This window comes from Bufo gargarizans, chromosome 1 (genome assembly GCF_014858855.1).
Source record: "Bufo gargarizans isolate SCDJY-AF-19 chromosome 1, ASM1485885v1, whole genome shotgun sequence".
NCBI classification, from domain to species: domain Eukaryota; kingdom Metazoa; phylum Chordata; class Amphibia; order Anura; family Bufonidae; genus Bufo; species Bufo gargarizans.
In genome coordinates, this window is record NC_058080.1 from 360,892,075 (window position 1) to 361,153,490 (window position 261,416).

The following is a 261,416-nucleotide window of genomic DNA, read 5'->3' on the forward strand; positions in this document are numbered from 1 at the left end:
GCGCTTGTCATAGTGAACCAGCATCAAAAAGGGATAATGGATGGATCATTGCGCATGTCATAATGGACCAGCATCATTCATGGATAATGGATGGAACACTGTGCATGTCATAATGGACCAGCATCATCCATGGATAATGGATGGAACACTGCAACTGTCATAGTGAACCAGCATCATCCATAGATAATGGTTTGAACACCATGCATGTCATAAAGGACCAGCATCATCCATAGGTGTTAGGCAAATTCATTTGCTGCATTTGTGGGAGGGGAGGCTGGTGAACTGCGCTATTTAGGGCCGTCCTCGTGCCCCTACCAGACGTCAGCACGCCGGCTTTTCATTTCCGGGTCAGCATGCCGGCGGTCTCGGTCAGATCTCGTGGCATCGTGCATCAGCGGTGGTTTAAGTGTGCGACAAGAGGGGAGCGCTTTTCCGGCTCTAGGAACAACGGCAGACTTGAAGTAGGATCAGGGTTTCTTGTGGGGCGGGCGGTGACGGGTCCCGGTATGGTGCAGCGGTCCCTGTGCTCGCGGGGGGTCTTCTGTGTGGTGCCCTACCGTATGTTTCCCAGCAGTGGGGGAATCGCAGTGCATGTGGGACATATCGCATCTAATTTATATATAAAAGTTTTGTTTGGTTTGTTTTTGTTTAGGCTGCGTTTCCTTCTATAAGCATGGGGCCCTTCAGCACCCACTGTGCGATTTTACGACACCAGGTTCTCTATAAAGTTGTACGGGGGGTCACATCGCCAGTCTTATTCATAAAATCAGCGCAGCCTCTACATAACCTTAGTATTCCTACAGGTACTACAGACCAAGCCTATTTCATTCACCATTTAGCCCACTTCGCTCGGGGGGAATACAATAATCAGGTCGTACCAATTATGAAAGCATGCCATTTTTTCTGGTACTTGCATCTATGGTAAAAAGAAAAAAGGGTGTTTGTTTTCTTTCTATACACAGGGGGCCCTTCATCACCCACTGTGCGATCGATCATACAACACGTGTTTTTCTAACTGCACTACTCTACTCCCTAAGATATTGAACTGGGCGTCTCATAACCAGTCTTATTACCTAAAACAGCACAGCCTCCCCATAACCGTGGCAATCCGACAGACATTACCGACCAATTATGTTGGAACTACCTAGCACTCGCGCTCCGCATTTTCTCTCTGTCGCTTATTTCTTTACCAGTTAGCCCTCTCCACTCGGGGGGAATACTATAAGCAGGTTGTATCAATTATGGAACCATGCCATTTTGTTATATAAGTATCTGTATCAATGTACTGTATATATGTGGGGATAGGACGCTAAAACAAAATAACTAATTCTTTATTAAATTGTCTCAATAAAATATAGGGGTATCTACTCAAACTGCACAAAGCAGCAACTTGAACCGTCACTGATTTATGGGACCACCCTCATAGTAACCACATAGATAGCGGTGGGGCCATATTGGGATAAATGAAGGGTGGATCCCACAAACTAAAACCCACCAACACTTAGGGGGGCCAAAACACCTCAGGGTCCTAGGTGTGTGACCTGGGTGAGGTACTATCTAGCTGGATATCTGGTACCAGGTGTGACACCAGGTATCACTCCTAACAGTGAATGTCAGCGCGCAGACATCCACTGCACTAACATAGTACAGGTGCCGGACTATGGCAGGGCAAAACCCTTGACTCCGTCTGATGCGACTGGAGCACTGATTACCCTGACACTGTCCTCAGTGGTAAATGCTATACGCGTTTCCATGCATTAAACATGCATTTCATCAGGAGCAACATGCACCACACATAATAAAGCCCAAAACCTCCGACATAGATGTTTGACTGAGGCTATGAACAGAAGGCAGAGGTAGGGTGACCTGCCTAACACCGAGTTCCTCTAGTGTGAGGTACGGTATTGTCACTGTGATCTACGCTCCTGCCTAAGCTGACCACCTCTAGGTTGGGGGGCAGCGTGCTGGTGTGCAAACAAATCGGCGCTGTAATGGCCGCCTTACCTATTTGTATCAATGTAAAAAAAAAAAAACGGGGAGAAAATGAAAAGCTTCTCAGACGGTTAGGGGCGAAGGTGGTTGCAAAAGCAGCTGTATATTTTTCGTTTCTCTTTTCAGCACGAGGAAGCGACATTCAGAATGTGGCAAATTAGGTCCGTGGGTGTTGTCTGGGTCAACTTGGTGTCAGGTCGGTGCTACTGCTTGCCAGAGGGTAGCTATGCTCGGCGTGGTCGAGGCACTGTAGGGGTGCACTAGTCTTCATTTAGGTTCTTCGTGGTGGTTGGTTCAGGTAGATCCCACATAGTACAGCTTACTGCTTAGGGTGGTGGAGATGGGTAGGGTCGGCACAAGTCGGATGGTCACGTTTATAGACAATCATACAAAAAAAGAAAAAAAAAAGAAAAAAACAAGACATGGATAACAATGCACAATGCACATGTCATAAAGGACCAGCATCATCCATGGATAATGGATGGAACACTGTACATATCATAATGGACCAGCATTATCCATGGATAATGGATGGAACACTGTGCATATCATAATGGACCAGCATCATCTATAGATAATGGATGGAACACTGTGCATGTCATAATGGGCCAGCATCATCCATAGATAATGGATGGAACACTGTGCATGTCATAATGGACCAGCATCATCCATGGAAAAGGAAGGAACACTGCGCATGTCATAATGGACCAGCCTAATTCATGGATAATGGATGGAACACTGCGCATGTCATTATGGAGAAGCATCATTCATGGATAATGGAAGAAACACTGCACATGTCATAATGGACCAGCATCATTCATGGATAATGAATGGAACACGGCTCGGCATGATCCAGGGATAAAGGATGGAACACTGCATGTGTCACAATGGACTAGTATCATCCATAGATAATGGATGCAACACTGCACGTGTCATAATAGACCAGCATGCTGTATGGATAATGAAGGGAACACTGTGCATGTCATAATGAAACGGAATCATCCAAGGATAATGGATGGAACACTGCAACTGTCATAATGGAAAATAATCATCCATTGATAAAGGATGGAAGACTGCACATGTCATAATGGACCAGAATCATCCATAGATAATGGATGGAACACTGTGCATGTCATGATGGACCAGCATCATCTATGGATAATGGATGAAACACCATGCATGTCATAATGAGAAAGCATCATCCATGGATAATGGATGGAACATTGCGCATGTTATAATGGACTAGCATCATCCATGGATAAAGGATGGCACAATGTGCATGTCATACTAGACCAGCATGCTGTATGGATAATGAAAGGAACACTGCGCATGTCATAATGGACCAGCATCATCCATAGATAATGCATAGAACACTGCACATGTCATAATAAACCAGAATCGGGACAATAGATGGAACACTGTGCATGTCATAATGGTCCAGCATCATCCAGGTATAATAGAAGGAACACCGTGCATGTCATAATGGACCATCATAATCCATAGATAATGGAAGGAACACTGTGCATGTCTTAACGGACCAGCATCAAACAGGGATAATGGATGGATCATTGTGCATGTCATACTAGACCAGCATGCTGTAGGGATAATGAAAGGAACACTGTGCATGCCATAATTGACCGGCATTCTCCATGGATAATGGTTGGAGCACCATCCATGTCATAATGGACCAGAATTATCCATGCATAATGGATGGAACACTGTGTATGTCATAATAGACCTGCATCATGCATGGATAATGGATGGAAATCTACCCAAGTCATAATAGATTAGTATTATCCATTTATAATGGATGGAACACTGCATGTGGCATAATAAATCAGTGTCATCCATAGATAATGGATGGAACACTGTGCATGTCACAATGGACCAGCATCATCCATTGATAATAGATGGAAATCTACCCAAGTCATAATAGATTAGTATTATTGTGAGGAATATGGATTAATATTTACTGTCAGCCATGTCCTCACACCCCCCATTTGCTGACAGACAGCAGAGGTAGGGAAATCCACAGGATTTCCCTGCTTCAAAGCCCCCAGCCCTGATTGTAATTTGATGCACCTCTTGGCATGATTCAGTGTACATGCAAAATAAGTTCCCCCCCCCCCCCCCCCCCAGCCATCTGAGTGTCAGTTGGCCAGGAAGACACCCCTCAGGGGGGTCCAGGCTTCAAGGAGAAGGTCACACCTCTGTGCACCAGTTTGGAGCCACCTGAATCTGCAGGAAAACCCCCTGCTGTGGGTATCTGCTCTTCCCCAGGATCAATGAGACTTCCCAGACATGTTGGCACCTACCGTTCATAAGGAATTATGAAACGCCTGGCCATCGTAGGCGCAAACCAAATACATATTTGTGTCCCGGTGGCCACGAGGTACGTTCCCCCATGGTCTTTGTTTGCTAGTACACAGTAGGGGTAGGGAGATACCCATATCTCACCATAGAAACCACATAACGGTGCCAGGTTTGGGCTCTACTTGTAGCCGGAACCCAGGCAGGTCCATTAGTCCCAGAACCATCTCCCTGTGACCCTCTGGTCTGGAGCTATGAACCCTAAAGGGTTTTGTGGGTCATCTGCTGCCAGCCCAGAGGAGGGGGAGTGGACCCCCCCCCCCCTGAGGCAGGGAGGGGAGGGGCCGGCTGCAGGTTAAAAGTCTGGTGCCAGCAAGTAGGCGTGTCTTTCTCTGAAGAGGGGTCACATCCTACACATGTGTTTAGAGGGACCCAGGAAATAGCTGAGCTCACGGCCCTTCATGTGGACTCCAGCAAAGAACATCTCAAAGGAACTTTCATCATACTCGGTAACTGACTTTTACACTGCTTAACCCTGTTATAACCATATAACCTGTATCTGTAACCTCAGACCACTGTATATATTGTCTGTGTATATTGTGTTATATCTAGTGTGCTCTTACAGCGATTAAATCTATAATTTAATCTTGTGCTATCTTGTATCTCGATCACGAATCCCCACGTCCGTGTTTTGGCCTAGTTATAAGCTACCGCGGGTTGGTTTCTGACCCTATATAATCCTGTTAGCGGACCGGTCTTATATCAAACAAGACTGGTGACAGTTACCCGGCTGAGGGCGTGCTGTTTTCACTGCGGCAGTGAAAAGGCTCTCTCAGCTTGTTGCCTCTCTGTGCCCGCGTGGACAGGAGGTGTGTGTGTAAACTATACCAGCCTGACCTTACGTGCTCCTCTGGAGGGCGTAAATTCACGTTTTTGGTAAACCCGTGATCATACCAGGTCTCGTGAGCTCGACGTGGCTGATGTCAGCGGGCACGAGGGGTGGTATTCATCACAATTATCCATTTATAATGGATGGAACACTGCACGTGGCATAATAGATCAGTATCATCCATAGATAATGGATGGAACACTGTGCATGTCATAATGGACCAGCATTATCCAAGGACAATGGATGTAACACTGTGCATGTCATAATGGACCAGCATCATCCATAGATAATGGATGGAACACTGCACGTGTCATAATGGACCAGCATCATTTATGGATAATAGATGGAACACTGCACGTGGCATAATAGATCAGTGTTATCCATGGATAAAGGATGGAACACTGTACGTGGCATAATACAGGGAGTGCAGAATTATTAGGCAAGTTGTATTTTTGAGGATTAATTTTATTATTGAACAACAACCATGTTCTCAATGAACCCAAAAAAAACATTAATATCAAAGCTGAATATTTTTGGAAGTAGTTTTTAGTTTGTTTTTAGTTTTAGCTATTTTAGGGGGATATCTGTGTGTGCAGGTGACTATTACTGTGCATAATTATTAGGCAACTTAACAAAAAACAAATATATACCCATTTCAATTATTTATTTTTACCAGTGAAACCAATATAACATCTCAAAATTCACAAATATACATTTCTGACATTCAAAAACAAAACAAATCAGTGACCAATATAGCCACCTTTCTTTGCAAGGACACTCAAAAGCCTGCCATCCATGGATTCTGTCAGTGTTTTGATCTGTTCACCATCAACATTGCGTGCAGCAGCAACCACAGCCTCCCAGACACTGTTCAGAGAGGTGTACTGTTTTCCCTCCTTGTAAATCTCACATTTGATGATGGACCACAGGTTCTCAATGGGGTTCAGATCAGGTGAACAAGGAGGCCATGTCATTAGATTTTCTTCTTTTATACCCTTTCTTGCCAGCCACGCTGTGGAGTACTTGGACGCGTGTGATGGAGCATTGTCCTGCATGAAAATCATGTTTTTCTTGAAGGATTCAGACTTCTTCCTGTACCACTGCTTGAAGAAGGTGTCTTCCAGAAACTGGCAGTAGGACTGGGAGTTGAGCTTGACTCCATCCTCAACCCGAAAAGGCCCCACAAGCTCATCTTTGATGATACCAGCCCAAACCAGTACTCCACCCCCACCTTGCTGGCGTCTGAGTCGGACTGGAGCTCTCTGCCCTTTACCAATCCAGCCACAGGCCCATCCATCTGGCCCATCAAGACTCACTCTCATTTCATCAGTCTATAAAACCTTAGAAAAATCAGTCTTGAGATATTTCTTGGCCCAGTCTTGACGTTTCAGCTTGTGTGTCTTGTTCAGTGGTGGTCGTCTTTCAGCCTTTCTTACCTTGGCCATGTCTCTGAGTATTGCACACCTTGTGCTTTTGGGCACTCCAGTGATGTTGCAGCTCTGAAATATGGCCAAACTGGTGGCAAGTGGCATCTTGGCAGCTGCACGCTTGACTTTTCTCAGTTCATGGGCAGTTATTTTTTGCGCCTTGGTTTTTCCACACGCTTCTTGCGACCCTGTGTCACGAGGGTGTCAAGAGCCACGCCTGACTCCGTTGTACCCGGGGTCAGGAGGTCGCAGCGGTTGGCTGCACGCTCTATGTCAGATAGGGAAGTTTCCTTATTGTAGCTTTCTGGGTTTGCTTTACAAACCCTTTTGGCTCACTCAGGGATCCGTAGCTCCTTCTCTCAGCTGTTCCTTGTCCAGCACTCCCAATCCTCCTTATATTCCCCTCTCACACTTCTCTGGTTGCCAGATATAGAGCTTCCTGCCTGGACATCTATTCTGACCCACTGGAGCTGTGTTGCTGCGTTCTCTGAGTGTTGCCTTAGAACGCTACCCTCCGGATCCCTGTTGGACCTTTGTGGACAATTGTTGCCGTCCACCTGGGTGTTTGTGTTTGTCTGTGTTTGTCTGTCCTCTCCCTGGTGTTTCCCTCTTAGTGCAGTGGTGAGGACTAGCGATCCCACCGGCCCGTTCATTATCTAGGGCTCATTTCAGGGAAAGCCAGGGTTTAGGCACGTGATCGCCGCACGGGTGAGGAACCCGTCTAGGGACGACAGGGCAGGCAGGTACCAGCTGCAAGGTGAGTTAGGGGTCACCACCTTTCCCTCTCCCTTGTGCAGGGCTTTCCCTGTTTTCCTCCCTGTGTGTGTTGCCGGTCATTACATTATATCTGGCCCTTATTTTTGTGTAGGTAAAAAAAAAAAAAAAAAATTTTTTACCTACTTAGAATCCAGTATGGATCCAATTGCTGCTCTGTCCGAACAATTTCATGGCCTGTCTTTGGAGGTGGCAGGATTGAAGGCGTCGGTCCTCCAGCAACAGCAGCAATTACAACAGACCGCAAGCCCAGCGGTTGCTACTGGTAACCAGGTTGTTGCGGAACCCAAGGTCCCTCTCCCTGACAGATTTTCTGGGGGAAGGGACAAGTTTTTGACGTTCCGTGAGGCCTGTAAACTATACTTTAAACTGCGTCCTTACTCCTCTGGTAATGAAGAACAGCGGGTGGGTGTTGTTATTTCCCTGCTGCAGGGGGACCCACAGTCCTGGGCGTTCTCTTTACCTACTGATTCCCAGGCTCTTCGGTCAGTGGATGAGTTTTTCGGGGCCTTGGGTCTCATATATGACGACCCTGACCGAGTCGCACTGGCTGAATCAAAATTACGGAGACTCCTACAAGGAGAGCGGCCGGTAGAGGAGTATTGCTCTGACTTCCGTAGGTGGGCTACGGATACCCAATGGAACGACCCGGCTCTCAGGAGTCAGTTCTGCTCTGGGTTATCCGAAAGGGTTAAGGATGCGCTTGCATTGTATGAGACCCCCTTTTCCCTTGATGCAGTTATGTCCCTTTCTATCCGTATAGATAGACGTCTTAGGGACAGGTTGAAAAAACCGGAGCCATTGATAACCCCTCCCAAGCAGCAGTTAGTCTGTACGGACATAGACGAGCCTATGCAGCTAGGAGGAACTACTCGTCAGGTCCGTCCTCCTGAGGTTCGCCGTAGGCGTGGGGGTTGTTTTTTTTGTGGGGAGAGGGGTCATTTCATTAACGTCTGTCCTTCTTTCCTCAGAAACAAAAAAACCGTCGGAAAACTACTAACCCCAGGCTGTGTGGAGGATGTCAGCCGGGGGGTATACGTTTCCTCCATACGTACATCGCAATTTTTGTTGCCAGCGGTTATTGTTTTTGGTGATAAGACAGAGACTGTTTCTTTCTTTCTAGACAGTGGAGCAGGGGTAAATTTGATAGATGCCCATTTTGCCCGCACTATGGGTTTGTCTCTCTGTACGTTACAGAGACCTATTCCCATATTTGCTATAGATTCTGCTCCTCTGTCTCAGAGAAACCTCACCCACATCGTTCATAATTTACACCTTCGGGTAGGGGACCACCATAACGAGATGCTTTCATGTTATGTTCTGGAGGGGCTTCCCACTCCGGTGGTGCTGGGCCTTCCCTGGTTGGTAGCGCACAATCCTGTGGTGGATTGGCAGGCCAGGGAGATATTGGAGTGGAGTGAGCCGTGCAGAGAAAATTGCTTAAATAGCAATTGCTTAGTCGCCTCCATAACTACCCTACCTACATTTGTTTCGGACTTTGAGGACGTTTTTTCTGAAAAGGGTTGTCAGAAGTTACCACCTCATCGTCCTTATGATTGCCCGGTTAACCTCATTCCCGGCGCAAAATTACCCAAGACCAGGTTATATAATCTTTCAGGTCCAGAGAGACAAGCCATGAAGGATTATATCTCCGAGAGTTTGGCTAAGGGACACATCAGACCCTCTTCTTCACCCGTGGCTGCAGGGTTTTTCTTTGTTAAAAAGAAAGATGGGGGCCTGCGTCCTTGCCTAGATTTTCGTGAATTAAATCGGATAACCATCCGAGACCCATACCCTCTTCCTCTCATTCCTGACCTGTTTAACCAGATTGCGGGTGCTAGGTGGTTCTCCAAACTCGATCTTAGGGGGGCCTACAATCTGATTCGTATCAAGGAGGGGGATGAGTGGAAGACAGCGTTTAACACCCCTGAGGGGCATTATGAAAATCTAGTTATGCCTTTCGGCCTGACCAATGCTCCTGCCGTCTTTCAACATTTCGTTAATGACATTTTTAGTCATCTAATCGGCAGGTTTGTGGTAATATACCTAGATGATATCTTAATTTATTCGTCTGATCTGAAAACACATGAGGAGCATGTCAGACAAGTACTACAGGTCCTACGGACGAATGAATTATATGCTAAAATTGAAAAATGTGTTTTTGCCGTTCAGGAGATACAATTCCTAGGTTATTATTTATCTGCGTCAGGTTTCCGTATGGATCCTAGGAAGGTCCAGGCAATTTTGGATTGGGATCTTCCTGAGAACCTTAAAGCTCTACAACGGTTCTTGGGCTTTGCGAATTTCTATAGGAAATTCATTAAAAATTATTCGGTGATCGTTAAACCCCTTACTGACATGACTAGGAAGGGGACTGATTTTTCTAAATGGTCTGACGCCGCTAAAGTTGCTTTTTCCTCTCTAAAAGAGAGGTTTACCTCAGCACCTGTACTAGTCCAACCTGATGTCTCTCAGCCTTTTATTGTTGAAGTCGATGCATCAGAGGTGGGAGTGGGGGCTGTGCTGTCTCAGGGTCCGTCTCCTGGCAAATGGCGTCCTTGTGCTTTCTTTTCTAAAAAACTATCTGCAGCGGAACAGAACTACGATATTGGCAATAGGGAACTGTTAGCTATTAAACTTGCGTTTGAGGAGTGGCGTCACTTTTTAGAGGGGGCAGTCCACCCCGTCACTGTGTTTACGGACCACAAAAATCTGCTGTACCTCGAATCAGCTAAGCGTCTCACCCCTAGACAGGCTAGGTGGTCGCTATTTTTTACCAGGTTTAACTTTGTGATTACCTATCGTCCTGGGGTAAAGAATACCAAGGCTGATGCACTATCTCGTTGTTTCCCTGGAGGGGGTAATGTGAGTGATCCGGTACCCATTCTACAAAGAGGAGTAGTTGTCTCTGCGGTACACTCTGCCTTGGAGGGGAAGGTGTTAGAGGCCCAGGGGGACGCCCCGGTCTCTTGCCCTTCAGAGAAGTTGTTTGTACCGTTGAACCTACGTCTCGAATTATTAAAGGAACATCATAATTCGGCACTTGCTGGGCACCCGGGTAGTAAAGCAACCTTAGAGCTATTGTCTCGTCGTTTTTGGTGGCCAAGGTTGCGTCAGGATGTATTGGATTTTGTGTCTTCTTGTTCTACCTGTGCGCGCGCAAAAGTTTCACATACACGTCCTGCAGGGTCTCTATTACCACTCGTCATTCCCAATAGACCATGGACACATCTGTCTATGGATTTTATCACTGACTTACCTTTGTCTGCGGGTAAAACAGTGATTTTGGTAGTAGTGGACAGGTTTAGCAAAATGGCACACTTTATTGCGTTACCCGCACTACCTAATGCTAAAACTCTTGCTCAGGTATTCGTCAGTGAGATCGTGAAGCTTCACGGGGTCCCCTCCGATGTTGTTTCGGACCGGGGAACCCAGTTTATTTCTAAATTTTGGAAAGCTTTTTGTTCCCGTTTAGGGGTTCACTTGTCCTTTTCCTCAGCTTTCCATCCTCAGTCGAATGGACAGACTGAGCGTACCAACCAAAACCTGGAGACATATCTAAGATGTTTTGTGTCTGAAAACCAAGAGTTGTGGTCGTCATATTTACCGTTAGCTGAGTTTGCCATAAATAATCGCCGTCAGGAATCCACTGGCAAGTCACCTTTTCTTGGTGCATATGGTTTTCATCCCCAATTCTGTACTTTCAAAGACGGGGGGTCTTCTGGGGTTCCCGAAGAGGAACGGTTTTCGTCATCTCTTTCATCAGTATGGCAGAAGGTGCAAGCTAACTTGAAAAATATGGGAGGTAAATACAAATGCATGGCTGATAAGAGACGGTCGCCAGGTCCGGACCTAGGAGTGAATGACTATGTGTGGCTGTCTACAAGGAATATCAAGTTGAAGGTTCCCTCTTGGAAACTGGGTCCTAGGTTTATTGGTCCTTACAAGATTGTAGCCATCATCAACCCCGTGGCTTTTCGCCTGGAGTTACCTCAGACTTTTAAAATCCATAATGTCTTTCATAAGTCGTTACTCAAAAAATATGTTCCACCTCTAGAACCGTCACCGCTGCCACCCCCTCCTGTTGTCGTGGATGGTAGTTTGGAATTTCAGATATCCAAAATTGTTAATTCTCGTCGGGTCCGCCGCTCTCTCCAATATCTGGTGCACTGGAGAGGTTACGGTCCCGAGGAAAGAATGTGGGTTCCTGCGTCTGAGGTAAACGCCGACAGGCTAGTCCGGATTTTTCATGCCTCTCATCCTGAGAGACCTGGTCCTGAGTGTCCGGAGGCCCCTCGTAGAGAGGGGGGTACTGTCACGAGGGTGTCAAGAGCCACGCCTGACTCCGTTGTACCCGGGGTCAGGAGGTCGCAGCGGTTGGCTGCACGCTCTATGTCAGATAGGGAAGTTTCCTTATTGTAGCTTTCTGGGTTTGCTTTACAAACCCTTTTGGCTCACTCAGGGATCCGTAGCTCCTTCTCTCAGCTGTTCCTTGTCCAGCACTCCCAATCCTCCTTATATTCCCCTCTCACACTTCTCTGGTTGCCAGATATAGAGCTTCCTGCCTGGACATCTATTCTGACCCACTGGAGCTGTGTTGCTGCGTTCTCTGAGTGTTGCCTTAGAACGCTACCCTCCGGATCCCTGTTGGACCTTTGTGGACAATTGTTGCCGTCCACCTGGGTGTTTGTGTTTGTCTGTGTTTGTCTGTCCTCTCCCTGGTGTTTCCCTCTTAGTGCAGTGGTGAGGACTAGCGATCCCACCGGCCCGTTCATTATCTAGGGCTCATTTCAGGGAAAGCCAGGGTTTAGGCACGTGATCGCCGCACGGGTGAGGAACCCGTCTAGGGACGACAGGGCAGGCAGGTACCAGCTGCAAGGTGAGTTAGGGGTCACCACCTTTCCCTCTCCCTTGTGCAGGGCTTTCCCTGTTTTCCTCCCTGTGTGTGTTACACCGGTCATTACACCCTGTTGACTATTTTGAATGAAACGCTTGATTGTTCGATGATCACGCTTCAGAAGCTTTGCAATTTTAAGAGTGTTGCATCCCTCTGCAAGATATCTCACTATTTTTGACTTTTCTGAGCCTGTCAAGTCCTTCTTTTGACCCATTTTGCCAAAGGAAAGGAAGTTGCCTAATAATTATGCACACCTGATATAGGGTGTTGATGTCATTAGACCACACCCCTTCTCATTACAGAGATGCACATCACCTAATATGCTTAATTGGTAGTAGGCTTTCGAGCCTATACAGCTTGGAGTAAGACAACATGCATAAAGAGGATGATGTGGTCAAAATACTCATTTGCCTAATAATTCTGCACTCCCTGTAGATCTGAATTATCCATAGATAATGGATGCAACACTGCGCATGTCATAATGGACCGACATCATCCATGGATAATGGATGGAACACCGGGCAGGTCATAATGGGCCAGCATCATCCATGGATAATGCATGGAACACTGCAAATGTCATAATGGAGCAGTATCATGTATAGATAATGGATGGAACACTGTGCATGTACTCATGGAGCAGCATCATCAATTGGTAATAGATGGAACACTGTCGTGTGATAATGGAAAAGCATCATCCATAGATAATTATTGACACCATGCATGTCATAATGGACCAACATCATCCATGGATAATGGATGGAACACTGCGCATGTCATACAAGACCAGCATGCTGTATGGATAATGAAGGGAATTGTCACAATGTGCTCTGTGCGTGGTTCCAGGAGGCGGGGACGGCCGAGTTGCGCTGGCGTCGCCCGTTCCAGTGGTAACCACACTGGGGCTGAGTGCTGAGCTGATCACTCGGCTGTATTGGAACGCAGGAGTCATGTGACGCTGGCCACGTCACATGACTCCACTAGCGTCCTATTTAAACAGGTCCTTCCTGCGATATTACTTACCCGGTTTGTTGGTCCTGCTTGTCTTCTGATTACCCGTCCGTCTCATCCCTTGGTCTTGGCGTTTCCTCCTGATTCTGACTTCGGCTTCTCCTGACGATCCTCCGCCTACTCCTCTGGAACCGTGCTGCTCTCTTGGTTTCTGACTCGGCTTGTTTGACCACTCTGTTGCATGTTTTGTCTGTCTTCCCTGCACTTATCCTAGCTGAGGGTTTGTTGACCAGTTGTCCCTTGTCACTAGGACTTGCGAGGCAAGGACAGGGGTGTGGGTTGAGCTCAGTGGTCACTTCCCCACCCCCTGTGTGTGTGACAGAATAACAGGCCCAAATTGCCACTGTTACCATGAATCCTTTGGTTACCCCGAGGGAACATGTTTCCAATTTGACTCAGATGGTTCAAGAATTGGGGGAAAAACTATATTTACATGAGTCAGGACAGAGTGCCTCCACTCTGCATTCATCTAGCCATTATATGGAGCCCCAGATTAAGCTTCCGGAACCATTTTCTGGTGACCGTAAAACGTTTCTATCTTTCAAAGAAAACTGTAAGCTTTATTTCAGATTTTGCCCCTTGTCATCCAACTCTGAGAGCCAACGAGTGGGCATAGTTATCTCCCGATTACACGGGGACCCTCAGGATTGGGCTTTTTCCTTGCCTTCCGACGCTAGTTGTCTCAGATCCGTCGAGGGGTTCTTTCACGCCCTAGGAACCTTGTATGATGAACCTGACAGGGCCATGGTAGCTGAAACCGCTCCTAAAGCTTTGGTACAGGGAGATCAACTTGCTGAAGAGTATTGCACCCAGTTCAGATGATGGTGTGTTCTTTCTGGCTGGAATGAACCAGCTCTTAAAAGCCAGTTCAGGTCAGGTTTGTCTGAAAATCTTAAAGACCTATTAGTAAACTACCATCTTCCTGAGACATTGGAGGAGACTATGACACTCGCTGTTCGAGTTGACGGACGTGTTACGGAGAGATGGCAGGAACGTTTGCTTGTTCCACAGGAGGTGGTCCAGCCAGAGGTCTGTCCTATGAGCAGAGACAATTTCTCGTCTGAGGAACCCATGCAGGTCGGGATGACTCGTAGAGATCAGCATCGCCGACGAGGGGCTTGTTTCTATTGTGGGGACTCAGACCATTGGATTAACCAGTGCTCCAAGAAGCCTTCCTCCATTAAATCTACTAAGACGGGAGAGCTTAAGAACCAGGTGTTTCCTAACGTGGTCAAGAGTAAGTTACTAGTACCCACTAATGTCTCCATGGGAAATAACAAATGTTCTGGTTATGCTTTTATCGACTCTGGTTCGGCTGCCAACTTTATTGATCAGAAATTTGCATTAGGGTTGGGTATTCCGATTTTGACACTTCCCACTCTCTTCCACATCATGGCTATCGATTCCACCCCCCTGGAGGGTGGTACCATGAAGTATTCCACCCCTAAGATATCCTTGACTGTGGGGGGGTTTCACTCCGAAATATGCTCCCTGTTGGTTCTTGAAAACTTACCAGTAGAGGTAGTACTGAGTATGCCTTGGCTCCAGTTACATAATCCCATTATTGACTGGACCAAGGGGGAACTGGTGAAATGGGGGGTTGGATGCGGCTCGTGCTTGTCTGTGGTGCAAGCGGGGATCTCAGCAGAATCCGATACATTTCCTTTAGTCATAAAGGAATATATGGATGTATTCTCCTCCTCGAACCCTGAGTCGCTACCGCCCCATAGGTCTTACAATTGCGCCAAAGAATTGGTAGAGGGTGCCAGGTTTCCCAAGGGACGCATCTATAATCTTTCTAGACCTGAACGCAAGGCCATGGAGGATTATGTTAAAGACAGTCTCAGTAAGGGACACATTAGACCTTCCGTATCTCCTATGGGGGGCGGGATTTTTCTTTGTCAAAAAGAAAGATGGAGGCCTCAGAACTTGTATAGATTATCGGGAGTTGAATAAGATTACGATTAAGAATCAATACTCCCTCCCGTTGATTCTCGATCTGTTTAATCAAGTACTGGGGGCTTCCTGGTTCTCTAAAATTGATTTGAAGGGGGCATATGACTTAATTTGAATTAAGGAGGGAGACGAGTGGAAGACAGCTTTCAATACTCCAGCTGGACACTTTGAATATCTTGTAATGCCTTTTGGACTCAGCAATGCACCAGTGGTGTTCCAAAATTTTATGAATGATATTTTCAGAGAATTCTTGGGTAAATTTGTGATTGTCTACCTTGATGATGTTTTGATTTTTTCCCCTAATTTCGAGAGTCATGTGTCTCATGTTAAACAAGTGTTAGAGGTTTTGAGGAAGAATCAATTGGCTGCCAAACAGGAGAAATGTGTTTTTGGGGTACAAGAGATTTTGTATCTCAGGTATGTTCTCACTCCTCACGCCTTTAAAATGGATACTAGCAAGGTATTAGCAATTATGGACTGGGTAAGGCCATCGTCCTTAAAGGCCTTACGTTTTTAGGGTTTGCTAATTATTACGTAGATTTATAAATAATTTTTCGGTAATTGCTACACCCTTGACTGACCTCACCAAAAAAAGGGCGGACCTGGATAACTGGTCTGTTTAAGCTACTGAAGCATTTAAAACGCTTAAAAAGGCCTTCAGTAGTGCTCCTGTTCAGCCGAATCAAGAAAGACCTTTCACAAGGCCCCTCTAGTCCAATTTAGGCCTTGTGCCTTCATTTCCAGAAGATTTTCTCCAAAGAGAAATTAGAGAAATTATGACGTAGGGAATCGTGAATTGATGGCCATTAAATGGGCGTTTGAGAAGTGGAGGCATTTTCTTGAGGGGGCTAAATATTGTGTCACCGTTGTTACTGATCACAAAAATCTGATGTTTCTTGAGTCTGCTAAGAACTTGAATCCCCATCAAGCCAGATGTGCATTGTTTTTTACACGTTTTAATTTCTCCATCACTTTCAGGCCAGGAAGTAAGAGCGTGAAGGGAGATACTCTATCTCAGAGTTTTTGTGAGTTTCAGCCTACGGACGCACGGCCTGAAACCATATTGCCAGACAGAACGACTTAATCAGTCTGTGGAACAGTTTCTCAGGTCATATGTCTCCGATGATCAACAATTATGGGTAAGTACCTTCCTTTGGCAGAATTTGAGATAAACAACCATGTTAATTCCTCCGCTGGTGTCTCCCCATTCTTTTGTAATTACGGTTTTCATCCTCGTTTTCATTCTGGGTCATCCGTCTCCTCGTCTAACCCTGAGGCGGATAAGGTCTTGTCAGAACTGTGCACAGTATGGGCTCGGGTTCAGTTGAACCTAGAAAAAGCTAAAATAATCAAAAAATCAAAGCTTATAAGAAACGTTCTAAGGGGATGAATTTTCTGGTTGGGGCAAAGGTGTGGCTATCTTCTAAAATGTGCCTCTTAAGGTGGCCTCCAAATAGTTTGCACCTTGCTTTTAGGTCCGTACGAGATTACGGAGGTAATTAATCCAGTATCTTTTAGGTTGAAGCTGCCCGAATCTTTCCACATCCATGATGTCTTCCACAAATTTTTGCTTAAAAAACATATTGCCCCTGTTGTTCCTTCACAGTCCGCTCCACCGCCGATACTGGTCAATGATTCTGAGGAGTTTGTGGTTTCCAAGATCTTGGATGTTAGGAGAGTCCATAACTCTTTACAGTACCTGGTACACTGGAAAGGCTGTGCATGGTTCCAGGAGGCGGGGACAGCCAAGGCGCGCTCGCGTCATCAGCGTGCCCGACGTCGCCGGTTCCCGTGGTAACCACACTGGGGCTCAGTGCCGAGCTGATTACTCGGCGCTCGGCTGTATTGGAGCTCATGAGTCATGTGACGCTGGCCATGTCACATGACTTCACTAGCGCCCTATTTAAACAGGCAATCTTATGGCCACAGATTGCCTGTTATTAAGGTCCTTCCTGCGATATTACTTACCCGGTTTGTTGGTCTTCTAATTACCCGTCCGTCTCATCCCTTGGTCTTGGCGTTTCCTCCTGGTTCTGACTTCAGCTTCTCCTGACGACCCTCCGCTTGCTCCTCTGGTACCTGCTGCTCTCTTGGTTTCTGACTCGACTTGTTTGACTACTCAGTTGCATGTTTTGTCTGTCTTCCCTGCACTTATGCTAGCTGAGGGTTTGTAAGACCAGTTGTCCCTTGTCACTAGGACTTGCAACAAAGACCCCCTGTATGTGTGACAGTAATACTGCGCATTTCATAATGGACCAGCATCATCCATGGATAATAAATGGACCACCGGGCTTGTCATAATGGACCAGAATAATTCATGGATAATGAAAGGAACACTGCGCATGTCATTATAGACCAGCATAATCCATAGATAATAGATGGAACACCGGGCATGTCATAATGGACCAGCATCATCCATGGATAATGAACGGAACATGTCTCGGTATGATCCATGGATAATGGAAGGAACACTGCGCATGTCATAATGGACCAGCATCATCCATGGATAAAGGGTGGAACAATGTGCATGTCATACTAGACCAGCATACTTTATGGATGATAATGGATGGAAAACTGGGCGCATCATAATGGATTTGCATCATCCATTCTGTAATGGATGGAGCACGGTACATGTAATAATGGACGAGCGTCATCCATTGGGTAATGGATGGAACACTGCGCGTGTCAAAATTGACCAGCATCATCCATGGATAATGTATGGAACACTGTGCATGTCATAATGGACTGGCATCATCCATGGATAATGGATGGAACACCATGCAGGTCATAATGGACCAGCATTATCCATTTTATTATTTGTCCCACTCTGGGACTTCAACATTACAGGGTCTGATCCCTGTTTCAATGCAGCACGATACATCTGTATTGTGCTGTATTGAACTGTTAGTGTCTTACACTATAAGATGCTAACAGTTGCCTAGGAGACCCAGCCTGGGGGCTGGGCCTCTTAGGCCTCCGTACATGCCAGGCCCCAAGCCTTGGAATGGCTTGAGGCTGCCATGGCAACCATCGAGTCCCCGCCACAGCAGCGCGGGGACCGATGGATGAGGTGAGGGAGCGTAAACCTGCAGCATACGGGTAGGCTACCCGACACTGCTAGATTTGAATGTGTAGTTCCCTTTAAGCCAGTCAGGCCGGTTACCGGCAATCCTTATCACAGCCAGCAGAGGGAGCCCCCAGTTCAGTATAAATAGGCTAGGGCCTAGCTCAGGAAGTGGAGAAGTTTCCAGACTCAGTGCAGAGAGGGTTCCCCTCCTGAGTCCGTATTCATAGAAGTCAGAAGGGCATAGCTAAACAGCCTGAAGACACAGAATACCACAGAGGCCGATCAGATAAAGCAAGAGGTACTCAAGATAACAGAGGAGGTACTAGATAAAGACAGCTTCAAGGGTACGCCAGCTATAGGGCATTGGACCTTGGAGATTAAGTCGTATGTTTCAGGACCAGTCAGGAATAGTGTGCAAGCCGCCTGTACTGCATCTCCTGTAATCAACACTCTGTATAATACATTGCTAAGACCGGCCATTCTGTACTCCCAAGAACCAGCTGTATTCCAACAGTCACCAACCGTCTTTCATGGAACTGTGCTTCCACCTGTGTCCATGTATTATACTCACTGATATTCAGTAAAAGTTCCAGTTTTTGTTGGCTATCCTATGCTTGCTTCATTCTTCTACAATAACATACACGGCGTGTCACCGTTAAACTGACACTGGCGTCACGAACTTTGAAAACCTGCCTGTTCCAGTATTTGACCAAAATTGAAGACGACAGTGGATCCCAGGTTAGTGAGTCAATCTGCACTACAAAGCCCAGCATACACTACTGACCCCCTGGGACACTGCAAACCTCCCATATGCCGCGGTCAGCGCTGACCGCGGCATATGAGGGGTTAATCCACCGACATCAGCATCATCACCGATGCTGGTGGATGCAGCAGGGATCCGACTGTCTGTAGCGCTAAGTGCTGGCAATTTAGGACGAGCATTCTCGTCCTGGGTCGTTAAGGGGTTAAAACATAATTTTTCTCAGCAATGCGGGCACATATGAACATGGGACCAACACGGATGCCTTCAACTGCCAAGTGCACATGTAAGGCTACTTTCACACTAGCGTTCGTCGGTCCGCTCGTGAGTTCCGTTTGAAGGGGCTCACGAGCGGACCCGAACGCAGCCGTCCAGCCCTGATGCAGTCTGAATGGAGCGGATCCGCTCAGACTGCATCAGTCTGGCGGCGTTCAGCCTCCGCTCCGCTCGCCTCCGCACGGACAGGCGGACAGCTGAACGCTGCTTGCAGTGTTCGGGTGTCCGCCTGGCCGTGCGGAGGCGTGCGGATCCGTCCAGACTTACAATGTAAGTCAATGGGGACGGATCCGTTTGAAGATGCCACAATATGGCTCAATCTTCAGGCGGATCCGTCCCCCATTGACTTTACATTGAAAGTCTGGACGGATCCGTACGAGGCTATTTTCACACTTAGGCTGTTTTATGCTAAAATAATGCAGACGGATCCGTCCTGAACGGAGCCTCCGTCTGCATTATTATGATCGGATCCGTTCAGAACGGATCCGATCGAACGCTAGTGTGAAAGTAGCCTAACAGGTCAGCCAGTTTCATAGGTACAAATCTGCTGACAGATGCCCTTTAACTTTTTTAACCATTTACTAGTCCCACAAAAGGACTTTACCGGGCAATCTTTTGATCGCTTCTATAATGCACTGTACTGTACAGTGCATTATACTGGCAGACACCATCGCACTGCGCCTGAGAGGGGCAGCCTGAAGGGCATGCAATGCAGGCAGGCCTGGGGCCTTCATTAGGCTCCTGGCTGCCATATTCAGACATTGGCACCCTGCGATCTCATTCACAGGGGTGCCAATGCTTGAAAGAGGGAGCTCCTTTCCTCTAAACCGCTTAGACAGTTGCTATTGGTCAAATGGCCCAGATCGGCACTTCTGCTGGTTTGTTGGAGCAGGGGCCCAGCTCCCACTCTGCACAGGGGACGCCTTCATCACTTACACTAGGCTGTCATAAAAAGGAAGGGGCTCTCATGTGAGAGCTGCACTCCCGCTCTACACGGGCGACCTGTTCAGCACTTAGACTAGGTCACAGTACGTCCTTGTTATTACTTTAAATGCTCCTCCTCCTCCATTTTAGGCCTTATGAACATGATAATATTTTTCATCCATGTGCTATCGGTGTTTTTTATGGATAGCACACTGACCCATCCACTTCTATAGGGCCAAGCACACAACCGTATTTTTTATGCAGATCAGTTGGCTGTTATGCAAATTAGGGCTCATGCACGCGACCCTATGTTTGGTCCACACTTGATCTACATTTTTTGCGGATTGAATAAGATCCCATTCATTTCAATTGTCCATTCCACGGCCCCGCAAAAACTATAGAACGTGTCCTATTGATGTCCTTTTGGTTGAAAAGGATAAGGCATTTATATTGAACTAAAAAAGAATATGGCAGCATGCACACGGCCAAGATCCGTGTTTTGCGTAGCACAAGAACAGATATGATAGCAAGAGGAATTACCAGAAGAAAGAGGGAGGTGCTCATGCCGCTCTACAGAGCACTAGTGAGACCTCACTTGGAGTATTGTGCTCAGTACTGGAGACCATATCTCCAGAAGGATATAGATACTTTAGAGAGAGTTCAGAGAAGAGCTACTAAACTAGTACATGGATTGCAGGATAAAACTTACCAGGAAAGATTAAAGGACCTTAACATGTATAGCTTGGAAGAAAGACGAGACAGAGGGGATATGATAGAAACTTTTAGGCTACTTAAGCAGCCTTAAATACATAAAGGGAATCAACAAGGTAAAAGAGGAGAGAATAATTAAAAGAAGAAAAACTGCTACAAGAGGACATAGTTTTAATGGGGCAAAGGTTTAAAAGTAATATCAGGAAGTTTTACTTTACTGAGAGAGTAGTGGATGCATGGAATAGCCTTCCTGCAGAAGTGGTAGCTGCAAATACAGGGAGTGCAGAATTATTAGGCAAATGAGTATTTTGACCACATCATCCTCTTTATGCATGTTGTCTTACTCCAAGCTGTATAGGCTCGAAAGCCTACTACCAATTAAGCATTTTAGGTGATGTGCATCTCTGTAATGAGAAGGGGTGTGGTCTAATGACATCAACACCCTATATCAGGTGTGCATAATTATTAGGCAACTTCCTTTCCTTTGGCAAAATGGGTCAAAAGAAGGACTTGACAGGCTCAGAAAAGTCAAAAATAGTGAGATATCTTGCAGAGGGATGCAGCACTCTTAAAATTGCAAAGCTTCTGAAGCGTGATCATCGAACAATCAAGCGTTTCATTCAAAATAGTCAATAGGGTCGCAAGAAGCGTGTGGAAAAACCAAGGCGCAAAATAACTGCCCATGAACTGAGAAAAGTCAAGCGTGCAGCTGCCAAGATGCCACTTGCCACCAGTTTGGCCATATTTCAGAGCTGCCACATCACTGGAGTGCCCAAAAGCACAAGGTGTGCAATACTCAGAGACATGGCCAAGGTAAGAAAGGCTGAAAGACGACCACCACTGAACAAGACACACAAGCTGAAACGTCAAGACTGGGCCAAGAAATATCTCAAGACAGATTTTTCTAAGGTTTTATGGACTGATGAAATGAGAGTGAGTCTTGATGGGCCAGATGGATGGGCCCGTGGCTGGATTGGTAAAGGGCAGAGAGCTCCAGTCCGGCTCAGACGCCAGCAAGGTGGAGGTGGAGTACTGGTTTGGGCTGGTATCATCAAAGATGAGCTTGTGGGGCCTTTTCGGGTTGAGGATGGAGTCAAGCTCAACTCCCAGTCCTACTGCCAGTTTCTGGAAGACACCTTCTTCAAGCAGTGGTACAGGAAGAAGTCTGCATCCTTCAAGAAAAACATGATTTTCATGCAGGACAATGCTCCATCACACGCGTCCAAGTACTCCACAGCGTGGCTGGCAAGAAAGGGTATAAAAGAAGAAAATCTAATGACATTGCCTCCTTGTTCACCTGATCTGAACCCCATTGAGAACCTGTGGTCCATCATCAAATGTGAGATTTACAAGGAGGGAAAACAGTACACCTCTCTGAACAGTGTCTGGGAGGCTGTGGTTGCTGCTGCACGCAATGTTGATGGTGAACAGATCAAAACACTGACAGAATCCATGGATGGCAGGCTTTTGAGTGTCCTTGCAAAGAAAGGTGGCTATATTGGTCACTGATTTGTTTTTGTTTTGGAATGTCAGAAATGTATATTTGTGAATGTTGAGATGTTATATTGGTTTCACTGGTAAAAATAAATAATTGAAATGGGTATATATTTGTTTTTTGTTAAGTTGCCTAATAATTATGCACAGTAATAGTCACCTGCACACACAGATATCCCCCTAAAATAGCTAAAACTAAAAACAAACTAAAAACTACTTCCATTAATTAGTTTTTTGGGTTCATTGAGAACATGGTTGTTGTTCAATAATAAAATGAATCCTCAAAAATACAACTTGCCTAATAATTCTGCACTCCCTGTACAGTGAAGGAGTTTAAGCATGCATGGGATAGGCATAAGGCCACCCATTTATATAAGATAGGGACAAGGGCTATTCATAGTATTCAGTATATTGGGCAGACTAGATGGGCCAAATGGTTCTTATCTGCCGACACATTCTATGTTTCATGTGCATGAGCCCTTATAGAACAGGTCCATATTGCGGAGAAGAATAGTTTTTTCCACTGGTGGATGTGAGAAAAAATATGGAATGCACATAGGGTTGCCACCTGGCTGGTATCTCACTGGCAATGCCGGTTCCAGTAATGTTTTTCTACCGGCAATATTAATTGCCAGTATTTTTCTACAAGGCCTGTTACTAATGAGCTCTTTAGTACAGCCTTTAAGGCAAAAAAAAAAAAAAAAGGACTCACCTTGTCCATTTGCTCGTGCTGTGGTGGACACTCGCTGCTGACTGTGGACCTGTCCTGAGCTTCCAGTCAGCAGCGAGCATTCACCATGGCACAAGCAAATGGGGGAAAGGGGGGACTACTGGGAGTATTACTATTACTGGGGGGCACTACTGTTACTGGGGAGCACTATTAATTTTAGGGGCATTATTAACCACCTCCGGACCGCCTAACGCAGATGTGCGGTCCGGAGGTGGCAGCGCTGCGCAGAGTCACGCATATACGCGTCATCTCGCGAGACGCGAGATGACGCGAATATGCGCGCGCGCATGCGCAGTTCGCGCCGGCATTTCGCACAGGAGTATTTCGTCAGCAACCTGCCAGCCGTGATCATTGGCTGGCAGGTTGCTGATTTTTAAAAAATCCAATCAGAAGCCAGATAACAGATCATATTTGTAAATATGATCTGTTATATGGCTGCCTGCTCCTCTGCTGGTTCTTTTCGTCGGTTGGATCCAGCAGAGGAGCAGGCTTCACAGTGAGTACACCAACACTACACACTTAGCCCCAGATCACCCCCCTGAACCCCAATTAACCCTTTGATCACCCCTTTGATCGCCCCTGTCAATCACAAGTGAAAAGAAAAAAGTGATCAGTGCAAACTGTCACTTTTTTTTTTCACTGGTATTGACCGTTAGGTTTCAGTATAGTTTAGGCCCCTTGGTTAGGTAGTTTAGGGATCGGTTAGCGCCCAGCCCACCGCACCGCAGTCCGTTATTCGCTGATTAGCGTATCGCTAATCAGCATTTGTACTTTTATAGTATCTGGAAGTGATCAAAACTGATCACGGTCAGATCTATAATTGTACTAGTGTCACTTTAGTTCTCCCTCCACCCAAAACGCAGTGTTTGCCCGATCAGGCCTGATCGCTCGCCCACACGTGCGTTCGCCCACACCCGCCCCACCGCAGTGACAAAAAAAATATTTTTTTTTGATCGCTGCACATTCAATTTACACGCACTGCGGCGATAAAAAAATCAGTTTTGATATTTTTTATCAACCGCAGCGGCCTCCGGTACTTCGCTAGCCTCCCCTTTGTAAGACAGGCATGCTTTTTTTTCTTGGGTAGTCTCAGGGAATACCCCTAAATTTAGTTGCCCACATGTCTAACAGGGGGTATTCTTCTGAAGAGGCCTACAGGCTTCTGACCCAGTCGGATGAGGAGTGGGAACCCTCATCTGATGAATCCAGCGGGTCAGAATACGAACCTGTAGAAAGCAGTGGCTCTCTGACCCAAAGTTCGGACGAGGAGGCTGAGGTCCCTGATAGAACCAGGCGTACCCGGCCCCGTGTCGCTAGACCGCAGGTTGCGCAGGATCCGCTTCAAGAGCAGCAGAGTGGGGCTGGTGCTGTCTGATTACGTGGTGAGGCATACACCAGCAGCCCAGCCCTTCCTGGACCTAGTACCAGCACTGCCGTACAACCTGGTGAAGTAGCGAGCACCAGAAGGGCAGTTGAAGCTGGTACGGTGGCACGTGCAGTAGTGACCCCGTCGCAGCCACCGCAAAGACGTGCCCGTAGAGCCCCTAGAATCCCAGAGGTGCTGGCAAATCCTGATTGGCAGTCCCCAACTTCAGCCGCACCTGTAGTTTTCCCTTTCACCGCCCAGTCTGGAGTTCGGGTTGAGACAGCTCAGATCGGTTCGGCCCTGGGATTTTTTGAGCTGTTCTTGACTGCGGAGCTTTTAGACTTAGTTGTGGCAGAAACAAATCGGTATGCCACACAATTTATAACCGCTAACCCGGGAAGCTATTATGCCCAGCCTTTCCGGTGGAAACCAGTCCAAGTTTCCGAAATTAAAACTTTTCTGGGCCTCCTCCTCAACATGGGCCTGACAAAAAAGCATGAATTGCGGTCATATTGGTCCACGAACCCGATTCATCACATGCCCATGTTCTCTGCTGCTATGTCCAGGACACGATTTGAGGTCATCCTGCGTTTCCTGCACTTTAGTGACAACACCGCCTCCCGTCCCAGGGGCCACCCTGCTTTTGACCGGCTCCACAAAATTCGGCTCCTCATAGACCATTTCAACCTGAAATTTGAAGATATTTATACCCCAGAGCAAAACATCTGCATAGACGAGTCCCTAATACATTTTACCGGGCGCCTTGGCTTCAAACAATACATCCCAAGCAAGCGCGCCCGGTATGGGGTCAAATTGTATAAGCTCTGTGAAAGGGCCACAGGCTATACCCACAAATTTCGTGTCTATGAGGGAAAAGATCAGACCCTGGAGCCGGTCGGTTGCCCTGACTACCTGGGGAGCAGTGGGAAGACAGTTTGGGACTTGGTGTCACCCTTATTCGGCAAGGGGTACCATCTTTATGTGGACAATTTCTACACAAGTGTGGCCCTCTTTAGGCATTTGTTTCTAGAACGGATTGGCGAACTAGTCGCGCGGGCTTCCCCCAACGGCTTGTTAGCACCCGTCTTGCAAGGGGGCAGAGGGCCGCACTGTGTAACGAAGAACTGCTCGCGGTGAAATGGAGAGACAAGCGTGACGTTTACATGCTCTCCTCCATTCACGCAGACACGACAATACAAATTGAGCGAGCAACCCGTGTCATTGAAAAGCCCCTCTCAGTCCACGACTATAACCTTCACATGGGAGGGGTGGACTTCAATGACCAGATGTTGTCTCCGTATTTAGTTTCCCGCAGAACCAGACGCTGGTATAAGAAGGTGTCTGTATATTTAATTCAATTGGCTCTGTATAATAGTTTTGTTCTCTACAGTAAGGCTGGGAGAACTGGATCCTTCCTCAAATTTCAGGAAGAGATCATCGAGAACCTCCTGTACCCAGGAGGTTCCGTGGCCCCATCCACCAGTGTAGTTAGCCGTCTACACGAACGACATTTCCCCAATGTCGTTCCTGGTACCTCAACCCAACCGTCACCCCGAAAAAGATGTCGTGTCTGTAGCAGGAGTGGAATAAGGCGTGACACCCGCTATTTCTGTCCTGACTGTCCTGACCACCCTGCCCTATGCTTTGGAGAGTGTTTCCGGAAGTACCACTCACAGGTACACTATTAGCATAGGGATCATCTCACCAGGACAGGCACACAGGGCTATTAGGGCCCATTCACTCACTGCTGCTGCAAACGTCTCCTTTCACATTGAACAAAGTGCATAACGCACTTCGCCACATCTTTGGGCGATTTGCGCTTTGCACATTGACCCATGGGGAAGGAGAGGTTTGTTCTATAAAGGTAAAAAAAAAAAAAAAAAAAAACAGTAAGCAAACACGTTAATGTTCAGTTCAAAAAGTTAAAGTTACATGTTCTGTTGCAAAGTTAATAAAATTATTGAGTTGCGGCCTGGTTTTTTTTTTTTTTTTTTTTTTTTTTTTTTTTTTTGTCTTTTTACCTTCCAGGTGGACCAACCGATCGACCAGCTGCAGCACCGATGTGCATTCTGACAGAAGCATTGCGCTGCTGTCAGATTACACGCAAGTCGGTGTATGCGGCGCTGCAAGATGGGATTTTCTCCTCTGCAGTGACAGATACGTTTGCCGAGGCATACGAGCTGAGGAGGAGGCGGCGTTCCTATGCTTTGGCAAACACTTTGTATGTATATAAAAAAAAAAAATCCCGGCAATGATTTATTCATCCACATCGATTGATGCGAATGGAGAAATCTGGTTTGCCAGGGCATACGAGCTAAGTGGGTATGGATGTAGGGCGGAGCTCCTATGTCCTGGCAGACGCCTTTCCCCTCCATTTTTTTTTTTTGGCAGAGATTTTTTCACATTGATCAATGCGAATATAGAAATCTGTGCCTTTCATTTTTTTCTTTCAGCCCAGAGGCTGAACGGAAAAAAAAATCTCATTACCTGTATGCTCAATATAAGGAGAATAGCAGAAACTCCTAATGCTGGCCATACATGTAATGATTGCGGAGACCCTCAAATGCCAGGGCAGTACAAACACCCCACAACTGACCCCATTTTGGAAAGAAGACACCCCAAGGTATTTGCTGAGGGGCATATTGAGTCCATGAAAGATTGAAATTTTTGTCCTAAGTTAGCGGAAAGTGAGACTTTGTGAGAAAAAACAAAAAAAAAATCAATTTCCGCTAACTTTTGCGAAAAAAAATAAAATTCTATGAACTTGCCAGGCCCCTCATTGGATACCTTGGGGTGTCTTCTTTCCAAAGTGGGGTCACATGTGGGGTATTTATACTGCCCTGGCTTTTTAGGGGCCCTAAAGCGTGAGAAGAAGTCTGGGATCCAAATGTCTAAAAATGCCCTCCTAAAAGGAATTTGGGCACCTTTGCGCATCTAGGCTGCAAAAAAGTGTGACACATCTGGTATCGCCGTACTCAGAAGAAGTTGGGGAATGTGTTTTGGGGTGTCATTTTACATATACCCATGCTGGGTGAGATAAATATCTTGGTCAAATGCCAACTTTGTATAAAAAAATGGGAAAAGTTGTCTTTTGCCAAGATATTTTTCTCACCCAGCATGGGTATATGTAAAATGACACCCCAAAACACATTCCTCAACTTCTCCTGAGTACGGCGATACCAGATGTGTGACACTTTTTTGCAGCCAAGGTGGGCAAAGGGACCCATATTCCAAAGTGCACCTTTCGGATTTCACCGGTCATTTTTTACAGATTTTGATTGCAAAGTACTTCTCACACATTTGGGCCCCTAAGGCTGAGTTCACACGAGCGTGACAGATTTGGTCCGGATGCGTTCAGGGTGCGTTCAGTTAAACTCGCACCATTTTGCAAGCAAGTTCAGTCAGTTTTGGCTGCAATTGCGTTTAGTTGTTCAGTTTTTTCCGCGCGGGTGCAATGCGTTTTGATGCTTTTTTCACGCGCGTGATAAAAAACTGAAGGTTTACAAACAACATCTCCTAGCAACCATCAGTGAAAAACGCATTGCATCCGCACTTGCTTGCAGATGCAATGCGTTATTAACGCAGCCCCATTCACTTCTATGGGGCCAGGGCTGCGTGAAAAACGCAGAATATAGAACATGCTGCGATTTTAAAGCATTGCAGAAGTGATGCGTGAAAAAAAACGCTCATGTACACAGCCCCATTGAAATGAATGGGTCAGGATTCAGTGCAGGTGCAATGCGTTCACCTACTGCATTGCACCCGCGCGGAAATCTCGCCCGTGTGAACGCAGCCTAAATTGCCAGGGCAGTATAACTACCCCACAAGTGACCCCATTTTGGAAAGAAGACACCCCAAGGTATTCTGTGAGGGGCATGGCGAGTTCCTAGAATTTTTTATTTTTTGTCGCAAGTTAGTGGAATATGAGACTTTGTAAGGAAAAAAGAGAAAAAAAGAAAATCATCATTTTCCGCTAAGTTGTGACAAAAAAAAAAAAATTCTAGGAACTCGCCATGCCCCTCACGGAATACCTTGGGGTGTCTTCTTTCCAAAATGGGGTCACTTGTGGCGTAGTTATACTGCCCTGGCAATTTAGGGGCCCAAATGTGTAAGAAGTACCTTGCAATCAAAATGTGTAAAAAATGGCCTGCGAAACCCGAAAGGTGCACTTTGGAATATGTGCCCCTTTGCCCACCTTGGCAGCAAAAAAGTGTCACACATCTGGTATCGCCGTACTCAGGAGAAGTTGGGGAATGTGTTTTGGGGTGTCATTTTACATATACCCATGCTGGGTGAGAAAAATATCTTGGTCAAATGCCAACTTTGTATAAAAAAATGGGAAAAGTTGTCTTTTGCCAAGATATTTCTCTCACCCAGCATGGGTATATGTAAAATGACACCCCAAAACACATTCCCCAACTTCTCCTGAGTACGGCGATACCAGATGTGTGACACTTTTTTGCAGCCAAGGTGGGCAAAGGGGCACCAATTCCAAAGTGCACCTTTCGGATTTCACCGGTCATTTTTTACACATTTTGATTGCAAAGTTCTTCTCACACATTTGGGCCCCTAAATTGCCAGGGCAGTATAACTACGCCACAAGTGACCCCATTTTGGAAAGAAGACACCTCAAGGTATTCTGCGAGGGGCATGGTGAGTTCCTAGAATTTTTTATTTTTTAGTGGAATATGAGACTTTGTAACAAAAAAAAGTAAATAAAAATCATCATCATTTTCCGCTAACTTGTGACAAAAAATAAAAAGTTCTATGAACTCACTATGCCCATCAGCGAATACCTTAGGGTGTCTACTTTCCGAAATGGGGTCATTTGTGGGGTGTTTCTACTGTCTGGGCATTGTAGAACCTCAGGAAACATGACAGGTGCTCAGAAAATCAGAGCTGTTTCAAAAAGCGGAAATTCACATTTTTGTACCATAGTTTGTAAACGCTATAACTTTTACCCAAACCATTTTCTTTTTTGCCCAAATTTTTTTTTTAATCAAAGACATGTAGAACAATAAATTTGGCGAAAAATTTATATATGGATGTCGTTTTTTTTTTTTTGCAAAATTTTACAGCTGAAAGTGAAAAATTTCATTTTTTTGCAAAAAAATCGTTACATTTTGATTAATAACAAAAAAAGTAAAAATGTCAGCAGCAATAAAATACCACCAAATGAAAGCTCTATTAGTGAGAAGAAAAGGAGGTAAAATTCATTTGGGTGGTAAGTTGTATGACCGAGCGATAAACGGTGAAAGGAGTGTAGTGCAGAAGTGTAAAAAGTGGCCTGGTCATTAAGGGGGTTTCAGCTAGCGGGGCTGAAGTGGTTAATTCTGGGGTGCACTAACGGAGGCATTTCTATTACTGGGGGCATTAATATTACTGGGAGCCACAGTATGACAGTGTTAAGCCACGCCTCCACAACCACACCCCCTTTGGCGTAGCCAGTGTTTTTTGTTGGGAAAGGTGGCAACACTAAATGCACACGGAAGATATACATATTTTGCGGACCAATATGCAGACAAGTTCCTGTCATGAAGCTTTATGGAGGACAGCTCCATGTACAGTCGCCTAGCCACAACTAGTGTGCTGTAAAAATAGGGTGACATAACTGCTCTGTTCAGTCGTCTTTACCACATAAACAGCATGTAGATGCTTTGGGGTGAAGGTGAAAAAAACTGGTCTACTCCAAAATCAGCCTGGCTTAGAAGGGGTTAAGTGATGTCGTGGCCGCCTGGTCGCACTTCTCCTCAGCGAACACGTCACTGTTAGGGCACTGTGCAGCTTCTAGCCTATCAAATGTAGCCTAACGCGCCTGCGCAGAACTATGACCAAGACGCGCTATGCTGACGTCTCTATGCCTACCTGAGTGAGGACTGGGGAAAAACAAGTTCTAGTAAGTGTCTGAAACCTGACTAGCAGACTGTGCTTCCAACGCGGTAGCACAAGTCTTCGCCAAAATGGCCGCTAAAAGGAAGACAATTATAATTGTATTACAGAGTACTCTAGTGACTGCAGAGTGTTAATAGACAGTAACGCTGGCTTATGTCTGACGAGAAAGAGTGCCTGCTCCGGACGAAGCAGTGCTGCTCTTTGCTCCGCTTCTCTTTCCAGCTCTTGTCAGGCATCTGGCACAGTCTGTAAGGGGCGGGAAGAAGCAGTCACGTGATATCATGTCCTCACAGAAGCCATTACAGTCTAGGCTTTACCTTGTGATGACCGGTGTGAGGAGGATGTCGGAGTGAGAGCAGGTGGGGAATAAGTATATGTGCTCCTCTACAATGCAGTACAGTAATGGAGAGCCTGGCTGAGCGAGAGGCATGCAAGCACTGCCCTGTGAGGGGGTAGACACTGACGTGGTCTCCTCTGCTGACCTGCTCCTGTGTCTCTACCAGTGGCAGGGCTAAATGGAACCAAAATGGCAGTGCCTTTTCTATTCTTCTAATGAGCTCTGTCTCGGTATGTGCTTCCAGGATGAAAGAACCATGTCTGCTTTCCTCCAAAACCAGGGCCGCCCCTGTCCTCAGGTAGTATCTAGTACTGCAGCTTAGTATTGATGGTGTATTTTTAGGATAGTCATCTATATCTGATTGGTGGGGGTGTGACTCCCGACACCCCTGCCGATCTGCTGCGGACAAGAATAGGCATTTCTATATAGCGCTGGCAAAATGCGGAACACACATGGCAAAACACTAATGAATGAGCCTTACATAGTATAGCGGCCATGTGACGTCTCTAGCCTAGGAAGAGACTGGAGCACCGGAGCCTCTTCAAGTAGCTAATCAGCAGCAGTGCTGGGTGTCTGTCCCCCACCGATTAGATATTGATGATCTATCCATATTGAATTCTGGGTAAACCCTTTTAAAGAGGACATGTCACTGATGTTTGCACTACGTTCTTTCCGGAAGAGTAAAAATACTCCTCTTAGTATATTTGAGGAGTATTTTCAGTCGTGAGTTAACTCCGATGCTGGCCGTTACATCAGTCAGTGCCAGGCTCCCATGGTCATCTGGAGCACAGCTTGTGAGGTCTCTTGCACTGGGGTTGGCAGGGAATGAACACAGTACATAGGTTGCGCTGCACTTTGGACCGAAGAAACTCTTGTGCACAGGAGACTTTTTTCGGAGAGTAGCCTATGACGCTCGTACAGATGTTGCGACCTCTGTCTCTGAATTTCTAGAGAATCTGTTCTTAGGACTCTGCTGTTTATAAATAAAGGTCTAACTGGGCGTCACCAGTTGGGGATGTGTCCCTGCTCAGTCTGACACGGCAGCACTGATTGGATAGTGTCAGACTGGAGGACACCCCCCCAACTGGTAACTCCCAGTTGGACCTTTATTCATATACTTATTTATTTATTACACTCACATTTAACGCTGACATATTCCGCTGCGCTTTACAGACATTAGCGTCACACTGTCCCCAATGGGGCTCACAATCTAAGTTCCCTATCAGTACGGTATGCCTTTGGAGCATGGGAGGAAACCGGAGGACCTATGAGAAACACAGGGAGAACATACAAACTCCATGCAGATGTGGTCTATGGTCAGATTCGAGCCCAGTGCTAACCACTGACATACTGTGGGAACAGCATAAGAATATAAATGCTCCAGAATTATTACATTGGGAATGCAGGTAGTTACTAAAGCAGACATTACAGGTTCTTTTTTGACTACAGTGGAGCAGAGCTGTAATACCAGATACAATAAAACATAAAAAAAAAAACATGAAGAGACAAGCAGAAGGGGGATCAATGTCTCTTACCGTGGGGGAGTTATCCTTCTGCAAATGCTTACACATTTTGTATTGTAATGTTTCATGAAAAATGGAAAAAAGGAATGCAAATTAGCTACAAGCAAGTTCTGCCTCTAATGCCACCAGATGTAAGGCAGCTATCCTATAAGTCAATATTCAGCTCTTTAAATAAGACATTAATTGAGACATGACTTGGATAATAAATAAGCCAGCACCTCATCTGCAGACAGCTGTTTCGGGGTGATTGCCCTCATCAGTGCAGAGCAGAGAGTACTGGGTGAGAGGCCTGTCAGGGTTAGGGGGTTCTATCTCTCCTTAGGGAGAGAGCACCTTAATCAGCATGAGGAGACTTATAGGCCATACATGCCTCTAATGCCACCAGATGTAAGGCCCCTTTCACACGGGTGCGATGCGTGAGTTGAAAGCATTGCACCCGCACTGAATCCTGACCCATTCATTTCTATGGGGCTGTGCACACGAGCAGTGATTTTCACGCATCACTTGTGCGTTGCGTGAAAATCGCAGCATGCTCCTCTTTGTGCGTTTTTCACGTAACACAGGCCCCATAGAAATGAATGGGGTTGCGTGAAAAAAAGCAAGTATCCACAAGCAAGTGCGGATGCGGTGCGATTTTCACGCACGGTTGCTAGGTGACGATCGGGATGGGGACCCGATCATTATTATTTTCCCTTATAACATGGTTATAAGGGAAAAAAATAGCATTCTGAATACAAAATTCATAGTACAATAGGGCTGGAAGGGTTAAAAATTTTTTTTAACTCTCCTTAGTCCACTTGATCGCATCTCTTCTGTCTTCTTCTTTGCTGTGTGCAGGAAAATGACCTGTGGTGACGTCACTGCGGTCATCACATGATCCATCACCATGGTAAAAGATCATGTGACGGACCATGTGATGACCGGAGTGACGTCGCCACAGGTCCTTTTCCTGCACACAGCAAAGAAGAAGACAGAAGAGATGCCGGGCTGCGCGATCAAGTGGATTAAGGTGAGTTAAATTGTTAAAAAAATTTAACCCCTCCAGCACTATTGTACTATGCATTCTGTATTCAGAATGCTATTATTTTCCCTTATAATCTAAGTCAATGTTCAGCTCTTTAAATAAGACGTTAATTGAGACATGACTTGGATAATAAATAAGCCAGCACCTCATCTGCAGACAGCTGTTTCCGGGTGATTGCCCCTCATCAGTGCAGAGCAGAGAATACTGGCTTAACTGGGTGAGAAGCCTAAGTCAAGATTTGGTGGGTTCTATCTCTCCTTGGGGAGACAGTGTCTTAATCGGCATGAGAATTCCCATGGAAGAACAGGATACAAATGAGCTCTTAACAAGCTCTGCTTCTGATGCCACCATATGTAAGGTTGCATGTAGCTCCATCCCCCTGAAGAAGCCGCGCGAGCGGTGAAACATGTCGGGGGAGCTTCGTCGTGATAATTTTTAAACACATGTTAGGGAAGTTATCCACAGCACTGCGGACTGCAGACGCAGTACGCTCTGGAGTATGACCATGAGGGTGTAGATGTAGCGAGTCGCTTCGAAAATAGACACAAAGCAGAAACAAGCAGATACATGGCTTTAATAAATATTGAATGTTACCAACAGCAGACCGCTCACATCGCTAAATGATAGAGCAACCTGGTGGTATATAACACCAGGGCACTATCAAGGGTGAAGATAACCTTTGAAGTGCACCTACTTGATATATCTATCATTTTTGGAAGGATAATTATCCGGAAATAGGTATTGATACAATACCATAAACACCCCAAGGATACTATCCCTGACAGATACATTTTAAAAGACTCTCAATAGAGTTGTTTCTTGTTTTGTTTCGTTTTGTATTGTATTATATGTGGGGAAAATTATTCTAATAAATAATAATAAAAGTTACATTTTAAAATTTGACCTAAAACAGGTATTATTGGTCATTCTGACCATTGGATAATAAATTTTGATCTCCTGGGTCCAGTGGATCTTCTGTAAATAACACCATATGTAAGGCAGCTATCTTATAAATAAATGTTCAGCTCTTTAAATAAGCCTTGAGACATGACTCTGATATGAACTAAACCAGCACCTCATCTGCAGACAGCTGTTTCGGGGTGATTGTCCCTCATCAGTGCAGAGCAGAGAATACTGGCTTAACTGAAAAATGGAAGAAATGACCAACGAGTTTTCTAGAGCCCGTTTTGCACAGGCGGCAAGTGGTGGCACAGGGGACAAAGTGGTGGAGTTCGGGTAGCAGAGTATTATGGTATATTAGGGGCAGAGTTTTTTTAGAGCTGGTTGTATTTTCTCACACATCAGGCTTTATTGCTGGTTGTAAAACTTAGTATGACTTCTCCAGCAGTAATATTGAAAGGATGTTTATTAATATTTTATTTATTTTTTTGTTTCAGGAGAGATTTTGTCCATAAATCAATATTAGGATGACGTCAAGAGCAAAGAAGCGCATTGTTCTTCCCTCTCGTCCTGAGCCCCCCCATGTAGATGAAATTCTAGAAGATGTTCGTGGCGCAGTAACAACTGATCCTGTGTTCGTTTGTGACCTTAATGATGGTATGCTTTGTCCATAGTACACCAAAAAGGGGGATGGCCATTAACCCTTTAATGACCGCTGATATGGGTTTCTACGGTGTCGTTAAGGGGCTTTATTCCTAGACCACTTTCCACAGCGGCCTGGAATAACTGCTGCATGGGCCTCCCGTGTAGCAGAGAGAAGGGGCTCTGCTCTCACATAAATGCTGGACTGGCAGAAGTACCGTTCCGGGCCGTTAAACCTCTTAGATGTCAGTCAGTAGTGACTGTGGCATGTAAGTGGTTATAGAGGCAGCCCCCCATGAATGAGATCCCAGGGTGCCAATGAAGGGAATACAAGATCGCCTATTATATTTCCTTTGTGGGATGATTAAATGTTTTAAAAATGTAAAAAAAAAATACACTTTTTAAAAAACGCTTTTCAGCAGAAAAAATATAATGGTGTTATGTACCCCAAAATGATGCACATGAAAACTACAAGTTATCCCACTAAAATCAAGCTTCTGTCGAAAGAAAAAAAATAAAATAAAGTTATGGGCCTTGGGATGCGGTGATGCAAAAAAAAGTTTTATTTTATTATTTTAGCAAAGGTTTTTATTGTGTAAAAGTAGTAAAACCATAAAAAAAAGTTATTTGGTATCGCTACAATTGTACTGACCCAGAGAGTAAAGTGCATAATGTTATTAATGCTAAAAAATAAATGTCACAATTTATAACATAAAAACTCAGGGGCAGTATTGTTTTTTTCCCCCATCCCAGAAAGAGTTAATAAAAGTTAATCAGTAAGTTATGAGTACCTCAAAATCGAGCCATAAAAAAACTACAATTTGTCCTGCAAAAAACAAGCCCCCATACAGCTGCATCGATGGAAAAATAATAAAAGTTATAGCTCTTGGAAGGTGGCGATCAAAATCGGAACAAAATTGCTTAGTCACGAATGCCCCAAATGCATACAGGGGGGAAGGGGTTAAAGGGACCCTGTCACCATGAAAGTGGTGTGCAATCTGCAAATAGAGCAGGAGAAGCTGAGCAGATTGGTACATAGTTTTTGGGGAAAAAATATCATCAAAACTTCTCATTTATTAATTTAAATTCCTGCTCATTCTGGGCTTTGACATCGAGCAGGCGGTCCTATCAGTGACTGACAGCCTTCCCTCTATGACTGTGTATACAGAGATAGCGGTCAGTCACTGACTGGAGACAAGGGGACGGTCCTATCAGTGACTGACAGCCTTCCCTCTATGACTGTGTATACAGAGATAGCGGTCAGTCACTGACTGGAGACAAGGAGGAGGTCCTATCAGTGACTGACAGCCTTCCCTCTATGACTGTGTATACAGAGATAGCTGTCAGTCACTGATAGGACTGTCTCCTTGTCTTCAGTCAGTGACTGACAGCCTTCCCTCTATGACTGTGTATACAGAGATAGCTGTCAGTCACTGATAGGACTGTCTCCTTGTCTTCAGTCAGTGACTGACAGCCTTCCCTCTATGATTGTATATACAGAGATAGCGGTCATTCACTGATAGGACCGCCTCCTGGACTTCATAGCCCAGAATGAGCCTAGATGTAAATGAATGATATACAAGTTATACTGAATATTTTCCCACAAACCTAAATCTCAATGTGCTCAGTTCCTCCTCCTCTATAACATGCTGCCTGGAGATTACACTGCATTTTTATGGTGACGGGTTCCCTTTAAGGCTGGGTTCACACCTGAGCGTTTTACAGCGCATTCCTACGCGCTGTAAAACGCTCAACAAGCAAAAATCAATGCTTCCCTATCGGCATGGTTCTCACCTGGAGCGTTTTACAGCGCGTACGATCGCGCTGTAAAACGCCCGATGCCCCAAGAAGCACAGGAGCTTCATTTGGGCGCATTGTCGTGCGTTCTCGCACATAGATCTAGCGGGAACGCGCGACAATGGGCGTTTGCTTGTTTCCCTCGCACGTATGTAAACGCCCGATAAGCCCGCTTGTAAACAGCGCATATCGGGTGCGCTTATGTGTGAACCTGGCCTAAAACTTCTCTGAGACAGAACAGAACTTGAGCCACCCTATTATTACAGTTAGACCTCCTGCACAAGACAGTATCTGTTTTGCGGTTCATGTGCGTTCTGCAATTTACGCTGGACCCACTGTAAAGAAGCATTTTTTTTTTTCTGTAAAACAGACAAGTATAAGGCTCCATTCAGATGTCCGTAGAATGGGTCCGCATCCGTTCCGCAATTATCCAGAACTGGTGTGGACCCATTCATTCTCTATGGGGCTGGAAGAGATGCGGAGAGCACACTATGTACTCTCCGCATCCACATTTCCAGAGCGCGCCCCCAAACTTCCGGTCCGCAGCTCCGCAAGAAAATAAAGCATGTGCCCTATCCTTGCGGACAAGAATAGGCGTTTCTATGGGGGTGCGGGTCGGGTGTATTGCAGATCCGCAGGCACTACAGATGTCCAAATGGACCCTAAGACAGGTTCTATAATTTGCGTCTCAGCCACATGATCTCTGTGTGCTGGTTTTCAGACACAGGCCAAACATATGGTCATGTGCATGATGCCTTAGCCATTCAGCTGAATGGCCATTATGTACTACCACTTGTCTCCAGCACAAGTCACTTCTGTGACATGCCTGACCACAGCTTTCCCTGCTCGGGTGTTTTCCAGGGGTGGGGGTGATCAGCTTTTGTGGCTGCATTTTAAAAACGTCTGCCTCTGAGGAGACACTGTTTTAGAAATCTCTTGCATTCCCCATAACCACTCTGGAGCATCCTTTCATATACCTGTATGCAGTGCTGTTTATTATTCCTCCTAGAAGTTTATGAATGAGTTGTCTGCAGTAAAGGTCCATCTGGACACTGCCATTTTGAGGTGGGTGTCTCTGCTCAGTCTGACACAGTCAGTTAGTGAATAGGAATTGATTCCAGTGCGCGTGTCCTGTCTGTGGTGCTCCAAGCAGGGCCAGCAGCGGGCCCAATCCTGGCTTATGAACAGTAATAGAGGATGATGATAAAAACTGAAATGGTAGTTTATTCAATACACATTAAAAGCGGGTGATGTTTCCGTATGGAAAAAGTAAGACCTGTTCTGTGGTTCAGTTCCACTCCAAGATTCATTGCAAACGTCCTAATAGAAACCTGCAGACCCAGAAGGTGCTGGGTTAGTCCATTCCATAATGGGAACTAATGTAATGTATAACTGATACATTAGACCAGGGGGCGCAACCTTTTCTGTCAGACTGAACCAATTCCAAGCGGTATTACCAACCGAAATACTATATTTATTTATGGCATATTGAACATACAGTATATATCATAAATGTCTAGTTACACGTCTAGTACTCCCATCTAATGGGGGAATACATGATGGATACATGTGAGCAGCCTCAAGACATAGACATATATGTCTGGTACCAGATGGTTGAGGGCCGCAGGTTGTGCATACCTGCATTAGACTATGGTATGGGTTACAATTAATAGCAAAAAAATAAGTAAATCCACATTATGGCTTCTTTCACACTCCGGTAGCACACGCGTGCAAACGTTAGTACGGATCCGTCAGTACTGGACAGGCCTACCGCCAGTGTGAAAGAACCCTGGCTTACTGATGGGAGTTTGTTAGGACATGCAGAGCATATTCCCAGGAATGTTCCACCATACATATGAGATTGCTGTTCTACCCCATTATTACATAGACCCAAGTCTGACAGATTCTAAAGACATTGGGGAGATTTATCAAAACTGGTGTAAAGTAGAACTGGCTTATTTGCCCATAGCAACCAATCAGATCCCTCCTTTTTATTTTCCAAAGGAGCTCTGAAAAATGGAATCTGATTGGTTGCTAGGGGCAACTAAGCCAGTTCTGCTTTACACCAGTTTGATACATTTCCGCAATCTTTTTATTTGGAGGATACTTGTACAGACAAAGGTCCAGATTTAGTAAGGGGATTGACCCAAAAACCTGTCTGAAAAGTAACCGTTTGGCACATCTATGGTTTCTATACTTTTTTCCAACATGCTCGAGAACAGGGCAGGGCGTAATACATGTCATTTTGCAGTATAATTTCACCATAATTCTGGTGTAAAAATTCTGTCTCATAGTAAGCCAAGCAATAGTTGGTATAGAGTGAGAGCAAAAGACTTCTTCCACCAAGACGTACTAATCCTGTAGATGTAAGCTTAGCCAGGCTGTCTGGACCTGCAGCAGATCTATCACAGGGGTTTAGGCTGGAGGATAAGTGGGGGCAGGGACAGACTCTGGCATTTAATGTGTAGTGAACTGGACCCCTGCTTTGGGGAGCATTCTGTCCCCCAGTTTGTTATGGGCACTATTGCACCTGACACATGGTTGAGACAGATGAAATTGTTTAAAGGGAGCTCACTGAGGGCAGCATAGTGTAGTGACAGACCCGCTGATTTCGGTGGTCTGTCACTTTTATGACATTGGGCATCGGAAGGAACCCTGGAATCATCATCTAAAGAAGGGGAGGGTGGGACAGCGAGCAGCTTTAGACTCGTTTCCCTCGCAGTGCTGATGGGTGCTGCGGACTTAAATGTAGTCTACCCAGGTACCCTTTGTAAATATGTGAGAGAGAGTAACGATTTCTCCCCCACTCAGGATGATAGGCTATACTCGATAAACTCCTTCATGAAATGTAACACCCTCATGTGGGGTATTCTTTGAGGTGCAGAGAACCAATAATAATGTGCCTTGTCTGGGGCATCCTGACATTTCCTTGAGGTACATCTGATGGAGGAAGTGATTGGACCAGGAACCTTCTTAGTTGAGAGGCTTTCTCGATCTCCGCTTTATGTATGACTTGATGCATCGTTACTAATGTCTGTATTTATGCTAGCTTTTTGTAGGTATATCCTTTGTGTTATTAATTGTATCCCCTCACATTGTCTAATAAATCGGTTATATCACGGATTGGGTTAACCCAGCCTCTTCCGGTTGAACGTGTATGTATGCTGCCGATTCCTATTGACACATTTGCAATCCCAGGCTGAATATACAATAGGTAAGCGGCTTTTAATGTATATCGGATAAACTTGGGTTTCACTTTTTATCATCTGCTGCTGAAAACGTTTCCTCATTTACTATCCAGTCAGTGCTGCCAGTGTGAGACTGTGCAACGAAAGCTACCCAACTGATAAGACTTAGCTGGACCTGTTGCAGACGGTTGGCAATTCATTCCTAAACTTCTAGCAAGTATAACAGAGCAATGACACAACATAGAGATATATAAAAAGGTGCTCCGGAACTTTATTACATGGGGAAAGCAGTAGTGACTAAAACAGACGTGTCAGGAGAGGTTACAGGTTCTCTTTAAATTTCTCCTCCTTCCCCCCACTCACTGTCATTTCTATGCTGTTCTGTTAGATTCCTCGATACCTTCCCAGGAGTCCACGGATGACCGCGAAAAGCAGTACACGCAGAGCTGCTCCTACGTGCAGTTGAACAACAAGTTGAAAGAAACTCAGGTTGAGCTGAAACAAAAATTTGAGTCATTAAGATCTTCTGGATTACAGCTCGGGAAAGTTATAGAAGAGTTGAGAGAGGCAGCCATGTGACTGTGGTCCCCTGCTAATAGGAGCATTGCATGGTATTGACTTTGTAACTTTCGTTGGTGCGAGTATTTATCTTCTTTAAAGTACAGTCCATGTCGATTATTTGTATGGAATATCTTCAAGAAATGTGTACTGCATGGAAATTGTGTCACTTCAGTAGGTATGTGCGCCTCACCATACCCCTATCAATTCTCCATGTGGTACAGTATAGAGGACACAGACCTGGTCACGGACATTGTTGGGACTCTGGAAGAGAATGGCTACCATGGCTATGTTGAGCACCGTGATAAGGCTGCTGGACTTCTTGCTATTTCTTCAGCTACAATGATAATTGAATCCAGTGTGGTATCCTTCCTTGTCCTTTCCTCTCATTCTCTCCAAGAGTGTTGGTACAAATGGGTGGCTGATTGGTGCCTGACAAATGTTATTCAGAACAAAACTGCCAGGGTAGTGCCAATATATATTGATTTACGAGACACCCAGAAGCCAGATACTTTAAGGTTTCTACAAGGACTCAAGTATAACAACAAGTATTTTAAAAGACAGCTTCTGCGAACTATGGAGGCCGCAGTCCGTCACTGACAACAATTCTACACTTTTATTATTTTTTATAATAAAAGTTATTCATGTACCCCAGGACAACAGTTTTTAGTGTTGTTAAATTACAGGTAAAATAAGCCTAGATTTTATATCTATCCTAAGTTACCAAATGCTGATTAAAGGGGTTGTGCAGAGGTTTTATATCCTGATGATAGGTCATCAATATCTGATCAGCTAGGGTCCAACACCCAGAACCCCTGCCGATCAGCTGTTCGAAAGAGCAGGCGGTACTCCATGCGAACACTGCCTCCTCTTCATTACACTGCGCGTTAATTCCCTTGCAGTGGTGGCATAATGTAATTCCATTTACTTGCTCCATTCAAGTGAATGGAACGAGTACTTGTAATCAGATTGCACTTCAGCGATGACAGTGTAATGAACAGGAAGAAGCGCCTCCTCTTCAAAGTTGATCTGCAAGGTGGCTGGGTGTCAGACCCTGGCAGATCGGATATTGATGATCCTGAGGATAGGTTGTCAATATAAAACCCCAGCACAGCCCTTTAATTCCAGAATAGATGGTTGTAGGAGAATTTAGTTTTCTGGCAAAATGGTATAATGTTGGCTACAAGCACCCACCTCTGAGGGGGGGGGGGGGGCTAACTACATGGACTTACACAGATAGCCTTGAATTAAGTAGGGGCTGTAAGAATCTTTATGCAGTGAGCTTCCTCTAGTGGCAGCTGCAGGAACTAATGTCATTAGTTCTGTGTCATCCCACTCCCACCTTGTGCCTTATAGTAGTTGAATGCTCAAGGTATGCCATTGTCTAAAGTATTGTGCAAATCTCAGAGACCACCATTTTCAATTAAAACTGCAGCTTTTCCACATGCCAGTCTGCTACAGAAGATCCACAGCATACATGCCACATGTGGCTATACCATGAGGGTGTATTCACACTATGGAAATGCACAGCACAAAAATCTTGAGTATTTGCTGTGGAATCTGAGGATGACTCTGGGATTCCCATTTAGGCCAATTAGATGCTTATTTTAAAGGGTATCCCACTAATAATACTTATCCTGACACCTGCTCCATTCACTTCTATTGGACTGTGGGTGATAGCCAAGCCCTGAACTTAGCACTTCCGTAGAAGTGAATGGAGCAGCGATCATGCATGTGCTTCATTCTCATAGAGCACTCCTGGACCTCTGTTCTCATGATGCATGGGGGACCCAGCAGTTGGACCTCCAGCGATCACATTCTTATCCCCTATCCACAGGAAAAGTGCTGTGTGAATGTACCTTTAATAAACACATGTCCATGGGGTTTTGGGTTCAAATCTGACTAGGGACCACATCTGCATGACTAAAAAATGCATTTCAAAACTCTGGCAGTGGTGAATTTACACCCTTATGCCACAGACAACTTGATTCTTACACATTTTAGCAACTGTGTTACACATTTAAGGCCATTCATTTCTGAGGGTGCAGGTACAGCTGTCTGAGGCTTTCGGGCTCATGCACACGGCCGTTGCCCGACCATTCGGGGTTTCCGCATTCTGATGCAGACCTATTCAACTTGAATGGGTCCGTCACCCCGCCGCACTGCCCCCACGGAAACACTCCGTAGTGCTCCCGTGTGGTTCCATGCCTCTGTTCCGCACTGCACCTTCAGGATTGCGGACCCAATTAACTGAATGCAATAAAAAAACGGCCGGTGCCCGTTTATTGCGGAGCAGGCTGCAATACGGGCCCAGCCAGCACAGGTTCGTGTGCATGAGGCCTTAGACAGTATTCCAAAAAAAATATTAAGTTGCTCTCTCCCCAAGGAGAGAGTACCTCCTAAAAACTGTATTCCAAAAATACAGCTTTCTTGAAGTGTCCGCATGATGATACAAAAGAATACTACAAAAAGCACAATTGTATGAATAAGACATAACAGCAACTGAGGCTTCTCTTTACTACAGCAGATGGATTACCAGTAACTAAAGTAATCAAGACTCATGACATTCTTGGACATGTACACTGCTGTTCTTGCCCCCTTTCAGATGCTTTTTTGACTGCATATTTGCCATAAATAATGCTTTCTTTTCTTGTCACTAAATAGAGCCCAAAATATTAGTTGATTGAAAGCATGTTTTATATATCCTTTTATAATATATGAGGCTCCATCACCGGTTTTGTAGAGTTCACCCAGACATCTTATTAGCATCACTGGCTGGATTAGAGTGAAAGTTAGAAGTGTTTTCCGAGATAATTTTACTGATGACCTCTGGATAGGTCATCAGTATTTGATCGTGGGGGGCCGACACCCTTGACCCCCGCTGATCAGCTGGTTGAGAAGGCATCAGCGCTCAGTCGCAACTTTTACTAGGCCATGTGATGTCACATTAATTGGTCACATAGCCTAGGCGCATCTAAGCCCCCTTGAAGTGAATTGGGTTCAGCTGTGATACCAACCAAGCACAGCCTTTATCAAATGGACAGCACTGTGCTTGGTGAGCTGAGAGAAGACCACGGCACTAATGCGAGCGCCAGTGCCTTCTCAAACAGCTGATCGTTGGGGGTCCTGCGTGTTGGACCCCCACCAATCAAATACTGATGACCTATCCAGAGGATAGGTCATCAGTAGAATTATCTTGGAAAACCTCTTTAACCTCTCCAGATTATACAGGATCCAGCATGGACAACAGTTGGTTACAACTCACCTCCTCCTTCCTGTATGGTGACCTTTGCACAGGTCACAGAGCATGCCCACAACGCTCTCTCATGGAAGTCACAAGGTCTTTTTCTAACTGATGTTTCTTATGTAAAAGCAAGACTCGGACAAGATGAATGTCCCCTTAACCATGTCCAGAAAAGAAATAAAAAAATGTATGAATAAAATAAAAATATACAGTCAGTAAACGAATGACTAGAAAAAAAAATGTTTCACTATCCAGTAGTGGTAGACTGGTAGTTTTTTGTTTTGTTTTTCTTCCTTAAAGAGGACTTTTCATAGATTTTTATTATTTTTTGTTTTGTTTAGTTAAATGCCTTTTCTTTGCCGGGTACCCCCCACTGATGCTGCCACTCTGCCCGTTTTTTGTAAATATCGCTTCTACACCCCACTGCGTTCCCCCTGCTGTTTTCCTGCCCAGTATGCTAATACTGAGTATCGGTACAGGGAGGAGGAGACTCCAGGGTTTCTCAATGGGCGTCTCCTTCTCCCTGGCTGTGCCGCGATCCAATCATAGCAGATAGCGTCACAGCCAGGGAGAAAATAAAGCTCATCTTCTCCCTGGCTGTGGCGCTCTCTGCTGTGATTGGGTCGCGGCACAGCCAGGGAGAAGGACACGCCCATTGAGAAACCCTGGTGTCTCCTCCTCCCTGTACCGAAGCTCAGTGTTAGAATACTAGATGGGAAAACTGCAGGGGGGGGGCACATCGGGGCGTAGGAGCGATATTTTTAAAAAGAAACCGGCAGGGTGGCAGCATTAGGTCTCTAAAGAAAGGTATTTAATTAAACAAACAAAAAAATCTATGAAAGGTCCTCTTTAAAAGATCGGTATACGTCTAACCTCTTCCTGACATATGACGTAATAGTACTTGCCGCATTTTGACGTACTATTACGTTATTGTGATCAGGCAGGGGCACTGGAGCGGTGCTTGCCCGATCACTGCAGGGGGCCCGGCAGTCCTGATAGTGGGCCCCTGCTGTATCCGCTGTCATCGCTGTAAAAGCCGATGGCGGATTATAACCTTCTATGACACGGTCAGTGCTGCGGCATAGAAGGTGCATGCTGCGGGTGAGGGAGCCCTTCGGGTCCCTGTGCTGCTGTTGTGGGGACCCGTTGGGTGACAGGGCAACCCGATGGCATGCACAGGCTACCCAATGCCTTGCACGGTATGGGAACCTGCCTTCTACGGGGGTCTCCTAGGCAACATGTTAGTGTATTACTCTGTGTAATACACTAACAGAATGCATTGCAGAGGGGATCAGACCCTTCAAAAGTTGAAGTCCCAGAGTGGGACAGAAGTAAAGTAAAAATAAAAATAAAAATAGCAAATGGTGTTTTATTTAAAAAAAATTAAGTAGAAAAAACACCTTTCCCCTGATTTTATGATAAAAAATTGAAGAAAAAGGAAAAACACACATATTAGGTATTTGTAACGACCGGCTCTATAAATATAATCACATGATCCACCCCGTCCGATAAACACCATAAAAAAAAAAAAATGTTACCTTACATCACAAAAAGTGCAACACCAAGAGATCAAAAAGGCATATGTCACACAAAATGGTACCAATAAAACTGTCACCTCATCCTGCAAAAAAAATAGACCCTACCTAAGTAAATCGGTAAAAAAAAAAAAAAAGCTATGGCTCTCAGACTATGGAGACACTAAAACATAATTTTTTTTGTTTAAAAAATGCTATTATTGTGTAAAACTTAAAAAAATTTACAAAAAGTATACATATTAGGTGTTGCCACGTTAGTAACAATCTGCTCACATGAACTAACTCACATGAACTAACCCCTCAGATGAATGCTGTAAATTTGGTCACCTTGCCCCATAAAGTGTAATAATGAATTATCAAAAAATCATATGTACCCAAAAATGGTACCAATAAAAACGTCAACTCTTTCTGCAAAAAAGGAGCCCCTGTATCAGACGATCAGCAGAAAAAATAAAATAAAATGGAGACACAAAAACAAATTTTGTTTGCAAAAATGCTTTATTATATGAAACTCAAAGAAAGAAGACATATTTGATATCATTGCGTCCATAACAACCTGCTCTATAAAATAACACATGATCTACTCTGTCAGATGAAAAAAATAAAAACGATGCCTTGCCTTACAAAAAACCTTATATAGAGCAAATAAAAATCATGTACCCCAAAATAGTACCAATAAAACTGGCGCCTTATCCCCTAGTTTTCAAAATGGGGTCATTTTTGGGGGGTTTCTACTGTAAGGGTGCATCAAATGGGACATGGCATCTAAACACCAGTTCTGCAAAATCTGCCTTCCAAAAACCATATGGTGCTCCTTTTCTTCTGCGCCCTGCCCTGTGCCCTTACATCAGTTTATAACCACATGTGGGGTGTTTCTGTAAACCGCAGAATCGGGGTAATAAATATTGAGTTTTAATTGGCTGTTCCCCTCTGTGCCCAAAAAATTAAATTTAGAAAGTTCATCCCCATTTTCCTTTAATTCTTGTGGAACACCTAAAGGGTTAACAAAGTTTGTAAAATCAGCTTTGAATAACTTGAGGGGTGTAGTTTCTACAATGGGGTCATTTATAAGGGGTTTCCACTATGTAAGCTCCACAAAGTGACTTCAGACCTGAACTGGTCCTTTTAAAAAGTAGGTTTTGGAACTTTTCTTAAACATTTTAAGATTTGCTTCTAAAATTCTAAGCCTTCTAACATCCTAAAAAAATTAAATTGCATTTAGAAAATGATACCGATGAAGCAAAAAATGACTTATTCTCCTGCCTGCGTTATGTAAATTAGGCTCTTGAAGTAAAGGGGCAGCAGAAAACTAGTTCACAGCGCAGGCGCAGGAATGACTGGGTGCAGCGTGTATGCTAGCTTTAGATTTTGTGTCCGACATGATAGAAATTAGAGCTTCTATCAATCAAACGCTAAGGGGTGGGAAAGTGGGCATGGCCAGGAAAAAAATAATTCTGTGGTGCCACATTTTGGGAACCAAAACTTTAATTTTTTCATGTAGCCATAGTTTTGACAGGATGAATCCTATGTTTTTAAATGGTACATATAAACAATTGATTTGTAAGGCATAAAGATTACATGTGACAGTAGTACTGTACTTCAAAGTCTGTATTAGCCTACGTCCACATCTCTGTGACGCATCCCGTTTTTATAAAGCAGCACAGCTTACTTCTCTGTTTTGTCCAGTAAAATGTTGGGCCCCCTGATGGGGTCTGTTGGATGACAGATCTGTGGCTGCGTTGTTTTATGTTCCTAGAACAGACAAACCGAAGAAAAACACAGAATTTAACGTAGCCTAACAACATGTTTTTTGTTGCAGTTGCCAGAGCAACTTTGAATAGAAACATATTGCTAGGACTGTGAATGGGAAATGTTAATATTCTAAATGACAGCAAGAGCTACATGTAAATGTATGTATTTTTTCTTGTGTTGCGGGAACGGAGCTGCTACCCACCACCACATGTGAATAAACCATTGGGATTGTTAACATGCCTCCTTGTGTCCATTGTCACTGTCCCTCAGACAAAAGAAGAAAAAAAAGATGATCCACATATGGACAGGTCACTGATATAGGACTTATAAAGTGATCACATACTTTTTGGTGGTTTATTTTGGCAAAAGTATTTCTCTCTCTTTATTAAACCTGTACACAAAGGGGCAGGTTTGAGATGTCCACATTGCAGCAAGAAAAAGGGTTTTGTTAGAACAGGATCTGTTGTGACAGTCCAGCGAAATGTTCCGAATAAATGTGCTCCCCGTAGAAACTGCACCTTGCTTTGGGGGAAGCAGTTCAAAACCACTGGCTGTTCATGTCACGGGAAAAGGAGACTTCAGAAGAGACGGTGAACGGGATTCAAGCCGTGCATGAGCACAGTCCTAGAAAGTCGACCGGGCTGACTAGTATGGAACTACAAGTGTCACAAACCATTGTATGGCATATAAACACAGCTGAATTGTTAGCCATACCGATTACAAGATCTTCATGAGCTGAAAACGGACGGAAAAACTGAAACCCTGTGACATTTGCATTGACTTGCTGATTGGAAAAGGACGAATTTTTTTAGGCCCCTTTGTGCTGCCTGAACGTCAGGCAGATCATCGCTAACAAGCTCGTTAGCGATAATCTGCTGGTGTAATTGGATCTTTTATGTGGTCACATAAATCGTTTGCCAGCAGCATAACAGCCTCTTCTGCCGGCAATTAATGATTCTGTATGAGGACGAGCAATGGCCTTAGTGATTGCTTCTCCCCATACTGTGGAGAAGATCGCAGTATGTAAATGCAGCGGTCTCCTCCACTGACGAGCAAGCGATTGTCAGAAAGGAATGCTCCCTTCCCGATAATTGTCTGCCTTTAGAATATGGGGTTCAGAAAACCCATGTGCCCTTATTGAGTGCATGAGCGACTCGCCCAAAGTAAAAACATATTCTGTGCAATGAGCAGGAGCAAAGTCTATGGCCACTTTTTTGACGAGGATACCGTTACTGGCCACTCCTACCTGTTAGATAACGGCTTGTGCAACAGATGGAGGAAGATCTGCCAAATGTAGTCAATCAGGAGGATGGTGCTCCTCCTCATTTCCAGTTCGATGTTCAGATACCTGAATGAAACTGAACCAGAACATGGGATCAGCTGCCCAGAATAACCAATTCATCATTGTTGCGCTGGCCTCCAGATCTAACACCCTGCAACTTCTTTCTATGGAGCTACATAAAGAACTCAATGTATCTGCCCAGCCACAGGATCTGAACAACCCGAGATAAGTCCATATCTGAGGATATGCTGGCATGCATCTGGACTACCGCCTGGACATCTACTGTGTCATCAGTGGAGCTCGCATTGAGCATTTGAAGTACGTAGATAAAACTTGGATAATGTGTCTTTTCAAGTAAATAATGTTATGAATGCTGAGGCTATAATTTTGCACCATTTCTCTTGGCTCACCTTGTCTATGTGTGTGTGTATAAAATATATATATATATATATATATATATATATATAATGCGCCTCTATGCAGCATACCAAGAACTGCTCCATTGTATAGCGGCTGTGCTTGGTACTAGGGATGTCCCGATACCATTTTTTTAAGACTGAGTACGAGTACCGATACTTTTATTTAAGTACTAACCGATACCAATTACCGATACTAATTTTAACAATAAAATACACACACATGTATTTTCTGACCAATCAAAAGGGTCAAAAAAAGAACTATAACATTCCAAGGAGACATTATACTGTATGGGGGCAGCCACAAGGAGACATTATACTGTATGGGGGGCAGCCACAAGGAGACATTATACTGTATGGGGGCCACAAGGAGACGTTATACTGTATGGGGGCAGCCACAAGGAGACGTTATACTGTATGGGGGGCAGCCACAAGGAGACATTATACTGTATGGGGGGCAGCCACAAGGAGATGTTATACTGTATGGGGGCAGCCACAAGGAGACGTTATGCTGTATGGGGGCAGCCACAAGGAGACGCTATACTGTATGGGGGCAGCCACAAGGAGACGTTATACTGTATGGGGGCAGCCACAAGGAGACGTTATACTGTATGGGGGCCACAAGGAGACGCTACTGTAAGGAGTCAGGACAACAATTTTTGAAGCCCCTCCCTCCTCAGTATAATAGTCTTGTGGCCATCATACAGTAATGTATATTTCTTCTTGCCCTAATGCCTGCTTTTAGAGATCAATGTGCAGCTTGCAGGCAGGAAGGGAAGGACCAGGGCCATAGAAGACAGACGCAACACCTTTATTTCTTTCTGTCTGTGACCACTTGGGCTGGTTATAATCTTCTAACTAAGCTTTATACGCTTACTAGGGTCGGTTCCTATAACTTTTAAAACTACTGGCGAACTCTGTTTGAGGAGGCCGGAGGGTGTCTGGACTCTGGAGAGGCATTTAGATGGGAAATTCTGATCTTTTTCATGAATCGAATCTTCGGTTCACTTGCTGAGTCGGTTCTCAAGTGAACTGAAGGTCGGGAATGACTTGCTCCTGGCAATTACAGCTCTGCTGCAGTGAATGCAGTGGAGCAGACTGTGATGTAATTACAATGTATAGTTATTGCAGGGACTCAGAGAATTGTCTGAGAGTTTATTAGTTAAAAGAATCGAATGAGTCAGAGACTGTTACCGAGTCCCTGCCAGGCTTCCTGCTCTGCTACATGCTACACTGCTGCATGCACCCTGTACACACACAGCTCCGCTACATGCTATACTAATGCCCCCCCTGGACGGACTTGTCGAGACGGGGAGCCGCAGAGCAGGAAGCCTGGCAGGGACTCGGTGACACGTCTCTGACTCATTCGATTCTTTTAACTAATAAACTCAGCCGATTCTCTGAGTCCCTGCAGACTCCCCCTGTGCTGTGAGTCAGTGCTGGCTGCCTCTGATTGGTTGGAGGGCGGGGAGGGGCGGGGCTAGCTTCCACTGTAGGCTCCTATTACACTGCCTGCTGCTGCCTCTATGCTAATCTGACTGAGTGGCTTCACACGGATCGGCTCAGTCCGAGGAATTGAATCTTCCGGTTCAGTGAACTGGATCGATTCAAAAGAACGATTCGTTCATGATCCGGACATCACTAAGAAGCTGTATTTGCTGTGCGAGATGCAGGCCGCGGACGGACACAGACACATTTAGAAGCGGCGCACAGGTATCGGCAGTGGTATCGGGGACACTTGCACGAGTACATGTACTCGTGCAAATATCCGGTATCGGTATCAGGACATCCCTACTTGGTACCACAGCCCAGGACCATTCACTTGAATGGAACTGAGCTGTGCCTAGGCTAAGTGAGCAATGAACGTGAGGTCACTGGCCTAGAAAGAGAACATAGGTATAGAAGGTATAGCGGCACTAAAGGGTATACTGGCCTTAATGTGGTGGTGCACGCGGTGTTAAACGCCAGTCCGTAGCGTCCCTCCAAGTAAGCGACCAAAAAACAGTAGAACCGCAGCACTCTCTTGTCTCTATAATTCCTTTATTCCATCAAATCCATGCAACGTTTCGACCTGAACGGTCTTTTTCAAGCAACTGACAATACATCATTGCCAGGCTTAAATATCCTCCTTCTAGAAGGATGCAGGCGTACTGAGAACCTCGAGACGCCGCTACTCAAAGTGTTTTGGCGTGCGTCCAGCCATAGCACGCCTGCGCATTCACATAGGAACGAAGGGGATACTGACATGCCGCCCAGAATATGATATCCATACCCCATCTACCCCCACCAGTACTCCACCAGGTGTTCCAAAGTAAGTGCTGATTTGTGGATTTGCAAATCCTGGAAAGATGCCTTGCCTTGTTTTAAGATTGTTCATTTGTTTTTGATTTATGATGACATGTGTGTTAGCTCCTCCTAGAAGGAGGATATTTTAGCCTGGTAATGATGTATTGTCAGTTGCTTGAAAATGATGATTACACTTACCGGTAATCGGATTTTCCTGACCCCACGACAGCACCACTGAGAGATGGCTCCTCCTCCATGGACAGGAAACCTGTAGCATAAAAAGGTGGAGTCACTCTCCCACCTCAGTGGGTTTACAGAGCATGAGAGGGACTCCCCTTTTGATTAATACAATATATATACCTTTTTTTTTTTTTTTTGCATCACCACGTGAATTTCTTCACCAACCACCACCTTAGGGAGGGAATTAGACGGGTGCTGTCGTGGGGTCAGGAAAATCCGATTACCGGTAAGTGTAATCATCATTTTCCCCTCCCCCACGACAGCACCACTGAGAGAGATTACATAGAATTCAAGGGAGGGTGACCACTTCTAACACCTTAGTACCAAAAAGGAGGTCAGAAACAGAGTCGAGTTGAAGCCTATAGTGCTTATAGAAAGTAGAAGGAGAAGACCATGTGGCTGCCCTGCAGATCTGGTCAATAGAGACATTAGACCTTTCTGCCCAGGAGGTAGACATTGCCCTGGTAGAGTGAGCTTTCAGTGACAGTGGAGGGGAAAGACCAGAACACGAGTAGGCTAGGGAAATAAGTTCTCGTATCCACCTAGCAATAGTACTCTTGGAGGCCGTATTACCTTTTCGAGCCCCAGCGTATAACACAAACAAGGAAGAGGTTTTCCTCCAATCTTTTGATTTCTCCAGATAATGGATCAGGCATCTTCCTTGACGTCTTCCAGCTCTAATGTAGCTCTAATTGTTTTTAACAATTTTTCCGTATCAGATACTGGAAACAGGAATTTCTTCTCCTGTTCCTCCTCTGCGAATGATGAATCTTCTGACCTGTCATCCCCCTCATCTTCGCTAACAGACTCCGGCTCTGAGTCTGTTCTATCTACCGGCTTCTTCGATTTTTTCGCTGTCTTAAGGGATTCCTTAACCTTTGCCTTAATGAGACTTCTAATGTCCCGCATAAGATTGGGGGATTCCTCCGCCAAGGTTTTCTCAATGCAGTCCTGGCATAACTTCTTATTATAGGACGTGGACAAAGGGCATCTATATAAAGCGCACTCTTTGTTCTTTCTCTTAGATGCGGCTTTCTTAGCTGCCATCTATAAACCAACAAGGGGACACATCAGTGATTTAAAAAAACTCAGTGTCTTACCCCATCTAGAGTCTGTCCTATACCGGCTGCTTCTCTGGTTCCGTCTGCTCTGGTCTCTTTTCCTCCTCCATAATTATCCTGGAGGTATAGAGAATACAGGAATCAATATGCTGCAGGGAACAGCACCTCTCCTCTGAGAGTTCCGCATGTTCCCTGGGAGCGCCTTTAAGATGCCGCCAACCTCTCAGTATACTGCAGGAAAAAAGAGTCTGGCAGAAGCTCTGGCAATCAGGGTGAGAGCACAGCTATCCTCCGATCCGTCCTGCTGTGTTCCGATCTGCTGGAACGCATGGGTAACTTAAATATCCGGCCTGAAACCGGAAGTCGTCAGTGGAACGCACGTCTTAGCTGACGTCATTCCTGCGACTTCCGGTTTGGCGCTCCGACACGCTCCACTGCCCGGCATCCGCCCGCAATCCCCGCTGGGTGCGCGCCAGGGATGTCAGCCGTTTGGCCTGTTCCCCCTCGCCGCCTGCCTCGCGGCAACACTCGGGCCTCTCCTTTGAGGGACCGGTGCCCTCAGCCCCAGGAGCAGCAGCTGGCCCGGACCAACTCCCGTCCCTCAGTGGAACACCGGTAAGGGCTGGCGCGACCCATGGCTCTCTAGGCTTTCCTAGGATTTCCAAGCCATGGGTCCCTGAAAAGAAAACACTACAAGTCTCCAGCTCCAGGGACAGGAAACCTCACTGAGGTGGGAGAGTGGCTCCACCTTTTTATGCTACAGGTTTCCTGTCCATGGAGGAGGAGCCATCTCTCAGTGGTGCTGTCGTGGGGGAGGGGAAAAAAGACCGTTCAGGTCGAAATGTCGCATGGATTTGATGGAATAAAGGAATTATAGAGACAAGAGAGTGCTGCGGTTCTACTGTTTTTTGGCCTAGAAAGAGGCCATTGTGCTCTTTACACAGCTAATTGATGGAGGTGCTGGGAGTCAGACCTTCACACATTAGATATTGATGACATGAAGATAGACAGTCAATACTAAACTCCTGGGAAACTTCTTTATCCACCACTTCTCCACATCCTGCCCTAGAAATAATACAACATTATGAGATGGTGTACACAGTCACGACACTTTGAATTTCATAAATTGCAATATTTATTTTTACATTTCATACATAGAATAAACTAAAATGGCATTTCACCTACTCATAGAAAGAAAGCGTGAAATGTAGATACTGAGAAGCAAAGCTCCTGTTTTGTGCTAACATTACAAGTGCAACCTTCACCACCTTCCTTCGGCATCAGATACCCTTTAATGCCCATAACAAGAGTTAAAGCAATGGCCTATAGGGAACTATATTTGCAAATTGAAAGGAGATGGCTCATACACTCTATGTTCTCTCTCACCATGACGGGCGTGATTTATGTGTTTATAAACTAGGACATGACCTTGACTCTTCAAAGTTGGAACATAAATATTTCTACAAGTGTTAACATAAATTCTAAAATATTGGCACATGGGATACCTATATCTGTGACACAAAAGAGCAACAAAAAAAATTTCTGATATATAAAGTCCAGCACTCCTCCAGCTTCTCAGCTGTTCTCCTTCATTGTTGTTGACAGTAAATAACTTTAATTTGGCAGTATAAAAAGATTTACTGATATTACTTCTGCTGTTCCTCAGAGCAAACATTTTTTTCAGCCACAGTTTTTTTTTGTTTCCATAGTGTTTAAGCTGTTACAACATATTTGCAGACACATGCAGCCTGTATTGAGATTAAGGCTTTGCTCAAAGCATTTTTAGGTTTTTTGTTGGGTGTGATTTGTAATTAGCATGAATAGGACAATCAAGGCAACAGGTATTATATAATGGCTGCAGCGTTGGCTTCCGTGTGTGTGATTTGCTGTGTAATAAATATATATATACTATATATAAATTAATTGTGGTAGATTTATTTTCTTGGACAGCAAAGCCTCAATAATAAGTCTTTCTATGGGGTGGCTGGAGCAGTGTTATTGCCCTTTAGAAAATTTATGCAGGCTTATCAGTATCTATAAAGTGCCAAAAGACATCCCATCACAAGTCTTTAGTGCATGCACCTCCAGGAAGTGGTGGCATGTACAGTATGTGATGCATCTCATTTTCAAGGTGCACTGATTTTGAGGGTTGGCTGCAATGAGGAAACAAGGAACCCAGACATCAAGTCTTGCACATCTGATCAAAATCAACTGATCTTTACAGTCGTTATTCAGAGTACTCAAACCAGACTAGCATATTGCCATCAGTCACTCACTGGTTACCTTACCTGCTGCTTCCTCTGTGACTGTCACAATAGGACTTGGCACATAATTAAATGGAGTAATTCTGGCAGCCCTGCTGGGAGAACTATGCCTGCTTGTTGGTAGGTTTACCACACCTAAGGCTACTTTCCCTGATTCAGGCATTACTGTGGAAGCACCAGGTCTGTTTCTGCTTTCTATTGTGGGTGAGGTGCTGGAATTTGTCTTGTTTATAGCAAAATCTTCTGTCTGGACTACTGCATCACTTGTTTTTCTGCGCGGCTCATTAGACTCTTCTGAAAGAGGCAAAGCACATGCAGGCAGAGTGCTTCTCAAAATGTGAGGAATATCTTCATCTCTTATCCGTCTCCAAGTTGCCCTGCCTGACCCACAAGGGCTGTCAATTCTTGGAATTCTTGTACCTTCACTTTTTGATGTGCCCTGGCCTGCCCTACCTTGTACACGTGACCATGGAAGGTTAATGTGAGGAGAGGAAGAGTACCTTTTGAAAGGTTCAGGTGGAGGTGGTATATTTTTGACAGGTACCCGTGATGGACTTTCAGAACTTGTCCTTCGCAGGGGTCGGTTTGGCACTGAGGGAACTTTTGAAGACTTGTGCACTTTTAGCTCCTCACACCGCGAGGAGCAGAGAAAAACAGCAGGTAAAGCTGAATTGTTTCTGGGAGCAGCTCTGTGCTGTCTTTGAGATACAGAGATGTCAGAATGTTGACGTCTTATACCCACTGCAGATTCCTTTATGAAGGTAACCTGACGCAGGATTCCTGATTTCTCTGACTCACTGTTTCGCACCTGGTTAAGACGACTGCCGTGAGCAGTGAGTCTTTTGATAGGACTCTGTCGAGGACTTTCAGCAACAGATTCTATAGCCAAAGGTGAAGGACCCGGGGGAACACGAGGACTTGGCTTTTTCATATAAGGAATTCGTACAGGTGACTTTTGCGTTTTATTGCCAGGAACCTGAGAGTTCCTTACCCCATTTGACTTTGGAGATGGTGGAGTTACTGGAGATTGTGCTTTCCTCGATGGGGTGGAATTTCTGGAGGAGCTACAAGAAGGAGCAGCATTGATTCGAGCTGGAGGTGTAGCACTTCTTTTTGGTAAAGTCATTTCAAATCCAATATCTCCAGATTTCTCTAAGCGATGAAGACTTCTGGAACGCATACTGTTAGTGGGTTTTGTGACATCCTGAGGTGAATTATTCTGGTGTGATTGCTTGGTCGGTGATATTTTTTCTTGTGCAGGCATGTAGATTACTGTCCTTCCTCGGTAGACCATTGGGATATTAGAAGATGATTTTTGGCTGGGATTAACTACTTTTCTCCCTTTATTATTCCTTGATCCCTCACTACTGCTAGATATTTGACTTGATCCAGAGAGTTTTGAGCGTAGAGATCTATCTGTGTTTTGTTTATGCTGGCCAAATGCAGGTTTCTGGGATAGTACAGTAGGGCTAAGCATAAGGGAGTCTGAAGAAGGACCTCCAGAAACTATTGAGGATTCCCTGGAGATAGAAGCAGCTGCTTGATTTATCCAGCTGACTATGGAGTTAGCACCTTCCTTGATTGCTTCCCAGTCCACACTGTCTAGATCTGACATATCTTCATCTTTTGCTCTTTCTTTAGTGATATGCTGAGTTTCCTCTTTGTTCTCATTATTCTTCTGGTTGTGTTTCCTTTTGCGAGCTGACAATCGTCTCCTTCTAGGCATCATTGAACTTGTCCATTTTTCTTCATCTGATGTATGGTTTGGTGAGGAACCCCGCTTCCCAACATGCTTACTGGATTTCCTTACTTGTAGCCTGGAAGACTGTTTAATAGGTTTATCAATAATTTCTTGGGCATACACAGGTTCACTGTCACTAAGAGAGCTCATGGAAGAGCTTAGAGAATAGCAAGGCATTGGTTCATCCTCAATCAAATTACTAAACTTAGCAGTAGGTTGACCTGTTTTATCAGTACGAATAGATTGTTTATATTCTTGAGTTTCAGGGTACTGGCAATGCTTTCGTGAAGATTTTGATGCTTCAATTTTTCTCCTTGGAGAATTTTTGCTTGAATTTTCAATATCAATATCATCTTCATAGAAACAGTAAACCGCTTCCTCTGTAGGTGTAGTGTGACAAAATGACTGGAAAGCAAAGTTTCCTTGAGTATTTTCTCCTTGTTTTATGTCAAGTCTTGTTGGATGACTAGAACAACTGGTATCTCTTTCAGTACAATTAGAAGGAAGCTTGTGAAGGGCATCAAGGCTTCTGCTTTCATTAGTTTTTTGGTGCATTTTCAACGTAAAACTTGCATTTAAATGTCTGTTTGATTTACTAGTCATTTTAGATGAACCAGCACAGAACGCATTTTTATTTTCTTCTGTAAATGTTTCATTTTCAAGGGAAAAATTTCTTCTTCCATCTCTATGATGATGACTATCTAACATAGTTCCATAATGTCTAATTTCCATTCGGCTTTTTGGCCTTTCTCTCTGGTCTTGACTTTCTTTAAAAGAGTACTGGAGAGTTTCATCACTAAGAGAAGCAGCACTAGAGAAGTTTACAGGGGTTCCCTCTGCTGAGTCTGTGAAAGAAGAATCATCATTAATAAAATCTTTTTTAGAATGGTAGGTTTTGTTTACTGCTAGCTGTGTATGAGCTGGAACTAACATGTACACTGGTAGCTGGACAGGCTTTTTGGTCTGAGAGTTCACAATGTGTCCAGAAAGAACTGATGTTTTCATTTTACACAACCTGGGAGGCATTGCTGAGTTGATGCATTCTTTTAAAATGTCGATATCATCGTCTGAAACAAGTTCCATTTCAGATTTTTTCATAAACCCTAGAAGTCGCTCTTCACGACTATCTCCCTGTTTATCATGAGCTACAAAGTTCAAGCTGTTTTTCTCAGGAAATGGTGGAATAAGTTTGAGCTCAACATCTTTTTGAATATAATGTTCATGCAAGGGCAATGCACTTAGACTAGATGCACATGAAAAGTTTTCTGTTGGCTTTTCCACAGTAAAGTAAATCATTGAGTCAATATCTTTTGGAATCTGGAATCTCTCTTTGAAATCTGTTATCTCCATGAATTTTTTCACATTGTTTTCCCACTGAATGTTAAACTGACTGGCTTCCTTTTCAAGGTGGTTACTTGGATCAAAGATTGGTGTTTTGCTTCTGCTTGGTGGCATTGTCTGTCCAGGGCTGTCTGGCAATTCACTGGGACTAATTGTACCACTGATCATTTCACTACATGGGTCACTTTGAATAGAACTAGCAATAGAGGGGCTCTCAAAACTACCTAAAGAACTGACGGAACTACAGCGGCTCATCACTAATGGTGTCTCCTGGATGTAGTTTTCTGAGGAGCTAGATGGAGTCCTATCTTCATTCCTAGATGGTGAGACATCATGGAGGAAATGCTTCTCTGGTTTTGTCAGAGGAATAGCAATGGGCTGGGAGACATTGAGTGTATTTCCACCTTTCTCAACTCCTTTAGACCTGTCTGGTTTCCTCTTATCACCACCAGTGCAGCCATCTTCTTCAAGAATTTCCAAGGAAGAGTCACTATCTATGTCATTTTCACTGCGGCTTGGTCCATCCAGAAGGTTGTCCCCAGAAGAAAGAGAGGAAAGGGAACTACATCGGGAGAAACATATTGGAGTACCTTCTACTGCATACTTTTGCAGTGATTCCTGCTCTCCAGTTGAGGAAGAATGAACAGAGGTCTTATCTAAAACCTTTGAAAGGGTATCCAAATTTTGTGATGGAAGCATCCATGCTTTCTTCTTTACAGTAAGAGCCTGCTGAAAAATGTTGACAGGTAATCCTGACCCATTCTTTGTTAAATTGTCCATACCTGAAATGTGCTTGTAAGACGGAGATAGCTTTATGGTATGCACCAATGTCTCTCCTGAAAGTTTGTTACTGGAATCATCTACTACTGGTTCATCGTTTTTTTCAATGCTGTCCATATGTTTGAGCCCAGCAAAAGATGTTTTTCTTATTTTCAGATCATGGAGTTCATTTGGATCTACTCTGGACTGCCCATGTTTTACCTGACTTTCATTGGGGTCCTTTTTTTCTGGTTTAATAACCAGTACACTTTTTAGATCAAGGCGACTTGGCCTTTTCTGATACCTTTGTAGCTCTTCCTTATAATCCAGTAAAGCAGCTCTGCTACATGGTCTTATATGTTCTTTTGGACAGTATCCATCACTTGTGCTACCACTATTTAGACTGTCATTAGAGAGACTAGTGTAAGTTGTTTTTAAGCGCAAAAGTGCTTGAGCTCGACTTAAATTATCTCTTCTCATCATTCCACTATTGTCAGAAAGTCTGCAAGGTGAACAGGACTGAGCTCTGCCCTCGTGTAACTCATCTAAACCACAGGGCCAGTCAATACAATGGTCCTCGGAACTAAGACTGAAGCTATCATCAGAGGATGTGTGCATTGTGGAAATGTCTTCCACCAGTCTTTCTATTTTTGCTGCAGTGCAAGTTGCCAATTTCTCAGCAAGGATCTCATCTTCAGTTTTGTTTACCTCATGTTTATTGTTATCTATCTTTTCAGATTCTAAACCTTTTCTCAGTGAGGCAGTCTTTGGCACAGTCTGACCCTGGGTGATGGAGGAGTTAAAGTACATTGAAAGTACAGAAGAATTTCCTGTATCAGCACTGATGGATGTGTTTGGAATCTCATCATCATCAAAGCAGCCAGAATCAGATGCATAATCTTTTACCAGATTTTCTATGTGCCTTAAAGGTCCCTTGACTTGCTGAGATTTTAGCCCTTGTTTATCCATAGAGTCAAAAGTTTCAGCTAAGTGCTTTGCATCAAGCTCAGCTTCTAGAGCTTTTTGTTTTCTCATGTAGAGGGATGGCATGCAGGACCCTGGAGAGATAACAGAAGCATCCTTGTACTTCAATGGTCTGTGTGCCAACAAGTTTCTCAGGGCAGCTGCACTACCCATGGCAATCATCTTGTGCTTAGAATGGATAAGATTACGCAGCATACTAACACCTCCCAAATCCCAAAGTAGTTCCTGGTCTTGTGGACATCTAGCAGACAGATTCCACAAAGTCCCACAAGCATTGCTAACAATGGTCAAGCTGTGGGATTTGAGATGTTGTAGAAGAGTCTGAAGACAATTGTGATCACGCAGGATCTGCCTGTAAAACCAAATAAAAAAAATGTTAGAAATTAACACAGATTAATTAAACCTAATGAAACTGCAATAGTAAAGGACGCTGTACTGTTTAGGCTTGGTTCCTACAGGGCATCTGCGAACCCACATGCCTATGGTGGCCATGATCGCACAAATTTGAAGGTATCTATGTTAGGGCTCATGCACACAAACGTATTTTCTTTCCGTTTCCGTTCCGTTTTTTTACGGACCGTATGCGGAACCATTCACTTCAATGGGTCCGCAAAAAAACTGAAGTTACTCTGTGTGCATTCCGTTTCCATTCCGCCAAAAAATTGATCATGTCCTATTATTGTCCGCATTACGTACAAGGATAGTACAGTTCTATGAAGGGCCAGCTGTTCTGTTCCCCAAAATAAGGAATGCACACGGATGTCATCCGTTTTTTTTTGCGGACCGCAAAATACATCCAGTTGTGTGCATGAGCCCTTAACCTGTGGATTTGTGCAGCTACTGACCACCACAGGTTGGCGAGATTGCAGTCACCACATGGGAGCACAGGATTATGGTTATGATTCTTGCCATCATGGCTGATGGTAAATGACTTGTCATTGTCAATAAACAATATAGATAAATCTAAATGTAGGACAGGTCTAGATGTAAGGCAGCTTCGTTGCTGGCTTAGATTTAGACCATTTTCTATGCCTAAAACAGTAGTAGAAAATTATGAATGATACAGGCCTGTCCCTGACCATGCTATGCCCACTTTTCTAGACTTGGCGTATGTCTGTATAGTAAATGACCCCCTTAATGTTGAAATGGTTAATGCATGGTAGTAACTACCAGGTAAGGCTATCTTCACACTGGCGTTTCTGGGTCCGCCTGTGAGATCCGTTTCAAGGCTCTCACAAGCGCCCCAAAACGGATCAGTTCAGCCCCAATGCATTCTGAATGGATAAGGATCCGTTCAGAATGCCTCAGCTTGCCTCCGTTCAGCCTCCATTACTCTCTGGAGGCGGACACCAAAACGCTGCTTGCAGCGTTTTGATGTCCGTTTGAGGAAACTGAGCCAAATGGATCCGTCCTGACTTACAATGTAAGTCAATGGGGACGGATCCGTTTTTACTGACACAATATGGTGCAATTGAAAACGGATCTGCCTCCCATTGACTTTCAATGTAAGTCCAAACGGATCCGTTTGCATTATCATGGTAATGCAAACGGATCCGTTCTGAACGGATACAAGCGTTTGCATTATAGCTGCAGATCCGTCTGTGCAGATACCAGCCGGATCCGCACCTAAACGCAGGTGTGAAAGTAGCCTTAGTATAGGCACAGCAACTGCTATGGGGCCCAATAACTAAGGGGGCCTATTTCCACTCAAATTAGGTGCACCTAGTGATAAAATGTTTATAAGGTGCTGTGGAACATTTAATACAACCCTATTCTAAGTTTTACCATGAAGCCTCATGGTAACTTCTTCTGTTTGTGTTATCCCTTCTGCTCGACACTGGTGACATCACCATATTAGTCCTGTACTGTGACATCACTGTTTTTATGAGTCCAGTATTGTAGCATCACTGAGTAGATTATTCCTGTACTGTGACATCACTGTGTGCATTATGCCAATATTGTGACATTACTGTGTGTGTGTATTATTCCACTATTATTTCATCACTGTGAACATTAGCCTTGGACTGTGACATCATTGTCTGCCTTAGCCTTGTGCTTATAAAATGTTGTCTTCTTTCCACATTTTCAAGATCTCTGCTTACTGGCAATGAATGGAAACACTAATTTATCTTTATTTAGAAGCTGAAAGGATGCCTCTGAATAAAAAAGAAAAAAAGCTGCCATTCACTGACAGAAAACATCATAAAGTCACATTTTCAGTATACAGTGATAATGCTTTATTTACAAAAAAAACACATTTAACCCCATAGTGACAAATAAAGGGTCTCCGGTTGGGCTGCATTGTTTTTACGGCAGCCCACTCTCCCATGAGAAGCATTGACCTGGGCCGTTTAACTTCGATGCAGTGGACAATAGCGCCCATGACATGTACGTGGTTACAGAGATATAGCACTGATAGTAAAATACATTGCACTGCATGAAATGAATGGGTTCGCATCCAACCTTAAAAAAAAATGAAACAGAAACAAAATCTGTTTGTGTGCATGAGCCCTAAGGCTGAGTTCACACATCAGTTATTGTGAGCCAAAACCAAGTGCAGGTCAAAAACACAGAACAGAAGCAAATCAAATCATTACACCTGATCTCTGAGTAGGCTTCACTACTGGTTATGGCTCACAATAACTTATCAAAATAACTGACCAAATAATTGAAGTGTAAACGCAGCATAAGGCTACATGCACATGAACGTATTTTGTTTCCTTGTCCGTTCCATTTTTTTTTTTTTGCAGATAGGATGCGGACCCATTCATTTCAATGGGTCAGCAACAAATGCGGACAGCACACCGTGTGCTGTATGCATCAGTATGTCTGTTCTGTAGCCCCGCAAAAAAAAAATATAGAACATGTCCTATTCTTGTCCGTTTTAGGCATTGTTACAAAAAAAACGGATGGCATATGGATGTCATCAGTTTTTTTTTTTTGCGGATCCACAATTTGCGGACCGCAAAACACATACGGTCGTGTGCATGTAGCCTAACGGGTCGGTAGAAAAATAAAAAATGCCAATCTGGACATCACTACTGAACCGCTACTAATGTATTAGTGCAGATTATAGTACAGAATGATGGTGACAGATTCCATCACCTAAGACACAGCAGTGTGTCAAAATTAATTTCTTAGATGATTCATATATAAAAAAAAATATTGAAACCCAGAGAAAGAGAGGAATATTAGAACATCCCACCTGTAATCATCACGTGTAGCAATTAGACTGGATACGTTCCTTAGGATACCTCCGCCACTCTCTATGATGGACAATGAGTTGCTCTGACACTTGTAAGTTAAGGTGCTCACCAGAAAACCAAGTGATCCCTCAACAGAACAGACAGATGCCTTGTTCTCAGTGCTATGGGCAGACAAATTCCACAAGGCGCTCAACACACTTTTCAACGTGGACTCCTAATAGGGCAAAAGTCAGCTGTAAATTACGGTGCCAAATATGATGCATAATACAAGTATCTCCTAGCCCACTTTCTTACCTTATTGGCATGTAACGCACACTGCATTAAACTGACAACACTGCCTATTTCACGCAGTATCTTCTTACTGTTTATATCTGCTCGCCATGACAAATTCCTCAGGATACTTGATGCCACCTGGAGCAATTAAAATATACATGTACAATCTGCACTGAAGTTTTCCCGATGTCTATTGAACAACTAACGTGTCAAGAATGTAGAATTTACCTGCTGAAGTTCTTCACTCTCAGAGGCCAAGTGAGCCACAATTGCCTGCATGCAGCCACGTCGGGAGCACAGGGTGGCCTGTGTGATAGAAAATATGTAGTCATAGCAGCTATTGTTATTACCCACGGAAGATTTCATGTATACTGACAGCTAATAGTTAGGGTCTATACAGTTACCTTCTAGTTGTAACTATATACAATCAGAATTATATAATTAACAATGGTATAAATAACATTAGCAATATCTCCAAAATTGTACAACCACAATTCTAAAAAAAAAATAAAAATGGGGCGATGTGTAATACGTAAACAAATTGAAGTCAAAACAGAACGCAATGATTTGAAAATGTATTCACAATAGATCATAGAAAACATATCAGATGTAGAAACTGAGACATTTTGCCATTTCCTGGAAAAAAAAAACTAAAATTAAGAACTTGATGGCAGCAATGCATCTAAAAAAAGATGGGACAGGGTCGCATCTACCATTGTGTAGCATCCGCTCTTCTTCTAACAACACTCCGTAAACATCTGGGAACATCTTTTGTTGCCCCCATCCCAACTTTTGAGAAAATGATGTAATTTTTTCATGAAATAGTAAAATGTCTCACTTTCAACATCTGATATGTCTTCTATGATCTATTGTGAATGGAATATGGATCTATGAGATTAGCAAATCAATGCATTCAGTTTTTCTTTACATTTTACATAGCATCCCAACTTTTTTGGAATTGGGGCTGTATATCACAGATTTGCTGTCATGTCAGAATTAATGCGAAGTTATGCTATTTTCCTTACTTTGTTAACCACATCTCCAAAAGTTAGATTAGTAAGTGCCATTCCTGCATAGCGACGCAGGGCTAAGCTTAGGGGATCATTGGTCGTACGGTGCATCTGGTAGTCTACCTCGAGAAGCTCTGCAATTGCTTGCAGACCACCTAAAGAATGCAAGACAAAGGAAAACAAATTGCAATAAAATACAATGTATGAACTTCCCAGTACATTCTCTCTATCATTTCTCCTAATGCAGAGGGCACCCATAGGAAAAATAAATGATCTAGGAAGCTCCATTATCTTTGTAGCTGCTTACTATCTGAGATACCTGCTGCATGTCGGAAAATAATTTATATTTGAGGGCTATAAAGATAAAATGTGTTTCATATTAAATACCTACCTAGCTCATTCATTGCTCTGCGATATTCTTCATCAAATGATAATTTCATTATGGCACAGCTGGCTTGGCAGATCTGAGGTTCCACGGGCACTGGAGCTGTAAGAAAGACTTTATGTGACCTCTAGGATGTTTTTTTTATAACTTAAAGGGATTCGCCCTACTACAATAACAACTTATCACCTATCCAGAGGATTGGTGAGAAATATCTGATTAGTGGGGTTTAACCACTGAGATCCCCATCGGTCATGAGAACTAGAGTCTCGTCCCCCTAGCAAATGTTGCGACGGTCATGCACATATGCTGCCGCCTAATTCATCTCTATGGGACTGCTGTAGATAGCAGAGTACATCACTCAGCCATCTCCAGCAGTCCAATAGAGATAAATATAATTGAACTGATGTGACGCACAGGAGTGACACACAAACCACTAGTAGAGGTGCACACGGTGTAAGAGGAATCGCCCTTCCTCTCGGTATATTGGGATCATATAGAATTTAATATATACATAAAATAATAACACTATACATATGTTCCTGGCTGGAATAAATAACCTAAAAATATCCCTAAATAGACACAAAATGAATAGATGATAATAAATATGGGTAATGAATGGTCTATGATAAAATAGAACAGTGCAATAGATAAGATGTTACATTAGTCCTGTATTGTACAAGTGCGCTATGGACGCTCTCCCAATAGCAACCTATGCTGGTCACTTAGTGATAAAATTTGCTTCCAATGGTAGTCTATGCCAGCCAAGTCTATGCTGCTGTTATCAAAATATAAGATCTCAATAATCCTCCAGTAATATAGAATTGTACTTTCAGTGAGTAAAAGTGTAGCGGCGTCCCGCTATACTTACAAGTCAGTGGCGTCCCGCTGAGCTGTTTTAAATGCTGCTTCTTCCGAATGTGAGCTCCTCTTGTCATCCTGTTTGGAAAAGTGCTTACCGTGTCTGTTAAATACCCCTGTGCTCTGGACACCTCTCGTATGGAAAGGAGACCGGTGTCCTGCAAGCTCTATCCTTTCACAAACGCGTTTCGGGGGTTCTAAATAACCCCTTCCTCAGTGGTTCCGACCATTCAAAGCGAACTTTATCACTAAGTGACCAGCATAGGTTTCTATTGGGAGAGCGTCCATAGCGCACTTGTATAATACAGGACTATCTATTGCACTGTTCTATATTATCATAGAGCATTCATTACCCATATTTATTATTACCTATTCATTTTGTGTCTATTTAGTGATATTTTTAGGTTATTTATTCCAGCCATTTTAGGAACATTGGTATGGTATGTAATTTTATGTATATTTAATTCTATATGATTCCAACATACTGAGTGTGCCCGGTTACCTTACTAAATTTTATAGAGATAAATATAACACACATGCATGACTATCACCCTATTCACTAAGGTCCTCTCTGGGACCCCTATTCTCATGGTCAGTGAGGGTTCTTGAATCAGACTCAAAGTGATCAGCTTATCACCTTATTATTCTGTTCCATTAAAATCTCTCAATGGGGGGGGAGAGCAATGTCTCGGATTGATCTAGCACTCACTAATGAGAGCAACTTGAGTAATATCAGCAAGATTCGATACGGAGTACGAACCGTTTCGGACCACTCACCCGTACTAATTGAGGTTCGCACTGGGGAGAATAAGGACATAAGGGGGCTAGGATTCAAGTTGAACCCATATTGGCTTGCCGTTATGGAGAATCCTCAGTCTATTACATTACTGATATCCTCCTTTTGGGAGGTAAACTTTCCCTCTGCTAACATCAATGTAGTATGGGATGCCTTGAAAGCGTATCTAAGAGGGGTCTTCATCAGTGAGATTGCTGCAGCAAGGAGAACATTTAGGGGTAAAGAGGAGGAACTGGTTAAGATCGCTGTCTCTACCAATGAGTGTTTTACCAGTCAACCCACGGAACACAACAGGGAAGAGATGCAGAAGGCTAGCTGTTGCTTGGAAAAGTATTTAGTAGAGAAAGCAAATCATAGAGTATTCTTTAAGGGGCTTAAATATTTCTCGGAGTCCGGACGTCCTGGTAAGCTCTTAGCAAGAATAATTACTCAACAAGATAGGAAAAATCAATCCATCACTTTAATTCGTAATTTAGAGGGGGAAACCATAACAAATCTAGAGGGGATTAGGGATACCTTCTTACAATATTTTGCTCAGATATATAGACCCCCTCCCGACATGACATCCGAACTGGCGATGCGATTCTTGGAGAGGATTCCACTTTCTACTTTGAATAAAGCTCAGGTGGAATTTTTGGAGGAGGAGCTGTCCCTTTCTGAGCTGAAGGAGGCTCTGGGGTCTATCTCGGGGAGCTCATCGCCAGGATTGGATGGCCTCCCATATGAAGTTTATCGTAGGTATGGTGAGACGCTCCTCCCCCAGTTACTTGAGGTGTTTTCCCAAGCGATCCAGGGAGGGGGCTTACCATGTTCCATGATGGAGGCTCTTATTGTTTTAATTCCGAAAAAGGATAAAGACCCGGCAGAATTGAGCTCCTATAGACCAATTTCCTTATTAAATACCGATGTTAAGCTACTATCAAAAATTTTGGCTAGGAGGCTCTCGCGGGTTATCTCCACTATTATCCATCCAGATCAAAATGGTTTTATGCCAAGAAGGGGCACCCATCATAACTTGCATAGGCTATTTATGAATATTCAGTCCCCGGGGAGCGGCGCCCGCTCCATCCTGTCGTTGGATGCTACCAAAGCCTTCGACAGGGTGGAGTGGACCTTTCTCTGGGAGGTGATGAAAAAAATGGGCTTTGGCCCAAGATTCTTGGCGATGGTACAGCTCCTATATAACTCCCCAGTTTCTAGGATAAGGATCAATGATATGATTACAGAGAGTTTTATATTAGGAAGAGGTACCCGTCAGGGCTGCCCTCTTTCCCCCCTGTTATTTAATATTTACATTGAACCCTTAGCGGCTAGTATTAGGCAGGATCCGAGGGTGGCCGGTTTTGGCATAATGGGGAATCACGATCGAGTATCACTTTATGCAGACGATATCTTGATTTTTATGCATCAGACAGACACGACTCTTCCTCGCATAATGGACCTGGTTGGTCTCTTTTCCGGTCCTTCCGGTCTCGAGATCAACTGGGAGAAGACCGTTCTCCTCCCTATAGATGAACTGCGGGGCGAACGGTACAACCAGCTAACGATCTCAGATTCAATAAAGTACCTGGGGATAACAGTTTCTGCCAAACCACAGGAATATCTACAACTCAATCTGCTCCCTCTGTTGATAAAGCTGAGGGTTAAAATAAAGATATGGCAAAAAATCCTGTCGGCGAGAGCCGACAGAATTTCATTAATAAATATGGTGGTGCTGCCCCAGGTTCTATATATCTTGCGCAACTCGCCTGTATGGATTGTAGATAAGTACTTTAGATTGATAGAGCGGATGCTTAATGATTTAATATGGGGGAGGAAGCGTGTGAGATTGAAGGTACTCTATTTTTCTATGCCCTATAATCGGGGAGGCCTTAACCTCCCCTATTTTAGGGGGTACTTTGTGGCCTCTGATTGTTTAATGAATGGGAAAATAGCCAGTTCTGCAGCAGGGTGGTGAAAGATTCAGGCTTTGCAGATTTTTTTACAGTACTCGAGTCTGACTATTTATTAAATGCAGTAAATGGGTACAAACTCTTCTGCAGAATGGCTATAAAGTCTTGGCGAAATATAAGGAACTGGTGTGGAGCTGGGGCATCACTAATTTGTACTCCATTGTGGCATAATCCAAAGCTTTTGAATTTAAATGACCTGAGTTGCAGCCAGTATTGGAGGACCAAGAATATTCAGTACCTGCATCAAGTGGTCAGTGGTGGACACATTTTGCCCCTTGCGGATTTAAAGCAAGGGGCAAATCTAGGTGAGGTGGCTTGGTATGCATATTTTCAATTAAGGTCAGCACTTTCTAGCACTACGAATCGCTATCTTCTTACTATAGAAACTCCTGAATTTTTACATGATTTAATTTCCAAGAAAATTGTCACGAGAATTAAAGTATCTCACTGTTATAGACACTTAATGAAAAAGTTTTTTTTTGATGTTCTTTCACCAGGACAGAGAGCCTGGTCATCCTCGCTTTCAGCGACGGGCTCTCCAAACTGGGAGAATATAGGGGAAAGTTTAAAATTGGTCTCGCACAATTTTAATCACATTGTGGTACAATTAAATATTTTGCACAAAATATATGTGACACCTATATGGTTATATAGGAGAGGACTTAGAACCTCCTCTGACTGCCCACGCTGTGGTAAATCCGAGGCAGATCATTTACATCTGTTCTGGGACTGCCCAATGGTGAGCAGGTACTGGAGATCGGTTCAAACCAACCTGGCTCGTAAACTCAACATTGCTGTTCCCTTCACTCCCAGGATATGGGTTCTGGGAGACTTATCGGAGGTCAATTACCAACCCGCAAATGGTCGATTGTTGATTAAGGTGATGTTTCTGGCTAGGCTTCTCATTTCTAGAGCATGGTTTTGCTCCTCCGTTCCAGATTGTAATAATTGGCTGGGTTTGGTTGAGAAGGTGAAAAGCTACGAGAAGATCTTGTATAAACAACGAGGATCCTACTTAAAGTGGGATAAATTGTGGAAAGACTGGGATACGATCAACTAATTTAAATATATATTTTTATTTTTATTTATTTTTTGTCTGCAAGGTGGGGGGCGGGATGGTGGGGGATTTTTGGGGGAAGATCCAATTTGTCCGGCTTCTTTTTGTATGCAATGTATTAATGCAGAATGTGAAGCCATAATAGAGCATTGGAGCATCTTTAGAAATGCCGGGGGCTGGCAGGACTCACCGGCATCGGATATTGGTTAATTTTTGATTTATCTAAAATATTGACTAATACTCTGGTGAGGGTTCAGGGCTCGGGATCTTGGGGGGTCCGGGCATCGGGTGCGACCCGGGATGCGGCTTTTCCTCTTGGACGTGAGTTTTTACCACGGGCAGTGATCTGACACGGGTGTGGTCTGGGTCCCGTCATTTGTCCCTTCTTAATGAACTGGAGTTGATGCTGGGCTCTGCTCTCTTAATGAGACAGTGCTGGCTGGCTACGTTTTTTTCTCCCCAAGTGCTGGAGATTGTTGAGCGACACTTTGATTTGTGTCCTCTCTCCACGAGACACCGTGGTGAACTCATGCGAGTTATGCTCAAACAAGCCATTAACATTTAATCCAACTATATGGGGATGAGGCAGGAAATCCTGGGAGTGGGTTTTATACCACTGGGATAGAAGACTGCTGGACCCCCCTCCGTTCTCCTTCGGTTCCACGGAAGGGTGCGATCAAAGATCGCTGTGAGCCTGCCCCATATGGGATAGGTGAGCACCAGAGGATTCGCCCCACGGGTGCTGGTCCTGTCCGTGGTGCTTACTTACGTCTGAGGGAGGCCGTGGGAGGTGCGTGTTCGCTGCTCGGTGGGCCGCTCGGGCCTCGGGCCTATGCTCCCTCCCAGTATAGAGATAATAATATTAAATAAGATGTCTCTTTCTATCTGTAATGCTAAACCCTTCGATGCCGGGCGGGTCCTGCTTCCCCCCCAGGCAGTGAGACCTCTATTTGATTTTAGTTAATATCTATATAATTATGGGTATTTGCATGAAATCATATTTAACTATGCTTTAAGGACTAGAACTGACGGACTTTTGGATTTTATAGCATTGTAAATGGTATATTGTTATGTATCTTTTTGTATGATAACTAAAAAATAAAAGTTTATATTTAAAAAAAAAAAAAATCTCTCAATACTTTCCAAAATATGCTAAATACTTTCACACAATGCAATGTAAATTATGGTATTGATTCATTATTTGGAGAGATTTACCACCACGGCCAGTATAGATATGGAATAGATATACATGTACCTGGACTACTGTCATATACACCATCCTTCTGCTCATGACTCAACATCCAATCCCAGCAGGTCTCTGTGTATGAACGTATCTGTTCCAGAATGTGGAGGACTCGCATCTCTTTCTTGGCTTGTGCCTCATCTGGTTGGGAGAAGATGACATTGTGGAGTGCTGCATTTGCTCGCATGCGAGCATCTTTGAAACTCTGTGACTCCAGTGTCCTTCCATCCCGTTCTGTTTCATGCAGTATCTGGATCAGCAGAGGGAGACATCCAGATCTACGCATCGCCTGACAACTGTCCTGTGAGCTGGACATAGCCAACAGAGTACGTGACATGTCATCTTTATCACGTGTGGCCAACATGGATAAAAGCCAGAACACTACCTCAACCTGCAAGGAAGAGTAGATGTCACATTACAATGCACACAGAAGTTTACTCATTTCAATAGATGCATTTGATCTTCTACCTGAAAGGAGTTTCCTAAGCAAACAAAACATATAGAAAATACCTACAGTGTATGCAAGCTGAATGGTCACCAGGTAAAGCCACCATGGATCTGAAGTAGTTAATTTCCATTTTCAACATCATGCCCAGCTTTGTGTTGCACCTTTGTTTTCATGCTTCTAGGGCTTGCAGTGGTAGAGATTACCATATAAAGGAATATTGTTCCAATAAATATCCCCTCTCACAAACATTGCTTCTATTTACAGCTGCATGCATGCCCCTCTATTACAAGATATGCATAATGCAGATCTGGTACTTGGAAACTTCTGTCTAGCAAAACCGAGTGTGGGGCGAACCAGGGGGCAGTTTAGGTAAGAGGCATGTGATGTGTGACATACCATACTAGGGGGAGATGGAAGATAACCACTTGTTCAGTGTGCAGGAATGGCAGCACTTACAGTACATTAGTATATTACTGCATATAAACCATATGCACACAATCTGAATGTAGGTAAACCCCTTTAAAAATGTAATATGCCAGTCATTTTACTGTTACCTTATTTTCTGGTTGACCAGAGTTGTCCTCAGGTTGGGAGAAGTTCTCTGTCAAAACTTTCTCTGGAGGTTCATGATTTACACTAGGCTGTGAAAGATATTTATATAATATATTACATTGTACATGAATACTCTTTCCACACACATATGTAATGGCATGTAAGAACTTCCATTTGATAGGCACAGCACCATTAACATAAGAAACAAAGCTAATGAGCAAGTTATTTTTTGGGGGATGGGTCATCTTGTTGAGTAATGTGGTGTGTAGAACAAACCAGCACAAGGATGGGAGACCATTTTAATGTTCTTCCATAGAGCTTTTTCCTTCATCTATTTCTTAGTGTGTATTGCCATGCATTTTCATAAGTGTACAGTCTTATCTGAAGATATTATAATCTAAATATCATTGCCTTTAAGAGTAAAGTCAGACTGAACCAGAGTCTAATATTTTTCTATAGAATTGAAATAGGCCGAGATAAGTTCATGCCGAGTTCAGTTTGGGTAAAATCTTTGTAGGGATATGAGATGTAGTGTATCTGTTAATACTATAATGGGTCCTACAGACATGTATCTGTGAGAGACAACCATTTGAATAGCAATATATTATTTTAATTCCTTACAAGGTAATTAAGGAAGTCATTGCCTTAGGGGAAACATTTGGTGTGCATTGTTCAATTCATGTATGCATGATTATATTCTATATATTTCTCTGTGGTATATTTAGATTTGCAACATATCTTAAACAATGGTTTATATAATGTATCATTTATTTGTAACAGTGTGTCGATAAATATATATAGTCCAGAAAAATGACCGGCACTCCAATAGGTTATATGAAAATAACTCCTTTAATCTCCCGTGCGGTGCAACGTTTCCGCTCAATGCTAGAGCCTTTTTCAAGCACCCAGACTTGCTTATTAGCCAGTGCCGCCATTTTTCGTTGAGATATATATATATATATATATATATATCATTTAAAATATATATTTTATGGCATGTATATTTCACTGATTGGATATAACCTTAGGAGGTTTAGAAAGTATTAAAGTTATCTTCCTACTAATTGGGTTTCATGAGCTGAATATTATTAGCCAGCCATGTGGGCAAGTTAATGAACCTGGATGTCAAGTAAAAGTGTCCATTGTCATGAATTTAAAAAGACGGTAGAAGATGTTGGAATCCCCATGTCTAGATTATGGATAAGTAAAATGTCAGGAAGAAACCCTTAATACTGATGTATATTGGAAAGGTTGAAAAGGTCATATGAACGTATTATTAGGTATTTAGAATTAATGCTGAAATTGTTATGTGATACAACAGTGCCATCTAGAGGTAGATGGGCAATATTATATTATTTTATAACTTGTTTTCTCTAGCATAGGGTTAAGATTGCATCATAGTAGTATAAACATACGTTACATCCTCCTCAGTTGATTGGGAGATCATAATCCAGGAGGTGGTAATGTAAGATATCAGGGAGGATAAGTACTGCTGGATGGGAACATGGGAGGAGATCAAACCATCAGATCAGATCATCAGATCATAAGAAAGGCTATCAAAAGAAACTTGAATTATATTTTTGACCACTAGAGAACTCCTGAGAACTGGTCCCATCCGAAACTCTGTCCATCCTTGACTTGGTAACATATATTATATTTTTGCTTGTGATATTAATGAGATATTCCTCTCATCATATAGTCAAGAGTTCCCATACTGTGGGAACGTGTAGTGTTAAACACCTCCCTAATGCTAGTTGTCCTCTTAGCAAAGATGCATATTGCTAATGGGAGATGAGACATTATCTGAGTAGAGGAAAAACTCTGGGAAATTATATTTCCATAGTCTGATTGCCGAGTGGGGTATAATATCATATTAATATCATTTATATTTTTGATTGTCATAGGCAGAGACAGTCAAGGGCCAACATTTATTGTTCCTGTATTAATCAGTTTTTTTGTCATGTTATAACCTGTTGTTAAACAGAAAATCCTGAGCTTCTCTTGATGTATTGATTATTGGTCTGTTTGATAAAGATATAGCATTTATATATTATCATATGTAACTTTAAATAATTCTGTGCTGGTGAGAAAGTGATAGTGGGTTACACCACCATCTAGTGGTGGTTTGTTGGTACTCCGTCAATTCGTCTATCCATTGATCTTATGTCTGTTTTATATTGGATTTTTACTCATTTATAAATAAATTATTACAGATATTTTGCATAATTGATTCTCCCTTTGTTTTCATTAATTGCTTAAATTACATTTTGAGTCTCAAGATAAAAGAAAAGGCATTTTTATGTCCGCCTGGTGGATTTCCTGACTGATTTCCATATTTTATTGACATTTTATCTCTTATATAAAATATTTATATTTTATATAAAAGATATACCTTGACAATATGCACACACTTAAAGGGAAACTCAAGTCATGTTGAACATACAGTCTGATCTGCAGGCAACATGTTATAGAGCTGAAGGAGCTGAACATATTGATATATCGTTTTATGGAAAAAGATGCAGTACAACCTGTATTTTACTCTACACTTTTTCTTTTTAGTAGTCCTACTTAGTGATTGACAGCTATTTCTACATGCTGAGTCATACAGGGAAGGCTGTCAATTGCACACATTGGGAAACTGGTTGGACAGACACACCCATACTTTTTGCTATGGGGCTCTATGAGATCTGTATACACCATTGGACATAACATAGCGCATAATGCTGCAGCAGTGCTGTTACCTCTGTAGAGTCTTCTCGGTTTGAAATTCTTTGTATTTCTTCTAGCTGCTGCTCAATCTGCTCTACACGGGATGCTCGTATCTGCCAGACAGAAATAAATAAAAACGTAGATAGAGATATGGATATGTATTATTTTATTCCCATGTTACGTTCAGACCGATTTTCAAACTGCAATTTATGATTGTAATTATGGCTGTGTCCCTCACAGATGATGGTTCAAACGTTTTGGAAATGTACAAATGCACATACTGGCTGTAATCTTTCAAATTTCATTGTGCCATATAAAATTATATAAATCCAATAATTTCACTAATTGTAACTATATCTGTTTTTCGATAGCCACCTAGCACCACGCTATTAGATTTAGAGGGCAGCCTCTCTGCCATTGGGAAGAAGCGGGATCTTGCAAGAGTTTGAACACTCAACGAGATTTGGTGGGAGAGTCTCATGTGAGCGAGTACTTTCCTCTGTATTTTTTCTGGCAGAGATGGAGACAGACTCTTGCTCTGTGGCAGTGTCAATGTGTGAGGGCACATCTGCTAAGAGCACCCACAAAAGACTAAGGGGGCCACCCTCTTCATCTTCTTCCTAGAGGATGAATATATATATATTTAAAAAGAAACTGATATTTTGTTTAACATGGATGTCCTGAGTTTGAGCAACAGCCTTCACACTCTGAGGTAATATCCCCTCAAACTGACACCTGATTTGAGATACAATGAAAGGGCTCATGAAGGTGATTTGCTTAAAGGTGGGTCATATTTGACTCATCTGAAGTAAAAGGGTTTGCTCAGCTTTTACTTTTCTTGTTGGTAAAAGCAGAACAGGAAGGTAAGGTATCATCTTCAGAAAATGTGAAGACCCTATTCTCATCTAAATTAGCTCTTCTAAAAGCCATTAGTAGAGCTGTCCTAACTATAAGAAAACTGTTTAACTACATTACAAACATCAGAAAAGCTGATTGGTTCATCTCTGCAGGAACAATAGATTTAACCCCAAAATCACATGAATACTGTAACCTAGAAAACTGTAATCTGTTTGATCCAAAATTTATTCATGAGGTCAAAATGAGATACAGGGCACATAAATCTTTTGCAGAACCAAAGAGGCCAGGACAACCCAAAAAATCCTTTTGTTCAGATGGTTGCTTCACAAAGGTACTAGGGGCAGACCTGAGAATTCCAGGGACAATCCCAAAAAACTTTCTCAAACTAAACACATAGCAAGAAAAGGATCCTCAACAAAACCAAATTATTGTGCCTTTTCATAGGTATATAAATTTTATATAAAAATAGCCTAATTATAGTGGATTTCATATATAATAGGCCATGTGTGTTATATTCACCATTGTGTATGTATTTTAAAGTAGGCCGAAAGAGCTTCATGGAAAGGACACAGTTCATGTATTCATTTTTTCTCAGTAGATGTACCAGTCTGAGAAGAGTCATTCTTGTCTCCTTGTGGATTTATGACTGAGATGAGGATATTTTTTAGACGCATCTGGTGCTAATTACCCCTATGGTTTAATGTCTATTGATGAAGCAGAAAATCTTTGATATATGTATAATGAACATTAAGTTTTTAGTATAAGATAATCAATAGGACATATGTATTGTTTTATATTGTTGAATATTATGAAGGACGTCAATGTATCTATTATGTTATATATTTCTCACTAGGAACGCATACACTTCTAAAGCATAATGAGAAGAATTTAAAGTGTAGACTGTGTTAATGAGTCCTCGTTCAGGCAAGATGGTGTTATTTTAACTAACAATCAATCAACCGTTGGAGTAACAGAGGAGACACACATATCTGTGAGAGTACAATGTCCATTATATTCTTATCCTTACATAAATCTGAGAGTATGGGAAAAGTCTAAATGGTACCACGAAGTCTATGCCTTAATTGGTCTTTGTGTCAAAATGAATCCCTTAGCTCTGATTTAGGATTCCATCTATTATGTGTATAGAATGTAAGAGAAATCTGTTAACCCTTAATAGTGATGATTATAGTAGCTTATGCAATAGTGCCACCTAGGTATGAATAGGTAACATTGCACCAACAGCTGAAATGCATTCTGGGTGACGCAGTGACATCACAGTCATTATCATATGTACATGCCTAACCGACAATGATTGGAAAACTCCAAGTTATTAAGGTGTGTCTAACTGATAAGTTTGTGATCATAAACCACACACAAGTTAGAGGGAGAAGAAGTAGAAAAAAGGAAGAACAACAAGAGGGAGCAACGGAACAGACCTTAGAGCTGACTTCCCTTAGACTCTGCATATCAACTGCACTCTTGGGTAACGTATAACTTTATTATGTGTAGTATTGATTGAATTAATTGGCTTGATATTTAGGAAAATCCCCACTTTAGTGCGGATGTACAGTCCTGATCAAAAGTTTAAGACCACTTGAAAAATGGCAAAAAATCATATTTTACATTGTTGGATCTTAACAAGGTTCCAAGTAGAGCTTCAACATGCAACAAGAAGAAATGAGAGTGAGACAAAACATTTTTTGAGCATTCAATTAATTGAAAATAACCAAACAGGCTGTTTTTCAGCTGATCCAAATTTTAGGACAACATGCCTTTAAAAGGCCAAATCTGTGCAAAGATGTGCATTCATTGTCGTTTTCTGTCAGGTAGTCACACGTTGTGATGGCAAAGGCAAAAAAAACTCCCTTTTTGAACGTGGTCGGGTTGTTGAACTGCATAAGCAGGGTCTCTCACAGCGCGCCATCGCTGCTGAGGTGGGACGCAGTAAGACAGTCATTTGGAATTTCCTAAATGATCCTGAGGGTTATGGAACAAAAAAGTCAAGTGGAAGACCCAAAAAAATGTCATCAGCACTGAGCCGGAGGATCCAATTGGCTGTCCGTCAAGACACTGGACAATCCACGACCCAAATTAAGGCCCTTACTGGTGCTGACTGCAGCCCCATAACCATCAGACGGCATCTGAGACTGAAGGGCTTCAAAAACAAAAAACGTCTTCAAAGACCTTGTCTCCTTGAACGCCACAGAACTGCATGTTTGGACTTTGCAAGAGAGCACCAAACATGGCACATTCAAAAGTGGATGAAAGTTTTATTCTCTGATGGTCCTGATGGTTTCCAATGTTACTGGCATGACAAGCAGATCCCACCTAAGATGTTTTCTACGCGCCACAGTGGAGGGGGCGCCATAATGGTCTGGGGTGCTTTTTTCTTTCAGTGGAACAATGGAGCTTCAGGAAGTGCAGGGGCGTCAAACGTCCGCTGGCTATGTCCAGATGATGCAGAGAGCATTCCTCATGACTGAGGGCCCTCGTCTGTGTGGTAACGACTACGTTTTTCAACAGGACAACGCTACAGTACACAATGCCCGCAGGGCAAGGGACTTCTTCCAGGAGAATAACATCACTCTTTTGGCCCATCCTGCAGGTTCCCCTGATCTAAATCCAATTGAGAACCTTTGGAGATGGATGGCAAGGGAAGTTTACAAAAATGGACAACAGTTCCTGACAGTAGATGGCCTTCGTGTGGCCGTCTTCACCACTTGGAGAAATGTTCCCACTCATCTCATGGAAACGCTTGCATCAAGCCTGCCGAAACGAATTTCTGAAGTGATAAACAATAACGGCGGAGCTACTCATTACTGAGTTCATGTTTGGAAGTTGGATTTCTGTTTTGGGGGGGTTTATTTATTTTTTGGAGGTGTGGTCCTAAACTTTTGATCAGCTGAAAAACAGCCTGTTTCAGTTTATTCGTTGTTTTCATTAAATTGAATGCTCAAAAAATGTTTTGTCTCACTCTCATTTCTTCTTGTTGCATGTTGAAGCTCTACTTGGAACCTTGTTAAGATCCAGCCATGCTAAATATGATTTTTTACTTACTTAAACTTTTGATCAGAACTGTATAATGTTAAGTGCTACATCAATATTATCACTATTCAGTAAAGATGCATATTACTGAATATAAGATCCAATATTGATAATCGAAGAAACTCTCTGATTGTAATATTAAATTCCATACCCGATATCTGGCCTGATAATTGATAACTTATGTAGCAATACTACCCGATATCCGAGATTAGTCATAGTCTGAGCAGAGCAAGGGTTTGTATCTGTCCTTATCACTATTGTGTATATCTCATAATTGTTGTCAAGACGCTTGTATTATATTTTTATGTTTGAGAGGTAATATAGAACGCTGGTAGTCGTGTTAGAGCCATCTAGTGGCAAATTGTGGGTACTGCTTATCACTGTGTATTATTGCATATTATTGACTTTTATATTCATTAAGCTTTGATTGTATCTTGAGTTATTGTATAATAAATTATTTTAATTTTTGCATAGAAGCTTGTACCTTATTTTACTGATTGCACAATATCATTAAATTAACAACTAATTCTTTTTGAGGTCCACCTCTAGGATCAATTCCTTTGAAATTTTTCCTTTGATACTTTCTTTTATATAAAGTATTAGCTTTATATCCCTGACAAATACTTACAAGGAATCCTAATCAGGTAAGCATGGAAGTATTCCTTTCCATCATTACACAGACTCATGGTAAAGAATAGCCACTGACTGTAGGATCATAAATGTGATAGGAAAAATGGTCTTGCACTACCAGGTATCGGGTATCTTTCAGAAAAGATACCCGTCTTTTTAGACAAAACAGTCTCTAGACAAAAAGCATAAATGTGAAGATGTTAAATTCTTAAAGCCAGAGAAGTTCTGCATGGAGAGTATGATGGATTTACATTGTCTTCCCAAAAGACATGCATCTAATAAAAAAAATGTACTTAAAAGATGCCTTTCACGAGATAGATATATATATATAGTAAAAACAGACGTCTTCTCCAATTCAAATGGGGGATTTATCATTGGAATGTCATGGTGTTTGGCCTCTTTAATAAGCCTTACACCTTTTGCACGTGTCATGAAGGTTCTAATCTCTCACCTGAGGATGTCAGGAATAACATGCATTTTTATTTAGACAACCTCTTAGTTTTCAACATGGATTTATCAACTGTTTGCAGACAGAGGCAGGATGTTTTGTAAACATGGAAAAATCTACACAAGTGCCTACAAAGTATTTAACCTTTCTAGGGTTCTCAATAGATACCACAACTTTAACCTTTCGTGGTTCCAACAGAAAAATGGTTGAAAGCAATGGTATTCATGAAACACACACTGTCCAGAGAAAGTGTGTCCCTGAAAACATTAGCCAGTCTAATAAGGACTGTCACTAGACACAGCTCTAGTTAAGTAATCTATTGGGACTGTAAAATAGTGTAAATCAGAGGTACACAATTCCAGAAGTAAAAAAGGGAAATTATGAATATTGTACATATTGCCTTTCCAATTCCTTGTTCTATAAAACAAGAAAAAGCATATATAACCATAACAGCAGTTTTGTCACTAAAAGATTTGGGAGCCCTTTCACAACAGACAGCTATGAGAGAAAAATGGAATGCTTCAAAGACTAACCTTCATATCAACCTGTTAGAACTCAGAGCACTGTTCAGTCATGTTACCAATGGACAACAGAATGGCAGTAGCATGTGAACAAGATAGGGGGTACAAAATAAACCAAATAAGCCCTAGCTATATGGAGATGAGCTCTAGATCACAATTTACGTTTACGGGTACAGTATGTTCCCAGACACTCCGAGGTAGAAGACGACTTGTCTGTCCAGAGAAAAAAATGTTGTTATCCATGGTAGCACTCAAACAACACCTATTCACAAAGAGAAATCAAACATTCGGTGCCAGTAAAATAAATATGTTTGCATCAGCAACCTGAGCTAAGAATACAATGTTTGTAGCATAGTCTCAAGGAACATGGAGAGTGGACTAAACTAAGGAGCTCATATGCATTTCTTCCCCCATCACTCTTCTCTTAAATTATTTTGAAAATTCAGGACGACAGGATCCAACCATTAATGATGATTGTATACCCAGTGTGGCCTTCCAAGCCAAATGTTAAAAATAAACTATTACACAGTTTCTCTTAGCCTCAAAGATTTACTGCAGTTCATTCTGGTTTCAGTTATGAAACAGTTGAAACCTTTCAACTCTGGTTGTGTTTTATTGATACTACCTATGATCTTAGGTTAATGTGGAAAAAGGATTATAGAAAGAAAGAAATTAAGCAGGCACACTCTATTTGGGTTCAATTAAATATTTATTTATATTAGTAATATGATGTTAGGTTATTTTGTGTTTGGGTATATATGGTTATGAGGGTACTCTGTGAGTAATACCACTCTGAGGTAAATGTCCTGGAGACGAGGTGACAATATAAATTGATGTAGATAAAAATAAAAAATAAAAATAAAATACTAATAAAATGCTCTGTGGTGAGTATCTTGGAAACAAAGTCACAGTATATAATGGTCTGGAATAAAAAATGATGCAATAAAAACTGCTGCAATAAAAAGACAGCTATAGTAAAAAAGTTTAGAGTAGACAATAAGGTCTTTAAAGTGCTGTTTTTGTCACAGTGACTGCTGTTTAGAGGACAGAGATAATTCAAGTAGTTGGTGAGGATGTCCTGAGTGCAGTATTAATCCTTTATAGAGATAGTTCATCAACAATGTTGCCGCTTAATCCACGGTAAGTGCTGCGCTTGTATCAATGTTTTTATAGTATAAGCATGTATGTATCTTTGTTATACACGCTGTGGAAGGAAGCGGAGCTCTGTGCCTGGGTGCGGCGTCCCGCACTGTCTCTGGCTACAGAGATCACTTACCCTTCCTGGCGCTGGCACTGTTCTCTTCTCCTTCAGGTCGCAACTTCCTTGGAGGCTCTCTGTTCAGTAGCGTCCCTCGTGTTGCCTTGGATGCTGGGGGCGTGGCTCGCTCGTCTTGGTGAATGACGTCAGCGGCCCGTAGTAGCGGTCCTGGTCAGCGCTTGAATTTCTCTGCTGTTCGTACTCTAGTCCAGAGTAGCAATTAGTGTGATGATCCTGCTTAAGCAGCCGGGGATCATCACACTAATTGCTGCTCTGGACTAGAGTACGAACAGCAGAGAAATTCAAGCGCTGACCAGGACCGCTACTACGGGCCGCTGACGTCATTCACCAAGACGCGCGAGCCACTCCCCCAGCATCCAAGGCAACACGAGGGACGCTACTGAACAGAGAGCCTCCAAGGAAGTTGCGACCTGAAGGAGAAGAGAACAGTGCCAGCGCCAGGAAGGGTAAGTGATCTCTGTAGCCAGAGACAGTGCGGGACGCCGCACCCAGGCACAGAGCTCCGCTTCCTTCCACAGCGTGTATAACAAAGATACATACATGCTTATACTATAAAAACATTGATACAAGCGCAGCACTTACCGTGGATTAAGCGGCAACATTGTTGAACTATCTCTATAAAGGATTAATACTGCACTCAGGACATCCTCACCAACTACTTGAATTATCTCTGTCCTCTAAACAGCAGTCACTGTGACAAAAACAGCACTTTAAAGACCTTATTGTCTACTCTAAACTTTTTTACTATAGCTGTCTTTTTATTGCAGCAGTTTTTATTGCATCATTTTTTATTCCAGACCATTATATACTGTGACTTTGTTTCCAAGATACTCACCACAGAGCATTTTATTAGTATTTTATTTTTATTTTTTATTTTTATCTACATCAATTTATATTGTCACCTCGTCTCCAGGACATTTACCTCAGAGTGGTATTACTCAAAGAGTACCCTCATAACCATATATACCCAAACACAAAATAACCTAACATCATATTACTAATATAAATAAATATTTAATTGAACCCAAATAGAGTGTGCCTGCTTAATTTCTTTCTTTCTATGATTATATGCCCCTGACTGGGTGAGTCAGTTCAAGCAGCCCGCACCTCTAGCATTTACCCAAGTGGTAGAGCCGTCTATTTCACTCTAACTGGCAAAAGGATTAGCCATCACTTGTCTAAAGGAAAATATTCTAAGGAAAGTACTCACTCACACAAGACTTTCCCACTCTCATAAGATCTCCCTTCTTCCCTACAGCAGAGAGAGGGGGCCACTTACACCTAATAGCTGTCTCTTTCCCTAAAATAAAAACCATTTGCAGATCATAGATTCCTGCAAATTGTTCTGTATTATGTTTGGATAAAAAAAAATTAACACTGTCTAATTTTGTGAGGCCTGTATTTCTTATGTATCATTTATATCAGATTTATTTATTATGACCATAAAATATAGAAATGTTATAGTGACTAAGACCATGATACAGGACTCAAAGAAGTCCATAGGGCCATACTGTACTTTTGTATGGTTCTTATTTCACATGGATGGGAAAACATTGAGGCATGTTCCGTCAGATTACATATTACAGATGTATTCTCCCTTAGAAGCATTTCCTAGATAGCATTGAACCACAAGGACTGCATGTACAAAGCCATGTGCTTTAGGGTCTATTGTACACTACATTGGCTATCAGCACTCACAAAACTAGATCACATTAAAATTTTTATGCTTTGAAAATGGATTGAAAAAAATAGTAGCATGGGTAGTAAGAAGCGACACTGCTCGTCAAACTAAAAGTGACAGGTGGACACACCCCTTTCCCTGCCCATAACCCCACCCCAAACCATGCCTAAATACCGCCCATTCAATTATTTATCTAGCTATGAAAAATATAGAGATATAAATATAAAATATATAAAAACTATATCTAAATATACAGAATATAAATCAAATTTTGTTTAAATACTAGCGTATTTAATAAAAATAATTATAAATCTATATAAATATACAAAATATAAATCTAAAAACTTACTAGCGTATTTAATAAACTGATATCTATTTTATCTATCTAAAAAATATAAAATATGCTATCTATTTACAGCCAGGTCCATAAATATTGGGACACCGACACAATTCTAAGATTTTTGGCTCTATACACCACCACAATGGATTTAAAATGAAATGAACAAGATGTGCTTTAACTGCAGAATGTCGGCGTTAATTTGAGGGTATTTACATCCAAATCACGTGAACAGTGTAGGAATTACAACAGTTTGCATAAGTTGCTCATACGGCATTCTGACTATCACCGCATGCTTTTTGACGTATCGTAACATGTGTCCAAACAGTGCGGGGTTGGGCTGTTTATACCAGGGCTTCTAGACTTGGTATGTGATTGTACAAATTGCTAGATAGATAGCACAGCTTGGTGCTGGTCTGACTATACCTTTTTTCAGCTCCTGAATGATCTTATATTTATGGATTTATTTTATTTTATTTCTGACTATCTATATATGCAAAGAACCAGGTAAGTGTTTTACAAAGTTTGATAAATACTGTTTTGTGATACAAATAGTTACACACAATGATGTTGTTTTTTTATGCCCACGGCAAGACATGCCAAGATAGATAGATGGATAGATAGATAACAGATGGATAAAATAGATATTAGATATAAATTTGATAGTATATAAAAATAAATACAATAGATAGATCGATGGGTAAAGGCTCCATAGAGAGAGCTGAAACGTTGCTGCTAGATGGGTCAATAAACCATCCACTTTTTTCATCACTATCCCTGGAGTGCTGCCTCTTTTTCTTTTATAGAATTGTGTTGATGTCCCAATATTTATGGACCTGACTGTATGTCGCCATCTATCTATCTAGATATGTGTGAAACAACTGAAAATATGTCATATTCTAGGTTCTTCAAAGTAGCCACCTTTTGCTTTGATTACTGCTTTGCACACTCTTGGCATTCTCTTGATGAGCTTCAAGAGGTAGTCACCTGAAATGGTTTTCACTTCACAGGTGTGCCCTGTCAGGTTTAATAAGTGGGATTTCTTGCCTTATAAATGGGGTTGGGACCATCAGTTGCGTTGTGGAGAAGTCAGGTGGATACACAGCTGATAGTCCTACTGAATAGACTGTTAGAATTTGTATTATGGCAAGAAAAAAGCAGCTAAGTAAAGAAAAACGAGTGGCCATCATTACTTTAAGAAATTAAGGTCAGTCAGTCCGAAAAATTGGGAAAACTTTAAAAGTGTCCCCAAGTGCAGTCACAAAAACCATCAAGCGCTCACATGCGGACCGCCCCAGGAAAGGAAGACCAAGAGTCACCTCTGCTGCTGCGGAGGATAAGTTCATCCGAGTCACCAGCCTTAGAAATCGCAGGTTAACTACAGCTCAGATTAGAGACCAGGTCAATGCCACACAGAGTTCTAGCTGCAGACACATCTCTAGAACATCTCTAGAACAACTGTTAAGAGGAGACTGTGTGAATCAGGCCTTCATGGTACAAACCGGATTCCAAAAAAGTTGGGACACTATACAAACCGTGAATAAAAACTGAATGCAATGATGTGGAGGTGCCAACTTCTAATATTTTATTCAGAATAGAACATAAATCATGGAACAAAAGTTTAAACTGAGAAAATGTACCATTTTAAGGGAAAAATATGTTGAATCAGAATTTCATGGTGTCAACAAATCACCAAAAAGTTGGGACAAGGCCATTTTCACCACTGTGTGGCATCTCCCCTTCTTTTTACGGTCCACAGACGTCTGGGGACCGAGGAGACCAGTTTCTCAAGTTTAGAAATAGGAAGGCTCTCCCATTCTTGTCTAATACAGGCCTCTAACTGTTCAATTGTCTTGGGCCTTCTTTGTTGCACCTTCCTCTTTATGATGTGCCAAATGTTCTCTATAGGTGAAAGATCTGGACTGCAGACTGGCCATTTCAGTACCCGGATCCTTCTCCTACGCAGCCATGATGTTGTGATTGATGCAGAATATGGTCTGGCATTATCTTGTTAAAAAAATGCAGGGTCTTCCCTGAAAGAGATGACGTCTGGATGGGAGCATATGTTGTTCTAGAACCTGAATATATTTTTCTGCATTGATGGTGCCTTTCCAGACATGCAAGCTGCCCATGCCACACGCACTCATGCAACCCCTTACTATCAGAGATGCAGGCTTCTGAACTGAGCGTTGATAACAACTTGGGTTGTCCTTGTCCTCTTTGGTCCGGATGACATGGCGTCCCAGATTTCCAAGAAGAACTTTGAATCGTGACTCGTCTGACCACAGAACAGTCTTCCATTTTGCCACACTCCATTTTAAATGATCCCTGGCCCAGTGAAAACGCCTGAGCTTGTGGATCTTGCTTAGAAATGGCTTCTTCTTTGCACTGTAGAGTTTCAGCTGGCAACGGCGGATGGCACGGTGGATTGTGCTCACTGACAATGGTTTCTGGAAGTATTCCTGAGCCCATTCTGTGATTTCCTTTACAGTAGCATTCCTGTTTGTGGTGCAGTGTCGTTTAAGGGCCCGGAGATCACAGGCATCCAGTATGGTTTTACGGCCTTGACCCTTATGCACAAAGATTGTTCCAGATTCTCAGAATCTTCGGATGATGTTATGCACAGTTGATGATGATAGATGCAAAGTCTGTGCAATTTTTCGCTGGGTAACACCTTTCTGATATTGCTCCACTATCTTTCTGCGCAACATTGTGGGAATTGGTGATCCTCTACCCATCTTGGCTTCTGAGAGACACTGCCACTCTGAGAAGCTTTTTTTATACCCAATCATGTTGCCAATTGACCTAATTAGTGTTAATTGGTCTTCCAGCTCTTAGTTATGCTCAAATTTACTTTTTCCAGCCTCTTATTGCTACTTGTCCCAACTTTTTTGGGATTTGTTGACACCATGAAAATTTTGAATCAACGTATTTTTCCTTTAAAATTATATATTTACTCGGATTAAACGTTTGATCTGTCATCTACGTTCTATTACAAATAAGATATTGACATTTGCCATCTCCACATCATTGCATTCAGTTTTTATTCACAATTTGTTTAGTGTCCCAACTTTTTGGGAATCCGGCTTGTAGAATATAGGTATCTGCTAGGAAACCACTGCTAAGAACAGGCAACAAGCAGTAGAGACTTGTTTGGGCTAAAGAACATTAGACATTAGACCAGTGGAAATCTGTGCTTTGGTCTGATGAGTCCAAATTTGAGATCTTTGGTTCCAACCACCGTGTCTTTGTGCGACGCAGAAAAGGTGAACGGATGGACTCTACATGCCTGGTTCCCACCGTGAAGAATGGAGGAGGAGGTGTGATGTTGTGGGGTGCTTTGCTGGTGACACTGTTGGGGATTTATTTATAATTGAAGGCATACTGAACCAGCATGGCTAGCACAGCATCTTGCAGCGGCATGCTATTCCATCCGGTTTGCGTTTAGTTGGACCATCATTTATGTTTCAACAGGACAATGACCCCAAACACACCTCCAGGCTGTGTAAGGGCTATTTGACCATGAAGGAGAGTGATGGGGTGCTGCGCCAGATGACCTGGTCTCCACAGTGACCGGACCTGAACCCAATCGAGATGGTTTGGGGTGAGCTGGAACGCAGAGTGAAGGCAAAAGGGCCAACAAGTGCTAAGCATCTCTGGGAACTCCTTCAAGACTGTTGGAAGACCATTTCAGGTGACTACCTCTTGAAGCTCATCAAGAGAATGCCAAGAGTGTGCAAAGCAGTAATCAAAGCAAAACGTGGCTACTTTGAAGAACCTAGAATATTACATATTTTCAGTTGTTTCACACTTTTTTGTTATGTATATAACTCCACATGTGTTAATTCATAGTTTTGATGCCTTCAGTGTGAATCTACAATTTTCATAGTCATGAAAATAAAGAAAACTCTTTGAATGAGAAGATGTGTCCAAACTTTTGGTCTGTACTGTATACAGATATATAAATAAAAAATATATAAAGCTATAAATATACAAAATATAAATAAAATATCTATGTTATCTATTATCTATTTATCTATCTAGCTATCAAAAATATAAAATATACAGATATAAATCTAAAAATATATAAAACTATAAATCTATATAAATATAGAAAATATAAATCTAAAAAATAAAATATCTATTTATCTAGCTAGCTAGCTAGCAAAAATATTAAATATACAGATATTAATATAAAAATATATAAAACTATTAATCTATATAAATATACAAAATATAAATCTAAAAAATAAGATAATAGATAAAATAGATATTATTTTATTTATTTATATTTTGTATATTTATATAGATTTATAGTTTCATATATTTTTACATTAATATCTGTATATTTTATATTTTTGATAGCTAGATAGATATATAGATAGATAATAGATAAAATAGATATTATTTATCTATCTAGCTATCAAAAATATTAAATATACAGATATTAATATAAAAATATATAAAACCATAAATCTATATAAATATACAAAATATAAAAAATAAAATAATATCTAGCTATCAAAAATATAAAATGTACAGATATAAATATAAAAATATATAAAACTATAAGTATACAAAATATAAATATAAAAAATAAAATATCTATTTTATCTATTATCTATTTTATCTATATGTTATCTATCAAAAATATAAAATACTATTTATCTATCTATCCAACTATCTATCTATCGAGCCATCTATCTAGCTATTTTATCTATTATCTATTTTATCTATCTTCAAATATCTATCTATCTAGCTATGTGTTTAGCTATCTATTTTCAAATATATATCTAGCTATCTATCTATTGAGTCATCTATCTATCTATCTATTTTTATCTATTATCTATTTTATCTATTTATATGTTATCTATCTATCAAAAATATAAGACTTTGGAAAAATGAGGATGCAGCACACTGTGGAATGCGGGTGCAAGTCAGGCCAGTATGGACCGGCACCTGGGTCCAATGTAGTAAAGAAGAAAGAAGGCCAGCAGCACAACAAAAGTTTCAAAATAAGCGTGTGGTTTATTCACCCAGAGTCAGCAGCGACGTTTCAACAGCTTGTTGCTTGAAAAAGACAGCAACAAGCTGTAGAAACATCGCTGCTGACTCTGGGTGAATAAACCACATGCTTCTTTTGAAACTTTTGGTGTGCTGCTGGCCTTCTTTCTTCTTTATCAAAAATATAAACTACTATCTATCTATCTATCTATCTATAAAAGAAAAAGAGGCAGCACTCCAGGGATAGTGATGAAAAAAGTGGATGGTTTATTGACCCATCTAGCAGCAACGTTTCAGCTCTCTCTATGGAGCCTTTACCCATCTATCTATCTATTGTATCTATTTTTATATACTATCGTATTTATATCTAATATCTATTTTATCCATCTGTTATCTATCTATCCATCTATCTATCTTGGCATGTCTTGCCGTTGGCATAATAAAACAACATCATTGTGTGTAACTATCTGTATCACAAAACAGTATTTATCAAACTTTATAAAACACTTACCTGGTTCTTTGCATATATAGATAGTCAGAAAAATAAATAAAAATCCATAAATATAAGATCATTCAGGAGCTGAAAAAAGGTATAGTCACACCAGCACCAAGCTGTGCTATCTATCTAGCAATTTGTACAATCACATACCAAGTCTAGAAGCCCTGGTATAAACAGCCCAACCCCGCACTGTTTGGACACATGTTACGATGCGTCAAAAAGCACGCGGTGATAGTCAGAATGCCGTATGAGCAGCTTCTAGTGTCAAATGAAAGTATTGCTTTAATTAACACAGTTATGTGGCCTGTTTTATAACCATGCTGGTATTGGTCAGCTGTTCATTCAGTAGACCGGCTATTGCTGTTTTGCTTTTGACACATCCTGCCATATGTTCTCGCAGTGTGTTGGGGGTGGTCTGACTCACAGCATATCTATCTATCTATCGAGCTGTTTGTCATATTTCCTATCTCTGTATACACTGCCCATCATAAATGGTAAGCTTTACTGAATCTTTACCCATAAAACTATATATCAATCTGTTTAGCTCTTTCAGCTCTATTACATGATGACATAGATTGTCTCTCATTTTTATGGTGATCGGTCCCTTAAATAAGTCAACATCAGAATCAATGTGTCGGTTTATCTTTGTATAACTAGACCATGTTACGGCGTGAACCATATTTCTTAAGAGTTTAACATCTATTCTTCTCTTAATGTAGAAGAGCTGTTTCTTAGTCATTTCGCCTCCGGCAATCATAGTCATGTTTTAATCAGGGAAGATACTTTTTGGTAGATTAAGCAAAATCTGTGTGTGCGTGTAAACCTATTGCAATATATTAATAAATATATATATATGAGAAGGTAAAAATGTGATACCATAGCATTTGCAAATGCAGATATAGATTAATTTAGCAACTAGAGGTCATCTAAAATAAATTAAGGGAAATAGCGCCCTGCTTCTGATATTACCTGGAACTCTCTTTAAACGGGTAACACGAGTTAATGTTATGTTACAGTTTTGTTGTTAGAATAGGATATCGGGTATCTTACAAGGATACTAACTGTCACGCTATTTCGGTCCGATAATAATACAATTGAAACCCGAACATACTTTAAACAAGTTGACACAAATACCGTAGTTATTTAGTAGTAAAAAGCGACACTGCTTGTCAAACTAAAATATACAGATATAAATATATAAAACTATATATTTATATAGATTTATAGTTTATATTTTTATATTTATGTCTGTATATTTTTGATAGATAAATAATTAAATCAGCGGTATTTAAGGGTGTTTTGGGGCGGGTGACAGGGCGGGGTTGTGGGCAGAGTTGTGGGTGGAAAGGGGCGTATCCACCTGTCACTTTTAATTAAATGGGCGGTATTTAGGCGTGGTTTGGGGCACCTGTCACTTTTAGTTTGATGAGCAGTGTTGCTTCTTACTACTAGCATGAACATGGCCTTTGGTGAAACTCCCATAATATGGGATTTTCTTATTGAAATGTGTATAGTGAAAATTCCTCTCTAATACAAATACTTTCCATCCATCCTAAGCTGTAATTTCACAAACGTCCACTTGTGGCAGCAAAGTATTATTTTTTGGTAAGGTGTGACCAAGCTACTGTATCTCCCGTTGTATAAGGCTGCTATAACTGTTGTGTACGTGATGATTCATAGTTACTGTGACAAGTTTAAAAGGTCTCTTTATGTACACTTATGCACAAAATGCTATTAATCACTGATAACACCTCCTTCCTGTACAGATGCTATTCACAGAAGGTAGAAAAAGCTGAGATATAGATATATAAATTACAAGTTTTACTAAATCTTATCCAACAAAACTATACATCAATCCGCTTAGCTTTTCCTGGTCTACAATGTGGTACTGTCGGAATGCATTGCATTTTTGGTGACATGTCCTCTTTAATGCTATTAGTTCATCTACTGTTGTAGAAGAGATCAATCACAGATTACTTCTATCAGAAGGAATTATCTAGCAGTGAAATGTACATTCCTGTTAGCAGAGAGCAGTGCATTACGTGCAATAGTTGTGCAACCACTGTGCCAAAAAACTGGTTTGACGTTGGGGTAGTCCTGAGGGTATTATCCCAGCAGTCTCCTGGTTTTTACCCTTTAACCCTTATACAGGGATCTGGACTTCGCAACAGGGGAGCAGGGTTGCCAACCCTCCAGCAATTTCTGGACAGTCCGTAAAAAGAGGTGACCTTTTCCTGTGTCTGTGAAAAAAATAGACGTGTCCGTGATTTTTTTAGACTGGTGGTACTTGACTAGATTAATTTAGTGGTAATTACCATAATTTTACAGCTGACAATAAATGCTGGTAACAAGTTCTTATCAGTATACTGAGCTATAGACATGTATTACATATAACTTTTATCATTCATTATGGTTTTTCAATTTGTCCATAATATTTTTTGGTTGTCCGTGAATTTGGGATAACCTGTCCAGAAAAACAAAAAATTATGGTTGGAAACCCTGCAGGGGAGTCACCAGACTGCTTTCTCTTGGAATAGTCCCAGTGTAGTTGGCAGCTGACACCCAGAGGTCAGAGACGCCAGTGCAATACAGAACCAGGTAGAGAATTGGCTGGCAGATTATATGAAAGACCAAGACAACCACAGACTGCACAAGACAAGGTCGGGCACACAGAATACATACAAATCCATGGAACAGACACTGGGGATGGCAAACTGAACTTAGGTCAGAATTCAGACACAGAACATGCAGACAGAATCTGAACAGATACAAACAGAACTTGGAGAAACCAGACAGACAGAACTTGTTCCACCAGCAGGGGCAGGACACACAACTCAAAATATATAACAGAGTAAATTAGCACATAAGACAAACAGGTGCACACACAGAGCCAGGAAAAGTTAACCCTAGCAGTGCTGAATTGAGATACAAAGCACAATAGCACCAATTCACACCCACATGAAACTGACACCAGGAGGCACGGAACAGTGGCAAACATGAACTGCCATTGAACACAATGGCCCATAATCAAACCCATAATAAGCCAATACTTGTGCACACGGAACAACGGCAACAAGTGAAACTCCACTGTAACAGTGCAAGACCAAGTAAGACACAAGTGTATTGTATTACGGGGGCACATCATCTGGCATATGTGTTAGGGCACAGCTGTTGCTGTTAATACTATGTAGTCAATTTTATGTGATTATTTAATGTTAACAGGGTTGTCCAGAGGGATAAAATTTTAAGTAAGTGCTCAGAATGGTGAAAAAATGCTTACCAGGTTCCTTCTGATCTCTACTTCTTGGTCTGAGCTCAACACACAGGAAATGGCAGGAATGATCACTCAGCTAGTCAGTGGCTGAAGTGCATCACCAGTGTGACTAGTGATCGACTGAGCAGCCATCTCAAGCTATTTCCTGTGTGTCATGCCTGGTCCAAGGTGGAGATGAATCGTGTCCAGGTAAGCATCGAACAGATTCAGTGGGGGATTGTTGAAGGTGAGTGTAATGGAAAGCTGAGTGTATGGCAATGGCCACAAAAGGTTTACTTTCTGGAGTAGAAGACAGAAAACCTTTTGCATGCTTGACCATGTGGACAGTAAAAAGTATTCAATGTGATTTTTTATTTTTATTTTTTAAAGCCTGAGGAGCGTGCTTTCTACACCTGTGCAACAAAATCGTGCAGCGTGCCACACAAAAAATGTGCACTAGGTACGGTCCATCGCAGGCCCTCTTCCAAAGAAGAAGGGCCCCCCATAAACCTTTCTCGGTCCTTCCTGGCCAGAAGGCTCCTGCAAGGGACCGAGACAAAACAGGTAATCCCCAGCCAAAGACGGGGGTACAAACTGGCAACCCTCAGCCAAAGCCGAGGGTACGCCCCTCATCTTTTCTGGGCCGAAGCCGAGCAAAGAGAGGTGAGTGCAAATCTGCCATCACTCAGTGGGCTCCCACCCGCAGTGAGTTCCGGCACCCCAGTGTCACCACTCCTGGGGCACTTCTGCACCTCAGGCTTTCAAGCATCTCCGCCCCTGGCTTAGATCCAGCAGAGGCCTTGGTCATCTAGCAAGGGTATCTTTAAACCTAAGCCATACACCCTAGGCTTGCTGTGTGGTTCTCTGCTCTACATCCTGTCAGGGCTCTGTCCACCAGGAATCTAAGAATAGATACTACACTTGATCTCAGCCAAAAGGCTGAGAAGCCAAGCCTGGATACACATATCTTAAAAGAACAGCAAATTGACATTTATGCACAATTTGCTATTTATTATTCAAGGTCCCTCCATGCCCTATTGTCCAGTAGTAACCCATGCTTTTGACTAATAAATTACTGGGAGGTTCTGAAACCTGAACCAAAGGTGGAGGTCTACAACATTTTTGACAAAATTAGGGTTCATAGTTTCTGGGGACCAGTCAAGACTGCAATATGAATGCATTAACCATTTGCTCTGCCTACCCTCAAGGCACAGAAGACTTATGTTAGGTGTCCTGTTATTTTCTCCCTTTGAGGTGGGTGGAATGACTTGTCTCTTCACATTTGGCTATGTTTCTGTGGGTGAAATAAAGGTTAAACCTTCTGGCGCACATTGCCTGTCATTTGGTCCTTGTGTGTTATCTTCACAGCAGGATTTCAGGTGACATAGGCTATTTTCTTTCTACTGTACTGATATGGCTTCAGTGAGGTTTAACTCCTGCACCCTGTCGAAAACTAAGACTTGATATTCAGGAATAATTTAATAATGTACACAGAATCGTCTTCTAGGTCTTCTGTTGCATCTATCTCTTAAACTAGAAGCAATATTTAACTTTATGCTTTCCAGATTTGCTGTAATTGCTTATTCCCAAAGCTCAAAATAACCTGAGTGCACAGGCTTCAGCTAAGTGGCTGTTTATGAAAATTTAATGATAGTTACCATCAAGTAAGTATCCAGCTTTTAGTGGACTATACGTTTCTTTTTAATTCTCCTGTTATATATGGGATGTTTTATGTTTTCTACCTCTATTAAGCTCATTAGCTGCAGGGTTGTTACACTATCACATGCGCACAACTTTGACTAAGTAACGTACCTAGAGAAATTCCAAATGAATTTACTGTCTGCCATCATATCTCTAGGCATATACCATATTTTTCGCCATATAAGATGAACCACCTAGGTTTTAGAGGGGGACGATAAGAAAAAATGTTTCATTACACCTCAGGTCAGACCACCAACACGACCCCCAATGTTAATCAGACCTCAGCTGACAGCCCCAATCAGACCCCCAATGTTAATAAGACCTCAATACAGACCCCCAATCAGACCTCAGCTCAGACCCCAATGTAAATGACCCCCAATCAGACCTCAGATAAGAGCTCCTTGACTCTCATCACCCCATGCCTCTCATTAGCCCCCAATATCAGCCCTTATGCCTCTCATTAGCCCCCATATCAGCCCCTATGCCTCATTAGCCCCCATTATCAGCCCCTATGCCTCATTAGCCCCCATTATGCCTCTCATTAGCCCCCATTATGCCTCTCATTAGCCCCCATCAACCATTATGCCCCCAGTAGCCATTATGCCTCTTATTAGCCCCCATCAGCTATTATGCCCCCAGCAGCTTTATGTTTTATAAAATAAAAAACACTTACCTCTCCTGCTCCTGGACGCCGCTGTTCCTCACCGCCCGCGCTCTGTCTTCCTCCTCCTCCATTTGCTGCGCTGTGAACTGGCGCGCACAGTGTAAGGTCACAGTGCGCCTTCACGCTGTGCGCAGCACTATACAGTCGACAGCCGAGGACCAGGAAGCGGTGAGTACAGATCTTTCACCGCTTCCCGATCCTCTGGTACTAATAAGCGCTTCCATAATGGAAGTGCTTCATTAGTATTTGCCCCATAAGATGCAGGGGCATTTTCCCCCCACTTTTAGGGGGAAAAATGCATCTTATGGGGCAAAAAATTCGATAAGTACATACAGTCCACCTAGTATTCGGTAGGGTACTTTCAATGGAGGCAGACCACGCAACTGCTATGGGGGAAGGGCGTTTGGTGCAGAATTCCTTCTCTTCCCAAAGTGAAAACATTATATTTTCATGCAGCCACCACTAAGGAGAGTTTGGTGCAAACAGATTATTATGGTTTACAGCCATTTTTGTAATACAAGGGATGCAGGAGATTTATCAATATATTTATGCCAGTTTTCTGGCACAAAATACATAGAGAAATAAGGTGCTCGGAAAAAGCACCATTTTAATGAAGCATCTGTTCCACGTTTTCTGACAGAAGTGGGATACATTGGCTGAGAGGCCATGTATGACTTTTTAATTGCAATTTTTTTTTCTTAAACATTCTTCTGCTTCATAAAAAAAAAAAATGGGATCAAGTAAAAATCAGGACTTCGTGGATTATTTATTTTAATTTACTGTATATTACTATATTTCTTAACACCTGCCAATATTTTTAGTGATAATTAATGATTGATATATATATATATATATACAATATATATATATACACTCACCTAAAGAATTATTAGGAACACCATGCTAATACGGTGTTGGACCCCCTTTTGCCTTCAGAAATGCTCAGGTAGCCTGTGGCATCTAAACGATGGCCAATTGGCACTAAGGAGCCTAAAGTGTGCCCAGAAAACATCCCCCACACCATTACACTACCACCACCAGCCTGCACAGTGGTAACAAGGCATGATGGATACATGTTCTCATTCTGTTTACGCCAAATTGGGACTCTACCATTTGAATGTCTCAACAGAAATCGAGACTCATCAGACCAGGCAACATTTTTCCAGTCTTCAACAGTCCAATTTTGGTGAGCTTGTGCGAATTGTAGCCTCTTTTTCCTATTTTTAGTGGAGATGAGTGGTACCCGGTGGGGTCTTCTGCTGTTGTAGCCCATCCGCCTCAAGGTTGTGCATGTTGTGGCTTCACAAATGCTTTGCTACATACCTCGGTTGTAACGAGTGGTTATTCCAGTCAATGTTGCTCTTCTATCAGCTTGAATCAGTCGGCCCATTCTCCTCTGACCTCTAGCATCAACAAGGCATTTTCACCCACAGGACTGCCGCATACTGGATGTTTTTCCCTTTTCACACCATTCTTTGTAAACCCTAGAAATGGTTGTGCGTGAAAATCCCAGTAACTGAGCAGATTGTGAAATATTCAGACCGGCCCGTCTGGCACCAACAACCATGCCACGCTCAAAATTGCTTAAATCACCTTTCTTTCTCATTCTGACATTCAGTTTGGAGTTCAGGAGATTGTCTTGACCAGGACCACAACCCTACATGCATTGAAGCAACTGCCATGTGATTGATTGACTAGATAATCACATTAATGAGAAATAGAACAGGTGTTCCTAATAATTCTTTAGGTGAGTGTATGTATATATATATATATATATATATATATATATATATATAGTTTATTACTTGCTTTACATTTCATTAAAAAAATTTGATAAATAAATTAAAATAAATAATCCAGGGGAACATATTCTTCACTTGATCAACAAAATGTAAAGTCATCAGAAATCTGGGGTGTTGCGTCTTGCATTCTACATTGCCTGGGAGTGACTGATGCACGCATACTGTGAAACTGGGGGAGGGCAGGGGGTCAATACTAAGTTATGCTGTGGGGCTCTAGGAGATCTGTGTATGCTCCTGCAAGTATTAGGGCTCATTTATGCTCAGCACCACATCTGTGTAGTATGGAGCTGTGATACAGCACCCACTGCATTATTTGGGACCATACTGTGCCTCCGATTGTCTCCAATTTCCCAGAGAGACATAAGTTACTGCATCAGATTCTGTATTACGGGGTATTCTCTGCTGTACAGAGGCCCCATACAGTGGCAAACAAATTACCTACGACGCCATACTCTGCGCATGTTTTAGGCACATGGCTTCTGAATCCAATCACAGTATGTGAGTTATAAAACGTTCATTTATAATAAAGAGTTCGTTATGGGTAAGAATCATATTCGTATTCTTTAACCAATTGAGGGCTAGCGCTGTACATGTCCAACAAAAGATGTCTTTATAAAGATGTGGGTGCTGTAGTCGTGACCGGCGATAAGCCACGGCACTTGTGACCACAGCATCTTAGGTGGCTTTCCCTGGAAGCTCTGTGCTCCCGGTGGCTGAATGGTTTCTCCACATGCTGATTGGGGGAGCCGTTCATTGTCAGCGTCAGCCTGGGTCTGTGTAAAGAAACACATGCTATTGCAGTTGTAGTTCATATGGAACGCATCTGCAGTGAGATGCAATAGCTTCTTATAGTGACCTAGTGTGTCATAAATAAATAAAAAAGTAAAAAAAATAATATATATATATATAAATTAAAATCACCCCTTGCCCAAACTATTAAAATATAAATGTAGAGTGAACACCGTAGCAGAACAAGAATTAAAATGGATGATTTGCCATTTTTTCATCGCTCCACCTCCCAAAAAATTGAATAAAAAGTGATCAAAAGTCATACACACTACAAAATGGTATCAGTGAAAGCTACAGATCACTCGCAAAAGATCAGTTTATATAAAAAAAACTGGAGTAAAAATTCTTAACATTTATATTAAGCAAATAGTGTCCAATATTTGATAGATTTGGCACAAATTCTGGCAATATTCCCCACTGAGTCCTGCAAACTCTCGTAAAATCCAGCTCAGCTGATGTTCTACCAATAGCTTCATTTACTACTTTAGGTTAATTTAGCAATTTTAGGGCCACAAATCAATTATCATGTCCATTAAGTCCTACAGGTCACCATGATTCATCGTTTAAAGGTTTCATTGCCATTCATCCCTTCAAATCAACCTGTCAGGCTAGAGCTGCTTTAACATATACACTAATGGCACAGAAATTGTAGTACTCCATTATGATAGCACTGCATCGTACAGTGCATTCAATCTCCTTTGTGTCCACTGTCATTACCTTGCCTGATGCTAAATTCTAACTAGACTCACCTTTACCTGGGGCAAAATTCCACTTTCTACCCTAGCTTTGTATCTAAAAACACTGGGCATGGAAAAGTGCCTTCTTAATGCCCCCTCAAGCTGCATTCCTGGCCTGATGATGTAACCCTTAGGCCTAGTTCACACGACCGTATGGCTTTTATTGTTTTTTGCGGTCCGTTTTTCACTGATCCGTTGTTCCGTTTTTGAGTTCCGTTGTGTTTCCGTTTCCTTTCCGTTCCGTTTTTCTGTATGCCATGTACAGTATACAGTAATTACAAAATTTGGGCTGGCCCTAACATTTTCAATAGATGGTTCAGAAAAAACGGAACGGAAACGGAAGACATATACGGATGCATTTCCGTATGTGTTCATTTTTTTTTGCGGACCCATTGACTTGAATGGAGCCACGACCCATGATTTACAGCCAAATATAGGACAAGCTCTATCTTTAAACGGAACGGAAAAATGGAAATACGGAAAAAGAATGCATACGGAACACATTCCGTTTTTTTTGCGGAACCATTGAAATGAATGATTTCGTATACGGACCGTATACGGAACACAAAAAAAACGGCCCGTACACTCGCAAAAAAAAAAACGTTTGTGTGAACTAGGCCTTATGCTTGAATAGTACAACACTGGCAGGGATCCTAAGTGGTCCAATGCCATACAATTATGGTGATCTTCAAGACACTATGCTTGAACCACTACAAGCTACCATTGCAACTGCAGATTTAAATCAACTTGCTACAGTATTTTCTTCTACTGTACAAAGTTTCCACTCTAAGCAACACACTACCATAGGTAGCTATTTCAGCAGCAATATAACATTTTCTTTTAAGCACTCAAAAGAGTTAAATGGGCAACTGCTAAAATGTAATATTATGGGTGTCCACCCATTTAGCATTATTGCCCATCTGCCCAGGATACAGTCCTCCCACAAGGAAAACGGTGTCTAGCAGTTTGCTATTGCTGCTCTAAAATAGCACACAGCCTATTTCATAATTCGGTGCTGTTAGAACATCTCAAAATGCACATTTCTGAAAATGTGTGTAGACAATTATAAGACAGACATTTTGAATGGGAGCTGGAAAACAAGGCGTTTGCTGTAGTCACAGAAACATTGTGCCATGAGTCTGAATGTGCAACGGGTGACATCTGCCATGCGTCACACATTGTGCGAATTTGGTAGTTGTTTATGGCATTCACAGCATTATAAATAAGGTTTCATCACCATTATATATTTCCGTAGTTCTCCACTGTTAAAGAAGAAGAACAATTGAAATAACAGAAGTGCCCGAACTGACATGAGCGGATCTGAACAGACTCCAGGGACCAGTTTCTGTTTGGGTTCTAGTCTAAACATTTTATGGAAATGAAACATAATGAACATCAGCTTTGCTTTCGGATTACTGACTATGTCCCTCCTCTTAGAGGAGGTGGGAACAGATCCAATGTTCTATTATATAGAGAATTACTGTAGATACACAAGCTTGATACATTGAAACCACATGGACTTAATGTAGATTTCAAAATGAGTGTGTTATTGTGAACGCTTGCCCTTGACCCTGTTGTTCTGTTCACATAGCTCTTGCGCATGAATAGTTATACAAGTCAGTCTTGTACGATTATGGATTATATTTTTTCTAATATGTTTTTCTTTTCTCTCTTTAATATATATTTTTTGTTTCTTTTTTCTAGTGGTTCATTTGTATGTGCGAGATCGGGTGACCGACTCGACGTGAAAACCTTTTCTTGTTTATTATTATTATTTTTATTTTTTAATGCTGCTCATGTTGTCTGACTGGCATATTGTACAGTTGTTTTTTTATTTATCCCTTTTATATTTTTGTTTCCCCCATATATATATATTTTTTTCATGCAGTTACAATGCGCCTTATTAGAGCACAGTATTGGGTGGTTTTAGATGGAGCGATTTGTGAGCCTGTCTGCTGTTTCTGCTGATTGATCTCACTACTATTTCCTCTTGAGCAGGGATCTGTCCGTCGCGGTGGTGATGGCCACCTCCTATGCTCCCACCTAGCTGTGGGCACCATTTTGGTGCTCGTATGCTTTTACTTACATACCATTAAATATGGCTTTGTTATACAGGAGAACCCTGTTACCCATAGGATAGGATATACATCTTGATGGGTTAAATAATCTATTTGTATCTGCCATTATGCGGCCCATACATTGAATGGAGTCCAGGCACATAGTGCGCATGCGCTACCTGCGCTGTGCCTTTTGCCCTGCTTTAATATGGACGGCTTGTGTATCACATGACGAGTGCGCAGTGACTGACATGCGCACTACTCGTTATCACGCTCCTGTGGTCCTATGCGTCTCTTGCCCTTCCTGGATGACAATTGACATGTGCAGTATTAGAAGTGGAACGTCACAAATGGCGTGTTTATATTATAGTTGCCGATCTGGTGGGTCTCCCCTCTCTGCTAACTAATGATACCTATTTATATTGATTTATGACACATGTGTGGGTCATTTGCTTCACTAATATGAATTTATTAATTTTATGTATATTACACTATGCACTTTATATCATCCTGCTCTGACAATCATGTATGGCAATCAATTTCTAGAATCATGTTCACATATGGATATTCTGCACTATATATGCATTTATTTTTTGTATGATTACTTATTAATTGCTAATCTGATGCACATGCACTTTTTGTATAAATATGTTGTATCCACTACCACTTGTTGCTTGAGAAAGGCTCCAGTTTAGAGCCGAAATGCCGCGCTTCCAGCATGGGTGAATAAACACCTCTGTTCTATTTTTTATATATGAATGCAAATATAATGCATTAAAGAACTCCCACCATTTACCATGAATGTCTGCTCTGTCACCTTGTCCCCACTGATCAGATATTTACTGAATGATGCATCCATTTTGTGATGGTAACACTCCTTCAAGGTCATAAATAGCTTTTGTTCATGGTACTGACATTTGGCACAATGACTTCTTGATTGGTCCAGGCAGATCTGGCCATGGTAGGTGTACTGTGTCCCCTCAGGAATAAAAAGCAACAGCTACTTTGATATCATTTGTACACAGAGCAGTGGTCATCAGGGACGTAATTAAAGGCCACATAAACTATTACAAGTGAAACTTGGTAGTTGGCGCCTGTTACATATTTTACACTGGAGTCCAGGAGCCTTAAGTTAAGATTTTGGTGGTTGTCGCAACTTATAGCCTCCTCCCTTCAATGGCTGTTACGTCAAAGCTGAGGCTCTCATAATTTTACTTCTCAGCTTCCTACCTGAGCTCTTTGCACCATTTCATCTGCTGTACCAAATCTTTCTTCCAACACACAACTTAAGTGCTCTGACTCAAACTCCAACTGTTGCCGGATAAGGTCGATCTGCATGGAGAACTGCAAGAAAACAAATGATGACCAGAAGAAAAAACAAAGGTATGAAATCAATGAAAATTATGGACATATGAACAGAGCACTCAAAGAAGAAATAACTATAAATTGTGCAAATTAATTGTGATGCTACTGTGTCTCAGAGCATCTTACCGTTTCAACCTGGGGCAGCTCCTCCAAGCGCTTGGACAGACTTTGAAGCTGGGAGTAATACCATAGCTTCTCTTTTTCTTCCTTGTCAATCTCTGCCAGCAACAGAGCTCTGGAAATATACATATTTTATATCAAATCTGATATCACAACTGCTTTTCTAATGATTGCTAACTGATACTTGAATAACAATGTATCTGAATCCTCAGTGCTCCGTTACCTAATATTTGTATAATACATTGGTGGACTCTACTCACAACCTAGCCACATAGAATAGCCCTAATAGTAGACATAGGATTCCTTCACAATTTTTTGTACTGCTAAAAAAAAATGCCTTAGAAACCAATTGCAATATTTTCCATACCGCATGCGACTTTTATTTTGTTTGACTTTTAGTATCTAAAACACCAGAGGGGTAGGGGGGGTTGCCTGGGGAACCCAAATTGAAAAAAGTATTTTCTTTACATCAATAAACTTCTTCCCCCATTCTTGAATTTAATGCCCAACACTCATTAATATTTGTTAATTCTAAATTTGGTAAACATATATATTTTTTGAAATTCTGGTGATTTTTGTTTAAATTTTCCATCCACTTCTATACTGGCCACTGAGTCTAATAATATGTCGAGATTTCCACTTCTGTACAGGTAACTTTTCAGTAGCCATCTCATTATCATAACATGCAAAATTACAATGACAGATATCACTTTCGTATAGATAACACAGAATTTAACGTTCAATATTAATATCATAGCATATCTTCTCCTTCCTAATCTATGTACAGGTCACAAAGCATGCCTAGAAAACAGTCCAGCAAAGTCAATGAGGTAATCTCCCGTTGTCTGCTGTGTCCCATAGCCCATGTGGCTACTTTCAAAGAACATTTTTCATATCTACATGATAATTGTCATTTGCTGAAGTGAGAAAATCCCTTTAAAGGGAACCTGTCACCGGAATTTTGTGTATAGAGCTGAGGACATGGGTTGCTAGATGGCCGCTAGCACATCCGCAATACCCAGTCCCCATATCTCTGTGTGCTTTTATTGTGTAAAAAAAAAAGATTTGATACATATGCAAATTATCCTGAGATGAATCCTGTCCCCGAGATGAGTCCAGCATGAAGGAGCCCAGCACTGCCCCGCATCCTCAGAATCTCCTCCTTGCTCCCCGACGTCAAAAAGCTAGAGCGCTGTAATCTCGCGATGCGCGAACTAGCTCATGCACAGTTCGTTCCCTGAGGCTGACGCAAGCACAGGGAAGGAACACTATGATGACACTGCGCATGCGCTAGCTTGCGCATCGTGAGATTATGGCGCTCTAGAGATTCTGAGGATGCTGGGAGGTGCTGGGCTCCTTCACGCTGGACTCATCTCAGGGACAGGCACTCATCTCAGGTTAATTTGTATACGTATCAAATGTTTTTTTTACACAATAAAAGCACATAGAGCTATGACGGCTGGGTATTGCGGATGTGCTAGCGGCCATCTAGCAACCCATGTCCTCAGCTCTATACACAAAATCCCGGTGACAGGTTCCCTAAGTCTTTCTGTTGGGAAGCTTTTGTATCAGGTATATCTCACGAATCGTATCCTCACCTTTCATTGTCTAGTTCAGCCTTCAGATACCCACTGGACCTACTTTCTGCTCTTCCTTTCTTCTGAGAACCATTTGTAGATGAAGTTCCAGAAGACCGACCCAAGACAACAGAGAGATCAGGAGGACCAATCCCTGAAGATGCATGTTGATTATATATACCAGGAATATCACCTTGGAGAGCTGAAAAAGAGTGGAGCTTAGTTGTTATAAATTATAGGCAACTTCTCAGAGAGGATGGTCAGAGGAGAATTATTTTTTAAAGTGTACATGTTATACATTTGTTTTGCATTTATGAATAGTACATGCGAATATATGAAAATTTGTCAACTGATCTTATCAGGTAAAATTGATATTTTTTTTTGCAATCCAATAGCCTGTTGTCCTTTCCACATACAAAGCATCTTAGTTCCCCCAGGGCAGACTGGGCCAATGCCTTCCTCACTGCCACTGGCTGGGGACATAATGGTCTGATGCTCTCAACGTTAACACTGGAAGCATCAGGTACTTATGTATCTTGGCTGGTGGCCACAGATGCTCTCCTAAATTCAATAGAGTTGAATTCTGATGTGGGACATGGTAGTTGATGATTCGGTGCCCTGCTGTTAACCCTTATAGGATACAGGCTACTATATGAGACAGTGTAGAAATGGCCGAGGGACACAGGCATCTAAGGCTGTAGGCTGCAAAAGGCCGGTGGCATGCACCAGAAATGGCAACCTGTAACAGCACTCGGGTATTTTATTTTGGCCACTTGGGGAGCATACTGCCAGGGGCAATTCAGAAGTCATTACTAGCAGCATTCCAGGCAGCATGCTGAAGATAGTGTTGGCTTGGTGCTGTGGCCTTTATCTCATCTCCTAAGCCCCCTACTCCATCTTAATTAGGAAATCTGGAGGAGGACCTGAATGTGGTAGCTATTAATGGCCACCACAGAGGGACAGCTTCTGGGGCAAGATATTGTGCACTGTGGTATTTGGTTCTACTGGGGGGATATTTTGAGCTGTACTATGGTATTGTGGACTCCACCTACTTGTATCAGCTTTGCATACTTGTGTTACCCCTCCATCTTTTAATTTGGATTTGCCTACAACATGGGTCCCCAGTCTGCCACTGTAGTCCCCCCTAATATCTGTCAGTTAAGGGCCCAATGAGGGGAAGAGGAGTGATGAAGCAGCAGGGGGTTGGTATCCAATGGGCTCAGAAAACACAGCACAACTAGTTCATTACTCCAGCTCAATAGCAGAGGGAAGGAAAAGAGACCCCAAATTAGACACAATATTAGGCCTTAATAAAATGGTAGGCATTCGTACCTCCAATAGAAGCAGACTACATCACCTCTGTAAGAGGGGACCGCTGTTCTGCCATCATTGCAACTTCAGTTTTACTGATTACTAGTGTTGGGCGAGCATGCTTGGCCGAACACCATTTTCACTTTGCTCGAGTCCCCTCTCCGCACGTTTGTTGGCTGCTATGCAGCCAATAAACATGCGGGCAAGTACTGTCACTCACTGTAATGCCGTAGCCATGTTGGTTACTGGCATTACAGTGATTGGCTGGCCGGAACCCAATGACACGTGGTTCGGCTCAGTCTTAGTCAGGGAGAGCTGCAGCAGAAGGTACAGATAGTGTAGGGACAGGAATTATTTAGTGTTGAAAGGTGTTAGAGACCCAAAAGTACTTTTAAGGACTATTGTTTTATCTGGATGCAATATATATTATTAGCGCAACCTGCGCTAAAATGCGTGCAATTGTTTGGCCGCTGCTTACATTGACACAACCTCTGCTACATCTGTTGTGTTACATTAGTGCATCCTAAATAACTGTGACATTCGGCGCAATTGTTTTGCCGCTGGTGAAAACGACATTACCTGCGCTACATCTCCTGTATAACGTTTGCGCATCCTAAATATCTGTGACATTCAGTGTAATTGTTTCTTAGCCGCTGGTGACAGCAACATTACCTGCACTACATCTCTTGTAAAACGTTTGCGCATCCTAAATATCTGTGACATTCAGTCAAATTCTTTCGCCACTGGTGACAGCGACATTACCTGCGCTACATCTCCTGTATAACGTTTGCGCATGCTAAATATCTGTGACATTCAGTCAAATTATTTCGCTGCTGGTGACAGCGACATTACCTTCGCTGCATCTCCTCTATAACGTTTGCGCATCCTAAATATCTGTGAAAGTCTGTCTAATATTTTCGCCGCTGGTGACAGCAACATTACCTGCGCTACATCTCTTGTATAACGTTTGCGCATCCTAAATATCTGACATTCATTCAAATTCTTTCGCCACTGGTGACAGCGACATTACCTGCGCTACATCTCCTGTATAACATTTGCGCTTTCCAAATATTTGTGACAATCAGTCAAATTTTTTCACCGCTGGTGACAGCGACATTACCTGCGCTACATCTCCTGTATAACGTTTGCGCATCCTAAATATCTGTGAAATTCAGTCAAATTTTTTCGCTGCTGGTGACAGCGACATTACCTGCGCTGCATCTCCTCTATAACGTTTGCGTATCCTAAATATCTGTGAAAGTCTGTCTAATATTTTCGCCGCTGGTGACAGCGACATTGCCTGTGCTACATGTTTTGTATAACGTTTGCGCATCCTAAATATCTGTGACATTCAGTCAAATTTTTTCGCTGCTGGTGACGGCGACATTACCTGTGCTACATCTCCTGCATAACGTTTGCACATCCTAAATATCTGTGACATTCAGTCAAATTTTTTTGCTGCTGGTGACAGCGACATTACCTGCGCTACATCTCCTGTATAACGTTTGCGCATCTTTAATATCTGTGACATTCAGTCTAATTTTTTCACTACAAGTGACAGCGACATTACCTGTGCTACATCTCCTGTATAACTTTTTCACATCCTAAATATCTGTGACATTCAGTCTACATTTTTCGCTTCTTGTGAAAGTGACAATACCTGCGCTACATCTGCTGTATAACGTTTACGCATCTTTAATATCTGTGACATTTAGTCAAATTTTTGCTGGTGACACTGCCGGTGACACTGACACTGACTGCTGGTGACACTGACATTACCTTCACTACCTCTCCTGTATGACGTTTGCGCATCATAAATATCTATGACATTCAGTCAAATTTTTTCCCTACTGGTGACCGACATTACCTGTGCTACAACTCCTGTATAACGTTTGTGCATCCTAAATATCTGTGACATTCAGTCTTATTTTTTCACTGCTGGTGACAGCGACATTATGTGCGCTACATCTCCTGTATAACGTTTGCACATCCTAAATATCTGTGACATTCAGTCTAATTTAATTGCGCATACACTTACAAAGCCTGCACTACTGTACATGTGACATACTTGCAAGCATATATACCATTTAATATGCTCAAGGCGAGCAGTAAGGGACGGGGAAGTGGCTGTGCTGCTGATGGTGCATGCAGAGGCCGTGAGCCTGGGCGCAGTGAAACTATGCCTGCTGCCAGAGCACAAGAAACACATTCATCCATGATACCTAGCTTCATGTCCCAGTTTGCAGGGCAGCGCAGGACACCACTCTCAAAGTCACACCAGTGCGACCAGGTGATTGGTTGGATTGCAGCAGATAATGCTTCCAATCAGTTAAGCACCACTGTATCTTCCACAAAGTCCAGTCTCAGTAGCCAAGAGTCTGGTCAACAGAATCCTCAACCTGATACTCCTTCCTCCCACCATGGAGAGTCTTGGCAAACAAATGATCCCACACTCGGATATTCCGAGAAGCTCTTTTCAGCACCATTCCTTGATTTGGGCCTCTCGCCAAGCCCGCTTAAAAAGGGACATACAGAGATATTGCGCACTGATTCCCAAACTCTTGAGCATCCACAGTCAGAAGAAGATGATGGTGGGGAACGGCAATTAGTGTTTCACGAGGTGGATGATGATGATGAGACACAGTTGCCAATAAGTCAACGGCAATTAGTGTCTCAAGAGGTTGATGATGAGGATGAGACACAGTTGTCAATAAGTGAGGTTCTTGTTAGGTCAACAAGTCAGGAGAATGACCAGGGTGAGGAAGTGAAAGAGGAGGTGGTGGACAATGAAATCACTGACCCAACCTGGAAAGGTGGCAAGCTGAGCGAGGACAGCAGTACAGAGGGGGAGGTATCCGCAGCACCGCAACATGCTGGAACAGGCAGTGGGGTGGCAAAAGGGAGAAGGTGGGCCAAACCAAACAGGCCCACAACCGTTCCCCTGAGCACCCCCTTGCGGCAATCTTCCTTACCATGGGGTAGGTGTTCCGCAGTCTGGTGCTTTTTTGAGGAAAGTGTGGACGATAAAAAAATAGTCATTTGCAACCTGTGCTGTACCAAAATGAGCAGGGGCGTGAACACTAGCAACCTCACCACCACCAGCATGATCCGCCACATGGCATCAAAGCACCCTTATAGGTGGGCCTGAACGCATGGGTCCACAATCAGTGTCTGCGGGTTACACCACTGCCTTCTCTTCCCCTGTGTTACGTGCTGGCCAATCCCCTGTCCAAGACACAGGCCCAGATGCCTCCCGCCCTGCACCTGGACCTTCGCAAGCACCATCAGCTAGCACATCCACTTCTGTGTCCCAGCGCAGCGTACAGATGTCCATACCCCAGGCCTTTGAACGAAAGCGCAAATACCCAGCCACCCGCCCACAGGCCATAGCACTAAATGCACACCTTTCCAAATTGCTGGCCCAGGAAATTTGGCCATTTATGCTTGAGACTTTAACACAGCCTGATGGCGGCAGCCGTCACTTGTTACTTATTCCCCAGGCACCACTATTTTTCCCGGTGTGCCGTCCCCGCCTTACAGCAGCATGTGTCCCATAACTTCACCTGTGCCCTGACCAACGCAGTTATTAGGAAGGTCCACTTAATCACTGACACATGGAAAAGTGCTTTTGGCCAAGGATGCTACATTTCCCTGACGGCACACTGGGTGAACGTTGTGGAGGCAGGGAGCGAGTCCTACCCAAGCATTGCGGGCCCTACTTCTATCAGTATTTCCGCCACCACCTACATTAGTGGCTGCAACCCCCCCCCCCCCCTTCTCCTCCACCACCTGCACTTCAGAATTTTCATCTTGCAGCACCAGTCAGCCATCAGTCAGTAGCTGGAAGCAGTGTAACACTGCAGTAGGGAAGCGGCAACAGGCCAAGCTGAAACTAATTTTCTTAGGTGACAAACAGCACACCGCCGCAGAGCTGTGGCAGGGTATAAGGGACCAGACTTATGGCTCTCACCACTCAACCTACAACCAGACATGGTTGTGTCTGATAATGGCTGTAACTTGGTGGTGGCTTTGGAGCTCGGCAAGCTCACACACATACCATGCCTAGCCCACGTGTTCAACTTAGTGGTTCAGCGGTTTCTCAAAACAAACCCCAATTTTCCTGAGCTACTGGTGAAGGTGCGCCTCATGTGTGCCCATTTCCGTAAGTCATGGCAGTGCTGCAGCAGCACTGGAACTCCACGTTCCACATGTTGGCCAGGCTTTCTGAGCAGCAGAGGGCAGTAGTGGAATACCAGTTGCAACATGGTCGTCGCCTTTCCAGTCAGCTTCCGCTCTTCACAAGCGATGAGTGGGCATGGATGTCTGACATCTGGGAGGTTTTACGCAACTTTGAGGAATCAACACAGATGGTGAGCGGCAATGCCGCTATTATCAGCGTAACCATCCCACTTCTGTGTCTACTGAAACGCTCGCTTCTCACAATTAAGGCGGACGCTTTGCATGTGGAAGAGGTGGAAATGGGGGAAGACAGTACACAGGGTGATAGCCAGACCACCCTCCATTCGTCTTCTCAGCGCGAATTGGATGATGATTATGAGGTGTATAAGAGAACCTCGTGGCACTGCACTTTCTTGCATATAGAAAAATAGAAACTCCCGCAATTTTGCAAAGTAGTGAGTTTTTATTGGAAAGTGCGGCTATACAAGATGAGGAGGAGCTGGTTTATTCCATCTATTCAGCATGGATGCGCCAAAGAGGAGGAAGAGGATGAGGACTTTATGTTATGCTGCCTTTCCCGTGAGCGTTTTGTCAGAGCGAGTATTTAGTGCTGCTGGGGGCATAATAACTGATAAGCGCACCCGCCTGTCAACTGAAAATGCTGACAGGTTGACTCTTATCAAAATTAAAAAGGCCTGGATTGCCCCTGACATCTCTACTCCACCAGAGGAAAGCGGCCGAACATAAAGGCACTTTAAATGTGGCTTTTAAGGTGTATTGAATACACTGTATTCCCATGCACCCTTTCCACAACAAAAAAGGGTATATGGTTCAATCTTCCTTTTCTCGTCGTCCTTCTCCTCCATCATATCAACATGCTTATTAGGCTGCCCTCGCTCCTAATGTTTTAGAGGGTCAGCTAAGCAGCAGACCATCACCCCTAATGATTTAGAGTGCCACCAGCAGGCCCTCGCCTATAATGTTTTAGATGCTCAGATCAGCAGCAGGCACTCACTCGCCCCTGATGTTTTAGAGGGTCAGATCAGCAGCAGGCACTCACCCTCATCAGCGACTTAAAAAGATTAAAATAGACAAATCGGCAGGACCGGGTGGCATACACCCCCGTATCCTAAGGGAATTAAGTAATGTCATAGCCAGACCCTTATTTCTGATATTTGCGGACTCTATACTGACAGGGAATGTCCCACAGGATTGGCGCATAGCAAATGTGATACCAATATTCAAAAAGGGTCCAAAATCAGAGCCTGGAAACTATAGGCCGGTAAGTTTAACATCTGTTGTGGGTAAACAGTTTAAGGGGTTTTCTGAGAGATGCTATGTTAGAGCATCTTAACGGAAATAAGCAAATAACGCCATATCAGCATGGCTTCGTGAGGGATCGGTCATGCCAAACTAATTTAATCAGTTTCTATGAGGAGGTAAGTTCTAGACTTGACAGCGGCGAATCAATGGATGTCGTATATCTGGACTTCTCCAAAGCATTTGACACTGTACCACAAAAAAGGTTAGTATATAAATTGAGAATGCTCGGACTGGGAGAAAACATCTGTATGTGGGTAAGTAACTGGCTCAATGATAGAAAACAGAGGGTGGTTATTAACGGTACACACTCAGATTGGGTCACTGTCACTAGTGGGGTACCTCAGGGGTCAGTATTGGGCCCTATTCTCTTCAATATATTTATTAATGATCTTGTAGAAGGCTTGCATAGTAAAGTATCAATTTTCGCAGATGACACTAAACTGTGTAAAGTAATTTACACTGATGAGGACAGTATACTACTACAGAGGGATCTGGATAGACTGGAGGCTTGGGCAGATAAGTGGCAGATGAGGTTTAACACTGACAAATGTAAAGTTATGCACATAGGAAGGAATAATGCAAGTCACCCGTACATACTAAATGATAAAACACTCGGTAACACTGACATAGAAAAGGGATCTAGGAATTTTAATAAACAGCAAACTAAGCTGCAAAAACCAGTGTCAGGCAGCTGCTGCCAAGGCCAATAAGATAATGGGTTGTATCAAAAGGGGCATAGATGCCCGTGATGAGAACATAGTCCTACCACTTTACAAATCACTAATCAGACCACACATGGAGTACTGTGTACATTTCTGGGCTCCAGTGAACAAGGCAGACATAGCAGAGCTGGAGAGGGTCCAGAGGAGGGCATCTAAAGTAATAACTGGAATGGGGCAACTACAGTACCCTGAAAGATTATCAACATTAGGGTTATTCACTTTAGAAAAAAGACGACTGAGGGGAGATCTAATTAATATGTATAAATATATCAGGGGTCAGTACAGAGATCTCTCCCATCATCTATTTATCCCCAGGACGGTGACTGTGACGAGGGGACATCCTCTGCGTCTGGGGGAAAGAAGATTTGTACACAAACATAGAAGAGGATTCTTTACGGTAAGAGCAGTGAGACTATGGAACTCTCTGCCTGAGGAGGTGGTGATGGTGAGTACAATAAGGAATTCAAGAGGGGCCTGGATGTATTTCTGGAGCTGTAATAATATTACAGGCTATAGTTACTAGAGAGGGGTCGTTGATCCAGGGAGTTATTCTGATTGCCTGATTGGAGTCGGGAAGGAATTTTTTATTCCCCTAAAGTTCAGTTCCTTGTAATTTTTGCCAGCCCTTTCCCTTAGTGCATAGGCTTTATGAGTGTAGGAGTCCCACTACCTGAACAATTGTACCACAATGTGAATGAGGCCCTCCTTTATGTTGTATACAGGTTGTATCGGGGCGACTCTTCCTTGTAATTTTTGGCAGCACTTGCACTTTATATACAAGTTAATATACAGGAAAGAATGTTTCCTAACAATTTTTCCTCTAAAATCGATTTTATCTTCGGTTTTGTGCGTATTAGTGCCAGTCTGTAAAAGTGGCGTACTACTCGGACAACATCGTTCCCAGCAGCGACCTGGGAGTCCAAGATGCATCCAGACATCCTCCCCGTGCTGTTCCTGAACCATTTCAGTGGTGTTTCCATCAATTTCTGACCTTTTCCCGTGAACCAGACACCCTCCCCTCTTCAGAGCACGGGGTGCCTGGTTTAATGCTCTGGTTCTCCCATTGACTTCCATTGTGCTCTGTAGAGCACCCGAGCACTTTGGTGCTCGACAACACTACTGATTACCAGTCCACACTTCCTGATTTGCGGATTGGTGGCGTGGCCTGTCAGTCACCAATCTGTTGTACTGTGCAACTCAGTGACGGAAAGCTGCTCCACCAGTCAGCATATTTCCTTCAGGACAGAAAAGTATGCTGAACTGAAGACATATGTGGAGGGAAGGGCAGGAGCCAAGCACACAGCACTGACATCTTCAGCCTCATCCAAACTTCATCTATCAGTTACTGGACTGTAATACATTGTATAAAATATTATAGCTAGTGTTGGGGTAGGTTATAACAAACTTATTATGTGCTGGACAATAGCGGTGCAAGGGGGAGGGTTTTGAGCTGTGCGTGTATATGCATGCTTTCCATGTGTGTGCATTCTTGTTTACCTGTGCTTTTGTCCATGTATATTGTCATGCATGGGTATGTATGAGCGTGTAGTTATGTGTGTACCTTTGTACATCAACACAGGAATAAATTAGACCCTATCTGGGAAAGGATTTAACAATACACAATCACATAGCTACAGGGTAATTTCCTTTCTTGTCCCAGATAATAAAATTAAACTTTTAGTGATTCGCTTAAAATGAAGTCAGCACATCTAATAACTATTATAAGTGAGCTCTAAACACTGTGGGTTAAAACTAGCTGATGCTCATTATTAGTGCCAGATCACTATGTTATTGAATTGCTTTGTTTTTAGACGGTGGCTGGGAGTGCACTTCCCCACACCACGACTCTGATTGTAGTGCGCACTGGCACACACTGATCGCTTATAGCATAGCACGTATCTGTGTATTAATCAAACACTTGAAGGCACATAAACATAAAAGCAAACTAAAACCTAAGACTGCCCCCCAACATGTTTCACCAGCTAATCTGGCTTCATCAGGGGTTTGGGCAGCATTGAATGCGGAACACCATGGATGGGATATAAATGACCTAGGTACTATAATTGACAGATGATTGCCCCTATCAGAGCTGCATGATGTCATTAAAGTGGGTGTGAGTCCATAGACGTTTATCCAATTGGAAGTGTTCAAATGAACAGCTCTGCCAATCCCTGCCTTTAGGGGTGGGGGGTTCTCAAAAGAATGTGGTGGAGTGACAAGAATGAACTACTAGTCACACTCAAAATAATGACATCAGAGTACTGTCAATAAATATCATTATAGACTACAATGGCTTCTTGTTTTTGTTGTTTTTATTTCTTATTTTCGCATACTTGGGGCTCATAAAAAAACATAAGATCAAAATATTATTATAAACATAGATCTTGTAATACACAACAGAGTCTGTAGGTAGCAGGTAATAAAATTGATGAAAAATAAAATCCTTCATTAAGACCTTTTGGGCTGAGACTGTCTAGACGGTAAATCCACCTCGTTTCCTCTTGTAAAAGAACCTTATCCAGGTCACCTCTTCATGCTCCAAGAGTATTTTTACAGATACCCCAACATTTTTGACAATTTGGGTCCCCACCATGGACAGACCTTACATGCCTGGAGATCGTTGTATCAGCTTCAATGTTTATACTGCTGCTATGTTGGCATATACGTCTCCGAAATTCCTGTGACTTCTTACCAACGTACAACTTCGTACAGGGACATCGGGCAATATAAATAATGCCCATAGTTTGGTAGTTTATGAACTGTCTGATGTCATATTTTCTCTCATCCACAGGATTGATGAACTCTTTTAGTTTTTTTATGTATGGGCAGAAACTACACCTACCACAAGGAAAACTGCCAACTATATTGGATTTCAACCAAGTCGTTTTAGAGTTTTTGTTTTTTTTATAGAAACTTTGTACCAGTAAATCCTTGAGATTTTTACCTCTCCAATATGTAATGCCCGGTTTCACACTCAACACCTCTCTGAGATCGTTATCAGCTCTTAAAACATGCCAATGTTTTTGGAGGATTTGAAAAATCCTGTGATTTTGTGCATCAAAGGTGCCAATACACCTGATAACCGAAGGGGTCTTACTACTGGCCATATATGTATTACATAGAAGATCACAGCGGTTTATAGACTTGGCCCTGTGGAAGGCTTTATGCAGTGTTCTTTTAGGATAACCTCTTTCGCAAAAGCGATGATGTAATGTATTGCTTTCCTGGAGAAACCCAGAGTCATCTGAACAGTTTTTTAAGGGCCCGTATGTACTGTCTAATAGGTATACCCTTTCTCAAAGGCAAGAGATGATGACTCTGCCAGTGAAGCAGGTTATTGGTGGAAGTAGGTTTACGATATACCTCTGTTCTGATGCATCCACCAGGGTCAACAGAGAGACGAAGATCCAGAAATGTTAGAGTATGCTCATGAATCTCAGGCGTAAAATTCATTCCTATGTCATTGGTGTTTAACTCCTTCACAAATTCCTGAAATAGTGTTGTGGTGCCATCCCATAAAATCAAAACATCATCTATAAAACGACCCCAAAATAAAATGTGCTCAGTGTATTTTCCAAAGTGCTCTGTGAAGACCATAGTGTTTTCCCACCATCCTAAATAAAAGATTTGCATAATTTGGTGCACATTTACTACCCATAGCGGTACCATTTAGCTGCAAATAAAATTGCCCATTGAATAGAAAATAGTTGTGTAATACCGTAGAAGTGTAAGTATTAACTTATTGTGAGGGTGAAATTGCGTGCCTTTAGTGAATAAAAATGAAGAAACTGCCTTGATACCCAAATCATGCGTAATGCTGGTGTATAGGGCCTCAATATCTAAACTAGCTAATTGCGTTTGTTCTGTGACTTGTATCTCCTGTAGTCCGGTGAGCGCATCTTTGGTATCCCTGATGTACGATGGCAAGGAGGGGACAAAGGGTGAAATTAACTCGTCCACATATTAACTAATATTTTCAGTCAGGCTATTGTTACCAGACACTATTGGTCGGCTAGGTTGCCTCTGTCTATGAATCTTGGGAATTGCATAAATCGTTGCTATAGTAGGATGCATTTTGAACAGAAATTTGTATTTATCTTTAGATATCAGATTGTTACTCTTTGCTTCTGTAAGAATGACTCTGAGCTCCTCCAGGAAACCAGCAGTGGGGTTTGTTTCTAGCTTTTTATAGGTATGAGTATCCCTTAATAGATCCATTACCATGTTCTCATACATGTGTCTCTCCATAAGGACAATATTGTCGCCCTTATCGGACGGTTTAATAACCAATTCTGAGTTATCCCTCAATTCTTTCAGAGACAGTTTCTCATCTGGTTCCAGATTGTTACTGGTTAGAGAACTAGGCGATCTGATGGTTTTCAACTCGTCTGTCACCAAATTGACAAATATTTCCATACTGGGAAAATGGAGGTGTGAACTTGGATCGTGGTATCAATGACGACGTGGGGGGGGGGGGGGGGGCTCTATATGTTCATGGCCCAGTTAGATTATCACTATTCAATGATTCTAAAATTGCCAGGGCTGTATTTTCTGTTATCTAAAGAGAGCGACATTCTCTCTTCTGTTGCTTATGATTTTTATGCAATGCTAGTTTTCTTGCAAACAGGTTAATGTCCTGGCAAAAATGGCAAAGTAGCCTGGGTGAAAGTGGCTGTTGTAGGTGCATTGGTGAACATAGAGGGAGTGTTCGCCATCCCCATATGTCCAGAGGCAACTTTGTCTGCGGTTAACGCTATAGTATCCTTTGTACATAAGTGTGTATATTTGTATTTTTGTATATGTCTATATATATCTACATCATTACATCTCTAAATATAAGGGGGGCATAAAAGATGGGGCTATGGGGCTGTAGTTGGCCAGCTAAGACCTGTCCTAGGTTACTAATATAGCTTGTGTGTTTATACAGCTAGGCCTGCTAATAACCTTAATACAGTTTCTATGTTTGTGTGTTAAAGACAAAAGCAGAGTTATTTACAGTGACTTCATGTTCACAGAAGCAGAAAAGATAGTAAGCCTTTAAGATTCATTATATAATGTAAGGTAAGCTCAATGATACAGCAGAAAAAAACAGAAAGCATAGGGTTAAACTGTTGTTGCTGGGCAGGAGTCTTGATCAATCACAGCCAGCCTCACACACAGCAGGAGTTTTTACCAATTACAGCCAGCCTCACACACAGCCTGTGTTGGAAATCCCCCTTGCAGGAGCTGCTTGAATCATTATTCACCAGAGATAGGAGCTGAACGGACACACACTCCACTAAGAGCTGTGTTTTATGGAAGCAAGAGGCCAAAATATGTATTTTAAAACAGTTATATTATGTTCCTACTGCTAATATAGTGATTAGCACTGTATACTGAACTGGTTATATGTATGTTTACTTACAGTTCCACCAATTGCAAACTTCAAATATCATACTGAACCATACTGAACTACTGAGCCATATAATCATACAACCCAAACAAATTGCATACAAATGCGAACTGCTCATACCAGATCATAAGCAATTGTATAGAGCAAACTGCAAACCAAGTAGAGCAAGTGAACTATTAGTTAGACCTCAGATATACCTCTCAGAAAGATCATAAAGTGCTTAAATAACTTAAAGTGAGAGTACAGATACTGAGGAGAGAGATATATCCACCATTTTATGTTGAATGACAAGATTGAACAGTTGAACCACCATCTTATGCATACCGCCATTTTATGATACTTTATTCAACATGTGTTTTGTACATGGACTATCTGCTGCGGAGGCAGCAGTGTTATATATGAAGAAAAGTTGAAGTTAATAAAGAAGTTAATTTAAGCATTTGGTGTGCTCTTTAAATCTACTGCTTACATAGAACGGCGCTAGAAGAATTACAGAGTAATAGACAGTCTGGTTAGACTAAAAAGTCAGAGATATCATAATTTTTCTAATGCCACAGCACAAAAGGCACTTCATAGTGCTGCGCCTTCCACAGTGGAACTATTACCCTCAGGGGGCGAAGTGATAGCGCTCCTCAACTTGCACAGTAAGGAGCGCATTAGAGCAGCAGAGCGCCAGCATATACCGCCGCGCTGCAACTGTTCCCTGAGTGAGAAAGCAAAGACACCTCAGCGAAACTGCCATAGAGGCCATAGAACGTGTGCATTAGTCAAACTGCAGCCGACTCTTAAAGTGGCAGAACGGCAAAGACAAAATAGTCAGAAAAAGAGCGCCAACCCTCCTGCGATCCCTAGAAAGAGACGCATGGTGGGAGGCCAAAGTCCAGAGCTAGAGTCCCCGCACCGCCATCCACAGAGAGACCACGTACTGCAGCCAGCTAGTTTACCGCAACTAGGCCCAAAACCTGCAGCAGCGTATCCAAGCCAGCGCATCACAAGTCTGCACAGAGCATCGCAAGTCTGCACAGAGCATAACAGGTCATCACAGAGTATCGCAAGTCAGCGCAGAGCATCGCATCATCAATAAAAGACACATCTACTTTAAGACAGACATTTGTTCCTGCTCTTCAGAATAAGGTCAGAGCTTTCCTTTTATTACTTATCATTGCATATAGGTTTTGGCCTAAAGAGAAATTTTTTTGTGTTCAAGAATAAAATATTTTAAAGTAGAACAAAGGACAGTTTGTAGTACACGGATTTAAAGTGAAAGTCATTTATTTCCTGCATCTATTGCATTTAAAGTGAAAGTCATTTATTTCTGCATTTATCAATATTGCATTGAAAGTTCCTTTAATATTCGTATTGATTGTTATAACATTTAAAGTAAAATGTCTGAGCCTAGTATTGCCATACTATTAAAGGATACAAATATAGATAGAGTAGTAGAGGGGGAAGAGCAAGATAACCTGTCTGAGTTAGAAGAGTCTGATGCAGCATTAGTCTTGACTCAAATATCTAGCCCAAACAAATGAACTAAGATGTTCACGTGCCAGAAAACCGACCCCAAAGATGCTGGAAAATCTGGAGCAAGAAGCAGCATTAAAAGAGAAAAAGTTCACCCGAATGTATGATAAGTGGAAATTATACATTAGAGGCATTCGTGGAAAGCTAAAACAAGAAAGTATAAAAAGGAACTTGAGTGATATGGTAGAGACGGTAGAAGAATCTGAATCAGAGCTTATGGCAGCATATGTCATCCTGCGGTCGTTTACGACACCTTCCCAGGATATTGTAAGAAACATGGACACGTACTGCAGTCTCTAAAGATTTAGTAAAGCTAATGAGAGAACTTTCATCTGCAGCTAACTATCATGAAGTTAAAGCAAGAAGTAGAATGAATGAACTTTTTATGAAACCTTAGGTGTAACCACAATCTCAAGTGTGACTTCCTCTGCTAGCAGAAGTGCCACCCACGTAGTCCTCAAGAATTTCAGTCAAAAGAAAGGAATTAGCTGAACAACTTGTTTTCAAGAAAGCAGAAATTGAGATTTAAACTGCTATCGAGCCACAGCGTTGTCAAATGGAAGCACAGCACCATCAAATGGAAGCTAATATGGAGGCACAGCGCCATCAAATGGAAGCAGAGTGAAACAGAGGAAAAGTCTGAAAAGGCAGAAAGAAGTTAAGATCATAGAAGCCAGACTCAGATTATACAACGAGTCATAGGTTCAAATCTGTACTAAGTGAAGAGGCAGACTTCTACTTTCCTACATACTCCCAGGAGAATGGAAGGAAATATACAGCACTTAGTGAGGAAATAAGTCATTATCCTTCCATCCCTGCTCAGAAAGACAGAGAGGCCTAGTCCAGTGTCAGGAAAAGGGTGTTTGAATTCACTCTCTATCTCTACCAGAAAAGATAAAGAAAGGACCTCACCTAATTTAAAACTAAGTGAGAAAATAGAACCGGATGATTCTATCCCTATATGTCACGGCAATGCTCAGAAGAGTGTTACAACCATTGTCCCAGCAAGACAACAGAAAACAGTCCTAGCTAGACTTCCCGTTCCGGAACCTACTGTATTTTCAGGAGACGTACTGAAGTTCATAGAGTGGAAGGCAAGTTTTGAGATGATCATTGAGCATCATTGCTTCAGTCCAGTTGACAAGTTATACTACCTTCAGAGATATGTTGGTGGAGAAGGCAAGGAAGTTCTGGAAGGTAACTTCTATAAAAAAATAAAAAAAAAAGACGAAGAAGCCTACAAGCAAGCTTGGGAAAAATTTAATGCAAGATATGGTCATCCTTTCTTAGTGCAAAGAGCCTTTAGAGAGAAACTGAATAACTGGCCTAAAATAGGTCCTAAAGAACACGTCAGACTCCAAAAGTATGGTGACTTCCTGCAAGCATGCAGCAATGCCATCCCACATGTTCAAGGACTGGAAGTACTGAATGACTATCTAGAAAACCACAGGATGCTAACTAAGCTACCTGAAGCAGTGGATTCTAGATGGAATTGCTATGTTACTGAAGAGTTAGATCTAGGGAAGAACTTCCCAAGTTTTAAAGAGTTCTCTGAGTTCATCAATAAGGAAGCATGGATAGCATGTAATCCAGTAACATCATCTTACGCCTTAAAATCCTTAAAAGGCCTGCAAGAGAGATAAGACATGCAAGAGCAACTAGCTTTGCAACCAACACCGCAGCTAAATGTCCAGATACCTACGAGAGCAAGTTCAAAGTTACTACTGGGATCAGTAGAGAGACAGAACTGACAAATCTTCAGACTACCTTCAAGTGTATGTTCTGTGGAGAGAACCACTCCATACACAAGTGCCAACCATTGAAGGAGAAGTCCCCAGAAGAAAATAAAAAATTTGTACATGATAACCAACTGTGTTTTGGATGTCTAAGAAAAGGCCATGTTACTAAGGAGTGTAAGAAAAGGGCCACATGCAGCGTTTGCAAAGAATGCCATCCTACATCACTACATGAAGAACGTCCAAAGAAAGATAAATCCTCAATACATAAAGATACTGAGGAAGAAAAGAAAGTATCGGTATTCTCTTGCAGAGTGAGGGAAGGAAAAAGCAATGGCACATCAATGGTTTTACCAGTCTGCATTTCCACTCCTAAATGGAGGAATAAAAAGGTATATGCCTATGCGCTACTGGATGCCCAGAGTGACGTCACCTTCATTGATCAAGAAATCTGCAAGAAATTACAAGTGGCTACAGAACCAGTGAAGCTCAAACTCACCACGATGACAGGAAGAGACACATTAGTGAACATTCAAAGGGTCAAAGGACTGAGAGTTGGAGGACTTCATTCAAACTTCACATTAGATCTACCTCCAGCTTATACAAAAGACAATATACCTCTAGATCGAGATTGCATACCTACCTCTAAAACAGCCAATAAATGTGAGCACCTATCTGTCATATCTCATGAAATGTTCCCGCTAAAGGAGTTTGGTGTTGGACTGTTGATCTTTACGATTGTCCCGAAGCCTTAGTACCACGAAAGGTAATCACAGGAGATAAGGGTGAACCCTATGATGTTCAAACTGATCTAGGATGGGTGTTGTTGGAGGAAAACAGCAGATCGCAAACTCAAGACAGGTGATAGGATTGTGTCATCGAATATCTGTCCAAGAGATACCAACTGTAAGTCCAGCAAAAGTAATCAAGATCCTTGAATCCAACTTTGCAGACATAAGTTCTAAAGAAAAGAGTGTATCCCAAGAAGACATAAAGTTTGTACACACTCTAGAAGAAAGTATTCAGCAGAATCAACTAGGTCATCTTGAAATGCCCTTACCTTTTAGAGAACAACCTCAGTCTGCCAAATAACTGAAATCTTGCCCTAGCAAGATTGAAATTATTTCAGAAAAGGATGGGACGAGATCCCAAACTCAAGAATGATTATTTGAAATTCATGGAAGGCATCCTTAAAGAAGGACATGCAGAGAAAGTAAATAACCAACCTAAAGAAAGAGAAGTGTGGTACAGATGTAGCAGGGTTAGCACTCAAACTCTTAACTCAAATTTCTTAAATCATCGTGTTATCTTGAAACAAAAGCAATTGAAGGTGTTTGCTTAGTTTAGATAACACATCTCAGAAATCTCAGAAAGCATAAGTGTTAACTCTACTACATCGGTATATCCCACATCAAGGTGTTTACCACTCAAAGAAACCAGATAAGATTAGAGTAGTATTTGATTGCTCAGCAAAGTACGATGGTGTTGCATCGAATGATCATCTACTAAAAAAAATATCTCGTAGCAGTCATGTGTGACATTGAAAAGATGTTCCACCAGTTTCATGTGAAGAATGAAGATAGAGACTTCATGAAGTTCCTTTGGTGGGAAAACGGAGATACAGAAAAAGAGCCAGCAGAATACAGAAAGAAAGTGCACTTGTTTGGAGCAGCATCGTCTTCAGGTTGCCAATTGTGGTATGAAGTACCTGGCCAATCAAAATGAAAAGGATTGCCCATCAGCAGAAAGTTTTCTGAAGAAAAACTTTTATGTAGATGATGGTCTTATAAGTCGAGTCCACAGAATCTGCAATCAAACTAGTAAAAGAAAGCCAAGAGTTATGCACAAGAGGCAACCTGCACCTTCATAAATTTATCTCAAACAACAGAGAGGTACTGGAATCCATCAGTGACTCTGAACGTGCATCAACAATGAAGAATGTAGTTCTTAATTATGATCATCTTCCAGTTCAGAACGTGCTTGGATTGGGATGGAATGTTGAGAATGACAAGTTCTTCTTTGAAGTATCTATTGAAGAGAAAGTTGCAACTAGACGCACATTTCTTTCCACAGTGGCTTCTATATATGATCCATTGAGATTCTTGTCCCCAGTAATCCTCTGAGCAAAAGAAATACTACAAGAATTATGCAGACAGAAGTTGGGATGGGACGAGCCCATACCTGAAAATTTAAGGCCAAGGTGGGAGAGTTGGATAAGAGAATATAGTAACAAACGCCAGCTTCTGCTCGGACCTCCGGGGCACGGATCGTGCAGGACTGCACTCCCACAGCAATAAATGTAAGCGATTTCCAGCCACCGGTATTGGTAAAATCTATTAAACTTTATTTTTTCTCCATTAAAAGCAGTTACAAAAAATAAATACGAAACAGGCCTCACATCTCTCTGACGTGTTTCGGGTACACGCTTGTAGCACCCTTAATCATAGAGTCACTAGATGACTACACCAGTCAGGTTTTATGGTGGAAAGGGGGGAAGAAGACACACCCACTGGGTGTGATTGGCATAGAGGAATACTAGCCACTTCCAAATTAACTCCTTGATCACCATAAGAAACTAGACTGTGTGTGAACAGGACCCTAAAGCAACACTACCAAATGAACACAAAATACACCAAAGCATTACCTTACATAACATTTTTAAACTTTGTGCGCTGTCACAACAATACACATGACAATCTACAAACATAAATTAATAATGTAAGATTAGATCTTGTCCTCTATTCAATCCATGGGGGACACATGATTTAAGCTTGAATATCCAAAAAGCCTCACGATTGAAAAGTTTTCTCTGCAGATCTCCACACCTCTCATATAGTCCAAAAAAAATTAATACCCTGTACCATAATGTGACTCACATCCCCTCCATGATGGTGTAAGACGTGATGGGAGACTGCTGAGATATGGCGGAATGGGTTTGTGTTTTTATTGTCATCTTTGATTGCATCCGACAAATGCAGTCTAATCCTAATTTTTAAGGGGCCAGATGTACACACTACATATTAGAGTCGGCAAGTTTTGCAGGTAATCAGGTAAACTACACCATATGTGTTACAGTTATTGTATTGTTTATTCATGTATGTTTGGTTCTCTGTGCAAGAAGTAAAGTCTTTTGATATGTGAATAACAGGGCAGCAGGTGCAGACATTGTGGCCACATTTGTATGTACCTTTATGTTGTAACCAAGTTTTATTTTTGCCAGTGCTGTTATATCTAAATAGACTGGGGGATAAAGTATTACCCAATGTCTTTGCTTGACTCGCTACACACTGAATTCCCATACTGACTACTTCAGCAAAACCTGGGTCCATTTGAAGAACTGACAGGTGTTTTTTCATAATTTGGCAAATATTGTGGACTATATTGGGTTGAAAACACCACTTTGTTTCTATCCTGTGATTTCCCTTTGGGTGTGTCCACATCTCTGAGTAATTCAGTTCTGTCTCTCGGACTAACCAGCTTTAAGGCTCTGTTCACACTCCAGTCAGGATAACGGCGTCTTATTAGTCTCTGGACTATATCAGTGGATTCTTTTTTATAATCTTGTTCATATGTACAATTACGCTTTGCTCTGACTAGTTCACCTTCAGGTATACTTTTAATTGTATGTGCAGGATGACATGATTTACCATGGAGTATGGTGTTACCTGCCGTAATTTTTCTATAAGTGGATGTAATAATCCTCCCTGTGTCTGGTGAAGCTGTCAAATTCAAATCAAGAAAGGACATTTCCAAAGGATCACAGTGATATGTAAAGCACAAATTATTTGTATTATTATTTATGTATTTTATGAAATCCGGTACGGTCGCCACATCTCCGACCCATATAAACAACAGGTCATCGATATAGCGACCGTACCACTGCAGGTAGTCAATGAATGGATTGTTATCAGAGAACAAATATTGATGCTCCCACAAACACATACAAATATTTGCAATTGATGGCGATACCTTCGCCCCCATAGACGCACCAGATATTTGTAAATAGTGCGAACTGCAAAACATGAAATAATTATGTGTCAACAAATAATGTATGACTGTGCATAAGTAACCCTGCAGAGTTGAAGTGTAATCGCTATATGTTAACAAAAACCACTGTAACGCAGATATAGCCTGATCCTGGGGTATGGAAGTATATAATGCTGTGACATCAGCAGTGACCCAGAAAAACTCTTTTCCCCACTGGAGGTTATGCATTGCTTGTAGTACATGCTTTGTATAAAACCAGGCATGGATCCAATTAGTGGCTGGAGTAGGCTATCAGCCCACTCAGACAGCCTTTAATTCAATGACTCAATGCCTGAGACTGTATACCTGACCATAACAGCGAACCAGCTGACTTGATCACCTGACCTGTCCACCAGGAACACCTGACCCGCAGAGTCACCAGACACACCCACCAAGCTTTACAGCGGAGCGCTCTGAACACGTGAAGTCAGCGTCCTGGTTAATGGCTCTCCGCTCCCTGGATTGTACACGTGAGTAAGCAGTACTTGCCGATACCACTAACGGACACTCCAGTTGCCATTAAGTAGAGTTGCCAAGAATCTCATTGAGACGTGTCAAAACGTTGAACACAGTATAATAATATTATTATGTGACTCCATACACTGGGCTGTATCAGATAATTGGCGGTGATTTCCACAACCCTATATATTTAAAGTGGGACTTCCTCTATTTGTTCCTATAAAGAGACCTTCTGCTCAAGATAAGAAATATGGGTCTTTGATATACATATAATCAGAGATACCATCCTTTTATGTGACCTTCATATGTGTGTATATCCTTTTCATTCGCACAGTCTCTTCATCTAGAGCATCTATTATGGACTGAATATTCACTGCTGCCAGTTTATACCATTGCTGCTAAGTTTACATCATTGCTGCTAGTTTTTATTATTGCTGCTATTATTCATTATTGGATCAAATTGCTGCTGGTTTTGATTACTGGATCCTCCACCCTTTTTTCCACTGGATTTAATTGCTGTTTTATTATTGAATTGCCAATACGATTTTTTATTATTGAATTGCTGATATGATATTTTAGTATTGCTGATACAATATTTTATCATTTGATTATCAAATTAAATTGCTGTTATATTCTCCAGAAGGTGGTTGTCCCTGCTTCTTGCCTTACAATAGAATTATATGTAATTTTGGTGGGAGTGTAGCTGGCCAGCTAAGACCTATCCTAGGTTGCTAATATAGCTTGTGTGTTTATACAGCTAGACCTGCCAATAACCTTAATATAGTTCCTATGTTTGTGTGTTAAAGACAAAAGCAGAGTTCTTTACAGTGACTTCATGTTTGCATGTCATATAACTAAGCAGATAAGATAGTAAGCCTTTAAGATTCATTATATAATGTAAGGTAAGCTCAATGACACAGCAGAAACAAAAGAAAGCATAGAGTTAAACTGTTTTTGCTTGGCAGGAGTCTTGACCAATTACAGCCAGCCTCACACACAGCCTATGTGGAAAATCCCCCTTGCAGGAGCTGCTGGAATCATTATTCACCAGAGAGAGGAGCTGAATAGACACACACTCTACTAAGAGCTGTGTTTTATGGAAGCAAGAGGCCAAAATAGGCATTTAAAACAGTTATATAATGTTCCTCTTGTTATTTAGTGATTAGAACTGTATACTGAACTGGTTATATATATGCTTACTTACAGTTCAACCAATTGCAAACTACAAATACCATACAAACGAACTATTGAGGCATGCAATCATACAATCCAAATAAATTGAATAAAAATGCAAACTGCTCATACCCAATCATAAGCAATTGTATAGAGCAAACTGCAAACCAAGTAGAGCAAGTGAACTATTAGTAAGACCTCAGATATACCTCTCAGTGAGATCATAATGTGCTTAAATAACTTAAAGTGAGAGTACTGATACTGAAGAAAGAAATATATCCACCATTTTATGTTGAATGACAAGATTAAACAGTGGAACCACCATCTTATGCATACCGCCATTTTATTCAACACGTGTTATGTACATGGACTATCTGCTGCAGAGGCGGCAGTGTTATATATGAAGAAAAGTTGAAGTTAATAAAGAAGTTATTTCAAGCATTTGGTGTGCTCTCTAAACCTACTGCTTCCATAGAATAGAGCTAGAGGAATTACAGAGTAACAGACAGTCTGGTAAGACTAAAAGTCAGAGATATCAAAATTCTTCTAATGCCACAGCGCAAAAGGCACTTCATAGTGCTGTGTCTGTCACAGGGGCCCCCATGATAACTAGTTATGCCCCTGATTGTATTGTATTTAGAAAAACTGCAAAAGTTTTAAAACAATGATTAGTAATATTCACATCATATTTGCTTTATCTTCTATTACTCACCTTTCATGTGATCCAAAGCATCAGGCTGCACTGTCGTTGTTCCAACATCTTGTTCAAGTTTGTCCTGAAGATGTTTTAAAACCTCCTAAAATCAAGATATGTGAAACAATGTGAATATTTTCTTAAAAAATTTGACATATACTGTAGATGATATTTGTGCATTTATTTGAACAAACCACGCAGCCTTTGAATGCCTCCATGCCCTTAGGCTACAGATTTCGCAGCATACATTCCATGCTCATATGCTCATATGGTCATTATTCAGACTAATTACAGCGGCTAGTGGAAGTGAAAATACAGGAAACTTTGAGACTGACACAGATACATCCATTGATATAATAAAGCCTGTATCTGGGGAGAGCAAAATGTCATAGTGTGCTGGCAACAGGGCCCGGAGGGCACAGCGTTACATTAAATTTACTGCATTTTCTTTAACAAGCCAAAAGTCACCCACATGTCACAACACTCAGCACACTTTGGTTTTACAAATGTGAAAAGTAATAAAGTCAGTGAGGAGTTAAGTACCCCGGGGATTATTCTCCTCATCTGTGATGAGGAGAAAGCTGTGATGAGGAGAAAGCTGCAGCAGAAAGGATTGCCTGACTGATGAGGAGAAAGCTGCAGCAGAAAGGATTCCTGCAGCAGAAAAGGATATGCCCCTGAACTGTGATGAGGAGAAAGCTGCAGCAGAAAGGATATGCCCCTGAACTGTGATAGGAGAAAGCCGAAGCAGAAAGGATATGCCCCTGAACTGTGATGAGGAGAAAGCTGCAGCAGAAAGGAATGCCCCTGAACTGTGATAAGGAGAAAGCCGCAGCAGAAAGGATATGCCCCTGAACTGTGATAAGGAGAAAGCCGCAGCAGAAAGGATATGCCCCTGAACTGTGATAAGGAGAAAGCTGCAGCAGAAAGGATATGCCCCTGAACTGTGATAAGGAGAAAGCCGCAGCAGAAAGGATATGCCCCTGAACTGGGATGAGGAGAAAGCTGCAGCAGAAAGGATATGCCCCTGAACTGTGATTAGGAGAAAGCGCAGCAAAAAGGATATGCCCTGAACTGTGATGAGGAGAAAGCTGGCAGCAGAAAGGCTATGCCCCTGAACTGTGATGAGGAGAAAGCTGCAGCAGAAAGGATATGCCCCTGAACTGTGATGAGGAGAAAGCTGCAGCAGAAAGGATATGCCCCTGAACTGTGATGAGGAGAAAGCTGCAGCAGAAAGGATATGCCCCTGAACTGTGATGAGGAGAAAGCTGCAGCAGAAAGGATATGCCCCTGAACTGTGATGAGGAGAAAGCTGCAGCAGAAAGGATATGCCCCTGAGCTGTGATGAGGAGAAAGCTGCAGCAGAAAGGATATGCCCCTGAACTGTGATGAGGAGAAAGCTGCAGCAGAAAGGATATGCCCCTGAACTGTGATGAGGAGAGAGCTGCAGCAGAAAGGATATGCCCCTGAGCTGTGATGAGGAGAAAGCTGCAGCAGAAAGGATATGCCCCTGAGCTGTGATGAGGAGAAAGCTGCAGCAGAAAGGATATGCCCCTGAACTGTGATGAGGAGAAAGCTGCAGCAGAAAGGATATGCCCCTGAACTGTGATAAGGAGAAAGCCGCAGCAGAAAGGATATGCCCCTGAACTGTGATGAGGAGAAAGCTGCAGCAGAAAGGATATGCCCCTGAACTGTGATGAGGACAAAGCTGCAGCAGAAAGGATATGCCCCTGAACTGTGATGAGGAGAAAGCTGCAGCAGAAAGGATATGCCCCTGAACTGTGATTAGGAGAAAGCTGCAGCAGAAAGGATATGCCCCTGAACTGAGATGAGGAGAAAGCTGCAGCAGAAAGTATATGCCCCTGAGCTGTGACAGAAAAAGATCTGCAACAGAACGGGCCTGCCTCCTGAGGACAATATTGCAGAGAAATTGGAGCAATGAATAGGGGGATCTCTGGATCCATGTGAGGTACAGGACTGGTTCTAGTTTTGTTAAAAATAGATTTTCATGTACTGTATGATGTCTGATTTTCATTTATTACATCAGATACATTTATTGAATAATTCAATAGCTATACAAAATTTTGAATTACATGCAATTTCAAAAGTATTCAGATCAAGAAGCTGGTTTGAAAAATGTAAAATATTTTTGGTGGGACCACCCCTTTAGGCTACTTTCACACTTGCGTTCGGAGCGGATCGGTCTGGTTTCTGCACAGACGGATCCGCTCCTATAATGCAAACGATGGGATCCGTTCAGGACGGATCCGTCTGCATTATCTTTCATAAAAAATTCTAAGTATAATTGTTAGTCAGACGGATCTGTCCAGACTTTACATTGAAAGTTAATGGGGGACGGATCAGTTTGAAATTGCACCATATTGTGTCAACGTCAAACGGATCCGTCCCCATTGTCTTACATTGTAAGTCTGGACGGATCCGTTTGGCTCTGCACAGCCAGGCGGACACGCAAACGCTGCAAGCTGCGTTCGGGTGTCCGCCTGCTGAGGGGAATGGAGGCGAAACGGAGCCATACTGATGCATTCTGAGCGGATCCGCATCCACTCAGAATGCATTGGGGCTGTACGGATCCGTTCGGGGCCGTTTGTGAGAGCCTTCAAATGGAACTCACAAGCGAAACCCCGAACGCAAGTGTGAAAGTAGCTATAGAGGTAAGATAAAATGCAGCCAAGCAGCAAGCACTGAGAAAAATACATTTCAGGTAAGCATCACCTATAGGCACTGAATTCTAGCATTTCGGAGCTAATGACAGGACCTCCTGTTTAACCCCTTTAGAATCAAGACCACTTGTGGCAACAGTGTTGTGTCACCCTGCTGGCACCTGCCACATATGGAGTGGACGCAGCTCCTAATCGTGTATCTAGGATCTACAAGATGGGGTTATATTACAGTTTCACACCATGTTCGTATTTACATATACAGAGGGAAGACAGGGCCTGTTGTAATATACTCAGTTAGTCACGTGAGGCAGATTTAGGGCAGCAATTTCTACAACTGAAAATCGGTTCCATACATCTGAATAGGTTTGTTCCTGGAAGCACATTGATTCCTGCTAGCCCCATTTACATAAATCTGCTGTCCATGAAATGATGCAGTTAGCGGAAACTACATTGGGTTGAACATCCATCCACTGAACACTCTGTGATTAAGAAGGAAAGTAATATATTTTATCTGTAAGTAAAAAGACAAAAAAACATTGGCTTCCTGCTAACAAGTGAGAACTAATAATTAACATTAGAGTATGTCTAGCCAAGCAATTATGTAAATTGCCGATTGCCATTGTTTTTCTTTAGATTGTTACTAAGCACACGGGTTATAATGCCCATGCTACAATAAAACCGCCAACGTAATTATTAAAGATCCATATGCAGTTTTTAATCTTGAAATGCTCATACCAGTCCATTAAAGTTGAAATGATCTTAATGTGTACCCTCATTTTTTCATTGCGATATATCAGAATATAGCATTAATGGGTGGACTGGGAGCTGGGACCTTGCCAGACACTAGACCAATGGGGCCTGCTGCACTCTACTAGGAACTTTGCTTCTTCAGCTTTTAAATGTGTCTTCAGAAAATGGCCTATTGTTTAAATCAAGTTTTTATGTTAAACATATTTTTAAAGAATTATGGCACTGTTACACTGTATTTTCAATTTTCCATGACATTATCTAGAGCAAAAATGCTGCAGTTTTCACAGTTAACAAATCCTAATATTAGGCGCCACTTATTGATCTGTACAAATCACTTTTCAGCAGTCATCTCATTATCATCACAGCCAGGGTCAGAATGACAGATTTCACCTATATATACACTGACGAGCAAAAGGGTAACAGTGTTTTGAACTTTTGACTTTCAGACTCCCGTCCACTACAGCTTCGAACGTGAGACTACCATCATTTTATAGACAATCATCTTGGCTATCTCATACATAAATTGGACTTGCAACTATTTAGCACATGATTAGTTCTGCAGATTCTTGTCATGTTCGTTAGTGTGTGTATATAGCACATGATCCACCATTCACAATAGGTGTTATCACAACTTAGGCTACTTTCACACTAGCGTTCGGCTGTCCGCTTGTGAGTTCCGTTTGAAGGGGCTCACAAGCGGACCCGAACGCTTCCGTCCAGCACTAATGCATTCTGAGTGGACGCGGATCCGCTCAGAATGCATCAGTCTGGCAGCGCTCAGCCTCCGCTCCGCTCAGCAGGCGGACACTTGAACGCTGCTTGCAGCGTTCGGGTGTCCGCCTGGCCGTGCGGATCCGTCCAGACTTACAATGTAAGTCAATGGGGACGGATCCGTTTGAAGATGACACACTATGGCTCAATCTTCAAACGGATCCGTCCCCCATTGACTTTACATTGAAAGTCTGGACGGATCTGTCTGAGGCTACTTTCACACTTAGAAATATTTTAACAATATAATGCAGACGGATCCGTACTGAACGGAGCCACCGTCTGCATTATATGAGCAGATCCGTCTGAGACGGATCCGCTCTGAACGCTAGTGTGAAAGTAGCCTTATCTACTCCCTCCTGATCTCTGCACAGCTCACAGAGCATGCCTAGAAGTTAATGAGTCCCCTCCAGAGTATTGTGTCTATGGCCCATGGTGGCTGCTGTAAAGCACAATGGGCAGCATGGTGGCTCAGTGGTTTGTACTGGGCATTGGTTCTAATTAGCCCAAGGACAATGTCTGAATTCTGAATGGGCTTTGTATAGTCTACCCATATTTTGCATGGGTTTCCCCTGGGTACTCTAAATTTAGATGATAAGCTCCACAGGGGACAGTGAATGATGATAATGTCTGTAAAGTGCAGAATATGTTGACACCATAAAAGCAAGTAAAATAAATACTTCTAAATGCTGAAAACACCACTTCAGGCAACTTAATCCTATACTGAAAACAGACAAATAATCTATAAGCTCTTGTTCACATCTGCATTGGAGGCTCAGTTTGGGGCCTCTGTTACAAATTCTGTCAAACAGATTGGACAAAACGTCCTGCATACAATGTTCCTGAGCGGAACCTGAACGGACTCCATATCAGCGGAGGCAGATCAGCTCTGTTCGTGTCAGTTATGTGTTGAATTCGTCACTTCCATAATCCGCAATTTTCAGTGTTCTGCTCCTCTAACGGAACAGAACAATGGTAATTACTAGTGGTGATGTGAACTCACCCTAATCAGAAAATAAAAAAAAGATTAGAATAAAAGGATACATGTCAGTATCTGGTTTTAACTGGCAGAAAATAATATAGGTGACATCCCCTTCAGTCTGCAGTTTTCTATTGGCTAAGTTATTTTGACAGCAGTTCCTTTTCACATCAGTGACACTGTATTAACACTGAAGTCAAGGACCCTGCTGCCAACATAGCTTGGTCATGCAGGAAACTGCAAGTACATGATCATCAGTAGGGTCCCCCCCCTCAATGCCATTTACTGGAATATCTCATCAAAAGACTGGGCATGTGCATTCATCCACTCTCACCTTCATGTCAGATGTGTCATGCTCAAGGCGGCTCAGTTGGCTGCTATTATCCTTCAGCTCCCTCCTCAGGTGGGAATTCTCCTTCTTCAGGTCTTCTACCTGACGGACAAGCTGATCATAGGAAGCAGAAGAACCAACTAGTCCAATTCTTGCACACACCTGCACAGATAAAACACATCACTCAGACCTCTATATATTAACTGTGAATGGCAGAAATCACACACACAGTTTTTATTTTTTCCTGAAAATATAAGGAGTGGATCAAACAAGAAGAAAAATCTGAAAGAAAATTCTTCTCTTTATGTTTGGCATGAAAATCTGTATCAGAAATGTGTGATTCCAGCCAAAAGGTAACTCAAAGATCTCTCTTTTACAAATAAGGCTGTTGACACCAAAATCTCCAGAAGTATAAAAGAACACAAACCCTATAGAATGCATTCGGTTGTACCGAAGAAATGAATTGGCATATGTCAGGCTCATTGTAGTCTATGGACGTGCACCTCAAATGTTGTGAACAGAACCAAATTGCCGCTGTGTATTTTAATTTCATTTTGAACATCTGAAGCCATATAGATTATTGAGGATATCTTGAGACTCGATAGATGTAAAGACCAGAAACATTACAGAGACAAATCCTAGGCTCTCTCTGGCAATGAATGTGTTAATCACTGCAGGTTGCTACCAGCATGAGAATTAATCATGTCTGTGGCGTTACAGCAGTGATGTCACCGTCTGTGGATGGATACAGAACTCAAATCAACCCCATTTATGTAAATTGTGGCTCACCTCCGCCAATCACGGCGAATAGCTAGAGAGAAAATATCATGGCAACAACCAATCACAATCCGCCCGTTGTGATCTCCGCAAGAGGCGAGATGGAGAGAAGCATTTCATGTGACACACTTTAACAAACACCATGGATCATTCGTGTTCTGGAATCTTAGCTTTTATTCGGTTTTAAACCACGTCATATATTATTATTTTTTACAGACGGGAGAAAACCTTTCTGCCTTTGTATAGCACAAAAGTGACTTCTTTAAAAATACAAGTGTCTGTTATTATATGAGTGATGGCTCCGGCAGCCTGCAGTATTGTATTGATGCCAAATACATAGCAGACCCAGCACCCAAGGTTAAAATGAGACAATCCTTTGCAGACCATGTGTAGCCCTTTAATGCAAGAGTATGTGATGCATCAGATTCCGACAGTGAATCTACTGGAGTGGTTAATAAAGATCTAAAAACGCAATACAGCCCTGTCATAACAAAAAAAAATCTATATATATATAAATATATATACTGTATATGTGTGTGTATATATCTATATTTTATATCTATATTTTTTTTTTATGAGAATCTGTTTTACTGTTAAATAATTATTTAAAAAAAATGATACAGCGGACAGCTGAAAAGCTGCACTTTGCAATGCAGTGTATAACCCCCTCCCTGTACACATAACACAAATTATTACCACAGTGCTGCTCTGCAAACTGACAGCTCTAGACACCAGCAACACTCTTCTACTGGAGCTGTAGGACCTGCCATGATGTCAGCAGCAGGAGGCGGAGTTCAGCAGAGAAGAGGGGGAAGAAGGACCTGCGATGACCTCACCATCATGTGACCAGAACAGGAGGAGCTAAGCAGTGCAGCAAAGTAAGGCTATATGCACACGACCGTATGTGTTTTGCGGTCCGCAAATTGCGGATCCACGAAAAAATAAAATAAACGTATGCCGTATGCCATCTGTTCTTTTTTTTTTGCGGATCCATTGTAACATGCCTAAAATGGACAAGAATAGGACTGTTCTATTTTTTTTGTGGGGCTACGGAACGGACATACTGATGCGGACAGCACACGGTGTGCCGTCCGCATTTTTTGCGGACTCATTAAAATGAATGGGTCCGCATCCTATCTGCAACAAAAAAAACGGACACGGAAACAAACAACGTTCGTGTGCATGAAGCCTAATAAAGACCAGTAATGCATGGGAAGAAGTGAGGGATTCAATGTAAGTGCCAGGGAAGTTCTGGGAGTTGTAGTCCTCTCCCCTTATGCCTCCTGTTATATAATATCAGAGTAAATTACAAGATGAGGTATGAGAAGATGACTAAAACTCCCAGCATGTCCAGGCCATTATTATGTAATATCAGGGTACATTACAACACACTGGATATGCTGGGAGTTGTAGTCCTCTCCTCTTATACTTCCTTTTATAATGTACTTTGATATTACATAATAACTGCTTTAAATATACAACTACAGCTTATTTGGTTTGCAATTATGTTGATTCAGGTTTTTATTTGATTTGCGGCAATATTCATATCGTATAACGTTTTGGCACACAGGCCTTTTTCAGATACTATGCCGCAGGATTGGAAGAGGGAGACACCTGCTTACTCTAGTGTTGTTCACACACATTGTCTCCTTTGGCGTCTGCCTTCCTGCTACCAAGTCTCCCTCTTCCAATCCATAGTATCTGAAGAAGGCCTGCGTGCCGAAACGTTATACAATATAAATATTGCCACAAGTTAAATATAAACCTGAATCAACATAAGCTGTAGTTGTATATTTAATTGAAAATGGGGTTGGAACCCTCCTTACAGCTCCCCACAGAGTGCGACAAAGATTTATTTGAATAATAACTGCTTGGACATGCTGGGAGTTGTAGTCCCATCCTCTTATACCTCCTGCGGTAATGTGCTCTGAATTAGGGCCAGGACGATGGATAGGAGAGGGTAGTCATCCGCCTAGGGCACCACTTCGCTACACATAAAGGGGGGGCGCACTCATGGCCGTCCAACTTCACAAGCCTCAGGCCGCTAGGCAAGAAGCCGCAATGACATCACTGCAACCTCCTGCGTTGGGTCTCGCATGATGACATGATCGCGTGAGAGCCGGAGCAGGAGCGGTGATGTGTCATTGGGACCGCATGCATCAGGACACAGCAACACAAGCCACAGATAACAATGTCTGTGGTCAGCGGTGGGGAAAATGAAGTGAGGTGTTTTTTTATTCTAAATGTCCGCACTGCTGGGGGCACCAGGGACATGGGGAAGGAAATCATTATCTATACCTTGCACTACTGGGGGGGAATGGAGGAGCATTATTTACTGGCACTACGGGGTACTTTATATATATATATATATATATATACTGGCACTATGGGGGGAGCATTATATATTGGAACTAGTGGGGAGCTCTACAGGGGGACATTAGAGCCACTGAGAGCATTATGGTTATATTATTACTACTAGGGTACTGTAGGGGCACCCGGCACCCCTGCACGTGCCGTCTGCTTTCTCTCTTCCTGCTCACTGCTGTATGTCTATGGGACAGCAGCAGTGGACAGCATGCGCCATCTGCTCAAACAGCTGATCGGCGGGGGTGTCAGGTGTCGGACTGTGTTTTTAGCACATTATTACAAGATTTGGGGCCCCACTTTTGATTTTGCCCAAGGCCACATTTTGTCTAAAACCGGCCTTGACTATACTCTAATACTAATATATATATACACAGTATACATTTATTATTTATAATTATTTTAACAGTAAAGCAGGTTCTCATAAAGCAAACATCTTGGTTTTATTGCTGTGTATTTGGCACCACTGTAGGGATCTACATACAGTACCAATGCCAACTGCAACTGTTTTCCTGGAGAATGTTATGTCCAGATGGTGTCTACTGTACAAACTGCTGAGTTGCAAAAATAATTATTTGATTTGATTGTGCAATTTGCAAATTAGGATGGATTTCAAAAATATCATCCATGCTTACAATGGTGCCTAGGTGCACTGGCATTAGTAACTGCGGGTCATTGCGCTTGCTGAACCGGCAGAGTATAGACTGCACTAGGTACTAGGGAGCTGCTGTAAATGTGACCTATATGATATAAGAGAAGGTTCACCAGAGGTGAATGCAATGATGTATCCTCTTTTACGGTATAAATATTTCAGGATTCAGCTCTGTAATCTTCATTACATGTTCATATCTGACAGTTTTGCTAGGGTTTCAATTTATAGGGGTTTTTCCAGTATAACACTGATGGCATATCCTCATTATAGGTCATCAATATCTGATCAGTTAGGGTTCGACTCCCGACACCACTGCTGATCGGCTGTTTGAAGACCCCGTGGCCCCTGTCTTGTCCAGTGATGTATGCATATTGAATCTTCCTATGATGCAAGGAGGCTGCAGTGCTGGGAGTTAGACCCCCACCAATCAGATATTGAAGACCTATCCTGACATTCAATCCTCAATATGAGATTGGCGGGGGTCCGACTCCCGTAATCCCTGTGGTTAAACTGTCTCTACTATCAACATCATGGCTCAGTCGTAAGGTTCAACTACAGCATTGCAGAGTATCTAACAACTATACAAATAAAACGTAATTAATTAAAAGCAGCGCAATAAAATAGAAAACTGTACGAACACGGTGTGCTGGGAAGCCATTTCTGACTGTCTGTACTTTATAGATGTAATATACCATTAAAACACAAATAGTGGCCCAGATTCACTAGTGTGTCTGTGCCTAAAATCAGTCTAATAAGTGGCACAAATTGGCATCATACCGGCGCAGTGTGGCATAGAAGTGTTTATCCGTGCACCACATTTATCCTCCAGCCTGAGCCTCTGTGATAAATCTGGTGTAGGTCTAGACATCCTGGTTAAATTTATGCCACCTAGAGAATTAGTAAATCTGGGCCACTGGATATTTTATGTAACATAAGTAGAAGACTGACACTGAAACATTGAGACCAAAGAGAAATCCTGAGGATAGGTCATCAGTATTAAAGTCTCGGAAATCCCCGCAACTGTTTAGCGGTCTGCAAATTGTGGATCCGCAAAACATGGACACCATCCATGTGCGTTCCGCATTTTGCCGACACTATAATAGAAATGCCTTTTCTTGTCCGTGGATGCAAACAAGAAAAGGACATGTTCTATTTTTGTGCTGGGCCGCTGAACGGAATTGTCCTGTCCGCATCTTTTGCGGACCCATTTTGTAGACGTGTGAATGGACTCTTAAAGTACATTTAACGTATAGTACATGAAAAATAAAGTATACAAACATAAGCAATTTTATGGTTAGCTTTCTGTTGTTTTTTTTTTTTTTTACGGATGTGCATATGTTTCAATATGAGTTAGTCCATTTTTTTATATTAAAAAGTATCCACTTTCTTGTTTTAACCACCTCAGCCCCCCTAGCTTAAACCCCCTTAATGACCAGGCCACTTTTTACACTTCTGCACTACACTACTTTTACCGTTTATTGCTCGGTCATGCAACTTACCACCCAAATGAATTTTACCTCCTTTTCTTCTCACTAATAGAGCTTTCATTTGGTGGTATTTCATTGCTGCTGACATTTTTACTTTTTTTGTTATTAATCAAAATTTACCCAAATTTTTGCAAGAAAATGACATTTTTCACTTTCAGTTGTAATTTTTTTTTTAAAAACGACATCTATATATAAATGTTTCTCTAAATTTATTGTTCTACATGTCTTTGATAAAAAAAAAGTTATAGCGTTTACAAACTATGGTACAAAAATGTGAATTTCCGCTTTTTGAAGCAGCTCTGACTTTCTGAGCACCTGTCATGTTTCCTGAGGTTCTACAATGCCCAGACAGTAGAAACCCCCCACAAATGACCCCATTTCGGACAGTAGACACCCTAAGGTATTCGCTGATGGGCATAGTGAGTTCATAGAACTTTTTATTTTTTGTCACAAGTTAGCGGAAAATGATGCTTTTTTTTTTTTCTTACAAAGTCTCATATTCCACTTGTGACTAAAAAATAAAAACTTCCATGAACTCACTATGCACATCACGAAATACCTTGGGGTGTCTTCTTTCCAAAATGGGGTCACTTGTGGGGTAGTTATACTGCCCTGGCATTTTAGGGGCCCTAATGCGTGAGAAGTAGTTTGAAATCAAAATGTGTAAAAAAAATGCCCTGTGAAATCCTAAAGGTGCTCTTTGGAATTTGTGCCCCTTTGCCCACCTAGGCTGCAAAAAAGTTTCACACATGTCATATCGCCATACTCAGGAGAAGTTGGGCAATGTGTTTTGGGGTGTCTTTTTACAAATACCCATGCTGGGTGAGAGAAATATCTCAGCAAAAGACAACTTTCCCATTTTGTTATACAAAGTTGGCATTTGATCAAGATATTTATCTCACCCAGCATGGGTATATGTAAAAAGACACCCCAAAACACATTGCCCTACTTCTCCTGAGTACGGCGATACCACATGTGTGACACTTTTTTGCAGCCTAGATGTGCCAAGGGGCCCAAATTCCTTTTAGGAGGACATTTTTAGACATTTGGATACCAGACTTCTTCTCACGCTTTAGGGCCCCTAAAATGCCAGGGCAGTATAAATACCCCACATGTTACCCCATTTCAGAAAGAAGACTCCCCAAGGTATTCAATGAGGGGCATGGCGAGTTCATAGAAGATTTTTTTTTGGGCACAAGTTAGCGGAAATTGATTTTATTTTGTTTTTTCTCACAAAGTCTCAGTTTCCGCTAACTTGGGACAAAAAGTTAAATCTTTCATGGACTCAATATGCCCCTCAGCGAATACCTTGGGGTGTCTTCTTTCCAAAATGGGGTCACATGTGGGGTATTTATACTGCCCTGGCATTTTAGGGGCCCTAAAGCGTGAGAAGAAGTCTGGAATATAAATGTCAAAAAAATTTTACGCATTTGGATTCCGTGAGGGGTATGGTGAGTTCATGTGAGATTTTATTTTTTGACACAAGTTAGTGGAATATGAGACTTTGTAAGAAAAAAATAAATAAATAAATAAATCTATTTCCACTAACTTGTGCCAAAAAAATGTCTGAATGGAGCCTTCCAGGGGGGTGATCAGGGAGTCTATATGAGGTGATCACCACCCTGTCATTGATCACCCCCCTGTAAGGCTCCATTCAGACGTCCGTATGTGTCTTGCGGATCCGCGGTGTCCGTGTTTAGCGGATCCACGGATCCGCGAAACACACATGGACGTATGAATGGAGCCTTACAGGGGGGTGATCAATGACAGGGGGGTGATCACCCCATATAGACTCCCTAATCACCCCCTGTCATTGATCACCCCCCTGTAAGCCTCTATTCAGAGGTCCGTATGTGTTTTGTGGATCCATGGATCGGATCCGCAAAACACATACGGACGTCTGAATGGAGCCTTACAGGGGGGTGATCAATGACAGGGGGGGTTAAAAAAAATCGCATCTACAGCCTGCCAGCGAACGATCGCCGCTGGCAGGCTGTAGATCCACTCGCTTACCTGCAGTTCCTGTGAACGCGCGCGCCTGTGTGTGCGCGTTCACAGGAAGTCTCGCGTCTCATGAGATGACGCACCAATGCGTGACTCTGCCTGAGACAGCCGCCTCCGGACCGCGATCCTGCGTCAGGCGGTCCGGAGGCGGTTAAATAAAGCTTTGAAGATTTGAAGGCAGCTGGAAAAAAATTGATACGTTTAACATGGAAACATAGCAACAAATCAGATTCCACCTTTCATTTTCCAAGGGAGCTGTGAAAAATGAAAGGTGGAATCTGATTGGTTACTATGGGCAACTAAGCCAGTTCTGCTTTACACCAGTTTGATAAATCTCCCCCAATGTTTTACGTTTCCATCCCTTTGTCATTGACTATAATGTTAAAAAAGGTATACATATGTCTATACTTTTTTGCAGGACAGAATAGTGTGTTACAAAACACCTAGAAACGTATGGAAACAGAGACAAAGTCAAAAGGGTTTGAAGTACATTTTTCCAATTATAGTCCATGGGTATAGCAAGCAATACATTTCAATATGTTTTTACAGCATTCCAATGTATGCTCTTGATGTAAAGCAAACACGAGATGTGAACAATGCCTAATTTCAGCCATCCGGTCAGCTAAATCACACAGACCAAGTCATTATACTGCCAGAATGCTAATATTAAATGACCCGGGAGATAAATTGTGGAGCGTCTTCCAGTGTTCCAGATGACAGGCCATGACTGTGTGAGCCTGCAGCTCTGCTAGTGCTAGCGGTGGATTCAGTCATGCAGGGAATCGTAGAAAGAGCTGGCATGAGGCTTTGCCGAGTGACCATCTGGGGCACATGCAGAAATTAATGAGTTCTTTAAATTAGCTGTTTATATAGAGAATCCCAATGGGATTGCCGTGGTATAATCAAAGCAGTGTGGGTGTGCACCGTAACATACAATTATGGCAGTGAAGCACACACGCAAACAAAGACTTGTAATGTGTTTTATAGCGCCACAGTATTTTATTATACAGTCTATGCTGATTAGGTACCAGCGTAGTCATATGCGCTGCGCCCATTCACCAGGGTGATCTCCACTATTCTGCATCTGCTTACAGCATGCGCTGGTTGCTGAGCAGTCCCACAATCAGCTAATGCCAGCGTGTCCTGGGAAGCTCTGACCAGCCATGGAAAGATTTTTCTCCCAGGCAGAGGAACAAGAAGCCCATTATAAGAACAATAAGAGAGCGCCACCACCCCTCTTTCGCACAAATCCTACTATTCGCTCTAGCTTTACTCTGTTCACAGGCCCCAGCCAGACACATAGTTGTTAATACATTTAAAGCCCGTTACAGCACATCCGTGGACTATGAAATAACACCTCGTAAAAATGTAGGCAGTCAGATGGAGGAAGGGAGAATGCTTCAGCACTCTGGACAGGGCCTGAAACCATGAGGAGCCGGCCAGAAGGACACATGGGCTGTGCAGTCAAATAATGATGCCTTATAGTAGAGATCACCAGTCTATATCATATCTTACAGTACAGATCACCAGTCTATAAACAGTACAGATCACCAGTCTATATCATATCTCACAGTACAGATCACCAGTCTATATGATGTCTTACAGTACAGATCACCAGTCTATATCATATCTCACAGTACAGATCACCAGTCTATATCATATCTCACAGTACAGATCACCAGTCTATATCATATCTGACAGTACAGATCACCAGTCTATAAACAGTACAGATCACCAGTCTATATAATATCTTACAGTACAGATCACCAGTCTATATGATGTCTTACAGTACAGATCACCAGTCTATAAACAGTACAGATCACCAGTCTATATCATATCTGACAGTACAGATCACTAGTATATAAACAGTACAGATCACCAGTCTATATAATATCTTACAGTACAGATCACCAGTCTATATCATATCTTACAGTACAGATCACCAGTCTATATCATATCTGACAGTACAGATCACCAGTCTATATCATATCTTACAGTACAGTACAGATCACCAGTCTATATCATATCTCACAGTACAGATCACCAGTCTATAAACAGTACAGATCACCAGTCTATATAATATCTTACAGTACAGATCACCAGTCTATATCATATCTGACAGTACAGATCACCAGTCTATATCATATCTTACAGTACAGTACAGATCACCAGTCTATATCATATCTCACAGTACAGATCACCAGTCTATAAACAGTACAGATCACCAGTCTATATAATATCTTACAGTACAGATCACCAGTCTATATCATATCTGACAGTACAGATCACCAGTCTATATCATATCTTACAGTACAGTACAGATCACCAGTCTATATCATATCTCACAGTACAGATCACCAGTCTATATCATATCTTACAGTACAGTACAGATCACCAGTCTATATCATATCTTACAGTACAGATCACCAGTCTATATCATATCTGACAGTACAGATCACCAGTCTATATAATATCTTACAGTACAGATCACCAGTCTATATCATATCTTACAGTACAGATCACCAGTCTATATCATATCTGACAGTACAGATCACCAGTCTATATCATATCTTACAGTACAGATCACCAGTCTATATCATATCTCACAGTACAGATCACCAGTCTATAAACAGTACAGATCACCAGTCTATATCATATCTGACAGTACAGATTACCAGTCTATAAACAGTACAGATCACCAGTCTATATAATATCTTACAGTACAGATCACCAGTCTATATCATATCTGACAGTACAGATCACCAGTCTATATCATATCTTACAGTACAGTACAGATCACCAGTCTATATCATATCTCACAGTACAGATCACCAGTCTATATGTCTTATAGTACAGATCACCAGTCTATATGATGTCTTACAGTACAGCTCACCAGTCTATATCATATCTCACAGTACAGATTACCAGTCTACATGTCTTATAGTACAGATCACCAGTCTATATGATGTGTTACAGTACAGATCACTAGTCTATATCATATCTCACAGTACAGATCACCAGTCTATATGTCTTATAGTACAGATCACCAGTCTATATGATGTGTTGCAGTACAGATTACCAGTCTGTATGATGTGTTACAGTACAGATCACCAGTCTATATCATATCTGACAGTACAGATCACCAGTCTATATCATATCTTACAGTACAGTACAGATCACCAGTCTATATCATATCTCACAGTACAGATCACCAGTCTACATGTCTTATAGTACAGATCACCATTCTATATGATGTGTTACAGTACAGATCACTAGTCTATATCATATCTCACAGTACAGATCACCAGTCTATATGTCTTATAGTACAGATCACCATTCTATATGATGTGTTACAGTACAGATCACTAGTCTATATCATATCTCACAGTACAGATCACCAGTCTATATGTCTTATAGTACAGATCACCAGTCTATATGATGTGTTGCAGTACAGATTACCAGTCTGTATGATGTGTTACAGTACAGATCACCAGTCTATATCATATCTGACAGTACAGATCACCAGTCTATATCATATCTTACAGTACAGTACAGATCACCAGTCTATATCATATCTCACAGTACAGATCACCAGTCTACATGTCTTATAGTACAGATCACCATTCTATATGATGTGTTACAGTACAGATCACTAGTCTATATCATATCTCACAGTACAGATCACCAGTCTATATGTCTTATAGTACAGATCACCATTCTATATGATGTGTTACAGTACAGATTACCAGTCTGTATGATGTGTTACAGTACAGATCACCAGTCTATATCATATTTCACAGTACAGATCACCAGTCTACAGGGAGTGCAGAATTATTAGGCAAATGAGTATTTTGACCACATCATCCTCTTTATGCATGTTGTCTTACTCCAAGCTGTATAGGCTCGAAAGCCTACTACCAATTAAGCATATTAGGTGATGTGCATCTCTGTAATGAGAAGGGGTGTGGTCTAATGACATCAACACCCTATATCAGGTGTGCATAATTATTAGGCAACTTCCTTTCCTTTGGCAAAATGGGTCAAAAGAAGGACTTGACAGGCTCAGAAAAGTCAAAAATAGTGAGATATCTTGCAGAGGGATGCAGCACTCTTAAAATTGCAAAGCTTCTGAAGCGTGATCATCGAACAATCAAGCGTTTCATTCAAAATAGTCAACAGGGTTGCAAGAAGCGTGTGGAAAAACCAAGGCGCAAAATAACTGCCCATGAACTGAGAAAAGTCAAGCGTGCAGCTGCCAAGATGCCACTTGCCACCAGTTTGGCCATATTTCAGAGCTGCAACATCACTGGAGTGCCCAAAAGCACAAGGTGTGCAATACTCAGAGACATGGCCAAGGTAAGAAAGGCTGAAAGACGACCACCACTGAACAAGACACACAAGCTGAAACGTCAAGACTGGGCCAAGAAATATCTCAAGACTGATTTTTCTAAGGTTTTATGGACTGATGAAATGAGAGTGAGTCTTGATGGGCCAGATGGATGGGCCCGTGGCTGGATTGGTAAAGGGCAGAGAGCTCCAGTCCGACTCAGACGCCAGCAAGGTGGAGGTGGAGTACTGGTTTGGGCTGGTATCATCAAAGATGAGCTTGTGGGGCCTTTTCGGGTTGAGGATGGAGTCAAGCTCAACTCCCAGTCCTACTGCCAGTTTCTGGAAGACACCTTCTTCAAGCAGTGGTACAGGAAGAAGTCTGCATCCTTCAAGAAAAACATGATTTTCATGCAGGACAATGCTCCATCACACGCGTCCAAGTACTCCACAGCGTGGCTGGCAAGAAAGGGTATAAAAGAAGAAAATCTAATGACATGGCCTCCTTGTTCACCTGATCTGAAACCCATTGAGAACCTGTGGTCCATCATCAAATGTGAGATTTACAAGGAGGGAAAACAGTACACCTCTCTGAACAGTGTCTGGGAGTCTGTGGTTGCTGCTGCACGCAATGTTGATGGTGAACAGAATCCATGGATGGCAGGCTTTTGAGTGTCCTTGCAAAGAAAGGTGGCTATATTGGTCACTGATTTGTTTTTGTTTTGTTTTTGAATGTCAGAAATGTATATTTGTGAATGTTGAGATGTTATATTGGTTTCACTGGTAAAAATAAATAATTGAAATGGGTATATATTTGTTTTTTGTTAAGTTGCCTAATAATTATGCACAGTAATAGTCACCTGCACACACAGATATCCCCCTAAAATAGCTAAAACTAAAAACAAACTAAAAACTACTTCCAAAAATATTCAGCTTTGATATTAATGAGTTTTTTGGGTTCATTGAGAACATGGTTGTTGTTCAATAATAAAATTAATCCTCAAAAATACAACTTGCCTAATAATTCTGCACTCCCTGTATATGTCTTACAGTACAGATCACCAGTCTATATGTCTTACAGTACAGATTACCAGTCTATATCATATTTCACAGTACAGATCACCAGTTTATATGTCTTACAGTACAGATCACCAGTCTATATGTCTTACAGTACAGATCACCAGTCTATATGATGTGTTACAGTACAGATCACCAGTCTATATGATGTCTTACAGTACAGATCACTAGTCTATATCATATTTCACAGTACAGATCACCAGTCTATGTCTTACAGTACAGCTTACTAGACTATATCATATTTTACAGTACAGATCACTAGACTATATCATATTTTACAGTACAGATAACCAGTCTATATGATGTCTTACAGTACAGATCACCAGTCTGTATGATGTGTTAGAGTACAGATCACCAGTCTATATGTCTTACAGTACAGATTACTAGTCTATATCATATTTCACAGTACAGATGACCAGTCTATATCATATTTCACAGTACAGATCACCAGTCTATATGTCTTACAGTACAGATTACCAGTCTATATCATATTTTACAGTACAGATCACCAGTTTATATGTCTCACAGTACAGATCACCAGTCTATATGATGTGTTACAGAAAAACAATATGGGTCAGCACTTCACCTTTGTATTGCACGCTGCACGGGAGAGGAGCAACCTCCAATATATCAGAAATGAAGAAATCCCAGCTGCTGTGTCTTTGTGAATGAGCCTCTTTTTATTTTCTCAAAGTAGAATGTCCTACAACCAGGTGTTACAGTACAGATCACCAAGCTATATCATATTTCACAGTAAAGATCACCAGTCTATATGTCTTACAGTACAGATTACCAGTCTATATCATATTTCACAGTACAGATCACCAGTCTATATGATGTGTTACAGTACAGATCACCAGTCTATATCATATTTCACAGTACAGATCACCAGTCTATATGTCTCACAGTACAGATCACCAGTCTGTATGATGTGTTACAGTACAGATCACCAGTCTATATCATATTTCACAGTAAAGATCACCAGTCTATATGATGTCTTACAGTACAGATCACCAGTCTATATCATATCTCACAGTACAGATCACCAGTCTATATGTCTTACAGTACAGATTACCAGTCTATATCATATTTCACAGTACAGATCACCAGTCTATATGTCTTACAGTACAGATTACTAGACTATATCATATTTTACAGTACAGATCACTAGACTATATCATATTTTACAGTACAGTACAGATAACCAGTCTATATGATGTTTTACAGTACAGATCACCAGTCTATATCATATCTTACAGTACAGATCACCAGTCTATATGATGTGTTAGAGTACAGATCATCAGTCTATATCATATCTCACAGTACAGATCACCAGTCTATAGGATGTCTTACAGTACAGATCACTAGACTATATCATATCTCACAGTACAGATAACCAGTCTATATGATGTTTTACAGTACAGATCACCAGTCTATATCATATCTTACAGTACAGTACAGATCACCAGTCTATATGATGTGTTAGAGTACAGATCATCAGTCTATATCATATCTCACAGTACAGATCACCAGTCTATATGTCTTACAGTACAGATCACGAGTCTATGAACAGTACAGATCACCAGTCTATATCATATCTGACAGTACAGATCACCAGTCTATATGTCTTACAGTACAGATCACCAGTCTATATGATGTGTTAGAGTACAGATCATCAGTCTATATCATATCTCACAGTACAGATCACCAGTCTATATGTCTTACAGTACAGATCACCAGTCTATAAACAGTACAGATCACCAGTCTATATCATATCTGACAGTACAGATCACTAGTCTATAAACAGTACAGATCACCAGTCTATATCATATCTGACAGTACAGATCACCAGTCTATATGATGTGTTACAGTACAGATCACCAGTCGATATCATATCTTACAGTACAGATCACCAGTCTATATGATGTCTTACAGTACAGATCACCAGTCGATATCATATCTTACAGTACAGATCACCAGTCTATATGATGTCTTACAGTACAGATCACCAGTCTATAAACAGTACAGATCACCAGTCTATATCATATCTCACAGTACAGATCACCGGTCTATATGATGTCTTACAGTACAGATCACCAGTCTATATGATGTCTTACAGTACAGATCACCAGTCTATAAACAGTACAGATCACCAGTCTATATCATATCTCACAGTACAGATCACCAGTCTATATGATGTCTTACAGTACAGATCACCAGTCTATATGATGTCTCACAGTACAGATCACCAGTCTATATGATGTCTTACAGTACAGATCACCAGTCTATATGATGTCTTACAGCACAGATCACCAGTCTATTTGATGTATTCCAGTACAGATCACCAGTCTAAATGATGTATTCCAGTACAGATCACCAGTCTATATCATATCTCACAGTACAGATCACCAGTCTATATGATGTCTTACAGTACAGATCACCAGTCTATATGATGTATTCCAGTACAGATCACCAGTAGAAGCCTTACAGAGAACACTGGACAGCCTGCAGGCTGCACAGCAGAAGTCATAAGTATGAAGAAGTAATGTAAGAGTAAAGATGCAATCTAAATAATATCTGAACATAAAGCAGCTAAACAAAGACATGATGTGATGCATCAAACCCCAGTGGGCTGAGAACCAAATTGCATTTCTGACAAGTCAAAGGGTCAAGAGGGAGGAGGCCCAATACTGTCACTTTGAGGTCTTTTGATTGCAATCATCACTCAGGGGCAGGTTGGTGCCACATACACACTTAACACATTCAACGCCAAATGTATTGATTTTCAGTAGCAGAAGTTAATCTTATGTAATCCCTGTGGAAATACAAAGCTCAATGTGCCACATGCAAATCAGCCTTACACCAAGAATGGCATACAAAATTATAGCTGCCTGCGACTGGTTGCTATGGGCAACAGAGACAACTGTTTCATAAATCTCTACTTGTACAGAAAACAATATGAAATGATGGCCGCAGGAGTCTATGGTCTACAGACTGTGCAAGAGATTTCTTTAACGGAATGCAGCACTGGCACCACACCTGAGTTAAAGGGGGTTTCCAGGAGTTCAGTGGTAGGAACATCAATATCTGATCAGCGGGGGTCTGACTTCCAGCACCCCTGTAAAGCTAAAGATATCTATTTTTATATGACGGCTGCGGACCCGACTGGAGTAAAATGTTGGCTGCGGACCCCACCAGTATCAGCAAGAATTGCTGATAGCAGCTAAAAGAAATAACATTCTGTAGAGAAGAGAGCCTATTAGCATCTCTGCAGTGATCACAGGCTGCTCTGCCATGACTAAAGGTCCACTCTCAGTGGCGTGGCCTACCTTCAATGGAGGCAGACCACGCAACTGCTATGGGGTCTGGCACTGAATTATTTTCTCTCCCTGATGTAAAAGCACAGCAAAAGCAGTGCAAACAGATGATTACAGTAACTATATGAATTCCTACACACTGAGCTCCCCCTAGTGGTGGCTTCAGGCAGCCAGCTTTGTAATAGATGGGAAGCAGGAGATTTATCAATGTATTTATGGCAATTATCTGGCGTGAATACATAAGAGATATGGTGGTCAGAATGAGTACCATATTTGTGAAGCACCTGTTCTTCTGACATAGAAGTCAGATAAAGTGGGTGAGGACAAGTGTGACTTTTTATTGGATTTTTTAAAATTAAACTTTCTTCCTTAATTACCAAAAAATCTAATTATTTAGAAATCTGTGGTGTTGCACTTTGCGTTACGACTAAGGAGAGGTTCTCCGAAACGCGTAAACAGCTGCTTGTCTATGAACTTGTCTGCAATTTGATACTGTAACTAAATAAAGAGAAAGATTTTATTGGGAAGAAATTGCAGTGTCGGAATCGTTTTTCTTCATTTTATTTCATCCTGCATTGTCTGAGACCGTCTGATGCACACATACTCAAGTGCCCCCCTGCTCTACCCAGTTTTTTTTTTTGCTATGGAGCCCTATGATATCTTTGTACATCCCTGTGATTAGGTCATCTTTATAAATAACATATATAATCATGCTGCACAAGGGATATCTATACCATGTATCAGCTATACTGAAGCAAAAACTAAAAATCAATCCCATGATATGGCTATCTTACAGTGCTTTTACCAGCATGGAAAATATCACTAATGAGGCCGATGATGGGAAAAATAATCATGGTTTACATTAACTCATAAAGCAGCAGTGAAAATACATAGCGTGCAGACAGCCGGTTACAAGTAATTAAGAGGTATGAGTCAATCAGGAGTCTATAGTCACACTCCTGAAGAAATTAATACTTGCACCAGACAGCAAAAATTCCTTCAAAGTGTTCCTTAAGCTCACGCAGGTCTGCATAACTCACCTTAGTATTAATATCCCACCTTTTATAGGCCTCCACTGAGCTAAGCCTTGGAAACTTGGCCACAGTTTTTTAAGGATTGCCGCTCTTTTGAAAATGGAATATGGACTGGTGCTTATAATCCCAAAATATGCTTTATGATTGAAGACCGAAATCTACACCAGCTATGAGCTGCCGTAGATTTCAGTTTAGTCGCACTGACTGCCGGAGGATGCACCTGCCCACCATAAATTAGGCACATCCTCTGGCACAGCAGGGGATATCAAGACCAGAGCAGTACACATGATACATTTTCCCTATAGGGTCTAATGTACTTCCCTTTACCATCAAAATCCCACCCGCTTTCATACAGAACCCCATCCCCTTCTATATGGCTCTCTGGCCTCTCATCTGTGGCATCACCCTATTAATGCACTTTGGGCACCAGGCCTGTGTCTGATAATGCAGTATGCCAACACCACATATGATCTAGGTGCACTGGGAGTTGCTTTCCAAGAAAAAAGCTGTGCTCCATACTGTGCCTGGGAGATATGCCAACTCTTCCAGGAGTCTGGAAGGTCTTCCCTTTTGCCAGGTGCATTGACAAGCATAGACTAGAGGGGCCTCCAATAGTGGACGTAAGAGAAGAGAAAGGAATCCCATAGCAGTCAATCAGATACCACTGACACTATTTTTGAGCAATAGTCTTTTTTATAAATTAGGGCCCCTAATGTTTAAATGGAACATCTAGTCGAAAAGATCTCATAAACACAAGAGAAAATGACACTGGTTTAGTCAGTGATCCCAACAGCTGATTTCCATTATGAATGGGATCTACAGGGCACTAAGGGTTCTCTGTTACTAGATTTCATTTTTTTGGAATGTTATGTTGGATTTTCAGTAATAGAAAACCTTTATATTTTCACCAATGCAATTTTCCAACATGTATCTTAGAAGACCATTTCAACTGGATTTACATCATGTGATTCAACTATACTGTATACCAGGATAGGCTACATTGGTGAGGTAGAGTTCTACTGTAGTAATACAGAAGTTATTAAAGATCTACCATGATTAAAATGTCACAAACTTACCAATCCGGACTCCAGCAGTGAGATCTCCAGCATCTGCACCGGAAGAGACGCGCTGTTAAGCCTTGCCCCCTGGTGATGTGACAGCGTTCTTAGGAACAGGATGCAATACTCTTTCTCCCCACAGCGGGCTCATGCTGGAGGAGACTAGCAGTGCGCTGATTGCTCAGCTGCTCTGTTCCTACGTGCTAGTGTTTCTGACTAATGGAGCGCCGATAAGAAATGCAATGTATGTCGGTCGGCACTACGGTATGGCGTGGTGGTGCACGTGTCCTAGGGCTGGCTTCCGGCACTCATAGTGTACACAGACAGACTGTCTAGGCCATCTCCAGATTGATCACAGTGGCTCATGGAGAGTTACTTTGTGGAAGTCTATACCAACTATTGGTTAGTTTACTATAAGACAAAATTTTACTCCACAATTGTAGTGCAATTTTGGCACAAAACATGGCAAATTAGGCCCCACCCCCTTCCTGTCAAGCCACACCCTTTTCAAACTAGTTGGAAAAAATGTAGAAAGCCCAATTACGCCAAATTGCATCAAAATTATGCCAATTATTGCAACTTTTTAGACAGATTCTAAGAGCAGATATATTTATAAATGATTAAAAAATAATTTGCTTATTTTTTTACATATATTCTAAAAAGGAACAAAGTATTGCAGCATATTAACAGGTTATCACAGAATATTTACTGGGACAGAGGAGGGTAGGGTATATCGGTGAATTTGATAACAGGCACAAAAAGAGAAATCTCCAGTGAGTCCTCAGATTTGAAAGCTGGCCTTACATTAGTGTTTTTTTGTCTCATCCATAATGACTGATCACAACTACTTATTGCTGTCACTCATCCTATTTATGTGACAGACACTAGACACAGACCACAAGACAGATTGCAATTTTTTCGATTCCTGTCACAGATCACAGATCAAAACAGAAGCCTAAGTGATTGATTTGTAGTTTTAACTTGTCACCTTTAGAGATCAACTATGAAAAACTGAAATATCTCTAATGTATGGTCATTTAAAGTCCTTTTCCAATATAACTATGGTATTTAACAGATATGCTAATATAGTTATCACATACATCTTCTTTACGCCCATGGACCAGGTCCAAATCCATTTGCCTCACTGGGGTATGTAGGGTCAATCAATACAGTGATACTTCATTTATTGCAGCCCCACTCAGTATTGATTTGCTATAGGGGACATGTAAGATAAATCAATAAATAATGAAGACCACAGACAACACAGAAAGCAAAGCAAGATTCTCATTATATCTACCAAGTTTAAACGGGTTATCTGAGACCTACAAATTTAGGAGTGGCCGGGCATGGTCTCAAAATTAAAAAACTCCTCACCAGGTCCCATACTAGTGCCATGGCTCCTGCCTTGCTGTTTTCAGTCCCTGCTAGATCACAAGTGTGATATTCTGCCTACATGTATGTTACCACTTCTGGCCAATTAATGACCTCAGCATTCACAAGCCATTCCTGCACACATCTCCAGTAAGGCCATTGATTTGCCAGCAGCAGTGACATGCATGTACAGTCAAAAGAAAAACAAAGGACACCTTCTTTGAATGTTATGGCTGTATAAAAAAACATCTAGGCATTAGAAGGTCTTAAAATGAGGTAAATGTAACCTCAGATGAACAACAACACACCGATTCCACCATTACATTATTTATTCAGCAATCATGAAGCCAAAATGGAAGAGCCATGTATGAAAACTAAGTTCACTCTATGAAGCGTGAAGAACTACCCTTAGCAGCAGTAACATGAAGTTATCATTTTCTGTATGACTTTATCAGTCTCTCATATCATTCTGGAGGACTTTTGGTCCACTTTTCTTTACAGTGTTGCTTCAGTTCATTGAGGTTTGTGGGCATTTGATTATGCACAGTTGTCTTAAGGCATGCCCAGCATTTCAACTGGGTTGAGGTCTGGACTATGGCTGGGCCATTGTAAAACCTTAATTTTTTTCTTTGTCAGCCATTCTGTGGTCGATTTGTTAGTGTTTGTTGGGATTATTGTCCTGTTACATGACTCAGTTTCAGCCAAGCTTTAGCTGTTGGATAGATGGTCTCACATTTGGATCCAGAATACTTTGTTATATAGGTGAGTTCATGGTTGACTCAGTGACTGCAAGTGCCCAGGTCCTATGGCTGAAAAGCAAGGCCACATAATCACCCCACCACCAATGTGCTCGACAGTTGGTAGGAGGTGTTTGTGCTGATATGCGGTATTTGGTTTTTGCCAAAAGTGGCGCTGTGCATTATGACCAAATATCTCCACTTTGGTCTTGTCTGTACAAAAAATATTATTCCAGAAGTTTTTTTTATTTGATCAGACGCAACTCTGCAAATGTAAAGGGAACCTGTCACCTTAAACATGGTATTTGAGCTGAAGGCAGAATGTTGCAGAGAAGGAGGAGCTGAGCAGATGGATATATAGTTTTATGGGAAAATATTCAGTATAACTTGTAATTAATTAATTTACATTCCCGCTTATTCTGGGCTTTGAAGTCAAGAGGACGGTCCTATCAATGACTGACAGCCTTTCCTCTATGACTATGTATACAGAGATAGCTGTCAGTCACTGATAGCAGGGGTGTATCTATCACAAGGCAAACAAGGCATTTGCCTAGGGCGGCACTTGCCAATGGAGCGGCAAAATGCCTTGTTTGCTTAGTGATAGTTACACAATATGCTAAATACTTTTTTTGCCCCTTCTCTGATCCGATTCGATCCTTCACTATGCGAGCGGCATCGCCAGCGCCGCATTGTTAAGGAGTTGAAAGACTTACTTCCTCCTCCTCCTGACTTCCTCCCGACCTTCCCTGCCTTTTGCATCCGTGAGTTTCAGTCATGACGTCACACGGAGGAGGAGTCACGGGCCCGCAACGCTAGGGTGAGCCTTATCTCCTCCAAGTGCAGAATGGATCCTGCACACGGTCACCGTGAACACTGAGGTCAGGCCCCGGCCACCAATGCACTGATCCCTGAGCCTGTTGTCTTCAAAAACTGTAAGTACTTAAGTACTTACAGTAATTCACAAAAAATCTATTACTTAGTTGTTTTATGGGGTAAGGGGGTTGGGACCCGTTGGGTAATTAGAGGGCGGAGAATTAGGAAGGGGTTAATACTGTACTATCTCTAGCTACACATTGTTTAAAAAAAAAAAATTATCTGTAAAATACAATTGTGTTAGAAGTTGTGCATTTTTAAATTTTAGAATAATGATACAGCCATTTTATTTAATGTATTTGTGCTAATTTCTGTGCTGTTGGAGGGGGGGGGGGGGGGTGAGGGGCAGTATTACACAATCTTTATAACATTTTTTATACATATACAGATTGTGTAATACTGCCCCTCACCCCCCTCCAACCAACACAGAAATTAGAACAAATGTATTAAATAAAATGGCTGGGTAAATAAAATGAGTCAAATTTATATTAGGGGGTGCCCGAGTTTAGTCTCGCCTAGGGCAGCACAAAACCAAGATACACCACTGACTGATAGGACCGTCTCCTTGTCTTCAGTCAGTGACTGACAGCCTTCCCTCTATGACTGTGTATACAGAGATAGCTGTCAGTCACTGATAGGACCGTCTCCTTGTCTTCAGTCAGTGACTGACAGCCTTCCCTCTATGACTGTGTATACAGAGATAGCTGTCAGTCACTGATAGGACCGTCTCCTTGTCTTCAGTCAGTGACTGACATCCTTCCCTCTATGATTGTATATACAGAGATAGCTGTCAGTCACTGATAGGACCGTCTTCTTGTCTTCAGTCAGTGACTGACAGCCTCTATGACTGTGTCTACAGAGATAGCTCTCAGTCACTGATAGGACCGTCTCCTTGTCTTCAGTCAGTGACTGACCGCTATCTCTGTATACACAGTCATAGAGGGAAGGCTGTCAATCACTGATAGGACTGTCTCCTTGTCTCCAGTCAGTGACTGACCGCTATCTCTGTATACACAGTCATAGAGGGAAGGCTGTCAATCACTGATAGGACTGTCTCCTTGTCTTCAGTCAGTGACTGACAGCCTTTCCTCTATGATTGTATATACAGAGATAGCTGTCAATCACTGATAGGACTGTCTCCTTGTCTTCAGTCAGTGACTGACAGCCTTTCCTCTATGATTGTATATACAGAGATAGCTGTCAATCACTGATAGGACCGTCTCCTGGACTTCAAAGCGCTGAATGAGCAGAAAATTAAATTAATAAAATACAGGTTATACTAAATCTTTTCCCATATATCTACACTATATCTACATACCAATCTGTTCAGCTCCACCTGCTCTTTGACATGTTGCCTGCAGATTATTTCACAATTTCATGATGACAGGTTTGCTTTAAGCCAGAAGGTTTGCTTTTTAGAAAGAAGAGGCTTTATCCTGGCAACCCTTCCGAACAAGCCATACATGTTCAGTCTTTTTCTAATTGCACTGTCAGAAATTTGAACATTTTACATGCTAACGGAGGCCAGTCTTAGGTTGGGTACACATCATGTTTTTGACCTACTTTGAACATATACATTGGAAAAAAAAGGAAGCAAAAGCATAGTGCACTACGCTTTTCCATCCTACAGACCACCCAAAAACTTATATGTTAACATATTACAATGGAACTTTGTAGTGACATCTGAGGCATCTGTTTAATGTATGCTTTTTTCTGTATATGTTAAATGTAGTATAAAAAATCTGATGTGAACCTAGCCTTAGATTGGTTGTATGCAGTTTCTCTGAGCATTTCATGATTGAATTTGCTGTCTTGACTGTTTTCCATTTTTTTAATAATCTTTATTACTGTAGAATTATTTCTAATTGTTTAGAAATGACCTTATAACCCTTCTCAGATTGATGAGCAGCAACAATTAGTTCTCTAAGATCATTGCTGATACCTTTCCTCTGGCTTTGTGTTAACACACACCTGAATGCTCCAGACCAGCAAACTGCCAAGATTTATGCTTTTAGAGAGGTGGTCAAGCATGCTGATGATCAACTGATCAAGGACATTTGAGTAGCAGCACATGGTTGCTACTTACCTTCTTAATTCCTATGGAAGCAGTAAGGGTGTACTGATTTTATTTACACACAGCCTGTGTATTTTGGCCCAGTTTTTGTTAAAAATCGATATAGTAAATATGCAGATGTGCCACATTAATAAAATCACGGAAATATGAATATAGAAGTCCTTAGGGCATAGGTAGGTTTAGAGGACCTGCCTGACTGAGACCACCTTAGCGCGGCTAGGCAGGCACAGATATGTTTTGATCAAAATATATTGGCTGAGAGTCTCAGATTTTGTGAGCGAGGGCTTAGTTCATATGTTATGTTTGCATCTATTATTTTAGTGCATTATTTTCCATGATTTTATAAATGTAGCCAGTTTTTTTAAATAAATATATTTATAGTATAATTTGAGCCTTCAACCACGTGTTTTTATTCATCTGACCTTATTGTTACCTAATTTTAAGACCTTCTAAGGATCAGAGGTTTTTAAATCGGCCTGATACATAAAACTATAGAATTTAAAGAGTGTATACTTTATTTTTCTCATGACTGCAGATGGCACTCCACACTTCCAGTGATGGGGACGGAAGCCATGGCGCTGGAACGTAGAGCCTTCAACCAGGTTTTTTGTTTTAGATCGTGGTTAACCCATTTAATACTAATACATTAATACTAATGGTCCTCAGCCCTCCCACTAAATGAATGTACATATAGCTGGTGAAGCATTACTATACATCAAAATAAGTAAAAACAAAGGAAGGAATTCATCTCCAGGTCCCAACATCCTTGCCGTGAACCAAATGAGCTGCGGATACATATGAAAACTTTCCACAAGCCCTTCCTTCAATGGAATGATAGTGGTAACATATACTGGCCACTGCTTATATAACAGCAGGGCTAAATCATTTTTGTATTTGAAGGAATCTCTAATAAGTAGTAAAATTCTTTAGCTCATGCAGCTCATCAGTATGATTGGGGTTTATCAGTTTAACCAGCAGTGTGTCCGGTCATTAGGACACCCCTGCCCTCCCTCCCCTTCACTGAAAGATTAACGAGCAGTCTGACATTGACACAATACAACCAGATGATTAACATGTTGTCCAACCATGTGGCCAATAAACCCAGCCAAAACAAATGGCTTTCTCTAAATGACAAGCATCAACATGACAAAAATATATGAATACAAGAGGATTTGTACCCCAGACCCCATTACTCTGGAGTGGGAAAATTCATGAGACAGTTCACTAAAACTGAAACATGGCAAGACTTATCCATGACCATTGCCATTTAACTTCCATACAGTGATAAACCGAACACAAAGTCAAAGCATAGACACAAAATAAATAATCTAGAATAACCAAGTAATTCACCTTCAGTTATGTGTGATACAGACAAATGTTATTTACCGATCTGTTTAAAGAGAACACAGAGAACCATGAGCGGCTCACTAACTAGGGCATATCAATAGTGGGTGCAGAGGTTGCTGTGGCATCTACGTCCAGACATCACAGTAGGCATTATCCTTGTATTAAGATATTGTGTTGCTTGTCCCTGTGCTGTGACATCATTATGGTACATAGCTATTACATCACTCAGTTTCAGATGAATAATGCTAGCTAATAATATAGGTACATAGCAATATATCCTGTTATATCACATACAGGCAAGTGCACACTGATAATGATTAAAGTGTGTCATTTCAATACTGAATGAATATCCAAAGAGGTTATCCCAAGATTAATGTTAATAATAAAAATCTAATATCATATACTACATAACTATCCCTTTTAACAAAGCTAGAACCGGCCCTGTCCCCCACATGGATCCAGAGCTCCCCGTCCATTACTCTAAGTTCCCTGCTAGGTTTATTTCAAATTGGCAGCTAAGTGGGTGTGTCCTTTCTGCTACAGCTCTTTCCCTGTAACTGTCACACCTTCTAGCAGTAGGTATGACTGGTAGAAGTCGAAGGATGGAACTGAGTGTGTGTGTGTCCACCTCAGAAAGGTGGACAGAGAAATAATATAGGGATAGATTGTATTGAATAACTCTAGGCAAGGCTACATTTTAATTACATGCAATTCCAAAAGTATTCATATATACTGTAAGTGCTGCTTTGAAAAATGCAGAATATTAATTGTGGGACAACCCCTTTAAATGTTATTCAAGGTATTCAATACTGGAGTAGACAGCAAAGCAAAACAATGTTGTATCTTGGGCTACAATAGTTCAATAATGTTAATCTATCAATATATATCATAGAAATACAAGATGAACGCCAGTATATTTACTTCAAGGAGTTTTCCAAGATTAAAACAAAAATAAAATTTGCCGCTCTAGCCTCCGCTGGTCCTGCAGCAATGACTCTATGTCCATCATTCACTTGACCATTGAAGTCAATCAGTGGCCTCAGTGGTCACATGAGCATGAACTAGCAGAGGACTGGAGTGGTGGTGAGTATGGTTGTTTGTGTTTATTTTATACAGCACCCTGCTCAGTGCCCATTATAAAAAATAAAAACAATCTTAGAAAACCGCTTGAAAGCTAAAGGATGGCATAAAAAAATCATTCAAATTATTAATGTTGCCTCAAATTGAAAACAACTATTCAACTGTAGCAAGTAATGATTTTGTTGCTTCGTACCTCCATTGTAGAAACAGAAAGTCAGCTTGTCGCTCAGTGTAAATACCCAAAATTATCTGCCAAATTCTTCATCCTGGGGACAAAACACAAATTTCACACATGTAAAAACAGATTGTTCGCTGATTTGATACAAAAAAACTATAATTTCACGTATTCACCAGCGTCACTCCGAGGCCTCCCCATGTACACAGCCCCTCTTCTTATTATGGACTTAAGATGCTAAAAGAGAAGCACTGCTAACATATGTAGTGTCTACTACAACTGTAAATCTCCAGATTCTGTGGAGCTCCATTCTCCCCGATCCTATAGATATTCCCTGAAAATCCTCCCCATAATTCCTGATTCCTGTACACACCTGATTTCTAGGCAGGAACCTACATGGCTGCACCTCTGGATCATTGTGTCTCCAACCATGTACATATTCCAGTCTGGATCTTTTCGCATCCCCCTTCCCTATCAGGAGCACACACATTCACACCAACATTACATGTCTCCTCTCTGATCTGCCGCACTATAGCCCTGCATCATGCTCTTGGATTTCTGCATATGTTAGAGGCCCATTCCTTACCTCTCGATTTCTTTGTTTAATGGCTAGATAATTCGGTTCTATGTAATCGTCACTAAGCCCACCCATTTCTATTCAATATCAATCCCCATAGCCTTCCACCTCCTTCTCCCCAAACATCTATTTATACCTGAAGGCACAAATCCCATTGAGTATCCAGACAGAATATACGGTAGCTATTTTCCACCATTAATAATCTGTCTATAACTGAAAGCAAACTGATTCCTAATAAGACATGCAAATGATAGCAATGGCCAAACATTCCTTCCAGTGACCTAATGTCTTCCTTCGATCTCTAGGATGATAAAAAAGAATTCACCTGCTATGATGCAGAAATCCAGAGGATGCTGAGAGCCCTTGTATTCTCAGCTGCCTCCATGTATCCTTCCTCTCTCTCCCTCCACCCGTTTCACCTCCCCCTCCCTGTATGCTCAATCCCTCCTCTCCCTCTCTGAATACATTCCTCCTCCTCCTCTCTCCCAGTGTCACCAGTGCTCCATACTGTACTATGTCATCATCTCTCTCCAAGCTCTTCGCCCTTATCAGTCTATCACTGTATGTTTCCTTACAATCAAGTCTACAGTGGTAATGAGACCCCAGAAACACAACTGTTTAGCGAGTTATTCAGAATAAATCCAACAGAGTATTACATATTGGTAATATACGTTCTGTTCTTCTAGTCCATACACAGTCCACTTCTTTGGTATCAATGTTTGCTTTTTTACTTTCATTTGCTTTTACGCAAATGAGCAGACTGTAAAATTTCCAGCAATTCCTCAAGAGAGCTTCAAGTCTAAAACAGCCCACTGGAGTAATCCTAATACAAAAGAAATGGTTTGCAAATCATTTTATTGTCTCCTGATATATACAGGTTGTTAACCAGCTGCCTATGTTCACATCTGCATCAGCGCCTCAATTCCAGATTCTGTTAAAAACTGTGTTATTTTGCACTGTAAAATGCCAAGTTTCCTGACGGAAACCAGATGGACACCATTGTAGTCAATGAGGTTTATTGGGCACTGTTCTTCTTTTCCATCATATTATTAAACCTAAACCTTGGGCATAAAGAAGCTAGAAAGTGCCTAGAAAATAATATATTACCTACAAAAAGGACACACAATACTAACATGTATAATCATAGCTCTTTTATTTAATTGTCATAATGATAAAAAGACAGAAAATCTGAACTTTTTAGGCTTTCTGTGTTTTTATCATTATGGTGATTCAATAAAGTATGTATGAGTATACATGTTGGTAACGTGTGTCCTTTTTCTGGGTACTATATCAGGGCTGCTATTTTTTCTGCATTTCCGTTCTAAGGCTACTTTCACACTAGCGTTTGAGCGGATCCGCTCATATTAATGCAGACGGTGGCTCCGTTCAGTACGGATCCGTCTGCATTATATTGTATAAAATTTTCTAAGTGTGAAAGTAGCCTGAGCGGATCCGTCCAGACTTTTACATTGAAAGTCAATGGTGGACGGATCCGTTTGAAGATTGAGCCATAGTGTGTCATCTTCAAACGGATCCGTCCCCATTGACTTACATTGTAAGTCTGGACGGATCCGCACGCCTCCACACGGCCAGGCGGACACCCGAACGCTGCAAGCAACGTTCAGGTGTCCGCCTGCTGAGCGGAGGCTGAACGCTGCCAGACTGATGCATTCTGAGCGGATCCGCATCCATTCAGAATGCATTGGGGCTGGACGGAAGCGTTCGGGTCCGCTTGTGAGAGCCTTCAAACGGAGCTCACAAGCGGACACCTGAACGCTAGTGTAAAAGAAGTAGCCTTAGAAAGGAGAAAAAAATGGGAAAACTGGCACAGATGTGAACGTTCTGTCAGGGTCTGAGTTTTTTCATTGTGCCAATGTGGACCGTTTAATAGTATGACATAAACTGTATAATTGTATAAATGTATCTAAAATTAAGAAATGTGTCACTTTATGTGGTAATTACTTTGGAACGCTTTTACTTATCCAAGCCATTATGAGATTGTTTTCTTGTGACACATTGTACTGTAATGGTAATTGAAATGGTAAATTTGAGTTAATACGTTTTACCTTTATGCATAAAAAAATTCCCTATTTTCAAAATTAGAATTTCTTTGCTTTTAAGACAGATAGTGATACTTCATTAAATAGTTATTACTTTACATTCCCCATATGTTTACTTTATGTTGGAATCATTTTGTAAATGTTAATTTTTTTTTTTAGGTTAGAAGGCTTAGAAGATTAGAAGCTCATTTTTAAACCCACTTTTTTAAGGACCATATCAGTTAGGCCTCATGCACACGGCCGCATGGGCAACGTCCGTGCGGTGGCCAAGATGGATCGAGACCCATTCAACTTGAATGGGTTCATGACACGTCCTCACCGCAAAAAATAGAACATGTTCTATTTTTTTGCGGTGCGGATGCACGGACAGAAACACCATAGAAGCACTCCGTATCGAATGTGAATGGGTCCCCTTTCGTAATGAGGGGAGTACATGGCTGGTGCCCGCATATTGCGGACCCACTGTTTGTGGGCTGCAATATGGCCAAGGCCGGGCAACGGCTGTGTGCATGAGGCCTTATGGAGTCACTTTGTGGGGCTTACATAGTAGAAACCACGCATAAATGACCACATTTTAGAAACTCTACCCCTCAAGTTATTCAAAACTGATTTACAAACTTTATTAACCTTTTATTTGTTCCACAAGAATCAAAGCAAAATGGAGGGGAAATTTTTAAATTTCATTTTTTGTGCAGATTATCCATTTAAGTCCAATTTTCCTGTAACACAGAAAGAGTTAATAGCCAAAGAAATCTAAACATTTATTACCCTGATTCTGCAGTTTACAGAAACTGCTGTGGTTGTAAACTGCTGTATGGGCATACGGCAGGGTTCAGAAGGAAAGGAGCACCATATTGTTAACGGAGGGCAGATATTGCTGGAATGGTTTTCAGGTGCCATGTCACATTTGAAGAGACCCTGAGGTACCCCTAGAAAGAAAATTACCAAAAGTTACCCCAATTTGGAAACTACCCCCCATAAGGAATACATTTAGTGGTGAAGTGAATGCTTTGACTCAACAAGCGTTTTATAGAATTTAGAAACATATGGCTGTGAAAATGAAAAATTAACTCTTTTTTATAATTTTATGTTGCTTTAGCCCCAATTTTTTATTTTCACAAGGGGTAACAGGAGAAAATGCACCCTACAATTTGTTATGCATTTTTTCCTGAATACGGTAACACCTTATACGTGGTCATAAACCACTGTTTGGGGGCATGGCAACATTCAGAAGGGAAGGAGCGGCATCAGGATTTTCTAACATATAATTTGCTGAAATTAGTTTAGCGCCCATAACATTTGTATTTTTTCACCAACATAGCTGCGTGGGGACTTGTTTTTTTGGGGGGGAAGGCTGTAGTTTTTATTGGTATGATTTTGGGGTACATACGGTATGTCTTCTTGATCACTTTTTATACAATTTTTTGTGGAGGTTAAGTGGGCACAAATGGCAATTCTGTCAGTGTTTTTATTTTTTATGGGGTTCCTCTTGTGGTAAATATTATATGATTATTTTATTCTGTGGGTTGATATGGTTATAGCGATACCAAGTTTATGTAGCTTTCTTATGTTTTACTACTTTTTCAGCATAAAATCATTTTTGTGTTAAAAATACAGTGCTTTGTAAAACTTTTAACCCCCCTTGACTTTTTTAGTATTTTGGTGCCTCACAACCTAGAATTAACATGGATTGTTTGAGGATTTGCATCATTTAATTTACAGAACATGCCCACAACTTTGAAGATTTTTTATTTTTTTTATTTATTTATTGTGAAGCATACAACAAATTGGACAAAATAACAGAAAAAGTCAATGTACATAACTATTCACCCCCCCCCCCCCCCTCCTAAAGTCAATACTGCGTAGAGCCACAGTGTGCGGCAATCACAGCTCTAAGTAGCTTTGGATTAGTCTCTATGAGCTTGCCACATCTTACCACTGGGATTTTTGCCCATTCCTCCTTGCAAAACTGCTCCAAATCCTTCAAGTTGGATGGTTTGTGCTTGTGAACAGCAATCTTTAAGTCTGACCACAGACCATTCCAACACATTTACATCTTTCCCCTTAAATCAGTCAAGTGTTGCTTTAGCAGTGTGTTTGGGGTCATTGTCCTGCTAGAAGATGAACCTCCGTCCTAGCCTCATATCACGCACAGAGTGGTACAGGTTTTGCTCAAGAATATCCCTGTATTTAGCCCCATCCACCTTTCCGTCAACTCCGACCAGTTTCCCAGTCCCGGCTGCTGAAAAACATCCCCACAGCATGATGCTGCCACCACCATGTTTTACTGTAGGGATGGTGTTCTTTGGGTGATGTGATGTATTCGGTTTGCGCCAGACATAGCGTTTTCTTTGATGGCTAAAAAGTTAAATTTTAGTCTCATCAGACCAGAGCACCTTCCTCCATACATTTTGGGTTTCTCCCACATGCCTTTTCGCAAACTCACAAAATGCCTTTTTATTTTTAGCTGAAAGTGATGGCTTTCTTCTGGCCACTCTGCCATAAAGCCCAACTCTATGGAGCGTACGGCTTATTGTCATCCTATGTACAGATATTCCAGTCTCTGCTGCGGAACTCAGCAGCTCCTCCAGGGTTACCTTAGGTCTCTGTGCTGCCTCTGGGATTAATGCCCTCCTTGCCCGGTCCATGAGTTTTGGTGGGCGGCCGTCTCTTTGCAGGTTTGCTGTTGTGCCATATTATTTCCATTTGGTTATGATAGGTTTGATGGTGCTCCTGGGGATTATCAAAGATTTGGATATTTTTTTATAACCTACCCTGACTTGTACTTCTCAACAACATTGTCCCCTGACTTGTTTGGAGAGTTCCTTGGTCTTCATGGCAGTGTTTGGTTTGTAATGCCTCTTCCTTAGGTGTTGCAGCCTCTGGGGCCTTTCAAAAAAGGTGTGTATATGTAATGACAGATCATGTGACACTTATATTGCACACAGGTAGACATCATTTCACTAATTATGTGACTTCTGAAGGTAATTGGTTGCACCAGAGCTTTTTATGGGCTTCCTAACAAAGGGGGTGAATACATACGCACATGCCAATTTTCTGTTTTCTATTTCTAAACAATAGTTTTATTTATATATTTTTCTCATTTCACTTCACCAACTTAGACTATTGTGTTCTGATCCATCACATAAAATTCAGATTAACAAAACATTGAACTTAAGGGTGTAATGTACCAAAATACGAAAAAAGCCAAAGAGGGGGGAATATTTTTCAAGGCACTGTAAATTATATTTTGCATCGCCATATACTAAAGTCCATAACATTTATATTTTTTCACCAATGTAGCTGTGTGGGGGCTTGTTTTTTGTGGGATGGGCTGCAGTTTTTATTGGTATAATTTTGGGGTACATAAGACTTTTTATCACTGGTTATTTTTTTTTTTTTGTGGAGGTGAGGTGACAAAAACAGCAATTCCATCATTATTTTTAAAATAATTTTTTTACGTTGTTCACCATGCTGGATTAGTAACATGATACTTTTATAGATCAGTTCATTTTGTGGGATGGGCTGTAGTTTTTATTGGTATCTTTTTGAGGTACATAGGACTTTTTAGCACTTGTAATATTTTTTTTGTGGAGGTGAGGTGGCAAAAACAGCAATTCTGTCCATTCTTTTTTTACAGCATTCATCGTGCGGGATTAGTAACATGATACTTTTATAGATCAGTTTATTAGAGACGCAGCGATATCAATTATGTGTATTTTTTTTCTTTTTTTTTATGACTTATAAATGAACAGATATGAGCAATGAATACATTTTTTTACTTTTTTTTTTACTTTTTATTTTTTTTACACTTTTTTTTTTTATCAAGACCCATTTGTATCTTGAAGATCCAGTGGGCCTGATGGCTATATAGTGCATTGCAATAGTCATCTATTTCAATGCACTGTATTGTCAGTGCTACATTTACACTGAGGGTCTGATCAGCCTTAGGCCTCTTGCACAAAAATGTGTGCGCCCCATGGCCGTGCTGCCCACAAATTGCGGGCCACAATGCACAAACATCCACCGTGGGGCAGCTGCAGTGGATCGCGGACCCATTCACTTTAATGGGTCCGTGATCCGCCCGTTCCGCAAAAAGATAGGACTTGTTCTATCTTTCTGCGGAACGGAAGTACAGCATGAAACCCCACGGAAGCACTCTGTAGTGCTTCCGTAGGGTTCCGTTCTTTGCTTCTGTTCCGCACCATTCCGCATCTCCGGATTTGCGGACCCATTCAAGTGAATGGGTCCACATCTGCAACACGCCAGACCTGCAGGGTATGACGAAGTGAGGTCACGGTTATGGGTTATCGAGGGTACTCACTATATTTGAAGAACCCTGGGCAGGCGCGTGGCAGTGAAGGAGAGGTAGACACAGTTCCTCTGGGGCACGCTCTGTAGATAGGGACCAGGCCTGATGGTGGATGAGGTGCCCTGGATGTTACAGGTATTTTGTGTGCCTGGGGCAAGGTCCCTGTGGTATTCGTGACGCCAGTGCCTTTGGACGGTGGCACGCCGGTTGGTGGTTGGAATGATGGAGGTACACAAGTATATAGTGAACCAAAACGTAACTTTACTGAACAATCCAACTTTGTACAGCAGGTGTAGTACAGTCTTTGTATCACAGTTCCACAAGGAGGCTTATTCACAAATTGGCAGGCAATATTCATGCAATTTGTGAATAAGCCTCCTTGTGAATAAGCCTCCTTGTGAATAAGCACTCAGCAGCAGGTTGTACCTTTCCTCAGAATCAATGTACAGTGTCCTTTCTAGAACTCCTGCTCTGGCTTTATATCTCCCAAGGCCCGGATGCCTAAAAGGTGGCTTAAATCCTTGGTTACTTTCTTCCTCAGGTATTATATTCTTGCTACACTTTCTCATGTCCTCTGCCCATCAGGGTTACTTAGCTTACCCTGGATCGCCTTCTCTTGTAAGGTGGATAACTGTGGGTTTTCTCCCAGGAGGTTGGATCCTGCAACTGGGGTGTCTTCAGAGCTAACTTAGGCTCTCTTGTTCTCAGGCAGGCTGGAGCTTCTCAACAGCCTCCTGGACATTACTAGCAGCCAGGGCTATCAAGCTGCATGTCAGGAGCAGGCTTCTTAACCTCTGTCTTCTCAGACTCCTGACTCTGCACTAACTCTCCCTGTCTGGGCCTGGACATTTATACTAGGGGCTCCCTATCTCCCTCTAGTGTCTGGGATGTCTAACTACACCCAACTAGGCCTGCTGTTGCATCATACAGGGGTACATTGCATGTAAAAACACATTAAAACATACATTAAATGCACAATTAAATATGACATTTCTGTTCCTTGTGAGTAGGAGTAACGCGCACACCAATTGACCCTTGTGTAGTGCCCACCCCTACCTAGTGGGACACTACACATCCGTGATGCGAAATGCCCACGGAACGGTGCCCATGTATTGCTGATCCGTAAATGCAGTCCGCAATACGGCCACTGAGCGCACACGTTCGTGTGAAAGAGGCCTTAGGTATCTGGCAACCCGGATGCCTTTGTAAGGCGTCCAGTTGCCATGGCAACCATCAGGCCGCTGCCATCGCAGCAGCGTCGGCCCGATGGAAGAGAGAGGGAGCTTCCTCACTCTCAACCCCATGGAGGCAGTGGGTGGCTGCTGACAGCGGCATCTATGGGGTCAAACTGCCAAGATCGGTGCCAGCAAGTTACAGCTGACACTCTCTGCTGATAGCAGCGGCTCCGTTCCTGAGCCGCTGCCATTAATGCTGGAAGAGAGGACATCACTGCAGGGGGCATCTGGGGGCAATAGGGGGTAATGGTCACATGTGCAGGGCACTTAAATTATCTGGGGCACTGGTGGCACAGTGGCAGTCATGCCTGATTTCAGGCTGTGACCTCCAGTGTGGAGATCACAGCCTGAAATCGGCATTTTCTTAATGCAGAGACTAACCAATTGGAGCACTTGCCAGCAAGGGACCACTCTAATTGGTCCCTTGCCGGCTTCCGTGGTGTCTCTGCTCTCCGAGAGAGGGGAGACTCCGGGACTGTGACACTTTATAGTGTCACAGCTCCGGTAAGCAGATTGGACGTGACTGTACATCCAAATGCAGTAAGGTACAGTTACGTCCAAATGCGTGAAAGGGTTAAAAATAGTTTTTTGTTTCTGTGGGAAATTGTGTACTTCTGTGTATTTGGCTAAATTACATTTATGGTATTTCCATATTTTTATGCAATATTCTAGACACATATGAATTTTTACAAGAATTTTTTTTATTGGGCTTCCTGTTGAAGGTTTGGCTAATTCATTGTATACTGTCTAATCAACACTGTGTACCTGTGCAGATTTGTATGCAGAAGATCTACAACAAAAGCGCATCAAAAATGCACATAAATCCGCACTTTTGATTGCTGTTTTGGTGCATTTTATGTGTGGTTTTAGTTTTGGATCTTGGTGTGGATTTTCTGTCCACATTAACAACCCTATTAAAGTCTATGGGGAAAACCACTCTACATATGGTGTGGAATTGCACAAACAATTGACAGGATGCGGATTTCAAAATCCTCATGGCAGGTCAATTTCCGCATGGAGAATATACACACTGTACATGAGATCTGTCAAATCTCACTCACTTTGCTGGCACTGTATTGCACCGCAGTTTTTCCGCATGAAAATCCAAAAGAAAAAAAACGTACATAGTCTGCAATGTGTGCAGTTGGCCTTATAGTAGTGTAATTTTGCACATTGCGCTAATCACATGGATATTGTGTTCTTGTGGTATCTCATATTTTCTTATAACTTTATCTGTATATTATTTGTTAGACCATTGTATATTATGGTACATGGGAAGAGTCACAACGATGAACAGCTATTATCTGGGGTACATGAAAGCACAGATATACGGTAAATTAAAATGAGGTCAGTGTGAACACCAGTTCTAGTGTACGTGATGTGATCCGGCGGGTGCAGGAGCTGCACCCGCCCGATCGGCAGCACGGGCCTGGATGTTACTGATAGCCGGGCCCCTGCTGCATCTGCCGGCATCGCTGTATACGGTGATGCCAGCAGATTAACCCTTTCACATGCACTGGTCAGCGCTGACCGCGGCACGTCAGGGGTTTGCAGAGGGAGAGGGGTCCCTCTGACTCCATCAGCCCCCCATGCTGTGCTGACATGGGACCGATGGTTGCCATGGCAGCTCCGATGCCTTACACAGGCATCAGAGCCTGCCAGCTACGGAAACCCAGGAGATCCAGCTTGCAGGTTGGGTCTTTTAGGCAACTGTCAGCGTCTTACATTGTAAGACGCTGGCAGTTCAATTTAGTTCAATACTGAATTAAAACAGGGATCAAACCCTGAAAGTGGTCCACAGTGGGAGAAAAATAAAAAGTGAAAAAAGTGAAAAAAAAACTAAAGTTTGAAGTTAAAAAAGCCCCCTTACCATAAAATAGTGTTTCAAAAAAAAAAAAAAAAAGGTAATGCCGTGTCCAACATGCTCTATAAAAATGTCACATAATCTACCACCTCAGGTGGACGCCGTAAAAATTTTTGGGTCACCTTACATCACAAAAAGTGTAATTCCAAGTGATTAAAAAAGACATATGTACCCAAAATAGTATCAATCAAATCCGTCATCTCTTCCCGCATGATTTTTTTTGTCTTCAAAAATGCTTTTATGCTTTTATAGTGTAAAACTGAAATAAATGTAAAAAAAGGTAGACATATTAGGTATGTGCTGGGCTCCTTCACGCTGGACTCATCTCACGTACAGGACTCATCTCAGGTTAATTTGCATACGTATCAAATCAGGTTTTTTTACACAATAAAAGCACACAGAGCTATGGGGACTGGGTATTGCGGATGTGCTAGCGGCCATCTAGCAACCCATGTCCTCAGCTCTATACACAAAATCCCAGTGACAGGTTCCCTTTAAGACCCTATAACCTTAGCTAGACGAAAACAGAGTGCAATCATACAACGCTATTTGATCATCAGAATTAAGGCAAATAAAGTGAACCCAGTTGTTGTCCTCAGTTTGGCGGCCGGACCCTGGAAATAACGAGAGTCTCAGTGTCTTGGGGATCTTCTTCGTAGGGCCAACCACTCCGATGCTTCTCCAGGGGAGGAAAAGAAGACTGCCCTGTCTCCGTTCACCACTCTAAGTCTTGCAGGATAGCCCATGGAATATTAGATGCTTGCTTCCCTCAGTTGTCTTTTAACCTCCATGAACGTGGCGCGCTGTTTTTGCAATCCCGTGGAAAAGTCCGGAAATATGGAAACCCTGGCGCCATTAAATTTAATTTCTTGTATTCTTCTGGCCAGTGCTAGGATCCTGTCCCTATTCTTGCAGTTGAGAAATCTAGCCAGGGGTCTTTAATCTTCAGATGGTGTTCATGCATACGCCCATCTTGACTGCTAGCCACGCCCCCCCAAGTGCCCTCATTATTAATACTGCACTCTACAGTTATAAGGCTTCCTGAGAGTGCCCCCATTAGTAGTAGTACCCTCAATATTGTGTTCAATAGTATTAATGCCCCCCACAGTATCACTAGTAGTAATAATTCCCTGTAGTGTCCCCAGTAGTAATAAGGCCCCCTAAAATGTTCCCAGTAGTAATAATAACCCTTCTTAAGAACCTCTGTAGAGCTCCGATTAGTAATAAGTCCTCACAATAGTGCCTTCAGTAGTTATAAAACCCTCTATAGTGCCCTGGTATTGTAATGCACCCCTGTAGTGCCCCCAGTAGTTATTATTTCCCTCTGTAGTGTCCCAGTGGTTATAATGCCTCCTGTATTTTCCCAGTACTTATAATGCCCCCTGTAGTGCCCCCACTAGTAATAAGACCTCTCTTTAGCACCCCCTATAGTTATAATGGCCTTTATAGTGGTCCAGTATTTATGATACTTGTAGTGTCCTGCCCCCTCTGCCCATAAGTTACAAAAATAATAAAAATACTCAACCGAGTGCCTGCAGCCTTAGTTAACCATATCCTTGTGCAGATGGTTGCTATCAAGTCATTGTGACCGCGGAAACTGCCTGCGCTGCCTCATAGACTTCATGAGATTGAATGCTGGGGCCGGGAACCCTTGGTTCTCATGCCCCACTGCACTATTAAACTGCATTGTCATCCTGAGGATTGCAATACAGTTGTATCTACAGCGGGCTCTACATTTGGGGCCCTGGAAAAAACATCCAGGACCCAATCTCCAGATTTTTCTGCCTGGCAAAGCTCTAGGAGTAGGTGTTCCACTCCGGGACCAGCCCATCTGGAATTTGCCAAAACTGCCAGATGGGCAGCTTGGCCCTGGACAGGCCCAGCAGTTTGAATTCTGTTCTCATCTGGTCCTGTAATCCTGTGTCTGTTCTGTGCACCAGCAGGGCACATATGGTGCATCAAAGGGCTAGGGTCCACCCATGGCGCTCTGAACAGCTCATTAGCATATTTGAATATGCTACTTCTACTGAACATAGCTAAATTTTAAACTAACAGAGATACTGCTTCAATAGACTATTAAAGCTCAAATGCCACTATTAATGGTTTAATATGCAAAAACCTTTAAAGAACACATGGAAGAAGGCTGTCTGGTCACATGAGACTGAACCCCAGGGGCGGATTAGCCATAGACCCTACAGGGAAATTTCCTGATATGCCGATGCCCAGGGGGGCGCCTTAGCCCTCCTCATGGCCACTGACCAGGTACATAATTATGTAACGCGCTCTGTGTTAGGACTGGGAACATTAGGCACTTAGGTACCTGGCCGGCAGCTGCAGGTGCCTTCCTGAATTCAATGGTATCACCATTGTCAGGATGTAGCAGTTGATGCTGACGACAAAAAAAGGTCAGCTTCTGGGTAGGTTTTTTGTGCTGCACTGTGGTATTTGGTTCTTCTGGGGCAGAATTTTGTGCTGCATTGTGGTATTGCTGAACCTGACTACTTGTGTTGACCTGCCTTCTTACAGTTTGGACCCGCCTACAACATAAGGCCAATTTAGTTTTTTTTTCCAGGACCACTTTACGTTCCCAATCCGCCCCTGCTGAACAGACACACTTGAAAACGGCACAAAGATGACATCCATGTGCTGTCTGCAATTTTTGTGTTTCTTCCCACAGAAATGAATGTGTCTGTGTCCGAACTGCAAAAAATGCTGATCTGACGCAGACCCAAATGACGGACCTAATACTGAACATTTCGATGATCATGGGAAACTATATGAATGCCGTAAACGCAAGATTTCCCATCACCCCAAGAACACCATTCCCACAATGAAGAATGGTGGTGGAAGCATCATGCTATGGGGATGATTCTCATGGGCAGGGTATGGAAAACTGATCAGGATTTAAGGAAAGATGGACATCAGAAGAAAACCTGTTGCAGTCTGCCATTTGATATTGGGATAGAGGACAATGTCCCTAAACATACTGCTAAAGATAACTAGAGTGGTTTAAGGGGAAACATTTAAAGGCAATCTATAACCAGTTTTATGGTGTCCTATCTAAGGGCAAAATAAACAAGTGGCAGATCCCCGTAGCAAAATGCTGGGTCACTTTGTTTAATTAAGGGTCCATTCAAACGTCCATAGTGTATTGCGGATCCACAATACACCCGGCCGGCACCCGCATAGAACTGCCTATTCTTGTCCGCAATTGCGGACAAGAATAGGACATGTTCTATTTTCTTCCGGAGCCGCGGACCGGAAGATCGGGGGCGCGCTTCGGAAATGCGGATGTGGACAGCACACTGTGTGCTGTCCGCATCCATTCCTGCCCCATAGAGAATGATTGGGTCTGCACCCATTCCGCAATTTTGCGGAACGGATGCAGACCCATTCTACGGACGTGTGAATGGACCCTAACCCAGCCATTTTGCCAAAATCTTGTATTGAACAGATCCAGTGCATAATGATGAGTCCTAAATATTCATGAGCTCCTGGCTTTCCTGGTCCGTCTGCTGCTGATTTAGTTGGAAAAAAAACTGTAAATCATAGGCAGGTGGGTGGAGAGAGCCGTGAGCTCATGAATATGGAGACTCATTGGTATCCGCTGGAGCTTTAAAACAGATTCCCTTTAAATGTCTTGCTAGAACTATTAGGGCAGACGGATCCCTGCCCTCTAGGTCCATGGAGATCCAAACAGCTACACCACTTCCTTTCCTCTATCCCTTCCTCTCAGGGGTTTGATAGGGCACTCACTCCTTTTGAAAAGACATGTATTGGCTCCGGTCTTAATCGGCACTCTCTCTCAGAATTATACAAGGCATTGGTAACGCCGGGGTCGGACTATCTCCCTTCTTACTCAGCCAAATGGGCACAGGACTTGCAGAAGGATATCTCCTCCGACCAGTGGCTTAGAATTCTCCAACTTGCTCATCAATCATCCATTGCCAGTAAATATCAGGAGGTCAGTTACAAATTGTTATCGAGATGGTATTATGTCCCAACCCGTCTCCAGAGAATGTTCCCGACGGCATCTCCTCTATGCTGGCGATGCGACTCCCAGCAAGGTTCGCTTCTACATATTTTCTGGCAATGTGACAAAATCAAACCTTTCTGGGAATGGAATCTATTCATGAGACCCTGGCTTTCATCTTCCCCTTTTCGATTCCTAACACACCAGAGTTTTTTTTACTTTTTCTTTCGGATCTACCGCTGAGCCTATTTCGGCGATCCTGTTTGCGTCACCTGGTTATAGCGGCTAGATCTTGTATCCCTGCGAAGTGGAAGTCTGTCTCTCCTCCCTCCGTGGGAATGTGGATTCAGATGGTTGAAGAGATACGGAGAATGGAGGAACTCACAGCCTCTTTGAAAGGTGGTAACAGAGCTTTTGTTGCTATGTGGTCCCCCTGGTTCACTTTTCAAGACTCCTCGGAGTATCGGAACTTGCTGGCTTGATGGTGTCGTCTGGACACTCTTGTACACTTCACTTACCGCCCCTGCTTCCTTAACCCTTTGTTCCCCAATTTCCCTATTGTATCTTTGTCCAGTGCTCCCTCCGTTCCTGCTGTTTGTCTAATTTTTTATTTTCATGCTGAGGCCACGTCATCTCTGGCCCTTTGAGTTTTGTTTTGTTCTTGTCAGATGAATCAAGGTGCTCTAATGTCACCGCAGGCTGAATATCATACACAGACTTATGTGTTGTAATTGTTAGTGTATTGTTGGATTGTGCTCCATGATTGTCAGTCGGCATGGCTCCGACTATAATTTTCTAATGTATGTGATTCAACATGCAATAATTTTGTTACTTTTGCAAAGTAGAAATAAAGAATAAAAAAAAAAGATCTTCATAATGTAAGATTCAAAACAGCCGTAACTAAGGGGAAAACGCAAGGAAAACAGTGGTTAGTAAAGAAACTAAAGATTGCTTTATGCATAATGCTGCTACAGCAGTAACATGCAAAACTCGATTTTTTTTTTATGAAAATATTACAGTTATCCTTTAAATGGAAGGAGCTGGAACAGTTTTGCCTTAAAGACTGAGAAAAACATCTCAGTGTCTAGATGTGCTTAGATAATAGAGACATACCCCATGAGACTTGCATCTGTAATTGCAGCAAAAGGTGGCTCCACAAGGTACTGACTTTCAGGGGGTGAATACTTATTCACATTACAGAAATTTTTTCTTAATTATTGTTTGGTTGCGTTGCAGTAAAAGATGGTAGGCATGTTGTGTAAATCTACAGCTAAACAGCTATCTAGACATTTATCAATATATCTACTGTCAAATTAAATAAACCAATTAAAGAGGACCTTTCACTAGAATAAAACATCTAAACTAACTATACAGACATGGAGAGCGGCGCCCGGGGATCTCCCTGCACTTACTGTTATACCTGGGCACCGCTCCGTTCTCCCGGTATAGCCTCCGGCATCATCATAGTTAGGCTCCACCCAGGGGAACCTGCCGGGGTCTCATTCTCCCATGCTGTAGCGCTGGCCAATCGCAGCGCTCAGCTCTATATTTATATATATATATATATATATATATATATATTTATATATATATATATATATATATATTTGAAAAAATAACCAGCAGCACCACCAAGCCAAAAAACAAAGTAAAAAGGGTGCACTGTCCAAGTATGGTAACTGGTGCTTACCCACTAATACGAAATGAAGAAATCGGACTGCACGTAAAACGTGGTCGCTAGCACTATACCAGGTATCAATGAACTGGTTCCCTCCCCCCCACACATGTGTATTATTATGTTCTATGTGATTATCACGCTTTGTATAATACAGCTGAGAATAATTATGGATTTTGAGGAATTATATGTAATTTTGATGCACCATGCACTTTATGTACTTACCGCACGTGTCACTTTATTTATTATATCAAATTGGAAGTATGTTTTTTTCATTTGTAATATTTTTTGTTGATATGTTTGGAAGTGTCAATTAAGTTGAAGCACTAATTGTTATGATTGGTACACCTTTATATGTAACCTGCTCACTTCTTATCAATGCTTGAGAAAGGCTCATATGTGAGCCGAAACGTCGCTTGTGCCACGTCATGGGTGAATAAATCCTTTTCACGGAACATCTTTTTTGGAGTGCAGTCTGATTTCTTCATTTTATATATATATATATATATATATATATACATAAAAGAAGTTTCAGGCAGCACTCCTGTCGTTTTACTCAGCCGTAGCTGTGTGGTGCCGGCGGTGGTCCCTCGATTCGAGACGTAAAACAATGAAGAAAATCCGCAGCACTCCTTGAAGTGTAGAAAAAATGTGTAGTTTTATTCACACATGTCAAATAAGGGTCTTATTTGACATGTGTGAATAAAACTACACATTTTTTCTACACTTCAAGGAGTGCTGCGGATTTTCTTCATTATATATATATATATATATATATATATATATATATATATATTTACTGTGTATATACACAGTTGAGTCACATTATTATGGTCACCAGTTGGAACAGCAGCTAGACGGGCAGGAAGTGACTCAATAAGGTCGTGGTAGGTTGTCACAGGTAACTGGAGCCATGCTGACTGGAGTGCTTCCGACAGTTGCTGGAGGTTGCATGGGGGACAATACCCAAATCATAAACAAATCGTCTGAGAGTGCCTTCCACATGATGAGTGGGCCTAGAGGATGCCATGAAAACCTTCCCTAAGCCATAATGCTGCCACCACCAGCTTGTGTTCTTCCAGCAATGGTTGCACAGTGTTTGTTCTCTGTTGTTTCTCACCTGTCACGCCAACGTCCATCCGTTTGATGAAGCAGAAAATCGGAGAAGGCAACCCTTTGCCAATCAGCAGAGGTCCAATTCCAATACTGCCACAAAAATTGCCACTACATCTCAATTAGCTTCGGAGCATCATACGCAGTATGGTTTGCTGAACTGTCTGGTAGCCCTCTGATTCATTTTTGTAGTGAGTTCCTCCACTGTAGCGTGTTGGTCCACCTTCACATACCTTTGTAGTTCACCTCCCACGTCAATGGCTCATGATGCGCTGCAGTTTCCACATCACTTATTCACAATGCAGCCATTTGTCCACTCACGATTTTCACCATAGCAGCACAAACTGCGCAGTTTCAAAAATACTGCCACCCTTAGCCCAAAAGCCAATAATCACTCAGTTTTACAATTCTGATAAATTATCCCTTTTACCCAAGACAGGGATAAGTGTCTAAGCAGCCTATTACACATCTTATATACCCTCTAATCCAGCTCTCAACACTTGACTTCCTTCTTGAGCTATGTGCTGCGGACATCAAAAGTAGGAAGTGGTCATAATAATGTGAGTGAACTGTGTACATACATAGAGTATTTAATTACTAGAGATGAGCGAATCGACTTCGGATGAAGTACCCCTACACGGCACTCCAACCCCCACCCAACAAGAACAACGCTTGCTCCACGCCATCTTGCAAGCCAGAGAGAAGAATGTTGAGACCGATATCGTTGAGATGTACACCATCGGGCCTCATGAGGTGCATATTATCACCCTCCAACTGTCGGTGATGCGCCACAATTCCCGCCCTGGAGTGTACAAAGCAAGCGATACGGGCATTGACCGTCCTCCTGGCCCTTACTTTAGCCAGCGCATCCCTGACTCCCTGCCAAGTTACTCTAGGGATGATCTCTGACCAGACAATTATGACCTCGTGGAAAAAGGAAGGGAGTCTTTCCAGGTCCGCCCTAATGAGAGTAATGAGCGCAGCCAATTTTAGCAGGCAGAGGTTATTGCCCCTGGCATGTATGACTAAGACGACCGAGAACGGACTGCTCTACTTATCTCGACCGCTTCAGGCAAGACTTGAAACCAACGTAGACTCCGAATGCCACGCCAAGAGACCTGGACGTTCTGGAAGCCGAGGCTGCGACCACCAGGCCAATATTCAGACCGCTGGCCTGCCCAAAATACATAAGAATGTCCAAGAAAGCAGATGGTCGGCTGGACAGGGTCTGCAAAGAAAATCAAAGTAATAAGTGGGGGCACACATATGAGGACAAAACACGTCGACCTCCAGACCTTCAGAGTCTGGGAAATCGGCTCTAGCTGCCTCCGTAGCGGCTCCAATGTGGAAAGAATAGGTGCTGGAGTCCGAGCTAGGGAGACGTACAGCCGCGAGGCAACGGGTAAAAACTGAAAACTGGTGAGTGGAGAGGCGGCATGCGGCAAAGGGGGGCGCCCTGGGGACGAGACGCCAATAATTCCGATACCACCGCATAGTGGCATGCTGGGCCCTCTACCCTATACAAAGAAAGCCAAGTGCCCCGGGTGAAAATGTCTGTTTTTGAGCGGCGGATGAAAATACGGAGGGAAGAATCGCTGAGGAGCACGTCCTCCTCAAACTGCAAACCTCCGGGCCGTAAACGCGATTGAGAAACTAGCTCCCCAATCCTAAGGGTTGCAAAAAATGCTAAGCAAAAAGCCACACGAAACAGCACAACTTCCACCAACGAGGGACAAACAGAAGGTAAAACGTTGCATAAACGGGTCAATAACGTCTAAGATACTAGGCGCCTATGCTCGCGACATACGTACTCCTTGCACCAGCCCTTAAAGGCTTGGCGAATGATGAAATGATTGGTGACGTCGGGCTAACCGTACAATTTAAAATAGAAACTAACGCCCAAAAGCCTACGCTGCCCCACAGTAGTAGCAGAGACCCCTTGGTCCCTCATCCATAATACTGTAGATACGAAATCGTCACCTCCAACCAGTCAGTCAGGGGCTCCCCTGCTCGTACATCTTCAACACGTGCCCCCCATTACGCCCATGCCTTACTATGTCCAGTCCAAGTTGCAGGTGTAACCGATGCTCTCACTAGCGACATCATGCAGTGATTGGCAAGTCCCAAAGCTGAAGGCCTTCCTGGTCCGCCTCCGGCAAGAAGTCCTGGAATTCCTGGAAACGGGAAAGAGCATCAGCAGCGCCATTGTGTACGCCAGGTACATGGCGATAGCGAAACCAGACATTGAGCTCCAGATCTCGAAGCACGAGATGTCGGAGCAGTGAGAATCTTTCATAACGGATAACCCATTCTAGGAAAGTACCAAACAATTCGAAAAAAAGGCAGGAGATGGAACATCCCATCGGTAGGCAAGTGTCATAGAAATACAAGTCGTTGACCATACATCCCAGAAGAGGGTAGCTATACGGGTGCACCGAAAAGCAGACAAAAAGCTGCTTCGATGTCTGACTTAGCCAGCAAGGCTCCTTGTCCCGCCACTCTGACCAGAACCACCTCCCTATCAAAAGGCACAAAAGAAACCAAGCCATCCTTGGAGATGCCATCGTTAACAGACGTTCCCCTAGGAAAGAACAAGTGATGGATCATTCGGAATTTTCCCGGTTTGGGGATGAACAGTTCCCGTTTGGGGATGAGGCCTAATGCCGAAACTCGGATATTATAAAAGGGGGGGGATGAAAATGTGCCAACCATGCTGCTTAATGAAACTTCTTTATAAAAAAAAAAGATTGCAACAAGTCGGGGTTGTCCCTAGCAGACAAAAGTAAGGGAACGTGAAAAATAGATTAGTATAAAAAATAATAACAATAATAAACCCACATCGAATTTGACCCACTGCTTCTTTATTGGGGTACAGATCTAACCAGCGGCTAACCTCACTGGAATCTTTCCCACTAGTGGGAGCTGGGGGCTTGGACCCGGGGGGGTTTGCGTGAGCAACGGACCGCGGTGTGAGATCCGCCGCAGACAGAACACTGGTGCTTTTATTTACACAGGGCAAAAAATGTGCTATGTCCCTCGTTGTACAGCCAGCATGCTCCAGGTCTGCGTACGGCCACTGACCCCTGTATGTTAGAGGAGCCAGCAGCCATGGAAAGAAAAGGGATGCGCTTTTTGCGCCATCATAAGGCGGACCCATAAATCAGTCGCCTTAACCCCCCAGCCTATCTCCGGATGTAGCGCTAAGCGCCAACGGAACTCTTCGTCATACCGCCACCATGCAGAGCCTCCATGAGACTTGTATGAGCTATAGATAGAATCCATATATATGAAAAGTTCTGCCGACCATTCAGGGTGGCGGAGGGCCATAATATATCCCAGTACGGAAAATGCTTGCAACAAATTACCTATAGTATGGGCAACTTTTGGTCCTCGATCAATAAATCTATCAAAATTTGGTCTACGCTCTTTATTCACCGTGTGTTGATCGACTAGACCAAATAGCTACATACTGGTTCGCCCATATTTTATTTCTTGTCTCCTCATCTAAATGAGCACCTAAGGGGCTGAGGCCACAAAACAGGAATTCCTTATGGTCACTAGCTCTAAGCAGTGTAAAAAGTTTAGGTGCAGGGGCGGAGGGCGCCGCCAATGCGGAACTAGGGTCTAACTGCACTAACAATGGCTTAAGGGCAGGCACCAGGCTTTTCGCTACTGAGGAAGCGCCCCACGCCCCCGTGAAATTAAAAACTCTGGCTGCTTGATCGTATGCCCAGGCTCCCGCCTCTTGTGGGAATATGAGCTGCCGGAACTTGATCCGCAGGAGCTCAACTCCGACAAGAAGGCGACCGCCACCTAAAAGACCTCGAACGAGCAGACCTGCGGCTTCGTCTGGAGGATCTGGACGCATAGTGGGTACAGCGATGCCGGTGAGATGCCGACCTGCGCCTATGTTGGCAGTCGGAGATGTCAGTGGGAGAACGCAAACGAGTGTGGGTTCTAAGATAGTGAGGGGGCTGGTTTTGTGCTCTGTCAGCGACTTGCACTGCAACCTGCCCTGTAATAGATGGCAGGGGGGTTACAACAATAGGCTGAGAAGCCATGGGGCATCCTGAGGTGAGGGGGGGTGATTGTACTGGTGGCCGCTGGGGGCTCATTTGGCAGCCCCTGAAGAGGGGCAGCAACATGGGGAGAAGCCTCTTCTGCAGAGGAGGAAGGGGGCTGGGGCGATTTCCCATATCTGAAATGAAAGGAGGGGACAGTTAATGTGCGCCTGTTGCAGGGACGGGGGGCAGGGATAAACTCTGTGTGGCCGTAAGCGCTGAGGCTTGGCATGCCGGCGCACTATGTTCTGCGCTCCCCCGTCTCCTGCATCGCATGGAGAAGCGGACAGGTAGCGGGGGGAGAAAGGGACTGAGACGAGCGGGTGGGCAGATGTTCCTAGAAGACCGCCTGCCACCCGCTGGATACAATGGAGCATCAGAGGGAGCAGAGGGGGCATAGGGGACAGGGGGAACAGGAGGGACACAGGGGAGGATGGGACAGCTTGAACAGGGGGAACAGAATAGGGGAAGAGAGTGAGGATGATGCAGGGGCTTGTAATCCCGCCAGCAGGCGAGATAGAAAAGCCGGCCCTTCATTTTGTAATTGAGCTGCCATAGCAGCTATTAATGCCCTTTTGTCAGCAATACCCCTACAGTATTAGAATGAAGTTTTATGTGAATCAACTTCGGATGTTTCATCCGGTCGATTCGCTCATCTCTAGTAATTAACATGAAAGGGGGCAGAGAGGCTTGGGCAGAGAAGTGGCAGATGATGTTTAACACTGACAAATGTAAAGTTATGCGCATGGGAAGGAAAAATACAAGTCACCAGTACATATTAAATGGTAAAACACTGGGTAACACTGACATGGAAAAGGACCTAGGAATTTTAGTGGACAGCAAACTAAGCTGTAGAAACCAGTGTCAGGCAGCTGCTGCCAAGGCCAATAAGATAATGGGTTGCTTTAAAAAGAGCATAGATGCCCGTGATAAGAACATAGTCCTACCACTTTACAAATCACTAGTCAGACCACACATGGAGTACTGTGTACAGTTCTGGGCTCCTGTGAACAAGGCAGACATAGCAGAGCTGGAGAGGGTCCAGAGGAGAGCAACTAAATATATCTGCAAAGAATAAATCAAGGCAACTGGACGTACTGTAGATTTCTTGAAAACGTTTCACTCGTTCTTCCAACGAGCTTTCTCAATTCTGAGTGACTGTACAAGAATTCTCTGGGAATAAATATGTAACTGAATCAACATCTGGTAATTATACCCAGCATGGGGTCAGAGGTCATTATACCCAGCATGGGGTCAAAGGTGTTGATACCATTATCCTAATTGGAGTCAGTAGGTGATAATGACCTCCCAGAAAAAGGTGTCAAGACAGCATTGTATGTGGCAGACAATAGATGTCTAACCCCCCCGCCTCTATTTAACCGCCCCCGGACCGCCTAACGCAGGATCGCGTTCCGGAGGCGGCAGCACTGTGCACAGTCACGCATATACGCGTCATCTCGCGAGACGCGAGATTTCCTGTGAACGCGCGCACACATGCGCGCGCGTTCACAGGATCGGAAGGTAAGCGAGTGGATCTCCAGCCTGCCAGCGGCGATCGTTCACTGGCAGGCTGGAGATGCGATTTTTTTAACCCTTAACAGGTATATTAGATGCTGTTTTGATAACAGCGTCTAATATACCTGCTACCTGGTCCTCTGGTGGTCCCTTTTGTTTGGATCGACCACGAGAGGACACAGGTACCTGTGTAAAGAAGCACCAAACACCACTACACTACACCCCCCCGTCACTTATTAACCCCTTATGAACCCCTGATCACCCCATATAGACTCCCTGATCACCCCCCCTGTCATTGATCACCCCCCTGTCATTGATCACCCCCCTGTCATTGATCACCCCCCTGTCATTGATCACCCCCCTGTCATTGATCACCCCCCTGTAAGGCTCCATTCAGACGTCCGTATGATTTTTACTGGTACATGGATCGGATCCGCAAAACACATACGGACGTCTGAATGGAGCCTTACAGGGGGGTGATCAATGACAGGCGGGTGATCACCTCATATACACTCCCTGATCACCCCCTGTCATTGATCACCCCCCTGTAAGGCTCCATTCAGACGTCCGCATGATTTTTACGGATCCACGGACACATGGATCGGATCCGCAAAACACATACGGACGTCTGAATGGAGCCTTACAGGGGGGTGATCAATGACAGGGGGGTGATCACCTCATATACACTCCCTGATCACCCCCTGTCATTGATCACCCCCTGTCATTGATCACCCCCCTGTCATTGATCACCCCCCTGTCATTGATCACCCCCCTGTAAGGCTCCATTCAGACGTCCGTATGATTTTTACGGATACATGGATCGGATCCGCAAAACACATACGGACGTCTGAATGGAGCCTTACAGGGGGGTGATCAATGACAGGGGGGTGATCACCTCATATACACTCCCTGATCACCCCCTGTCATTGATCACCCCCCTGTAAGGCTCCATTCAGACGTCCGTATGATTTTTACGGATCCACGGATACATGGATCGGATCCGCAAAACACATACGGACTTCTGAATGGAGCCTTACAGGGGGGTGATCAATGACAGGGGGGTGATCACCCATATAGACTCCCTGATCACCCCCCTGTCATTGATCACCCCCCTGTAAGGCTCCATTCAGACGTCTGTATGATTTTTACGGATCCACGGATACATGGATCGGATCCACGGATACATGGATCGGATCCGCAAAACACATACGGACGTCTGAATGGAGCCTTACAGGGGGGTGATCACCCATATAGACTCCCTGATCACCCCCCTGTCATTGATCACCCCCCTGTAAGGCTCCATTCAGACGTCCGTATGTGTTTTGCGGATCCGATCCATGTATCCGTGGATCCGTAAAAATCATACGGACGTCTGAATGGAGCCTTACAGGGGGGTGATCAATGACAGAGGGGTGATCAGGGAGTCTATATGGGTGATCACCCCCCCTGTCATTGATCACCCCCCTGTAAGGCTCCATTCAGACATTTTTTGGGCCCAAGTTAGCGGAAATTTAGTTATTTATTTATTTTTTCTTACAAAGTCTCATATTCCACTAACTTGTGTCAAAAAATAAAATCTCACATGAACTCACCATACCCCTCACGGAATCCAAATGCGTAAATTTTTTTAGACATTTATATTCCAGACTTCTTCTCACACTTTAGGGCCCCTAAAATGCCAGGGCAGTATAAATACCCCACATGTGACCCCATTTCGGAAAGAAGACTCCCCAAGGTATTCTGTGAGGGGCATATTGAGTCCATAAAAGATTTAAATTTTTGTCCCAAGTTAGCGGAAAGGGAGACTTTGTGAGAAAATACAAAAAAAAATCAATTTCCGCTAACTTGTGCCAAAAAAAAAAAAAAATTCTATGAACTCGCCATGCCCCTTATTGAATACCTTGGGGTGTCTTCTTTCCAAAATGGCGTCACATGTGGGGTATTTATACTGCCCTGGCATTTTAGGGGCCCGAAAGCATGAGAAGAAGTCTGGGATCCAAATGTCTAAAAATGCCCTCCTAAAAGGAATTTGGGCCGCTTTGCGCATCTAGGCTGCAAAAAAGTGTCACACATGTGGTATCACCGTACTCAGGAGAAGTTGGGAAATGTGTTTTGGGGTGTCATTTTACATATACCCATGCTGGGTGAGATAAATATCTTGGTCAAATGCCAACTTTGTATAAGAAAAAATGGGAAAAGTTGTCTTTTGCCAATATATTTCTATCACCCAGCATGGGTATATGTAAAATGACACCCCAAAACACATTCCCCAACTTCTCCTGAGGTGGGCAAAGGGGCACACATTCCAAAGAGCACCTTTCGGATTTCACCGGTCATTTTTTACAGATTTTGATTTCAAACTACTTCTCACGCATCTGGGCCCCTAAAAAGCCAGGGCAGTATAACTACCCCACAAGTGACCCCATTTTGGAAAGAAGACACCCCAAGGTATTTCGTGACGGGCATAGTGAGTTCATGGAAGTTTTTATTTTTTGTCACAAGTTAGTGGAATACGATACTTTGTAAGAAAAAGAAAAAGAAAAAAAGAAATCATAATTTTCCGCTAACTTGTGACAAAAAATAAAAAGTTCTATGAACTCACTATGCCCATTAGTGAATACCGTAGGGTGTCTACTTTCCGAAATGGGGTCATTTGTGGGGTGTTTGTACTGTCTGGGCATCGTAGAACCTCAGGAAACATGACAGGTGCTCAGAAAGTCCGAGCTGCTTCAAAAAGTGGAAATTCACATTTTTGTACCATAGTTTGTAAACGCTATAAATTTTACCCAAATCAAAGACATGTAGAACAATAAATTTAGCGAAAAATTTATATATGGATGTAGTTTTTTTTGCAAAATTTTACAACTTAAAGTGAAAAATGTCTTTTTTTTGCAAAAAAATAGTTAAATTTCGATTAATAACAAAAAAAGTAAAAATGTCAGCAGCAATGAAATACCACCAAATGAAAGCTCTATTAGTGAGAAGAAAAGGAGGTAAAATTCATTTGGGTGGTAAGTTGCATGACCGAGCAATAAACGGTGAAAGTAGTGTAGTGCAGAAGTGTAAAAAGTGGCCATTAAGGGTGTTTCAGCTAGGGGGGTTGAAGTGGTTAAGCTTGGCTTCTCCATTTTTACGTAGATGGCCTCCTTCACACCTCGTTTCTGCCAATCGGCCTCCTTATCCAAAACATGTACTTGACTGTCTTCAAAGGTGTGACCTGTTTCTTTTAGATGTACACGGCTGAATCTTGACCAGAGGTTTTGGCTCTTCTATGCTGAGCCATATGCTGATGTAGTTGTTGTTTTGTTTCGCCGATATACAGTTCTGAGCATTCCTCATTGCACTGGACTGCGTACACAATGTTGTCCATCTTGTGTTTAGGCGTTGGGTCTTTGGGGTGAACCAGTTGTTGCCTCAGTGTGTTGCTGGGTTTAAAGCAGACAGGGATGTGATGTTTATTAAAAATCCTTTTGAGTTTCTCAGACACCCCAGATCTGGATAAATGAGATCCTTCACAGACATACCGAGAGCAACTAAAGTAATAACTGGAATGGGGCAACTACAGTACCCTGAAAGATTATCAACATTAGGGTTATTCACTTTAGAAAAAAGACGACTGAGGGGAGATCTAATTACTATGTATAAATATATCAGGGGTCAGTACAGAGATCTATCCCATCATCTAGTTATCCCCAGGACTGTGACTATGATGAGGGGACATCCTCTCCGTCTGGAGGAAAGAAGGTTTGTACTCAGACATAGAAGAGGATTCTTTACGGTAAGAGCAGCAAGACTATGGAACTTTCTGCCTGAGGAGGTGGTGATGGTGAGTACAATAAAGGAATTCAAGAGAGGCCTAGGAGCATTTCTGGAGTGTAATAATATTACAGGTGATATTTTCTAACAGGAGGTGGCTACAGCACTCATTCTTAGGGCTTTTGATTGGTGCACATCGGTGTTTGACCCTTTTCCACCCAAGGGTCTGTTTCTTCAGTATAATAAAGGTTTTTGACAACACACCGATATTATTTTTTGATATGCTTGATTACTATTTAATAATTTTTAGCCATTTACACAGCAGGTATTAGGACAGTGCAAAGTTTCGGGCCCTTGGGTAGGAAGTCTGTTGTCAAGCGGTTCTGACGTGCCTGTTTGATTAGGACAGCTGTCAAAATTGGCTTCCACCTCATGTGTTTTTTTTTGTTTTTTTTACTTCCTTTGGATCAACTTACAGGCTAAACTGTATGGATGGATGTATTTTTTCAGCTTCATGTTACTATCTGTTACTATCTGACATAGGTAAATAGTGCAATGGTGGACAGGAACCATTCCTGTCCCCGCTATTCCATCTCATAACTGCGTGTACAAGATCTTAGGCAGTTGCGATGAAGGAACTGTTGCGATGAAGGAACTGTTGAAGGAGGCTTCAACTGCCTGCATAAGGATATGGGCAACTGAAGTCGCAAGCAGGAAGAGGTCTCTGGCCTGCTTCGAGACTGGAGCATGGAGCAGAACTCAGTTAAATTTTTCCCCGGTCACTTTTCAGGAAATACATGGTTGCAGTATAGAAAAAGGGGGACATAAGTACTGAGGCAATACTGAGACACTATAACTAGAGGGGCCAGTACATGGGGACATTCAGTATCTTAACTAGAACTGACTGGGAACTCCAACCCTCCCAGTAACCCCCTCCTCCAGTGCAACCCTCACTACTGCGGCTAATAAAGCCACCGCTTCCCTGTCCTCCGTTACTAATGAAGCGCTTTCAAAATGGAAGCGCTTTCAAAATGGAAGCGCTTCATTAGTATTCGCCCCATAAGACGCAGTGGCATTTTTGGGGCAAAAAATATAGGGTATTAAAAAAAAAATTAATTTATTTCCCCCTCCCCCCCCCCCCCCCCGTCTCTAGCGCCCTAAGGCAGCCACTTGGTCTGCCTTATTATAGTGCCAGGCCTGCACGGGACCGAACGCTAAACCTACCTGTACAGTATGGGTAGTACCAGGATCCACATTTTACCATCTGGTGTAGGATTTCTCTGTGGCACTTGTGGTCTGTTGCGGGCAACCTCGACTGTATGCATTTTTTTCTGGGGATCGCCCTTAGCAACAGACCACAAGCGCAGTATCTGCTCCCCCGAGTATAAATGCACAACTGCATTTGGGGTTGAGCATTTCCTGCCTTTTGAGACCACGTATTTTTGTCATTTAAATTGTATATTTATATACGGAGGTGTATAAACTCCAATCTAAATGCACATTGATTTCCATCCATAGGCAGCATTTAGGTGCACCTGTGAGGCCTGCAACATATCAGCCAGCCATGGGTGGGACTCTAAGCCTCCTCCCATTGTATGTGTGGTTAGTCACACGGGAGGGAACTGGGAGCTGTTTGCTGTGATTCGGACCTTACGCTGCTGTAATTTGCCCACTGGCTCCTGGTACTGCCCATATGGTACAGGTAGGTTTAGCGTTAGGTCCCGTGCCACTTGAGAAACCTTGGCGTGGTGCGCGGGCTCAGGTATGTCCTTAATATAAGGATATACTGGCTAAAGTCTCATTTTTAACATCAGTGTGAGGGTTCGTCAAATGTTACTGTTTGCATCCACCACAGTAGTGTCTTCTCTTACATGTACAGAATTGTTATAATATCTCACCCACGCACTGTTTCACATCCCCCCACTGTGAGTTAGGTTTCCTTATCTGTCCCAGGACAGATTCTGGGAATATCCTAGAACTAGAACAAATGTTCTGTTTCATTCAGGGTCATTCTGCACAACTGCGTACATTCTTATATGTGACGTATTACATATTATAAAAGGATGTTCCGGTAGTATCTGTATGAGCACCAATGTTTATCTTTTATGATTGGTTTAATGCTGTTGTTATGCAAACTTTTCTACTGCCTATATAAGGCCAAGCTATAGCATAATAAAGTACAGTGTTTCTCAGTGATGTGTGTGTCTATTATTGCCAACTGAGAAACATCTCTCCTGACGTCAGTGTCTCAAACCAAGGTTGTTGTAGAGGTCCAGAAAGGTCCAAATCCTTTCAGTTTGGGGGCTTTGTCCGGGATAGAGAAGGCCATCCTCGTGTCCGGTAAGAGAGACATTCCGTTTGTCCACTGCCCGGTCTGAGGGCACTGGCCACATCTCTAGCCGTGAGTTTTTATTATGTATCCGGGATACATTGTTAAGCCTTAAAAATAGACTCCGGGAGTTTATAATAAGTACTTGGAGTACTTTCATTAATAAGGCCAGCACTTGGAGTGCCATGCACGGCATAGAGTCTCAGGGAGATCTATCCGTAAGTTGGTTTGTGTCAGGGACACACCATAGGATCTCCGGGAGATCTATTTACTTTATTTAACTGTCGACAGAGATTTTTTTTAGTACCAGGGGTACATGTAAGAGAACAGTCTCAGGGAGACTGACCTACCTTGGTTTGACGCATACCTATATTTAGAGTGTTAAGATTCATCTGTTTGTGTGAGAGCTATTATTCTGGTGGTAAGTGTAAGAATATATCTCACTGTAATATTATTACTCTGTCATTGAAGGAAAATCTAAGTGTGAGTTTCCCCCTCCCAACCAGGGACGGCAGGCTGCAAATAGTGACAGCCTAGTTCTCCTTCCCAATCTCATGTTGACTGTAAAGCAGAACGTTTTCTCATGGACCTCAGACAAAATACAAGACAAACATTTGAGAAACATTTATATAAGAAGGAGGCAGCGGGATGCTTTGAGATCAGGAAGATATATACCCCCACACATAGTTACAAAAGTTCAGGAGCCAACACGTGAGTAAAGAGAGACTGCCGAGACATTTCTCAGTTGCTGTCATTTACTGCAGATGCTGTCTGTTTCAGCGTGATAGACTTGAAAAATGCTTTCTTCTCTATCCCGGTTGACAAGTAGACCAGACTCTTTTTGCTTTTTCCTTTGAGGGTCGTCAACTCACCTTGTGTAGTATGTCAGAGGAGGCCAATGTAACAGATGGTTTATCTTTGTTGAAATAGTTGTCTGAATATGGACACAAGGTGTCACGCAAAAAAATGCAATGGTGTAAAAAGCAAGTTGAATACTTGGGCTTTGTTCTCACAAAGGGAGAAAGGAGAATCAGCACAGAAAGAGTCCAGTCTGTTGCGGGCCTGGTCACCCCGCACACCAAGAAAGAAATGTTATCTTTCCTTGGTATGATAAACTACTGCAGACAATGGATTCCTGATTGCTCCTACTATGACAATGTAATGAGACAAGCCACTCTGGCAGACATGCCAGATCTCATCAGGTGGTCTGAGGAAATGTTTAATGCATTTGATTATTTGAAATGTTCTTTAATGACAAGTCCAGGTTTGGGCCTCCCTGACTACAAACTCAGATTCCACATATATGCTCGACAAAATTGTAAAACCATGGCGGGTGTGCTGACACAATATCACGGAGGCAAGTTACGTCCTTGTGCCTTTTTCTCAAAGGTGGTTCTGGCATCAATCCAAGGAATGCCGGCCTGTCTGAGATCTCTTGCAGCCTGTGCTATGATGGTTGAGCTTGCAACGCCACTCACAATGGGACATGAGACTATCCTGTACACCACACAGGATAGTCTTAGGCCTTCTCAAAGGCATACACACACAGCACATGTCCGCACAAAGACTGTCTAGATGTGAGATTGTACTCCTCAGCAATCCCTCCCTCCAAATCAAATACGCAACACACACCTCAGGTCCAGCACCTATCTTGAATGCCCTATTAGGACTTAAAGAAGCTGAGGATCACTTGACAGAGGCACATGATTGTATACACGCCATACAACATGAGACATCACCCCGCTCTGATTTACAATCTGTACTAGTAGAAGGGGCTCCTGATGTTTTTGTTTATGGATCCTGCAGCAGACCAAATGACAACACTTATCATGCAGGATATGCTATTGTTATGCTAGACCCATCACATACCAATCTGCAGAAGCAGCAGAATTAATTGCACTCACGAGAGCATGCATACTACATGAAGGCAAGCCAGTCACCATTTACACTGACAGCAGGTATGAACATGAAGTGGTCTGGGACCACGGGGTCATTTGGCAAAGGAGACGATTCAAGCACATCTCACATTCACAACTTGTCATACAACTTTTAGAAGCCATAAGATTTCCCTCACAGATTGCAATTGTCCACTGCAGGGCGCATACTGGTGGTAAAGATCATGTGTCCCAAGGCAATGCCCTGGCAGACGCGGAGGTCAAGAAGGCTGCACTGATGGCCCCGGCCACATTGCAAATGGTGAAATTAGTACCTCCTTCACTTGAGTTAAGTCAGATGCTTGTGGATCTCCAGTCCTCAGCTACTGACGATGAAATGGCTGATTGGTGTTATCCAATCTTGCAGAAGAATCCTAGGACAGGATTAATCTGCAAAGAGGGGGAAAATCCTTTCAGTCACCACCAAAACAAAGGGCACACACTGTAATATTTTGTTGGACCGCCTTTAGCTTTGATTATGGCACGCATTCGCTGTGGCATTGTTTCGATAAGATTCTGCAATGTCACAAGATTTATTTCCATCCAGTGTTGCATTAATTTTCACAAAGATCTTGCATTGATGATGGTAGAGTCTGACTGCTGCGCAGAGCCTTCTCCAGCACATCCCAAAGATTCTCAATAGGGTTAAGGTCTGGACTCTGTGGTGGCTAATCCATGTGTGAAAATGATGTCTCGTGCTCCCTGAACCACTATTTCACACTTTGAGCACGATGAATCCTGGCATTGTCATCTTGGAATATGCCCATGCCATCAGGGAAGAAAAAATCCATTGATGGAATAACCTGGTCATTCAGTATGTTCAGGTGGTCAGCTGACCTCATTCTTGGAGCACATACTTTTGGTGAACCTAGACCTGACCAACTGCAGCAACCCCAGATCATAGCACTGCCCCCACAGGCTTGTACAGTAGGCACTAGGCATGATGGGTGCATCACTTCATCTGCCTCTCTTCTTACCCTGATGCGCTCATCACTCTGGAACAGGGTAAATCTGGACTCATCAGACCACATGACCTTCTTCCATTGCTCCAGAGTCCAATCTTTATGCTCCCTACCTAGGGAGTCCAATCTTTATGCTCCCTAGCAAGTTGAAGCCTTTTTTCTGGTTTGCCTCACTGAATAGTGGTTTTCTTATGGCTACACAGCTGTTCAGTCCCAATCCCTTGAGTTCCCTTCGCATTGTGCGTGTGGAAATACTCTTACTTTCACTATTAAGATGCTCTTACTTTCACAATTAAACTACAGAGGGTCATTGTAACTACATGGGGCACTGCAACGGGTCTTTATAAATGCTTCGACCACTATAGGAGGCATTATAACTACTGTAGACAGTATAGGTGACTTTATTACTATTGTGGGCTCTTATAGGGGTATTTTATAGAGGGGTCTTGTTACTGCTGGGGGCATTATTATTGAGCACATATTAATAGGGATGCTATTGGAGGTACTGTGGGGCAGTGTTCCTCAACTCCAGTCCTCAGGGCCCACCTACCGGTCATGATTTGAGAGTGTCCCACAAAATGATTACCTGTGGTAAGTCCTGATGCACTGACACTAATTGTATCATCTGCTCAATACTAAGGCCCCTTTCAAACAAGCGAGTTTTCCGCGCGGGTGCAATGCGTGATGTGAACGAGTAGCAACCGCATTGAATCCTGACCCATTCATTTCAATGGGTCTGTGTACATGAGCATTTTTTTCACGCATCAGTTCTGTGTTGCGTAAAAAACGCAGCATGTTCTATATTCTGCGTTTTTCACGCAGCCCTGGCCCCATAGAAGTGAATGTGGCTTAAGTGAAAAACGCATTTCATCCACAAGCAAGTGCAGATGCAATGCGTTTTTTACTGATGGTTGCTAAAAGATGTTGTATGTAAAATCTACAGTTTTTTATCACGCGCGTGAAAAATGATTCAAAACGCATTGCACCGGTGCGGAAAAAAACTAAACACAATCACAGACAAAACTGACTTAACTTGCTTGCAATATGGTGCGAGTTTCACTGAACGCACCCTGAACGCATCCGGACCTAATCCGTCACGCTCGTGTGAAAGAGGCCTAAGGAAATCCTGAACACATGACCATCAGGTGGGCCTTGAGGACTAGAGTTGAGGAACCCTGCTGTAGGGAATGCTATTACCATGGAGGACAGTTTGGGAGCATGTTATTATGGGGGACTATCTGTCTAGCTCTACCACAGTATTGGGGGTAGCAGCAGGAAGACAGTGTTGAGGCACCAGAAAGGGAAGGATGATAGTAAGGCCCCTTTCACACGAGCAAGTTTTCCACGCGGGTGCAATGCGTGACGTGAACGCATTGCACCCGCATTGAATCCTGACCCATTCATTTCAATGGGTCTGTGTACATCAGCGTTTCTTTCACGCATCAGTTCTGTGTTGTGTGAAAAAACAAAGCATGTTCTATATTCTGCGTTTTTCACGCAGCCCTGGCCCCATAGAAGTCAATGGGGCTGCGTGAAAAACGGATTGCATCCGCCAAGCAAGTGCGGGTGCGATGCGTTTTTCACTGATGGTTGCTAAGAGATGTTGTTTGTAAACATTCCGTTTTTTATCACGCACGTGAAAAACACATGAAAACGCATCGCACCCGCACGGAAAAAACTGAACGGAATCGCAGACAAAACTGACTAAACTTGCTTGCAAAATGGTGCGAGTTTCACTGAACCCACCCTGAACGCATCCAGAGGCAATCCGTCACGCTCGTGTGAAAGAGGCCTAAAGTAGGGAATTTTTTTCTGTGAAACTCTGCAGAGACGAGACGCGGCTGAAAGAAGGGTCTTATCTCCGAATGAAGACGCTGAGGAAAGTCTACATCACAGGAGATGCCACTGGATGGATGACGTATGTGGTGCTGTATTATACTGTGTATTTTGTAGTGACGTATGTAATGTCCAAACACATATCTGTTTCAGGGTAGGGTTGGGGGGAGGGGGGATTTAGAATTTGGGCCACACTGCCTCAGCCTGGCCCCAGACTTGAGGTCACACTGTGCGTGTTCTGAATTCTGGGGCCTCACACCCATCTACTACATTATCTGTAATCAGAGCGTTATGCCTGTGTTATCTGTAGTGTTACATAGGACTGCAGGTAACATCTATCACATTATCTGTACTCAGAGGGTTATCCCTGTGTTATCTGTAGTGTTACATAGGACTACAGGTGACATCTACTACATTATCTGTACTCAGAGAGTTATCCATGTGTTATCTGTAGTGTTACATAGGACTGCAGGTAACATGTATCACATTATCTGTACTCAGAGGGTTATCCCTGTGTTATCTGTAGTGTTACATAGGACTGCAGGTAACATCTACTACATTATCTGTAATCAGAGCGTTATCCCTGTGTTATCTGTAGTGTTACATAGAACTGCAGGTAACATCTATCACATTATCTGTACTCAGAGGGTTATGCCTGTGTTATCTGTAGTGTTACATAGGACTGCAGGTAACATCTATCACATTATCTGTACTCAGAGGGTTATCCCTGTGTTATCTGTAGTGTTACATAGGACTACAGGTGACATCTACTACATTATCTGTACTCAGAGAGTTATCCATGTGTTATCTGTAGTGTTACATAGGACTGCAGGTAACATGTATCACATTATCTGTACTCAGAGGGTTATCCCTGTGTTATCTGTAGTGTTACATAGGACTGCAGGTAACATCTACTACATTATCTGAAAAAGGGGCAAGGCCACAGGTTGGGGGGGGGGGGGGCACAATACTTGGCTTGCCCTTGGTGCTGGCAACCCACGCTACGCCACTGAGTCCACCATTGAATGCAGGAGAAAGTGGACCAGAAGGATAAACAGCAGGGGGTGCTATCAGAGAGGAGACTGTACATAAAAAAGAACAGTATTATTACATGGATATGGCAATATTAGTTAATAAAGGATAACCACACTGAGAACACTTTTCTTGTCAATCTGCAGTGGGGTTATTTACTAATGCCAGTTTGGAGTAAAAACAAGCCACAAGACCCTTTTTTGCACCTTGTTAATGCCTGTGCAACAATATTTTGTCCCAGTCTACGTTTCTGTGTCATCCCAACCTCTGGTGATTGGCAACGGTGTGTTGGGGACATTACCTCGGGAAATTCACTAACATTTATGACTGGAAACAGGCGTAAATGTTGGCGAAAAACTTCTCCAGTCAGGGACTGAAGTAGTTTTTACTCCAGATGCCCAGACAGCCAGCAGATGTGCCTAATTTATGATGAGGTGTGCATGTCATCATAAATTGGGCGCAGCCTCTGGCAGCATAGGATGACTGATCAAAGACTGACGATAACAGCCAGTCTTTTATAAAGTGACCCCCAGTGTCTTTGTAGTTCGTTTTCATGGCTGCTGGTGGATTTGATAGCATTACGTCTTTGCTTGGTTTTAGTGAGGGTACTACTTTAACTAAACAACAGTGCCCTCTGCTGGCTGTAGTACAGCACAGCACACAATCTTGTTTAAAGAGAACCTGTCATCAACTTTATGCTGACCGTACTGAGAGCAGTATAAAGTAGTGACAGAAATGCTGATTTCAGCGATGTGTCACTCATCAGCTAAAAGTAAGTGGTTACAGAGAACTAACATCACAATCATTGCAGACTGGCCCTGGAAAAGAGTCACGGCCACCTGAGAAGAGTCCTGGTTATTCATGAATTCTTGCTCTCCCTGCTGATGACTGACAGGCTTCTACCTAGTTTTCTCCCATTCTTTATAGTAGCTAACTGCCAACCATCAGCAGATGGGTGAGGTGAGAGAGCAGGAGATTAGGAATAACCAGGACTCTTCTCAGATAGATCTGACTCTTCTCAAGGCCTGGGCTGTAATGATTATGATGCTGGTTCTCAGCAACCACTTACTTTTAGCACATGAGTGACACATCGCTGAAATCAACATTTCTGTCACTATTTTATACTGCCCTCAGTACGGTCAGCATAAAGTTGATGACAGGTTCCCTTTAATGTCAACCAAGCAAACACAATCCTGGAAGGGTAGTCAAAGCTTCATTTATTCAGTACATTTAAAAAGGGGTCCCACAAGATCTAATACTGCATGTTATTTGTATGCATAATTGATTCATGGATGTATTATGATTGCCATGTTTGAAATGAGAAAGGATTTTTTTCTCCCTAAGGCTATGCTTACATCTGGTTCGGAGGCTCCGACGGGAAACTGTTGCAGATTCAGTTGGTTTTGATGGGAAAAACAGAATTCTCTCGGATCCGTTCATGCAGTTGTGAACAGAGTTTATGATGAGGGTTGAGTCAAAAGGGCATCTACAGTGTATTTTTGCCTTCTGCCAGGCCTGTACTTTTGGGGGATACATTACATGCCATGTCTCTAGGAGGAACTCATACTGTACTCATACTGTGCTTTAAATAGGTGGAGCTCAGTGAATGATCCTATCCTTGGGCTCTGTTCACGTACAGTAAATGTATTCATAAGGTCACAATCCCACGGTGTATTCACTGTAACAAAAAAAAATGTATATGCTGACCATGCCATATACATTGTTTTTTAGTGAGTGCCTATACAAAAGTGTAGTTAAATAGAAGTGAATGGGGCAGAGCTGTGATACCAAACTCAGCCGATATACAATGTACGGTACTGTGCTTGGTGATCAGGGAGAAGGCGGCAGCACCACTGCGAGTGCCGGTGCTTTCCTAAACAGCTAATCAGCATGGGGCCCAGGTGTCAGACGCCATCCATCAGATACTGATGGCCTATCCAGAAGATAGATCATCAATTAAAGGGCATCTGTCAGCAGATTTGTACCTATGAAACTTGCTGACCTATTGCATGTGCGCTTGGCAGCTGAAGGCAGCTGTGTTGGTCCTATATTCATATATGCCTGCACTCAGGGGCGTAGCTAAAGGCTCATGGGCCCTGGTGCAAGAGTTCAGCTTGGGCTCCACTTCCCTCAGTGCTTTGCGGCAAGGGGCAGGGGTGCACATAGCCTTTCTGCTGCCTCAGGGAAAAATGGAAAGCCTCCCTCCCCATTTCAACCTACCCCCTCCCCTCCAGCCCTACCATCAAAGACATACTTGGAAAACATTACTTACAGCGCTACAAAACATACCTCTTATATCCAGTCATGTCTCCTCTCCTTCTCTTTCCTCATCTTCTCCATTCGGTCCAGACTGCCATGTATTCAGCCATTTTCAGTTTGATAAAAGGACTGCTTAGTTTTCTACATTTCCATCATCCTCACATCTTCTGAACACCCCAATACTGTGGCTTCTGTCTTCCCCAATATTATACTGCAGAAACAGATAATCTCCCTGAAAATACTAGTAGTATTACGCAGATGGTGTCCCCTTCAATAATGATTCACACACAGTGCCCTAAAAAAATAACTGGACCAAATAGTGTCCCTGATACTAACAATGTAAACATAATCTACCCCAAAAATACAAACCGGACTCCAAAAAAGTTGGGACACTATACAAATCGTGAATAAAAACTGAATGCAATGATGTGGAGATGGCAAATGTCAATATTTTATTTGTAATAGAACGTAGATGACAGATCAAACGTTTAATCCGAGTAAATGTATCATTTTAAAGGAAAAATACGTTGATTCAAAATTTCACGGTGTCAACAAATCCCAAAAAAGTTGGGACAAGTAGCAATAAGAGGCTGGAAAAAGTAAATTTGAGCATAACGAAGAGCTGGAAGACCAATTAACACTAATTAGGTCAATTGGCAACATGATTGGGTATAAAAAGAGCTTCTCAGAGTGGCAGTGTCTCTCAGAAGCCAAGATGGGTAGAGGATCACCAATTCCCACAATGTTGCACAGAAAGATAGTGGAGCAATATCAGAAAGGTGTTACCCAGCGAAAAATAGCAAAGACTTTGCATCTATCATCATCAACTGTGCATAACATCATCCGAAGATTCAGAGAATCTGGAACAATCTCTGTGCATAAGGGTCAAGGCCGTAAAACCATACTGGATGCCCGTGATCTCCGGGCCCTTAAACGACACTGCACCACAAACAGGAATGCTACTGTAAAGGAAATCACAGAATGGGCTCAGGAATACTTCCAGAAACCATTGTCAGTGAACACAATCCACCGTGCCATCCGCCGTTGCCAGCTGAAACTCTACAGTGCAAAGAAGAAGACATTTCTAAGCAAGATCCACAAGCTCAGGCGTTTTCACTGGGCCAGGGATCATTTAAAATGGAGTGTGGCAAAATGGAAGACTGTTCTGTGGTCAGACGAGTCACGATTCCAAGTTCATTTTGGAAATCTGGGACGCCATGTCATCCGGACCAAAGAGGACAAGGACAACCCAAGTTGTTATCAACGCTCAGTTCAGAAGCCTGCATCTCTGATGGTATGGGGTTGCATGAGTGCGTGTGGCATGGGCAGCTTGCATGTCTGGAAAGGCACCATCAATGCAGAAAAATATATTCAGGTTCTAGAACAACATATGCTCCCATCCAGACGTCATCTCTTTCAGGGAAGACCCTGCATTTTTCAACAAGATAATGCCAGACCACATTCTACATCAATCACAACATCATGGCTGCGTAGGAGAAGGATCCGGGTACAGGAATGGCCAGTCTGCAGTCCAGATCTTTCACCTATAGAGAACATTTGGCGCATCATAAAAAGGAAGGTGCAACAAAGAAGGCCCAAGACGATTGAACAGTTAGAGGCCTGTATTAGACAAGAATGAGAGAGCATTCCTATTTCTAAACTTGAGAAACTGGTCTCCTCGGTCCCCAGATGTCTGTTGAGTGTTGTAAGAAGAAGGGGAGATGCCACACAGTGGTGAAAATGGCCTTGTCCCAACTTTTTGGGGATTTGTTGACACCATGAAATTCTGATTCAACATATTTTTCCCTTAAAATGGTACATTTTCTCAGTTTAAACTTTTGTTCAGTGATTTATGTTCTATTCTGAATAAAATATTAGAAGTTGGCACCTCCACATCATTGCATTCAGTTTTTATTCACGATTTGTATAGTGTCCCAACTTTTTTGGAATCCGGTTTGTAATTGTGCTAAGCCTGATACTGTGCCAGGATACCCCCCACAGTACTAGTGCTCCCCAAAGTCCCAATATAAATGATTATCTGCCACAGTGCATTTAGTGTTACCAGTGCCCCTAATAGTAATAATGCCCGCATTGTGCCTATACTAGTAATCATGTTCCCCGTAGTCCCCTAGTAGTAATAGCGTGCCTTATACACTACGTGCAGAATTATTAGGCAAATGAGTATTTTGACCACATCATCCTCTTTATGCATGTTGTCTTACTCCAAGCTGTATAGGCTCGAAAGCCTACTACCAATTAAGCATATTAGGTGATGTGCATCTCTGTAATGAGAAGGGGTGTGGTCTAATGACATCAACACCCTATATCAGGTGTGCATAATTATTAGGCAACTTCCTTTCCTTTGGCAAAATGGGTCAAAAGAAGGACTTGACAGGCTCAGAAAAGTCAAAAATAGTGAGATATCTTGCAGAGGGATGCAGCACTCTTAAAATTGCAAAGCTTCTGAAGCGTGATCATCGAACAATCAAGCGTTTCATTCAAAATAGTCAACAGGGTCGCAAGAAGCGTGTGGAAAAACCAAGGCGCAAAATAACTGCCCATGAACTGAGAAAAGTCAAGCGTGCAGCTGCCAAGATGCCACTTGCCACCAGTTTGGCCATATTTCAGAGCTGCAACATCACTGGAGTGCCCAAAAACACAAGGTGTGCAATACTCAGAGACATGGCCAAGGTAAGAAAGGCTGAAAGACGATCACCACTGAACAAGACACACAAGCTGAAACGTCAAGACTGGGCCAAGAAATATCTCAAGACTGATTTTTCTAAGGTTTTATGGACTGATGAAATGAGAGTGAGTCTTGATGGGCCAGATGGATGGGCCCGTGGCTGGATTGGTAAAGGGCAGAGAGCTCCAGTCCGACTCAGACGCCAGCAAGGTGGAGGTGGAGTACTGGTTTGGGCTGGTATCATCAAAGATGAGCTTGTGGGGCCTTTTTGGGTTGAGGATGGAGTCAAGCTCAACTCCCAGTCCTACTGCCAGTTTCTGGAAGACACCTTCTTCAAGCAGTGGTACAGGAAGAAGTCTGCAAGGTAAGAAAAACATGATTTTCATGCAGGACAATGCTCCATCACACGCGTCCAAGTACTCCACAACGTGGCTGGCAAGAAAGGGTATAAAAGAAGAAAATCTAATGACATGGCCTCCTTGTTCACCTGATCTGAACCCCATTGAGAACCTGTGGTCCATCATCAAATGTGAGATTTACAAGGAGGGAACATAGTACACCTCTCTGAACAGTGTCTGGGAGGCTGTGGTTGCTGCTGCACGCAATGTTGATGGTGAACAGATCAAAACACTGACAGAATCCATGGATGGCAGGCTTTTGAGTGTCCTTGCAAAGAAAGGTGGCTATATTGGTCACTGATTTGTTTTTGTTTTGTTTTTGAATGTCAGAAATGTATATTTGTGAATGTTGAGATGTTATATTGGTTTCACTGGTAAAAATAAATAATTGAAATGGGTATATATTTGTTTTTTGTTAAGTTGCCTAATAATTATGTACAGTAATAGTCACCTGCACACACAGATATCCCCCTAAAATAGCTAAAACTAAAAACAAACTAAAAACTACTTCCAAAAATATTCAGCTTTGATATTAATGAGTTTTTTGGGTTCATTGAGAACATGGTTGTTGTTCAATAATAAAATTAATCCTCAAAAATACAACTTGCCTAATAATTCTGCACTCTCTGTAATGTGTGTCAGTAGAAAAATACCTCTTTATAATGTGCACCAGTACAAAAATACCCCCTTACAATGTGTGCCAGTACACAAATTACCCCCTTACCTTTCAGTTGATACCCTCATATCAGATCCTTAGATCAGACTTCCATATCGAACCCAAGATCAAACCTCCATACCAGATCTGAAATCAGACCCCCATATCGGACCTCTGATCAGACCCCAATATGAGATCCTCAGATCAGACACCCATATCAAATCTCATCAGAACCCCATATCAGATCTCAGATCAGGTCCCTAGATCAAACTTCCATATCAGACCTTAGATCCGACCCCAATATCAGATCCTCAGATCTCCATATCAGATTCTCAGACCCTCTTATCAGTTCCTTAATCCCCCATATGAGATCTTTAGACCCCCTTATCACACCCTGGGACCCCCATAACAGATCTACAAAAACCCCATATCAGACCTCAGATCAGACCCCCCCATGTCAGATTCTCAGACGCCATATCAGACCTCAGATCAGAGCCCCCCATATAAGATCCTCAGATCCCCATATTAGATCCTCAGACCCCCTTATCAGACCCTGGGACCCCTATAATAGATCTGCAGACCCCATATCAGATCCTCAGACCCCCATATCAGACCTTAGATTAGAGTCAGATCCCATATCAGATCTGCAGACCCCCATATCAGACTTTAGATCAGATTCAGATTCAGACTCCATATCAGATCCTCAGACCCCCATATCAGACCCAAAATTAATAAATAAACTTACCACTCCTTCTCCGCCGCTGATTTGCAATTCCAGCATCCTCTTCTTCATTCCCCGGGGAGGGTGAGTACAGCATTAGCAGCTCTTCACTCCTCCTGCCTTCTGCAGACTAGTGGGCATTTCCATAATGGTCTACATTTTATAAAGCAAAAGATACCTGGCCTTAGGGACCGGTCGCTAATGCGAATGGTGCAACCCCTATCGTCAGATTAGGCCTGTCTCTAAAAACCAGGGACTGTCCCTGCAAATTCGGGACAGTTGGCAACTATGCTATTGTAGATTAAAGTGCAGAGGGCATTGCAGTTGCAGAGACAGAGGAGCCTCTAGGTCTGACGGTAACACCCCTAGAGGCTCATTTGCAGATAGTAAAACTTCATTTTTCTCAGCAATGCAGGCAGATATGAGATGGGACCGACACAGATGTCTTCAGCTGCCAAGTGCACATGTAACAGGTCAGCCAGTTTCATAGGCACAAATCTGCTGACTGATGCCTTTAAAATATCTCAGAAAACTCCTTTAAAAAATGAATATATCAACATATACTGGCCAAACATATGTCAAATAGGACACTCTTCTGACATATATTTGGCTAATGAAAGTCAATGGCCATGCTGAACTTATATGCGAAATGTAAATCAAAGATGACATGTCATGTAATATAGGCATTTCTATGATACTTTCTGTCAATGGAACGCATGCCAGGACATACTTCCCGTCATTGATACGCACGCCAGAGTATTCTTTGTGTATTGCCGATGGGTGCCCGCGAGGTCCAGGATTCATTTCCTGGCCATGTAATGCATCATTTCGATGCTTCCACTTGAGCTCCATCCGGCACATGCGCGCACACAGGTCTGAGATGCTGCCCCACATCATACCGCGCCATTGAATATACCCATGGGTCCTGCACCGATGACGCTTACGTGTCTTCACCACATTCCCTCTCCAGCTGACTTTACTTATAAAACAGGTGAATATTATTGTAGCTTAATTTATCTATATATATATACAAACCGGATTCCAAAAAAGTTGGGACACTATACAAATCGTTAATAAAAACTGAATGCAATGATGTGGAGGTGCCAACTTCTAATATTTTATTCAGAATAGAACATAAATCACGGAACAAAAGTTTAAACTGAGAAAATGTACCATTTTAAGGGAAAAATATGTTGAATCTGAATTTCATGGTGTCAACAAATCCCCAAAAAGTTGGGACAAGGCCATTTTCACCACTGTGTGGCATCTCCCCTTCTTCTTACAACACTCAACAGACATCTGGGGACCGAGGAGACCAGTTTCTCAAGTTTAGAAATAGGAATGCTCTCCCCTTCTTGTCTAATACAGGCCTCTAACTGTTCAATCGTCTTGGGCCTTCTTTGTTGCACCTTCCTTTTTATGATGCGCCAAATGTTCTCTATAGGTAAAAGATCTGGACTGCAGACTGGCCATTTCAGTACCCGGATCCTTCTCCTACGCAGCCATGATGTTGTGATTGATGCAGAATGTGGTCTGGCATTATCTTGTTGAAAAATGCAGGGTCTTCCCTGAAAGAGATGACGTCTGGATGGGAGCATATGTTGTTCTAGAACCTGAATATATTTTTCTGCATTGATGGTGCCTTTCCAGACATGCAAGCTGCCCATGCCACACGCACTCATGCAACCCCATACCATCAGAGATGCAGGCTTCTGAACTGAGCGTTGATAACAACTTGGGTTGTCCTTGTCCTCTTTGGTCCGGATGACATGGCGTCCCAGATTTCCAAAAAGAACTTGGAATCGTGACTCGTCTGACCACAGAACAGTCTTCCATTTTGCCACACTCCATTTTAAATGATGCCTGGCCCAGTGAAAACGCCTGAGCTTGTGGATCTTGCTTAGAAATGGCTTCTTCTTTGCACTGTAGAGTTTCAGCTGGCAACGGCGGATGGCACGGTGGATTGTGTTCACTGACAATGGTTTCTGGAAGTATTCCTGAGACCATTCTGTGATTTCCTTTACAGTAGCATTCCTGTTTGTGGTGCAGTGTCGTTTAAGGGCCCGGAGATCACGGGCATCCAGTATGGTTTTACGGCCTTGACCCTTACGCACAGAGATTGTTCCAGATTCTCTGAATCTTCGGATGATGTTATGCACAGTTGATGATGATAGATGCAAAGTCTTTGCAATTTTTCGCTGGGTAACACCTTTCTGATATTGCTCCACTATCTTTCTGCGCAACATTGTGGGAATTGGTGATCCTCTACCCATCTTGGCTTCTGAGAGACACTGCCACTCTGAGAAGCTCTTTTTATACCCAATCATGTTGCCAATTGACCTAATTAGTGTTAATTGGTCTTCCAGCTCTTCGTTATGCTCAAATTTACTTTTTCCAGCCTCTTATTGCTACTTGTCCCAACTTTTGGGGGATTTGTTGACACCGTGAAAATTTGAATCAACGTATTTTTCCTTTAAAATGATACATTTACTCGGATTAAATGTTTGATCTGTCATCTACGCTCTATTACAAATAAAATATTGACATTTGCCATCTCCACATCATTGCATTCAGTTTTTATTCACAATTTTTTAGTGTCCCAACTTTTTTGGAATCCGGTTTGTATTTATGGCACACTCAACATGGTTAGTTGACCCCTGAGGAAGCTGGTGCCATCCGGCGATACATGTGGGGCGTATTGCCCACCAACCTGCACCACCAATCTGTTTACTTGATAAGTATTGCACAATTTTTGGTGCCATATTCTTACATGCTATACATTGTGTACTTATGTGGTGGTATATAGAAGTGCCTATTTAGAACCAGGTTGTTGTGGACATGTGTGTTGGATATATTATTTATATTATATTTTCTTATGTCATGTAATGTAAGGTTGCTTTCAGAGTAAATTTTAGTGTCTGTATTATGGCCACAATACCCAGAATTCACATGGTTCTACTGATGTTATGCAAAACTGCAGGAGGTTCAGGTATTGCATCCATAATACAAACCTGCCTCAAGCTAGAAAATACAGTGACTAGATCGGGTAAATAAAAATATCACAAATATCGCAGTGTAGGGATGATAGCATACAAATGAATGGAGTTGCAGAGAGACCCGCACATTTGCCGCGACCCCAGCATCGCAAAAAAATCCATCCTTTTTTTGGTTTACAGATAACAATTTGACGCACGGACATAATTCACATGACTGTATTTTTGGTCTGCATCCAGATCACACATGGAGCCATTTCTTTCTACGGGTCCACAAAAAAAGGATAGGACACTACATGCTGTCCGCATCCGTATGTCCGTTCTGCAGTCCCGCACAAAAGATAGAACATGTCCTAATATTGTCTGTTTTGCAGACATGAATAGGCATTCTTACAATGGGTCCACAAATAACCAGATGCAACGCAGACGTCTCAAGGACATCATCCATATTTTTTGGGGGAATCTGTGTTTTGCGGACTGCAAAGTACATATGGTCATGTGAATGCACCCTAAATCTGTCCCACTGGGTGCAAAAAACGCTAGAAAAATGCCACAAAAACAAATGCAAGTGCTTATTTTGGTGTTTTTTTTATAGGGGTTGCAAAAATACCAGAACAAAACTCATATGCGTTGGGACTCTTATGCCACCTTCACACAGCCAGGGCTCATTTATACCAACGTAAGGGCTCCGTGCCCCTATTGTGGACCTATCGTTTGCGTAGCAGAGGCACGGATCAGAAGCCAATGGAAACACTCCGAAGCACTTCCATGGCCTTTCGGGTCCGTGCTTCCCCACCGCAAAAGATAGTACTTTTGCCTATTTTACTGATCACTGACCCATTCAAGTCAAGGAGTCCTCAGTGTTTGGTCAGTGATTTCCATGAGTGATTGTGAGCCAAAACCAGGAGTGAAGCCTCCACTCCAGCCTGTTCTGTGTTTTTGACCTGCACCTGGTTTTGGTTCACAATAAATGATGGAAATCGCTGACCAAATAACTGAAGTGTGAACTAGGATTTATACTGCCATTTTTTTTCATGCAGTGACTATCCTGATCATTGTGTATAGGCAACATGGAGAGAACTGTTGTGCAAACACATGTGAGATATACAAAACACATACCTGCTTCAGATACACGGCTTCCTGCTGTTTATCAACAGTGCTAGGCTGTTTTGTACAAGCAGCATTATTCTGCACAAAAATGTCTTCATGGTATGTAAGATTAACCATGTGTAGCTGGCCAGCTAAGACCTGTCCTAGGTTGCTAAGGCTGCTTTCACACTAGCGTTCGCTGGTCCGCTCGTGAGCTCCGTTTGAAGGAGCTCACGAGCGGACCTGAACGCAGCCGTCCAGCCCTGATGCAGTCTGAATGGAGGCGGATCCGCTCAGACTGCATCAGTCTGGCGGCGTTCAGCCTCCGCTCCGCTCGCCTCCGCACGGACAGGCGGACAGCTGAACGCTGCTTGCAGCGTTCGGGTGTCCGCCTGGCCGTGCGGAGGCGTGCGGATCCGTGCGGATCCGTCCAGACTTTCAATGTAAGTCAATGGGGACGAATCCGTTTGAAGATGCCACAATGTGGCTCAATCTTCAAGCGGATCCGTCCCCCATTGACTTTACATTGAAAGTCTGGACGGATCCGTACTAGGCTATTTTCACACTTAGCTGTTCTATGCTAAAAATAATGCAGACGGATCCGTTCTGAACGGAGCCTCCGTCTGCATTATTATGAGCGGATCCGTTCAGAACGGATCCGCCCGAACGCTAGTGTGAAAGTAGCCTAATATAGCTTATATTTTTATACAACTAGACCTGCCAAGAACCTTAATACAGTTCCTATGTTTGTGTGTTAAAGACAAAAGCAGAGTTATTTACAGTGACTTCATGTTTGGATGTCTTATAACTGTTTTATATATATATTGTGTTCACAGAAGCAAAAAAAGATAATATGCCTTTAAGATTCATTATATAATGTAAGGTAAGCTCAATAACACAGCAGAAACAACAAAAAGCAGAGAGTTAAACTGTTGTTGCTGGGCAGGAGTCTTGACCAATCCTAGCCAGCCTCACACAGCCCAGGAGTTTTGACCAATTGCAGCTAGCCTCACACACAGCTTGTGTGGGAAATTCCCCTAGCAGGAGCTGCTGGAATCATTATTCACTAAAGAGAGGAGCTGAACAGACACACACTCCACTAAGAGCTGTGTTTTATGGAAGCAGAGAGGCCAAAATAGGTATTTAAAACAGTTATATAATGTTCCTACTGTTAATAGTGATTAGAACTGTATACTGAACCAGTTATATGTGTGTTTACTTGCAGTTCCACCAAATTCAATTGCAAACTACAAATACCATACAAACAATTGCAATCATTCAAATTCCATATTGCAATCCAAATTGCATACAACCATACCAGATCATACTCAACCAATCTGCAAATAGTTAATGCTAACTGCATACTGCTAATTGCAACCAAATTCACCAAGTAGAACTATTAGCTAACCTCAGATATACCTCTCAGAGAGATCATAAAGTGCTTAAATAACTTAAAGTGAGAGTACAGATATAGAAATATATCCACCATGCTATGTTGAATGACAAGATTGAACAGTTGAACCACCATCTTATACATACCGCCATTTTGTGATATCTTTTCAACACGTGTTATGTACATGGACTATCTGCTGCAGAGGCGGCAGTGTTATAGATGAAGAAAAGTTAATAAAGAAGTTATTTCAAGCATTTGGTGTGCTCTTTAAACCTACTGTTTCCATAGAATGGCGCTAGAGGAATTACAGAGTAGTAGACAGTCTTGTTAGGCTAAAAGTCAGAGATATCAAAATTCTTCTAATGCCACAACGCAAAAGCACTTCATAGTGCTGCACCTGCCACACCATGTGAGGACTGTATTATCCAATATGTCTACATAATAACTGGGACATTATACATATTTTGCTATAATAAAAAATAGGTTTTATTAAGGAAAAACAACATTGTAGATTAATGGGAGTTATAGTAACACCTTCAGGACCCTGCCATTTTTCATCTTAAAGACCAGGCCATTTTTTTGCAAATCTGACATGTGTCACTTTATGTGGTGATAACTTTAAAACGCTTTTACTTATCCAGGCCATTCTGAGATTGTTTTCTCATCACATATTGTACTTCATGACAGTGGTAAAATTGAGTCAAAAATGTTATTTTTATTTATAAAAAAATTCCCAATATACCCCCCAAAAAAATGAAAAATTAGCAAATTTCCAAATTTCAATTTATCTACTTTTATAATAGATAGTAATACCTCCAAAAATAGTTATTACTTTACATTCCCCATATGTCTACTTCATGTTTGGATCATTTTGTGAATGCCATTTTATTTTTTTGGGGACGTTAGAAGGCTTAAAAGTTTAGAAGCAAATCTTGAAATTTTTCTGAAAATTTCCAAAACCCATTTTTTAAGGGCCAGTTCAGATCTGAAGTCACTTTGTGAGGCTTACATATTAGAAACCACCCAAAAATGACCCCATTTTAAAAACTAGATACCTCCAGGTATTCAAATCAGATTTTACAAACTTTGTTAACCCTTTTGGTGTTCAACAAGAATTAATGGAAAATGGAGATGAAATTTCAGAATTTCACTTTTTCGGCAGATTTTCCATTTACATTTTTTTCTACTAACAAAGCAAGGGTTATAAGCCAAACAAAACTCAATATTTAAAACTAACTGTTTTGGCACTGTTTTTATTTTTTGCTATTTACAATGTTCATCTGACAGGTTAGATCATGTGGTATTTTTATAAAGCAGGTTGTTATGGACGCAACAATACCAAATATGACTACTTATTTTGGTTGTTTGTTTCAGTTTTGCATAATAAAGCATTTTTGAAAAAAAAAGATTTTTTTAGTGTCCCCACAATCTGAAAGCCGTATTTATTTCTATAGGGTGTATATGACTTTTTGATCGCTTGCTATTACACTTTTTGTGGTGTAAGGTGACAAAAAATGGCTTTTTTTACACTTTATTTTTATTTTTACGGTGTTCATCTGAGAGGTGTGATATTTTTATAGAGCAGGTTGTTATGGATGCTGTGATACCTAATATGTATACCTTTCTTATATACTTAAGTTTTACACAATAACAGCATTTTTAAAACCAAAAAAATAATGTTTTAGTGTATCCAGCCTTAGTTATTTTTTATTTTTTGGGCGATTGTCTTAGGTAGGATATCATTTTTTGCAAGATGAGGTAACTGTTAGATTGGTACTATTTTGGAGGGCATATGCCTTTTTGATCGCTTGGTGTTGCACTTTTAGTGATGTAAGGTGACAAAAAAAGTTGTTTTTTAGCACAGTTTTTAATTATTTTTTTTGACGGTATTCATTTGAGTGGTTATGTGATATCTTTATATAGGCGGTCGATACGGACGCGGCAATACCTAATATGTCTACTTAGCTTTTTTTGTTTATTTTTAACACATTTTTTTACTTTATTTTGGGAAAAGGACGCTTTCTTAATTATTTTTTTTAACTTTTTTTACACTTTATTTTTTGTCCCATTCTGGGACTTCAACTTTTGGGGGTCTGATCCTCTTTACAATGCATCACAATATTTCTGTATTGTGATGCATTGGCTGTAAGTGTATTACAGACTGTTAGGCTGCCTTCCCTGCCATCGGGTCCCCATCACAGCAGCGCGGGGAACCGATGGAAGCTCCTATACCCGCAAGGACATCGCACGTGACCGCAGCACTGACCGCGGCACATCAAGAGTCAATGTGCTGGCATCGGTGATATCACCGATGTTGGCGCATGCAGCAGGGGTCCGGCTATCAGTACAGCGTTAGTACGGCGCTGGTCCTTAAGTCACGGACATCTGCGCCGTACATGTACAGCTCGGGTCCTCTACGGGCTAATGGCATTTAATTTCTTTTTTTAACTAGTCACTTAACTCATCTACTCTTATATCTTGGTTGGAAATAATCATTGTGCCCGTGTAGACCCAATTGGTTGGTGTTGGCTAGGCTCTGTTCACATGCAGTAATCACAAAAAGTTAGGGATATTTGGCTTGTGGGTGAACCTAAAATGCACTCTAACTTTTACCCGTGAACTTAATGTAACCTTCTCTAAACTTTTGAATGCACATGTCCAACTGTTCAGTGTTTCAGTACTTTTTGCACAACTTGCTGTTCTCTAACAAGGAGCTTAACAGCTAAATGCACAACAGGTATTTGATCTATGAATTGCCCAATAAATTTCTAGGTTCAATCAGAATTGGTATTTAAAGAGTCCTCCTCATCATGCTGTTGAAATTTCAACTCATGAGACCAAGATAACACCTAACAATTGATCAACAGTACCTCGTCATTGCGAGGCTTCAAGCAGGATGTTCTCAGACGGACGTGGCCACTGAGCTTAGAGTGTCACAGAGTGTAATCAGTAGGTTGCAAAACAGATACAGAGAGACTGGAAGAGTCACAGAAAGGCATAGAAGTGAACAATGCCCTGCGGAAATGAATGATTAATGCCACAGAACTCCAGGCTCATTTAAGGAAGGTGAGAGGCACCCAAGTGTCACGTCAGACCATTTGAAACCATTTACATCAGCGTGGTCTGCAAGGGTATCTGACCACAGGCGTCATTGTCTTGCATGGGCCATGGGGCATCTACGCTTGATGAGGGACAATAGGCCTCAGTGCTGTTCACTGATGAAAGTTGATTCACGCTGAGCAGAAATGATGGGCGCCAACAATGTTGGAAATATCAAGGAAAGCGCTATTCATCTGCCACTGTTGTCACCAGACGAGCCTTTGGTGATGATGGTGGTGTTACAGTGTGGGCACTTGTGTCTAGTCAATACAGAACTGCCCTATGCTTTTTGAATGGTACAGTGACAAGCCCATACTAGTTTGAATAGCATTATTAATCCAGTCATTGTGCCTCTGCATGAGTAACACATGCCAATTTCATCTTCATGGACAACAATGGCTGCTGGAGATGGGGGTACCTTAAATGGCGTGACATGCACTTTCTCCAGACCTGAATCCCATTGACAACCTATGGGATCAGCTGGGTCACTGTGCAGAGGCTCGTAACTCTGTACCCCAGAACTTCAATGACCTGAGGGCCGCCGTTCAAGAAGAGTGGGATGCCATGCCTCAGCAGACAATAAGTCGACTTGTGAACAGCATGAGATGTCGTTGTCAAGCTGTAATTGATGCTCAAGGCCACATGACAAGTTATTGAGACACTGACATTTTTGTGGGGGTATACCCATCACTGTTGTTGGCTTTTGTTTCATTAAATTGAGATGAGGAAATCACCATTACATGCTTCTACTGAAATACCCTACTTTCATGATATAATATCACTGTAGTGTGAACTTTTTAAGTTTTCCATAAATTTCACCCGAAAGCCAAATATCCCTAACTTTTTGTGAGTAGTGTATGGATCCATTGTATGAGGAAGCCCAGCATTGTGGCTTCTCCATGCATTCAGAAAGAGTCACTCAAGAAATTATTGATGTCAATAGCAACCGATACAATTATATTAACCAAGGACGTTCGTATCATAGAGGCAGACTACATGGTTGCTATGAGAGAGGGTTCCAGTTCTAGTCAATCCTATCTCCATAGTTTTTATGCTGGGGGGCTGTGTATTTCTACTCTGTCTAGAGGAACTAAAATGGTAGCTAACAAAGGGATTAGTAGCTGGCCTAAAGGTTATTTTTCTCGGACCAATGTGTCAAACAATTATCAGGAACAAACCAGACATTCCCTATAACTGCCTGATTGTCAGCGGAGAAGAGGGCTGCATTTACATGCAGCAATCACTTCCACTGTATGAGGAAGAGTGATTGCTACAGTGATGGCTTATCCTCATAGAGAATCATTATTCCTGCGCAGCCGATCCCTGTTTACACAGAACCATTTTCTGCACAGGAGTGTTTGCTCATTCATCGGGTGATCACCACCAACTTTTACATAGGACAATTATCGGGAACAAGCGTTTATACAAACATTCATCCCTGATAATCGGTTGATTATCGAACCATGTAAAAGCACCTTAAAGAGATAAAGCCATGATTGATGTTAAAAATTTAAATGAGACATCATATAGTATATGACTTTCTCTAACAAAGCTAGAACCAGCCCTGTGCCTCACATGGATCAAGAGATCTCCACATTTACTGCTCCAAGTGCTTTGCTAGATTATCTTCAGCCTGGCAGCTCAGGAGGTGTGTCCTATCTGCTGCAGCTCTCTCCCTGTAACTGTCACAGCTTCTAACTTCTAAGATTTAAACTGAGCATGTTCGACCAGGTTAGTGAGACAGACCAAAAAATAAGGAAAATAATAAACAGTAGGTGGCACTATACGGATACATTTTATTGAATAACTCACTGGCTATACTAGATTTTTAATTACATGCAATTACAAAAGTATTCAGATCCAGGTGCTGGTTTGAAAAATGTAGAATATGTTTTGTGACACAACTCTGTTAAAGGGGTTGTCCGGGTTCAGAGCTGAACCCGGACATACCTCCATTTTCACCCCGGCAGCCCCCCTGACTTGCGCATCGGAGCATCCAAAGGCATTTTTTAGAGCTCTGGTGACGATCAGGGCTCTCTATGGGGCTACTAAGCAGAGGCTTCCACCCAGCAGGAAGCCCGGTGACGTCACTGGCACTAAAGGGCAGGCTTTAGTGCTGCCCTAGCCTGTGAAACGGCTAGGGCAGCGCTAAAGCCCGCCCATTTGAGCCGGTGACGTCACCGAACACACTGCCGGGCGGAAGCTTCTGCAGTGTGTTATTCTAAACAAAAGAGCCCTTGCCCTGCGCGATCTAGCACAGGGCAAGGGAGCGCATTGGAGCATGAGATGCTCCATTGCTAACATCAGGGGTGCTACCTGCGTGAAATTATGGTATGTCTGGGTTCAGCTCTGAACCCCTTTAAGAGCCATAGAAAGGAGAAGAATGGAGAAACAAACACCAGATCCTTCTGTCCTAGGTGGCAAAACCCAGAAACATTTAATCTTTGCTATGGGCTCTGCTCTCTACTGTGATTTTAATAATTTTTCACAAATGTCTCCTATAGTCCTCGAATATTTTCCATGCAACGTACACAGAAAACATTGGGGGTCATTTACAAAGACCATCTTTTTACGCCAGTCCTGCAGTGAGAAGACAGAACGCAATATACAAGGGCTTCTCTCTCCTCATTCTAGTGATGTTTGGGGGGTCTCAGCACTTAAACCCCCACCAATCAAAACCTTTTCTATGTCTTTATGACATATCAAAAGTTTGGAAAAAGCTCAGTGATCTATGCTCATAGCTGAAGTAGTAGTAGTCCTCATTTACACCCTCACCTTGCCTTCTTTTTGACTTTTTTACACCAAGAAACAGGTGTAGGGGGATGATCAATCTCTGCGGATTGTTTCTATAGTTTGCGGCTGGCTCTGCTTATACGGATCTTTGGTCGGCAGCCGAGGATAGCTTTCATGTTCTGTACATTCCCCTCCTTTCTTGACCTGTCTGTATAGTAGCTCTTCCCCTCCCAAATGCTGTCTCTGTTTGTGGATAAACAAAAAGCTCAGTAGAGAAAAGAGGAAGAAGCGTGTCATAGAAACTGGGAGCAACTCACACAACAACATTGAAGGACTGGCTCAGAGAGGTCTAACCTCAACCAGGTGAATGTGGACAATAATGCAGGACTATTGATCCAAGCAGGAAACTCACACAGCAGGGTACAGGACTGGCAGAGAGGAGATTGCCAAGAACACCAAAGGTCAGACGCCAGATACTGGACAGAGGTAAGCTTATACAATATGGACGAGGCATATTTACTTATATTTACACTATTTTTAGGCCTAAAAGTAGACAAAAAACATAAATTAGGTCACCGCCAAGGTGAAACAAAGAACAATGACCTGGCTAAAAAATGCTCCAAAAAAAGGCCTAATTGAATCAGCATTTTATGTAGGTTTCTTTTATTATGTGGTCATTTTTGCTTATATAGCGTGTTTTAGCACATAGCGTTTTAATGTCCTTTTTTATTGTATGCCTTGCACTTTTTTAGGGGAAAAAAAAAAGAAATGTGCCCCATTGTAATGTCACTCTATAGCGCTGCATGGGAAGAAAGCAGTAGTAAAAATATACCATGCCTAAATGCCGTTAAAACCAGCCATGCATATTGGGGGTCATTTATCAAAGACCAGCGTTTTACACTGTTTTTTTATAACCCCTGTACTGCCAGAGGATGCGCCTTATTTATGCCTCATTCACATGTCAGTGTTCGGTCAGTGATTTTGAGCCAAAACCAGGCGCGGCTCTAAATCCAGGTGCAGATCTTCCCCTTATACCTGATCTCTGTGGAGGCTCCAATCACTGATCGAAATCATTGACGGAACACTGACGTGTGAATGAGGCCTTATTCTTCAGAAATTAGGTGCACTTCTGGTAGTTCGTGCACCTAGAGAGGAAACTACTTCAGTCATAGTAACATAGTTTATAAGGCGGAAAAAAAGACATCTGTCCATCCAGTTCAGCTTGTTATCCAGAAAGTTGATCCAGTGAGGTAAAAGCCAATTTTCCCCACCTTAGTCCATGTAATCGATTTTCAGGCTTACGTGGTGAGGACGGCATTAACTTATTTTTTTATGCCAAAAACTGGAATAGACTTAATAATATACAGTATGACCCCCGTTGCATGTTTTTTTCTGAACACAATGGGGGAGATTTATCAAAACTGTTTTTTCACCTTTTATTTTCCAAAGGAGCTCTGAAAAATGAAAGGTGGAATCTGATTTGTTCCAATGAACAACTAGGACAGTTTTCCTTTACACCATTTTTTAATAAATCTCCTCCATTATTTTAAACACAACAATGGAGGTCTATGGGAGAAAAACACCAGGCAATGGGACAGAAAAAAAACACCAGACCCAGACACCTAGTGCGATTTGAGAAATTATGCCATTAACCCAAAAAATTGCATTAAAAAAAGCCAGTTTGTCCTATGTTTAATATTTCCTAAATGCTTCCATGCAACATCTGGGACTGGCTTTTTGGCCTCAGAACAAGATAAAAATGCCAGAAAAAAACACAATACAAATCACCTAAAACACATCAGTCTCCTCCAGTGAATAGTGTTTCATTTTATCCTTTACTAACTAAGCCCTCTTGCACAGGACTGTATGTATTTTGCGGTCTGCAAAACACGGATCCGCTAAAAATACGGATGACATCTGTGTGCATTCCGTATTTTGCGGAACAGAACAGCTGGCCCTTCATAGAACAGTACTATCCTTGTCCGTAATGCGTAAATGGTGATTCTGTCTTCTGGCTTGATAAATTATATAATTTGCATTCACCACTAGGAGGCGATAACTGCGTATGGATTTGTACTGCTACTAAAGAACTCAGAACTCTTCCTAGTGGTGGTTGCAGGTAGCTGCTATGTCAGTGTCACTGTAATAACAAGTAAGGCAGTTCAGTGCAAGGTCTCCTCACCATTTGCAAGATCTCTGCTTGCTTAAGCAAATGAAAGCATTGCTTGTCTTTAGAGACTAATTACTGCTCTTGACCATATTCTGCTGATAGAACTGCAGTTTGTTACAATGTATATGTAGGTATGCTAAATACATGAGTAATACAAATCTTCGGTTCTCATTCACTAAGGTTGTGAAATAAAGGGGAATTACAAGGTATATAAGAAAGCTGTATAAGTTTACACTAGACAATCCTTCTGTGTATACAGGGAAACAAAGAGTCGTTTTATGGTCATTCCCATATGCTTACATAACACAAATGTGTAAACCCAGCTCCTTAGAAGACAGAGGAGACATACTGCACTTAGTCCTGCCTGTATGTATTTTGCGGTCTGCAAAAAACGGATCTGCTAAAAATACGGATGACATCTGTGTGCATTCCGTATTTTGCGGAACAGAACAGCTGGCCCTTCATAGAACAGTACTATCCTTGTCCGTAATGCAGACAAGAATAGGACATGTTCTATTTTTTTGCGGTACGAAAATACGGAAATGGAATGCACACGGAGTGCCTTCTGTTGTTTTTGCGGACCCATTGAAATGAACGGTTTCATATACGGTTCATGTGCATTCCGTTTCCGCATGTCCATATTTCCGTCCTGCAAAAAAATTGAACATATCCTATTATTGTTCACATTAGGGGCCAGCAAAATACAGAATACACAGAGATGTCATCCATTATTTTTGTGGATCTGTTTTTTGGGGATGGCAAAATACATAGTCGTGTACATGAGCCCTTAAAGGTATATTGTTGTTTATGCTGAGTTTGGTTGCCTCTTCTTACTACTTTATCTTCTATAGGCTGTTCACTATGGCCATGTCACCTGAGGTATTCCAGGAAGTAGAAACCGCTACTTGTCTCTTGAGTGGAATGTCCTCAGTGGCTTCCAGGATAAGTCGGGCAATTTTATCAGTACTTTTCTTCATCCGCTTTGGAATTTTGCTGCTTGGATATAAAACAATATGGCTGGATGAAGAGAAAGATTTTATTTGCAACTCTACAAGGTTACTCTGCATGCCAAGCTGCTTCGATGAGTTTTTACCTATCTCCTCCTTCAACCTTTTCGCATTACAAATAGTGGCTTTGCTTACACACTCACTATGTGTGGCCTGCTTTGCTCGTTCCGCCATTCAGGCACGGGAAGGCTGGTTGCAAGCCCAGCTTAGGAGAAAGAAAGTACAGTTCAACCTTCATGTAATTGGACTGCTAAGTCGGATGCTTATCGAGGTCCTCTTCATCCTTACATACTTTAAAGTTACAGAAGGGTTTGTGCACCAGAAGACAATTCATTGCCGCTCTACACTGTGCGAAAAATCTGTTATATGTACAGATATAAATTCAACTGTGAAAAATATCTTCAGCTTGTGTCTGTGCGCAGCGTCTGCCACCAGTGCCATGGTCTGCCTGTGGGAGTTAGTAGCCAGCTTTCCAGTCATGCAGAATATAAACCAACCAGCATCAACCACCCAGGTGCAATGGAAAAAGCAGCACTTCTAGGTGATTCATTGACCTCAAACCTGATGTTTTATGGCAGAACCCATCACTGGATATGGACAGACTGAATAAAACATCTACACACCACTTCCTCCCCTCCCAGTAACAGATGTGCGTGCAGCCAGACCATAGGTTTCCAAGGGTTACATGACCAAAGTCCAGATATGCTTCCTCTGTATCACAACCGTAATTGTCCTTTATGACTACACTTTGGATGCTGTGTTCCTGTTGTACTACTGCACATAGATCCAGCTACACAGTGTATGGTATTTCACTGGAACTCAATATCTTAAAGGGGTTGGCTGCTTTCTGGCTACTGTTGTACCAATGTGTTTGTAAGAGGACCATACGGGGTTTACTAATATACTCTTTGTTGATATTTAGCATTTTCTATATTTCATAAGGTATTCTCCCTTGTTGGCCAAGTCTTTTGTGCTGTCCATAAAATGGCTGCTGATGGAGGGTCATGCAACCAGGCAAATCACACAGTCTCCTCCACTCAAATACACTGCACCTATACTAAACTCCCAACAGGGAAAGTGCAGATGGCAGATGTGGTGTCTGGAGTTATGTTTGCCTGGTCACATGACCCTCCATCAGCAGCCATTTTATGGACAAGTCTCCTGTGTGGACAGCTCAGAAGATTTGCCCAACAAGGGGACATGGCTTATGAAATATAGCAAACAGCATATAGCAAACAAAGGCTGTAATAGTAAGTGTCATATACTCATCTTACATACACATTGGTCAAAAGTATCTAGAAAGCGGCCAGCCCCTTTAATGGAAATGATAGATTTTGCTGAAGGATTGAATACATCCTAGTACCCCTACTCCTCTCTATCTACACTTTTGGCCTGGGACAGCTCATAGAGTCCCATGGCTTTCAGTATCACTCCTACGCTGACGACACACAAATCTACCTCTCTGGTCCAGGCATCACCACCTAACTATCCAGAATCCCACAATGTCTATCTTCTATATCATCCTTCTTCTCCTCTCGCTTTCTAAAACTGGATAAAACAGAATTCATCATATTTCCCCCATCTTGCTCAACCCCCCCAACAGACCTATCTATCACAATCAATGGCTGCACACTATCCCCGGTCAACCAAGTCCGCTGCCTTGGAGTGACCTTGGATTCTGCCCTTTCCACCACCTGCCACCTCCAACTCAAAAACATCTCCCGCATCCGTGCTTTCCTTAACTTTGAATCTGCAAAAATGCTTGTACATGCCCTCATCATCTTCTGCCTAGACTACTGCAACACTTTCCTCTGTGGCCTTCCATCTAGCACTCTCGCACCCCTCCAATCTATCCTCAACTCTGCTGCCCGACTAATCCACCTCTCACCCTATTACTCCTCTGCCTCTCCCCTCTAACAATCCCTTCACTGGCTCCCCATTGCCCATCGAATTCACTTCAAAGTACTAACAAACACATACAAGGCTGTCCATAACCTGTCCCCTCCCTACATCTCTGAGCTACTTTCCCGATACATCCCCACACGCAATCTCTGATCCTCACAAGACCTCCTTCTTTCCTCTCCTCTTATCACCTCTTCGCACAATCGACTCCAAGATTTCTCCCGCGCATCCCCCATACTCTGGAACTTGCTACCCCAACATATCAGACTCTTACCGATAGTGGAATCCTTCAAAAGAAACCTGAAAACCCACCTCTACCAGCCTACTACCAGTTACTCTGCTGCCTCTATACCGCCCTGACCAACTTCACCCTCACCTACTGTGTCCTTCTCCCATACCATGTAGATTGTAAGCCCTCATGGGCAGGACCCTCTCTCCTTCTGTACCAGTTTGTAACTGGTCGTGTTCATGCTTAGTGCAATTGTCTGTATTATGTATGTGCACTCCTTATCATATGTACAGCGCTATGGAATGAATGGCGCTTTAATAATAAATAATAATAATAGTACATGGTAACGCTGATACTAGCCCTAGGTAACTGAAATGTCACCTGAGTGGAGTGAATAAAGACTCTATGCTACCTTCTGTAAATGGTGATTCTGTCTTGATAAATTATATAATTTGCATTCACCACTAGGAGGCGATAACTGCGTATGGATTTGTACTGCTACTAAAGAACTTAAAACTCCTTCTAGTGGTGGTTGCAGGTAGCTGCTATGTCAGTGTCACAGTAATAACAAGTAAGGCAGTTCAGTGCAAGGTCTCCTCACCATTTGCAAGATCTCTGCTTGCTTAAGCAAATAAAAGCATTGCTTGTGTTTAGAGACTAATTACTGCTCTTGACCATATTCTGCTGATAGAACTGCAGTTTGTTACAATGTATATGTAGGTATGCTAAATACATGAGTAGTACAAACCTTCTGTTCTCATTCACTAAGGTTGTGAAATAAAGGGGAATTACAAGGTATATAAGAAAGCTGTATAAGTTTACACTAGACAATCCTTCTGTGTATACAGGGAAACAAAGAGTCGTTTTATGGTCATTCCCATATGCTTACATAACACAAATGTGTAAACCCAGCTCCTTAGAAGACAGAGGAGACATACTGCACTTAGTCCTGCCTGCTCCTATGTTCTTCTCATGACCAGGGCAGACCTCAAAATAAGGCTCCATTCACACGTCCGCAAATGGGTCAGTATCCGTTCCGCAATTTTGCGGAACGGGTGCGGACCCATTCATTTTCTATGGGGATGGAATGGATGTGGACAACACACAGTGTGCTGTCCACATCTGCATTTGCGGAGAGCGGCCCCGATCTTCGGGTCCGCAGCTCCGCAAAAGATAGCACATGTCCTATTCTTGTCTGCAGCTTGCGGACAAGAATAGGCATTTCTATAGGGGTGCCGGGCTGGTGTGTTGCAGATCCGCAACACACCACGGACGTGTGAATGGAGCCTAACTCATAGGACCTTGCTATGTTTTGTCAGTCCACAGCATTTTCTACATAAGGCTCTATTCACACGTCCGCAATTTTCCTTACGGTCCATTTTTTTGCAGATCCGTGTTTTCGTAAAAACCTTCAGTTTTTTGCAAAAGTGCATCCACATCCATTCTGTGCTTCCATGTTTCTGTGTTTCCGCAGAAATAAAAAAGGAAGGAGGAATACATGCTGCTAGGGTAATGCGGATGATATGCGGATGATAAGCAGATGACATGCGGATGACATTTAGTGTCTTTCCGCATGTCATCCACTTTTTTGCGGACCCATTGAGTACAATGGGGCCACGGACCGCAATTTGCGGCCAAAAGTAGGATATGCTTCTTTTTTTGGTGGAACCGCATCACGGAAGTGCTGATGCGAACAGCAATTACTCCCCCATTGAAATGAATGGATCCGCACCTGTTCCGCAAAATTGCGGAACAGATGCGGAAGGAAAATTGCGGACGTGTGAATTGAGCCTAATCCCGACACAGATAGTCTTGTAAAAATCCCGCTGAGAACACAGGGATTAATCTTCTTGTGATATTTTCCAGTTTAGGCCCCTTGCAGACGAGCGTGAGCGGATTAGGTCCAGATGCATTGCAAATGCGTTCTGTGAAAAATGCGGGATTTCACAAGCAAGGGCATTCAGTTTTGTATGCGATTGTGCGGGTGCAATGTGATTTAATGCGTTTTGCACGCACGTGATAAAAAACTGAAGGCTTACAAACAACATCTCTTAGCAAACATTTACTTCTATGGGCCAGCGTTGTGTGAAAATCGTAGAATATAGAACATGCTGCGATTTTCACGCAACGCACAAGTGATGCGTGAAAAACAACGCTCATGTACACAGACCCATTGAAATGAATGGGTCCAGATTCCGTGTGGGCGCAATGCGCTCGCATCACACATTGCACACGTGCAGAATACTCGCTCGTGTGAAAGGGGCCTTAGGCTGGTGAACAGCTGATGGGGTACTGGGCAGGGTTTAACAATTGCTTTGGTTCACTGTAGACCTGGTAGAGAAGGGAGGCTCCTGCTTCTGTCACTTGTCTTAAAGACTGTGAGGAGGAGGAAGAGAGTAAGGGACATGACCGAGCTCCTGGGACACATACAGGACTTTTTCTTATGTCAAAAATGACTGACACAAATTGATCGCAACTGCTCAAACTAAGGCTACTTTCCAACTAGCGTTAATATTTTCCGGTATTGAGATCTGTCATAGGGTCTCAATACCGGAAAAAAAAAGCTTCCATTTTGTCCCCATTCATTGTCAATGGGGACAAAATGGAACAGAATGCTGTAAAATGCATTCCGTTCCATTCACCTACCGGAGAGCAAACCGCAGCATGCTGCAGTTTGCTTTCCATCCTAGGAACTCCATTGAAAGTAAATGGGGGACGGATCCGTTTTCTATTGTGTCAGATTGTGTAAGAGAAAACGGATCCGTCCCCATTGACTTGCATTTTGGGTCATAACGGATCAGTTTTTTTTTCTTACACAATCTGACACAATAGGAAACTGATTCGTCCCCCATTCACTTTCAATGGAGTTCATGACGGATCCTTCTTGGCTATGTTACAGATAATACAACCGGATCCGTTCATAATGGATGCAGATGGTTGTATTATCAGTAACGGAAGCATTTTTGCTGAACCCTGACGGATCCAGCAAGAACGCTAGTGTGAAAGTAGCCTAAGACGGATCAGTTATTTTTATGTTGTTCTGATAGATGAAAATTGAAAAGAAAAATTAGGTTTTAATATATGTAAATGAGCATCTAGGAGCAACAGAGGCATTGTCATTACACCTAGAGGCTCTGCTCTCTCTGCAACTGCCGCACCCTCTGCACTTTGACAGGGCCAGGCAGTGTAAACATGATCACGACTAGCCCCGATTTCTAAAATAAAGTTTTATTTGAAAAAAAATTCAGCAAAAAAAAAAAATGCTTTTCAATGGCAAAAACTGAAAAAACAAAAATCCCTCCACATAATTGGCATCTCTGCATCCATAACGACCCGTACTATACAATTATTACATAATTTATTCCGCATGATGAATGTCATAAAATAAAAAAAATAGAATTGCTTTTTGTGTGCAACAAAAAGTGTTATGTACCCCAAAATTATATCAAAGAAAACTACAAGTTGTCAAGGAAAAATCAGGCCCTCACATATATCTGTTGAAAGATAAATAAAAAAAAGCTATGGGTCTAGGGTTGCGGTGAGGCAAAAACATTATCAATATATATTTGGCATTGCTGTGAGGGTTGAGCGAATTTGGTTCGGATTGCTGTATCTGAACCCGATTTAAAAAAAACTTTGTTAAAGGGGTCCTCCGAGCTTTTAATACTGATGATCCATCCTCAGGATAGGTAATCAAAATCAGATTGGTGGGGGTCCAACAGCTGGCACCTCTGCCGATCAGCTGTTTGAAGGGAAGGCGCTCGCAGTGTTCACGTGCCGTCTCTCTTCCTGCTCACTGCTGCTTGTTATTATTATCTGATACTGATGACCTATCCTGAGGATAGGTCATCAATATTAAAAGCCCGGAGAACCCCTTTAAGAATATCGACTTTGTCCTACTGTAAAATGTATTGCCTCTGCAAAGGTCTTTCTGAAGTTTCAGCAAATATCGCATGTCACCGTTTATTTGCATAAATTACTGTATCCAAGTGCCTCATTAACGAAGCTGACTTCAGCTTCCTATTTTGATACAGTAATTTATGCAAATAAACAAACTGACACATGATAGAATCGAGACGAAGAAAGTCTTGCGATATTTGCTGAAACTTCAGAAAGCCCTCCGCGGTAGGACGCAGTTGATATTCTTAACTCGGATACAGCGATCCAAACCTGATTCGCTCAACCCTAATTGCTGTAATAGAATTGACCCAGAGAGTAATGTTGCAGAATGAATGTCGTAAAATTTACAATGTAAAAACTCAACGGCGTCATTGCTGTTTTTTCTTATGCCCCTAGAAAGAGTTACTAAAAGTTATGTGTACCCCAAATTAAAATGGTATTTAACCCACCATTAAAAACTACAAATTGTCCCTCAGACAGCTACATCAACAGAAAAACAAAAAGGTTATAGCTCTTGGAATGTGACAATGAAAAAATGAAGAAGAAAAAAATGCTTGTTCGCTAAGCCCTAAAACATCCATTACTTTTTTGCCCTTGCATGAAAAACCCATGTGTCTATGTGAGTTGTATTTTAAGGAGTTTTTACATTTCCATTTTTATGGGGATTTACAGAGGTAGTGACATCAGAGGGCCAATTTTCTGTCCTATTCTCAGCATACTGGCCGGAATGCAGCCGGATCTCCGCTGGTCCCCATTATGGTTAATGGGGTTTGATGGAGACTTACAAACTCCCCGCCAATGCTGGAATGCAAACAGATCGCTAGTGCTAGTGTGAAACTAGCCTTACTGTTGGCAGGACACAGGACTCATGGTGCTGAGTGATCTCCTTTCTTTTCTCTGGACAATCATTTTACCAGAAATCCTAAACAGTTTGAAGGGGGCTTGATCAGAGAAAATAACTTTACCCCAGTGCTCTGCAGTCCAATCCTTGTACTTCCTGTAGAATGTCAGTTTGTTCTTGATGTTTTTCTTGGAGAGAAAGTGACTTCTTTGCTGCCCCTCTTGACACCAGGCAATCCTCCTGTTGTGGAAATATTATTATGTGGACATTTTATCTTAGGATGTGTGTGTGTGTTTTTATAGATTGTCATCTATCTCACTGTGTCGGATTTAACCGAAGAACGCTCTAGCAGAGGGTACTTGGGTTGAATCGGGACCAGTGGTAAAACCATCAGTATGAAAACCTTCTCATGGGCTTGGAGACGTGTTCTCAGTGTGTAGGGGGGCGTTTGCCGGTTTGTGAGCACTAAGTGCAATGCCCTCTGTTCCAATTCTCGTAACTTTGCTCATCTTGGCTGCAAAAAAGTGTCACACGTGGTATCGCCGTACTCAGAAGAAGTAGGGCAATGTGTTTTGGGGTGTCTTTTTACATATACCCATGCTGGGTGAGAGAAATATCTCTCTAAAAGACAACTTTTATCATTTTTTTAATACAAAGTTGTCATTTGACAGATATTTCTCTCACCCAGCATGGGTATATGTAAAAATACACCCCAAAACACATTGCCCTACTTCTTCTGAGTACGGCGATACCAGATGTGTGACACTTTTTGCAGCCAATGAGTATCTTTTAGGAGGGCATTTTTAGGCATTTGGATTCTCACGCTTTAGGGCCCCTAAAATGCCAGGGCAGTATAAATACACCACATGTGACCCCATTTTGGAAAGAAGACACCCCAAGGTATTCCGTGAGGGGCATGGCGAGTACATAGAATTTTTTTTTTTTGGCACAAGTTAGTGGAAGTTTTTTTTTTTTTTCTCACAAAGTCTCCCTTTCCGCTAAGGGCTCTTTCACACTTGCGTTGTCCGGATCCGTCGTGTACTCCATTTGTCCATTTGCCGGAATTACACGCCGGATCCGGAAAAATGCAAGTGAACTGAAAGCATTTGAAGACTGATCAGTCTTCAAAATGCGTTCAGTGTTACTATGGCAGCCAGGACGCTATTAAAGTCCTGGTTGCCATAGTAGTAGTGGGGAGCAGTATACTTACCGTCAGTGCGGCTCCCGGGGCGCTTCAGAATGACGTCAGAGCGCCCCATGCGCATGGATGACATGATCCATGCGATCACGTCATCCATGCGCATGGGGCGCCTTGACGTCACTCTGAAGCGCCCGGGAGCCGCACGGACGGTAAGTATACTGCTCCCCCGCTCCCCACTACACTTTACCATTGCAAACAGGACTTTAGCGTCCTGGCAGCCATGGTAATCATTCCAAAAAAGCTAAACGCCGGATCCGGTAATGCGCCGAAACGACGTTTAGCTTAAGGCCGGATCCGGAATAATGCCTTTCAATGGGCATTAATTCCGGATCCGGCCTTGCGGCAAGTGTTCAGAATTTTGGGCCGGAGCAAAAAGCGCAGCATGCTGCGGTATTTTCTCCGGCCAAAAAACGTTCCGGTCCTGAACTGAAGACGTCCTGATGCATCCTGAACGGATTTCTATCCATTCAGAATGCATGGGGATAATCCTGATCAGGATTCTTCCGGCATAGAGCCCTGATGACGGAACTCTATGCCGGAAAAAGAACAACGCAAGTGTGAAAGAGCCCTAACTTGTGATAAAAAGTTCAATCTTTCATGGACTCAATATGCCCCTCAGCGAATACCTTGGGGTGTCTACTCTCCGAAATGGGGTCATTTGTGGGGTGTGTTTATTGTTCTGGCATTTTGGGCGGGGCTAAATCGTGAGCAACACTGTAAAGCCTAAAGGTACTCGTTGGACTTTCGGCTCCTTTACGCACCTAGGCTGCAAAAAAGTGTCACACATGTGGTATCGCCGTACTCAGGAGAAGTAGGGCAATGTGTTTTGGGGTGTATTTTTACACATACCCATGCTGGGTGAGATAAATATCTCTTTGTATAAAAATAAATGGTAAAAGTTGTCTTTTAGAGAGATATTCCTCTCACCCAGCATGGGTATATGTAAAAAGACACCCCAAAACACATTGCGCTACTTCTCCTGAGTACGGCAATACCACATGTGACACTTTTTTGCAGCCTAGGTGCGCAAAGGGGCCCAAATTCCAATGAGTACCTTTTAGGAGGGCATTTTTAGGCATTTGGATTCCAGACGTCTTCTCACGCTTTAGGGCCCCTAAAATGCCAGGGCAGAATAAATACCCCACAAGTGACCCCATTTTGGAAAGAAGACTAGTTCCTAGAATATTTTTTTTTGGGCACAAGTTAGCAGAAAATGATTTTGCAAGAGAAAGAAATATATAAAAAAAACATTTTCCGCTAACTTGTGCCAAAAAAAAAAAATTCGAGGAACTCACGGAATACCTTGGGGTGTCTTCTTTCCAAAATGGGGTCAATTATGGGGTATTTATACTGCCCTGGCATTTTAGGGGCCCTAAAGCGTGAGAAGTCATCTGGAATATAAATGTCTAAAAATTTTTACACATTTGGATTCCGTGAGGGTTAGTGGAATATGAGACTTTTTAAGAAAAAAAAAATTTCTGCTAACTTGTGCCAAAAAAAAAAATCTTCTATGAACTCGCCATGCCCCTCAAAAGTGATCTTTATAGCGCCGCAGCGATTTTACTGTGTTTTTGCAGTGATCAGAAAACAAAAATATTCTGTCACTGCGGTGGGGCGGACTGAACGCAAGTGTGCGCACAAGATCAGGCCTGATCGGGCAAACACTGCGTTTTTTGTAGAGCCTATAGAACAGAGTGAAGGCTGTCAGCCACTGACTGAAGACAAGGAGGCAGTCCTATCAGTGACTGACCGCTATCTCTGTATACACAGTCATAGAGGGAAGGCTGTCAATCACTGATAGGACCGCCTGCTTGACTTCAAAGCCCAGAATGAGCAGGAATTTAAATGAATAGAATCTAACTCCACAAAACTATATATAAATCAGCTCAGTTCCTCGTGCTCTGTAACATGTTGGCTGTAGCTTACATTGCACTTTCATGGTGACAGGTTCCCTTTAAGGAGTGGTACTATTTACTGTACACAAGCATGTTCCATGCAAAACAGCATACTTTCCCCCACATTACCTAGCCAAGAGAAAGCCATCAGCTGCAACAGCTACAAGGAGACCAAGAGGATCTGCAGTGCACAACTCCCGGACTGCCAGGTCAATTCTGACCAACACTTGGACGATATCCACAGATAAAATAGTACCCATTGTTTAAAGGGCATGTCACCAGGAAACTCACTGTTAAACCAGGCAGAATGCCTAGCTTGGCTGAATATAAAGATGCCTTTTACTTTGCAATCAGTTCCTTCATTCTGGAGAAAAAATACTTTTAATCCATATGCAAACGGGAAGTTAAGTGCACCGAGAAAGGCCAAAGTCACTCTGTCCACCTTTTGACGTCTTTCTTAGGCCTCTTTCACACGGGCGTCATTTTTTTTGCCCGGATAAGAGCCGGGTGCGTTGCGGGAAAATGCGCGATTTTTTCTGCGCAAGTGCAAAACATTGTCATGCGTTGCACTCGCGTGAGAAAAATCGCGCATGTTTGGTACCCAAACCCGAACTTCTTCATAGAAGTTCGGGCTTGGGATTGATGTTCTGAAGATTGTATTATTTTCCCTTATAAGATGGTTATAAGGGAAAATAATAGCATTCTGAATACAGAATGCATAGTAAACCAGCGCTAGAGGGGTTAAAAAAATAAAATAAAAATTTAACTCACCTTAGTCCACTTGCTCGCGAAGCCCGGCATCTCCTTGTGTCTCCGCTGCTGATGAACAGGACCTGGGGTGAGCAGCTCCATTAAATACAGGTTAAGGACCTTCGATGACGTCACTCCGGTCATCACATGGTACGTCACATGATCTTTTACCATGGTGATTCACCATGGTAAAAGATCATGTGATGACCGGAGTGACGTCATCGAAGGTCCTTAAGCTCTATTTAATGGAGCTGCTCACCCCAGGTCCTGTTCATCAGCAGCGGAGACACAAGGAGATGCCAGCTTCGCGAGCAAGTGGACTAAGGTGAGTTAAATTATTTTTTATTTTTTTTTAACCCCTCTAGCGCTGGTTTACTATGCATTCTGTATTCAGAATGCTATTATTTTCCCTTATAACCATGTTATAAGGGAAAATAATAATGATCGGGTCTCCATCCCGATGGTCTCCTAGCAACCATGCGTGCAAATCGCACGGCATCCGTACTTGCTTGCGGATGCCATCCGATTTTCACACACCCCATTCATTTCTATGGGGCCTGCGTCACGTCAAAATCGGAAAATATAGAGCATGCTGCGATTTGCACTGAACGCACAAGTGATGCGTTAAAAACATCGCTCATGTGCACAGCCCCATAGAAATGAATGGGTCAGGATTTAGTGCGGGTGCCATCCGTTCACCGCACGGATCGCACCCGCACGGAAAACTCGCCCGTGTGAAAGGGGCCTTACTCTGCCAGCCCCATCTCCTTCTTGATTGACAAGGGCAGGTGAAATTACTATGCAGGAACCTGACCTGAAAAGGCTGGCAGAGCGAGCAGGGAACTGCATTTGCATATGGAGTCATGAAAAGTACTTTTTCTCCAGAATGAAGCAGTGGAGTGCCAAGTAAAATGGTGTCACATTCAGCTGAGCTAGCCCTACCAGGTATTGGCCCCAATTTACTAGTGTGTCTGCACCTAGAATCTACAAAGTGGCGCAATTTTGGTGCCAACAGGGTTTCTTCATTATTATTTTCTTTACTCGTTGGAAAGGGGGCAGAACTTCGAATGACAGGGATGTGGCCTAAGATGCAATGTTTTGCACCACAGCTCTGGTGTAAAGTGAGCTAACCACTAGTTTGTATTGAGTCAGAGAAAAGTGTCTACTGCTGCACCAATTTATCATCCAGCCTGGGCCCCTGTGATAAATGGTGATCAGCCCGGGAAACACAGCGCATATGTCGGCCACATCTCCCTTGACCTGAACTGTCCACATCATATTTATGGTGCAGTCAGTTCCTGTCACATTGCGGGTCTATTGTACTGTACTCACATCATCATGCAATCAGTTCGGAGAACTGTCAGTCAGTCAGACATGTGGCAACATACGTGTTTTCCATGCTGATCACTGTTGTGTGAATCAGCCATAAGCCCCTAGGCCATCTAAAGCAGCGGTCCCCCCAACTGCCAAGCCGCGGCCTAGGACCTGGAAGATTGTTTGCCGGGCAGTCTTTAACGTAGTACTAATGAAGCGCTTCCATTATGGAAGCGCTTCATTAGTACAGGAGGACCAGGAAGCGGTGAAGGATCTGTACTCACCGCTTCCTGGTCCTTGGCTATCAGCTGTGCACAGCGTGAGGTCACTCTGTGACCTCACACTGTGCGCCGCAATACACAGCAGGATGAAGAGGATCGCGATGGTGAGGAGCAGGAGGTAAGTATTTTTTTTTTTTCATGCTGACATATGGCTGATATGGGGGGCTCATGGCTGACATAAGGGCTGGGGGCTGACATGGGGGGCTGATAGATGGCTAAAGGTTGGGGGTCCGATTGCTGGTCTGACCTGAGGTGTAATGAAAAATATTTTTTTTCTTATTGTTCTGCTCTAAAACCTAGGTGCATCTTATATAGGGCGAAAAATACATACAGTGCAGCAGAGACCCTTGTCAGTTTATATAGTGTTATATATTTTTACCCCTTAGTGACCACCCATACGCCGCGTTTTTACGGCGGCCCAGTCTAAGCGCTGCACAGCTCCCCCGTTTGCCCTGCTGTAACAGCCCTGACCGGCAGAAGTGCCGATCCGGGCTGTTTAACCCTTTACATGCCGGGCGCAATGGCGCCCACTGCATGTAAAGTGGTGACAGAGGGAGCGGACTCCCTCTGTCTCCCATCAGCACCCTGAAAATGCGATCGCGGGGTGCTGATGTGTTGGGAAGCTTAGCTTGCTTCCGTTCAGGGCCCCGAGCCTGTCTGCAGTTCTCTCCAGCAGGCTGTGTCTCTCTGGCGCAGCCTGCTGGTCAATCTTTGAATAGCATTGCTATTGAAATGTAATGCATTATAGAGATAATGCATTACATTTTAAAAGCAATCAAAATACTGTATATTATAGTCCCCTTGTGGGACTTTTAAGTAGTAAAAAAAAAAATAGAAAAAAATACACATTTATTAAATTTAAAAAATTCCATAAAAAAAAATATATGCTTTTTTTTTTCCATTGAAAATGCGCTTTTTAATGAAAAAAATAGCAAAAAAATATCCCCCATATGTTTGGTATTGCCGCGTCCGTAACCGACCCAGACTACATAAATTATCCCCTATGGTGAATGCCGTAAAAAAAAAAAAGAATTTCTAATTTATTCTTGGAAAAAAAAGTAGTAAAACTTAAAATAAATTATAAGTATTTAGTGTAACTGTAATCGTACTGACCCAGAGAAGATATGTTATTTGTACCAAAAAATGAACGCCGGAAAATTTATAATGTATAAACGCAGTGGCAGTATTGCTATTTTTCCCCCATCTCCCTCCCAGAAAGAGTTAATAAAAGTTAATCAGAAAGTTGTGTACCCCAAAATGGTGCCATTAAAAACTACAACTTGTCCCTTAAAAAACAAGCCCTCATAAAGCTATATAGACGGAAAAATAAAAAAAATTATAGCTCTTGGAACGAGACCATGAAAAGAGGAAGAAAAACGCTTGGTCATAAAGGCCCAAACAGGCTTGGTCACTAGGGGTTAATATGCACCCTGTGTTTTGTTATGCACGTGAATCAGTCACTGCCGACTAGCACCCGCTAAGCGCGCCCCACCCCCCCGGTCCCTGGGAAAATGGTCACGCATGAAACTGGTCCTCGGTGCAAAAGAGGTTGGGGACCACTGGTCTACAGGATAAGTAGGGGAGTTCACATCGCCATTATTTTTCCATTCTTCTGATCCGTCAAATAAATATTGACCCTGTGAAATTTAAGCACATTTGCCATCCGTTTGAGCCATCTGAGATCCAAGAGTCCTGCATGCAGTATTTATTTTTCTTTTCTGACGGATCAGTGATATGGACCATCCCTTATTCTGTCCCATTGAGCCGGGTTTAACAGTGAATTTCCTGGGCACAGGCTCTCTAAGACGAGCCTATTGCTTTTATTCTGGCATCTTTAGAGCTGGGATTCATTTCTATTACTGGGCAGTGTGACATTTTTCTGTTTCCAACAGATGCAAATATGAATTTACAAATTCCTGTACATTTATTACGGTAGCTGCCTATTGATGGGTTGTTTGAGATTTAACAAGAAAAACACTAACAGCAGAAGTTATTAAAAACCAAAAATTAAACCAGCACTCATCTGTTCAATTGACTTCTGTTCCAGCGTGATAACTTTGGGATCAGTGAGTGTTTTAACATTTACAGGGGTTTGTTTTGCCATCAAGCAAAAAAAAAACGCAACTCAAGGGTCAAAAAAATAAAATGCATGTTTGTGCTGCGTTTAAAGGAAACCTGTCACCTCCTAAATGCATGTAAACCCGCCAGTAGTACCTCAGGGTAGCCCGCAGTGTAATACTAATCATACTTTTCATCCTGAAGTCCGATGCTGCACAAGGTCAGAAAACTATCTTTTATCCTCTGTCCACGCTAATTTGCATGTCAGCTTAAAGGGACACTGACAGGGCCAATAAGCATATTGAGGTATATATATGGCAGTACAGGTCTTATAATGGGTATTACAATCATATAAGTATCCCCCCTGTCCACCTTATACATACAGTAAACTTAAGTTTTATAACCTGCTCCAACGGTCTTCAATCTGCCCAAGGGGCGGCGTTTCACCTGTCTTGCGCCCAGCCAGCCTCCCCCAACTGCCGCCTTGAAGCGCCGCCCAGCTCATGAATATTGAGTTTGCTGGGCGGCTTCTGCGGTCCCCGCTCTGAACAGTGCCCTGCGCATGCGCCGGATCTTGTGAAGTCGGGGACAGTAAGCGCCGCCCAGCGAAGTGAATATTGATGAGCTGGGCGGCGCTTACTGTACCGGACTTCACAAGATCCGGCGCATGCGCCGAGCACTGTTAAGCGAAGCGCTTCAGAGCGGGGACCGCAGAAGCCGCCCAGCAAACTGAATATTCATGAGCTGGGCGGCGCTTCAAAGCGGCAGTTGGGGGAGGCTGGCTGGGCGCAAGAGAGGTGAAACGCCGCCCCTTGGGCAGATTGAAGACCGTTGGAGCAGGTTATAAAACTTAAGTTTACTGTATGTATAAGGTGGACAGGGGGGATACTTATATGATTGTAATACCCATTATAAGACCTGTACTGCCATATATATACCTCAATATGCTTATTGGCCCTGTCAGTGTCCCTTTAAAGTCAAGGAGGCAGCGGCCTCCCTGCTTCAAGTCAAGGTAACCACTCCCTCTCTTGTCTTTGAGTGACAGCCCGCAATTCAGCCTCGCTTTCCCAAGTCTCGCGCATGCGCGGTGCCCTCTACTTTACTGCGCAATTCCATGCCCTGACATTACAGAGGTGACAGGTTCCATGTAACAGCTGGATCTGGCTTTTTTTTATTTTAAAAAAAAAAAGTTAACCAAAAACTGCAAATTGCCCACAGACCCTGCTGCTAGGCCATCCTGACTCCTATGCAGATTGGATGTCAGCCATGAATGCAAGCTGTATGAGCACACCGCAGGGCCGAGATAGAGCACAGATTTTGATGAAATTATTTTTGGGTGCTCACCACATTTGCAGAGCCCCTGAGGTACCCAAACAGTTGAAACCCCCTATAAGTGACCTCATTTTGGAAACTGCCCCCTCAAGTCATTTGTCAAGGGGTGGAGTGAGCATTTTCACATCACAGGAATTGTGTAAAAACACAATGAGCAGGCGATGGTGCAAAATGTAAATTCCAAGTTTTCGCAGCGTCCGTGCAAACCCTATACGCTTTTACATTTGCAGTCTTACGTATCGGTTAAGCAGCAGGCCACTGGCCAGAGACAAGCCATTGACAGAGTCAAGTGGGAGCAGCCTTAGGACACAGGGCCCATTAGAGAACAGCAGGCACAGGGACCATGAGGCAGCACGCCAGTCACAGGGACCATGAGGCACCAATTCCATGACATACAGGGGCTATGTCAGGAGCCAACTCAGTATAAATTTTGCTACATAAAGGAAATTAAGTCAGACATAACCAAGACAGGTTGCTAGACCTGAAAGATTTAAGTCTGCAACCTTGTCAATTGAACGTAGCCTAGTCACTCATTTCGATCTATGCACAGATTTTCTATTAATGTAATTAGAACTGCTGAGGCAATCTGGCTGGTTAACCGCCTCCGGACTGCCTAACGCAGGATCGCGGTCCGGAGGTGGCTGTCTGAGGCACAGTCACGCACATGCGCATCGCGGGCCGGCAAACGTTCGAGGGGGGTTGCATCATCAGCCTGCCAGCCAATGATCGTGGCTGGCAGGCCGATTAAAAAAAAAAAAAAAACACAGGCCAGTTAACACTTTATATTTATAAATATAAGGTGTTAAATGGCTGCTGTGCTCCTCTGCTGATTCTTTTCGTTGGTTGGTCTCAGCAGAGGAGCACAGTTCACAGTGAGTACACAAGACACAACACTTAGCCCCCAGATCACCCCCCATTACCCCAATTAACCCCTTGATCGCCCCTGTCAATCACCTAGTGAAAGGGAAAAAAGTGATCAGTGTAAACGGTCACTTTTTTTTTTCACTGGTATTGACTGATGGGTTTTAGGATAGTTTAGGCCCCTTGGTTAGGTAGTTAGCAAACGGTTAGCGCCCAGCCCACCGCACCGCAGTCACTGATTCGCTGATTAGCTGTCGGGTATATAAAGCAAATGCTTTATATAAATATAAAGAGTTCAATCGAGAACCTGATTATTTTGTGCAATCAGTAAAACAGGGTACAAGCGTCTATGCAAAAATATAAATGGTTTATTATACAATAGGTTAAAATACAAACAAAAATGAATCAACATAAATTTCAGTAATATACAGGTCCTTCTAAAAAAATTTGCATATTGTGATAAAGTTCATTATTTTCTGTAATGTACTGATAAACATTAGACTTTCATATATTTTAGATTCATTACACACCAAATGAAGTAGTTCAAGCCTTTTATTGTTTTAATATTGATGATTTTGGCATACAGCTCATGAAAACCCAAATTTCCTATCTAAAAAAATTAGCATATTTCATCCAACCAATAAACGAAAAGTGTTTTTAATACAAAAAAGTCAACCTTCAAATAATTATGTTCAGTTCTGCACTCAATACTTGGTCGGGAATCCTTTTGCAGAAATGACTGCTTCAATGCGGCGAGGCATGGAGGCAATCAGCCTGTGGCACTGCTGAAGTGTTATGGAAGCCCAGGATGCTTCGATAGTGGCCTTAAGCTCATCCAGAGTGTTGGGTCTTGCGTCTCAACTTTCTCTTCCCAATATCCCACAGATTCTCTATGGGGTTCAGGTCAGGAGAGTTGGCAGGCCAATTGAGCACAGTAATACCATGGTCAGTAAACCATTTACCAGTGGTTTTGGCACTGTGAGCAGGTGCCAGGTCGTGCTGAAAAATGAAATCTTCATCTCCATAAAGCTTTTCAGCAGATGGAAGCATGAAGTGCTCCAAAATCTCCTGATAGCTAGCTGCATTGACCTTGCCCTTGATAAAACACAGTGGACCAACACCAGCAGCTGACATGGCACCCCAGACCATCACTGACTGGGTACTTGACACTGGACTTCAGGCATTTTGGCATTTCCCTCTCCCCAGTCTTCCTCCAGACTCTGGCACCTTGATTTCCGAATGACATGCAACAGTCCAGTGCTGCTTCTCTGTAGCCCAGGTCAGGCGCTTCTGCCGCTGTTTCTGGTTCAAAAGTGGCTTGACCTGGGGAATGCGGCACCTGTAGCCCATTTCCTGCACACGCCTGTACACGGTGGCTCTGGATGTTTCCACTCCAGATTCAGTCCACTGCTTCCGCAGGTCCCCCAAGGTCTGGAATCGGTCCTTCTCCACAATCTTCCTCAGGGTCCGGTCACCTCTTCTCATTGTGCAGCGTTTTCTGCCATACCTTTTCCTTCCCACAGACTTCCCACTGAAGTGCCTTGATACAGCACTCTGGGAACAGCCTATTCGTTCAGAAATTTCTTTCTGTGGCTTACCCTCTTGCTTGAGGGTGTCAATGATGGCCTTCTGGACAGCAGTCAGGTTGGCAGTCTTACCCATGATTGCGGTTTTGAGTAATGAACCAGGCTGGGAGTTTTTAAAAGCCTCAGGAATCTTTTGCAGGTGTTTAGAGTTAATTAATTGATTCAGATGATTAGGTTAATAACTCGTTTAGAGAGCCTTTTCATGATATGCTAATTTTTCGAGATAGGAATTTGGGGTTTTCATGAGCTGTATGCCAAAATCATTAATATTAAAACAATAAAAGGCTTGAACTACTTCAGTTGGTGTGTAATGAATCTAAAATATATGAAAGTCTAATGTTTATCAGTACATTACAGAAAATAATGAACTTTATCACAATATGCTAATCTTTTGAGAAGGACCTGTACAATGATGTGCAGTACCCAGAATTCACCACTATATGATACCAACAAAACACTACTCAACCAACACAAGAATATTATGCAATACAGCTTTAAATTTGTGAGAGATATACAATCAATGGATTATGCGGAAAACTCAATCAAGAAGATGACAGATACGAGCCCTTGCTCCGCCCAAAAATGATGACCAATCTTTCAGATAATGGTAGTATTGCAACAAAACGTATAAATTATTGGCTTGATATCAAACTATGGAATACAAAGATTCCCAACAAAGATTTTCTCCAATATTATCCCCTTTTTTCAGTTATATGCATCGTAACTGAGATCAGAGAAAATACTGATGTAGCAACTAACGTTACACGTCCGCAAGTGAGCGGGTATCTGGCTAAGTATCAAGCCAATTAATTTAAATCAATACTACATAAAACAAAATATACATTACCCAATGGTCAAGTGATGTGCAGAGTCTTGGGGCAGCCAGCTCTCAAGAGTTTTTCCCGATAATCCAAATGATTCTCCAGAGATCTATAATCCAAATGTTTGTTTCTCTTTTTTTTGTTTTTCTCCTTTTTTTCTTCTTTCTGGTAACTGGTTTCTTAACCCAAAACTTATCAGATGAACACGCCCTCCGAGTTTGGAACTTTCCAATCATTGTTGGAGGGGTGTGTGCATGGATAAGGAGCATGGCGTCATAATACTACCCAGAATGCAATTTTGCTACTGATGTAATATTAACCGCTTATATCTAGATGGCACTGTTGTATAAGCAATAAGCATCATACCATTAAGGGTTAACTCATACATGCCTAATATTTTCACTACTTCACACCTCTGACATCTTGAGGCCTTGTCTCAGGGCTGAGGGACAAACTTTGATACATGAATATATACTCATGAGGAACATCTAGACCATTCTCACACTGTGGAATTCATGTTCAGATAGGAAAAACAATGAAGCCTCAGAATCCGCAGGTGCGGTGTATCTTCTAACTTTCTAAATGTATAATATATTGTTACAATAACAGTAGTTTTTGAACAGTACAGTAATCTTCTCATGGACTTACTTTGGCCTACATGAAACTTCATACAAAACAGTGAATATAAATCAACATTGCTCTTAAAGGCAATGAATACTCATTATAACTAAAATAAGTAAATATAACTGTTTAAACTTATGAAAAAGCACAACATAGCGTATCGCTAATCAGCATTTGTACTTTTATAGTATCTGTAAGTGATCAAAACTGATCACAGTCAGATCTATAATAGTATTAGTGTCACCTTAGTTCGCCCTCCACCCAAAACGCAGTGTTTGCCCGATCAGGCCTGATCGGTTGCCCACATGTGCGTTCACCCACGCCCGCCCCGCCGCAGTGACAAAAAATATATATATATTTTTTTTATCACTGCACAATCACTTTACAAGCGCTGCGGCTGATAGTTTTGATATTTTTTATCAATCGCAGCAGCCTCCGGTACTTCGCTAGCCTCCAATTTGTAAGACAGGCTTGCTTTTTTTTCTTGGGTAGTCTCAGGGAATACCCCCTAAATTTAGTAGTCCAAATGTCAAACAGGGGGTATTCTTCTGAAGAGGCCTACAGGCTTCTGACCCAGTCGGATGGGGAATGGGAACCCTCATCTGATGAATCTAGCGGGTCAGAATATGAACCTGTAGAAAGCAGTGGCAGTCTGACTCAAAGTTCGGACGAGGAGGTTGAGGTCCCTGATAGCACCAGGCGTACCCGGCCCAGTGTTGCTAGACCACAGGTTGCGCAGGATCCGCTTCAAGGGCAGCAGAGTGGGGCTGGTGCTGTCGGATTACGTGGTGAGGCATACACCAGCAGCGCAGCCCACCCTGGACCTAGTACCAGCACTGCCGTACAACATGGTGAAGTGGCGAGCACCAGAAGGGCAGTTGAAGCTGGTACGGCGGCACGTGCAATAGTTACCCCGTCGCAGCCACCGCACAGACAGGCCCGTAGACCCCTTAGAGTCCCTGAGGTGCTGGCAAACCCTGATTGGCAGTCCCCAACTTCAGCCGCACCTGTAGTTCCCCCTTTCACCGCCCAGTCTGGAGTTCGGGTTGAGACAGCTCAGATCGGTTCGGCCCTGGGATTTTTTTTTTAGCTGTTCTTGACTGCGGAGCTCTTGGACATAGTCATGGCAGAAACAAACCGGTATGCCACTCAATTTATATCCACCAACCCGGGAAGCTTTTATGCCCAGCCTTTCCGGTGGAAACCCGTCCAAGTCTCCGAATTAAAAAAATTTCTGGGCCTTCTCCTCAACATGGGTCTAACCAAAAAGCATAAATTGCGGTCATATTGGTCCACGAACCCAATTCATCACATGCCCATGTTTTCTACTGCCATGTCCAGGGCACGATTTGAGGCCATCCTGCGTTTCCTGCACTTTAGCGATAACACCACCTCCCGTCCCAGAGGCTACCCAGCTTTTGACCGGCTCCACAAAATTCAGCCCCTCTTAGATCACTTCAACCAGAAATTTGCAGATTTGTATACCCCTGAGCAAAACATCTGCGTAGAGGAGTCCCTTATACATTTTACCGGGCGCCTTGGCTTCAAACAATACATTCCAAGCAAGCGCGCCCGGTATGGGGTCAAATCATATAAGCTCTGTGAAAGGGCCACAGGCTATACCAACAAATTATGGCTCTATGAGGGTAAAGATCAGACCCTGGAGCCGGTCGGTTGCCTTGACTACCTGGGGAGCAGTGGGAAGACAGTCTGGGACTTGGTGTCACCCTTTTTTGGCAAGGGGTACCATCTTTATGTGGACAATTTCTACACAAGTGTGGTCCTCTTCAGGCATTTGTTCCTAGAACAGATTGGCTGCAGTGGGACCGCGCGACCTAGTCGCAGGGGCTTCCCCCCCCCCAACGGCTCGTTAGCACCTGTCTTGCAAGGGGGGAGAGGGCTGCCTTGTGTAACGAAGAACTGCTCGCGGTGAAATGGAGAGACAAGCGTGACGTTTACATGCTCTCCTCCATTCACGCAGACACGATAATCCAAATTGAACGAGCAACCAGTGTCATTGAAAAGCCCCTCTGTGTCCACGACTATAATTCGCTCATGGGAGGGGTGGACTTCAATGACCAGATGTTGGCTCCGTATTTAGTTTCCCGACGCACCAGACGCTGGTATAAGGTGTCTGTATATTTGATTCAATTGGCTGCATATAATAGTTTTGTTCTCTACAGTAAGGCTGGGAGAACACGATCCTTCCTCAAATTTCAGGAAGAGATCATCGAGAACCTCCTGTATCCAGGAGATTCCGTGGCCCCATCCACCAGTGTAATGAGCCGTCTACAGGAGCGACATTTCCCCAATGTCGTTGCTGGTACCTCAACCCAACCGTCACCCTGAAAAAGATGTTGTATCTGTAGCAGGAGTGGACACCTGCTATTTCTGTCCTGACCACCCTGCCCTATGCTTAGGGGAGTGTTTCCGGAAGTACCACACACAGGTACACTTAGCATAGGGATCACATCTCACAGGACAGGTACACAGGGCTATTAGGGCCCATTCACACACAGCTGCTTCAAACCTCTCCTTTCACCTGGGACAAAGTGCATAATGCACTTCGCCACATCTTTGGGCGCTTTGCACATTGTCGCATGGGGAAGGAGAGGTTTGTCCTATAAAAAGGTAAAAAAATAAAATCACCAGTAAGCAAAAAAGTTGGCAAGTCACAGTCACACAGGTGTCCATAAGACATGGGGGGCAGTTGCTGCCCCCCCACAAGCCCCATACTGTATGTAATGTCTCCTTTTGTGGCTACTGCCAGCTGCCCCAATACTGTAATGTCTCCTTGCTGCTGCCCCCAATACTGTAATGTCTACTTGTGGCTGCTGCCCCATAGTCCATTATAACGTCCCCTTGTGCCCCCCCCCCCCATACAGTGTAACATCCCCTTGTGTGTGCCCCCCATACAGTGTAACATCCCCTTGTGTCGTCCCCCCCCCCCATACAGTGTAACGTCTCCTTAGTTTTTTTTTCTCTTTAAAACAGGTATTTATCGCGATATATATCGTTATCACGATAATTTTTTAATATAGTTATCATCCAAATATTTTTGATATCGTCCAACGCTAGGCTGAACAGAAAAAAAAAAATATATATATCTATCCATCTCATTACCTGTATGCTCAATATAAGGAGAATAGCAGAAACTCCTAATACTGGCCATACATGTAATGATTGCGGAGACCCTCAAATGCCAGGGCAGTACAAACACCCCACAAATGACCCCATTTTGGAAAGAAGACACCCCAAGGTATTCGCTGAGGGGCATATTGAGTCCATGAAAGATTGAAATTTTTGTCTCAAGTTAGTGGAAAGGGAGACTTAGCAGAAATTGATTCTCCCCCCCCCCCCCCCCTACTCAAACTTGTGCCAATTTTTATTTTCTATGAACTCAGCATGCCCCTCATTGAATACCTTAGGGTGTCTTTCCAAAATGGGGTATTTATACTGCCCTGGCATTTTAGGGGCCCTAAAGCGTGAGAAGTAGTCTGGGATCCAAATGTCTAAAGATGCCCTCCTAAAAGGAATTTGGGCCTCTTTGCGCATCTAGGCTGCAAAATAAGTGTCACACATGTGGTATCGCCGTACTCCGAAGTTGGGGAATGTGTTTTGGGGTGTCATTTTACATATACCCATGCTGGGTGAGATAAATATCTTGGTCAAATGCCAACTTTTTTTTATTTTTTTTTAATATATACAAAGTTGGCATTTGACCAAGATATTTCTCTCACCCAGCATGGGTATATGTAAAATGACACCCCAAAACACATTCCCCAACTTCGGAGTACGGCGATACCACATGTGTGACACTTATTTTGCAGCCTAGGTGGGCAAATGGGCCCACATTCCAAAGAGCACCTTTCGGATTTCACAAGATGGATAGATATTTATTTTATTTTTATTTTTTTTTACAGATTTTGATTTTCAAGCTACTTCTCACGCATTTGGGCCCCTAAAACGCCAGAGCAGTATAACTACCCCACAAGTGACCCCATTTTAGAAAGAAGACACCCCAAGGTATTCCATGAGGGGCATAGCGAGTTCATAAATTTTTTATTTTTGTCACAAGTTAGCGGAATATGAGACTTTGTAAGAAAAAAAAAGAAAAAACAGAATTAGACTTACCGGTAATTCTATTTCCATGAGATCATCACGACGGCATACAAGGAGAGATTGACCCCTGACCTCTGTAGGGGCAGGAACAGAGAAAGGTTAAATACCCTCCTCCCACCACCAACACCAGTGTTTCCAAAATCACACAGAGCAACCCGGTGGTGGAGAACAGTAAAAAACAAGAAAAAAGGTATTACTCCATACCTTCTAGAGACCTGGGTAGGTCAAATAAATTGAATCAAGGGAGGGAATAACGTGCCGTCGTGATGATCTCATGGAAATAGAATTACCGGTAAGTCTAATTCCGGTTTTTCCATAGCATCATCACGACGGCATACAAGGAGATATAAAAAAATATATCAGTTAAGGGGGGGCTACAGCCTGGAGGACTTTCCGCCCAAAGGACAGATCAGATGATCTGGAAAGATCCAGGCGATAGTGCTTTATAAAAGTATGAATGCTGGACCAAGTGGCAGCACGACAGATTTCCTCCAGAGAAGCCCCAGCTCTCTCAGCCTGAGAGGAGGACATGGCCCGGGTGGAATGGGCCCTAATGTGGACTGGACATGTAAGATTTTGTAGTTGATAACAAAGACTAATAGTTTCTTTGAGCCATCTGGCTATAGATGACCGGGAGGCTTTCTGGCCCTTAAGTCTTCCTCCGAAGAGAACTAGTAGGCTGTCCGACTTCCTAAACTTTTTCGTCACAGAGATATAGTTTAAGACTGCCCGTCTAACATCCAGAGAGTGAAATGTGGCTTCTTTGTCATTAGCAGGGTGTTGACAAAAGGAAGGTAGGGTAACTTCCTGGCTCCGATGAAAATTTGATACCACTTTGGGGAGAAACCCCGGATCCAGACGGAGAATTAATCTATCATCTAGAATACGGAGGTAGGGTTCCCTGATCGATAGGGCTTGCAATTCTCCTACTCTGCGGGCCGAAGTTATCGCAATTAAGAAGGCCGTTTTCAAGGACCATAACTTTATAGGACAGTCAGACATGGGTTCAAAGGGCGGTAAGGTAAGGCCTGTAAGAACGATGTTCAGATCCCAGGAAGGGACACGAGCGGTGATCGTTGGGCGGAGCCTCGTCGCTGCCTTGATGAATCTTTTGATCCAACGATGACCGGCTATATCTTGGTCAAAAAAACAAGCCAGGGCTGAGATCTGGACCTTCAAGGTAGAGGGCCTAAGTCCCAGATCTAGACCTCGCTGTAGGAAGTCCAGTATTCTTTGGATGTTAGGTTTATGTAAATGTGGCGATTCATCCCCACTCCAAGAACAAAAACGTCTCCAGATCTTAAGGTAAATCGCTGACGTTACCTTCTTCCTGGAAGCTTTCAGAGTAGCAATAACTTCGTTTGATAGTCCCTGAAGTTTCAGGGTTTGGAACTCAGGATCCAAGCTGCTAATTTCAGAAACTGCGGGTTTGGGTGTAGAACTGGGCCCTGCTGGAGTAGGTCCTCCCGTACCGGAAGGGGCCATGGATCCTGTAGAGAAAGTCTCTGGAGAGATGAGAACCGACTTCTCTTTGGCCACAGGGGAGCGATCACAATCACCGTGACCTTGTCCTGGAGAACTTTCTGCACCACCTTCGGGATTAGAGGAAGTGGAGGGAAGGCATAGCATAGGTTCAAATGCCAATGGACGGCGAAGGCGTCTAATGTATGAGGCCTGTCCCTGGGGTTTAGGGAACAGAATGTTTCCACTTTTGAGTTGGCCCTGGTGGCGAACAGATCTACGTCGGGCAACCCCCTTTTACTTACCACTAACCTGAAGACTTCTGGACTTAGAGACCACTCTGTGTGATCGATCCTGTGGCGGCTGAGAAAATCTGCTTCTTGATTTAGTATCCCCTTCAGGTGAACTGCCGACACAGAGGCCACCTTCTGTTCTGCCCAAGCAAAGATCTTTGTTGCCAGTGCCTGAAGGGTTACGGACCGGGTTCCCCCTTGATGGGAGAGGTAGGCAATGGCTGTAGTGTTGTCCGATAGTACCTTTATATGATGATGACACAACATTTCCTCTGCCGCCCTCAATGCTTCCCAGACTGCTCTCAGCTCCCTGAAATTCGATGATTGGGATCTGATCGAATCTGGCCAAGTGCCCTGAAATATACGGTCCCCGACCTTTGCGCCCCAGCCGGACAGACTTGCGTCTGTTATTACCTGCAACTGGGGAGTCTTCTGCCAGGGATTTCCCCGAGATAGGTTCTCGTGGTTTTTCCACCAATTCAGGGACTGCAGAATCCGAGATGGAGGACTTACTTGGCGATCTAGAGAGGATTGGCACCTGTTCCAGACACTCAGTATCCAGGACTGAAGGGGTCTGAAGTGTATTTGACACCAGGGGACTGCCGGAATACAAGATGTCAGCAGACCCAGCATGCTCATCGCCTCTCTGATAGAGCAAGATCTTCTCTTTTGAAAGGACCTGACCTTTTGTCGGAGAATTGATATTTTGTCCTGAGGTAGGAACACTGCTTGCTTTCGGGAGTCCAGGATCATCCCTAAGAAACGAACCTCCCTTGAGGGGGTGAGGACGGACTTTTCCTCGTTTACGATCCACCCCAGGTCGTCTAGGATGGAGAGAAAGACCTTCAGATTTGAATTGATTTGTCTGCGATTTTCGCTGACCAGAAGGAAATCGTCCAAATAGGGGATTATCATGAGTCCCTGTCTTCGGGCGAAGGCAACCATCTCTACCACCACTTTGGTAAATATTCTTGGGGCAGACGAAATCCCGAAGGGAAGGGCTCTGAACTGGTAGTGATGGACGTTTCCTGATATATCCCGGATTGCAAACCGGAGAAAACACTGGGAGCTGGCGTGAATGGGAATATGGTAATAAGCGTCTCGCAGGTCTATAGTGCACATGAAGACGTCTTTGCTTAACAGAGGGATTGTAGATGTTAGGGTCTCCATCCTGAATTTCTGATAACGGATGAATTTGTTTAGAGGTTTCAGGTTTATGATCGTCCGAAAGGTACCTTCTTTTTTCCTGATTAAAAATAAAGTTGAATAAAAACCCTTGCCTCTTCCTAGAGGTGGGACCAGAGAGATTACGTTCATCTGAAGAAGTTTCTGGACTCCTTGCCAAAGGTTCATTTGGAACCGTGTCAGAGAAAATTTGTTTGGGGGTCTTGAAGACCACTCTATCTGATAGCCTGTACCGACTACCTTGGAAATCCAGGGGTTCTGGGAGATGGATTCCCATGACCCCAGGAATCTTGAGAGTCTTCCCCCCACTCGGCCGTCATTGCTTATCTGAAGGTTTTTGCTGGGAGAAGGACTGACCTCTTCCTCTTCCTCCTTTTGGGTAACTCCAACGCTCTGATTTCCCTTTTCCCCTGTAGCTCTTTTCTTGACCCGAGGGGGGGGCGAAAAGGATACCGGCGTTTGGAAGGGCGATCTTCCGGAAACCCTTTCTTCTTATCCGCGGCCTTCTCTAGGATCTTATCTAGCACCGGGCCAAACACGTATTCTCCGGAAAAGGGGATGGAGCATAGCTTTAGCTTAGATGTCTTATCCCCCGACCAACACTTCATCCAGAGGGCTCTCCTAGCTGCATTGGAGAGTGCTGCATCTCTGGCAGAAAACCGAACTGATTCGGCAGAGGCATCCGCCAGGAAAGCCGTGGCCGATTTTAAAAGGGGAAGAGACTCCAGAATCTGCTCCCTAGACGCTCTGTCTTTAATATGAGTTTCCAATTCTCCCAACCAAAGATACATGGACCGGGCGACTGAAGTAGCCGCAATATTGGTTTTAACGTTAAACATGGACGCCTCCCAGGATTTCCTGAGGAGACTGTCCGCCTTACGGTCCATCGAATCTTTGAGTTGGGAGGCATCCTCGAATGGAAGGGACGTCTTTTTGTTCACTTTGGCCACCTGCACATCAATCTTGGGAATTTCATTAAAAATTTTAGATTCCTCCGGATCAAATAGTAACCTATTTTTGAACGTTGCCGGGACTCCCAGTCGTTTTTCTGGGTCTGTCCACTCATCAAGGATCATATCCCTAATGTTTTCATTGATGGGAAACACACGGGTCTTCTTAACCCTCAGGCCCCCAAACATCTCCTCTTGTACCGAATGGGTACGTTGTACCTCCTCCACACCCATGGTCGACCTTACGGCCTTCAGAAGGTCGGATATTTCTTCCGTAGAAAAATAATATCTACGTCCATCGTCGTCTGAGTCAGAGACTCTCTCCCCCTCCTCCCAAGACTTAACAGAGTGGGCACTTTCCTCCGCAACGACTTCTATATCAGAGGGGGATGGGGATCTAGCCCGCTTTTTCTTTGGTTGCGGCAAATCGGGGGGATTAGCGGACAGGTGGGCCAGGGAGGAACGGATCTCCTCCTGAATCATAGTTTTTAATTCCTCTTTTAGGGAGGGTGCCTCATCCCGTACGATATTTGAGATACAAGGTTTGCACAATTTTTTGGGGTAGCCGTCAGGGAGTCTACTAGAGCAGGAGACACATTTGAGTGACTTCCCCATCTTTTTCGGGGTTTCTTTTGCCTAAAAGAGATGAAACGGCAAGTATAAGGAATATGACCCACCAAGAGGAGGGTGAGGGGGGGGGGGGCACGCGGGTGGATGTAGGGGCCTGCGCCCTGCCGTAGCTGCACTGAGCGTGGAGCAAGAGCCCCCTCCTCCTCCTCTCCCCCCCCCCCCCCCCATATCATCGTGGGAGAGGGGGATCAACAGACTCCCTGACCCATTCATAAATACCCCCGAAGGAGACTCACAGTTAGCAGTGCTGGCGGCGGCTCAGCTCTGGGGGACCGCTCCGGTACCGACACGGTCGCTTCTTCCCAAAAGGTAAGGGTACCGCACAGTGGGGGACCGATCCTGGGAGCGTTTGTCCGGAGCAGGCCTCGGTTTTTAAATTAGGCTCCATGCTGCCGCCACTGACGTCACTTCCGGGTGGCCGGGCGTGACGTCATACATATGCGCCGGCGCGCACCCAGCTGCCGCTGATGCCGGAGGGGAGACTGCGCCGGGGAACAGGCCCCGAAAATCGGGACGAGGTAGAGCCCCACACCCCTGCCCAGCGTTAGTACTGGACCGCGGGAGGGCAGGGGGACGCCATGCAGGATGCCGGCGATTTCTTAAGGTATCCACGCTGAATTCCTAGCTTCATCTCCCTGCATACAGGGAGACCTTTCTCTGCCCTGTCCTCTGTAGGGACAGGAAACACTGGTGTTGGGAGGAGGGTATTTAACCTTTCTCTGTTCCTGCCCCTACAGAGGTCAGGGGTCAATCTCTCCTTGTATGCCGTCGTGATGATGCTATGGAAATATATAATAATCATTTTCCGCTAACTTGTGACCCAAAAAGTTTTATGAACTCACTATGCCCATCAGCAAATACCTTAGGGTGTCTACTTTCCGAAATGTCTGGGCATTGTAGAACCTCAGGAAACATGACAGGTGCTCAGAAAGTCCGAGCTGCTTCAAAAAGCAGAAATTCACATTTTTGTACCATAGTTTGTAAACGCTATAACTTTTACCCAAACCATTTTTTATTTTTTTTTACCCACCAAGCTTTTTTTTTTTATCAAAGACATGTAGAACAATAAATTTAGCGAAAAATGTATATATGGATGTCGTTTTTTGGGAAAAATTTTACAAGTGAAAAATTTCATTTTTTGGCAAAAAAAAAATAGTTAAATTTCGATTAATAACAAAAAAGTAAAAATGTCAGCAGCAAAGAAATACCACCAAATGAAAGCTCTATTAGTGAGAAGAAAAGGAGGTAAAATTCATTTGGGTGGTAAGTTGCATGACCGAGCAATAAACTGTGAAAGTAGTGTAGTGCAGAAGTGTAAAAAGTGGTCTGGTCATTAAGGGTAATTAAGCTAGGGGGGCTGAGGTGGTTAAACACATGCATGGTTTACTTACCAGTTTTGAAGTGTGAGCTGCCAAAGCAAGCACCAATATTGTCTTGCAACTTCTGCCAACACTTGCATATGGAGCGTTGGTAAGGAGAGGAGAAATGGCCATCGCCATCCATAGTGAGGTAACCACCAGCTGCATTACCCATTTCATCAGTCTTAGGGGCATAGGCCATTTATAGGGTAGGAAGGATAACAACCCCCCCCCCCCCCCCTGGTTAAAGGGATTATCCACAGTCTAGGTAGCACCTTTCCAGTTTGTGTGCCAAAGAAACAAGCTGATCACTAGGGGGCCCACTGCAATCAAGTCTGCCAGTATACACACAATTGACAGATTGTGTTCATTGTCTGACATGTCAGTGGTCCTCAAGGGCCTAGCCACCACCTAAAGCTGATAACCAAGACCCTAAGAAAGGAACCTCCATATATTTAACATGGCCTACAAATAAGCATACAGACAAACTTTTTACCTGCACAACAAAGACAACAAGACAGGAGACTGGAAAAACCACTTTTATTTACAACATGAGCAGGTTACTTCAGTGGAATAAACCTGGAGGAGTGAGTGGCACCAATACCAGGTCTGCCATGTTTTACAGGCTTGTAAGTGATGGAAAATTCCCCCAGATAATGGCCAATCATCTCCGGCTGCAAAATAAAGTAAAAACACGTAAGAGTCTGTGGAAGTACAAGACTGCCATATACACTTCAATGTGTTATATTCATGCCCATTTTGGGGACACATCAGATGTTTCACCAGAGTGCTGTTGTGACAAACAGTTAAAAGTGGACTGATGCTGTAAGACAATAGGTCTCAGACAGCTCAAGTTGAGTATTTGCACATATTTATACCAATTTTATATAAAGTGGACAGATTTTAAACCATGTGTCAGATGTATGATCTATCAAAACAGCCCACATTTACTACTGCATCGGTGTAATGGTTCTTGGTGAAATCTGACATTTTACAGAACCACAATGCAAGGAAACCAATAAGAATCCGCTGCACCTTGCCCACCTAGAGGAAGTATGGTGTGGCACGGAGCAGTGTGGCTTACAGGCTATGGACACCTTTGGAGACTAATTTTTTTATTGCATTTTACCCATTTTGGGCTAAAAATAATTTTTTCTTCAATTGATCTGTATTAGAAATTGTCAACTGTTCTTCCTCTACAGCTTTCACTAAATATAAAAGACAATTGCTCTGTCTCACACAGAATTCGTCAGGGAGCCGCTCTGACGGCTCGATCTGCAGCCCTCATCTCTGAGATCCTGACAGTGCTAACTTATTTAAAGGGGTATTCTGGTTTCATGATATTGGTGACCCATCCTTGGGATTTCAGGCTGGTGGAGGTACAACTATGAGCACCCCTGCCAATCAACTGTTGGAAGGGACTGCCGCGCTAGTGCAAGAGCTGTTTTATCTCCAGTGTTTACCCGCACGCCATCTACATTGTTGTGGTGGTGCAGGGTAATTACAGCCGTTTCAAGGGAACAGGAGAGGAAGCTGTAATTACACTGCACCACTACTACAATGGAGACAGTGAGCAGTAAGCTTCGAATACAACACCTCTATTACACAAACGCTACAGCTCACTGGTGGGCTGCCGAGAGTTGGACCTCCACCAGTCTAGAAATTGATGACTGATCGTGAGGATAGGTCATCAATATCACAAAACTGGAATTACCTTTACATGATTCTTACCAATTTGATAAAAATGTAGTATAAATGGAGTGTTGAGCTGTCCAGATATCACTGCTAGTGTAAAATCGACACTATGCCATAAATACTTAAAGGGGTTCTCCGAGAATCAAGAAAATGAAAAATACTTAAATATTACTCTATTATAAATATATTCCCAAATACCTTACATTAGTTATAATTAGGGGTGCACCGAAATGAAAATTCTGGTCCGAAACCAAAAATTCAGGATACCCTTTGACCGAAACCGAAACTGCCTTTTTGCCCAAATACTTTTAAAAGACCCCCCACCCCATAACAGTGCCATCCACAGACCCCCACCCACCCCATAACAGTGCCATCCACAGACCCCCACCCACCCCATAACAGTGTCATCCACAGACCCCCACCCACCCCATAACAGTGCCATCCACAGACCCCCACCCACCCCATAACAGTGCCATCCACAGACCCCCACCCACCCCATAACAGTGCCATCCACAGACCCCCACCCACCCCATAACAGTGCCATCCACAGACCCCCCCCCCCCCCCCCCCATTGTACAATTAATAGAAAATAGCGGGGAGGGACTGGGAGGAGGAGCTGGGGGCCGGTGCGTTCACTGTGCTCCGGCCCCCAGCTCCAGTAGTTATAAAATGTGTACAATTAATACGGATTCTATTCATGAGGCCTCCTCTACGCACATCCTACTCACAGGGCTGTGCTGGCTGGCCGGCCAGACGAGCGGCAGCGTCACGACTGACGTCACATGCCTGCGCCGCCTCCTTCATTCAGAAAGTAGGCCGGGCACATGACGTCAGTCGTGACGCTGCCGCTCGTCTGCCCGGCCGGCCAGAACAGCCCTGTGAGTAGGATGTGCGTAGAGGAGGCCTCATGAATAGAATCCGTATTAATTGCACACTTTTTATAACTACTGGAGCTGGGGGCCGGAGCACAGTGAACGCACCGGCCCCCAGCTCCTCCTCCCAGTCCCTCCCCGCTATTTTCTATTAATTGTACAATGGGGGGTCTGTGGATGGCACTGTTATGGGGTGGGTGGGGGTCTGTGGATGGCACTGTTATGGGGTGGGTGGGGGTCTGTGGATAGCCACTCCCCTGCCCACCTGCTGCTGATTCATATGGACAATAACTGTCATTCAGCAGCAGGTGGGCGGGGAGAGTCAGGAGCTCATGAATATTCATGACTCGTCATTATCAGCTGGAGATTTTTAATACAAGATGTTGGCAGATTGACTGGGTCAATGAAAGAAAGTGACCCAGCATTTTGCTAAGAGAATCAGTCACTTATTTATGTTGCCCTTAGTTAGGACACCATAAACCTGGTCACAGGTTCCCTTTAAGCATTATTTTCTTAATTCCCGGAGAACTCCTTTAAGGAGAGAAACCGTTCTCTGGACCCAGGCAATCAGACTCTGTGCTGTGGATAGGTGATGTATAGATTATGGAACTACTTGAAGTGAAGAGTTTAATTTCAGGCTGGGTTCACACCTGAGCATTTTACAGCGCATTCCTACGCGCTGTAAAACGCTCAAAAAGGCAGAAACCAATGCTTCCCTATGGGCATGGTTCTCACCTGAGCGTTTTACACCGCGTACGAACGCACTGTAAGACACCCTACACCCCAAGAAGTACAGGAGCTTCTTTGGGGCGCATTGTCACGCGTTCCCACACATAGACCTAGCGGGAACGCGCGACAAGGGGCGTCCGCTTGTTTCCTCGCACGTATGTAAACGCCGGATATGCACACTTGTAAACAGCGCTTATCGGGTACGCTTATGTGTGAACCCGGCCTCAGTGTTCGCCAAGGAAAGGGGCACACGTGACCGCTGCAGCGACTTACTCCCCCACAAGCCCAGGTCCAGAAGCAGGGATCAGGTAAGCATCACCCCCAACCTGGGTCGGGCTTGTCTGGGCCACTCTTCATATTAGATAACCCCTTTAAAGAGTTGTATCCAATAATTAATCTTAGACCTGCAACAGCATAATAAGATAATTCACATTACTCGCCCTTTTCTACAGCATTGGTCTAGTCCAAACATTGGGGAAGTGCCAACATACAACACATGACTGCTGCTGCCAATCACTGTCCTCAGTGGTCTAATGCTAAGGACAGATTGACTGCAGTGAGGATCACTGTGCATAAAGTGTTGTTGACGTGCAAGTCTATGGCATGTAACTGCTGCAGCCAATCTCTGTCCTCAGCCTCCGAAAGATTGGCTACAGAGGTCACATGTCATGTACTGGAATGTCCCAGCTGCAGTTTGTAAATAAGTAGGGCCAGGAGGACTGGTCCAGTGCTGCAGTGAACGGAGCCAGCAACATTTTAGGTTATTGCAGGCTTGTCAAAGATTTTTAATTTTGGACAATCCCTTTAAACGTTTGCGCTGCAGAATTGACTTGTCTTTACTAGCTACGTTCTGTTAGCCAAATGTCCCACTTTCCATCACCCAATAACACTACAGGTCAGTGGATGTAGGTCTTTTTGCCTTGTCCAACCCATTTTCCATCAAGCAAAGTAGTATTTGACCAAGGCTACATGCACACAACCGTATGTGTTTTGCAGTCCTCAAAAAACCGTATGCCATCCATTTTTTTTTTTTTTTGAGGATCCATTGTAACAATGCCTAAAAACAGACAAGAATAGGACACGTTCTATTTTTTTGGCGGGGCTACGGAGCACCCATACATTTTTTGATGACCTGTTGAAATGAATGTGTTCCGCATCCTATCCACAAAAAGAACGGAACGGACACGGAAACAGTTTGTGTGCATGTAGCCTAAATCTGCATCAGAACAGAACCACTGCAGAATGCTAGACAGGAATGAATACGACTCACATCTATATCAATGGTAATCGCGCGGTAGAACTAAGGCTACTTTCACACTAGCGTTCGGAGCAGGTCCGTCTGATGTTTCATCAGACGGATCCGCTCCTATAATGCAGACGTTTGCATTTGTTCAGAACGGATCCGTCTGCATTATAACTTAGAAAAATTTCTAAGTGTGAAAGTAGCCTGAGCGGATCCGTTCAGACTTTGACTTTCAATGTAATGGGGGACGGATCCACTTGAAGATTGAGCCATATGGTGTCATCTTCAAGCGGATCCGTCCCCATTGACTTCCATTATAACTCTGGACGGATCCGCTCGCCTCCGCACGGCCAGACGGACACCCGAACGTTGCTTGCAGCGTTCAGGTGTCCGCTCACTGAGCGGAGCGGAGGCTGAGCGCTGGCAGGCGGATGCATTCTCAGTGGATCCGCCTCCACTGAGAATGCATTAGGGCCAGACAGCTGCGTTCAGGGCCGCTTGTGAGCCCCTTCAAACGGAGCTCACGAGCGGACACCTGAACGCAGGTGTGAAAGTAGCCTAAAAGGTCCAGCATGATACTACAGGGGCTAAGACACCTTACTCTGTACTTTAAAGGGAGCCTGTCACCAAAATTGGACGTTACACAGTGCTTACATGTGGCTCTAGCATGACTCTAGTGGTACCTTTGTTCTTTTGTTGTGACTTTCTGCAGCTGAAAAAACGCTGTTTAATCCATATGCAAATGGTGCTCGCAAGTGCCCAGGGGCGGGGCTCATGGTGTAGGTGCCCAGGCCGCTCTGCCTTTTTTTCACATTACACAGTGCTCATGCCCGGGCCAGCGGTGAACTGTTCATGCGCGGGATCTCGGACGCTACTGGGGATGACTCAACAGGGCGGGACAAGCAAAAGGCTAGGGAGGAGTAATGTGACAGAGCGGCCTGGGCACCTACACCATGAACCCCGGCCCTGGGCACTTGCAAGCCCTATTTGCATATGGATTAAACAGCGTTTTTGAGCTGCTGAAAGTCAAAGGTACCACTGGAGTCATGCTAGAGCCACATGTAAGCACTGTGTAACGTCCAATTTTGGTGAAAGGCTCCCTTTAAGGGAAGCATGTCACCTACTATGCTGCCCTCCCTGAGGGCAGCATATTATAGTGACAGACTCCCCGATTTCAGTGGGCTGCTATTCAGTACATTTACAGTACTAACTAGGTGAACCTCAGCGCGTGCCAGTACTTAGATGAGTCCTGTGGCCCCACTCTCCTCCACCTTCTGTCCATCACTACACATCACAGAAAATAAACCGCCAGTGACTGGGAGGTGGTGGAACCAAAAGTCTCTTCGGACTCATATCTCACGCTGTCAGTGCTGAAAAAGTACTGAATTCTAGCCCGGAAGTGACATCCCGTTGAAATCAGGGCGTCTGTCACTATACTATGCTGTTTGCAGTGGGCTGCATAGGAGCGGTGACATCTTCCCCTTAAGTTGTAGCTCCACGGCTCCAACTCAAGGTTTAAGGGTCCATTCACACGTCCGTGGTGGCCGGCACCCCCTATAGAAATGCCTATTCTTGTCTGCAGCTGCGGACAAGAATAGGACATGTTGTATCTTTTGCGGAGCTGCGGACCGGAAGTTCGGGGCGGAAACCCGGACGTTAGGGGCCGTGCTCCGCAAACGTGGAAGTGGAGATCCGCTTCACGTCCGAGCCCATAGAAAATGAATGGGTGCGGAACGGGTGCGGACCCTTTTGCGGACATGTGAATGGAGCCTAAGGGTGTAACACCACCCAGGCGATAAAGTGTACATACTGAAAAATAATACCAAGCTTGCTGGGAAATGCAGTTCAGCATTACATCAATATACTGAGCAACAGCCATGGTATTCCCAGAACACTAACCTTGATTTCAACTTGGTTGAAGGCTTTGCCGTTGTAGACTCCCACCATGCTGCCTACCATTTCTGGCAAAATGACCATGTCTCTCAGATGAGTCTTGATGACCTCTGGTTTCTCCATGGGAGGAGCTTCCTTCTTAGCCTTGCGCAGACGCTTCAGAAGAGAGTTCTGCTTGCGGCGCAGGCCCCTGTTTAGACGCCGGCGCTGACGGGCACAGTACAGCTGCATGATCTGCTCACTGCAGAAGGAGCAGAAATATTAGCCACCTAAGAAAACAAAGCCAAGAACGCTATGCTGCATACAGGCATGAAGGTTACTTACTAGGACATATCAAGCAGCTGGTCCAAGTCCACACCTCTGTATGTGAACTTCCTGAAGGTCCTCTTCTTCTTCTGTTCAGCGTCCGCCTGCATAAAACAGAAGTTACCATTAATTTGTCACCCAGTATTTCCTGATGTGCCAGAACCTTCTAGTGTCTGCCCAGTAAAGTCATGACATACCAGACCCTCACCAGTGCCTTCTAATGTCTGCCCAGTAAAGTCATGACATACCAGACCCAGTGCCTTCTAGTGTCTGCCCAGTGAGTACAGTCATGACATACCAGACCCTCACCAGTGCCTTCTAATGTCTGCCCAGTAAAGTCATGACATACCAGACCCAGGGCCTTCTAGTGTCTGCCCAGTGAGTACAGTCATGACATACCAGACCCAGTGCCTTCTAGTGTCTGCCCAGTGAGTAAAGTCATGACATACCAGACCCAGTGCCTTCTAGTGTCTGCCCAGTGAGTAAAGTCATGACATACCAGACCCTCACCAGTGCCTTCTAATGTCTGCCCAGTAAAGTCATGACATACCAGACACAGGGCCTTCTAGTGTCTGCCCAGTAGTCATGGTGGACAGCCTTGCACCAGAACTAATCTTCCGACAGGCAGAGGGTTGATGGAGGAGGGCATCTTAGCACCAGACCCATCTATCTCTCTAAGGCAGGCGGCAGTAAGCATGAGTTACAAGACACGAGCCTGGAACAGTACAATCGCCCGGGCCCAGCAAACACCCCCAGTAATCTCTGGCTTTCCCTCGCTGGCACATAACCTGCCACTTGGAACTGCAATGAAAAGACTTATCTGTCACACGCGAGAAATGGCCCCTAACAAGTGCCGCCAACGACGGATGGCATTAGATTATCACTACAAACAGAAAAGCACCCACCATCTTGTCCAGGAGCAAGGCAGGAAAAGAGAGAGATCTCGTAGCTACGCCGCAAATATCGCGAGAGGCCGAAGGCGTTCCATTTAGCAGGCTGAAACGTCACTTCCGGCTCGGTAGGCTGTACATGAGGGCACTTACGGCAGCCATGTTTACTGATGGCGGCAGTGTTTATGGATGAGCAGCACGCATGTGAAATCTGTACGTTACCTGCAGCGTTATCATATATATATATATATTTCAACAGGTCATCAAAAAATGTATGGGTGCTCCGTAGCCCCGCCACAAAAATAGAACATGTCCTATTCTTGTCTGTTTTTAGGCATTGTTACAATGGATCCTCAAAAAAAAAAAAATGTACATGAGGGCACTTACGGCAGCCATGTTTACTGATGGCGGCAGTGTTTATGGATGAGCAGCACGCATGTGAAATCTGTACGTTACCTGCAGCGTTATCATATATATATATATATATATATATATATATATATGATAACGCTGCAGGTAACGTACAGATTTCACATGCGTGCTGCTCATCCATAAACACTATATATATGATCTATCACTGGGTGAAAACAATGCAAGGTGACCAAGTGATTTCTTACACCGCCTGTTTTTATTTTTCATGTTAGTTTTTCCTCCCTGCCTTCCAAGAGCCATCATTTTTTTATATTCTGTTCACATAGTCATATGATTTTTACGGGAAAAGTATTTTTTAATAGCACCGTTTATTTTATCATAGCTTGTATTGGAAAACCGGGAAATGTGTGATGAAATTGGAAAAATTGCAGTTCTGCTAAGGCTTTTTGGATCCTTAACTATGCTACAAATCACATGATCTCATTTTGCGAATCAGTACGATTACAACGATACTAAAATTATGTAGTTTTTATTAAGTTATACTACAAAAAATTAAAACAGAAAAAAAAAACATTTTTTCCAGTATAATTTCCTCAGTAAGAGGCCAGTGCCAGTTTGTATTTTTAGCTGGCACACAGAGGTGTCGGATATATCTGTAGATAGCAGCTCACGAGAACAGCTTGTCTTCTCTCTGGCTGTGAAGCGGTCAACAGCATAAGGGCTAATGCAAACAAACGTATTTTCTTTCCGCTTCCGTTCCGTCTTTTTTTGCGGACCCTATGCGGAACCATTCACTTCACTTCAATGGGTCCGCAAAAACAACGGAAGGTACTCCATGTGCATCCCGTTTCCATATTTCCATTCCGCAAAAAAGTAGTGCATGTCCTATTACTGTCCGCAAATCACAGTCCGAGGCCCCATTCAAGTCAATGGGTCTGCAAAAAACACGGAACGCACATGTAACACATCCGTATCTCATCTGTATTTTATCCGTATTTTGCGGATCCATACTGTAGAAATGCTATGCCCAGCCCATATTGCTCATGTGTTTGGTGATTAATAAGTTACTGTTTCCAATCCGCAAAAAACGGATCTCATACGCAAACCATATGCATATATTTTGTGGAATAACGGAACAGAAGAAGACTTAAATCAGAGGGAAAGAAACTCAGATACGGAACGGATCCGTGAAAAACGGACCGCAAAACAACAATGGTCGTGTACATGAGCCCTAACAGCCAGGGCGAAGGAAACGCCTGCTGAGAATAGCAGAGGTCTCTGCCTCCCTGTACCAAAATCCCCCTTTCCTTTATTCATGATCCCAGGTTAGGGAGAGTTCACATCTCATTATTTTATTTCCATCAGAATAGCAGAAAAATAAAGAAAAAAAGTTATGCACACTTGGCTTCTGTTTAAGCCATTTCAAACTGAAATCAGTTTTTTTAGAGGGAAAAAAATCCTGCATGCAAGTCTAAAAATTGATCTCAGACAGAAATGGCTTAAACGGACGCCAAATGTGCACAATTTATGCACAGGATCGTTTCTTTTCTTTATTTTTCTGTTTTTCTGACTCATCAGAAGAATGGAAAAATAACGGTGATGTGAACTCTTCCTAAGGGCCCTTTCACACTTGCGTTGTCCGGATCCGGCGTGTACTCCACTTGCCGGAGGTACACGCCGGATCCGGAAAAACGCAAGTGTACGGAAAGCATTTGAAGACGGATCCGTCTTCAAAATGCTTTCAGTGTTACTATGGCAGCCAGGACGCTATTAAAGTCCTGGTTGCCATAGTAGTAGTGGGGAGCGGTATACTTACAGTCCGTGTGGCTCCCGGGGCGCTCCAGAGTGACGTCAGAGCGCCCCAGGCGCATGGATGACGTGTACATGCGATCACGTCATCCATGCGCCTGGGGCGCCCTGACGTCACTCTGGAGCGCCCCGGGAGCCACACGGACGGTAAGTATGCTGCTCCCCCGCTCCCCGCTACACTTTACCATGGCTGCCAGGACTTTAGCGTCCCGGCAGCCATGGTAACCATTGAGAAAAAGCTAAACGTCGTATCCGGCAATGCGCCGAAACAACGTTTAGCTTAAGGCCGGATCCGGATCAATGCCTTTCAATGGGCATTCATTCCGGATCCGGCCTTGCGGCAAGTGTTCAGGATTTTTGGCCGGAGCAAAAAGTACAGCATGCTGCGGAATTTTCTCCGGCTAAAAAACGTTCCGTTCCGGAACGGAAGACATCCTGATGCATCCTGAACGGATTTCAGGATTCTTCCTGCATAGAGCCCTGATGACGGAACTCTATGCCGGATCCGGACAACGCAAGTGTGAAAGGGGCCTAAGGCTATGTCTGTAAAGGATAAATCAAGGCAACTGGACTTACTGTAGATTTCTTGAAAACGTTTCACTCGTTCTTCCAACAAGCTTTCTCAATTCTGAGTGATTGTACAAGAATTCTCTGGGAATAAATATGTAACTGAATCCACATCTGGTAATTATACCCAGCATGGGGTCAGAGGTCAAAGGTGTTGATTCCATTATCCTAACTGGAGTCAGTAGGTGATAATGACCTCCCAGAAAAAGGTGTCAAGACAGCATTGTATGTGGCAGACATCAGATGTCTAACCCCCCCCCCCCCGCCTTTATTCAAGCTTGGCTTCTCCATTTTTACGTAGATGGCCTCCTTCACACCTCGTTTGTACCAATCGGCCTCCTTATCCAAAACACGTACTTGACTGTCTTCAAAGGTGTGACCTGTTTCTTTTAGATGTAAGTACTGAATCTTGACCAGAGGTTTTGGCTCTTCTATGCTGAGCCATACGCTGATGTAGTTGTTTTGTTTCTCCGATATACAGTTCTGAGCATTCCTCATTGCACTGGACTGCGTACACAATGTTGTCCAACTTTTGTTTAGGCGTTGGGTCTACGTAAGGAGGCCATCTACGTAAAAATGGAGAAGCCAAGCTTGAATAGAGGCGGGGGGTTAGACATCTGATGTTTGCCACATACAATGCTGTCTTGACACCTTTTTCTGGGAGGTCATTATTACCTACTGACTCCAATTAGGATAATGGTATCAACACCTCTGACCCCATGCTGGGTATAATGACCTCTGACCCAATGCTGGGTCTAATTACCAGATGTTGATTCAGTTACATATTTATTCCCAGAGAATTCTTGTACAGTCACTCAGAATTGAGAAAGCTCATTGGAAGAACGAGTGAAGCGTTTTCAAGAAATCTACAGTAAGTCCAGTTGCCTTGATTTATTCTTTACAGATATACCATGACCTGGATAAATGAGAACCTTCACAGACAGATCTCCCTAAGGCTGCTTATTCAGTTTTGTACAGAAAAAAAGTCCTGTAGTCAGGAAAAAATAAAATAACAAATATGACAAAGTGCCAAGGGTAAAAATTTTTGTCTAAAACATCAGGAGCCGGCTTAGGCTACTTTCACACCTGCGTTTAGGTGCGGATCTGTCTGATATCTGCACAGACGGATCCGCACCTATAATGCAAACGCTTAGATCCGTTCAGAACAGATCCGTTTGCATTACCATGATAATGCAAACGGATCCGTTTTGACTTACATTGAAAATCAATGGGGGGTGGATCTGTTTGAAAATTGAGCCATATTGTGTCAACTTCAAACGGATCCGTCCCCATTAAGTCTGGACGGATCCGTTTGCCTCCGCACGGCCAACGGATATTGCTTTATTATAAATATTGCTTTATTATAAATATATTCCCAATGACCTTTTATTAGTTATAATGGTTCGTTTTGTCTAGGGAGCAATCATTAGGAGAAATAAAATGGCCGCCATCCTATTAGTTCACACAAAACCTGTCCTAATCACACAGGACAAATTACTTCACAACTCTGAGCCAAAGATAATAATAATAATATTTATTTATATAGCGCCACCATATTCCGCAGCGCTTTACAAATTCATAGGGTTCATGTACAAAACAAAAGTAACCGCCTAATATACAACTGGAACACTAGGAGTCAGGGCCCTGGTCGCAAGAGCTTACAATCTATGAGGATTGTGATAAGAAGTATTCGAGCCATTATTGAACTGCCAGGAGTGGTGCCAGCCGATCTGCTTCGGGTTTGGGACTGCTAGATGATCGAGTTTAGGCCAGAGTAGTTGGAGGGGGAGAGGTTTAGTCGGGGAAAAGTTATTTTAGGTAGCTTGAAAAGCCTGCCTGAAAACATGTGTTTTTAAGGCACATTTGAAGGTGGAGAAGTTGTGAATTGACCTAATATTCTGGGGCAGAGTATTCCATAGAGTAGGTGCAGCTCGAGAAAAGTCTTGAAGACAGGAGTGAGATGTACGAATTATGGAGGTTATTAATCTTAGGTCTTTAACAGAACGGAGAGCACGAGTCGGGTGGTAGATAGAGATGAGGGAGGAGATATATGGAGGTACAGCACTGTGGAGATGTCACCGCCAGTTCTGTGAGAAGGTCTGGCAGACGTCCTTTTCTACCTCTTGCATGATGTTCTTTGTTTTGGTTTCACTTTGTCATCTCCTTTCCTTCTCCCAGGTGTCACCTATTTAGACTAATTGTCTCCCTTTATATTCCCTCCCATACTGCCTCACTTTGCGGTTTATACTACTTCCTGCATGAAGTGTTCACTGCTGGAGGCTGCTGCTGCTGTTTACTCAGATAAGTCTTTTCATGTATTGTGTTTCCTTGCTGGCTTGATTCTAGGTGACCCTGACTCCGTCCATATTACGTGCAGGGAGCCGGTGGTCGTGTCCTCTCACTATTATAGGGTTTTCAGGTGTCGCACAGTCTTAGGTACATGGGCATGCAATCATCTACCATTGAGACCCTTGCATGGGCATAACAGTCAGGGAGAGCTCTTAGGGTTTTATAGGGCTCACCTATATGCTCCTTAGTTTGGGATCAAGCCAGTCGGACGTTTATTCATAAGCTCCAGCTATCTGCAACATCATCCGTGACAGGAGAGCTTTGTGGGCGAGGGTGAGAAGTTTAAACTGTATTCTGTGGTGAATGGGCAACCAGTGAAGTGACTGGCACAGACTAGTAGCATCAGTGTAGCGGTTGGATGGATAGATGAGCCTGGCTGCAGCATTTAGGACAGACTGAGGGGAAAGAGTTTAGTGAGAGGGAGCTCTGCCTTACCCTCCTTTCCTACTTGTGAGGGTTTAGAATCCTGAATACAGATGATAAAATCTTCAAAATAATCTCTGTGGGAATAGAGTTCATGAGGAGATATGAAGTAGAGAGATGATGGACAGGACAGAATGTGGTAATGTGGGGCTGTGGTAATGGAGACTGCATACAAGTGCTGCTGCTCATTATCCACATCCCCTACCCTCCTCTCTGTACATCATGTCTCCTAATAAACTGTATTCTTGTTCATAATCCCTGACAAGTAGAGCAGAGATGAGGATGAGGGGATGTGGATAATGATCAACAGCACTTGTATGCAGTCTCCATTACCACATTGCTCTAAAGTAACTTGTGCTGCTGTGTTAGGCTACTTTCACACTAGCGTTGTTTTAATCCGGCGTTCAATTCCGACACTGGAACTGCCCGCCGGATCCGGAAAAACGTGTGAAAACGGATTACATTTGAATTAGGGCTGCAGCTAACGATTATTTGAATAATCGATTAGTTGCCGATTAATTTCTTCGATTAATCGATTAATCGGGAAAAACGACAAAATTACAAAACAGAGGTTTATATGATCTTACTTGAAAAATTATGTTCAAAGGCCATATTAAAACAAATTGTGGGCGACACTATTATGGGGGATCTGTGGGCGACACTATTATGGGGGATCTGTGGGCGACACTATTATGGGGGATCTGTGGGCGACACTTATGGGGGATCTGTGGGCGACACTTATGGGGGATCTGTGGGCGACACTTATGGGGGATCTGTGGGCGACCCTTATGGGGGATCTGTGGGCGACACTTATGGGGGATCTGTGGGCGACACTATTATGGGGGATCTGTGGGCGACACTATTATGGGGGATCTGTGGACCACACTATTATGGGGGATCTGTGGACCACACTATTATGGGGGATCTGTGGACCACACTATTATGGGGGATCTGTGGACGGCGTAGTTATGGAGAGGGGGATCTGTGGGTGGCGCAGTTATGGAGAGGGGGATCTGTGGGTGGCGCAGTTATGGAGAGGGGGATCTGTGGGTGGCGCAGTTATGGAGAGGGGGATCTGTGGGTGGCGCAGTTATGGAGAGGGGGATCTGTGGACGGCGTAGTTATGGAGAGGGGGATCTGTGGACGGCGTAGTTATGGAGAGGGGGATATGTGCACTGTTATGGGCATAACAGTGCACAGATCCCCCTTCCCATAGCAGTGCCATACACAGACCCCCCCTCCTCCCCATAGCAGTGCTATACACAGACCCCCCTCCCCATAGCAGTGCCATAGACAGATCCTCCCCCCTCCCCATAGCAGTGCTATACACAGATCCTCCCCCCTCCCCATAGCAGTGCTATACACAGACCCCCCTTCCCATAGCAGTGCCATAGACAGATCCCCCCTTCCCCCTACCCCCTAACAGCCCCGGCCCCGATGCTTGCATCTTTATTTTACCTTTTTACAATGACGCTCCCGCTCCTGTAACAGCCAGGCAGAGCGGACGGCGGCGTAACGTCACTCAATCACGTGACGCGCCCGCTCCGCCCACTTCATGAATGAAGGAGGCGGAGCAGGCGTGTCACGTGATTGAGTGACGTTACGCCGCCGTCCGCTCTGCCTGGCTGTTACAGGAGCGGGAGCGTCATTGTAAAAAGGTAAAATAAAGATGCAGCGACCGCCCGCCCGCCCGCCCGAATAGCAACGAATCGGCGATTATTCGATAACTGGATTCGTCGACAACGAATCCAGTTATCGAATATAATCGATTACATCGATTAATCGTTGCAGCCCTAATTTGAATCCTGATCAGGCTTTCGATCACAATGGAAAAATGCATTGGAAAAAACGGATCCGCCATTTATGGACTTTAACTTTTTTTTCACATTTTTCGGGTTTAACATGCAAAAGCCGGATCCGTTTTGACTGAACACACGGGGCCGGATCCGGCGTTAATGCAAGTCAATGGGAAAAAAGCCTGATCAGGCGTTCAGTCAAAGTGTTCAGGCTTTTTGGCCGGAGGTAAAAATACTGCATGCTACGTTTTTCTGAAAAGCCTGATCAGTCAAAAAGACTGAACAGAAGACATCCTGATGCATCCTGAAGGACTGACTCTCCATTCAGAATGCATTAGGATAAAACTGATCAGTTCTTTTCCGGATTTGAGCCCCTAGGACGGAACTCAGCGCCGGAAAAGAAAAACGCTAGTGTGAAAGTACCCTTATTAGGACAGGTTTTGTGTGTACTAATAAGACGGCGGCCATTTTGTTTCTCCTTATGATTTCTCCCCAGACAAAACGAGCCACTATAACTAATGAAAGGTATTTGGGAATATATTTATAATAAAGTAAAATTTAAGAATTTTAATTTTTTATTCCATGTAATTAAGTTTAAATTATTGTGTTGTTTATCCCACCACATGCAATTTACTAAATACATGTTTTAATCGATTCCTCCTCCTTGCCTCTCTATTTCCATTTCTTCCTCTGAGTTGTGTACATGTGGTTGCCAATATTTACGACTGCCGCGGTTCCCGCACTTGCGTGGTGTCTCCTCTGTCTTCTTGTAGGCTGAATGGCCAGCTTCATGGAATCGCGCAGATCCGCGCATGCGTGGTCAATCTCTTGCCTCCCTTCGTAAGCTTATTCCTCTCGTAAACCTGTTCATCCTGTTGTTTCTTCAGCTGTAAAGTCAGCGCATGCGCGGTCTCTCTGTATCGTGCACCTCTGCCACTCCCGGCACAGTGGTAAGCGCGCACACACACACGCGGGATGGGTATTGTGTCAGCAGAGCGCTGATTCGGCTGTCACGCAATAGGAAAGTCAACACCCTCTGACTGATCAGTCTGCCAAGAGGAGAGAGCAGCCACAGCATGCAAAACAGATGGTGGGATAACCCCTTTAATTCCTGGAGAACCCCTTTAAGTGGCATTTTTGGGTCTCCGGTAATTACACTTACCGGTAATTGTATTTCCTGGAAGTCTCCACAACGCCACCCTTGAGTTAGCTCTGCCTCTATCAGTGACAGGAAAAACATGTAAAGAGATTAAACTGCCCCTCCCTACCTATCTCATCAGTGGATTGTTAGGAACCTTTACGAAAAGTACACTTTTCTCTTAACTGTGAATATTATTTTCAGATCCTACAACTATAATGGTAAACCAAAACCCACAAAAAGGAGAGAGATACAACTTTTTTTTTTGGGGGGGGGGGGGGAATTATGGGGTGCTGTCATGGAGACTTCCAGGAAATACAATTACCAGTAAGTGTAATGTCGGGTAAAGGTATGAATAGATTTCCAAGTGGAAGCTTAACATATATTTTCTAATGATGCAGTGGCTACCTCAGCCCAAGAGGTAGAAATGCTCCTGATGGAATGGGCCTTAATACCAATTGGGGTCTGTTATCCTTTAGTTATGTACGCTTCCTCAATGGTCTGTCTGATCCATCTAGCTATGGAACTACCTGTTGCCTTTCTACCTCTATTAGGGCCCGCAAATTGAAGAAATACATTTTTATCTCTTCTCCATTATTCAGTTTTTTTTTTAAGATAAGTGAGCACCGCTCTTCTGACATCCAGTCTGTTAAACCTCTTATCCTTTCCATTTTTAGGGTTATCACAAAAACATGGAATAATTATGTTTTGAGACATATGAAACTCAAATACCACATTTGGTAAGAAACTGGGTTCTAGCTTGAAAACAATTCTATCTTCGAATGGCTGAAAAAATGGAAATAGAGTAGAAAGAGCCTGGAGCTCACAAACTCTTCTGGCAAAATTAATTGCTACTAATAAGTAGGTCTCAAAAGTCAAACATTTAGAGAAATTTGATTAATAGGCGGGGGGGTCTATAAGAGCTTTAAAGGGAACCTTTCACCGGGATTTTGTGTATAGCGCTGAGGACATGGGTTGCTAGATGTCCGCTAGCACATCCGCAATACCCAGTCCCCATAGCTCTGTGTGCTTTTATTGTGTAAAAAAAAAAAACGATTTGACACATATGCAAATTAACTTGAGAGGAGTCCTGTTCCTGACTCATTTCATGTACAGGACACATCTCAGGTTAATTTGCATATGTATCAAATTGTGTTTTTTTTTATTTTACACAATAAAAGCACACAGAGCTATGGGGACTGGGTATTGCGGATGTGCTAGTGGCCATCTAGCAACCCATGTCCTCAGCTATATACACAAAATCCTGGTGACAGGTTCCCTTTAAGGACCAGATTTAGATTCCAGGGGGATACTAGATTGCAGATATTGGGATGTAAACGGTCTTCTGTCAAAAGGAATCTTGAAATAAGCTTATCTTTAAAATAACTTATAATCATAAAAAACACTTAAGGCTGCCGACTGGACCCTAAGGGTATTAGGTTTTAGCCTAAATTCTAGTCCATCCTGAAAAAACTCGTGGGGACATTAAGTAAGGAAAAATCAACTTTTTTATCTGAACACCGCAAGGCAAATTTCCCCCAGACCTTTTTATATCTATTCTTAGTAGAGGATTTCCTACTAAAGAGTAAAGTATCGATTACTCTAGAAAGAGAAACCTTTGTTTTCTAAGTTGATATGTTCAATATTCAGGCTCTTACATCTAAGTTTTTTTAATTCGGATGTGGAACTGGGCCCTGCATGACTAGACTGGGAATATGCGATAGCAGGAGTGGAGAAAAATAACTCATTTCTTTTATGAGTGAAAACCACGTTCTTTTGCGCCAGAATGGGAGAACTATGATTACTTTGGCTTTTTCCCTCTTTATCTTGTGAAGGACCTTCAATAGAATGTTGACAGGGAGAAAGGCATAGAATAGATTTGGGGTCGGTCCATTTTATGGAAAACGCATCCACATATGTTGGAGTATTCTCTGGATTAAGAGAGCAGAATTTCTGTAGCTTCCTGTTTCTTCTTCTTGCAAATAGATCTATAGTTGGACATCACCAGGCCTCCACATTTAAATTGAAGGCTTGCTCTACAAGGTTTGATTCCCCTGCAGAAAATCTGCCCAGGTGTTTTCTTGACCTCTGAAATACATTGCTGTCAAAGATAATAGATTTCTCTCTGCCCACTGGAATATTTTGCTTGCCAGTTTTTTTAGATGTTGTCCTCTCGTGCCTCCCTGGTGACAGAGAAAAACTACTGTAGTTATATTGTCCGGATAGAAATTCAAATGGGTCTTTGATACTATTTTTGCAAAGGCTTTCATTGCTTCCCAGACTGCTCCTAATTCTCACTGGTTTGAGGATGTTTTTCTCACTTGCTCGTTCCAAGATGCCTGAAAGGATATCTGACCCACATGGGCGCCCCAACCATTGCTTCTTGTATCCGCCGTCATCAGACGAGAGAGTTCCTGAATCCATTCTATGCCCGATCAGATATCGGGATATCTTCACCTTGGAAGAAAGATTAAAAAAAAAAAAACAATAAACGATCCATATGTAAAGTATTTCTGTTCCATACCTTCAGAACTAGGTCTGTGAAGGTTCTTATTTATCCAGGTCATGGTATATATCTGTAAAGAATAAATCAAGGCAACTGGACGTACTGTAGATTTCGTGAAAACGTTTCACTCGTTCTTCCAACGAGCTTTCTCAATTCTGAGTGATTGTACTCAGTACTCAACTAGATTCTAAAGCATTCTGGAATGATGTTGTGCCCATGGAACGGCCGTAATGCAGGATGTCATATGCCCAAGGATTCTCATAGTCTGTCTCACGGTTACCTTCTTTTGGTCTTTGAAGTATCTGAGCATCTGGATTAGGTTTTCCACCTTTTCTTGAGGTAGCAGAGTTCATTGTGTCCTCAAATCTAGAATCATTCCCAGGAACTCTTTTTTCTGGGAAGCAGACAAGTCCGACTTTTTCCAATTTACGATCCAACTCAGGTGTTGTAAAGTCGTTAACACAAAATTGATTTGGGACTGAAAGTTGTGATTCTGAGATTCTATTATCAGGAGATCGTCCAAGTAAGCTAGTATTAGGACCCCCTGTAATCTGAGAAATGCGATGACTTTGGCCTGGTCTTTTGTGAATAGTCTGGAAGCAGAAGATATCCCGAAAGGGAGACAAGTAAACTGGCAGTGCATTATTTTTCCTACCTCCGGTATCGCAAATCTGAGGAATTTAGCGATGGTTTGCATGTATCGGGATGTGGAAGTGAGCATCCTTTAAATCTATGGTCACCATTCATGAAGCTTTAGAGATCAAGGATACTGCCGTTTTTATAGAGTCCATCTTGAATTTCCTGCAAAGATGAAGTTGTTTAAAGGTTTTAAATGTATGATTGTTCTGTACAAACCATTGGGTTTCCTGTCCAGAAATAGATGAGAATAGTGACCTAGGTGCCTTTCTTCTTAAGGTACAGTCTCCACCTCTCCCAGATTCAAAATATATTTTATACCTTCCTGCAAATTTGGAATTGTAGTTGATCTAGCCAAACACAGAGAGCTTTAGCCGCACATGTAGAAGATACACTAGGGAGAAACATAGAGGTAGCCATTTGCCAGTTCTTTTTGATAAGGCCCTCTGCCTTTTTATCTATAGAGTCCCTCAGTTGAGCTGCATCTTCAAAAGGAATTTAAGTATTTTTAATTAGTTTTGCTACCGAGGCACCTATCATTGGTACCGAGTCCCCATTTTTCTATCTGTTTTGTTAAATGGGTATCTACGTTTAAGCCCTCTAGGAAATATGGCATATTTTTTCTGATGTATTCCATGCTTTAGCTATTAAATTATGAATATTTTTGTGAATCAGAAAAACCCTTTTATATCTTTCACAGAGACCCCCAAACATGGAATCTTGAATTGATTTCGCTTTCTTTATTTGTTCAATTTCCATGATATTACAGATGGCTCTGATTAAGGGGTCTAAATCTTCTGTGGAGAAGAAAAATTATTTCTCTTCTTCCTCAGACAATGAATCCAACTGTTCCTCTTCCTCTCTATCTGAAAAATCAGCATCAGAGGAATGTTCTTAATAAGAAAATGGAGGTTCTCTATTCCTATTTTTAGATTTTTTCTTAGGCAGAGATGCAGATAATCCAGACATGGCAGACTGAATTTCAGAATTTTTCTTTACCATGGATCTAATGTCATTAATTAAAACAATTTTTAAAATAAAAGATGGGCAAACAGGTTTTTAATATGCTGGGTCATGCTTTTTATTGCAAATAGCACATTTGGCAGAACAACTCTTCTGCTTTGAAACATCTTTCTTTCCATTTTAGAATAAGAGAAAGATAG

At 43.0% G+C, this 261,416-nt stretch overlaps 4 protein-coding genes across 6 annotated transcripts; 2 read left to right on the top strand and 2 right to left on the bottom strand.

Moving 5' to 3' along the window:
* Window positions 1-30,405: 30,405 nt before the first annotated feature.
* Window positions 30,406-41,099, top strand: C1H19orf25 (chromosome 1 C19orf25 homolog). Of its 3 annotated transcripts, none has more exons than XM_044269183.1 (3): window positions 30,406-30,477; window positions 34,755-34,914; window positions 40,273-41,099. In XM_044269183.1, exons 2-3 carry the CDS (start codon window positions 34,785-34,787, stop codon window positions 40,461-40,463), a joined length of 321 nt encoding a protein of 106 aa, XP_044125118.1. In that variant the 5' UTR covers window positions 30,406-30,477; window positions 34,755-34,784; the 3' UTR covers window positions 40,464-41,099. The 3 variants fall into 3 exon arrangements, with proteins under 3 accessions (XP_044125118.1, XP_044125108.1, XP_044125127.1); XM_044269173.1 differs by lacking the exon at window positions 30,406-30,477 and adding an exon at window positions 30,632-30,832; XM_044269192.1 differs by lacking the exon at window positions 30,406-30,477 and adding an exon at window positions 30,862-31,108.
* A 13,427-nt stretch (window positions 41,100-54,526) lies between these two features.
* Window positions 54,527-201,174, bottom strand: APC2 (APC regulator of WNT signaling pathway 2). Its single transcript, XM_044278966.1, has 15 exons — window positions 201,067-201,174; window positions 130,252-130,422; window positions 124,758-124,842; window positions 102,225-102,405; window positions 100,633-100,741; window positions 100,372-100,485; window positions 73,869-73,949; window positions 71,130-71,189; window positions 70,140-70,518; window positions 64,228-64,317; window positions 63,852-63,991; window positions 63,055-63,132; window positions 62,848-62,964; window positions 62,553-62,767; window positions 54,527-59,699 (listed from the first exon to the last, which is right to left on the bottom strand). The coding sequence occupies exons 1-15, from the start codon at window positions 201,172-201,174 to the stop codon at window positions 54,527-54,529; spliced, it is 7,101 nt and encodes a 2,366-aa protein (XP_044134901.1).
* Window positions 201,175-208,614: 7,440 nt separating this feature from the next.
* On the top strand, window positions 208,615-212,383 carry LOC122930115 (gap junction beta-1 protein-like). The gene is made up of 2 exons (XM_044283453.1): window positions 208,615-208,747; window positions 211,283-212,383. Exon 2 carries the CDS (start codon window positions 211,293-211,295, stop codon window positions 211,977-211,979), a length of 687 nt encoding a protein of 228 aa, XP_044139388.1. The 5' UTR covers window positions 208,615-208,747; window positions 211,283-211,292; the 3' UTR covers window positions 211,980-212,383.
* A 29,169-nt stretch (window positions 212,384-241,552) lies between these two features.
* On the bottom strand, window positions 241,553-248,747 carry RPS15 (ribosomal protein S15). Its single transcript, XM_044269202.1, has 4 exons — window positions 248,673-248,747; window positions 247,786-247,871; window positions 247,468-247,702; window positions 241,553-241,703 (listed from the first exon to the last, which is right to left on the bottom strand). Exons 1-4 carry the CDS (start codon window positions 248,673-248,675, stop codon window positions 241,590-241,592), a joined length of 438 nt encoding a protein of 145 aa, XP_044125137.1. The 5' UTR covers window positions 248,676-248,747; the 3' UTR covers window positions 241,553-241,589.
* Window positions 248,748-261,416: the final 12,669 nt, after the last annotated feature.

Coding starts and splice junctions, on each gene's coding strand:
- C1H19orf25 (XM_044269183.1), top strand. CDS start 34,785: ATGACGTCAAGAGCAAAGAAGCGCATTGTTCTTCCCTCTCGTCCTGAG. Junction 34,915..40,272: donor CGTTTGTGACCTTAATGATG/GTATGCTTTGTC, acceptor CTGTTCTGTTAG/ATTCCTCGATACCTTCCCAG.
- APC2 (XM_044278966.1), bottom strand. CDS start 201,174: ATGGTTAATCTTACATACCATGAAGACATTTTTGTGCAGAATAATGCT. Junction 130,423..201,066: donor AAGCCGTGTATCTGAAGCAG/GTATGTGTTTTG, acceptor GAGTGATGTGTT/TTATCTGTGCAGGTGTGTGC. Junction 71,190..73,868: donor ACCGAGAAGACTCTACAGAG/GTAACAGCACTG, acceptor GAACCTCCAGAG/AAAGTTTTGACAGAGAACTT.
- LOC122930115 (XM_044283453.1), top strand. CDS start 211,293: ATGGCCATGTCACCTGAGGTATTCCAGGAAGTAGAAACCGCTACTTGT.
- RPS15 (XM_044269202.1), bottom strand. Junction 247,703..247,785: donor CAGCTGCTTGATATGTCCTA/GTAAGTAACCTT, acceptor CTCCTTCTGCAG/TGAGCAGATCATGCAGCTGT. Junction 241,704..247,467: donor TCAACCAAGTTGAAATCAAG/GTTAGTGTTCTG, acceptor TTTATTTTGCAG/CCGGAGATGATTGGCCATTA.